The 230,544-nt window shown below is 38.6% G+C and overlaps 4 protein-coding genes across 21 annotated transcripts; 2 read left to right on the top strand and 2 right to left on the bottom strand.

Annotated features, from left to right (window-relative positions):
- Nucleotides 1-18,495: 18,495 nt before the first annotated feature.
- Nucleotides 18,496-69,579, top strand: ANKRD45 (ankyrin repeat domain 45). Of its 7 annotated transcripts, XM_072830660.1 has the most exons (7): nt 18,791-19,322; nt 23,415-23,538; nt 28,676-29,042; nt 41,107-41,274; nt 60,079-60,173; nt 63,184-63,322; nt 65,773-69,579. In XM_072830660.1, the coding sequence occupies exons 3-7, from the start codon at nt 28,697-28,699 to the stop codon at nt 65,802-65,804; spliced, it is 780 nt and encodes a 259-aa protein (XP_072686761.1). In that variant the 5' UTR covers nt 18,791-19,322; nt 23,415-23,538; nt 28,676-28,696; the 3' UTR covers nt 65,805-69,579. The 7 variants fall into 7 exon arrangements, with proteins under 7 accessions (XP_072686760.1, XP_072686765.1, XP_072686764.1 ...); XM_072830659.1 differs by lacking the exons at nt 18,791-19,322; nt 23,415-23,538 and adding an exon at nt 18,496-18,573; XM_072830664.1 differs by lacking the exon at nt 23,415-23,538 and having other exon boundaries at nt 18,734-18,907.
- On the bottom strand, nt 46,605-48,262 carry TEX50 (testis expressed 50). Its single transcript, XM_072830667.1, has 2 exons — nt 47,808-48,262; nt 46,605-46,895 (listed from the first exon to the last, which is right to left on the bottom strand). Exons 1-2 carry the CDS (start codon nt 48,129-48,131, stop codon nt 46,680-46,682), a joined length of 540 nt encoding a protein of 179 aa, XP_072686768.1. The 5' UTR covers nt 48,132-48,262; the 3' UTR covers nt 46,605-46,679.
- A 2,383-nt stretch (nt 69,580-71,962) lies between the features above and the next one.
- SLC9C2 (solute carrier family 9 member C2 (putative)) lies at nt 71,963-173,183 on the top strand. 12 transcript variants are annotated; one of them, XM_072830646.1, is made up of 28 exons: nt 71,963-72,090; nt 73,173-73,368; nt 75,004-75,104; nt 76,766-76,894; nt 88,526-88,691; nt 96,021-96,137; nt 97,696-97,857; nt 102,061-102,160; nt 104,383-104,526; nt 105,324-105,492; nt 115,019-115,100; nt 118,310-118,476; nt 119,066-119,170; nt 131,304-131,401; nt 132,351-132,470; nt 134,053-134,251; nt 134,963-135,151; nt 137,637-137,786; nt 143,050-143,101; nt 145,118-145,266; nt 147,379-147,504; nt 153,335-153,433; nt 156,950-157,117; nt 158,925-159,056; nt 163,160-163,345; nt 164,833-164,917; nt 166,815-166,870; nt 168,182-173,183. In XM_072830646.1, the coding sequence occupies exons 2-28, from the start codon at nt 73,233-73,235 to the stop codon at nt 168,239-168,241; spliced, it is 3,447 nt and encodes a 1,148-aa protein (XP_072686747.1). In that variant the 5' UTR covers nt 71,963-72,090; nt 73,173-73,232; the 3' UTR covers nt 168,242-173,183. The 12 variants fall into 12 exon arrangements, with proteins under 12 accessions (XP_072686747.1, XP_072686746.1, XP_072686750.1 ...); XM_072830645.1 differs by having other exon boundaries at nt 71,966-72,105; XM_072830647.1 differs by having other exon boundaries at nt 71,988-72,207.
- PRDX6 (peroxiredoxin 6) lies at nt 172,839-186,151 on the bottom strand. The gene is made up of 5 exons (XM_072830665.1): nt 185,930-186,151; nt 181,846-182,002; nt 176,904-177,050; nt 175,077-175,223; nt 172,839-173,820 (listed from the first exon to the last, which is right to left on the bottom strand). Exons 1-5 carry the CDS (start codon nt 186,022-186,024, stop codon nt 173,692-173,694), a joined length of 675 nt encoding a protein of 224 aa, XP_072686766.1. The 5' UTR covers nt 186,025-186,151; the 3' UTR covers nt 172,839-173,691.
- Nucleotides 186,152-230,544: the final 44,393 nt, after the last annotated feature.

Raw genomic sequence — 230,544 nt, 5'->3', positions numbered from 1 at the left:
CTCTCTCTATGTCTATGTCTATCATGAATAAATAAATAAAATCTAAAAAAAAAAATCCTGGTTTTAAAAAAAAGAAATAAAAAGAAAGCTATACAATACTGAACAAGTAAAAGTCACAATATTTAGTATCCAATTAAAAAATACATAGAATTAAAAAAAATAAAAAATACATAGAATTCAAAGAAGCAGGAAAATATGGCTCATAATGAGGAGAAAAGTTAATCAATGGAAACATACAGAAATGGCAGAGGTGAAAACCTTAGGAGACAGGGATATTAAAAGTTACTAAAACTATATTCCATATGTTCAAAGAGGTAGAGGAAAGGTTGAATATTTTAAGGAGAGCCACAGAGTATATGAAGAAAGACTCAAAATTCTAGAGGTGAAAACAAAAATGTATGAGATGAGTCACTAGATGAGACTAAAACTAAATAAGATATTACAGGAACAAAGATTAGTGAACCTGAAGATACAGCAATAGAAACTATCCAAAATGAAACACAGAGAGAGACTAAAGAAAAATGAACAAAACATAATGAGTTGTGGAACAACTTAAAATCACCTAATATATGTGTAATTGAAGTTCCTGTAAAAGAGGCAGGGATGGGATAGCATAAAATATGTATGAAGAGATATTGATTGAGAAGTTTCAAAATTTGATGAAAACTGTCACTACACCGATGTAGGAAGCTCAATAATCTCTGAGTACAAGATATGTGAAGAAAACAATACCAATGCATATCTTAATCAAATTGCTTAAAATAAAGAGGAAATCTTAAAATTAGAACAAAAAAGAGACACATTATATTCAAAGGAACAAAAATAAGAATCACAACAGATTCTTTTTCATAGAAACAATGTAAGCCAGAAGACTGACACATCTTTAAAGTATTAAAGAAAAAAAGCAATCAACTTAAAATTTTATACCTAGCAAAAACATATTTCAAAAACCAAAGACAAAATATTTTTCTGAGACATACAAAACCTGAAGGAATTAATCACTAATAGATTTATGCTACAAGAAATGTTAAAGGAAACCTATATACAGAAAGAAAATGATGGGATGTTGATTAAGTGTTCAACTCTTGATTTTGACTCAGGTCATATTCTCAGGGTTGTGAGATTGAGCCCACATCAGGCTCTGTGCTGGGTGTGGAGCCTGCTTAGGATTCTCTCTCCTTCTCCCTCTATCCCTCCCACTACCGCCTCCCTTTCTAAAAAAATGAGAAAAACCAAAAAAAGAAAGGAAGGAAGGATGGAAGGAAGGAAGGAAGGGAATGAGACTCTATGGAAATCTGGATCTATATAAAGGAACAAAAACTACCAGGAATACTAAAAATGTGAATAAATATAAAATAATATTTTCTCATATTTAGTCTCTTTTGAGATTAATGACTGTTTAAAGCAAAAATGATAACAATGTTTGCTTGAATATATAATACATACATAAGTGAAATGAATGAAAAAAAAATAACATAAAGGCCAAGACAGGGAAAATGGAAGTATACTGTTGTAAGTTTCTTTTTCTTTTAAAGATTTATTTTATATATTTTAGATTTATTTTATTTATTTATTTTTAAAAATTATTTTATTTGTTTGAGAGAAAGGCAGAGGGATAGGTAAAGAGAGAATCTCAAGCAGATTCCCCACTGAGTGCAGAGTCAATGTGAGGTTTGATCTCAAGATCCTGAGATCATGACCTGAGTTGAAACTGAGAGCTGGATGCTTAACTGACTGAGCCTCCTAGGTAGGTGCCCCATAAGTTAGTTTCCTTCTTTCTTTCTTTCTTTCTTTCTTTCTTTCTTTCTTTCTTTCTTTCTTTCTTTCTTCCTTCCTTCCTTCCTTCCTTCCTTCCTTCCTTCCTTCCTTCCTTCTTTGTTTCTTCCTTTCTTCTTTGTTTCTTTCTTTCTTTTAACGTATTTTTTAAATTTTTATTTATTTATGTCACACACACAGAGAGAGAGAGAGGCAGAGACATAGGCAGAGGGAGAAGCAGGCTCCATGCACTGGGAGCCCAACGTGGGATTCGATCCCAGGTCTCCAGGATTGCGCCCTGGGCCAAAGGCAGGCACTAAACCGCTGCGCCACCCAGGGATCCCTCTTCTTTCTTTCTTTCTTTCTTTCTTTCTTTCTTTCTTTCTTTCTTTCTTTCTTTCTTTCTTTCTTTTTCCTTCCTTCCTTCCTTCCTTCCTTCCTTCCTTCCTTCCTTCCTTCCTGCCTTTTCAAGGAGATAGAAGTTTATTGAATACACTGCAATGGAGCAGTGGGCATGAGAGCAAAGGAGAGACTGTCATGAGGCAGTGGAGGCAGGTAATAGCTAAGGGGGGTTGAGGAGGTATGGGAATGTGTGGGATTTTCATTTTTTGGTACTTGTTCCTGGTTGTAAGTAGCCCATTAGTCATTTAGGCCTTAGGATATTTTGAGGTGGGTCACCTAATGAGCCTGTTTGCATTCAGCCCAGTGGTCACTGTGGGCACTTTAACCTTACTTGGGTTTCCATTGCTCAAGCCTCTTTTCTAAAAACAGCCTCTACATTCCCCCATGACAGATGGATAATGACAAATCTTTAGCATTTGGGCAGAGGTCTCATCTTCAGCAGTTGCTTCATGCTGGACAGTGGTGGGGGTGAGGAGGGGCTGGCCCTACATAAACTTGTCAGTCCATCAGGGGTTCTATGCAGTTGAAGATCAGAGCATGGTATTATATTAATGTTCTGATAATAGATGATTTTTTAAAGATTTATTTATTAATTCATGAGACACACACACACACAGAGAGAGAGAGAGAGAGAGAGAGAGAGGCAGAGACACAGGCAGAGGGAGAAGCAGGCTTCCCACAGGGAGCCCGATGCAGGGGACTCAGTCCTGGATCCTGTGAGCTGAAGGCAGATGCTCAACCACTGAGCAACCCAGGCATTCCTGATAATAGATTATTTGAGTGAAATTCTTGGGGGCCAGGTCCATAGGATTTAGGGGAAGGGGTCATCCAATGGTATGGATTAGAATCCTTGTTGAACCAACCTTCATACATGGAATTGTTGGATTCACTCAGATGTGGAGGAATGTATTTTTGCCTGGATCCATGGGAACAAAGGAAACAAAAGAAGTGAAGTGAAGTGGCTGAGAGCCAGCCAGCATCAGGAAAGGGTCCCATCTGAGTATGTCACATGTGTGTGACATACTTGCCCTGGAAAAGCTTCTGCTGCCCATTGTGCCCCAAGTTTGGAGTGGAGACCTCAGAAGGACAAAGTGGGAGAGGAGAGGTAAAAGGTTCTTGCCCCTCATAGGCATGGGCAGTCCAATCTGTTCACCCTCAGACCTTTAGATCACACCAGGAAGCCACCCTGGCCAGAGATCTTTGGTTGTCTGAGGACTTCTAGAGTTAGACCATGGAAGGCCCAAAAAAGAGAAAGGAAAGGGAAGGAAGGATTCTTTCAAAGGGCAAGAGGGGAGATCTCTTCCTTTCAGGCAGGGACAGTCTGTGTGGTTCCTCCTGAGGCTTCAGATCCTCACCCAGGAGTAAACTTGACTGGAGGTTGTCAGTTCCCCAAGGAGTACTAGAGTGGGTCTACAGAGGGAAAGTCCGGAGAAATTCCTGGAGAATCTGGGGAAAGTCTTGAGCTGGCAGAGGTTACCATAAGATCCACCAAATGTGGGGCATTGGCAATGGAAGAATTCACCCAAGGGAGAACAAAGGAGATAGAAGTTTATTGAATATACTGCAAGGGAGCAGCAGGCAGGACATAGGAGAGACTGTCTGCTTATACGGTTCTTATATATACATGAGAGGGTTTTAATTTTATTTTACAGTGGACTCTAGTAATTAAAGATGTATGCTATAGACTCTAAAGTGACCACAAAAGACTGCAACAAGATAAAAAGGTATAACTATTAAGCCACAAAAGGAGATTTAGTGAAATCATATATTAAATATATCTAAAAGAAGGTAAAAACAAAGAGGAAAAAAGAGAATGAAGAATGAATGGGACAATTATAAAACAAAGAGCAAGCTGGTAGATTAAAAACTCTACCATATCATAATCACAGTAAATATAAATAGACTAAATACTCCAATTAAAAGGTAGAGATGATAAGATTGGATTTAAAAAAAAAGTAAGAATCAACTGTATCTTGCCTATAAGGAATTCACTTTAAATATAAAAATGTATAGAGAATATTATAATAAACATACTATACCCACCATTTAGTTTAAGAAACAAAAAGTCATAAATACAAAGTAGATATCATTCCAAAATTATTGCTTTACCATTCCTATGCATTTCTTTGTGTTTATTTTGACTGCATATACATATGCAGTGTGTGTGCATATGGTTTTAAACTTTATATAAATGATATCAAACTGAATGCATTCTGCAACTTGCTTTTATCACTCAACTTTGTTAGTTAAGATTTATCCTTGTTAATCAGTGAAGGTGATTCAAAACTGTGATTCAAAAACTGTGATCTTCGACCAGCAGCATCAGCATTACTTGGGAAATGCAAATTCTTGAGCCCTACCATTGACCTCCTGAATCAGAAACTTTGGAGGTGAGTCTTGGTACTTTGTCTTAACAAGTCCTCTGGGTGATTGTAATGAATGTTAAAGCTTGAGATCCAGCACTCTATTTTTTTCACTGCTATATAGGATTTCATTGTGTGAATATACTACAGATTTTAAAGAATCTATTGTCCTGCAGGTAGATATTTTGAGTATTTCCAGTTTTGCCTATTACAATGCTACAATGTAAATTCTTGCATATGCTCTGTGGTGTACATTTGTAAGAGTTTCTCTAGGGTGGGAAGTATATGAATAAAATTGCTGGGTTGCATGCTATGCATATCTTCAACTTTACTAGCACTAGCCAAATTGCTCTCTAAAGTGGTGTTCTGTTTTACAGGAACAACTACTACTATTACCGCTGCTAGTACTAGCAAATACTCATGAAACATGAACCACATGCCAGACATTGTCCTGCTTTTCTCTCTCTCTCTCTCTCTCTTTTTTTAGATTTTATTTATTTATTCAAGAAACAGAGAGAGAGGCAGAGACACAGGCAGAGGGAGAAGCAGGCAGAGGGAGAAGCAGGCTCCATGCAGGAAGCCTGATGCGGACCCGATCCCAGGTCTCTAGGATCACGCCCTGGGCCGAAGGTGGCACCAAACCACTAAGCCCCCCCGGGCTGCCCTGTTCTGCTTTTCTTAACTCATTAGTTGTCACACTAGTCCTCTTGAATTAGGAGCTATTATATTATTATCATCATCTCAATTTTACAAATGGCACCAAGATGTTAACAAGCTTGCTCAAAGTCAGATTAAGCCAAAGAGGCAGGGGATCCCTGGGTGGTGTAGCGGTTTAGCGCCTGCCTTTGGCCCAGGGCGCGATCCTGGAGACCCGGGATTGAATCCCACGTTGGGCTCCCGGTGCATGGAGCCTGCTTCTCCCTCTGCCTATGTCTCTGCCTCTCTCTCTCTCACTGTGTGTCTATCAAAAATAAATAAAAGTTAAAAAAATAAAAAGCCTAAGAGGCAGAGTCAAGTCTTGAGATCATACAAAATGGCTCTGGGATCTGTGGTTTCAGCCACACTGCTACACTGCTCTCCTACTAGTGGTATATGAAGGTTCTTGTTGGTCTACATGATCATTATGCTTGGTGTTTACCATCTCTAAATTTGTTTTGCCAATCTGATGGGTATGAAATGGTAATTCACTGTGGTTTAGATGCATTTTTCTTTTTTTTTTTAAGATTTTATTTATTTATTCACGAGAGACACACACACACACACACACACACAGAGGCAGAGACATAGGCAGAGGGAGAAGCAGGCTCCATGCAGGGAGCCCTATGCGGGACTCGATCCCAGGACTCCAGGATCACACCCTGGGCCAAAGGCAGGCTCTAAACCGCTGAGCCACCCAGGCGTCCCCAAGATGCATTTTCCTTTGATTACTAGTACAGCCAAGGCACCTTTTCACATGTGTGGTTGGCATTCAGTTTTCCCTTCTATAAATTGCCTGTTGTAGAAAACATCTTCAAAGGTGATCCTTAGGTTCTTCCATAACATTTTCTATTTCATAAAAAAATTATAATGAGGGAGGTATAAAATGTTAGAGAATGTTGGTAAGCAATGACTGAATTTTCAAACCCTTAGCAAGGGCAGTTCCCTCTTACCTTTGTATAGCTATGATTCATTCTCCAACCCACTGCAATCTGATTTGTGCTTCTGCTAACTGTTTCTAAGTGGAGCAGTTCAGTGTAAATCAACACTTTGTATATGTCAAGGCCCAGAGAACTCCATTTAGAATTATGAATACAATAAACCTGGGGTTTGCAACAACTGGGGAATTTTTATCATACCCAGTAAGAGTGTGCCCATGGGAAGTCTGCATTTCTAGTGGAAAATATCCTAAAATAGATTTTATGTGGATTGGGTATGAGGCAGTAGTAACAGCCAAACAGTTCATCAAGGATTGCTTATAGTCTTTCAATAAGAAATTACAGTTTTCTGTGTATAAAATACTGTACTGGACCCAAGGTTCGACAGTAAACAAGACCCATAGGTTTCCTTGTTTTATGGAATATTTTTTAAATTTTTTATTTATTTATGATAGTCACACACACACACACACAGAGGCAGAGACATAGGCAGAGGGAGAAGCAGGCTCCATGCACCAGGAGCCCGACGTGGGATTCAATCCCGGGTCTCCAGGATCGCGCCCTGGGCCAAAGGCAGGCGCTAAACCGCTGCGCCACCCAGGGATCCCTGTTTTATGGAATTTTTAATTCTTGCAGAGACATTCTGAAATTAAACCATGAGTTGCACAATTAGTTGTTTAATTACTGTTGGGATATTGTCTGAAAGGGACCTGCAGCATGCTAAAGAAACTACATAATAAGGAGCCCAGACCTGGTCTAGAGGGTATGGGGAGGTGTGGTGGGCAGCCTCTGAGACAGCTCCTGTCTGGGAGCACCTGGCTGGCTCAGTCGGTTAAGGGTCTGCCTTTGGCTCAGGTTGGGATCCCAGGGTCCTGGGATTAAGCCCCATGTCCAGCTTCCTGCTCAGCAGAGTGTCTGCTTCTCCAGCTCTCCTCCTGCCTCACCTCTGCTCATGCTCTCTTTCAAAGATGGCTCATGTCATTTCAGGCTGCCACACACTAGTGGCTTAAACAACAGAAATACAGTTCTGGAGGCTGGGAAGTCTAAGATCAAGGCGTCATCCGATTTGGTTTTTGGTGAGAGTCTTCCTCCTGACTTGTAGATGGCTGCCTTCTCACTGTGTCCTCAAAGGGCGGAGAGAGAGAGAGAGAGAGAGAGAGAGAGAGAGAGAGAGAGAGAGAGATAAAGGGTTGGGGTGGGAAAAAGGTAGGGGAATCTCTCTGGTGTCTCTTCTTTTTTTTTTTTTTTTTTTTCTGGTGTCTCTTCTTATAAGGACATGAATCCTGTCAGATTTGTGCCCTACCCTTATTATCTCATTTAATAGGCCCTATCTCCAAATATAGTCCCAATGAGATTTAGAGCTTCAACATGTGACCTAGGGATGGGAATGGGGCACACAATTCAGTCTATAATAACCCCCGATGTTCTCTGCCTCATGGTATTCATGCCCTTGTGTAATTCCCTTGTTTGAGCATAAGCTGTACCTAGTAACTAACAAATAGAACATGGAAAAAGTGATGAAATACTACTTCCAAGATTAGTTTATAAAAGGACTGTGGCTTCTGTTAAAAATGTTATCTCTCTCTCGCTGACTGTTGGCTAGAAGCCTCTATCAGTTCCCTGCCATGAGAACCTCTCCATACCTCACGATATGGCATCTGACTTCCTTTAGAACAAAGCAAGTAATCAAAGTCCTCAATCCAACAGCCCGTGAATAACTGAATCTTGCTGTCAGCAACATGAGTGAGCTTGGAAGCAAATCTTTTCCCAAAGGCACCTTCAAATGAGATTGCAGCCTCTACCTACAGCTTGACAGCAACTTCATGAGAGACCTTGAGGCAGAGGCATCCAGCTGAGCCATGCCTGGATTCCTGATCTACAAAAGTTGTGAGATAATAAATGTTTGTTTTGGGGGGATACATTTTTATGTAGCAATAGATAACTAACACAAAAGACTTTACTGAGGGATTGACCCTTAGGCTGGAACATGAAGGATGATGGGGGTTACTAGGTGACTGAGTCAGAAGGGAGGAAGAAGTGGTCCAGAGGGTCAAGAATAGCTTGACTGTAGTGCACCAGAGAGGGTAGCATGAGACAGAGCTGGTGAACTGAGAAAATGCTTTGGGAAATTCAGGAACAGAGCAAGAGGAGTGGGCATTAATCAGGTAACAACAGAGCATTTTCCTAGTTGCTTAGATGGATCCATAGGATGATAGGATGGTATAGTGGAAAGCACTATGATGGGAGCCAAGATTCAGGGTGAACTCTGTGATCTCAAGCAATCACTTGGGTCATTCTGGTCCTCAGTTTTCTCACCCACAATATGGAATCTGAATTCTTTACAAGTCTCAGTCAAGAGTTATTAGTTCCATGAAAACATATGAGGAAAACTATAAGAGACTTCTGAAAGAAACAAAAGTAGGCCTGATCCAATAGAAAGACATTAGATATTATTGGATAGGAGGACTCAATTTCATAAAGATGATAGTTCTCCATAAGTTAACTTATACATTTAGTGGAATACAAGTAAATCAACATCAGAGTTTTGAGCTAGGTAAATTGATTATGAAGTTCATGTGGAAGAGCAGACAAATGAAAATATCCAGAAATAGCCTAAAAAAATAGAAGCAACAAAGGGGAAAGCCAACCCTAACAGATATTTCTAAAGCATGTCCTAAAACTTCTACAATTAAAGTTGTGGTATTGGTATATGAACAGACAAATGGAATGGGGTAGGAAATCGAGAAAGAGACCCAAAAACATATGGAAATTTAGTAGATGATAAAGGTGATATTTCACATCAGTGGAGAATATATGGACTGTATCTTAAATGATGCTGACACAGCTACAGAAAAAGACAAAATTGGATCCATTCCATATAAGGAATTGGACTCTACTGCAATCTCAACATAGGCTTCTGAAGCCCCCGTGAAAAGCTCTGAGGCTAGGATGGCCCTTTAGAGTTGTCACAAGTTGGCGAAGAGGTTGAGTATACTCCACACCACCCAAATTATCGGGAGTCTAAATGCAAATAATAAAAGCATAAAAATAGGACAAGAAAATATAGATGAATTTGTTTATTGAGAATAGAGAAAAACTTCCCTAGGCTCAAAATCTAGAGGCAAAAAGATTTATAAATTTGCATTTAAAAATTTTCCATGGGAAAAATATCACAAATGAAGTAAAAAAATGACACTTAGGAAAAATATTTGTAATATATATATCACAAAGGATTCATAATGTAATATATACATGGGTCCTAAAAATGGAAAAAATATAATATAGATAATTGGGCAAATATGTGAATGCCTGTTCCTCAGAAAAAGATATGGTCCTTAAACATTTTAATATATGTTCGTTCAGTCTTGCTTATAATAAGATAAATGCAAACTACAGCTGTATTAAAACCTGTCAGGTTGGTAAAAATCCAAAATTGGACAATCTGCTCCACTGACATGACTGTGGGGAAGGAGGTGTTCTCATTTATAGCTGGTGTACATACAAAATGATAAAACTTCTATGGAAAGGGATTAAGCAACATTTAGCCAAACTATATTTGCATTTATTCTCTGGCCCAGTAATCCTATTCTCCCAAGGAAACACCTGCAAAAAAAAAAAAAAAAAAGTTATGCCTAAGGTTATTAACTGCAGGATTCTTCACAACAGCAAAAGAATGGAAACAATTACAGAGCCTCTCAATAGGGGACTGATTGAATAAACAATGGGATAGCCACATAATGAGGATTATGCAGCTATAAAAAAATGAGGAAGATCTCTGTATACTTACAGGGAACTTCTTCAAGATATATTATTAAATGACAAAAACCAAGTGAATAGTGTGTATAGCATGCCAACTTTGATTAAGTAGTAATGCAATGTGTTAAGTATATATAGGTGAATGTGTATTTACATATATATATTTTAAAGATTTGTTTATTTATTTGAGAGAGAGGGAAAGCACATGTGGTCAAGGGATGGCCAGAGGGCAGAGGGAGATGAGAGATAGAGATAGAGAGAGAGAGAGAGAGAATCTCAAGCAGACTCCCCACAGAGCACAGAGCCTGATGAGAGACTCAATCTTACAACCCTGAGATCATGACCTGAGCCCATATCAAGAGTTAAATGCTTAACTGACTGAGCCACTCAGGTGCCCCTATATTTACTTACATTTTTAAAAGAACAATGAAAAGATAAAGTAAGACTTTTTTTTTGAAGACTTTATTTGAAAGAGAGAGAGATTATGAGAGGCAGGGGAAAAGCAGACTCCTTGCCGAGCAGGGAGCCACATGAGCAGCTCATTTCCAGGACCCTGAGATCATGACCTGAGCTGAAGGCAGATGCTTAATCAACTGTGTCACCCAAGCACTCTAATAAAAGTGAAGCAATTAAAATGGTTGGCTAGAGGAAAGGAGGTAACAGAAAGGTTAGAGATAGAAACTGGATTTCTCTCAAAGTATTGAATTTTATATTTTAATTTATTAAACATTCTTAACAACTAAAAATTTAAGTGAAATCTACTTTTAGTTAAATAAAATTTTACTTTATTATTTTTTAAGATAATATCTATTTTTTATTTCAATAAAACTTAAGGCATTTTGGGATGCCTGGGTGGCTCAGCAGTTGATCCTGGTCCAGGGATCGAGTCCCTCGTTGGGCTCTCAGCAAGAGGTCTGCTTCTCCCTCTGTCTTTGTCTCTGCCTCTCTCTCTCTCTGTCTCTCATGAATAAGTAAATATAATTTTTAAAAAATCAAGGCCTTTTATTTAAAAGTCTTCAGTAACTTTAAGACAATATCTAATCAAAAAGAAAAAAGTAATGCCTAAATATAGAAAACAAGTGGACAGAACTATATGTCAAATTGGTGGCATACAGTGAATCCTGTAATGTGCCTGCCAGATAGCCTTCAGAAACGAGGGATGTAATCCACCAGTCACTGGAAGTGAGAGAGTGTGAGAGAGATCTCAGGTGTCAGCCTTTTCTCAGAAGCACTCTGGTGGAAGAGAACTGCCTGTTTAAGGCCTCACTCCCTTCCTGTGATCACCTTAGCCAGTGCCTGGTTGATACAGGGTTTACAAGGCACAGCTCCCTTACCCCAATCTTGGGACAACTCTGAAGGGCCATCCCAACTTCAGAACTTCCCAGAGGGTCTGCACAGTCCTTTCTTGAGACTGCACTACAGTCTAACTTCTCTCTCTGACCTGTTTCCTTAACTTTCTTTCTAGGTTTTGATCCTAAGAGCAATCTGTAATTAATTTCCTGCATGCCAAACTCCATCTCAGAATATGCTTCCCAAGGAGACTAATAATGACAGTTGGTGCTAGGAATGCCAGGAGTGGTTCAAGAAGCAGTCACGAAGATGAGATTTTTGGTGTTGGATCACCTGTTGCCAGGCTAGCAGAGAGGTTATATCATCCCTGGTGGTGGAAAGAGTGTAAGTAGTCCCTGACACAACTGCAATGCAATTGTTAAAACTTCCGCTATTAGCAAACTGTATATTTTAGTGGGAGGAAGCATTCTTATGGGTGCAATGTTTCAGGTGTCAGAAATATACAGAAGAAATATGGGTGGGTTGTTGCTCAGCTCATTTGATGCCATCTAATGAAATACAGAGTAATTAATTGTTTATTTAAAAAAAGCATAAAAGCCAAAGGATTTCCTAGGTAACCAATACAGAAATTCTCATCTTCTGCAACTAGAGGGTAGGAAAAATTGAGGACCAGTTGCAGGACTTAATCATAAGAGTAGCAGAATCTATCAGGAAGTCTGCTATGCCAAGGACAGGGTGCTAGTTGGGAAAGAGTGGGAACTTGACATATGGGATGGGGACATTTAGGTTCATGCACCACAAAATATTTAATTCCCAAAGACCACTGAACCCTTTTAGCCAAAGAAGTGGCCCTTTCCTCCCTTAGGCTAGTGCTCCTTCCTTGCTGTAGGAAAACATGAACCCTTTCAGGATCAGCCCTATCTTCCCGGGTCAAGCCTTACCAGTAGGCTCATAAGTAGAATTAAGTCACTAAATAACCTGGCTGGGGATATGATAGAGCCTGATAATTCAGGCAAAGGACTACATATACCCCCAAGGAGCTCAGGATCTGAGAAAAATCCACATGATGACAGAGTAAAAGGTGATACGGGAGAGCTTGGTTCTGGTCTCACAGAATCGAAGAATGAATCTCGTGGACACAGGAGAGTGAGTAAAGCAATAGAAGTGTTACTAAGCAAAGATACAGAGAAAACTCTCAGAAGTGAGAGGGTCCCTAGAGGGTTGTCACTGAGGGCTTTTTGGAGATGGTACCCAGAATCACTAATAAATTCAATATTGGCTCTCCTGTGTCTTATGTCAGCATCCCCTACCATCAATCTGGGCTCCCTGATTGCAGTGAGGATGTCAGGATGGTCCCACTGCCCTCATACACACAACAGAGGCTAGATGACATAACTTAATCATCAGAGACCAGGTAGATACAATTATCATAATGACCAGCAGGGTCAGAGTAGAAGGAAGGGATCTGTAAGAGTTCTAGAAATGCTTAGTCTCCAGCCCATGCATAGATTGAGCTGATGCTGCAAAGCCCAAGGCCCCAGCAGAAATCACATTGTTAGCATAGGCTGTTGGAGCATGGCCCAAGGGCTCCAGGTAAACAAAGACAGGCAGTTCATTTCAAGGGCTGAGAAGTTACCTACCAGAAGCTTAGGGGAAAAGGCCAACTATTTTTTGGACAAGAAATTTCATTTTTCTCCCCAGCACTTTTCATCCACAGGCACCTCTCTTCTTCTGTCATACTGATTTCAGACCAAGCTGGCGGGGCGGGGGGGGGGGGGGGAGAGGGGGAGGGTTCTGAGCATTGCTGGACCGAGAAAATCACTCAGCTGTGCAGGTTGGGGTGACTTGGAATTTATAGTCTTTAACCTCATTCACCTCTTGAATGGCCCTCCCAAGTCTTCCTCCCTCAGTTTAAGCTTACTGAGTCCAAGGTCATGAAGCTTGGTTTTCTTCAGCCATAAATTTCACAGGAATGAAACATCCTCTGCATTCAAGCCACTGCTACTTTTTTCACTTCAAAATTAGAAGACCAAGTGAAGTTCCTCCTATTCGAGGCCATCACTCCATAGATACTTTAGTCCTTTACCCTCCGTTTGCCTTTAGCATCTTACTACTTCAGTCATCTCTTTATTCTTACTCTCCTCTTCCTATAAGTTCCTTGATGTCACACTATAGACACACTCAGGCTTCTGTGATCCTCTCCCTGCCACAACATCTCCCTTGATACTTTGTATTCCTTTAACTTCTGAGCAATTTCTTCCCTCTACATTCTATTGGAATTTCTCAAAAGAATAGCAGATATTTACTGCCACTACTTCCTTTCCAATTACAGTTGTTAAATCAATTACCCTGATGTTATGTCTGGCAAATGCCAAACCTACTTTACGTTAAAAATAAAAGTATTTGCTGCAATTAGAGAGTTTTCCTTAAAAGTTTTTTCTTCTACCTTCTTCAAAGCTAGAATATTCTATTCCTAGTGGTCTACTTCATGATCTCCTTCATTCACTCCTCGGTCCATTACAATCTTGATTTTGCCTACCACCCTTCACTAAAATAGATCTCATAAAGGTTTCCCCTTATGCCAAAGTCCATTGTCATTTTTTTCAAGTCTTTTTTGAAACGATTTCTTTGGCTTCTATATTGCTTCATTCACCTGGGTCTGTTCATTCTCTCCCTATCTTGCTCTGCATTCTCCTTAACCTAACTATCCCCACTGCTTGCCCTCAGCACTCTGTTCTTTTATGTCTTCACCTTGGATGACTCCATCCTCTTTGAAGGTTTTTGATAACATTTATATGCCATGACTTCCATATTTATATTTATATTCCAGTGTTGTCTATTGAGCTTTATTTTTTTAAAGATTTACTTGAGAGACAGAGAGAGAGAGAGGGAGAGGGAGGGAGGGAGAGAAAGTGAGGGCACCTGTACTAGTAAGGGAGGAGCAGAGGGAGAGGGAGAAGGAGCATCTCAAGCAGACTCCACAGTGAGCAGGGAAACAGGTGGGGCCGTTTGAGCTTTAAAGTAAAATGTATGTTGGCTGGAGGCACCCTGATATTTCTGCCTCTGCTTGTCTAGGACTGAAGACATCATCCTGATTCTAACCCTGCTTTTCTTCAAAATCTCTCTGAATTAGAAGACCCCTAGCTACCTGGTCACCCAAGATAGACACCTGGGAGTCACTCTTGGCTTCTCTGTGTGCCTGTTTTCTTGTCTTTCTCCAAACTGTTCTTCACCCTGCTGTCTGACCTCTTCTAACCCCTTTAACTACGTCTCTCACCTCTCCCAACCACATATTCTTGGCCTCTTTCAATTGACTTATGCAATTATTTTGCTATTTATTTTGTGGCTCCATACCTTTTTACAAATTTCTTTTTGGAATGCCTTTCCCACTTCTTTGCCTATTGAATTTCTATTTGTCCTTTGGTTTTGGATTTTCATTCTGCCATCCTCTATCATATTATTTATTATTCTGATCTTTGGGTCATCTGTTAAGTATGCTTTCTAGGGCTATAGTTAAGTCACTGACACAAAGAAGTTGAAATGGAGAGAGTGAAAATACTAGAGCATCCTGCTAGAAACCTGCCTCCAGGTTTACATTTATCCTCTCATTAATAATATTTATACGCAGTTGTTCATCCACAAGTGAAACGCCTAACTGTAAATTTATCCTTCCCAAACTTCATGTATGTATCTCAAAGAATAGCATGTTTCTAAAATAAAGCCATATTATATTTCCCCCCTTCCATAGTATGGGACATTGATGTTACAAGTAACAGAAATCTGGGATCCCTGGGTGGTGCAGTGGTTTAGCGCCTGCCTTTGGCCCAGGGCGTGATCCTGGAGACCGGGTATCGAATCCCACATCGGGCTCCCGGTGCATGGAGCCTGCTTCTCCCTCTGCCTGTGTCTCTGCCTCTCTCTCTCTCTGTGTGACTATCATAAATTAAAAAAAAAAAAAACAAAAAAAACCCCAAGTAACAGAAATCCAATCCTTTTTTGGGGGGGATTATTTAGAAAATAGTAATTTATTGTAGTAATTGAAAAAGGAGAATACAAATTAGCTTCAGGCATGTCTACCTCCAGGGTTCAAGCAACCAGCATCAGATTTCGATCTCTTATTCAGTTCCTGGCTTTTCCATTGTTCTGTCAACTCTATCCATGGCAAGATGGCTAGTCCCAACTCAGGCTGTCCTCTTGTCTTTAACCCCTGCTGAAAAAAAGAATGCCTATTACTTACAGCTCTGCCGGAAACTCAGGATTAGCTTCATTCCACTGATTTGTGTTCTATGTTTTTTTTTTTTTTTTTTCCCCTGACTCGATTGTTATAACCAGGAGTGAAGAAAACACTGTGTGGCCAGGACTTGATCTGGAGTGGGATCTGCACCCCAAACTACATGGACTGAGAATGTACCACAGGGGTTCCATCCTAGAAAACTGGGTCTTATAATCAGAAGAGGAAGGATGAGCAGGCAAAAACAATGGATGTTCAGTATCACCTCTTCTACTTCTCAACTGTGGAGTGATATACAGAAACAGTTATTTAGTCACACACCAGGAGTGGCATTAGTATCTAATTACTGCCAAGGGGATCTTAATGTAGATTATTTTGAAATCAAATTATAATTTTGGACCGGCATCCTCTAATATTTAATTTGTTTATAGCTAACCAGTGCCAATTTTGTGATGATTTAAACCAGCCTGACCTATGTTCAAATTCTGGTTTAGCCCTTCTCTAGCTGTGTGGTTTTAGGTAGGTGACTCAACTTTGCTGAGTATCAGTTTCAGAATAGTAATACCACCTTCAAAGAGTGGTATGGGAATTAGTGATTATTTATTTTTATTCATTTTTTAAGATTTTATTTTATTTTTTTATTCATAAGACACACACACACACACACACACACACACACACAGGCAGAGACATAGGCAGAGGGAAAGGCAGATTCACGGTGGGAGCTCGATGCAGGACTCTACCCCAAGACCCCAGGATCATGACCTGGGCCAAAGGCAGACACTCAACCACTGAGCCACCCAGGAGCCCCAGCAATGACTTACGTGAATGACTTAGTGTGGCACTCAGTATGTAACAGGCCAGCAATCAATGAAATACTATGATTAATGTAGCACATTACGTTACCTTGGAATAACTTTCAACTAGTCTATCTTGTTATTTCATCAGAAATTAACATTGTAAAAAAAAAGAAATTAACATTGTGTAAAGAACATGATTCCTCTGTGTCTCTCTCATGAATAAGTAAATAAAATCTAAAAAAAAAAAAAAAAAAAAAAAAAGAACAGGATTCCTAGTCTATGAACTGTGGAATTCAAGAAATATAATAATTAAAATAATTTCTATTCAGAGGCCCCATTCTCTTAGGGTAGAAAAAATTAATTTCAATCAATTTGGAAACCTCCTCCTCCACCATAATTTTCTGGAGCTGACCTAATTTCTGCAGGGCTTGAATACTGCTTAACTCCTCTTCTCCTTAAGCCTTTTGTACACCAGGACTTCACTGTCTTATTTGGGTTCTTTATTAGAACCCACAGGTTGTTGCTAAGATCTGTCTCTTGCACATCAAGAGATGTGGCCCCTTCAGATCCACTGGCTCTTTTCAAAACTCTCATGCCAAACTTGTGGGGCAGGGGATGGGATGTAGAGAGGATCTTAGAAATCTTTCTGCTGTATCTAGGCCACCCTTAGGCCAGAATTCTCCTTCATAAGACCGTTTCAAACCTAGCCTGCCTAAATAAATCACGCAGTTGTTTCTGACAGGAGTTAAGCAGAGAACAAGGCCCTTTGCTTTTAGGTTTCTCAGACCTACTTCGAGTCTTCCCATCCTTTCTAGAATTCAGAGAACTAAAAATAATCTTTAAGAATTCTATTTGACTTTCGGTATTGAAATCCACTTAAGACTTTGCATAAACAGTAGTATTTGGGAATTCTTCACACCCAGTGAAGATTAATTAAAAACAGATTCATGGGGATCCCTGGGTGGCTTAGCGGTTTAGCGCCTGCCTTTGGCCCAGAGCGCCATCCTGGAGTCCCGTGTTGGGCTCCCAGCGTGGAGCCTGCTTCTCCCTCCTCCTGTGTCTCTGCCTCTCTCTCTCTCTCTCTGTCTATCATAAATAAATAAAGAAAGAAATAAATCTTAAAGTCATCTTCCATCCAGATGTTAAAAAGAAACCAACCAGACTATGAAAAATACACACTTATAACGTATCAGAAGTGAAATACCTAAAATGTCTTACTCCTCCAACAGCTTCAGTAGGAAATGAATGGTTGGCAGAGCAAATGTGCTATATATTGTCTGCAGGAGTGAGCTAGCAGATGACAGAACTTTTAGACAATTGTTCCTACCTATAATGTCAAACTCTAATATTTCGACTATTACAACTACTTTGAATAAGCGAAATTTAACAATTACAGTTAAATTTTTTTCCAAACTTATTCTTTATTCCAGAACTTCAGATCTATCCTAGAGATATTTTGCTTGGTTCTTAGGCCGAATATTTATTTTAAAACTAGACTCTCCAGTCTTCAGCTCAAATTCTGAGCTCTTCTAAAATATTACCTCCTCCTTAACGATGTCCTTGTAGAAACAGTAAAGAAACGAATGTTTTCCTTCCCTAGCTGTCTTCACTCCGTGATTAATGTGGACATTTATGTAGTTTCTGTGCAAGCGTGGCTCTTCTCTGCTGGCTTTTTTTTTTTTTTTTTTTTGATGCCCCTGTCTCACCCCTTCCCATCCTCCCTTAAAAAAAAAAAAAAAAAAAAAAAAAAAAAAGAAGAAGTCATCTGCTTTGGATCTTAAATTCCTCAACCAACCTAAACGTTAATTTCCAAGGTCCTTCCACTCCTGACACAGCGGGCACTTGTGAGGTCTCAGGAAACGGACTCCTTGGTGACAATGACCATATACCCTAAGAGAAAGACCTCTAAGGGCCTCGAAAATTAAGCAAGCTGCCCGTCATAACTACAATCTTTTGTAGTCTTTCAGAAAGCATTCTTGTATTTCTGGAAAACTCTTTAGTTCAAAGCCCAAAGCTAAGACTTAAGAGGGACCTGCCTCCAATACACACGCACGCCTTATTTTTAAATTTTATTTTTTCTCATTGGAAAGTAAAATAAGCATCATAGGACAGAAAAGTCTACAAAATAAAGGACGAGCAGCCCCCCCCCGCCCCCGCCTCCGGGACCCCGAAATGCAGCCGACCCCGAGGTGCCCCTCCGCGCCCGCCCCCGCGCTCCCGCCGCCCCCGCCTCGCCACCTTGACCCTCGCGCGCAGCCGGAACCGCAGCGCTCGGGGCGGCGCCACCGCGCACGGGTGCGCCGTCGCCATGGTAACCGCGGAAGCCGCGGGCCTGGGGAGCGGTGAGTCGGCGGCGGCGCGGGGCGCGGGGCGCGGGGCGCGGGGCGCCGGGCGCGGGCGGCGGGGGCGCGGGGAGGGAGGAGGGGGCGCGGGGAGGGAGGAGCGGGCGTCTCCCCGCGGGGCGGCTGGGGCCCCGGAGCGGGAGGGGGTGCGCGTCAGCCGCCGCGACTTCAGGCTTTGCCCCTGCCGGGGAGTTCGGGTCGCGGCCCCCGGGGGCGGGCGTCCCTCCCCTCCGGGGACGCGCGCTGTGCCTGCCGCCCCGCCGTTTCCCCTTTCTCAGGCTCGCCTTTGTTGGGCTCCCGTGGCCAAGGCTGCCCTGGGGACCCCCTCGTTGAGGTGGGACTTGAAACCCTCCGGGGACCAAGGCTTTTCTTTTTTTTGTTTGTTTGTTTTTTTTATTTTAGAAATTAAAAAAAATTATTTTTGGACCACGTGTTTTGAAGAAAGACTCTAGTTAGCTTAAGGAGCCTTAAGATCTATTTATCCATCCTAACAACTTCAAGCGTGTCTGCCTCCTTGCCCTTTGTTGATTATGCTTCTCCGCGTCTCGGGATTGCGCTGTCTTCTCCTTTTGAGACTCCTGCTCCTTTCGGAAGCCTTTTCCGAGCCGGCGCGCTGAGCTTGGTCTTCACTCTTCGCATCCTTCTACCCCCGGTCTCGGTGCCGACGGTGGGACTGGCCCAGGGCAGCCCCGTGGCCCCGTGATGTTCTGTTGCTAGTGTCTTAGCAGCCTCCGGTGGGTTCGCACTTGGTAGGTAAGAGCAAGAGTTCCTAGACCCCGCTTCCCAACACGGATTAAGTAAAACCGAGCAGCTGCGGTTCTCATTTCACGAATAAGGAGTGTGGGTTCTGAAGAGTCACGTCGTTATCAATCAGATACCAGAATTAAGACCAAAGCGTGGGCCCTCGGGCTCACAGACCGTTAGGCCATTCTGCCTTCGTAGTCCCAACCCTGCCTCTCTCCTCTCCGTGCTTTTGGTTCTAGGTACTTGGGTTGCCCTTGTGACTTCTCTTACAGCTTTTATGGGCAAAGAAAATTTAATTTATTTTTGTCAATGACCCAGTTTGTTTCTTCCTTCCTCTTTCCTCTTTTCTTTTCTTTTTTTCTTTTTCTTTTTCTTTCTTCCTATTTGTTTATTCATGAGACAGGGGAGGGAGAAGCAGGCTCCCTGCAAGGAGCCCGATGTGGGACTCGATCCCGATCTGGGATCAAGCCCTAAGCCAAAGGCAGACGCTCAACCGCTGAGCCACCCACTAGGTCCCCAGTGACCTAGTTTCTTTTGTGAGCGCTCACTCATTGGTTATTAGGAAAAGAAATAATGGAAATGTGCAGTTTTAAAGTGTAGACCAATCTGTAATTGGCTTGTCTAATGTTTAATTTCTCTTATGCAAAAATATTCAGGTTCTCAGATAACTTCTCCCCTGATTCTCTCCTTGAGATGATGTCCTGATACGTGGGTACATGTGGATGGCTCACGCGATCTTTGGGGGGAATTTCCTGAGGTCTCTTTGTCACGTCTGGGGTCATGTACTTTGTGAACAGATCTCTCCTGGTTTAGTCAGTGCCCTAAGCCCTTGTGACTACTCTTCCTCACTGGTTGGGGTGATTTGATTCACAGGCCTCCCTCCATACAGAACTTCTTCACCTTTTTTTTTTTTTTTAATTTTTTTTATTTATTTATGATAGTTACAGAGAGAGAGAGAGAGGCAGAGACACAGGCAGAGGGAGAAGCAGGCTCCATGCACCGGGAGCCCGATGTGGGATTCGATCCCGGGTCTCCAGGATCGCGCCCTGGGCCAAAGGCAGGCGCCAAACCGCTGCGCCACCCAGGGATCCAGAACTTCTTCACCTTGCTACAGCAACCATGTAAAGGCAAGGGTCCCTGAAAGACTCTGCCACTTCTGAATCTCATTCATGTCCTAAAACAGTGGTCCCCAAAGTTTTCGGTCCCAGGACTCCATTACCACTTTTAAAAAATTACTGATCCCAAACAGCTTTCTTTTATGTGGGTTATATTTAGGCATACAGCAAAGATTAAAAATATAGTAAAAATTAGAAATTAAAACTGAGAGTTAAAAACATGTTGATTAATTCTTTTAACAATAACAGAATTGAGCAGCCCCGGTGGCGCAGCGGTTTAGCGCCACCTGCAGCCAAGGGCGTGATCCTGGAGACCTAGGATCGAGTCCCACATCAGGCTCCCTGCATGGCGCCTGCTTCTCCCACTGCCCGTGTCTCTGCTTCTCTCTCTAGCTGTGTCTCTATGAATAAAAACAAAAAAAAAACCAAAAACAAACCAATAACAGAACTAAGCTCATTATATGTTAAATATAAATTACACATTTCTCATCAAAATAAGTATTTTCTAGGGCAGCCCGGGAGGCTCTGCGGTTTAGCGCCGCTTTTAGCCTAGGGAGTGATCTGAAGACTCAGGATCAAGTCCCATGTCGGGCTCCTTGCATGAAGCCTGCTTCTCCCTCTGCCTGTGTCTCTGCCTCTCTCCCTGTCTCTCATGAATGGAAAAAAAAAAAAAAAAACCTTAAAAAAATAAGTATTTTCTAAAGCAAAAATATTAGTGAGGAAGTAGAGTTAAACATTTTCAATAGGAGGGTCCCTGGGTGTTTTGGTGAAGCGTCCAACTCTTGATTTCTGCTCAGGTTACATCTCAGGGTCATGAGATTGAGCCCCATGTCCAGCTCTGTGCTCAGTGAAGAGTCTGCTTGAGATCCTCCCTCTTCCTCTGCCCTTCCTCCCCCCAAATAAATAAATAAATAAATAAATAAATAAATATTTAAAATTTCAATATATAGAATATTGATAAAAGGAAGAAAGGAAAAGCTATATGATCATCCTATTAGTACTTATATTCACAGTAAAAATACTTTGAAATATTCTAAAACTTCTGTGTTATAAGAAGAAAAAGTCATAAAGAATAGAATTCTTTGCTCTGTCTTCAAAAGATAATATGATGAAGGACACAATCAGCAGTAAACCACCAAACATTTGACAGGAGTGTTTATTTTCTTGATTAGATGTTGTCTTTTAAAAGGCAGGCCTGGAGCACCTGGGTGGCCCAGTGGTTGAGCATCTGCCACCAGCTCCAGTTGTGATCCCTGGGTCCTGGGATCGAGCCCCAAGTTGGGCTTCCTGCTCACAAGGAACCTGCTTCTCTGTCTCCCTCTGCCTGCAACTCCCTCTGCTGTGTTCTTACTCTCTCTGTGTCAAGTCAATAAATAAAATTTTTTTAAAAAAATTAAATAATAAGCAGACCTAAGGATAAATACCCAGGAAGACTTCACTTTGTCCTTTTATTTCAGAAAGGCTGATCTCAGTTTAATCTAGATTTAGACTAGAACAGTCTTGAGAGTTTGACCATAGACCAGAGTGGCTTCAGTCTTAGGACTTAGTCCTAGTCCAGTGGTTCTCAAAGTATGGTCTGAGGATTCCTTGGGGATCCATGAGACATTTTTCAGGGAGTTCACCAGTAAAGCTATCTTCATATGAGTTCTTACACATAACTTGCCTTTGTATTCTCATTCTCTGCCATGTTATAGTGGTTTTCTGGAGGTTAAATGACAGGTGATATCACAACATCACATGACATGGCAATGAAAGCAGAAGCAGATGTTTGAACCCATCTATTAAGCCAGACATTAAAGGGATTTGCAAAAATATAAAACAATGCTACCTTCTCATCAAATTTTCCTTGTAAAATATAGTTATTTTTCATAAGCTATATTTTGTATATTAATGTATAATTGTTTTAAGATGAACTAATAAATATTTTAAAGATTTCTAAGTTTTGGGTAGCCCGGGTGGTTCAGCGGTTAAGTGCCGCCTTCGGCCCGGGGCCTGATCCTGGAGACCCGGGATCGAGTGCCACGTCGGGCTCCCTGCATGGAGCCTGCTTCTCCTTCTGCCTGTGTCTCTGCCTCTCTCTCTCTCTCTCTCTCTGTGTCTTTCATGAATAAATAAATAAAATCTTAAAAAAAAAGATTTATAAGTTTTAATTTTTAATATGGTAAATGTTTTTTTCTAATATGATAAATATTGATAGATATAACCCACATAAAAATTTTGGGACCTCTCCATTTTTAAGAGTATAAAGGGCCCTGAGATCAAGGAATTTGAGAAATGCTGCCCTAATCGTGTTAATTTTGGGCTGATATGGAAATTAAGCTTCATTCAAGGGTATGTCAAGGGTAGCTTTCAGTATTCTGGCCTGAATTGTATTTCCAGATTTGATCTAGTTTATTTACAAATCTCTGAATTAACTTGGGACCACACTGATCTCTAGATGCAGAATAATCTCTCTGTAATCAAGTGTTTGGTGGTGGTAGAGTAGAAAATCATTTACTTACGCACTACATAGGATAGCTGTGTAGTAGAGAAAAAGAAGAAATAATAATATTACCATCTTTTCTTTTACTTCATGAATGCTTTTGCTGGAGGAATGATGATATAATTAGTGATGATGATAGATTTTGCTTCCTGAGTGCTCAACATGTGCTTGACATATGCATCATCTAATTTGTTCTAATTCTCAGAACAATTACATTTATTTTTTATTTATTTATTTTTTTAAATTTATTTATGATAGTCACACACAGAGAGAGAGACAGAGGCAGAGACACAGGCAGAGGGAGAAGCAGGCTCCATGCACCGGGAGCCTGACATGGGATTCGATCCCGGGTCTCCAGGATCGCGCCCTGGGCCAAAGGCAGGCGCCAAACCGCTGCGCCACCCAGGGATCCCTCAGAACAATTATATAAACTAGGTCTAGTATTATTCTTACAAGGGATTAGGTAAATCACCCAGTATTATGCAGTTAATCAATTGCAGGATTAAGTTGAAAACTCAAGTCTTTCTGACTCCAAAACCCATTGTTCTTGGCTGTGAAGAAAAGCAGAGGGAATTGCAAGCTTGATGTTAAGAGTTATTGAACAAATACTTGTCAAGAATTGTGGTAAGTCTGAAAGTAACACAAGAGAAATGTAAACCTTGATCCTTACCCTCATCCAGTTTATAATCTAATTAAGTAGATGTCTTCTATACTTGAAACAAATAGAAAATAATTTAATACCATACTTGGTAAGTTGTATGTTACAGGCTATATAGAATGGCCTTTGAAGATCATAGAAGAGAGAGGCCTATGTACATTCTAGAGAAGAGTCAAGGAAAGTTTTAGGAAGAAAATAGGTTTATAGCTTGGCCTAAGTAGGATTTGGCTAGTAGGAATGGAGGAGAAAAAAACATTATTCTAGACCTAGTGACAGGAATATGTATGAGATGTAAATAGGATTTTCTCAGTATCTTCAAGGTCTCCTGTCCAGGCCCCCAATAAACCCACGAGGAAAGGCATTTTAAAGCATATTCTGCTTCTCTAAAGTTTGAATATGCATATCTATAGTAGATATGTTCTAGAAAATTACAATGTTATTTATAGGGTGACAAAACAATTTATTGTGTGGTAATGATAGACATTCTTGAGAGCAAAAGAGGATGCCATTAAAAATTACAGCAGGGGAACAGATGTAAATGGGACCCTGGGTACATCGAAACATATGTCACCCAAGCTATTAACCATAAACACACGCTGTCTAACTTCTGTTAAATTCTCTCTTGTTGATTTCCTGCTATAGTTCCATAGAGGTTATTCAAAACTAATGTTTTTTCACCGTGTGGCTTGTACCCCCATTAGTGGGTCATAAAATCAATTTGGTGGATGGCGCCAGCCTTAAAAATTATAATGAGAATAAGATGCCTGGCTGGCTCAATTGGTAGAACATGTGACTCTTGGTCTCAGGGTCCTGAGTTTGAGCCGCACATTGGATATAGACATTACTTAAAAAATAAAAAATTAAAAAATATATAATGGAAATAAAAATATCAGTGTATTACATGTAGTAAGTATAAGTAGTATTTTGGTTAATGATATACATGCAAGTATATCCCATATATGCAATGTATCCAGACAAAAGTGTCCATTACTACTGACAGTAAGTTATTTGGTTACCCTATGTTTTAAAAAATATTTTATTTTTTATTCATGAGAGGCACAGAGGGAGGCAGAGACATAGACAGAGGGAGAAGCAGGCTCCCTATGGGGAGCCTGATGTGGGACTTGGTCCAAGGATCCCAGGATCACTACCTGAGTCAAAGGCAGATGCTCAACCACTGAGCCACCCAGGTGCCCCTGGTTACCCTATTATTTTTTTTAAGTTTTATTTATTTATTTATTCAGAGAGAGAGAGAGAGAGAGAGAGAGGGGCAGAGACACAGGCAGAGGGAGAAGCAGGCTCCATGCAGGGAGCCCAATGTGGGACTCCATCCCAGGTCTCCAGGATCATACCCCGGGCTGCAGGCGGCACTAAACTGCTGTGCCACCAGGGCTGCCCCAGGTTACCCTATTAATAGAAGATATATACATATATACATTTACATATATAAAATTAAAATAAGATATCATTAACTAATATATACTATGTAATACAATAAAATAATTTAGATATACTATGTATAATACAATATATTAAATAGCATATATGTATTTGGACAGAATATCTACCTCATAGTCTAAATTAGCTGTGTAAACTCTAGACATCATGCTTGCAATCCAGTGAGAAGGAATGACACTTTCCTAAAAGTTGCATACTATATAACTTCTTACGTCTACTATTTGGACTTATGGCCACATCATGTTGCAAGAGAGACTGAAAAATAGTTTGATTTCAGTATAAATATTGGTTTTTTAAAAATGTGTGGTTAAAAAAAAGAGAATGGGGTTCTGTTCCTAAGGAAGGGGAGATCAGATTTTGGGGAAGACAGCTATGTCTGAGTACTATATCAAAGGCTCACATAATCATGAGGAGCCTGGAAATGAGCAGGAACCAAGGGAGCTCTGGAGGGTCAGACCACAAGAACCACAGCATGTTCTCATAGCAAGAAGTTTGATCAGTACAACCTTGCTGTCACTGTGATGAATGACCTTCAGTTAGCCTCATGTTCATGTGTCCCTTGTTCAGGTGTTAAGATCCTGGTCACTCACATGTCAAAGCTAGAAAAACTTAACTCACAGATACAGAGAACAGATTGGTGGTTGCCAGAAGTGGAGTTAGGGACAGGTGAAACGGGTGAAGAGGGCCAAAAGGTAAAAATTTTCATTTATAAGATAAATATGTTCTGGGAATGCACTGTACAGCATAGCGAGTATAGTTAATATAACTATTGAAGTAAATACAATACTGTATTGTATTTGAATGTTGTTAAGAGATTAGATCTTAAAAGTTTGCATCACAAACTTTGTAATTATGTGAGATGATGGATGTTAACTTACCCTGGTGATCATTTTATAATGTATACATAGATCAGATTATTATGTTGTATATGTTAAACTAATACAATGCTATATGTGAATAAAAAATGAAATAATTAAAAACAACAGCAGAAAGAGTCTCAAGATCCTAGGATTGAGCAGCAGCTGATTGGCAGAGCCTAATTTATATTCTTGCCCCCAACCTTGTGCTGAGACGGAGAGGAGGAGGATCTTGCTTCTTTGGCTTACATAGTGGAAAGTTCCTTTATCTCTCACTAGAAATCTCCAAAATGGAGATTGGGATTCTTTAAGAAAGTGTGTGTGTGTATGTGTGTGTGTGTGTGTTGGGAAGATGGAGAGTTAGATGATAGCACTCAAAAGGATTATAGGTTTTCTTTATATTCTGTAAAATGAAGGAATTAAATGAAAAAATTTCAAAGATAAAGTTTGGGCCAAATCTTATGGTGGAGTCATCGTTAATTGGCTAACAACTCCCATTTTCACCCCATATACCTTGCTTGCTTCTTATAAAAGCAGGAAAATTGAGAAACGTTCTTTTTTGCTGCTTTTAAGTAAGGGATACAATCTGGCCTTTGTTCGGGCTTGTTCGGAAAGATTTTTTTTTGCTTTCCTTTTAAAAAGGATGGATGGCATAGATATCCTCTGGAGGATTCCGCCTTTTTCCTGCTTCAAATGCAGATGTGATGCCAGGAATTATGACAGCTCTCATGTCACTATGAGGCAACAGCCATGATGATGACGGTCTTACACACTATGATGACATAAAAAGCTAGAAAGAGCTTGGATCTATATTTTTGAGCTGCTGAACCATTTCCACCTTTAAATTTCTTGTTATGTGAGGAAATCTTACTTTTGAAAGCTAATCTTATTATTTTTCTGTTGTAATCAAAGAATTCCTAACTTCAACAGCTTACAAGTATTTATATATTTAGTGAAGGTAGAGATTAATGTAGGGCTATGATAGATAGAGATATTATTCTAACTAGATTTCCCTTCCTTCTGATTTCTGAATGACCAAATCTTGCCTATTCTTTATGGCCCAGCTTAAATACTTTTTTTTTTTTTTTACTAACTATATGAATCATGTATCCCATTTCCTGTGTCTTCCTCCTACCCTCCTGCCACAAACATGTCCTAAATCTTGTGTTGAATCTTGCTTTTCTTCTTTTTTAAAAAATAGTGTTCCTGAGTCTATTTGCATTGCTAAAAGTCAATTTTAACTGCTTTGAACTTTACAGAATATATCTTGGTATATATAATCCAAAAGATTATACTTTTGGATCTACTTTTTCCTGTTAATATTATATTGCTAAGATTTATTTATATTATATGCTTCAGTTACTTATTGCTGCATGACAAATTATCCCCAAACTTTGGTAGTGTAAAATAGCACACATTCATTATCTCCCAGTTTCTCTGGCTCAGGAATCTGGGCACAGCTTAGCTAGATCTTTTACTTTGGCTTCTCTCACGAAGCTGCAGTTAGTGTGTTGCCTGTGACTGCAGTCATCTCAAGGTTCAACTGGGAAGATCCACTTCCAAACTCATTCAGTGGTTGTTGGCAGAGTTAAGTTCCTCATGGGTTAGTGGACTGAGGGCTTCTGTTCCCTCCTGGTTGTTGGCCAGAGGTTGCCCTCTGTTCCTTGTATGATGGCCCTCTCCATCATACACACCAGAAGAGTCAGGGAGAGAATACCAACACCAGTCACAATCTGCTATAACTGAACTGTGGAAATGACATCCCATCACTGTTGCTGTATCTTCATTATAAGAAAGTCACTATGTCAAGGCTGCATTTCAGGGGGAGGAAATTACACAAGGGTATGAATACCAGGAGACAGGGTAAGACGGGTGAGAGTCATTGAAAGCCATGTTAGAAGTTGCCTACCACATGGTATCACTATAATATGTTCATTTGAACTACTTATACTATTTTGTATGAATATGCTACAGTTTATGCTCACTCCTTTTCTTGGGCTTTGTTTTCCTGCCAGGATTTTTGCTGTTAAGAACAGTGATGCAGCAAACATTCCTATACACACGAAGGGCACTGTGCTACTCTTTTCTGAATCATTACCAATTTAGTATGTGTTCTGCCAGAGTGAGCATGAAGAATTCCTTGATTAATCGTGCCTGGAATTAGTCTCATTCCTTCTGAACTCTCATAGCATACTTCATGTCTTATGATACTTAGCACATGTTACATTTTATCACACTTATTTTATGCATGTCATATTTTCTCCCTTGAAATAGTAAGTCATTGAAGGCAGGAAATAAATTTGGTTCTTTCTTGTAATTTACATAGTGCCTGCACCGCGCTTATAATATTAGTAAGCTTTCAGTGAACAGTTCTGAATGAATAATTCTATCTCAGTGTCAGTGCCTAATTTTAAGAGTTTTAATCTGGCTCCAATAATCCCTCTGTGTTTCTAACTTTCCCCCAGCATGGACCCTTTTTTAGGCAAGTGAATCTGTTCAACATTCATTCTCTTTGAATCTTTTCCTAATAAATCTGGCCACATTGATCTGTTTTTTCTTCTGTTCCGGTTGAATTTACTCTTTATATCACACATTTAGCATTTTAGTATATATTTAGACAGTGTGCACAATAAACTTTTTGATTGCATGGATGAAGTGTCTTATTTTATAATTATTTTCAACTAGTTAAGTATTTTTATCCCACCTATATTGTCAGTTGACTGATAAAATAAGCAAATAAACAAATATTGATTTGTTCAAGTAGATTACTATTACTTTCTTTTTTTAGCCTCAGGTATTTTTGGTGTTAATGGAGCCAGAAGGACCTCCTGAATCAGAGAGTTCAGAAAAGTCAATATTTTTCTCACAGCAAGAAGAAGAAGGAGAAGAAGAAGAAGATGAAGAAGGGAAAGAACCAGAGGAAACAGGCACTGTTAATCCTCTCTTACAACCTGCTCTCACAGGGGATGTAGAAGGTTTGCAGAAGATTTTTGAGGATCCTGAGAACCCTCATCATGAACAGGCCATGCAGCTACTCTTGGAAGAAGACATCGTTGGGAGAAATTTGTTGTATGCGGCTTGCATGGCTGGGCAAAGTGATGTGATTAGAGCTTTGGCAAAGTATGGTGTGAATCTGAATGAAAAAACCACCAGAGGTATTTTGTCTTTTTTCTCTCATCAGCATTACTTAGAACTATCTAAAGATGCCACAAACTATCTCTAAAGTTGGATAAATTTGACGTGCCTTCTTTACATTTTGTGTATATGTGTATACATATATATGAATGTATACTATATATATGTTGATATAGTAAAGCATAGTAGTTAAGTACACATCACTTTTTTTTTTGAGAGACAGTGTGCATGCACATTCATGAGTGGGATGGGGGAAGGGCAGAGGGAGACTCTTTTTTAAATTTAAATTCAGTTTAATTAATATACTGTATTATTAGTTTCAGAAGTAGAATTTAGGGACCCCTGGATGGCTCAGTGGTTGAGCATCTGCCTTTGGGTCCCAGGATCAGGTCCTGTATTGGGCTTCCTGCATGGAGCCTGCTTCTCCCTCTGCCTGTGTCTCTGCCTCTCTCTCTGTGTGTCTCTCATAAATAATTTTTTAAAAATCTTAAAAAAAAAAGAATTTAGTGATTCATCAGTTGCATATAACACCCAGTGCTCATTATATTAAGTGCCCTTTAATGCCCATCACACAGTTATCCTATCCCCCCACCACCTCCCCTCCAACAACCCTCAGTTTGTTTCCTATACTTAAGAGTCTCTTAAGCTTTACCTCCCTCTCTGTTTTCATCTTATTTTTCCTATATATTTTTCCTATGTACCACTATTTTGTTTCTTAAATTCCACATATGAGTGAAATCATATGGTATTTGTATTTCTCTGACTGATTTATTTCACTTAGCATAATATCCTTTAGTTCCATCTACATCATTGCAAATGACAAAATTTCATTCTTTTTGATGGCTGAATTTTATATATATATATATATATATATTTATTTATTTATTTATTTATTTATTTATATACACACACACACACACACACATACATACACACCAGCTCTTCCTCATCTGTTTGTCAGTGGACATCTGGGCTCTTTCCATATTTTGGCTATTATGGGCACTGCTGCTCTAAACATTGGGGTGCATATGCCCCTTCAGATCACTAGGTTTGTATCCTTTGGGTAAATACCTAGTAATGCAATTACTGGGTCACAGGGTAGCTCTATTTTTTAAAAGATTTTATTTATTTATTTGACAGGGAGAGAGAGAGAGAGAGAGAGAGAGAAAAGGAGAGCATGCACCAGGGGGGAGAGGCAGAGAGAGAAGCAGGCTCCCCCTGAGCAGGGAGCCGGATGCTTGCCTTGATCTAGGAACCCTTAGATACTGACCAGAGCTGAAGGCAGACACTTAACTGACTGAGCCACCCAAGTGCCCTGGGTAGCTGTATTTTTAACTTTTTGAGGAACCTCCATACTATTTTCCAGAGTGGCTGCACCAGTTTGCATTCCCACCAACAGTGTAAGAAAGTTTTCCCTGCATCTTCCCCCACAACTGTCACTTCCTGACTTGTTAATTTTAGCCATCTGACCAGTATGAGGTGGTATCTCATTTGGATTTGATTTGTATTTCCCTGATGCCAAGTGATGTTGAATATTTTTTCATGTGTCTTTTGGCCATTTGTATGTCTTCTCTAGAGATAAGTGTGATACTTAAAAAAAAAAAAAAAAAAAGATTTTGGATACTAGCCCTTTACCTGATAAGACATTGCAAATATCTTCTCCCATTCTGTAGGTTGCCTTTTAGTTTTGTTGACTGTTTGCTGTGCAGAAGCTTTTTATCTTGATTAAGTCCCAACCATTTATTTTTGCTTTTGTTTCTCCTAACTTTGGAAACGTGTCTAGGAAGAAGCTGCTGTGGCCAAGGTCAAAGACGTTGCTGCTATTTTCTCTAAGATTTTGATGGATTCCTGTCTCACATTTAGGTTTTTCAACCATTTAGAGTTTATTTTTGTATATGGTGTAAGAAAGTAGTCCAGTTTCATTCTTCTGCATGTGACTGTCCAATTTTCCCAACACCATTTGTTAGACTGTCTTTTTCCATTGGATATTCGTTCTTTGACCATAGAGTTGAGGGTCCATTTGTGTTTTTTTTTTATTCCATTCTCTATTCTGTATTCCATTGACCTATGTGTCTGTTTTTGTATCAGTACCGTACTGTCTTGATGGTTACAACTTTGTAATACAGCTTGAAGTCCAGAATTGTGATACCTCCAGCTTTGCTTTTCTTTTTCAATGTTACTTTGGCTATTCGGGGTCTTTTCTGGTTCTATATAAATTTTAGGATTGTTTGTTCCAGCTCTGTGAAAAATGTTGATGGTATTTTGATAGGGATTGCTTTGAATGTGTAGATTGCTTTGGGTAGCATAGACATTTAACAATATTTGTTCTTTTAATCCATGAACATAGAATGTTTTTCCATTTCTTTGTGTCTTCTTCAACTTCTTTCATAAGTGTTCATAGTTTTCAGAGTACAGATCCTTTACGTCTTTGGTTGGGTTTATTTGTAGGTATCTTGTTGTTTTTGGTGAAATTGTAAGTTGGATAGATTCCTTGATTTCTCTTCTGCCTCATTGTTAGTGTATAGGAATGTGATTAACTTCTGTGCAGTAATTATAATATACTGTGATTTTTGCTGGATTCCTGAGTCAGTTCTAGCAATTTTTTGCTGGAATCCTTTGGGTTTTCTATGTAGAGTATCATGTTGTCTGCAAAGAATGAAAGTTTGACTTCTTCTTTGGATGAATTTGGATGTTTTTAAATTTCTTTTTGTTGTCTGATTGCTGAGGCTAGGACTTCTAGCCTTTCTTTTTGATAACTCTGTTGAGGAGTTTATCAATATTATTAATTCTTTCAAAGAACCAGCTCTTAATTTTGTTGATATGTTCTACTATATTTTTGATCTCTATTATTGGTTTCTGCTTATATCTTTTTTATTTTTTGTCTCCTGCTAGATTTAGGGTTTATTTGCTTTCTTTATCCAGCTCCTTTAGGTATAATGTTAGGTTGTATATTTAAGACTTTTCTTTCTTTTTTTAAATAATTTTTAAAAATATTATTTATTTATTTATTCATGAAAGACACACACAGAGAGAGGCAGAGACATAGGCAGAGGGGGAAGTAGGCTCCTTGCAGGGAGCCCAATACGGGACTTGATCCTGGGACCCCTGATCATGACCTGAGCCAAAGGCAGACGCTCAACCACTGAGCCACCCAGGCAGCCTTGAGACTTCTCATTTCTTGAGAAATACCTGTATTGCAATATACTTACTTCCCTCTTAGGACTGATTTTGCTGCATCTCAAAGGTTCTGAACTGTTATGTTTTCATTTTCATTTTCTTCCATGTATTTAAAAAAATTCTTCTTTAATTGCCTGGTTAACCCATTCATTCTTTAGTAGGATACTCTTTGACCTCCATGTATTTGTGGTCCTTTCAAATTTTTTCTTGTAGTTGACTTTATTTATTTATTTTTAAATATTTTATTTATTTATTCATGAGAGACAGAGAGAGAGAGAGAAAGGGGCAGAGACACAGGCAGAGGGAGAAGCAGGCCCCACACAGGGAGCCCGATGTGGGATTTGATCCTGGGTCTCCAGGATCATGCCCTGGGCTGAAGGTGGTGCCAAACTGCTGAGCCACGGGGGCTGCCCTTGTAGTTGACTTTAGGTTTTAAAGCACTGTGGTCTGAAAATTTGTATGGTATAATCTCAGTCTTTTTGTATTGGTTAATTTGTGACTCTTTATATGATCTACTCTAGAGAATATTTCATGTGTAATTGAGAAGAATGTGTATTCTGCTTTACGATGGAATGTTCTGAATATATCTGTGAAGTCCGTCTGGTCCAGTGTGTCATTCAAAGCCCTTATTTTCTTATTGATCTGCTTAGAAGATCTGTCCATTGCTGTAAGTTGATTGTTAAAGTCCCCTACTATTATTGTATTGCTATCTATGGATTTCTTTAATTTTGTTGCTAATTAGGTTATATAGCTGGCTGCTTCCAAGATTGGGGCATAAATATTTACAATTGTTAGATCTTTTTGTTGGAGAGACCCTTTTATTTTGATATAGTGTTTTTATGCATCACTTATTCTAGTCTTTGGTTTAAAATATAGTTTGTCTAGTATAAGAATAGCTTCTCTAGCTTTTTTTGGATATCCATTGTCATGGTAAATGGTTTCCTACTCCCTTACTTTCTATTTGGAGGTGTCTTGGGGTCTAACATGAGTCTCTTTCTTGTAAGCAGCATATAAGATGGATCTTGTTTTTTAATCTATCCTGATATCCTATATCTTTTGATTTGATGAGCATTTATTTAGTCCATTTTCATTCAGAGTAGTTATTGAAAGATATGAAGTTAGTGGCATTGTGTTACCTGTAAAGTTCCTGTAGATTGTGTTCCTTTCTGGTCTTTGTTACTTTGGGGCTCTCTTTTTTTCTTTTTTTAAGATTTTATTTATTTATTCATGAGAGACACAGAGAGAAAGAGAGAGAGAGGCAGAGACACAGGCAGAGGGAGAAGAGGCTCCGTGTAGCCTGATGTGGGACTCGATCCGGGAATTCCAGGATCACACCCTGGGCCGAAGGCAGGTGCTAAACCGCTGAGCCACCCAGGGATCCTCTGGGCTCTTTTTTTTGCTTAAAGGATCCTGTTTAATATTTCTTGCAGGGCTGGTTTAGTTTCACAAATTCCTTTAGTTTTTGTTTATTCTGGAACCTCTTTATCTCTCCTTCTATTCTGAATGACAGCCTTGTTGGATAAATTATTCTTGGCTGCATATTTTCCCCATTTTTCCCATGTTGAATAGATCATACCAGTCCTTTGTAGCCTGCCAGCTCTCTGTGGATAGGTCTGCTCCCAGCCTTATGTTTCTACCTTTGCAGGTTAAAGACCTCTTGTCCTGAGCTGCTTTTGGGATTTTTTTCTTTATCTTTGAAATTTACAAGCTTTACTATTTTACCTATTTTTATTGATTTTGAAGGGTGTTCTCTGTGTCTCCTGGACTTGAATGCTGTTTTCCTCTCCAGATTCGGGAAGTTCTAAGCTATAATTTGTTCAAATAAACCTTCTTCTGTCCCTTAGAGATAGAGAGAATCTTATGCAGGCTCTATGTCCAGCACGGAGCCCACTGTCGGGCTCCATTTCATGACACTAAAATTACAACCTGAGCCAAAATCAAGAGTCAGATGCTTAACCAACTGAGCCACCCAGGTGCCCCCACAGACTTCATTCTTAATTAGCTATATGACTTGGGCTAGTTATCTAATCTTTTTGTGCTTCTGTTTCTTCACCTGCAAAATGGGAATAATAATTATATTTTCTTTATAGGATGTTGTAAGGATTAAATAAAATAGTAAATATAAATATTTTATCACAGTAGTTGGCACATAGGAAGTTGATATACAGCAAATGTTTAATAATAATAATGTTATTTCTTTCCTTTGAGGATTTTTTAGTTTTGCAGTCATGATCTAATTAGCTCTTATTATGCAGTCACTTTTTTTTTTCAGATTGCAAATATATTACATAGTCATTGTAGAAAATAGAACAGTGACCTCCAACAAATAGGGAATATATATTTTCTTCATGCTTACATGGAATATTTTTAAAAAATTGATCACAAGTAAGTCCATAAAGTCTCAACAAACAACAAAGGATCTAGAGCATGTAGTCTTTTTTCTCTGACCACAATAAAATAAGATTAGAAAATAGTAACAAAAAGATAACTGAAAATCCCGTATAATTTTAGAAACCAAAGTACACTCTAAATCATCTCTTGGTCATAGAAAATACACTAGAACTTATGTAAGTGACAACAGGATCACTCTATGTCAGACCTGTGGAAAAAACTAAAGTTAAATTCCAGTTTAATGTATATATGGAAACATAAGAAAGATTGGAAATCATAAACAAGACATTTAACTCAAGGAGGTAGAGAAAAAAAAAACAACTGAGTAATCCAAAGAAGGTAGAAGTAGGAAAAAAGTAGTAGTAAAATAATGACACTGAAAATAAAGAAACAATAGAGAAGATTAACAAAACCAAAATCTAGTTTAGTGAAAAAGACAGTTGAGGGACGCCTGGGTGGCTCAGTGGTTGAGCATCTGCCTTTGGCTCAGGGTGTGATCCTGCGGTCCTGGGATCAAGTCCCACATCAGGCTCCCTGCAAGGAGCCTGCTTCCCCCTCTGCCTATGTCTCTGCCTCTCTCTGAGTCTCTCATGAATAAATAAATAAAATCAGCCTCTCTCTCTGTGTCTCTCATGAATAACTAAATAAAATCTTTAAAAAAAAACAGTTGAAAAACCTTTGATAATATTTGATAATTTTTGATATTTGATAATATCAGAGAAGTAGAGAGCATAAATAATATTTAGAAATTTATAAAATGGAGCATACACACAGGAGAAACTAAGACTTAAAGAAGTCATATCCATTGACTGATTAATGGATATGCACACACACATACATATATACAATGAATGTTAACTCAAAAGGAATAAAATCTTGCCATTTGCAATGATGTGGATGGAGCTAGAGTATATTATGCTAAGTGAAATAAGTCAGAAAAAAACACCATGTGCTTGCATTCGTGTGAAATTTAATAAATAAAACAGATGAACAAATGGGAAGGGGGAGAAAGAGAGAAAGGGAAACAAACCATAAGAGACTCCTAACAATAGAGAACAAACAGGGTTGATGGAGGGAAGTGGGTGAGGAATGGGCTAGATGGGGTGATGGGTATTAAGGAGGGCACTTATTGTGATAAGCACCAGTTGTTATATGTAAGTGATAAATCACTGGATTCTCCTGAAACCAATATTACACTATGTGTTAACTAACTAGGATTTAAGTAAAAATTTGAAGAGAAAATCATTAGAAAATATTATAAATAACTTTATGACAATACATTTGAAAACATGGATGAAATGTTTGACAGTTTTCTTATAAGATATAAATTACCAAAATTAATTTAAAAAATGGAAATCTTGAGTAGATAAATGATTATTTTGAAAAAAATGAATAAGTAACAAAAATAGGCCTCCTTCCCCCACCCCCATCTAACTCAGATGTTTTAAAAGGTAAGATTCATTGCACTTTTAGGGAAAGGTAATCTTTAGCTTATACAATGTTTGGAGAACATAAAGATAGTTGAAAAATTGCTTAACTCATTTTATTAGAGAAACTACTTTTATAGAAAAACTAGTTAAGGACAGTAGTAGAAAGAAAAATTATAGACCAATCTCAATAACATGCAAATATCTTAAATATAATATTAACAAATTGAATCTAAGATTGCATATTACAAAATGTAATATACTAGACTGGGTTTATTCCATTAACGCGAGGTTGATTTTAACATTAGAAAAAATATTGTATAATTCACTACATTAAAGGATGAATGCACAAAACCACATGATCATTTCCAAAGATGAAGAAAGTCTTTTGAAAAAAATGTTGCACTCATTCATGATGAATGCTCTTAGCAAAATAGAAATAGAAGAAACCTTCTTTAAGGCTCTCTATCAAAAACCTGAAGCACACTTACCTAGTGTTGAAGCTTGTTTTATTTATTTATTTTTAAAAGTATGTGCAGATCCCAACACGGGGCTTGAACCCACGACGCTGAGATGCAGACCTGAGTTGAGATCAAGAGTGAGATACGTAACTGAATGAGCCATCCAGGCACCCCCATATAGACTTTAAAATGGAGAGATTAACCTAGATTTTTGAGAAGGTTGGTCTAATCACATGAGTCCTTAAAAGTAGAGGAATTTTTCTAGCTGGGATTAGAAGAGATTTAGAAAAGGAGATCAGAGAGGTTTCTTGCATGAGAAAGTAGTGTTGCTGTTTGCAGATACAGGGACAAGGTGACAACGAATGGAGGCAGCAGGCAGAGCTGAAAAAGGCTTCTGACAGCCAGCCAGCAGGGAATCTGACTTTAGCCCTCCAGCCTCAAATAACTGAATCCTAAATGAGCCAAATGAGTTCCTAAATGGGCTTGGAATCAGAAATTCCTGCAGTCTGCAAATAGGAGCGTGGGCTGGCTAACACCTTGATTTTAGGCCTCTGAGACTTTAAGTCACAATCCTAGCTGAACCATGCTGAACTTGGGCTTCAGAACTATGAAATGATAAATGGGTATTATTTTTAGCTGCTAAATTTTAGGTGCTAATTTGTTTTGACAGCAAAGAAACCAATACAGCTATCCCCTTATATCTTCTAGTGATATTTGTTTCCAGTGTAGAATTTCTTATAGGGAAAGGAAGGAATCAAGTGGTATTCTGAGCATTATGTGTGATAATGATTTGGTATTCCATGAAGATGATTTTATAAAGTATGCATGAACTGGCCAACCTAATTATACCAGTCCACTTGGCAATTATTATTTTAATCTTTGTAAGATAATGAATCACATTAAAGTTTACCAGTAAGCTTCTTGTTTCATTTGTATGATTCAAGGTCCCATAAGCTTTGTTCACCTGAAAGAACAGATCAAATCAAGAGATTGTGTGTTTTTTTTTTTAAGATTTTATTTATTTATTCGTGAGAGGCAGAGAAAGGCAGAGACATAGGCAGAGGGAGAAGCAGGCTCCATACAAGGAGCCCGATGTGGGACTCAATCCCGGGACTCCAAGACCATGCCCTGAGCCAAAGGCAGACGCTCAACCACTGAGCCACCCAGGTGTCCCAAGAGGTTGTGGTTTTTGTTTTTGTGAAACCATTTTAGTCCTACTCTCTTAGCAAATTTCAATTATAAAATAATGATCAACTATAGTCACTATGTTATACATTAGGTCCTCAGGATTTACTCATCTTATAACTGAAAGTTTTTACCCTTTGACCAACCTTTCCTATTTTTTTCACCCCTCAGTCCCTGGGTAGCACTTTCCTTTTTTTTTTTTTTTAAACTTTATTTATGATAGTCACACACACAGAGAGAGAGAGAGAGGCAGAGACACAGGCAGAGGGAGAAGCAGGCTCCATGCACCAGGAGCCCGACGTGGGATTCGCGCCCTGGGCCAAAGGCAGGCGCTAAACTGCTGCGCCACCCAGGGATCCCGGGTAGCACTTTCCTACTCTATTTCTATGGGCTCAACTTTTTTTTTTTTTTTTTTGGCTTTTTGTTCTTTGTTTTTATATGACACATAAAGTGATACTGTACAGTATTTGGCTTTCTCTGTCTTATTTCCCTTAACATGATGTCCTTCAAGTTCATCCAAGTTGTTGCAATGACAGGATTTCCTTCTTTTTAAAAGGCTGAATAATATTCATTATATATATATATATATGAAGTCTGAGGATGTATTGGAACATAAGAACCCATTGGCCTAGAATTAAAAGACTTTTGGTTAAAGGACTGCAGTACATATGTCTATAAAGTAATAAGATTTATGCCATTTATTTGTGGATGATACTGAGAAGTGGAAAGAAAATTATTTTCAAGGTGATTGATGAACCATGTTTACTTTCAGGATTTCCTTTCCTATTAAATACTGGAGAATTGGACACTTGATCCAAAAGAAGGAGGAGGATGAAACAGTTATGTTGTCTCATCTCTCTGTATTCCTGACTTCTGGTCTATTGGGAAGTGCCTTATTTTCTTATTAATCCAAGGACAGGTCTCTTCAGTTTGTACTTTATTGATGATAAAACCTCCTCTGGTTCTGGCAAGGCTTTGGTCACTAAACTTGACCATACTCAAACAAGCACGACCAGAACTAGTTACCATCTTAAAATTTGTCTCATACGATCAGCAAAGATTTATTAAGGGTGGAAGAACAGCCAGACCTTGTCCTGGAAACAGGATAGAAAGCTGAATGAATTCACCCTTGGACTAGTTTACAGTTTAGCAGAAAACACATCTGTAAATAAATAATTACTATATGGTGGGATAAGGTATGAGATAGCTCAGAGGAGAGATACAAGTGAACTATACCTGGAAGCATTGGACATGGTCAGGGAAGGTTTCACAAAGGAGGCAATATTTGTATTGAATCCTGAAAATGACCAAGAGTTTACCAAAGAAGAGTTGAGGTATAGGCAGTTGATGCTAGGCAGTATAGTAATCACAGTATTAGATTTGGGTGTTACAGTATTGCTCATATTGTGGTATACTTGCCCCTATTTTAGGTAACTGAACCAGTGGTCTTTTAGTATTTAGTCACTCTGTATTTAGTAACCAGGAGTCTTCCACAAAGAGATTATTTTTCTCTTAGAATTAGCCCCAATCCTTCCTAGTTCCATTTATGGTACCTTTTTTCCTACTTGGATTTCTAACATGTGACCTTCTGTATCCGTCTCCTGGGACCCAGCACTCATTACCAACGTTATGGGAAGACTTTAGGAAAATCCCTTTCTCTTCTGAATGCTTTTGAAATCATCTTATTTAAATGGTTTTTCTTCTTCTGAGAAGGCAATAGAGTTAATGTACTATGAGGATCTGTGTGTTTCTTTCTAGAAAACAGATCATTTCCAACAAAGGGATAAAACACCTGTAAAGGTGTTTTAAAAACATGCAAATTTTTTGTTAAAAGCCTCTATTTAGAAATATTTTCTTGTTTTTTTTTTTTAATTTATTTTTATTTTCTTGTTTTAAACCATGTATATTAAATAGAAAAAAAAAATAGATGTTACCAGTGGCCTATAACTTCAGCCTTGAGAAGAGCAATATAAGGAGCCAGACATCGCATTTGGAATGGCTTCTTGCTCATGCTCACAGCATCTTGTCAATAGATAGCTCCCTCCCCCAGCAAATCAGGGAGCCTGGATCTTTTGGCTGATTGAAAACTTCTGTCTTCAGACAAAAGGCAAGAACAATGAAAGTGGTATCAGGGTATTTCTTTTCTTCTTTTTTTGTAGTGGATAAAGGCACAAAGAAATTTTGGGCTAGTCTCTATCTCTTTGTTTTTGAAATCTCTCATTTGTTGTGATATTAAGAAAAAAGAAGTTGGGCCAAAGAGGAGATGTAATACCAATTTTGGCTGATCCTGGAGTAGTTCACTTCATGTTCTTTTTGATTCCCTTACTAACCCTTCTGTTAATGATATCCTTACAACTTGATGTAAAACAGACCTGGGATGGTGGGAATTTGGCAAGTAGGGAGTCAAGGAGAGGTTTCTGGAAGGAAGTGGAGGAATCACTATTCTCTTTTTCCCTACTCTGCTCAGTGACAAGCATTAAGGTGCTGTTTCCTACTCCTTATAAACCCTTTATTTGGCAACAGACCTGGGTTTGAGTTTGAGTCTTGCTTACTACCTATGGCCTTGGGCAAGGGATAGCCTCTCTGACCTTCACTTTCCTTTATTTTTTAATGGGGCTAACAATACCAACCTCATAGGTTCTTGAAGGGGTTGAATGAAATAGTAGTACATAAAGTGCCCAGTACATAGTAGAGTCAGGACATGTAATCATTCTTTTGCTCAATTCTTCTTGTAGTAGCAATACATGCCTCTTTGGCCAGTTAAATGAGTCATAAATATATCCTGTGGGTAAGTTAAAACAATGAACTTTTGACTTGATTATTTTAAGCCAGTGTGAAAAAATTTTAATGATACCTTCCTTGTTTTTCACCCTCATTGTAGTTGTCTCAGCAAGTCTAAAAAACAACTTTATAATTTGATGGGTCATGATTTCAGTTTTAATTCAAATGATTAATTTCCAAACCAAAGACTTACACAGTTGTCATAATTCATATGATTTTATTGACAATAATGCTAGCATAATTTGAGTTTACTGAAAATCCCTTAGACTAGAGTAATGGGTTTAATTGTGTTCCAAAATATTGCTTCTAGGGAGGTTGCTGTCTTCTTAGAAGATGTTGAAGAGCTCAGACTTCAGGATACCTTGCTGGTATCTTGCATCCATCATTTACTGGCTGTGCTCCTTGGGCAAGTTTTTGGACTTGAGTTTCCTTCTTAACCTCTCTGGACCTCTGTTTCCTCATCTGGAGAGCGAGGATTATGATAGTTCTGACTTCATAGGGTTTTTATGAACTAAATTAGTTTATCATATATAAAGTACTTAGAATAGTGCCTAGCTCACAGTAATTGTTCAAGATTTGAATGTCATTAAGATCTTCTGTTCAGTAAAACAGCCTAAAGCAATAGTCTTATTTGACCTGACCATCTTCATTCTATTTGTTAGGTTACACACTCTTACATTGTGCTGCAGCCTGGGGTCGTTTGGAAACTTTGAAAGCACTAGTGGAGTTGGATGTTGATATAGAAGCTCTGAACTTCCGAGAAGAAAGAGCTCGAGATGTTGCTGCTCGGTATTCCCAGACTGAGTGTGTTGAATTCCTGGACTGGGCAGGTAAGGAGGCCCACAGGTAGTAGTGTAACTGAATTAATGTGAATACACTCCTTGGTAAGTCATACATAGAAACTACCCCAAGTGAGTTGTCACACATGGAAACTTTATTTGTAACAAATAAGGAGATCACAGAGAAAAACTTCCAAAATGGTGACTCCTCAAGCAAGGGTCCATGGGTTTCTTTTATTTAGAGTTAGAATGAATATTTAAAAAGGAGATCCTGGTCATTGTTTGTAGAGGCAAGCATAAGATCCCACATGCACCTTAAGGAACATTCCTGTACATACATTGTATGTTATGTAAATGAGGCTTGTGTTCCTCCTTGGGTGGAGATTTTAGTATTATAATGAGGTAAAGGTAGTTGTCAGTCATTCTAGAAGTCACTCCATGGCACACCGGTGTAGGTGTGCATCAGGGGTTAAGCTCAAACTGGTCTGGGTAGTCTGAGCTAGTTGGATGCCTTGCAGGGCAGTTGCTATCACTTAAGGTGTGGTTTCGATTTCGGTCTGCCTGAGTTAAGAGATAAACTGCAAAGAAGAGATTAAGGGAAAAAGTAGGACAGAGATCTGTGAGGCCAAGCAGGTAGGCGGTAAAGGTCAGGTCTTGGAGTCTGGCTGGTGATAGTAGCAAATGGGCTGAGTGATGGATTTTTTTTTTTCCTGAGTTGTAGGTTATACCATCAACAAAGCAAGAGATGATTAGCATTTTCACCTTTTATCAAGATGTTTTATTTGTACATGGAATCACAGTCACTGTTGGTGATAGTGTGTGATATCTGCCTCTATTTTTCTATTTTGCTATTGCTATTGCCTATATTGTACTTATAGAAACTACATTTTGGAAGTTAGTTGATTGACTAATTTGTAACAATTTTATCAATAATTTCCTATAAGAATATATGTAAGATTTAAATTCAGGGCCATTTTCTAAGAGACTTAGGCAGAGTGGACCATTTTTTTTTTTTAAAGATTTTATTTATTTATTCATGAGAGACACAGAGAAAGAGAGGCAGAGACACAGGCAGAGGACAAGCAGGCTCCATGCAGGGAGCCTGACATGGGATTCGATCCCGGGTCTCCAGGATCATGACCTGGGCTGAAGGTGGTGCTAAACTGCTTTGCCACCTGGGCTGCTCCCCCCCTCCTTTTTGTAAAATGGCATATTTGAGTCATATATATATTTGCTTTCCCAGTTAGATACAATTATAATAATTTAAAAAGACTTCCCAGGGGATCCCTGGGTGGCGCAGCGGTTTGGTGCCTGCCTTTGGCCCAGGGCGCGATCCTGGAGACCCGGGATCGAATCCCACGTCGGGCTCCCGGTGCATGGAGCCTGCTTCTCCCTCTGCCTGTGTCTCTGCCTCTCTCTCTCTGTGTGTGACTATCATAAATTAAAAAAATAAATAAAAAATAAAAAAAATAAAAAGACTTTCCAGGAAAAATTAATCTATAGTATTAGAAATCAGAATAGCAGTTACCTTTCTGGCATGAGGGGAACTTCTAGGGTACAATGTCCTTTCTTTTTTTTTAATATTTATTTATTTATGATAGACAGAGAGAGGCAGAGACACAGGCAGAGGGAGAAGCAGGCTCCATGCAGGGAGCCCGACGTGGGACTCGATCCTGGGTCTCCAGGATCCTGCCCTGGGCTGAAGGCGGCGCTAAACCGCTGAGCCACCCGGGCTGCCCCAATGTCCTTTCTTGATCTGGTAACTGGTTGGTTACATGGTGTATTCATTTGTGAAAATTCATTGAACTGTACATTTATAATTTTTTGCACTTTTCTGCACGTATGTTAATGCTTCACAGGTCAAAAGCTATGTGCTATTTTGAGTTTTAGTGATATTTTGCTTAATGCATTTACACAATCCTGTAGAGAACATAGCTTAGAGATTCCAGGGAGATAATACCTGCGTAACTATGTATGTGTACACACACTGGTTAAAAAAATAGTACTTGTGAAGTTCACAGTGTTCATTTTGCATAGTTCTCCGCATTTATGCTGTCAGCAAGCATTTATTAAATGCCAACCATGATAATAGCATTATTGTAGGTACAACTGGTTGTTCCTGCCCTCTGGACATTTGTTAGGTGAGGGATGATAAGCTATAGACATAATACCAGAAAGACTATAATTAAGGGTTAAAATTAGCAGAGGAGGTGGTCCATGCTATGGGGTGGTCGGAGAATATGAAGTTCGAGCATATTGGAGTTGAGCTGGGCCTTGTAGAATGGGTAGGATCTTAATAGAATAGAAGGGGACAGGGTGTGAGCACAGGCTGAGGGTTGGGAATGAATGTGGCAAATTGGGAGGAGAGTGATGAGACTGCCTTAGTAGAATAGCAAGTCATAATTTGCCAAGGTAGGCTACAGCACAGGTGGAATCATAAAAGAGAAAGTACATGGGCTTTTGAATCAAATTGCTGGAGTTTAAATATTGGTGTCTCCACTTGAAACCTATGTGACCCTGGACAAGGTACTTAAATTCTTTAAACCTTAGTTTATTTTCCAGAAAAAAGGATCCAATAATAGTTCCTAACCTTTTGGGGATTGTTGTGAGGAATGAAATAAGATGATACAAAGCACTTCCCACAAGGCCTGGTGTGTGATCAGCACCTGAAAAATGCTACTGCTGTTATTACAGCCAGATTATACGCTGAAATGCCAGGCTAAGGTGTTTTCATTTCATTTTTGTTGCAATTGGGAGCCACTGAAAGGTTTTATGTAGAAAAGGAAGAAGATGAAAGTGGTATTTAGGAAGATTCATCTGGTAGCAATAAGGAACTTGCTTATCAGTAAAATGAGAAAGGACTGGGAGAACAGATAAAGGAAATTGGAGGAAAATAGCACATTTGGGAAGAAAAAGGTGAGTTATATACCTTGTGGATTATTTTACAGATAATTGTCCACTTGTCTTAAATGTTTTCTAGGGCAATATTTCTAAGAATACTTTCAATTTCATGGTTAGATCTGTAAGTAAAAAGAAAATAACAAATTTAATTGACCTCCCATGAATAGCTATTATAGCTGAAATTCACATTGTGTAATTTAAAATCCATTTTTGAAGAATGACCCATAGTACTTAAAAAAACACAAACCAGGGACAAATTTTACTGTAACTTTTCTGAAAAGGAACAGTTTGGAACTTATGGGTGTGGAGTTCCAGTGGTTTCCTTTTTCCTAATATCCATGTTTAGTTTGGCTCCTTACATTCTTAGGGGTATTATACATAACATTTACTAATAATTGAGATAAAAGGAGACTACAGTACTATAAACTAATATTCTGTTTTCAGATCAGTGATAGAATTGTAAGGATTGGAGCTTCATTGTAATGTAGCTGTGGAATGTCAAAAACACAAACTACTTAAGGAAACACTTAACATTTGTTTAATTCAGCCTAAAGAGAGTTTAAACCACTGCTATTTCTTATTCTAGTAATTAGAGTAGGAGTCACCTGGAGAGGTTTAAGTGATTAAAGACTCCTTATGTTGCCAGATGAACTGGGAAGATTTCCTGGCCCGGAGGCCTCTGCCTCACCCATTCCCGGGATATCATCACAAAGGCTCTTGGTGTCAAGAACAGACCAACCACAACGATTGAGTGGTGCAAGTAGGAAAGTTTATTAAAGTGAGAGTATATTCTTGAGATATGAGCGTAGGTGAGCTCAAGGGAGAGCTGCATGCCCTAGCTTTGGGTCTCTATCTTTTATTGACAGCTCTTAACTAGAGGGTGGAATATTCATTACTTGGGGAGGGGATTTCTTGGGAGCAGAGTTTTGCATATTTTCTTCATTACCTGATCAGGGTTTCTCACCTTCTTTGTCTTGGGCCTGTCTGGTTTAATCCAGCTTCTTATGGGTTTGTTTGGGAATGCTCATGGGACAGGTCTCTAAGTTTCCAGACAGTTGGCCAGGCATCCTGTTTAAAGCCTGTCTACTCCAATACCTACCCTAAAAAGAGTCTCCTCCACACTGTTGATAATTCCGCTATTAAAGATCAATTTCTTTGGATTTTTGAGATTTGGAGACTTTTCAAGAGTTCCCATTAAAATAAATTTGTATCAGTGTTCTTTTAGAGGGAATTGGTTAACAGGTCAGAACTCCAAAGGGTTGGAAGAAACATTTTTGGAGATGTACGAGTAGGGTTGTGCTAAGGGAGATTAGAAGTAAGGAGGAGAGTCTGGAAAATGGAATCATAAATAAACTTAATAATCCACAGTAACCTATGCAGGCACTATTCTATTACTTGTAAAGATTGTAGAATTATGACTGTTTCAATAATTTTTTTTAAAGAATTGTTTTTCAAAAGCTTTTTCCTCCCTTAGGTATTATGGGAAATATGTTTTTCTGGCATTTTCAACATGTTTTAAATCAAATCTTATGTCCTATTCCTCAGATAAGTCTCCCAATTTGTTTGGAAAAAAATATGGTCACCGTACTTATAAAAATTGAGGTGGCTGATCAACAAATGTATGGAGTATGTTCTAAAAATTGAGGTACCTTATCAACCAAAGCCTGATATTTTAAAAATATTAATACTTAATTCACCATTTGCCATAATGAAAATGGAAAATTTTATACTTTTATTTTTACTTTTATTTTTTAGATTTTATTTATTTATTCATGAGAGACACAAAGAGAGGCAGAGACATAGGCAGAGGGAGAAGCAGGCTCCGTGCAGGGGGCCTGATATGGGACTCAATCCCAGGACCCCAGGATCACACCCTGAGCTGAAGGCAGACGTTCAACCACTGAGTAACCCAAGGATCCCAAAAAAATTCATACTTAAAAAAAATTATTCTTTTTCTTAATATTTCCATACTATTTTAGTAATCTGAGATGGGAAATTAAAATTTTTTGTGTGGCCAAAAAATCTGTTCGGGAAAGTAAGAAAAATCACAAATTAATTTTATCTATTTATCTATCTGTCTATCTATCTATCATAGGCTCCATGCCCACGGTGCTTGAACTCATGACGCTGAAATCAAAACCTGAGCTGAGATCTGAAATCAAAACCTGAGCTGAGATTAGGAAATAGGCACTGAGCTATCCAGGCACTTCACAAATATTTAAATCAGAGATTTATTGAAACACTAAATCAAGATTCTATTCTAATTTTGGTTAATGATTAGTAATCTAACACACAAAAAAGAAAAAAACACTTAAACATGAAGAAGTGATTGTATACAATCTTTTTCTTGGTACTTTAGTAAGTATGGATGCTGTTTTAGCTGAATGGGAATAATTTTTCAACCCATACTTCTTTGGAAAGATTCAGTAAAGTTTGTGACAAAAAAAAATTACAAAGGCTCTCAAAGAACCATTTTTATCCTTACATGAGTTGTCTCAACAGATTTCTTGTGTAATCTTCATATTGAACTGAGCTACATTTGCACATGGATAGGTCTAGTATCCCCTGGCTCCTTCTCCTCCTTCATACTTCTTCCTCTTTAGTTTTCGGTGCTTGACTTTCTTAGCTGGAGGATGATGGGACACCTGATTCAGGTACTTGGTCATCATTGATGTTGTGGCCACCAGCCGGCAGAGTATTTGATCAATGTCATAGATGGACTGATTTTCCAGGTCATTACCAAATGTATCTGTGGAGGCTGTTTTTTTCAGCTAAAAGAAGAAAAAGATGATATTACAGATTTTTTTCTTACTGTAGTTCAAATTACATTTGTTTTCTAGATATGTACATTAAACTCTAAACACTACATATTATCTATATAAAAGAAAGGTTACTGTAGAAGAAAGGTGTAAATGCAGAAGAAATGCTCTTTTGTATATGCTCCCTTATAAATTTATAGCAATCATTCTCACCATCAACAAGCATTTAATATGTGCTTTTTATAAGAGCATTCTGCTGAAAGAAATTACTTGAATATTAGTTAAATGTTTTCTCCTTACTAAGCAGCCTCAATGTATAATGCAATCAAATCATAGTAATTTTATAAATATCTAATTCTTGTGAAGGTCAATGAGCTTTTAAGATTGCCTCAAAATACAGTGCCATTGGCAAAATGGGAAATTAGTTTAAGAGTACCATTTCCCAGAAAATTATCCTAACATTAGAAATTAGTTTACAGTCTATTTAAAAAAGGAAAATATATGTAACTTTGACATATTTATCTTTCTCAGATAGATCTGGAAAGGACTTAACAGATCTTTCATCCAGATATTTCATTTTATGGATGAGGCAGTGGAGAAAGATTGAATGACTTATACCTATGGCCCCAGACAGATAATGTCATCTCCTACCCATTCTACTCATTATTGCTTACTACATTCCTGATATATTTTGTAACTTGAGAGAGGATGAACTATATTAAGGACTTTCTAATTCAATACACATTTGTTGAGCCCCTAGTATGTGCAAGATACTGTACTACATGTTGAAGGGTGAGTGGTGGGGGGCAAGGAGGTGTTACAAAGAGAAATAAGACATGCTACTTTCCCTCAAAGAAGCTGATAATCTTATGTTTTAAAGTCCTAAGTATTTTATAACTATTACTATTTGCATTACTAATTCACCTTTTTTTGATGTTTTTTCCATTTCATCCACAGGTAATGCACAGATAAAACAGACAAGATTAAAAAGAGAGCTTGTACTAAAATATAAAGGAGATGTAAAGAACCCTGAAATATATCCATATTAGCAAAATTACAGCATAGTTTGTCCAGAGGGTAAGGTAGACAGTGAGATGGAGAAGGCTTAACTTTCAGATAATGCATTTCTTCTGGAAAAATCTCCCATCCGACCTTTGTCCAGATTGTTCCATCACAAATGCAGAAGCTCTCCCTAAGGAAGCAGATAAACAACAGAGAAAATGTCAGGGATAGTCCTTGAATGGACATCCTTCGCAATTGGGGAAAAAAAATCGATAGCCAAAAAATTGGTCACAGAGCAGGATTGCTCTGGGAATCAGTTAATATGGTGCTCCACTCAACATTTAAGATCCTAGTCAGCAAATATACATTGATGATGTTATAATGATATAACATCATCAGTCATAGTGATTCAGGGATAAATTTAGTGATGTCATAAAGAACTACATTGGAACTAAAAGGTGTCACCTAGCCAATTACTGGGTTTCTTTTTTCTTTCCTTTTCTTTTCTTTTCTTTCCTTTTCTTTTCTTTTCTTTTCTTTTCTTCTTTTCTTTTCTTTTCTTTCTTTTCTTTTCTTTCTTGTATTTTTGAGTAATTTCTACACCCAACATGGGGCTTGAACTCACAACCCCAAGAGTAAGGGTTGCATGCTCCACCAACTGAGCCAGCCAGGTACTCTTACTGGGTGTTTTAGGGGTATTTTTCCTCGCCTTTTTCTAGAATGTTTTGAACTTTCTCCCTTTTCTGAAAAATAAAGACTTTACTAATATTTTGCTTGCTAATAAATTCTGTAATCATATTAACAGAGTTTTTGTGGAAATAATTTACCTATACCTCCTTCAAGCTTTCTGAGGTATGGCAGTTTTATATCTACTTAAAAAGTTGCTACAGCCATACCATTTCACACAATTTAGCATCTGCTTCTATTTTTTTTCACTCTGGAATGTCCTTCCCTTTAAATAGTTAAGCAAATATTGAGTCCCTTCCTCCTTTAACCTATGTCCCTTTGGTGGCAATGTGGTACTGTCAGATAGTGGGTGAGGGGTGGGAAATTTGGTATGGGTGATAAAAAGATAAGACATGGACCCTGCCTTTAATGAGCTTACAATCTACAGGTAGAAGCAAAAAACAAGATAGTAAAAATTACAAGACAGACTAAACTAGAGCTAGCTCAAACTATAATCGAGTAATGGTTGTAAGAGCAATGGGTTCTACTTGGGGAAATCAGAAATTTCATAGAATAGTATTTGAGTAAGCTTTGAGGAATGAGTAGAATTTTAGAAGATGGCAATGCAGAGAGGGCATCTTAGGTCGAGGAAACATAATAGAGAAATTCTTTGTCAACATTTATATAGCAAATATTTATTGAGTACCTCTGTGTGCTAATACTGTTCTAGGACCTGAGAGTATATGCACGACCTGGTGCAAAACTAGAATCTTTATGTTCCTGAAGTTTATGTTCCTACTTTCTGGTAGGGAGACCCACAAAATACACCTGTCTAAATCTATAGATTTATGAAGTGCTACTAAGAGTAGAGTGGTAAGGGGGTTATAAAGTTGCCAGCAAGTGAATGAGTGAATGTATGTTCCTTTATGGAGGGCAAGCAGGAAAGACCTACTCTGATAAACTAATGTCTGAGCAGAGACCTGAGGAACTGAAAGAGTGAGCCATGTTGACAGGTAGCAATGTTCCTCTGTAAATAATGAGTAGACTCTCTGGATGACTGTTGGAAGGGACAGAGTTAGAAAGGTACTTTGTGGCTAGATGGATATCTGAGGGCTCTGTGTTTTATTCAGTAGTCAGTAGAGAGTCATTTGTAGAGTTTTGAGGAGAGGAGTGACGTAATAAACTTACTGGGTGGTTTACTGTGTCCCAGGCACTTGAATGCATCATACTTCATTTTGTTTAGTCCTTACAACAATCCTATGAGGACTGTACTATAATGCTTCCATTTTATAGGTGAAACATAGAGAGGTTAAGGTATTACTGTGGTCTGAATGTGTTCCCCCCACTCCCAATTCATATGTTGAATACTAATGCCCAATGTGATAGTTAATTAGGAGGGGTAAGGCCTTTGGGAGGTGCTTAGGATATGAGGGTGGAACCCTCACGAATAAGATTAGCATCCTTATAAGAGTTCCCACAGAGCTTCCTAGCCCCTTTCACCATGTGAAGACATAGTGAGAAGGTTCCAGCTATGAAGAAGAGGGCTCTCATCAGACCACAATCATGTTGTTGCCTTGATCTTGGATTTCTCAGTCTCCAGATCTGTGAGAAATGAATTTCTATTGTTTGTAATCTACCCAGTCGGTGGTGTTTTGCTATAGCAGCCTGAATACACTATATGGGTATGGTGGCATTAAGAGGATGCTGGAATAAACTCCTTTCTCTACCAAGCCCTCCAAATAAACATATGTTCTCAATAAAATCAGTGTGCTTGTTATACAAATGCAGTTTCATGACAAGTCCTTTAGTCTCATCTTTTGACTAATTCCTCCAGCCTGTATTGGAATTCTGCAACTACCACCAACTCTAGGTTACCCAAATAGTGGAGCCAAAATCTAAACCTTGGATTCAAGTTTAGGAATTAATTTTGCTTGCAATGTGAATGATGGATTTGAAGCTGTGAAGAGCTGGAAGCAAGAATAGTAGTTAACTGGTTCCTATACATGAATATTACTCCCAGAGCATCTGGGTGGCTTGGTCGAATGTCCCAACTCTTGATCTTGGCTTGGGTCTTGATCTCAGAGTTGTATGTTTTGAATTCTGTGTTGGGCTCCATGCTGGGCATGGAGTCTACTTAAAAAACAAACAAACACAAAAAAAAAACAAAAAAACTGTTCCCGATGTGGGTCTGAATTTGACCTCCTTTATTATGTCCACTTTACATATAGATAAATGAGGCTTAGGTACTACAGATGACACAGTTGAGTGTTACAGTGATTTTTTTTTAAGTTTTTATTTCAATTCCAGTTAACATACAGTGTATATTATTTTTTTGTTTGTTTTTTTCATACAGTGTATATTAGTTTCTGATGTACAATTTAGTGATTCAGCACTCCCCATAATACCCAGTGCTTATCCCGACAAACACTCTACTCAGTCCCCATCACCTATTTCATCCATCCCCCTAACCACCTTCCCTCTGGTAACCATCAGCTTGTTCTCTATAGTTAAGAGTCATTTCTTGGTTTGTCTCTCTCTTTTTTCCCCTTTGCTCCCTTATTTTGTTTCTTAAATTCCACATAGAAGCAAAATCATATGGCATTTTCTTTTTCTGATTGACTTATTTCGCTTAGCATAATACTCTCTAGCTCCATCCACATCCTTGCAAATGACAAGATTACATTCTTTTTTAAGGTTAAATAATATTTCATTGTATATATAATGAAATATATATATACGTATATATACACATATATATTTATATGTGTATATATACACACACACACACACACACACACCACGTCAGTATAGTTGTCTATCAGGTGATAGATAGTTGGGCTGTTTCTGTAGTTTGGCTGTTGTAGATAATGCTGCCATAAACATCCGGGTGCACATATATCCCTTTGAATTAGTATTGTATTCTTTGGGTAAATACCTAGTACTGCATTGCTTGGTCATAGAGTAGTTCTATTTTTAATTTCCTGAGGAACCTCCATAGTGTTTGTCAGAGTGGCTGCACCAGTTTGCATTCCCATCAACAGTGTAGGAGGGTTCCCCTTTCTCCACGTTCTCACCAACACCTGTTGTTTCTTGTGTTGTTAATTTTAGTCATTCTGACAGGTGTGTGGTGGTGGTATCTCATTGTGGCTTTGATTTGTATTTTCCTGATGATGAGTGATATGGAGCATCTTTTCATGTGCCTGTTGGCCATCTAGATGCGTTTTTGGAGAAATGTCTGTTCATGTCTTCATGTTTTTTGGGTATTAGCTTTGATAAGTTTGTACAGATTTTGGGTACTGTTTATCAGAGATGTTAATTGCAAATATCTTCCCCCATTCCATAGGCTGCCTTTTAGTTTTGTTGATTGTTTCCTTCCCTCTGCAAAAGCTTTTTATCTTGACGAAGTCCAAATAGTTTATTTTTGCTTTTGTTTCCCTTGCCTCTGGTGATGTGTCTAGTAAGAAGTTGCTATAGCCAACGTCAAAGAGGTTACTGCCTATGCTCTCCTCTAGAGTTTTACTGGTTTCCTGACTTACATTTAGGTCTTTCATCCATTTTGAAGTTATTTTTGTTTACGGGGTAAGAAAGTGGTCCAGTTTTATTCTTTTGCATATTGCTGTCCAGTTTTCCCAGCACCATTTGTTGAGGAGACTGTCTTTTTTCTATTGACTATTCATTCCTTTGTCAAAGATTAATTGATCATATAATTTTGGGTTCATTTCTGAGTTTTCTATTGTGTTCTACTGATCTGTGTGTCTATTTTTGTGCCAGTACCATACTATTTTATAATATAACCTGAAGTCGAGAATTGTGATGTTTCCAACTTTGCTTTTCTTTTTTAAGGTTACTTTGGCTATTCAGGATCTTTCATGGTTCCATACAAATTTTAGGATTGTTTGTTCTAGCTCTGTTGGTATTTTGATAGGGATTGCATTAAATGTGTAGATCACTTTGGGTAGTATAGACATTTTAACAATATTTGTTCTTCTATTCCATGAGAATGGAATGTTTTTCTATTTATTTGTGGCATCCTCAATTTCTCCCATCAGTGCTTTATAGTTTTCAGAGTACTGGTCTTTCACCTCTTTGGTTAGGTTTATTTCTAGATATCTAATGGTTTTTGGTACAGCTGTAAATGGGATTTATTCCTTAATTTGTCTTTCTGCAGCTTCATTATTGGTGTATAGAAATACAAGAGATTTCTGGATATTGTTTTGGTATCCTATGAATTTTCAGAATTCGTGTATCAGTTCTAGCAATTTTTGGTGCAGTCTTTTCTCTAGAGAGTATGTTGTCATCTGCAGATAGTTAAAGTTTGACTCCTCTGTGCCAATTTGGATGCCTTTCATTTCTTTTTGCTGTCTGATTGCTGTGGCTAGGACTTCCAGTACTATGTTAAATAACAGTGGTGATAGTAGACATCCTTGTCATGTTCCTGACCATAAAGAAAAAGCTCTTAGTTTTTTCCCATGATACTAGTTGTAGGTTTTCATATGTGGCCTTTATTATGCTGAGTTTTTTTTCCCACTAGCCCTACTTTGTTGAGAGTTTTTATCATGAATGGATGTTGTACTTTGTTAAATGCTTTTTATGCACCCAGGATCATATGATTCTTATCCTTTTATTAATGTGGTATATCACATTGATTGATTTGCAAATATTGAATCACTCTTGCAGCCCAGGAATAAATCTCACTTGATTTGTTCACAAATTCTACAAAACATTTAAAGAAAAGATAGAAAATAAAGGAAAACTTCCAAATTTATTCTATGAGGCCATGATTGGTGGTAGTGAGTGATTCTTTTAATGTACTGTTGGGTTCTGTTTGCTAGGATTTTATTGAGAACTTTTGCATCCATGTTCATCAAGGATATTGGCCTATAGTTTTCATTTTAGGGGAGTCTTTATCTGGTTTTGGCATCAGTAATGCTGGCCTCATAGAATAAATTTGGTTTTTCTTTTCTGTTTTTTTTTGGAATAGTTTGAGAAGAATAGGTATTAACTCCTCTTTAAATATTTAGTAGAATTTGTGAAGCTATTTGGCACTGGACTTTTGTTTATTGGGAGTTTTTATTACTGATTCAGTTTTTTTGCTGTTATGGGTCTGTTCAAGTTTTCTATTTCTTCTCATTTTAGTTTTGGTAGTTTATATGTTTCTAGGAATTTATCCATTTCTTTTAGGTTGTCCAATTTGTTGGGATATAGTTTTTCATACTCTTCTCTTATAATTGTATTTCTGTGGTGTTGGTTATTATTTCTCCTCTCTTGTTCATGAGTTTATTTATTTGGGTCCTTTTCTTTTTGATAAGTCTGGGGTTATAAATTTTAATTCTTTGAAAAAATGAACTCCTGGTTTCATTGATTTGTTTTATTGTGTTTTTTATAGCTTCCATATCATTTATTCCTGCTCTAATCCTTATTATTTTCTTCTTTCTGCTGGCTTTGGGCTTCCTTTCTTTTTTTTTTTTCTCTAGCTCCTTTAGGTGTAAGGTTAGGTTGTTTATTTGAGATTTTTTTTTTTTTCTTTTTGAGATTTTTGTTTCTTGAGATAGGCTTGTATTGCTGTATATTTCTCTCTCAGGACTGCTTTTGCTGCATCCCAGATATTTTGGACCATTGTGTTTTCATTTTCATGTGTTTCCATGTATTTTTTAAATTTCTTCTTTGATTTCCTGGTTGACTCATTCATCGTTTAGTAGCATGTTGTTTAGCCTCTGTGTATTTGTGATCTTTCCAAATTTTTCTTGTGGTTGACGTCAGTTTCATAGTATTGTAGTCAGAAAATATACATGGTATGATCTCAGTCTTTTTGTACTTGTAGAGTCCTGATTTGTGACTCAGTATGTGATCTATTCTGGAGACTATACCATGTGCACTTGAAAAAAATATGTAGTCTGCTGTTTTAGGATGGAATGTTCTGAATATGTCTGTTAATTCCATCTGGTCCAGTATGTCATTTGAAGCCATTATCTCCTTGTTGTATTTCTGTTTAGATGACGTGTGCATTGATGTAAAAGGGGTGTTAAAGTCCCATGCTATTATTGTATTATCATCAATTAGCTCCTATGTTTGTTATTGTTTTATGTATTTGGGTGCACCCATACTGGATGCATACATATTTATAATTATTAGGTCTTCTTGTTGATTTATCCCCTTTGTTATGATACAGTGCCCTTCTTCATCTCTTGTTACAGTCTTCATTTTAAAGCCTAGTTTTCCATATAAGTATTGCTACTCTGGCTCTCTTTTGACATGCATTGGCATGATAAATCGTTTACCATCCCCTCACTTTCAATCTACAGGTTTCTCTTGTAGGCAGCATATAGATTTTTTTATATTCATTCTGATACCCTATGTTTTTTTTATTGGAGCATTTAGTCCATTTACATTCAGAGTAATTCTTTTTTTTTTAAAGATTTTTATTTGTTTATTCATGAGAGACACAGAGAGAGGCAGAGACATAGGCAGAGGGAGAAGCAGGCTCCATGCAAGGAGCCCCATGTGGGACTCAATCCTGGAACCCCAGGATCACGCGCTGAACTGAAGGCAATCAGCTGAGCCACCCAGGCATCTCCATTTAGAGTAATTATTGATAGATTTATATTTAGTGCCATTTTATTACTTGTTTTGTCATTGTTTCTGGAGATTTTCTCTGCTTCTTTCTTTTCTTTGCCACTTTTAGTTTTTCCTTTCCACTCAAAGAGTCCCCTTTAATATTTCTTGCAGTGCTGGTTTAGTGGTCACAAACTCCTTTAGTTTTTCTTTCCTTCTCTTCTGAATGATAGCCTTGCTGGATAGAATATTCTTGACTACATATTTTTCCCAATCAGCACTTTGAATATATCATGCCACTCCTTTCTGGCTTGCCATGTTTTTGTTGAGAAATCTGTAGCCTCCCTTACAGGTCTTCCCTTGCAAGTTAAGGACTTCTTTTGTCCTGCTGCTTTTAATATTTTTTCTATTTTTCTTTTTTTGTTTTTAAAAATATTTTATTTATTTAATTTGAGAGAGATAGAGAGAGCATAAGGAGGGGGAATGGCAGGGAGAGGGGGAAGCAGATTCCCTGCAGAGCAAGGAGCCTGATGTGGGACTCAATTGCAGGACCGTGGGATCATGACCTGAGCCAAAGGCAGATGCTTAAGTCACTGAGCCACCCAGGTGCCCCAAGATTTTTTCTTTATCACTGTATTTTGCAAATTTAATTACAATGTCTTGATGTTGGCCTGCTTTTGTCGATGTTGGTGGGAGTTCTCTATGCCTCCTGGATCTGGATAGATGTTTCCTTTCCCAGATTAGGGAAGTTTTCTATTATTATTTCTTCAAATAAATTCCCCCCCCCCTTATCCCTCTCTTTTTATAGGACCTGTAATCCAGATGTTTTACTTTTGATGGAGTCACTCAGTCCCCTAAGTCTATTCTCATGTTCCATAATTCTTTCTGTCTTTTGTTCAGCTTCCTTATTTTCCATTATTTTGTCTTCTATATCACTAACTCTTATGTTTCTTCTAGCTTTGTGTCCATTGTCTCAAGCCTGTTTCCAATCTCAACGATTGCATTTCTCATTTCTGACAGATTCTTTTTAACCCTATTATTTCAGTGTTAGGGGTCTCCCTGAAGTCTTCCATTCTTTTCTCAAGTCCAATGAGTATCCTTATGATGTTGCTTTAAATTCGCCATCAGACACGTTACTTATGTTTCGCTTAGATCTCTGTGACTTTATCTTGATCTTTCATGTGGGGTGAATTCTTCCATCTTGGCACTTTGTCTAAGTCTCTGCCACCGCCTTCTTCAGTGTGGCCTCTTTTCTTGCTTTAGTCATAGAATTTGTTCTGTCAGTCTTCAGGTTCATTTCTTAGGTATTTAGGATGATTGTTATCTAGCTGTATTTGTGGGACAAGGTGAGCCTAGGGTGGTTCTATTCTGCTACCATCTTCCTCTGTAGAGTGATCTTTTTAAGTCTCTCAAAAACTCCTTTGTGAAGTTTCATGAGATTGTGTATGCTGATCATGGTAGGCTGGGTAAGGGCCCCCAAAGATATCCAGGTCCTAATTTCTGGAACTTGTGAATGTTATAAGGCAAAATGGACTTTGCAGATATGATTAAGGATTTGGAGATTGAGAGATTCTCCTGCTGGCCTCTAAGTATAATCACAAATGTCCTTATGAGAAGGAAATAGATGTTTGACATGACAAGAAAGTGATGTGACTAGAAGCAGAGAGTGGCACCGTGTACTTTGAAGGTCTTGGGAGGGGCCATAATCTGAAGAAAACAGAAAATTGCTAGAAGCTGAAAAAGACAAGAGATAGGTTTTCCCTTCAGGCCTCTAGTAGGAGTCAGCCCTGTCTATGCTTGACTTTAGTCCAGTGAAACCAATCTCAGACTTCTGGCACCTAGAAGTGTAAAATAATACATTAGTGTCTTAAGACATCAAGTCTGATCATTTGTTTTAGTAGCCATAGGAAACTAATACAGATTTTGGCACCTGGAATTGAGGTGCAGCTGTAACAAATACTTGAAAGTGGAAGTAGCTTTGGATTTGGGTAATGAGTAGTTGGAAGAGTTTTGAGGTGCAAAATAGAAAAAGGTAGGTCACCTTGAGCAAACTGTTGATAGAAACACAGATGTTAGGGATGCTGCTGGTGAGGCTCAAAAGGAAATGAGGAGCATGTTAGTAGAAAATAGATGAAGGACAATCATGGCAGAGAGCTGGGCTGAATCCTGTCCTGTCCTTATGTCAGAAGCAGAACTTGTAAGTGGGGAACTTGGACATTCAGCTAAAGGGATTTCCAAGCAAAGTGTTGAAAGCATGACCTGGTTTCTTCTTGTTGCTTATAGTAAAATGTGAGGGGGAGAAGATAAATTGAGGAAAAAACTGTTATGTAAAAGGGAAATGGGACTTGATGATTTGGGAAATTCTCAGCCTATCCAGGTAGTAGAAGTGCTAGTATTAGGAGATTCACTGTTGGGAAAGTATGTTCTGGAGAAAAAGCAAGGATGTGGCTGGACAGTGTTTTGTGGATGTTGAAGAGATTGGGTGTGTAATTTATGGCTCCCCTCAATTATCTTAGCAGATGTCAGAAATAGAAATGGGATTATCCAATGACCCGTGGAGGAGCCTCTTGTTTAATGGAATGAGTCTCTGTGGTCTGCAGGATACTCACAGCATTTTTTGAAAATGTTATACCAGTAAGAATGTTGTCAATTTGAACAAAGGGAAGATAGAGAAAACAAAAAGAAAAAAACCTACTGGACTTCCAAAACCATAGAGGCAGGAGGTGGACTGATGAAGCTATTCAGCTGCGAACACACACTATGTTTTCTAAAAAAGGATGATTGTGGCTGGAGCCACAGGTCAAGAGGATGGAGCCTTCTGCCACAAGGGTTACTCCTAGGTCTTGACAGCTAATAGGATTTGCCCTGTGGGATTTCAAAATTGCTTGGGACTGATAATTTCCATTTTCCTTCCACTTTCTCCCTTTCTGAATGGCAGTGTCTACAACTCTTATTCTGTGCCTGTCCCATCATTGTATGTTGGGAGTGGAGAACTCATAAGTCTTCAGGTGGAGAGGAATTTTACTCCAGGATGATGGATCACACCAAAATGTCACCCATAGCTTGTTTAGATGATTTAGATGATGAGATTTGAGACTTTGGAAGTGATGATATTTAGATGAGCATTTGGACATGGGTTGATGTTGTAATGGGTTGAGATTTTTGGATGTTGGGATGGGGTAAATGTATTTTGTGTGTGGGATAGATGTTAATTTGAGGGCAGGCTGTGATGAGCTGAAAAATGGCTATCAAATATATCTAGGTCATTATCCCTGGAACTTGTGAATGTTACTTCATATGGCAAAAGGGATTTTGTAGATCCTTCAGTTAAGGATGGGGAGATTATTCTGGATTATCAAGGTGAGACCTAATGTACTTTGAAGATGGAGGAAAGAGCTACCAGTCAAGGATACAGGTCACTACTAGAGGTTGAAAAGGGCAAGAAGATGGGTTTTCCCTTTAGGCCCCTCAGGAGGAATCAGCCTTGCCAACACCTTGACTTTAGCCTATTGATGTTGATTTCAAACTTCTGGACTCTAGAACTGTGAGAGAATAAATTTGTGTTGTTATAAGCCACCAAAATATGTGGCAATTTGTTACAGCAGCCACAGGAAGCAAATACATCAACCTTTAAGTTAATTTGGGACTAATCTATAATTTATAATAGTCAGTTGTTCCATCTAGGTATATGATAAGCCTTTCCATTTATTTGAGTCTTGTATTTTTCTCAAAGTGTAATTTTATTCAAAAAGTTCTTGCAGATTTTGTGATGACATTACTATGGGTGCTATAATGAATGGAATTATTTTAAACTTTTTTTAACTTTTTAAAAAAGATTTTATTTATTTATTCATGAGAGACAGAGAAGGAAAGGCAGAGACATAGGCAGAGGGAGAAGCAAGCTCCCCGCAGGAAGCCTGATGCGGGCGGGACTCAATCCCTGGTCTGGGGATCACACCCTGAGCCAAAGGCAGACACTCAACCACTGTGCCACTCAGGCATCCCTGTGTTTTGTTTTGTTTTGTTTTGTTTTGTTTTTAAAGAGAAAAGCTGTGTGCCTGCTTGGCTCAGTTGGAGGGGCATGCAGCTCTTGATCATGGATTCAGACCCCATGTTGGGTGTAGACATTACTTAATAAATAAGTACTTAAAAAAAGATAAAAGATATTTTTGAATTTATTTTAAAGGATCACAAAGGGTAAGCAAGTGACAGCTTATCTATTGGGAATGATTTTTTTGTTCTTTTCTCTAGAGTAGATATTTTAATGAATATGGTCTCTTTGGGATTAGGTGTCACATTTTTTAAAAAGATTTATTTATTTGAGAGAGAGAGAGAGAGAATGCGAGTGCGTAAGTGGAGAGGAGGAGCAGAGGGAGAGGGAGAAGCAGGCTCCCCACTGAGCAGGGAGCCCCCGTGTGGGGCTTGATCCCAGGACCCTGAGATCATAATCTGAGCTAAAGGCAGATGCTTAACCAACTGAGCCACCCAGGTGCCCCAGGTATAACATTTAATATTTATTTGTCTTCAAAATTTTAGCACAATTTTAGGAATACAGTGAGTGTCCCAAAGTGCTGTGCTAGTTGAGTATTATATATCTTGAAATTCAGTGAAAATAACCTTAACAAATCTTCTGCACACAGTCTTTTTTTTTCTTTTAAGATTTTAAAATGTATTTACTTGAGAGAGAGCAAGTGAGGGAGAGAGCACAAGGACAGGGGCAGGCAAAGGGAAAATGAGAAGCAGACTCCTTGCTGAACAGAGAGCCCAGTCCTGGGGGCACTTAATTGCAGGACCCTGGGATCATGACCTAAGCTGAAGCAGATGCCTAACTGATTGAGCACCCAGGTGCCCATTCTATACACAGTATTTATAAAGTATTTATAAACTCTGAATATGTAATAGTACCTTGTAAGTAGTTGAGCATATCTTTTAGTCTTTGTCTTATTATTGGCATTTTATTGTCGTATTCCTTCAGATGCAAGACTGGCTCTGAAAAAATATATTGCAAAGGTCTCCACAGCTGTTACAGACACAGAAAAGGGACCAGGGAAACTCTTTAAGGAAGACAAGGTACTGCATTCTGACTATTGTTTGTTCAGAAGTCTTTTGAGATTTTTGCCTTACATCTTTAATTTCTATACTAATGCTCTAGAGGTAGGTGGTGGTCCTTACTGCTGTCTTCTCCTTCCCTCCCTTCCCACTTTCCTCCTGCCCTCCCTTTCTCTCTTCTTCCTTCCTTTACTTCTTCCTTAGTAAACTACTAGTAAGAGATAGACTGATAAAAATTAAATGTAATAATATTAAAGAGTGACATATAGATGTATGTGCTAAGTATTACACTCAACAACATGAATACTTTTTAAAAAAAATTATTTATTTTTTTTGAGAGAGAGAGAGAATGCACAAGCAAGGGGGAGGGGCAGAGGGAGAGGGAGAGAGTTTTAAGCAGACTCTGTATGCTGAGTGTGGAGCCTGATGTGGGACTTGATCTTACGACCCAGAGATCACCATCCTAAGATCATGACCGGAGCTGAAACCAAGGGAGAGGTGCTTAACTGAATGCGTCACCCACGTACCCAAATGTGAATCCATTTTTGAAATGGATTGTTGAATGAATGAAGGAAAAAAAAATCACCAAAGACTGTAGAGATTTTCATGAATGTCAAAACCAAGCAAAATAAAACTATATTGTTTAGGGATTCCTACACATGGGGTAAAACTATTAAAAAAAAAAAGCGAAGTTATAAACACAGATTGTAATTATCTCTTGCAGGAGGACAGGGGGATGAATTAGGGGCGGCACAGTAGTTGCGTTAGCACTACTGACAATATTCTGGTTATTCTGTTGATTAGCAGGGTCTACTGATACTTATTAAGTTTTGCTTTAAAACTTACATATACATCGTATTTTAGTTTCTATGTAGATATACATTACATATTTTTTAAATTTTTATTTATGATAGAGAGAGAGAGAGAGAGAGAGAGAGAGGCAGAGACACAGGCAGAGGGAGAAGCAGGCTCATGTACCAGGAGCCCGACGTGGGATTCGATCCTGGGTCTCCAGGATCGCGCCCTGGGCCAAAGGCAAGCGCCAAACCGCTGCGCCACCCAGGGATCCCCTACATTACATATTTTTTAATGTATCAAACTTTACATAATGGTAAAAAGAGATACACAAACATAAAGATAGCTAATTGTAAAGCCAACTTCCCACATTTACCATATACTAAGTACTGCATATGGACTAGTTTATTGCTTTGGATATACGTTAAACTAAAAAGATATGCTCCAGGTACCAGACATGTGTTTTGGTTTTAAATTATCTCTTGCAGAGCGCCTGGGTGGTTCAGTCAGTTGGGTGACTGACTCTTGATTTCAGCTCTGGTCATGATTTCGGGGTGGTGGGATCAAGACCTGTGAAGGGCTCCACGCTCACTGGGGAGTCTGCTTGAGATTCTCTCTTTCTCCCTATGTCCCTCCCCCTGTTTGCGTGTATGCTCTCACTCTTTCAAATAAATAAATAAATCTTAAAAACAAATAAAAAAATTATCTCTTCCATTTCTATACAGGATGTTCTGTGAATTCCCTGTCACTTATAATTCTGATGGAAAAGAATTAGCTTTGCTAAAAGTGTAAGACATCCCCAAGTCTGAGAACATGATAAATTACACATTTCACTTGTGGTTTGTGAAACACTTTACAAAATCTCTTATGAAACCAACAAAACATAGGCAAAATTTTATTAAAATAACTATTGCAGCTATTAGATCTGAGAAACAAAAATTTCCTGCCATGGACAGTGCCTTATCTAGTTACTATAAGGGCTTTTCTAATTTCAATTTTTAAATATTTGGTTATTTAAACTAGAAAATATTGCATACATATAGTAATAATTAGAATAAAATTGAAATGCCTAAAGCAAACTTAATAGCTTTCTCTCTTTTATTTCTAGTCTTACTACCCTACCCTGTGGGTTCTGATAAAATCTTGTGTTAATTTCATCATACTTATCCCTTCACTTAATAAACATATGTATGCACACATACAGTTTTATAAGGTTTTGTTTTTATAAAAATGGGGTTACAGTATACATATTATTTTTTTAAACTACATATTATTCCTTAATTTGCTTTTTTTTTTTTTTAAAGATTTTATTTATTCATGAAAGACACACACAGAGAGAGAGAGGGAGAGAGAGAGAGAGGCAGAGACACAGGCAGAGGGAGAAGCAGGCTCCATGCAGGGACTCCAGGACTCCAGCCAGGATCACGCTCTGGGCCGAAGGCAGGCGCTAAACCGCTGAGCTACCCAGGGATTCCCTGCTGTTTTTCTTTTAATAATATAGACACTTTTCCAATTCTACTTGATTCTACATATGTTTGCATACAGTACTGCTTATTTTATAATATGGACAGGCCATGCAATAAATGCATTCACTTCTTTTTCTTATTACACACCATAGAATAATAAATATCTTAAATCAGACCCCCTCAGTTTGCTGTGCATGGGCAGAGATACCTTTACAATGCAAAATGAGACATTTTCAGTGAGATGGAGCTCTTTCTGCATTTCTTGTACTCTTCTCCTCTGACCCATCTGAGAGGGAATAAAATAGCATTGTCTGTTGGGTTGCATCCAGGTCATACCATCTATGTGTTCTTCTCCAACCTTTGCAAACACTTCTCTTTATCACAGGGCCCAATGAAACTAAAGAATTAGGGAGAGGGCATGTACTGGCCCAAGACTCCATGACTCTTAGATTATGAGTTTTATTATATACAACATTCCACTTATTTTAGAGCTGTGCTGTCCAATATAGCAGCCACTAGCCATATGTAGTTACTTTAAATTAGAATATTTAAAATTAAATAAAATTAAAAATTCAGTTCCTCAGTCAGACTAGACACTTTTCTAGTACTCAATGGCTCTAGATGTCAAAATGGTGACTATATTGGACAATACAGAAAGCACATTTCCATCATCACAGAAAGTTCTGTTGCACAGTGCTAGTTTAGAGATACTATAGAGTTTTATTTTTCAAGAAACAAGTGGAAAGTAAATTCTTTGTTTCTGTCTCTAGAATACCATCCTCACTGCATGCCGTATAAAAAATGAGTGGTTGGAAACCCATTTGGAAGCTTCCATTAACGAACTTTCTGAGCAGAAACAACAATTGGAAGATATTGTGACTCCTATCTTCACAAAAATGGCAACACCATGTAAGTTTTGGATGAAAATGGTTTTAATATCAGATAAGATGAAGATAAGGTTCAGTGTTGTCATTTCTGATATATTCTGATTTTAACAATCTTCATTAAGTAGCCATTAACCTTTTACCAGCACATATATAAGTATGGTATAAATCCCTAGGTTTATTATCAATTTCAATATTAAGAATAAAAATAATAACTGAATTATTTCTATAGAGAATGTCTAATGCTAGTCTTTTTTTTAAATTTTTATTTATTTATGATAGTCACGAGAGAGAGAGAGAGAGAGAGAGAGGCAGAGACATAGGCAGAGGGAGAAGCAGGCTCCATGCACCGGGAGCCCGACATGGGATTCGATCCCAGGTCTCCAGGATCGCGCCCTGGGCCAAAGGCAGGCGCCAAACTGCTGTGCCACCCAGGGATCCCTAATGCTAGTCTTAATATTATTACCATTACTCGTTAATTTTATATAATTTACTATGCCTTTGATTTTCAACTAGGAAGGCATGTCCTCTTAGGAGATGGAGTGGCAAAATTTGAAAAAGCACTTTCAATATCATAACTGTGTTTTGAAAAGCCTGTTGGGGAAATGCTTTCCTGTCCATGGGGAAGGTGCACTATCAGAATCTTGGTCGCAGGCATACCTAAGAATTTTTGAAATGTCAGCTTTATTGAGATATAATTCTTATGCTATACAATTCACTATTTAAAAATACACAACTCCGTGGTTTTCAGTATTTTTACAGAGTTATATAATCAACACCACCATCTAATTTTAGAACATTTTACCACTCCCAGAAGAAACCACATTGGCAATCACCTCTCACCTCCTATAAGCGAATCTTTTCTATTTCTATAGATTTGCCCATTCTGGACATTTCACAAATGGAATTATACAATCTGTGGCATTTTGTATCTGTAGTCTTTCATTTAGCATATTGTTTTCAAGGTTCATCCATGTTGGAACATGTTTCAGTATTCCTTTCTTTCTGAATAATATTCCAATTGTACCAATTCAAAATTATCCATTCATTAGTTGATCAATATTCATAATACTTTTGGCTATTATAAGTAACAATGCTGTGAACTTTCATGTACAAATTTGTGTGACTGCTCATTTTCATTTCTCTTGGGAGAATTGCTAGGCTATCGTTTGAGGAACTGCTGAACTATTTCCAGTAAGCAATGTATATGAAGATTCCAATTTCTCTACATCATCACTAATATTTGTTATTATCTTTTTAAAAAAATTTAGCCATCCTAGTGGATGTGAAGTGTTATCTTAATGTAGTCCTTATTTTCATTTCCTTAATTACTAATGATGTTAAACATCTTTTTATGTGCTTGTTGGGCATTTGTGTATTTTCTTTGGAGAGGTATCTATTTGAATCCTTTGCCCATTTTTAAACTGGGTTGTCTTTTTATTGTTGATTTGTCTTTACATATTTTGGAGTGTACTCCCTTATCAGATATATGATTTGCAAATATTTTCTCCCATTCTGTGGATTATCTTTTCATTTCAATTGTGTTCTTTGAGACAAAAAAGACTTTAAGTTTGAAGTCCAATGTATCTATTTTTTTGTTGCTGTTGCTTATGCTTTCAGTCTCATATCTAAGAAACATTGCCTAATCTAAGGTTACCAAGACCTACTCTTATGTTTTCTTTGTAAGAGTTTTGTAGTTTTAGCTCTTTTAATTTAGCTCTATGGTCCATTTTGAGTTATGTTTTATATATGATGTGAGCTCATTCTTTTGAATGTGGATATTGAGTTTGATCTTTATTTCCAGGGCAGAAGGTTGCCATTAAAGGCTTTGAGGTAGCAGAGAAGAAAGATTAAGTAGGGGTGAATAATATGGCTTTCCTTATAAAATGGATGAAGAAGAGCCTAGAGGGAGTGAGACTAGTGTAGTCCAAGAGTGAGATGCCTAAGACTTGAATTATTGATGGTTCAGTTTGGTTCCCACCATCTTCCCCTGTTCTACTACTACTGTTAGCCTGGCCCATCACCCATCCCAGCTTCCCTTCTCATTTCTGAAGAAGAATCACCTCTCTCTTCAGGTCTCCTACATCCCCCCCCAAGCACCTCAGTATCTTATGCCTTCATATTATAGAAGTGTTAGATCTTGATTGAACCTCTGAATTGACCTCCTCATTTTACAATGAAGAAAAGTGAAGACCAGAGAGGTTAAGCAGTTTATTCAAAGTTATTCTATTCAATAGCAGAATTAGGAATAATAGTATCAATTATATGGGAAATGTGACCTCATACCTTTAAATATTAAAAAAAAAAGGTAGGGAAGAATTCTTGAATTGACATACCAACACCAAGGCTTAATTAATGAAGGTTCAAGCTGGGACATACTCATTTATTTCATGCCAATTATTTTAAAAACTGGCTCCACTTTTATTTTATATTATAAACTAATTAAGTGTAATTTTAAAATCTGCTTCCTTTCAGGTCAAGTGAAAAGTGCCAAATCTGTAGCCTAAGCCATGGTCCGAAAAGAAATCAAGATCATACCTCCTACTGAACATATATTTTATAAAAGACCACACTTCCATCTAGTATTTATAAAAGCAAACTTATTCAATATGCCAATTGAAGTTAAGAAAATAGATGTGGGATTTTATAAAAAGGTTTAAATATGAAATTAAATCACCTTGCTTTTGTTTTACCCGATTCAGCATGGCTTAAGTCCAGGCACTGTGGCCATGCCTCTGCTCCAAGTGAAGTTCCGTATGAGTTCCACATGCTCTTTCCAGAGAGCTCTGGGGTACCAATCCCTCACCACAGCTCTTTGGAAGCTCTAACATCTGTATAGGGAATCCAACATTTTTCTGTGTCACTAAGGCATTCTATTAAATGGAGGAATTCTATTTAAAAAAAAAAAAAGACATATTAGCTATTTCCAGAGGAAAACTATGTTCTCCCTCTTTCAAAGGAAAGCTATAGGATGCCATTCTGGAGCAAGGAAATGTTAAGAGGGGTTTAGATTCACACTCCTCTTCTTGTGTAACAATTACTTTTTATGTCTAAATTAAAATGTACCTGTGAGGTGAGATTTAGTCTTTTAATGAAAAATTTCTCATTTGTCTTTAATCTCTGCCTCCTCTTCTCTCTCTCTCTCTCTCTCTCCCTCCTCCCCTGCTCCCCCCCAACACTTAGATTTCCCCTATTCTATAGGTTTGGTAATATAGATATCTTAATAGGGCTCCATGCTATCTTTCCGTCTGTTCTGTTTTATACTTCTTAGGTTTTGAATATTATTGCTGACTTCCTATTAGCGATTTGGAATGTCTTTTTTTTCCTAGTTTACCTTTAAGCCTTCCATTACTGAACCTTCCATTACTCTGATTTTGTAAAAAAAAAATTTTTTATAGAAAGAACATGTTTTTAAAAACCCCCACATTTATTTGTTGTTCGTATGACTTTCTCTTTTGTCCTACCCTGAAAGCTAGTTTTTTTCACTATAGAGAAGAAGGAAAAGAAATAAACAATTCAGTAATTCCTTGTCAGTTGACACTTTCTCAATCATGGTTTTGAGATTACATTGTTTTAAATTTGTGTCACAAATTTTTAAGTTTTGAGATCATTTTTATGTATGAGCAAATAGTTTCAGTTGCCTTAAGCAAAAGAATAGGGGAGTAGTTGTCACTGCCCTCTGGTAGACCCAGTGGTATTTACAGAGAAGCCCTACAGAGAAGGTCTGTCCGTGATTGCTCTGTTTTTTTCCTGCTGCGTGCTGCCAGAAGTCCATTACCTTTAAGCACTGTAGTAACTTGGGACAAGGCTAGTTGCCATTTTTACTGTTTCTGCTCTAACTTTACATTTTCTGAGCCTTGATCTTGAATATGACATGACGTCCCAGGTGTGTGGTCCTGGTAATTAGGAGACGATTCCTGAATCTCACTTAAAGGATTCCTAGAGAAGACTTAGACACTTGTGGAGATGCCTAGTACAAAATAAATCCCTCTCTCCTTTGTTTATCTGTCAGTCCTTATCTTCAAACTTCTTGAAACTTTTGATGTTTATAATATTGTTCTCTGGAAACTCCTTAATTGGCACCTTTATGTCATTATGGTTACTTTACTTTCTTAACAATCTCCTTTTCTAACTCCTTCACTAGCTTCTGCAGTCTGAATGTGCTAGTATCCCCCAAAAATTCATATGTTAAAACCTAATGTGATAATGTTAGGAGGTGGAGCCTTTGGGAGGTGATTAAAAAATGTTCATGAGGGTAAGGCCCTCATGAATGGGACTAGGCTCTCCTTATGAAAGAGAACTCCAGACAGTTACTTGCCCCTTGCACCATGTGAGGTTACAGAGAAAAGACAGCCATCTAGGAGGTGGGCTCTCACCAGACACTGAATCTTCTGGCACCACGTTCTTGGACTTCCCAGCCTCCAGAACTGTAAGAAGTAAATGTTGTTTATAAAGTGCCCAGCTGATGGTCTTTTGTTATAGCAGCCCAAACTAAGACACCAGCTCCTATTCTTCATCTTGCCTCCAGCAATGGAAACTACTCAAAAGTCAGTCCTATCTTACAATTTTATATATCAGTAATACCTCAATAAAGCTGAAAGAAAAGCACCAATTCTGACCTTTGGCAAAGCAGTCTGTAATTCTCCATCCCATGGTCTTTTCTATCCCCAGCGTTAGGAAGCACTGATCCCTCCCTTTTTAGGGCAACCATAGTGCTAATAGCCACATAGACATTCTATTTAATTGTTCACATGTTTGTCTCCCTATGTGAATTGTGAGCTTTTTGAGGGTAAGGGATTTGTAATGTTTTTCTTCATACCTCAAGAGCCTATATGATAGTAAGTTAGTAAATAACAGTTGAATAAATTCTCTTTTGGCACTACTTTATTCATGGAGCTCACTGGTCTTCATTCATCTATAGAACTTATTCACCTTTCTAAAAACAACTCCTGAACCCTTCTCTCCATATCTTGCTCATGCCAGTGCTCCATTTAGCTCCCTCTCCTCCAGTAGACCAACTGCATGTACACGCAGCATCACAACTATATATCCAGTTTCCCCTGTAACCTTCTGTTTGCTGATCTTCACCTTAAATGCCACACTACTTTTTAGGCATGTGAACCTGGTGCTTACCAAGGGATTCCTGGATCTCACTTCAAAGATTCCATTGATGTGAGATATAGTACTTATAATCTGTTGTTGCATTGATCTGTTGCTCCTATAGATAGGAGGATTAAAATGCCCTTATGCTTTGAGTTTGAGCTATTACATAGGTAGCTGTAGGGTGTGTTCTGAACACCCACAAAGTAATTATTATTTCAGTTTTCATACTAGTAAATTAAATCATTTTATTTGGGAAGTGGTCAAGCAAAGGCTAAATTCAGTGCTGTGGTAAACTCTACACAGTGGTTCCTGAGACTTGCGTATTTTGATTGGAAGAATGTGAAAAAATGGAGAAGATTGATATGACATTATTAAGAAAACAGCTGCTATCTGCTCTTACTATTATTTAATAAAAGACATTTTGATATCAGAAAAGAAAGGAATGATTTCATTGTAAGGCTCTGCCCTTTAAATTGACTAAATTAAAAAAAAATAAATTGACTAAATTAAGCTTTATTATGGACTTTTATATTTCTCTCATTTTTCCATGTATGATGGAACTTTTGTCATGAATCACCACTGGTTTATGGTCTAGCCTTTGAGAACAACTATCTAGACTGAGATGAGGCAGCAGAATGCTATTTAGGTTAACATGATGCCCTAAGTTGTAAAGTGCTAACAATACACTCTGATATTTGATCTAATATGTGATACATTGTATTCTCCAAGTTGGCCACATTTCCTGTCCTACTGCTCTTACAATGTGATAATGACCTTCCTCATAGAGAAAGGTGCATCTCTGTTCTCTCTTGAATCTAGGCAGCCCTGTGATTATAGTTGAAGTAATACTATGTGATTTCCATAGATCATAAAAAGTGATGCAGTCTCCAGTTAGTTCTTTTGAGATGCTCAGTCTTGGAAACCAGTTTGTGTGGAGAGTCCCATATGGACAGAAACAGGCCCCCAACCTGAAGCCCTGTTTGAGCTCCAGCTCCAGCTAGCTCCAGCTAGCAGTCACCACCGACCTGCCAGCCATATGAGTGAACCATCTTGGAAGTGGATCCTCCAATCAAGCCACTGCAGCCAGTGCTCTATGGAGCAAAGACAAGCCTTCTGTGTTGAGTCCTGTCAAAATTGTAGATTTCAGCTAAATAAATAATTGTTGTTTTAACCTCCTAAGCTTTGTGTCTTTATGCAGCATTATATCATACAAATTTTAGACTCCAGTAGTGAGAAATTGACATAAAAAACCCTAAAATATGTGGTGTTGCCTTTTTGGGACTGGGTGATAGGCAGAAGCCCAAAGGGCCCAGATAATAGTGTTAGTGAAAGATGCAGAATCTTAAAAAAACCCTAGGAAGTTATTAGTGGGAGTTTGATAGGAAAAAGAGGAAAATATTAGAAGCTGGAAAAAAGGGGCCTTTGTTATGTGATGGTGGTAAGTTCGACCACACTGTTGTCTAAGTAATGAACTCAATCATCATGCTAAGGATGAAAAGGAACAGTTCAGTTTTCAAATGAAATTTTAAAGAAATATATTATATCCAGTACTCAACTGGATTTGAAAATAAAATTGTTTCTCATGCCTAGCCTTTCTAGATGGCAAAAAAATCTCAAACTAAGAAATGAATTCTGAGAAATGATAAAATCTCAGCTGGGATTGTGAGGTTGTAAGACCTTAGAAGTATCTAAGGCAGTGGCTCCGGGAACTGCTCAGACTTGAGATAGGTTTTCTCAGTGCATCTAGGAAGATGACCTCTAGTTGCTCTAGGCAGTCATTGTCCTAGCTAAACCAAAATGCAAAGAGAGCAAATCTCTGTCAGTAAAAATATATATCAAGCTTAGGAACCATCTAATTAGCCCTATCCGAGTCCCATGCCCATCCCTGAACCAATCGTATAGGGGGAAGAGAAACTATGACTAACCAGCCTTGTCTCAGTCAGTTAATATAATCTATTAGAATATGGGGTTGGGGGAAATGCCCTGGGCAGCCTCTCAGCCCTCAGCTCCTAAAGATGTCATAGTTTACTCAGCTGGCTCTACTAAAAATGATGAAATACAGATTAATGCTTTTCTTTAGAGTTCTATGGGAAAGATTATAATGTAAAGATGTTCAATCATCTCTGTATTTTAGTTATGTTCCATCTCTAGCAGAACTATGTGTAATCTAGAGCCAACTGTGAATTTTGTCCAAGGTTTCTCAAGGTAACAAGGATTTTTCTAAAAGCCATGGAGAACCCGAATTTTGAAATATAAAGCTTCATGAGACTTACCGATAGGATCTAGGTGACTTAAGTGAGCCTGAGGGGATAGCAGGATAGGAACTAGGTAGAAGGCGGAAGGATGTTACTCAAAATGATATGAAGCAGTTGAGAGAATTCAAGGTGACCAGAGGTATAGATAACAAAGATGAAAATGGGAGAAAGGATAGTGAACTTGGTAACTAGGAGAGTTAAGTAAGGGCATGGGAAAGAGTAAGGAATTAGTCTCTCAAGAGATAGCTTGTGCAGGGTGCCTGGGTGGCTCAGTTGGTTAAGCATCTGCCTTCAACTCAGGTCATGATCCCAGGGTCCTGGGATTGAGCCCCATGTTGGCTGTCTGCTCAGTGGGGAGCCTGCTTCTCCTCCCTCTGCCTGCTGCTTCACCTGCTTGTGCTCTGTCAAATAAATAAAATCTTTAAAAAAAAGAGCCTGTGAATAAGACAGCTTTATTTTATTTTTTAAAAACATGATACCAGACAACAACAAAGTGTTGAAAGCAAATATTTTGAAGAATGGGGTATGGGTACCAATGGTGGTTGCTGCAATCAGGGCCAGACATAGAGCTATTGACTAAAACTCTTTAGTTTCAAGTAGGAATTGAGACTTTGATTTGTCAAAGATTCTTTGATATCTAGTGATGTAGAAGATTGATGATAGATTTAGTAATCTCACTGCTGTGGTGCTATCCTTGGTGCTCTGGGGAAGAGGATTAGACTAGTATGACATAAGAACGAGAGAGTAGAACTTCATTGTCACAAAATAACTTCCTTGAAAATAAACTATAAACTTCTTAACAATGTTCATTTGTTTAAATTTGTACTGTATGTTTTTAGTGATTAGATGTGAGGCAAAAATATATTAAGTTTGGGATCACAGAATTTGGGATACACTTGTACTCCAAAGAAGAATGAGTAATGTTGTTTCTTCAAAGTAAGGGCCCAAAGTGAGAAATTCCCATCAAAAAGGACAGATAGGTAGAAAAAGAGAAAATGAGGAGAAATGAAAAAGTCAGATGGGAGACCAGGCAGTGTTGAAGAGGCTTAGGGTTGGAGAATGAAAGAGTATATATTTAAAAAAGAAAAAAATAGGAGGAACGTCTGTCTACATGGTGAGTGACCATTTCAGCTATTATGTCAGGGAGAGAAAATCAGTTAAAACAGTTGTGGGTTGAGCATTCAGAACTGCAAACTTCCCTGAACTGGATCACTTAGCTGCTTCTGGATTGGAGGGGGAGATGAATGTAGCCAATCAGAATGAAAGTAAGTTGGCAAGCAACCAATGGGAATTAGGAATGGAAATAGCTTTGGGTGAGATATCAGTTGGCAGTACTGTCTCTGGCAAACAGGCACAGAGCTGAGCATTGCTCTTTGTGATTTTCAAGGGCCTTCATCTTGATTTCAACTCTGAACCGGCTTAGCCTTGGAAGACGGTATCTCTGGTCTTGGTAATTTAGAAAAAAATTGGATTTGAGAGTGATGCTGTAATGGCAGGTGGGGATAGCAAGATGTAAGGATGCCAAAGACCTGAAGGGCTACTTGAGGGACAGGTGAAGTGGCTTGAAGATGTAGCAATTGAATCTCATTTCTGGCCCATTTCTGCTTTACTCCCAAATCATTATGGCTTGTAGACCAAACAAGTGCAAAATGAAGACCTAAAGATTAATTTTAAATATTATTGGGGATACCTCAGGAACTAATAGGGATTTTTAGATTAAGGTTAACTGCAAGGAAAAATAAAACAGAATGAGTCGTCAGGACCACTACATAGATTTGTGCATGCTGTGTTCTGCATAAGGGCACCAGCTGTGGGTAGGTACTGGGACTGAAATCCAACCTATTACTCATGGGCCAAGCCATGTGCCCTGTCATCAGGAAGGGGGACTTTTTCTAATTCACTTGAAAGTATGATAAAACCTCAACTTTAGTCTTTTCCTTTGCTTTTAGGTTATTGATCCTCTTTCCCCAACCTGACCTTATCTGGTGTGACTCCACTTTGACCTCATTTCCCTTTCCCATTTTGGATTTGGAGGGGCCCAAGAGAGGGAAAAGAGGACATGGGATTGAAGTAGTAAAGGGGAATTCCAGAATGATTTGTACCCATGGAGGAAGAGGTCCCCCTCAAAAAGTTCAGTTGATCAAATGTTATGGAGGGTCTCTGGGCCACATACTGTGTGCACAGCCTTAAGGAAAAATAATATTCAGCCCTGGCCCTTGAGAAACTCACTGTCTGATGAGGAATGCACATACATCACTAGATCATACAATGATTATGTGCAGAAATCAATGCAGTCGCTCCCTCGTGTATACGTAGAAATAGGAGGAAACACTAACACTGCTGTTGGTGTTCCTATAAAATGCTCTTGGAGAAGAGGTAGAACAGAAGGTATCAATGTGTGCCTGTGGCAAGAAGAGGCGTGCTCAGACCTGAGTGTGGTACAACCTTAGGTAGAAAGAAAGTGGATGCACTGGGACCCGGCAAATCTCATTTTCTTCTTTTTGCGCATTATAACAGGTAAGTCTGTGGTGGTGGTGGAGTAACTCACGAACTCATCACATTAGGACTGATGAAGCAATGTCGAATACAAACTCTTCCTTCTGGGTACACAAAGAAGGTCACAAACCTGAATTACTCTGTGGAAGTTCAGCTAGCTACACAGTTGTAAATGGGCATTTCATAATGCTTGTGTGTTCCACTATTATTTTGGGAGGTAAGTGGTTGTTTCTAAATTTCATCTTTTCTCTGTCCTCTGAACCTTTCTCGGTGCAGAAAGTGATCACAACTTCACCATAAGAAGTCCCATGTAACTAAGATGTGAGCGAATGCTGGCGGTGTAGCTTCATTTAATGATCAGTAGCATCTCTACTACATGCTTTCCTTTGGTGTCATTTGCTGAGCACGGCAGAGTGGTAGGCAGAAGGAGAATCAGACAGTCCCCAACCTCAAGGAGGGCTCTCACTGGGGAGACAGGCAAATAATAATTACAATGCAATGTGGTTAGTTTAACTGTAAGGTTGTGGTCCAGAGTCTCTGGTAATGGGGAGGCAAGCCTCATGCTGCCCGCTTGCCGGGCTTAACCTAACCAACGTATATCTGGGATGAGGAGAGGGCAACTGGGGCAAATGGGGCCCAAACATTTGTGTAGTTGGTGTCATTAGTTGTGTCCATTTTATTATGGCTTTAGATGTGATTTTACTTCAGGGAAAGTGCTACCCACTCCACCCCCTAGTGGAGAAATAGAGACTTCACAAGTAAGGGCCTTGTAAATGATAATTAAGAATTCAATAGGTATGGTGAATGATATTCATGTACATGAGACACCAGATTAAAAAACACAGGTACTTTATATCACAATTCAATGCTTGAGATTAGGGAAAGGTTTCTAGTCCTCTTTAAGAAATTTTTATTTGAGAAAAAATGGTCAGCTGCTTTAAAATCCTTCCTGGAATTGGGAAGACTATAATGAAACAATGAAGCAAACACTCTTAAAAAACGTCTTCAATTGTACTTACCAAAGGGAGCAAAATCACCTTCTATCGGCTGATCTTTAAAACACACACTAATGACACTGGTCCCTTGTGGTAGCAGGAGGTGCTGGTGACCATGAATTTCATCAGCTCTAGATCCTTGATGATTACATAGAGATAAGTGCTCCAGCAGGAAAGGGCATTGCAGAAATAGTTCAAGAAATATTTCTTTAGCCTTACACAAAAGAAGTATTCAATATATATCTGCTGATTTAGCTGGAAGACAGGAAATGCAGAATCTGAGATGCCAATGAATCTTGCCCTAGGCATACATTACCTTAATTGGATTATGTCCATATATTGCTTCAGGAGGGAATGAACTGAATAATGTTGGACAGAGGGGAGAGTTGCAAGGAAAGACAATGCACGTAGGCAGAAAATAACACGTCTGCTGTTAACTTGTCTGGTGAAGGCAGTTTTCCCTATAGTTAGAACTCAGTTAAAAATATTTCTGGCTTTTAGGAAAACTATAGAATATATGTTGCTGTAGTTTAGGATAAGTGGTTACTAATAAAAAGTGTACTATGTAGGTATGAAGTTTGACTTTTTAATTTCTCATCAGACCCACAGGTAAGACACTTGTACAGTGATCATAATGTGCCAGTCATTGGGCAAATGGGAGATTGTTGGAACTTCAGCAGTTTTCAAGTTCACCTGTAAGAGATACTTCATGATGTGTGTCTTAAGAGACAGTATTTCTAATAGCTGCTAATTATTCATACTGATATGACACTCAGAAAGTTCAAATTGAGAAAGGTTGTTAAATTGTTTTGAAACTATACATCCTGTCTAAATAATACATACATGTGTTCCCTCAGGATTTTTGAAGACCCTTTTAAAGAATTCTGAAGTCACTGTTTTGATGATTCTTTCTCTGTTAGGATTTGTGATAGGACAACTGGCTCACAATTCTATTGAGGTAATGTATGTACAATAAATTAGTAAATTAGTAAAATGTGAACAGCTACTGAAAAAATTCATCTGGTATTATACATTTTGAAAATGAAAAAATATATTTTTTAAATATTTGGAAGTAAGGGAAATTTGATTGCATTCTTGGGTTCTTCATCCTCTGCCTTGGGAGCCTTGTTCTTATTTCCTTCCCCTGTCCATATATAGGCTTCATCTGTGCTACTGTCTGCAACACCTGTGGAGACTCTCACTCTCATTATCAAAGGCGCTATAATTGTCATAAGGAAGCTCAATTGTTCTTTCCTAACTGCCAGATTCAATGCAAAACGCATCATAAAATACATAATATAGATACAAGAAAAATTTTTATTACTCGATTTCAAATGCACAACAGTGTGATCAATAACAATTTGTCTCCTCTCATTCTTTTATTTTTTTAAAAAATGCAGATTATGCTTGTATCTTTCTAGGATTTTAAAAGCCTCTTGCTACTCTTCTGAAAACACCTGCATTACTACCAACATCTTTTGAGTGTTTACTATGCACCAGGCCTTCTTTAAAGTGTTTTGTATTTATTAGTTTATTAACTTCTTAATTATTTTTTTCCTGTGAAATATGGAGCTTTTTAGTTTTAAAAATGCGTTTTATTTGAGTAGAGTTGACACACCATGTTACATTAGTTTCAGGTGTACAACATAGTGATTCAACTTCTCTATATGTTATGCTGTGCTCAACTTAGTATTAATTCTTGAGTTAATTCATTCACCTTCACAGGAACCCAGCAGAGGTAGGTATTCTATCCTATTTTATGGATGAGGACACTGAGGCACAGGGGGGTTATATAATGAAGATTAAACTATTAGTTGAGTGTACACATTTTAGTGTACAACCTTCATGATTTATGTCTTATATATACAACATGTGCTATTATCTGTGTGTTATTTTTCTCTTCTTGACTCACTGGAGGCCTTTATTATTTTTTCTAAAGATTTATTTATTTATTTAAAGATTTATTTATTTATTTATTTGAGAGAAAGAGAGAGTGCAGAAGGTGGGAGGGGGAGACATTCTTCAAGCAGACTCCCCACTGAGCAGGGAGCCCAATCCAGGGCTTAATCCCACTACCTGGTGAGATCCCAACTGCAGCCAAAACCAAGAGTCAGATGCTCAACTGACTGAGCCACCTGGGGTACCCCAACTCACTGAAGGACTTCAAAATCCTAGGCAAATGTTTCTGAAATCACAAGTACCTGTGCAAGTTTCTCTTTTCTGTTTTAATGCAAATTAGAATAAATATCTAACAGTCAAACAAAAAATACTTATCTGTGAACACACTTTTAAGTCCTGTCAGGGTTCACCAGTGGCAGGGGTATCACTTTTGAAAACACTGATTACAATACTTACCACAAACAATGTGTAGCTCAAACTCACACAATCCTTTGGTGAATACAGGATTGTACATATAACTCATCTGGACAGTTGAGTCAAGAAATCAATACCCTCAGGACTGGCCTTGTAGATAATCTCTCATTAGTTGCAGATTGGAATATACTAAAATGTATTGATTGATATAACATCAATTTCTGATACCTTGAGAGTTACCTATTCTAATTTCTGATACCTTAGAATGGCAGTGAACTAATTTATTATTTGTCTTTGTTAGTTTAGGTGCACAAAATTGTCTACCCTCTTCTGAAAACACCAAGTTATTCACTTTATTGTTATTTTTCACCTATGATTATATTTATGGCTGCTTTGGATGTGGACTTTTGTATACTCAAGAATGTGTTTTGGCAGGTAAGAACACATTTAAGAAAATTATGGTCAATCTTGATTATGTTAGCAGAAAATGTTTGTCTATAAAGAAGATTGATAATTCACAAATGGTTCTGTGGAACCATTAATTAAAAGGGAATTGATGGGGAGAGAGAAGGAATAAATATTTGCTGAGTGACCACTGTGATTAGGCGCTGTGTAAATATCTCCATTTTATATACAAACAAATTGCAGTTCAGAGGTCACAAACAAGGCTGATAAATGGGAGAAACTGGATTCTAACCCCACATCTGACTTCATCTCAACTATATCTAGATTTGCCCATTGTCACTGCTAAGGTTGTTTTATTTGTGGCTTCTCTCTTTTTTTCTTAATCATGTTTGCCAGATGATTTTTTTTTCTTTCAGAAAACATTTTATTTTCTTTAGTTTTATTCTGTGCTTTTTCCTTACATCTTGAGTTAGATATTAGTTGATTGATTTTTAGCTTTATTTTTTTGTATTTTGTACATTTAAGGTTTAAAATTTTTTTTGTAAGTACTCTTTTAGCTTCACCCATGTTTTGATTTTAGTACTTTTTGTTTTTGTTTTTTTCTTAGAGAGAGGGTGCAGGGGAGGGCCAGAGAAAGAATCTTAAGCAGGCTCCTATGCCCAGCACAGAGTCACAAGGGGCTCAATCTCCCAACCCTGAGATCATGACCTGAGCCTAAATCAAGAGTCAGACACTTAACCAACTGAGCCATCTAGGCCTCCCATGATTTTTAGTGTTTTCATTATCATCCCGAACCTACCTAAAATTTTTACTATACTTTTTTCTTTGACCCATTATTTTTTCCCCATGTGTGGAAGAATTTTATTTGTTTTATTTATTTATTTATTATTGGAATATAGTTGACACACAATATTATATTAATTTCAGGTGTATATCCTAGTGATTACAATTATATACATATGAAATGCCCACCATCATGAATGTAGTCACCATCTGTCATCATAAAAACTTATTACAATATTAACGACCATATTCCCTATGCTGTACTTTTATTCTTGTGGCTTATTTACCTTATACCTGAAAGTTTGTACCTCTTAGGCCACTTTTATTATTTTGTCCATCCTCCATTTCTTTTCCCTCTGGCAACCATTAGTTTGTTTTCTGTATTTCTGAGTCTGTTTCTGTTTTATGTTTATTTATTTTGTTTTTTTTTAGATGCACTGTAAATGAAGTCATATGGTATTTGTCTTTTTCTCCTTTTTATAGTTATATATTTTTATTTTTTAAAATTTTATTTAAATTCAATTAACATATAATGTATTATTGGTTTCAGAGCTAGAGGTCAGTGATTCATTAGTTGCATATAACACCCAGTGCTCATTACATCACATGTCTTCCTTAATGCCCGGTCACCCAGTTACCCCTCCCTCCACCAGCAACCCTCAGTTTGTTTCCTATGATTAAGAGTCTCTTATGGTTTGTTGGCCTCTCTAATCTTGTCTTGTTTTATTTTTTCCTCTCTTCCCCTATGATCCTCTGTTTTGTTTCTTAAATTCCATTTATGGGTGAAATCATATGATAATTGTCTTTCTCTGATTGACTTGTTTTGCTTAGCATAATATCCTCTAGTTCCATCCACATCATTGCAAACGTCCTTTTTTGATGGCTGAGTAATATTCCATTATACTATATAGGCCGCATATTCTTTATCCATCTGTTGATGGGCATCTGGGCTCTTTCCATAGTTCAGCTATGGGGACTGCTGCTATAAACACTGGGATGCAGGTGCCCCTTAGGATGACTACATTTGTACCTTTGGGGTAAATACTCAGTAGTGCAATTGCTGGGTCATAGAGTAGTTCTATTTTCAACTTTTTGAGGAGCCTCCATATTGTTTTCCAGAGTGGCTGCACCAGCTTGAATTCCCACCAACAGTGTAAGAGGGTCCCCCTTTCTCTGCATCCTTGACAACATCTGTTGTTTCCTGACTTGATAACTTTAGCCATTCTGAGTGGTGTGAAGTATTATCTCATTGTGCTTTTGATTTGTATTTCCCTGAAGCCAAGTGATGTTGAACATTTTTTCATGTGTCTGTTGGCCATTTGCATGTCTTCTTTAGAGAAATATCTGTTCATGTTTTCTGCCCATTTCTTGATTGGATTATTTGTTCTTTGGATGTTGAGTTTGATAAGTTCTTTATAGATTTTGGATACTAGCCCTTTATCTGCTATGTCATTTGCAACTATCTTCTCCTGTTCTGTCTTTTAGTTGTCTTTTGGTTCTGTTGACTGTTTCCTTTGGTGTGCAAAGGCTTTTTATCTTGATGAAGTTCCAATTGTTCATTTTTGCTTTTGTTTCTCTTGCCTTTGGAAACATGTCTAGCGAGAAGTTGCTGTGGCTGAGGTCAAAGTGGTTGCTACCTGTGCTCTCCTCTAGGATTTTGGATTCCTGTCTCATATTTAGGTCTTTCATCCATTTTGAGTCTATTTTTGTATATGGTGTGAGGAAATGGTCCAGTTTAATTCTTTGCTTTGGTTGTCCAATTTTCCCAGCACCATTTGTTAAAGAGACTGTTTTTTTTTTTTCCATTGGATACTCTTTCCTGCTTTGTTGAAGATTAGTTGACCATGGAGTTGAGGGTCCATTTCTGAGTTCTCTATTTTGTTCCATTGTGGAATATATCTATGTGGTTTTCCATTTCATTGTGTTTTCCTCAACTTTTTTCATGAGTATTCTATAGTTTTCTGAGTACAGATCTTTTGCCTCCTTGGTTAGGTTCATTCCTAGGTATCTTATGGTTTTGTGTGCAATTATAAATGGGATTGACTCCTTAATTTCTCTCTTTTTTTTTTTAAAGATTTTATTTATTCATTCATGAGAGACACAGAAAAAGAGAGAGGCAGAGACATAGGCAGAGGGAGAAGCAGGCTCCATGCAGGGAGCCTAATTGGGATGTGATCCTGGGACTCTAGGATCGCACCCCGGGCCGAAGGCAGGCCCTAAACCGATGAGCCACCCAGGGATCCCCAATTTCTCTTTCTTTTGTCTCATTATTAGTGTATAGAAATGCAACTGATTTCTGTGCATTGATTTTATATCCTGCACTTTGCTGAACTCCTGCATGAGTTCTAGCAATTTTAGGTTTTTTCATATAAAGTATTATGCCATCTGCAAAGAGTGAGAGGTTGACTTCTTCTTTGCTGATTTGGATGCCTTTTATTTCTTTTTGTTGTCTGATTGCTGAGGGTAGGGCTTCTAGTACTCTGTGGAACAGCAGTGGTGATAGTGGACATCCCTGCCTATTCCTGACCTTGGAGGGGAAGACTTCAGTTTGATAATGATAATTGCTTGGGCTTTTCATAGATGGCTTTTATGATATTAAGGTATGTTCACTCTATCCTTACACTTTGAAGAGTTTTAATAAAAAAAGGATGTTGTACTTTGTTAAATGCTTTTTCTGCATCTATTGGTAGCATCATGTGGTTCTTATCTTTTCTTTTATTAATGCAGATGTTGAACCACCCTTGCAGCCCCAGAATAAATCCCACTTGGTTGTGGTGAATAGTCCTTCTAATGTACTGTTGGATCCTATTGGGTGGTATTTTGGTGAGAAATTTTTTAAAAAGATTTTATTTATTCATGAGAGACACTCAGAGAGAGGCAGAGACATAGGCAGAGAAATAAACAGACTCCCTGTGGGGAGCCTGGTGTGGGACTCAATCCCAGGACCCCAGGATCACCACCTGAGCCAAAGGCAGACACTCAACCACTGAGCCACCCAGGCACCCCTTCGGTGAGAATTTTTGCATCCATATTGATCATGGATATTGGTCTGTAATTCTCCTTTTTGGTGGGGTCTTTGTCTGGTTTTGGGATCAAGGTAATGCTGACCTCATAGAGCATGCTTGTAAGTTTTCCTTCCATTTCAATTTTTGAACAGCTTCCGAAGAATAGGTATTAATTCTTCTTCTTCTCCTCCTCCTCCTCCTCCTCCTCCTTCTTCTTCTTCTTTTTTTTGAGGTATTAATTCTTCTTTAAATCTTTGGTAGAATTCCCCTGGGAAGCCATCTGGCCCTGCACTCTTGTTTGTTGGGAGTTTTTTTATTACTACTTCAGTTTCCTTGCTGATTATTGGTCTGTTCAGATTTTTTACTTCTTCCTGATTCAGTTTTGGTAGTTTATATATCTCTAGGAATGCATCCATTTCTTCCAGATTGCCTAATTTGTTAGTATATAGTTGCTCATAATATGCTCTTATAATTATTTGTATTTCTTCAGTGTTGGTTGTGATCTCTCCTCTTTTATTCATGATTTTATTTCTTTGGGTCCTTTATCTTTTCTTTTTTAAAAGTCTGGCCAGGGGTTTATCAATCTTATTAATTCATTTAAAGAACCAGCTCTTAGTTTCATTTATTTGTTCTACTGTTCTTCTGGCTTCTATTTCATTGATTTCTGCTCTAATTTTTATTATTTCTCTTCTGCTTTATTTGCTGTTCTTTCTCCAGCTCCTTTAGGTGTAAGGTTAGAACTTTGAAAACTTTTGTGAGCTTTTGAGAACTTTTGTGTTTCTTGAGAAAGGCTTGTATTGCTATATACTTCCCTCTTAAGACCACTGCATCCCAAAAATTTTGAAGAGTTGTGCCTTCATTTTCATTTGTTTCAGTGAATTTTTTTAATTCTTTAATTTTCTGGTTGACTCATTCATTCTTTGGTAGGATGCTCTTTAGCCTCCATTATTTGAGTTCTTTCCGAATTTCCCCTTGTGATTGAGTTCCAGTTTCAAAGCATTGTGGTCCAAAAATATGCGGGAATAATCCTAGTTTTTTGGTATCAGTTGAGACCTGATTTGTGACCCAGTATGTGATCTATTCTGGAGAATGTTCCATGTGCACTCGAGAAGAATGTGTATTCTATTGCTTTAGGATGGAATGTTCTGAATATATCTGTTTAGTCCATCTGGTCCAGGGTGTCATTCAAAGCCCTTGTTTCATTGTTGATCCTTCTGTATGATTCAAAGATATGACAAATGGTTCTTTACTCCCTCACTTTTAATTTGGAGGTGTCTTTTGGTCTAAAATGAGTCTCTTGCAGACAACATATCAATGGTCTTGCTTTTTTTATCCAGTCTGATAGCCTGTGTTTTTTGATTGGGGCATTAAGCCCGTTTACATTCAGAATAACTATTGAACAATATGAATTTAGTCCCATTGTATTACCTGTAAAGTTAGTGTTTCTGTATATTGTCTCTTTTCCTTTCTGGTCTATTTTACTTTGGGGTTCTCTCTTTGCTTAAAGGATCTCTTTTTAATATTTCTTGTAGGGCTGGCTGGGTGATCACAAATTCTTTATTTTGTTTGTCCTGGAAGCTTTTTATCTCTCCTTCTATTTTGAATGACATCATAGATGGATAAAGTATTCTTGGCTGCATACTTTTGTCATTTAGCATCTGGATACATTATGCCAGTCCTTTCTGGCCTGCCAGAACTCTGTGGATAGATCTGCTGCTAGTCTAATGTTTCTACCCTTGTAGGTTACAGACTTCTTGTCCCAAGCTGCTTTCAGGATTTTCTCTTTGTCTCGGAGATTTGAAAGTTTTACTATTCTATGTTGACCTATTTTTATTGATTTTGAGGGGGGGGGGGTTGCTCTCTGTGCCTCCTCCTGGACTTGAATGCCTGTTTTCTTCCCCATATTAGGAAAATTCTCTGCTATAATTTGCTCCAATATAACTTCTGCTTTTCTCTCTCCTTCCTCTTCTTCTGGGATCCCAATTATTCTAATATTGTTTTGCTTTATGGTATCAATTATCTCTTGAATTCTCTCCTCATGATCCAGTGGTTGTTTACTCTCTTTTTCTCAGCTTCTTAATTCTCCATCATTTTGTTTTCTGTATCACAAATCTCTTTCTGCCTCATTTATTTTAGCAGTTAGAGCCTCCATTTTTGATTGCATCTCATTAATAGCCTTTTTTATTTTGACTTGATTAGATTTTAGTTTTTTTATTTCTCCAGAAAGGGGTTCTCTGGTGTCTTCCATGCTTTTTTCAATCTCTGCTGGTATCTTTATAATCATTTTTCTGAACTCTAGTTCTAGCATCTTACTCATGTCTATACTTATTAGGTCCCTGGCACTTAGTACTGCCTCTTGTTCTCTTATCTGAGGTGAGTTTTTCCATCTTGTCATTCTGCCCAGAGAAGACTAGATAAATGAGGGAACAAATACTAAAATGACAACAACGACCCCAGAGAAATATACACTAAACACATCAGAAGAGACTTGAAAGTGAAAAAAGAAAAAAAAAAGAGAGAGAGAGAGAGAGAGAGAGAATATAATCAGACAGGTGAATAGAGCAATAAACTGGATCCTGTGTATATTTGGTCCATTTATTAGAAAACTAGATCTCAAAATTGTAATGAAAGAAAAAATTCTATGTACAAAAATATTTAAATACAATGAAAGGATAGAATATAACTGTAAAAATGAAAGTTAAAAGACACACAAAAAAGAAGGAATATAAACAGACACATGAACAGAACAGAGCAATACACTATAACTTGAGTGTATTTTTGTTAGTTTGCTAGAAGAAACTACATCTCAAAATTATAAAGAAATAAAAACATATATATACAAAAAATACATCGATAGATGTAACTGTGATGATGAAAATTAATAAAGACTTTAACAAAACAGAAAAAACAAAAGGAAGAAGAAAGGAGGAGGAGGAGGAGGAGAAGGGAGAGAAAAAAAATGCAGATATGATCAGACAAGTTAAGGAAATAGAGCCATACACTAGATGCTGGGTGTATTCTGGCCTGTGTTTTAGAAGAAACTTCATCCCACAATTGTAAAGAAAGAAAAACATACATATACAAGATAAAATTAAATACAATGAAAGGGTAGAATGTAACTGTAAAAACTAAAATTAAAAAAGATTTTTAAAAAAGAATTGATAAAATAAGAAATTGGTTGAAAAAGGAAGAGAAAAAAAATTAAAATTGAAAAACTAAAGAATCGTGGGGGGAAAATCCATGAATTCTATATGTTATATTCCTCTAGCGCTGGAGTTTTGCTGTTCTCAATGTTATAGACTTGGTCTTGGCTGGATGTTCTTGCTAAGCTGGGGGAGGGGTCTGCTGCACTGATTGTCCGGTGTCTTTGCCCTGGGTGGAATTGCATCACCCACACCAGGAGGCCAGGCTAAGTAATCTGCTCCGGATTGCTCTAGTTGGTTTTTGTTCCCTGAAAGCTTTACACACTGCTTTAGAGGATGAGAATGAAAATGGCAGCCTCCCAATCTCCAGCCCTGGAGGCAAAAACTCGGGCCTCACTCTTCAGTGCGCTCTCAGGGAAAAGCAGTCAATCACTCCTGTCCCCCTGGACTCCGTCTCCACTCTGTGCTCACCCAGCCTGTGACCCAGTGTGTCATCTCAGGCATGTAACCCATTTGGGGCCCCCAAACCCTGTAGTCTCCTGCAGTAGGCTCCCATACCACTCCTCCCAGGGGAGAAAGGGGGGCCTCCTGGGTTCTGCTGCTGGCTGGGCCCCTGTTCAAGGAGTGGTCATGCTGACTGGGTGGGGGTTCATGGCTTATGGCAACCCCAAGCTGAGAGCCCACTCCTGGGCTCCCAGATTGAGGCTGGTTTACCCGTTCCAATGCCTGGGAACTCTGCCACACTCAGGCACCCCTGGTCTTCCTGTGACCCCAGGGATCCTGAGATCACACTGGGGCACCTGGGTTTTGTCCCTGCTTCCTTGCCTGAGCCCCTTTCAGGCAGGGAGATCCCTCACAGGAGCAGACTTCTAAAAGTTCTAATTTTGCCCTCTGCGGCTCTATCCCTTTTCAGCAGGTGGCTGCCTGAGGCTCCCCCATCCACCCCGTGGTTTATCTTCCCATAGATTGCCTCAGATTCACTTCTTCACATCTCCTACATTGTTGCAGAAAGTGGTCGCTTTTCTATTTGTAGAGTTGTGGCTAATTTTTTCTTAGATTTCCGGTTGAGTTCTCAGGTGTTCAGAATAATTTAATAGCTATCTTGGTGAATTCCTGGGACAAGACAATACTAAGGTCTTCTACTCCTCTGCCATCGAGAACCCTCTTGGTATTTTTCTTTTTATGACTGACTTATTCATTTAGCACAATACCCTCTAATTTCATCTATGTTGTTGCAAATGGCAAAATTTCATTTATTTGAATTTTCATTTCAAATTCATTTTTCGTTTGCCAAAAATGGCAAATTTCATATATTTGCCACATCTTTATCCATTCATCTGTTGGTGGGCACTTCAGTTGCTCCCATATCTTGGTTATTGTAAATAATGCTGCAATAAACAAGGACACATATATCTTTCTGAATTAGTGTTTTGTTTTCTTTGGATAAATACCTAGAAGTGGGATTACTGAATCTTATGTTACTTCTAGTTTTAGTTTTTTGAGGAATCTCCATATCGTTTCCACACTGGCTGTATCAGCTTAAATTCTTACCAACAGTATATGAGGGTCCCTCCTCTTAATATACTTATCAACCCTTGTCACTTCTTGTCTTTTTGATACTAGCCATTCTGACTGGTGTTAGGTGACATCTCATTGTGGTTTTGATTTGCATTTCCTTGATGATTTGTTATGTTGAACATCTTTTCATGTGTCTGTTGGTCATCCATATGTCTTCTTTGGAAAAATGTCTATTCAGGTCCTGTGTCCATTTTTAATTGGATTACTAGCTTCTTAACCTATTAATTACTTAGAAGTTACCTTAAAATTTCCAAATATGGCTTATTATTATTATTTGTTTTATCACATTGTGACCAGAGAATGTGTTTTGTATAATGATTCTTGTGATTTGTGGAGATTTGCTTAGTGGCCTAATACTTCAATTTTCCAAAATGGTCTGTTTGCTTTACAAGAATATATATTCTCTAATATTGAGTACAGGGATCTAAATTTGTTCAGGAGATTATTTTGCATATTATGAAGTTTGGACTTCTATATTTTTGCCAGTATTGTTTTTCAACTTAATATAACAAGCTTCCATGATAACTATCAATTTTTCTTTGTGATTCTGCCAGTTTTTACTTTATATAAATAGAAACTATTATTAAGAGCCTACAAGTAGTTATTTTCCTAGTTAATTTTTTTCTCATTATTTAGTTTTCCCTTTATCTCAATTAATGCTTTTTGCCTTCAATTTCATCTGGTATTACTATAGTCATTCCAGTTTTCTTTTGCTTAGTATTTTCCTGCTACAATTTTCTCATCCTTCCACCTTCAAGATTTTGGTGGTCTTAGGTTTAGATATTTTTTTGGTGACATATAATTAGATTTTGTTATTTTGTTATTTGAGAATCTCTGCTACATGAAAAACTAGTTTAGTATTTATTGTGATTAAAAATAGATTTAGAGAGATCCCTGGGTGGCTCAGCGGTTTAGTGCCTGCCTTTGGCCCAGGGCACGATCCTGGAGTCCCGGGATCGAGTCCCGCGTGGGGCTTTTGGCATGGAGCCTGCTTCTACCTCGCCTGTGTCTCTGCCTCTCTCTCTCTCTCTCTCTCTCTATCATGAACAAATAAATAAATAAATCTTTAAAAAATAGATTTAGAAAAAATAAAATAAATAAAAATAGATTTAGAAGGACAAAATATTTTAAAAGATTTGAGGCACCAAGGAAGATATATGGACAGAAAATAGCATTTGAGGAAATATGCTCAACACCATAAGTCATTGGAGAAATTAAAAGCACGGTGATATGTACCACTACATATCTACTGGAATGGTAATAACAGCAACAGTAACAAGCCTGATAATACCAAGTGCTGGTAAGAATGCAGTGAGAATGCAAAATGGTACAGCCACTTTGGAAAACAGTTTAGGAGTTTTTTTAAAAAGTTAAACATAAAAAAAACATATACTTGCCCCATGACCCAGCAATTCCACTTCTGTGTATTTACTGAAGCTAAATGAAAGTTTATGTTTACACTAAAACCTGTGTGAATCTTTTTTTATAGCTGCCTTATTCATAATCTGTAAAGTCTAGGAACAACTTAAATGCTCCTCAGCTCATGAATGAATAAACAAATTGTGACACATCTTACAAAGGAATATTATCCAGCAATGAAAAAGGAGCATTAACAGGCACAACATAGAAGAATTTCAGATGCCTTTATGTTAAGAGAAGGAAACCAGACTCAAAAGGCTACCTATGTATAATTCCATTCATAGACCTTCCTTCTAGCAAAGGCAAAACAGTAGGTTTGGAGAACAGATCATTTGTTGCCAGAGACTGGGGATAGGGAAACAAATTAACTACAAAGGGGAACATGAGGACATTTTAAAGAAAGATTTATTTATTTATTTATTGAGGGAGAGAGACAGAGACAGAGAGAGACAGAGAGAGGGTTGGGGCAGAGGGAGAAAGAGAGTCTTTTTTTTTTTTTTTCTTTTTGAGAAAGAGAGTCTTAAGCAGACTCCACACTGAGCATGGAGCCCAATGTGGGGCTCAGTCTCATGACTCTGAAATCACAACCTGAGCTGAAACCAAGAGTTGGACACTTTAATAAACTGTGCCACCCAGGTGCCCTGAGGACATTTTTTGAGTGATCTGTTTTGTATCTTAATTGTGGTCATGGTTACATGACTGTATCTGCCAAAATTCATAAAACTCTACATCAAAAGAATGAATTTCACTGAATGTAAATTAAAAATAACTTTAAAAAAATCAAAAGAAATAGATTTAAATTTGTTTCTCAATTTTGCACTTTGCACTTACCGTGCTTTTCCTTTGCTTCTCATTCTTTCTTTCCTTCTTAAGTTGGTTCAGTTGTCTTTATCCTTTAATTCCTTTTTCTTGTTTAAAAGTTTTATATTCAATTTCTATTTTTTTTAGATTGTATCTATTTATTCATGATAGACACACAGAGAGAGGCACAGATAGGCAGAGGGAGAAGCAGGCTCCTCACAAGGAGCCTGATGTGGGACTCGATCCCAGACCCAGGGATCATGCCCTGCACCAAAGGCAGACACCCAACTGCTGAGCCACCCAGGCATCCCTCAATTTCTACTTTTGAGCAAGACACTACTACTAATTGCCCATCTGATATGCATTCTCCCTTTCTTTCTCATTAACAGAAACTTACTAGATTTTGCTTGGTAGGGTAGTGGGCCCAGTGTGAATTATTCTATTTCTCATCAAGTGGTAGCTGTGTAGCCTCAGAAAAGAGCGTGGCTAATGAAGTATATATAAACCTCTGTTGAATAAAGCTTCTAGAAAGCTCTTAATAAGAGGGCCAAATCAGCTAGCATGTGCTTTTTGCCCTTTGTTTTACCTCTTTTTCTGCCTGCAGCCCTGGAGATCAACACTGAGGAAACACAAAAGCAGGAAAAATTTGCATTCCATTTTAAGAACATTTTGATATTGGGAACTATTAAGCTGGACTAGCAACAAGAAAGATTGTGAATTGTTCTTATAACAATAAGATAGAATCTCTTTTGTTAGGAAGGGATGGTTTCTTTCAGGCAGGTAACCTAGAATACCTTTTAAAGTTATTTTTCAGAGTAATTTCAGAGTTACATATAAAATATGTAACTAAGATCTGATTCTTCCATAAGTAAATGCAGTCATGCCATCTTTAAATGTTAAATCTAATACTGTGCTATGAATTGGTTTCACAGGTCTTGCTAATAGGATTAGTTAGCCTTCTTATGACATTCATCATACTTGGATATGTGGTTCTGAAATTCAATAAAGATTTGTGGGATTTGCAGTCTTCCATACTCTTTAGCATGATCGTTGGCATGACAGATCCTGTTCATTCTGTGAATTCACTGAAAACTATTGGTATGTCAGATTTATTTCTTACATTGAAAATAAAAGGATAAATTATTTTCTTTTGATCTGGGTTTTTTTTTTTTTTTTTGCATGATTTGTGCATGATTTGCGCGGAATAGATATTTATGCTACTTTTCTTGCAGATGGGGCATTGGTTGACTTGAAAGATGCAATGCAAATAAGGTGACCCAAGATCTCGGATAAATAATGCCAATTATAATCTCAATGGATTTTTTATTTTTAAAAAATAATTTATTTATTTATTTATTTATTTATTTATTTATTTATGAGAGAGAGTGAGCACAAGTGGGGTGAGGGAGAGGGAGAAGCAGACTCCACGCTAAGCAGGGAGCCCCATGCAGGGCTTGATCCCAGGACTCGATTGCAGGACTCCAGGATCATGAACTGAGCCGAAGGCAGACACTACCAGTGGAGCCACTCAGGCACCCTTCAACAGATTTTTTTTTCTTTTTTTTTGATGTAGTCCCAACAGTTTATTTTTGCTTTTATTTCCCTTGCCCAAGGATATGTACACATAAATATGTTGCTGAGGCCAATGTCCAAGAGCTTACTGCCTGTTTTCTTTTAGAAGTTTCATGGTTTCATATCTCACATTTAGGTCTTTAGGTTCAAGTGTTACAGTACACTGGAACCGTCCCCTCTGAACCACTTACTACAGAGCAGTGTCCAACTTTTTCAACAGTGTTATCCAAAGAATCATTCTACAATGATGGAAATATTCTATCTCTCTGCTTTCTGTTAAGATAGCCACTAACTGCTCGTGACTTTTGAGCATTTGAAATGTGGATCATATGACCAAGAAGATGAAATTTTAATTTTGTTTATTTCTAATTAATCTAAATCTAAATAGCCATGTGGGGCTAATGGCTGCCATATTGGATAGAACCGTTTTACAAAAAAAAAGCTGAGCAAGTCACTTCCCTACTTAAAAGCCACCAACAGTTTCCAATGACCTTTCAAATAAGGTTTAAAGTCCTCAGTTTGATATTCAAAGACAAGCTGACCCCTACCCCATTAGTTGCTCCCTGTAACACCTGTTTACTTGGTCTTCTTTATGTTCCTGTGACATACTATGTTCCTTCCACCCTCCAGGAGCTGATTCAGGTTGCTCTCTCTGCCAGGAAAGTTCTCTCCATCCTCACCCAATACTCCTCTTTCTTACATCCTATACAAAAACAACTTCAAAATGGATGAAATACATAAATGTGAGGAAACCATTGAGATCCTAGAGAAGAACACAGGCAGCAACCTCTTTGACTTTAGCCATAGCAACTTCTTACTAGACACATCACCAGGGGCAAGGCAAACAAAAGCAAAAATGAACTATTGAGACTTCATCAAGATTAAAAGCTTTTGCACAGCAAAGAAAACAATCATAGCAACATTATCAACAATAGCTAAACTATTATAGAGTCCAAATGTTCATTAATTGATGAATGGATAAAGAAGAGGTGGTATATGTATACAATGGAATATTACTCAGCCATCAAAAAGAATGAAACCTTGCTATTTGCAATAATGTAGATGGAGCTAGAGTGTATTATGCTAAGTGCAATAAGTCAGTTGGAGAAAGACAAATATCATATGATCTCACTCATATGTGGAATTTAAGAAAGAAAACAGTTGAACACATGGGAAGGGGGGGCGGTAAGGGAGAGAGGGAAATAAACCATAAGAGACACTTAACAATATAGAACATACTAAGGGTTGATGGAGGGAGGTGAGTCGGAGGATGGGATAGATTGGTGAAGGGTATTAACAAGGGCACTTGTGATGAGTCCTGGGTGTTGTATGTAAGTGGTGAATCCAGTTCTCCAGAAACCAAAATTGCACTGTATATTAGGTAAGTAAAATTTAAATTAAAACAACAACAACAACAACAACACCCCCCTCCCCACATTTACTTTAAAAAGAAAGAAAGAAAAAAAAGCACTACCTCCCTTTTGGACTAGCTAACCTTAAGCGGGTAGTGGAAGGGTGTATAGTTTATTTAAAAGAAATGGGTTAAAAAAAAAAAGAAATGGGTAAGAATATAATTTGGCAAACATGTTCAATAATAGCTTATTCCCAAGAGAGTTTCAGGTCTTGCAGTACTTCCCCTTTTATTTGGTAACAGATAATTTCATTCTAAAATATCCCCCTGATTCATGTTTTATTAGCAGTAGTAAAAACATGAAATGATTAGATGCTATGGTTTCTGTTTTTGACTCAGAAATATTTTCCTAACCAATTTGAAGGTATTGTTTATATTTAGTGAAAATATATTGCCTTATGATTGGAATGGGAAACCTCTAAACTTGCCAGCAAGTGGAATTACCAATTTTACACCACCCATTTATTTTATTTTTTATTTTGTTAAATTATTTATTTATTTATAATAGTCACACAGACAGAGAGAGAGGCAGAGACATAGGCAGAGGGAGAAGCAGGCTCCATGCACTGGGAGCCCGATGTGGGATTCGATCCCGGGTCTCCAGGATCACGCCCTGGGCCAAAGGCAGGCGCTAAACCGCTGCGCCACCCGGGGATCCCTACACCACCCATTTATATTTGCAGTTGGGAAAATGTAAGTTTTAAGACACTTTTGGTGGTGATATCCTAAATTGTCATATTTCTCAAAAAGTCTAATCCTGTCCTCTTTCTCTCTTTTCTAAGTACAATTTTTATCCTATTTTTCCTTCATCTGCCTTTCTTTTTTAGCCATTTGTATTGGCCAGTTGTTTTATTCACCTCATTTTTTCCTGTTCCCTTTTCTGAAATGTCTTGACTATAAGTGGCTATAGTAAACTATAAACTTTATTGCAGTTTCTACATTCAACTTTTTTTCAAAAAGGAAGTGTAATAGAAAGTTTTTTTATTTCTTTAAAAGAAAACTAGTAAAGGTATTTAGCTCTTAGTTAATATTTTCCTTAAATCAGTAATGCTCAAGGTGATATGTGGATTCTGGATCCAATAACATTTTTTCCTAGTAAGACAAATTTGACTCAGGGGGGGATATCACTCTTGCTTTTTTATGGTGTTTGCAGAGTCACCATTTAGGCTCTATATTGTCCTTTCTTCAAAACAGTTTATTTCTAATTGTCATAACACATTAATTTTTTAAGGAAAAATATTTTTTGCTATATGTCTAAAATTATCATGATATACAAAACTACAGTTCCTACAATGTAAATAGTGCTTCTTTTGATGTGGTGCCCTATGCAATGCATCAATCTCGGTGTCCTGACCCACTGAAAAATTAGTGGGGGTTCACATGTGAATGAAAAGGAACTTGTCTATTCATAACCTGTTTGAAAAGAATGCATTGGGCTCACACAGTTTTATACTTTAAAACAAATCTGGAGAGACATCTGGATTGCTCAGTTGTTGAGCGTCTGCCTCAACAGTATAATCTAACAGTAACAGTATAGTATTAACAGTATAGTATAATTAACAGTATAGTATAATCTCAATTGAGGAAAAAGTTTATAAGCTTAGAAAAAAAGACCTCAACATTAAGTTGTATCTGAGTTGTGAAATTGCATGGGCTTTGTTTTATTTTGTTTTGTTTGTTTCATTCTTTCCTTTTCCAAATTTTACAATGAATTAGAGAATATAAGTTAGTTCCACATTAAGCCAATAAAGAATGAGAGAGTAATTCTTGTGGTATTTTGCCATTAAACACAACTAAATTCAAATTCAAAGCTTCATACTTCAGACCTTGTATTTTACGTGTTCCTGGTTGACTCACTGAATTTGAGGGAAATGTGAAAGAATTTCTTGACCAGCTGAAGCCAAAATCCTGTTAGCTTTAAACCTGTTTAACCAGTATATTTGTGCCTTCTATCACAGTCAAAGCTAGCAAAAAGTAGTAAGCTGAATATTGGTTAGCAACCCTCTTGGGCATTTCCTGAGTGCAATTTGAAACTGACCCCCGTACATGCGTGGAGGACAGGGAGAGATTATAAAGAAAGAGTCAGGCCACTGCAGGTTAGTAGGTAGCAGCTTTTATAAGCAAAAGAAACTTACATTCAAGGCTTATCTTGGGCAGCAGCAAGATGAAAGCATCCCTGCACCTATCTGCCTTCCACATCTTAAAAGTTTTTGTAGAGGCCTTAACTGGGTCCAGTCACATATACCGTGCAGGTGTTCTGAACAGCACATCAATATTTCTTTTTTCTTTTTTTAGGATTTTATTTATTTATTTATTCGAGAGAATGAGAGAGAGAGAAAGAGGCAGAGACACAGGCAGAGGGAGAAGTAGGCTCCATGCAGGGAGCCCAATATGGGACTCCATCCCGGGATTCTGGGATCAGGCCCTGAACGGAAGGCAGACACTCAACACTGAGTCACCCAGGCATCCCCACATCACAATTTCAGGGCTCTATCCTTGGAGCAGCCTCCAGAGGTGGAAAAGGCAAGTGAAACCCACATTCCAAGCACAGAGGAGGGGCTGAAGAGCCTCAGATCACCCAGATCCAAGTCATGGGTCAACCGCCAGTCATATATCCTTCGTGATATCAAAGAAGCAGGAAAATATGCCCCACGGAGAGTACAAAAATAACAAGTAGAAACAGATTGAGTAATGAGGCAGATGGCGGAATTAGTAGATAAAAACATTAAAGCAGCTACTGTAACTCTATTCTACATGTTCAAAAAATTAGAGAAAAGATTAAGATCAGGGTAGAAATTACTCTTATTAGCTTATGAGAGCCCATTGTTAAATAATCAGGAATTTTGCAAGCCAGTTATTAACCCACTGGACATATATGGTAGATATAAAAGAGACCTAAATAAAATTTCTAGAGATGAAAAATACAGTATCTAAGGCAAAAATTCCACTGATGGAAGAAGATTAGCACTGCAGAAGAAAGTATTAGTGAACTTAAAGATGCAGCAATGGAAGCTATCCAAAATGAAACACATGAAGAGAAAGACCTTAGTCTTTCCTAATAAGTGAACAACATCAGTGAGCTGGGGGATGATTTCAAGTGGCTTAATATACAAGTCCCCAAAAGAGAGGGAGAAAGGAAAAAAATTCGAAGAAATAATGGATGAAAAATTTCTGAATTTGATGAAGATTTTACAGTCACAGATTTCAAGAAGCTCAACATACCATGAGCCCAAGAAACACAAAACTACATCATGGCACATAAGAATCAAGTTCCTAAAAAGCAACGATAAAGAGACTATCTTAAAGGCAGCCAGAGGGGAAAAAGAGACACATTATATACAGAGAAACAAAAATAATAGTGACTTCTTTTCAGAAACAGTGCAAGCCAAAAGATGGTGGAGCAACATTGTTAAATTACGAAAAGGAAAGCTTAGAAGTCTCAGTGAAAATATCTTTCAAAAGCAAAAGTGAAATAAAACTTTTTTAAAAAAAGATTTTATTTATTCATGAGAGGCAGAGAGAGAGAGAGAGAGAGAGAGGCAGAGACACAGGCAGAGGGAGAAGCAGGCTCCATGTACCGGGAGCCCGACGTGGGATTCGATCCCGGGTCTCCAGGATCACGCCCTGGGCCAAAGGCAGGCGCCAAACCGTTGCGCCACCCAGGGATCCCAAAAGTCTGTCTTAAGTTAAGTTCATGATCCCAGGGTCTTGGGATCGAGCCCAATGTTGGACTCTCGGCTCAACAGGGAGCCTGCATCTCCCTCTCCCTCTGCCTGCCGCCCTGCCTGCTTGTGTTCTCTCTCTCTCTCTCTCTCTCTCTCTCTCATTCTCTGTCCAATAAATTAATAAAATCTTACAAAAAAAAAAAGAAGTAGCCCATGATATGAGGAAAAGTAGTCATTTAACTGGACACATTGCCATCTTGGATAAAAACAGTATTGTTACCAAGAACAAAGGATGGATACTGGTTGGGCTAGTACCAGTCACTATCACCCTACTCATAAGTTGTATTATCATAAAGCAATTAATTTGATTATATTTTCCATTATACTTAACTGTGAATAAGTGCCAATAAGATTTTGTACTTAATTTTTAATAACAGCTTTATTGAAATATAATCTACATACCATAAAATTCATCCTTTTTTTTTTGAAAGATTTTATTTATTTATTCATGAAAGACACACACACACACAGAGGCAGAGACACAGGCAGAGAGAGAAGCAGGGAGCCCAATGTGGGACTCAATCTTGGGACTCCAGGATCACGCCCTGGGCTGAAGAAGACAGGTGCTCAACCGCTGAGCCACCCAGGCATCCCAAAATTCATCCTTTTAAATTGTACAGGGGCACAGTTTAGTCAGCAGAGTCTGTCAGCAGAACATATGATTCTTGATCTTGGGGTTATGAGTTCAAGCCCCATGTTGGGTGTGGCGCCTACTTAAAAAGAAAAAATGTAAAAACAAAACAAAATTGAACTGTACAAGTCAGTGGTCTATATCTGCAGAGTTATACAAACATCATAACTATCTAATTTTAGAACATTTTTTATCACCCAAAAGAAATCTCTTACCCGTTAGCAGTCACTCATCATTTCCCTGTCCCCCAAGCCCCTGGCAACCGGTAGTCTATTGTCTGTCTATGGGTTTGCCTATTCTGGACATTTCATACAAATCAAACCATACAATATGTTTTTTGCATTTGGCTTCTTTCACTTTGTATAATGTTTTAAAAGTTCATCCGTGTTGTAACATATATCAATCAATATTTCATTCTTTTCTGTGGTTGAATAGTTGAATTGATTATTATGAATAATACCACTATGAACATTCATGTACAGATTTTTGTGTGGACATAGACTTCAACTCTCTTGGGCATATGTCTGATATGAAAGGGAGAGAGAGAGAGAGAGAGAGAGAGTGTCTGTGTGTGTGTGTGAGTGAGTGTGCCTGAGCATGTGTGTGTGCCAGGGGAGGGGCAGAGAGAGGTGGAGAGAGAGAATCTTAAGTAGGCTCCACACCCAGCATAGAGCCTGATGCAGGGCTTGATCTCATAACCCTGAGATCATGACCTGAGCCAAAATCAAGACTGGATGCTCAACCAACTAAGCCACCCAGGCATCACTGTATTTATTCCTAAAATGTGATTTTTGTGGAGTTTTATGATTCATGTTTTTTCAAGCTAAATGTTGCGTCCTGAGAAGTGTTTTGTCTCATCCCAAAACTCAAGCATAGTTTGAGGCCATGGACACTTCAAAGAATACTCTTGTCCTGTTCCTTTCTTATTGGAGAGATAAAAAAGGGTGATTATGGTTGTCTCATGGAGCATCCCAGTCATGGCTTTTTTTTTTTTCTTTTTTTTCCTTCTCTTGTATTTTTGTGTTTCCTGTGCAAGAGCATCATTTTCATGTACCAAATTAAATTATGTTTTATATTTCCTTTTCCAGGCATTTCCAAAACGTATACTGATATCATAAGAGGAGAATCAATGATCATTTGTGGCTTCACATCCATTTGTTTTGGAGTTTTTCGGAGCGACTTTCTCCACATTTCCATGTTTACTGGTAGGGGCATCTTTTCTATCTGCATATTTTCTTTCTTTCTTTCTTTCTTTCTTTCTTTCTTTCTTTCTTTCTTTCTTTCTTTCTTTCTTTCTTTCTTTCTTTCTTTCAAGATTTTATTTATCCATGAGAGACAGAGAAAGAGAGGTAGAGATATAGGCAGAGGGAGGAGAAGCAGGCTCTATGCAACAAGTCTGATGTGGGACTCGATCCCAGGAATCCAGGATCACACCCTGAGCCAGAGGCAGATGCTCAACTGCTGAGCCAATCGGGCATCCCTATTTGCATATTTTCTAAAATAATTCTTGTATGATGCATTTCAATTCACACTGAAATTACAATACATTAAAGGGTGCCTGGCTGGCTTAGTCAGAGGGACATGTGACTCTTGATCTCTGGGTGGTGAGTTTACCCCCATGTTGGGTATACAGATTACTTAAATAGATTTTTAAAAATCTTTAAAAAATTAAAATACATTCAAAATGTCTTTACTGCTTTCTCTATAATTTACTTTTGGACCAATTAAAATAGCATATCAGATGATAAGAAAATAAACATCTATGTGTTTTCTTGGACAGTAAAGGGGAAAGAATATTAAATGATTTCATCTCTTTCCTTCAACCCCCATCCTCCAACCCCCCCAGACACACACACATCAATCATCTGGCTCAGAGTAACTTCTTTCCTGGATCAACCTGGATCTCAATGAGTGGATACTACGAATTGACTTGATCCTGAATTTGAGCTTGAGGGTGAAGTCAGAATGCTTCAGGAAGTACTGGAAAGTCAGGTGCTAGAAGCGATTATAGATTCATGTGGTTAAAGTTCACTGGGATATGGAACATATTGCCTTGCTAGGTTTCCAGATGTGATACTAGTAGAAAAGAAAGGGGGAGGGGGGGAGAAATCACAGCATAAAAAGGGAAAAGGTGTCCTCCTGATCTGTTTATGTAATAGTTTTAGGAGAAGAGAGGTGCTTAAAGGAGAAAGAAATATTGGTGGTAAAGAAGGATTTGCAGTGCTTTTTAGTGGGGAGCTATAGACATTTGGGGTGGGGCCATCTTTGTTATTTAGGACTACCCTTGGGCATTGCTTGATACCTGCTCACTACTGCCACTAGTGCCCTCAGTCATTGTGACTATAGAAAATTTCTCTTCTCTATTTCCCAAATGCCCCTGGGATGGGGGCAGGGGTCACAAATGGACTGAAGGTTGGTGGGGACCCTGAACATGATTTGCTTGGCCCTAACATACTTTGTAAAAAATATGAATTTGGATGTCTTTTGGTTGAGCATTCACCCTCCAGTGGGTCGCAGATTTCACATTTATGCTCCCTACCTGGCTTCTGAGGACATTTGAGTCCGTTGTCCCTGGATAAGTGAGCCTCAAACTGAAGACTGTAAGGGAAATATATTCCCAGAGTGTCTGTGTTGCCAGGCTTTCATGGGAAACTCCCACTTGCTGAAGAACAAAACCCCATTCAAAATCTCAAAAGCAAACCAAAGTGCATAGACCCAAATGCCCTCAGTGAACTTCTTTTTTCATTTGTTTTCTTTTTTTAGAGTTCCGTGTAATCTTGGGCCTTTGCTTGGACATCTTGGGAAGCATAATATGTGGATATTCGTGTTCAAGAATCATTCAGTTTATATTGACTGACCTCTTTAGCAATACACTTACTAGCATCATTCTTTGCATTTCAATGGTGTACATGACTTTCTACATTGGTAAGACAGAAACAAATACAAAAAATGTGGTCCTCGAAATGAATTTTATGTATTTTTTTTTCCATTGATCCTGAATCCAGTTGCCTCTTCCCAACTGTTTCCTCCTTGTTGTGGTCCCTCTGTGCTTCCTGTCATATTATCCTGCCACTTATGGCTCTTTTCTAGTCTCTTAACATTCCCTTAATTTCAAGTCCATGTCCCTTCCCTTTGTATTTCTTCTCTATGTAATTACTCTTTTATTCTTTTTGTACTCCACCCTTTGACCTTATATTTAGTCACTGGCAGTCTCCTGGAGGAATCAGCTCAATGCTAATTCCTCTTTTGACCCTTAGCAACTCATCTCTAAAATGAGATTGCTGGGAGAGATGCTTCAAAGGTCTTTCCAGCTCAACTATCTTTCATTCAATGGGTACCAGACTGAGGAGACTAGGAATGGCAGCCTTTATCAGCAGCTAGGAAGCAGAAAGGGAGAGGGGAAAATCAGGTATACCTGTATCTGGAAGAGAAACAGGAGAGTAGAATAATCACAGGAGTCAGCGTGCCCCACAGTGGTAGACCAGCAATAATCACTTGCTAGTTTAGCAAGACTGGCAATGCAAGTTTTAACTGGCGTGAATGGGGTAACCAGTCCCCAAGAGCCATTGTAACTGCATTCAAACAGTCAAATCCTGCTTCTGCTCTCATGCCACACAATGGAGCAACTTCCATCTGTGGAAGAACTCTGGTATCAAGGGCTTCATTGCCCCTCGTGTTATCTTCAGTTACCTAAAAGTGCTACTTCCTCTGGAGGTAAATTGCTACCCAGGAGTTGCGTATGGCTCCAAATCAGTAAAATTATGGACAGCATTCCCTGAAGGGTTGTTTCCATGATCCTTTTTCTTTTTTTCTCCCTGTGAACCTTTTATGGATGCTTTAAATGCCTGAAGAAAAAATTTTAAAAATTAATATTTCCATTTCTTCCACTAGATCATGAATTCCTTGAGGTGGAGGCTATCTTATTCAACTTTTTATTTATTCTCTTTTCTCTGTTCCCTCAGCCAAGCCCAGTACTTTCAGTATGCCTGAAAGTAATTAAATACACGTTGGTTGAATAAACTGATACTAGTTCCTGAAGAGCTGTGGAATTAGGCAGACTTGAATTCAAACCCTAGTTTCACAATTTATTAGCTTGCTGATCTTGGAATATTACTTATCCTCTCTAAGCTTCAGTTAGTTTCCTCATCTATAAAAGTGATGCAGTAACACCTAATTGATAGGGGTATTGCTGGCACTAATGAGATGATGTGTGTTATGTGACTTGCTCATGCTGATGTGTTGGAGATAGCTCTTACCACTTTGCCAGAGCTGATTACACATATCTCTTTGCAACTCTATGCAAGTGGCATAATTTGAAATTGGTCATATTGGGAATATTTACACTGTGGAAATTGGCAGACTCTGTCCATCAGGGATTTTTTTTTTTTTTTTAAACCTCCAGAGAACTGGTTTTTAACATTTACCAGCTCACCACTGGACTCAAGTTAGGGCAGCCAACTTATGTTGATTCCTTTCCACTTTCTGAGGTGCTTCCAGTCAGTGCTTGGAAGGCCTGGAGTAGATTCTCCCTTTTAGTCTCAGAAGGAATCACTGCTGAAGGAGACTTGATATTAGACTCTGAGATCATAAAATTCATGTTGTTTAAGATAGTTTGTGTTACTCTGTTATAGCAGCCCCGGAGACTTCTCTCTCCTCCATTGCACTTTCCTGGGCTTCAGGGATTAAAAACCCCCTTACTCTTATTAAATATAAGAGTAAAGTCCTTTACTCTTATATTTAATAAGTTCCTGACAGCAGAAGTCAGTAACAGACATGTTATCAGGAGAAGTTCCATTGCCAGAAGTTCCATTGCCAAACATAGATAAAATTCTAATCCACACATTCTCCAGTGTTACATTTCTGTAATGTTAACCTAATTTTTTTTTACTTCACTAATGAACACTCAGTCAATTGGCTTACGTCCAGGGAATATCTGATTAAAGTTAGATTGGGGTGTCACCTCTTTTAGCACATGCAGTAATTTCCATTTTTGTCTCAATTGTGTTCAATTAACGAAACCTGGACCTTGAGAAATCATTTGCACATTCATTCTTTTTCATGAATTAAAGCAAAAACAAAACAAAAAAAAGGTGCAGGCATTTCCTCACAAAGGACACAATGCTTCTGGAACATTGTTGGTTGACAGGTAGTATAGTTGAAAATATTAATATATTGGCCCAAGGAAGAAAATTTGACTTAGGGTTCAAAAGGCACTTGAAGAGTAAACGTATAATTCATGAGACATGGTGGGCTTTATAAAAGTGTAGTTCAGAGGTATACCAAGAGAGGTGCTTATACGAACATGAGGAATATTTTATCAAGTGACATTACTCAGAATTTCTGGGGAATGAAAATAACGAAGAGCAGACAACTTTGTTAGTCTTATTGTTTTAAAAGTCTCTACAATGTAAGCCTTTATTGCCTGTACCAATTCTGATTGTTCACTGTCCTTCACCATTGTCATTGGTGTAGGTGATAAATGTCAAAGGCCTTCTGTCATTACTTGAATATATTTTAGTAAGGAAACATCCAGTCTTGAATCCTCTTGCTTTAATGGAAAAAAAAAATCCCTTTGATTCTATTAGGAAGACCTTCACTTTTTCTAAACCAGAGAGAGGATGAGAGAGACAAAGATTGAGAGAGCCACTTGTATACAGCATCAATATTCTGTGATGGTTTTTTTTCCATTGAGTCAGAAAAACTGTACAAATCTATTTTTAACAAATCAGGTTTATGCTGATGAAAATTGCTTCCTTTATTACGTGGTCCATGACTTTCCCCCCCTTCAGAACATTTAAAATACAACAGAATATAATAGCATTTGTAATTTTGTAAAAATGCTGTCTAATTATAAAAGTAATACATATGGATTGTAGAATTTTGGAAATATCTAAAAAGTCAAAGAAGAAAAAAAATCACCAATAACTGTGTTATAAATTAAACCATGGGTACATTTTGGTATATTTCCTCAACTTCTAAAATAATTCATATAAATATACATACATATGTTAATGTGTGCATTCATACCATGTAATCCTATAACACTGGATTATACTAAATAAGATGACATGAGTTTTAAATGAAGTTATTTACTGGTTTCCTCATAGCAGACATTTCTAAGTAATGTCTATTACTGAAAAAGACTATGATGAGCTTTAAAAAATCCAGTAATACTAATTATAGGGAAGTGGAAATAAGATTTCAAGAGACAGTTTCCCTATTATCGCAGTTACCAGCACTACTGGTTTTACTATCATTGGTTATTTATATTAAATTCAGTTAGATAAGTAGGTAAAAAGAAATCTAAAATGGACTTAAGTGATTAGATAAACTGGGGTGTCTGGATGGCTCAGTCAGTTAAGCATCTGCCTTCAGTTTGGGTCATGGTCTCAGCGTCCAGGAATCAAGCCTCACTTCATTCAGTCTCCCTGCTCAGCGAGGAGCCTGCCTCTTCTCCCTCTCCCTCTGCCTGCTGCTCCCCCTGCTTGTGTTCTCTCTCTGTCAAATAAATAAATAAAATCTTAAAAAAAAGTGATTAGATAAACCAAAGAAATAATAAAATTCTCTTCAAATAAACAGTATTAATTTGCTAAGCACTAAAGTGAATGTATAAAAACAATGGCATAGTAGTAGTGATTATATCATGTATTCTTTGTTTTAAAAGTATGCCAAAGCACTTTTCATGTTATTTAATCTATTATGAATGACAACTCTGTGGGGTAGTATTCTTTTACACCCATTTTACAGATGCAAGGATACTAATAGAGAAAAGGGAGGTCACCGTCCCAGAGCAGCCAGCTCTGCCTTACTCCAAAGCACTTCAAATTTCAATTTCTACTATTTATTAGACACACATTTGTTGACATACTATCTGTGGCTGCTTTTGCACTACAATAGCTGAGTTGAGTAGTTGTGACGGACTATGTGGCCCACAAAGACTAAATATTTACTATATGATCCTTTACAGAAAAAATCTGCTGACCATGATCTACAGGACTAGCCGATTCTTTGAAGCAACTTTCCAAGAAATGTGACTCTTCAGTTTCTCACCAATTCTTTGCTCAAGATTAAGTAACTCAGTGTGCATATTCGAATGCAACTAATTCTATTCATTTTTTTTCTCCCCAGGGGAATCTTTTGGAATGTCAGGAATGATTGCGTTAGTCACTGTAGGACTGAATTTCGATTCCTTAAGCTTTAAACCGAGGATTGAGGTAACAATTACTAAGTAAGTCTCCTATTGTGTACTTGGTATAGATATCTTAAAAGGTTAGTGCCTAAGTGGTTCTGCCTTCTTGGACACATAAGACTCCCCTTTTATAACATTTTTCTGCCTTTTATTTTTGAATTTTATTACCAGTTATATTTGAAAGAACTTAAGGTACCAAAAATTCTTGACATCAATTGATGTTCTTGTTATGAATAATGTATCTGTGGTTCAGAGTTTGTGGTCTTTTTATACATAACTCTTAACAAAAATTTACTTTGGACTGTGGGAAATTAAAAAAAATACTTCATTCCTTTGTTTCCTTCATGATGTCCATGAATGACAGCATCCTAATATGGGAGCTGGAAAAGAAAAGTAGCAGAAAGATGCGATGCTAGCAAAATTCTTACCTGTCCTTTACACTTGGTAATGCAAGGTGTCATACTAATCTCTCTGGATGGAGGGAAACCCCTGTGTCCTCCCAGATTAATGAATTAGACTTTCTCTGAGAGACTGTGCTAAATTACGGGATTGTTTCAGAATTATTTCACAACAGGTCATAGCCCACTGTAGATCAAACAAAAGCAAATGTTAAAATTAGAAAAATAAGCCATAATCCTGAGTTTTCCCATAAGATTCCTTTTTTTTTTAAAAACATGGAGGACTATCCATTGTTCTGAAATTATGTCCTGCCTTCTTTTTGGTGTTTAATTTTTTATTCTTTAATGAAATCCCAATAATAGAAAATGGTACTTAAAAAAATAACTTCTTTTGGCAAAATAAAAAATTGGCACCTATAACTTCTAATTTTGTATCTATGTGAATATGACACAACTGGTTTTTAGAATCAGAAGCTTGGGAATAGATAGTTCATAGAACATACACTTTTTGTCTGAATTCGGACGACTTCCTGTGCTCAGTCATGCTGTCTGTCAGCATCATTATAAATCCTCATTCTATTCATTTAATTGTTTATTCTTGAACCTATTCAACCAATCCTTTTTTAATGTCACCTGTGGCCTGGATATTATATCTTAGATTTGGGCCTACATAAATAAGTCCCTTCTCAGACGGCACACACTGTTAAGTAGTGGGCATGTTTATGTATGAAACTAAGTGTGAATCATTATATATTTATTGGGATCCTACTATATGTAGGACATTTTTTTTTAGGTCTTATGGAGACATTTGAAAAAGTATTTTACTTAGTCCATCATTTCTGAATTTCAGAAAACTAAGCATTGGGGCTTGAAGTCCCCGTTATATCCTTCCTTTCTCTGAGTTCTGAATCTAATCAATAAAGAGATGGGAATCAGAAATTCAAACCATCTATTCAATAGGGGTAATGCTGTGTCAGCATGCTTTCCCTCTGAAGCCAAAATGAGGCTTCCTAATGCTTCTTTCCAAATAGATCTTGAGACCTATCTATAGGGAAGCTGGTTTGTGGAACAAGCACACTCAGCTAGTTAGCTGAAAGGGAAAGTCCCAGTGGAGAGGCCCAAGAGGAGGCAGGACTTGCAATCTGCTTGTAGAAATCAAACCTGGCTGGGTGCAAGCATATTGCCACATGGAACCAGAACAGCCCTGAGTCCTAACTACTATGTTCTGGTCTACTCAGTAAGGATCTTTGGGGGCGGGGCTATGTGTATAGATATTTAGAAAGCAATATGGGTGATTCTAATTCACTTGTCTGCCTAACAAACCATGGTGGTATAGACAACTGACCCTATAGGAGTTCACTTCCACTGAGAGTACTTAGGATGGTTTCATGAACAACACAGGATTAGAGTTAGCCTTACAAGATCTTTAGGAATTCAGTAGATGGGAAAACAGAGAGGAGGGACTTTCAAGGTAAGGGACTTTCAAGCAAATCATGAAGGGAGAAATCCTGCATTGAGGTGATCCACCAGCCAGGGGAGGAGGTAGAGACCCTTATTTCTCTGCCTTGCTCTTACTATTCTCCTATGAGAGGCAGCCCACTGCCATTGGGTGATGAGGGTATTGGAGAATATGGAGCTGGGTGTATTCTAGTTCCAACAAAATACTTTTAAATGTTGATAGTAACAGTATTAGAGGCAAGGACCTCTGCTTGACAAGAATGACTGATATATGATACATACTTCTTTATTTATTTATTTATTTATTTATTTATTTATTTATTTATGATACATACTTCTATGTGAAAAGGCAACTATTTAAAAAACACATTGCTTAAAATGTAATTTATTTTCCATTCATCCTAGGTTCCTAATAATGTTTTCGTCTATATACCAACAGTTAATATATACTTTCTTTGGCATTGTAATTGGATGTGGAGAAACCAAGTATTTAAGATTTCACACTGTGGTTTTCATGCTCATCTTATTTGCAACAGTGAATTTTGTAAGGTAGGAATTATATTTTTAAGTTTGCTTACTGGACCTAGGTTCTTAAGCCTAGGATTAGAATTGGGAAGCAGTATATTATAGCAAGAAGAGCTCTGGGTATGGAGTCAGAAAACCTGTGTTGTTGTCAATGTCCTGACAAATGCTTGCTGAGCGATTGGGGAAATCTGTACTCTTCAGTTTCATGTAGAAAATGAGAAGGGGCAAGAACAGCAGCAGCAGCATCATGACCCATGAGCTCAATAGAAATGCACATTCACGGGCCCATCCCCATGTACTGAATTGCATCTCTGGAGATGAGATCCAGGAAACTGTTTTAACATGTTTGTTAAAGTTTGAGCAACACTGGAGTGGATTAATGGCTCCTAACATTTTTGTTACCTTTCATCCTCATTTGTTATCTCATAGCTATGGTATAACCATATTATTGAGCATCTACCATGTACATTATACCATTAATACAAATACAGCCCTGTGAAGAGGTGTTAATTGCATCCTTTCACAGATGGAGCCCAGGGAGGTTAAAAGCTTGCCTAGAGTTATCCAATTTGAAGGGCAGAATGTATAGTGTTAATGATAATTCCTTATATTTGTATAAAACTTCTAACACTGTTTTTAAGATTTGAGTATTATATGCAAAAGTTAGACAGCAGATTTAGTTTGTTCCAGAAAGTTCGAACTTATCAATAAACTGATTATTTTCTCTTCCCTGAAAAAATTTTATATGAAATTTAGTTTTCTACCATGAAAACATTGATACATCAGGTGTGATTTTTTAAAAAAGGTTTTTTTCTCCACAGGTTGCTTACTATTGTGTTAGTGAGCCCTCTTCTGATGCATGCGAATTATGAATATAATTGGAGATGGGGAATTGTTATAGCATGGTCTGGAATTAAAGGAATTTTTAGCTTACTCTTGGCTCCTGATATTCATAATCTGGCTGACCAAAAAGTAGAGTCACCGCAATTGGTAGGAAAAATCGTATCTCATAATTATCCGTACTTATTTATTTTGTAGTATTTGTCACAGTACCCAGTGATAAAGTTAACCATTCTTTTAAAATGTCAATTTTATTTAAATTTAAATTTCAGTTAGTTAACATACAGTGTTATATTAGTTTCAAGTGTACAATTTAGTGACTTAATACCTACATACAACACCCAGTTATCATCACAAGTGCCCTACTTAATCTCCTATCACCTATTTCACCCATCCCCCCCCCATGCATCTTCCCTCTGGTAACCATCAGTGTGTTCTCTATAGTTAATAGTGTCTATTGGCTTGCCTCCCTCTCTTATTTTCTGCCTCTTCGTACATTTTATTTTTTAAATTCCACGTATGAGTGAAAACATATGGTATTTATGTTTCCCTGGCTGACTTATTTTGTTTAGCATAATATTCTCTAGCTCCATCCATATTGTTGCATATAGCAAGATGTCATTCTTTTTTATGGTTGAGAAATATATGTACATATATGTCACATCTTCTTTATTCATTCATCAATTGATGGACACTTGTGCTATTTCCATAGTTTGGCTATTGTAGATAATGCTGCTATAAACACTGGAGTGCATATATAGCTTTGAATCGGTATTTTACTGTTTTTTGGATAAATGCCTAGTAGTGCAATTGCTGGGTTATAGGGTAGGTCTATTTTCAACCTTTTGAGGAAACTTCATACTGTTTTGCATAGTGGCTGCACCAATTTGTGTTCATCAACACCTGTTGTTCCTTTATGTTCTTTATTTTAGCCATTCTGACAGGTGTGAGGTGATACCTCATTATAGTTTTGATTTGTATTTTCCTGATAATAAGTGATGTGGAGCATCTTTTCATGTGTCTGCTGGTCAGCTATATGTCTTCTTTGGAGAAATGTCTATTCATGTCTTTTGCCCATTTTTTAGTTGGATTATTTGTTTTTTGGGCGTTGAGTTGTATAAGTTCTTTATATATTTCAGATACTAACCCTTTATCAGAGATTTCATTAGCAAATATCTTCCCCCATTCCATAGGCTGCCTTTTAGTTTAATTGATTGTTTCATTTGCTGTGCAGAAGCTTTTTATTTTGATGAAGTCCTAATAGTTTATTTTTGCTTTTGTTCTTTGCCTCCAGAGATGTATCTAGAAAGAAGTTGCTACGGCTGATGTTAAAGAGGTTTCTGTCCTATATTCTACTCTAGGATTGTAATGGTTTCCTGTCTCATATTTAGGTCTTTCATAGATTCTGAAGTTATTTTTGTGTATAGTATAAGAAAGTGGCCCAGTTTCATCCTTTGCATGTTGCTGTCCAGTTTTCCCAACACTATTTGTTGAAGAGACTGTCTTGAATATTCACTCCTACTTTACCAAAGATTAATTGACCATATAATTGTGGGTTTCTAGATTTTCTAGTGCGTTCTACTCATATATGTGTCTATTTTTGTGCCAGTACCATATTTTTTTGATCACTACAGCTTTGTAATATAACCTGGAGTCCAGAATTGTGGTGCCTCCAACTCTGCTTTTCCTTTTCAAGGTCGTTGGGGGTTGTTTTCAAGGCTACATTGGGATTTTGGTGTAATTTTGATAGAGATTGCATTAAATGTTTAGATGGCTTTGGGCGGTATAGACATTTTAAGAATATTTGTTCTTCTAATCCATGAACATGGAATGCTTTTCCATTTCTTTGTGTCTTCTTCAATTTCTTTCATCGATGTTTTATAGTTTTCAGAGTACTGGTCTTTTACCTCTTTGGTTAGGTTTATTCCTAAGCATTTTATGGTTTTGGTTCAATTGTAAATGGGATTTATTCCTTAATTTGTCTTTGTGCTGCTTCATTATTGGCATATAGAAATGCAACAGATTTCTGTATGTTGTTTTTGTATCCTATGAATTTATGGAATTCATGTATCTGTTCTAGCAATTTTTTGGTAGAGTCTTTTGGGTTTTTTATATCAAGTGTCATGTCACCTGCAATTAGTGAAAGTTTGAATTCTTCCTTGCCTTGCTTTTTATTTTTTCATTGTCTAATTGCTGATGCTAGGACATCCAGTACTATGTTGAATAACAGTGGTGAGAGTGGACCTCCTTGTCTTGTTCCTGACCATAGAGGAAAAACTCTCAGTTTTCCCATTATGAATGATACTGTGGGTTTTTTTGTATATGGCCTTTATGATGTTAAGGTATGTTCACTCTAACTCTACTTTGTTGAGAGTTTTTATAACGAATGGATGTTGTACTTTGTTAAATGCTTTTTCTGCATCTATTGAAAGGGCCATATGGTTCTTATTCTTTCTTTTATTAATGTAGTGTTTCACATTGATTTGCAAGTATTGAACCACACTTGTAGCACAGGAATAAATCCCACTTTATATTTATTTATCATTTATTTCCCACAGGAATAAATGATTCTTTAAATGTACCGTTAGATGTGGTTTGCTTTGAGACTTTTTGCATCCATGTTCATCAGGGGTATTGGCCTGTAGTTTTCCTTTCTAGGGGAGTCTTTATCTTGTTTTGATATCAGGGTAATGCTGGCCTCATTGTATGAATTTGGAAGCTTTCCTTCTTTTTCTACTTTTTGGAATAGTTTGAGAAGAATAGGTACTAACTCTTCTTTAAATATTTGGTAAAATTTGTCTGTGAAGCCATCTGGCCCTGGATTTTTGTTTGTTGGGAGATTTTTTATTACTGACTCAGTTTCTTTGCTGGTTATCAGTCTGTTCAAGTTTTCTATTTCTTCCCATTTTAGTTTTGGTAGTTTATATGTTTCTAGGAATTTATCCATTTCTTTTAGATTGTCCAATTTGTTGGCATATAGTTTTTCTTACTCTTCTCATAATTGTTTGTATTTCTGTGGCGTTGGTTGTTATTTCTCCTCTCTTGTTCATAATTTTATTTATTTGGGTCCTTCTCTTTTTGATAAGTCTGGCTAGGAGGTTATCAATTTTTTTTTCAAAGAACCAGCTTCTGATTTCATTGATCTGTTGTATTGTTTTTTGTTTTGTTTTGTTTTTTAGTTTCTATATCATTTATTTCTATTCTAGTCTTTATTATTTCTGTCTTTCTGCTGCCTTTAGGCTTCCTTTCTTGTTCTTTCTCCAGCTCCTTTAGGTATAAGGTTAGGTTGTTTATTTGGGATTTTTCTTTCTTCTTGAGGTAGGCCTGTATTGCTATATGCTTCCCTCTTAGGACTGCTTTATTGCATCCGAGAGGTTTTGGACCATTGTGTTTTCATTTTCATTTGTTTCCATGTATTTTTTAATTTCTTCTTTGATTTCCTGGTTGACTTATTCATTGTTTAGTAGTATGTTGTTTAATCTCTGTGTATTTGTTGTCTTTCCAAATTTTTCTTGTGGTTGACTTCAGGTTTCACAGCGTTGTAGTCAGAAAATATGCATGATATGATCTCAGTCTTTTTATACTTGCAGAGTCCTGATTTGTGACTTAGTATGTGATCTATTCTGGAGAATGTCCCATGTGCACTTGAAAAGAATATGTATTCTGCTGTTTTAGGATAGAATATTCTGGACATATCTGTTAAGTCCATCTGGTCCAGTGTATCATCCAAAGCCATTGTTTCCTTATTGATTTTCTGTTTAGATGATGTGTGTGCATTGATGTAAGTGGGGTGTTAAAGTGCCCTATTATTATTATATTATTATCAATTAGTTCCTTTATGTTTGTTATTGTTTTATATATCTGGGTGCTCCTGTACTGGATGCATAAATATTTATAATTATTAGGTCTTCTTGTTGGATTATCCCCTTTATTATGATAGAGTGCCTTTCTTCTTCTCTTGTTTAGTTTTAAAGTCTAGTTTGTCTGATATAGATGGATAGATAGATAGATGTTGTGATAGAATATATCACAACAACAACAACAAATGATTTATTTGTAACACAGCCCAGGCTCCATCACTTCAGCACAGCATAGGAGTAGAAAAGAATCACAACTGTAAGCATCATTTAGTCTAAGGCAGAACTTCATGCCTCCGCAAACACCACAGCCATGTCCCCCCCAGAGAGCCAGCCCAGAGCCAAACTGAACACACAAACATGAAAGCCCAGAATGAAGTTGGCCCCAGCTTCAGAACATCTCATCACCGTTCCCCCACAGCCCTTCACATTACCTGGCTGCAGCCTTCTACCCCTCTACCCCAACCACGCCAAAAAACCAGCCTCTGAGCCACCAGAGAGCTTTCTTTGTGGGATAATTAACAAGGATTTAAGTGTTCTAGAACAATGCTCTGAGAAATCTATTGCTCCCTGAAAAGTTTAAAATGACTCCCCCCATTTATAACCCTAATCAGCAATGATAGATCGTCCTCTCCTCACCATAGGTACAGGCAGTTTTGAAGTGATTATCCTCAGCTTCATACTCAGATTTTCCTATAGACTTTATTAAAGACTATTCTCCTCACCCAAGGGTAGGAAGGTATCTCAGGTAATTTCCCTAGATTCAGAGGCTGAGAGGAAAAGCCCCAATAGCTTAGAAAAAGATTTCTTGTTTCTCTCCAAAGATTTTAATGGAGATTTTTGCCTAAACATTTTTAAACCCATCTGAGAAAAGTTAGTTTTAGATTCAGAGGGCAATGCAAGCATAGAAGCAAGAAGTCTTTCTGATTAGGTACTAGTTTTGAGGATATAGAAGACAAGATAGAAGAGTATACAATCTCAAGTGGCTTTTTTTTAACCTAAAATCTTCTAGAAAGCTTCAAAAGATGGATACCAGGAAGACACCACTTTTGCAGGCCTTGGTAGGACAATTCCAAAAATTATACCATCATGGACTGGTGACTTTTGACAAGATCACAATAAAAAAGACATGAAAGTGGAACATCTCTGGAGAAACATCTTTAAGGGTCTCTGACTCGTGATATGGCTTTCTTTTAATGTTGATTTGCATGATAAATGTTTCTCCACCCCTTCACTTTCAATCTGTGGGTGACTTTAGGTCTAAAATGAGTCTCTTATAGGCAGCATCTATATGGGTCTTTTTTTTTTAATCAATTCTGACACCCTCTGTCTTTTGATTGGAGCTCTTAGTCCATTTACATTATTGATAGATGTTGATTATTGATAGATATGTACTGAGTGCCATTTTAGTACTTGTTTTATCATTGTTCCTGGAGATTTTCTTTGTTTTTCTTTGTTTTTTTTTTTTTTTTCTTTGTTCCTTTCTTGTCTTTGTTCCTTTCCTTCTTTGTCACTTTTGGTCTTTTCTTTCCACTCAGAGAATCCCCTTTAATATATCTTGTAGGGCTGGCTTAGTGGTCATAAACACCTTTAGTTTTTGTTTGTCTGGGGAACCTTTTCTCTCTCTTCTGAATGATAGCCTTGCTGGATAGAATATTCTTGGCTATAGACTTTTCCCACTCAGCACTTTGAATATGTCATGCCACTCCCTTCTGGCTTATCATGTTTTTTGTGAGAAATCTGCAGCTAACCTTATTGGTCTTCCCTTGTAAGTTAAAGACTTATTTTGTCTTGCTGGTTTTAAGAGTTTTTGTTTATCATTATATTTTACAAATTTAATTACAATATGTCTTGATGTTGGCCCACTTTTGTCGATTTTTATGGGAGTCCTCTCTGCCTCCTGGATCTAAATTATGTTCCCTAATTCTTTTTTCTCTCTTTTGTTCAGCTTCCTTATTTTCTATTATTTTGTCTTCTATATCACTTATATATTCCTCTGCATCTTCCAGCCTTGTGTTCATTGCCTCAAACCTGTTTCCAATCTCAATTATTGCATTTTTTCATTTCTGACAGATTCTTTTTAACTCTATTATCTCTGTGGTAAGAGTCTCCCTGAAATCTTCTATTCTTTTCTCAAGCCCAGTGAGTATCCTTATGATGTTGCTTTAAATTCTCTATCAGACATGTTACTTTTTCCTGTTTTGCTTAGATCTCTGGCTATGACCTTATCTTGTTCTTTCATGTGGGAGAATTCTTCTACCTTGGCATTTTGTCTAAGTCTCTGCTTTCGTATCTGTATTAGAAGAGTCAGTTATGTTTCCTGCTCCTGAGAGTGTCCAGGGCTTGGTTGGCACTTTAGGGAATATCTCTGGTGTGTGTTGTGTCCACTCTGCTCTTGTGTTTTGGCTGCTGTATCCTTCAGGACAGTTGTCTGCAGAGGCTCTGTGTGCCTGCTGTGAGCACTCTTTGGTCCTTGGCCAGAGTGTAGTGAGTTTCAATTAAGTGTGCTCTGGCCTATTTGTTATATGAGACCTAATACTACTTCCACTAGAATTGAAGCCTTGCAGAGTGCTGGTTGGGAGACATCGTGTGGGCAGGAGTTTTTGCTGGCTTTGTGAGGAAGGGGCTGGCCATGCTGGGACAGAGGCAAACTGGACAGAGGGCAGTTGTGCCAGAGCATGGGTGGTGGGGCTTGGTGTAAGCAGGTTAGGCAGCTACTGGGGGCACTGTGCTGCCTCCTGCAAGTGGCTCTGTGTTTATGCTGAGGGGCAGGCTTGGGAAATGGCACCTGCTGGCACCTTTGTTTCTGGAGGGAGGTGTGAGTCCTGCCTCTCAGGTATATGCTCCAAGAGGAGAGAATCATCTCTCTTGTACCCCAGGCATTCTTCAGATGCTATTTCTTTCTTTTTTTTTTTTTTTTCTCATTAAACTTTTGTTTTAATGGGTCTCAAAATTCTGTGACAGATTTTTGGTCAAGTTGTTTCCATTAAAAAGTACTGATTTTAAAAACTAATAACTTAAAACTGCCACACACGCACAAAAAAAAAAAAAAAAAAAAAAAAACAAATGGTCCACAAAACATTCTCCTTTCCTTCTGAAGGTTTTACGATGCATTGTTATCATTAACCAGTCTTTTACTATTAAACTTAAATGGCCTACACCATCTGCCCCCAGGTTGTTTGTCTGCCTTCTCTTCAGGAGTAGGGCAGCACCCTCAGAGCTTCTATCTCAGTCAAGCTGGATGACCTTTAAAACTCCAGTCTTTAAGCCCTACTGGTTGCAAGAACTCATGAAAATCAGTCCCTCTCATCTTCCCAGCCAATTGCTTTAGGGAAGTGCTCTCCTTGTGCATTCCCCTGTGTGCCTCTCTCTCTCATCTTTTTCTGTGACCAGGGCTCCCTCCTCTCCAGAGCAGTTGTGATCTGTTTCTCCCCTAAATCATGGCTTTGTACTTCCTACCCTCCTTGTGGCTTCTTCTTTTCCTTTATTTTTTTTTAATTTATTTAAAAAAAAATTTTTTTAAAAATTTTTATTTATTTATGATAGTCACACACAGGGAGAGAGAGAGAGAGGCAGAGACATAGGCGGAGGGAGAAGCAGGCTCCATGCACCAGGAGCCCGACGTGGGATTCAATCCCGGGTCTCCAGGATCACGCCCTGGGCCAAAGGCGGGCACCAAACCGCTGCGCCACCCAGGGATCCCTCTTCTTTTCCTTTAGTTGTAGACTTTGTTTTGTCAGTCTTCAGGTTGGTTTCTAGGAAATTTAGAATGAGTTGATAGCTATTTAGTTATGTTTGTGGGGACAAGACAAGCCTAGGGTCCTCCTTACTCCTTCACTATCTTCTCTCCCTTCTCCCAAAGTTAACCATTTTAAAAATTAGATTTGGAAAACGTGTTTTTTTTTTTTTTTTTTTTTTTTAAGTAGAAAGATTTCAGAGGAAAGTTTATGTTGACAGTATGAAAGGGACCAACAGTTAAGTAATGGTTAACAGTGTAGGAATTAGGTGGATTTGGGATCGAGTCCTGGTTCCATCATCACAGGCTCGGTGACCTTGAGCAAGTTTCCCAGATTTGTGGAACCTCAATTTCCAGTTGAGGATTGAGATGATACTTAGTAAAATACCTGCCATTTAGCAAAAGCTCAATAAATGTTACTCTCCCTCAAAGCCTCTTCTTCATAGGCTATCTGGTGGATTTCTGGGCGATCTGGTGGTGGCAGTATCTGTGGTCTGAGACTCCAGGAAAGATCTAAAGAGCCCAGTGCATCTGCTGACAGTGTTAGGGCCTATCATCGTTTGTGACAAAATTGTGTGAATTAGCTGGAGAAATTGCTAAAAGTTGCTAGAAATCCCCAGGACACCCCGACCATCTTCCAGTCAGATGAATTCCAAACCTGCTGCTAGGAGGGAGAAAAGCCCCTCAAATAATGTGAATTGAGAACACCTGCCCACCTCCCAAGGAACTTTAATCTGCAGGTAGAAGTACAGAGTTTCTTGATAATGGCCAATTTCCCACTCAGGGATTTCTCTTTGTCATTTTGCTCCTGTGCCAGGAGACCCCAGCAGTATAACATTTAAAAAATATTTTGCGGGGGCGGGGGGGTCCGTTATCACCCTCTCCATCTTGCATGTAGAGAAATCAAAACAAAGGGAATAGCATGTTAGGCAAAGAAGTTGGGTGATGTCCCAAAAGAAGTTCTTTTTAAAATGGAGTATTAGATTCCTCATAATCTTTCCTGAGGATTTGCACTTTATATCGATAGGCATCATGTGGGAATTAATTTGGAGTTCTGTGAATCCCCAAAGGAAAAGTATCATAACCAATATCTGAGTTCCTTCAGTTTTTGTAGAGATTTGGGTCCTGTGAATCCCCAAAGGAAAAGTATCATAACCAATATCTGAGTTCCTTCAGTTTTCTTTTGTTCAAGGAATTGTCCTAAAACCAAGTCAACTAAAGGCTAACTAATATTTGAGTATCACTTACAGTGTTTCCCAAATCTATCTGACATTACATGAATCCCTTCCGTGCCACCCCAGACCTACATAATCATAATACAACCTGGAAGTTGGCATCTTTTAGAAGTACATTAGGTTCTTGGGGTTATTAGTCAAATTTGAGAAACAATCTCCAAGGGACATACTGCTCTTAACTCCAGTTTCTAGAGAAGGACACAGACTCAGAATGGTTAAGTCAACTGACCCCAAGTTACACTGCTATTAAGTGGCAGAACCAAGACCTGCAAAAGTGGTTGTGTTTTTGCTTCTACATGGTGCCTCTCTAGACCCCATCATGGTTTCTAAAGGCTTCTTCAGAGCCTCCTGAGCAGCTGTGGTAAATGCTGGTGGCAGACACACTTTCCCATTTCCTTTGTGGTCAACACTGCCTGCAGTTGCTGGGGTTTCTCCCCAACCCTGCAGGCTCCAGGGCCATTTCTGTGATGTCTACAACCTTGGTGGCTTTGTATGGCTGCTGCTGAAAGCAGCAACGGTGGAGAACTCTTTGGTTGTTTTCTTTTTTTTTTTTTAATTTATTTTTACTGAAGTTCAATTTGTGGAGAGCTCTTTGATCAGTGTTCTTATCCCTCCCAGAAATTACAAATCCTTTTCTCATTCACACGAAAACTAATTTCTCCTTCAGTATATTATATTCAAGCAGTGTCCACAAAACAACCCTTCTGCCTCAATTTACTTAGCAGAAGCTGGATTTAAAAATGTGGATTAAGATAGAATTTTGTTGTTGTTGGTTAGTTGAACAATGATTCCCTTTGGAGTACTTATTCATTTTTTGGTTCTAACTATTTGTGTGTTTTGTTTTTTAGTTTATATTGTATGTACAGGGAATATCACTAATGACTATGGGAATAAATTCATACATGATGGCTCATTCAGCCAGGACATTAGGTAAAGTATATCTATCTTTCATTAATTAACTGGGAAGAATAATGCAAATAGATTATTGTTGGGAAGTCATGGGGATATTTCTTATGGAGTTCATGGAACTGATTATGAAATCATTCATTCATTATTTATAGATGCTGTATTAATTGGGATGTTGGTTCAGCCAGTTTTACAGAAACCACATTCACAGTGGGTTAAACAAGATAGAGAACTTTCTTTTCCCCTTGATCAAAATGTCCAAAAGAGTGGGATGGCTCTGCTTTTCTTTTCTTTCTTTTCCATTCCCTGGGGTGTTCTTGTCTGCAGGATAGATGCTAGCTCACTACCTCTATATTTTCAATCCAACCAACTAGAGAGGGAAAATGGGGAGATGGGTGGCAATGGAAAGTAGGGAGCTTCCTTTCAGGGGCACAGTCTAGAAATTGTATATATCATTATCACTTAATTCCATTGGCCAGAATTTTGTCACAAATTCTGAGTAAGAGAAGCTATGAAATATAATCCCTATCTGGCTTGCCATGTGCTCAGCCAAAACTTAGGGATTCAGTTGGTAAAGGAGGAAGGGGAAGATGGATTTTGGGAGACAGTCAGCAGGCTGTGCCACAGTTTCCTATTTCCAGAAGACATTTGAGGCCATTGATAATAAAATGCATAATATGATAAAATCACACATAGACACATTGTCAGTAGAGAAATCTAGGATAATTGGTGGCAGTACAGTCAACAGGGAAGGAGAGGGCTAGATGAGATCATACAGTCTTAGAGTAGGGCCTTAGTATCACTCAATATCCTATGGCCTGGTCTTTAGCTATGCTGGTGCATAATTTTTTCAGTATCTAGAATTGATCAGATTGTCAGAGATTTACATATGCTGCATTCATAGGAAAATGTGGATAAAGGAGAAAATCTATTAATTTATAATGAGGATGATTTTTTTCTATGTCTTGAAATTATTGCAATCATTATTCAGGATGCTTACCTCTAAGTACCAATTTCCTTGATAAACAAAACTTGTAATTAGAAGATTTCTTGGGATGTGTGGAACTAATGAGAGGTCAATGGAAGGAGGATATTGAAGGAGAATTCTTCTAAACAGGGAAATAGTCTGGTGAATTTACTCTTTCCCACCCATGAGAGATATCATCTCTCTGCTTGTGTCTTTTTATTTTTTTTAAGATTTTATAATTATTCATGAGAGACACACAGAGACAGGCAGAGACATAGGCAGAGGGAGAAGCAGGCTCCCTGGAGGGAGCCTGATGTGGGAATCGATTACAGGACCCTGGGATCACGACTCGAGCCAAAGGCAGATGCTCAACCACTGAGCCACCCAGATGCCCCTCTGCTTGTGTCTTTTCATAGTCATGCCCATTCCTAAAACTGCGCCCCACCAGCACTATAGCAGAACTTCCTGTTACTGGGCTAGTAAATGGGACAGATTTTTGGTAGCTCTCCTTTCCCCCTAGTTATGGATTTGTTCTTGTTCTCAGTAGAAAGGTATGCTTGGTCAGTGAAAGCCTAGGCTGGAGAATAAATGAAGTTAATTTGATCTTTGAAAGCTTTCTCACATCTCCCTTCCCACCAATTTCCTTAGACTCCCAGGTATCCAGATCCACTTCATTCTCTTTGCTTAGGATATAACATCTGGATTTCTCCCACTTCTTTTCTTATGATTCTTCTTATTCTGACAATCAAAGGCAAGATCAACCAGGGGTTTTACTATCATGGTAATATTTTTTTTCTTCTCTGTTTCTTCCTTTAAAATTTTTTAAATTTTTTTTTTTTTTTTTGAGGAGTGGGGAGAGGTAGACAGAGAGGGAGAGAAAGAGAGAATCCCAAGCAGGCTCCATACACCCCAAGATCATGACCTGAACTAAAAATCAAGAATTGGATGCTTAACCACCTGAGCCACCCAGGATTTTTTATTGTAGTAGCTAAACCTCAAAATTTTCATTATAAAATAAAAGTAAATGATAAAGTCTTTCTCCTCTTAGAATCCATACTCATCCTTTCTAGAAATACTGTGTGGCACACATTTAATACTTGACAGAGCTGAGTTTTATCAGTAAGAGTTTCAAACCAACTACTTCTGTCCAGTCTAAGGCTTTACAAGATTCCCTCCTCATACTTTTCCAGGATCATCTTAAACACAGGGAGTTCAATCAAAGGTATTGGTGACACCAAGTGGTTCACATATACTCATGTTTCCCTAGAGAGCAACCGGAAAGTGGCTGTTTCTCCATCATACGGGTACAATGTAATTACGCAAATGAGAAAAATTTCTTCTTGTGTGGTCTTAGCCACGGGAATTTTGAATCTAAAGCTGACAACGTCTAACTTCAGCCTACAGTAAAATGCATCTTTGTTCTGGACCACAGTGTATCAAGAGGGATATGCCTCTGGACCTGAAAATTTCAAATACCGTCATTGTACACAGTGTCCCATAGAGAATGCAGTAAAGTTAAACTAAACATTTAGAACTCATTTTAACTCTTTATGAGACCTTTCATGTGCAATTATGAAAAGAGAACAATTTTATTGAGATGGAATTCCAAGTGAGCAGACTAAGTTCATTCACTAATTAAATTCTTTTTGGTGAGTGAACCTCATAGCAATAACTTCAAATTCATACCTCAGGAAGATACAGACGGCTACAAGTTTTGGGACATGTAGATTTGCTGGCCAGAAAACAGATATACTATATTGAGGGATCTCTATCGCAGTGAGCTTTAAATTTAAATTTTTTAAATTTTAAAAATTTTGTATAAAAGTCATTTGGAGAGCTTGTTAAAATGCAAATTCCAAAGTCAATCTGATTCTCTAAGTATGAGGCAGAGCCAAGGAATTTGCATAGTTTAATAGACAGTCTTCCTACCTGTAGAAAACACACATAGTCTCTTACACTTTGAGAAATACTGACTGGGGACCCTGAGGTAGTAAGTCACATCTCTTGTTAATGGGAATGAAAGGAAACTAACAAAGCACCCCTTAGCAGTTGAGTCAGATAAAGTTGAGCTATACAGTCAGAAGAAACAGCTAGTTGGGTAAGTTTCTGGAAAATTTTGGACCAGTTTGTTCTTGCTCTAATCACTACAGTTTAGCTGTGTAGGTGATTCACTACAGCAGTAGATTTCATTATACCTTGTAGGATTTTGCCTTTTCTTGCCACCTTCACTGTATTCTACTAAGACCCTTGTTTTTTCTGGTCACAGGTTTGTGTGCTACTTCCCTCCCAAGGCAAATGGCCATACAAAATGCCATTAAGCACATTCAGGAGATAATACAGAACACGATAACGCTATTCAAAACAGAAAAAGTTTTGACAAATGTTAATTGGACCTTAGTAGAAGAAAAAACAAAGATTGAATACATAATTCCTGTGAGTTGATACTTGGCAAAAAATAGTCCTCCTTCTCTCTTGGCTCTGCCTCTTTTGCTTTCGTTTATTATACAAAACTTGATTCTGCTAATAAAATGTCAGAAAACTGAGGAGGGGGAATTTACTTACTAACTTTGCTATCTTAGTGAAAAAACTTCTTTCAATCCTCTCTAAAGAGAAGGTCTTGGTTATCTAGCTTTGTTTGCCAAGTACAGAAGAATTGGTGTTTTTATACACTGGCTGATTTAGTAACTAAAATGGCTTCTGTTTTTGACCATTTGAGGAGCTGAGCAATTTGTCTTCATGTTATTATAGAAAGCAGAAAACACAGGTTGCTTCAGAGAGCAGTCAAGCATAGACAGGTTTGGGGGAGAATCTGACTTGCAGATCTCCCCAAATGAATTGTTACTTTACCACAATTAAAAAGCAACATTTCTTTAATGTGAAGAAGAGGGACTCAGTTATACATAGCCCTTCATTTTAGCAATTCTGATTTGAGTTATTGGAATCTTTGTTGAGTGAAGTGTTTGACAGCTCCTATTTATTTTAGCTGATTTTTAACTTTATCTACTTATGTTTTTAAATTTAGTCTGATGCTTATAATAATGTTTCACATGATGATATAGAGGAGGAGTCCCTAACAGAAGAAGTTTTAATAGAAGAAGCCAGATTGCATGTAGCTATAATACAAATGGTTGGTACAATCCATATAACTGCATTTTATTTATTTTTAATTTGTGCAATGCTCTCATTTCTTACATAAGGTTTCAGGTGACAAGAAAAATATTTTTTCACCTTTGGATGGCCTATTGGTTATTAAAATTTGCTTGCTTTATTCAAGTTAAAAAATAACAATAAGTGTCTTAGGCTTTATGTTCAAGTCACAAATCTTATTCTAAGTCTAGAAATTTTTAGCAGTTCACTTTTGAGGAGGTCTGAATAATATTTGGTGCAGTTTATGTGCTTGACTAAACATCTTCAAATATTTGAAACTGCTTTTATAAATTTAATGTATTTGAGTTACTTTTATATAAAATTCTCTTAAGTGCTCATTTAACTCTTGAAAATCTAATAATATAAATCTAGTGAATCAAAAATTCTCATAAAATATTTAATATTTAAGGGATGCCTGAGTGGCTCAGTGGTGAGTGCTGCCTTTGGTACAGGGCATGCTCCCAGGGTCCTGGGATCAAGTCTCAAATCAGGATCCTGCCGGGAGCCTGCTTCTCTCTCTGCCTGTGTCTCTGCCTCTCTCTCTGTTTCTCTCATGAATAAATAAAATCTTTTAAAAAATTAATATCTAAGTGTTTTTATATAAATATTATATTAAACAAATACATTTATATATTATTTTATATTATATATATTATTTATATATTAAAAATAAAGAAGATTACTCGGTAAAAATCCAATTTAATTAACTTACCAAATTACACATTTTAAATTGGTGTTATATACTAATAGGACACACTTTATTCAATATTGCAAGTACACAAAAATTTATCCATATATTCATTATGCCCAGAGTCCATTTTTTAAAATTTTATTTTAAAGCTTGTTATTATGAATAATTTTTAACATATACAAAAGTAGATATAATGCTGTAATGAATCTCTATGTACTCATCAGCCTTAAAAACTAACATCACTAACCCTGTCCCATCTGCAGCCTCAGTCACTACCCTACCTTCCATATTATTTTGAAACGAATCCTAGATACCGTATTATTTCATCTGTAAATACTTTGTTATGTATCTCTAAATTTTAAAGTCTTTAAAAACAGTAAAATATTAATATTGTACCAGAAATTAATAATAATTGCTAATAACATCAAATATTGAGTCAATGATCAAATTTCGGATGGTCTCATTAATGTGATCAATGTGTATTTTCAGTTTACATATACATATTTAAAGATTTATTTGTTTATTTTGGAGAGAGAATGAGCAAGAGGGAGAGGGGCAGATAGTGAGGGAGAGAGAATCTCTTACAGACTCCTCACTGAGCATGGAGCCCAACACAGAGCTTCATCTCATGATCCTGAGATCATGATCCTGAGCCAAAATCATGAGTCAGACCCTTTACCACCTGAGCCACCCAGGCACCCCTCACAGTTTATATTTTTAAATTGAATTCCAGTACAGCTCACACACTGTAATTAATGGATAAGACCTTTTAGTCTCTTTTAACCTATAAATTACTTTTTTTTTTCTGTTGAAGAACATATTTGTTCTTAATACAAAAAATTAATATTATATTTTCCTTCTTTTAAACATTTGTAAACTTAATTTAAAATGTTCTTGGAGTTTGAAAGTTTCTTACCTAGAGGAGTACAGTATGTCCACAGATTTTTTGTAGAGCTTCCTATTAAGAGGTGGTACTTCTGGCCCTCCCTACTACCCCCATCTCATTGAATTTGGGCTGTTCTGGTGTCTTATTTTGACCAATAAAATGTTTCAGAAGTGACTTTGGGAATGTTCTTGAACCTATGCTTTGAAAAGATTTACAGCCTCCACCTTCTTCTATTTTGAATACCACCCTATTTTGAATTCCTCATGTGAGGAAACTGGCCTGCCTCTGAAGAATGAGAGGTCACAAAAAAATAAACTGAGGCATATATCCAAGAGTCAGTACCCTACTACTAGACTTGTTAATAAGGCCATGTTAAATCAAGGGTTGGGGCAATAGACTCAACCTCTCAATGGTAAGAGTTGCAAAGAATTTGTGGCCATATTTTTGTTTGTTTTTTCTTACATGCTTTCCCCCACCCAGTTTTATTGAGTAATAATTGATATGCATTACTGTATAAGTTTAATGCATACAGTGTGACAGTTTGATTTACATATATTGTGAAATGATTACCATTGTGGCTTTAGCTAACATCCATCTTCTCATATAGACACAAGAAAAAGAAAAAAAGAAGAAAAGGAAAGAAAAAAATTTAGGACATAACCTTATTTATTGGTACCACAGTGTGCTTGCTGGTCACAAATATTTATATCCTTCCCATTAACAAAATACACTCAATCCTTTTCTAAGACCCCCACCACCACACACACATACCAAGCTTCATTCTATTATGGTATCATGGTACTCAAAGTCCAGTATCTCATGATCTGCATTTGGTCTAGGTATGCTGATGCTCCTCGATTGCATCTCCTTAAGTATGATTCATCTTGAGCTGGAGAGAGCTATGAACTAAGAAAAAAGTTATCTGTTCCCCACCTCACTCCCCAACATTTAGTGCCAATCAACAGCCAATTCTGTTCAAGAAGGGGAAGAACAGGAAGTTCTGATTAATCACTGGTCCATGGCAATTCTGAAATTCAGCTGGGAATATGCACTAGTGCACCTTATTCTTTACATTTCCATAGGAAATAATCTATATTTGTAGCTGACTGGCTTTGTCAGCCTGATTTCTGTTGGTAGAAACTTGTGATGTTTCTATTCATTTAGAATGGTTTCTATCTTTTTTAGTCTAACCTGGTACAACTTCCTTAAAAACTTAAGTATTTTCAATCAATCTGATTATAGTCCACTCCATAATTCCTTTTCAGAACATGGGTCTGAGAAAGACTTTAGTCGGCTTGAGAAGATAGACTGAATATCAGATTTAATCTTTCAGTGGTCTTAACAAAGGGTCTTCAGGCACACCCTTAACTTGACCTTGAACCTGAGGCTATATTTTACTGTCAGCATTCTAGATTTGATCTTTGTTTTTAGGTCTTTTGCCAGCTGGGGAGACTGCAAAAGAGAAATGAGTTTAGTTTGCAACCTGACAAATCATGGACTCTAATTTCTGCTGCAGAGTTAACTGGTTCCCTTTGGTTTATCCCTCTTCCCATACTTTTATAAGTAGCTCAGACAGTTGATAGTTTTAATATTTCCAGAATATTAGAAATCTAGAAATATTCTTAGCAGCCAGATTCATAAGATCATTGGGCACATTTTCCATCTTCCAAATGGCCTCGGGTGACAGTATTGTGGTGCCTCTTTATAGCACAACTGCCTCTCTCCTGCCCTTATACCAGTTTTTGCACTGCTCTCCCAGACTCTATTAACCCCCAACTCCTAGAGCTAATGTCACATGTTTTACCCCTTTGTTATAGAGGCTCTGCACAGTTGGTACTGATTTCTGTTTTGGTCAGCTTTTGCTATATATCAAATCAGCCCAAAACTTACTGGCTTAAAACAATGGCTTATTATTTCTCACAGTTCTATGGGTTGGCAATCTGGATGACTCTGTCATTGGTCTTGGCTGGGAGCACTCAAACCTGCTCTTGCATTCTTGGTCTCAATGAGTGGACTTATTACCCATGTGATCACTTGGGTCAATCCTCTTTTTCCCTCCTTTCCCAAGCGCTCTCAAGCTTACCTTCTAAATATTTGTCAAATATACCCCTTTCCATTCTTGTGTCTATTAATTTAGGACATTATAACCTCTTGCCTAAATAATAACCTTCAACTAGTCTCTCCCTATTTTCAATATTTCCATGATCAAATCACAGTGACTTACCTAAAAGACAAATAGGACTATACTATCTTCCAGCTTCAAATGGCTCCTCAGGTCCTACAGCATTTTCCAAAGTGAGTTCCAAAGAATATTTGCTACACAGAATGTTAATAGGGACTGCATAACAAAAAAAGTTTCCATGCTCAAATTTGTTTGGGAAATGCTAGTTTAAACAAAGTTAAACTGGTTTCTTATAGAACTCCTTCTTGTAGACTATCTCAATTTCTAACATGCTGATATGCATTGAGACTCTCTAAGAGGGAATATTGAGTGCAAACTTTCCCTCCTCCACTTTCTCATATAGCATATTTTGGTGGGGGGAGATTCAAGTAGTATCTCACAGGATTAACTTATTACCTTCCAGGAAGAGTTTACCTATGAAATCAAGTCTATATATAAGTACAAGGTCTTTTATAATCCAGCCCCTACCTGTCTCTCTAACTGATTCTATCACCATTCTCTGCCCTACAACTTGTCCTTTACTGCACTCAGCATGCTATTTCTCATCTCTGTGCATGCATTTCTGATGCCCCTCTCTGCTCACTTCCTTTCCCACTCTTCACCCCCACCCCCATTCTTCATCTGGATAATTATGCTCATTTTTTTAAGACTCAACTGAGGTATCATTTCTTTCAGGATATTTTCTCTGACCCTGCCCCACACCAAGTTTAATTAGTGTCTTGTGGTTACTTTTATCCTTTCATACTTCCTACCCTGTTTTACAGTTCTATGTGTCTATTTTTCCTCGTCTTCTACTAGGCTACAAACTCCTTAAAGCCTTAGATTATATCCTCCATGCCTTAGCATGGGGCTTGGAATCAAGGACACATTCAATAAACAAATTCAATTTAAAAAACCCCATAAGGAATATAAAAAGATAGTGAAAGGGAATAAAGGGGAAAGGAGAAAAAAGTGAGTGGGAAATATCAGAAAGGGAGACAGAACATGAGAGACTCCTAACTCTGGGAAACGAACAAGGGGTGGTAGAAAGGGAGGTGGGCGGGGGGTGGGGGTGACTGGGTGACGGGCACTGAGGGGGCACTTGATGGGATGAGCACTGGGTGTTATTCTATATGTTGGCAAATTGAACAACAATAAAAAAAAATAAAAAAACCCTATAATACTAGTAAATCATAATTTTCTTTTTTTTATTTAAAAAAATTTTTTTTTAAATTTTATTTATTTATGATAGTCACAGAGAGAGACAGAGAGAGAGAGGCAGAGACATAGGCAGAGGGAGAAGCAGGCTCCATGCAGGGAGCTCGACGTGGGATTCGATCCCGGGTCTCCAGGATCGCGCCCTGGGCCAAAGGCAGGCGCTAAACCGCTGCGCCACCCAGGGATCCCACTTTTCTTGAGCCAAACTTATTTCTGGATGGGCAGGGCTGGAATTATAATTATATATGTGTGCAATAATTATATATTAATTGTGTAATATTTATATATATGCCTCAGATCTGAATTCTGGGACATAACCTTCTCTCATAGTGAGTATCTTTCCAGGGCTATCAGGAAAGCCTACAAAGTGGAGATAATCTATCACGTGCCTCAGTGGCCATCAGAGTAAGGATAGCCTGTTCATTGCCCTTCTACCCTTTAGAAGGCAGCTTCAGAGTTCACATGCTTTATCTTCCCATATATTATACATGGATCATTTTCCTATTTCTTGGAAAAGGAGTTGGTGAATAGATGACTATTACCTCAAGAAATAAGCGGTATGAATTCCATTTTCCTGTAGTGACTATTATCTCTACAATTGTAAAACTTGAGGGATCCCTGGGTGGCGCAGCGGTTTGGCGCCTGCCTCTGGCCCAGGGCGCGATCCTGGAGACCCGGGATCGAATCCCACGTCGGGCTCCTGGTGCACGGAGCCTGCTTCTCCGTCTGCCTGTGTCTCTGCCTCTCTCTCTCTGTGACTATCATAAATAAATAAAAATTAAAAAAAAAACTTGAGAAAATGTGCTAACTTTAGTGGAGGTTGGAAACAACATTTAGAAACAATAGATAAGCAAGAGCAACATGGTCAGCATTGAGGAAGAAAGTTTAGGCAGTAGTCTTAGGAGGTTACTTTAACCTTCAATATTAATGGCCCCTAAAAGATGTTATTTTTTTCTCCTAAATTTTATTGGGGGGTTGACACAAGAATACAGTCTACTTATATTTATAAGATGTTTTATAGAAGCCTCATTGGTAATAACAAAGAAAAAACACATAGTAGATACATGAAAGATGAAAGGAATTAGAATATACTACTACAAAAAATAAATCACAAAGGAGTGAGAGAGAAAAAAGGGAACAAAGGAACTAAAGAAACAGTCATAAAACAACGAACAGAATGGCAGTTATAAGTCTTTTCTGTCAATAAGGACTTTAAATGTGAATGCCTAAATTCTCCAATCAAAAGACAGAATGGATGAATGGATATAAAAACCCAAATCCAACAATATGCTGCTACAAGAGACTTAAGATTTAAGGACACACATAAGGCTTGAAAGTGAAGGATTGGGAAAAGATTCCATGCAAATATTAACCAAAAGAGAGTAGGAGTGCCTATACTTTTGTCAGTTAAAATAGACTTAAAGGCAAAATTAGTCACAAGAGAAAAAGCCACTATATAGTGGTAGAGGTGCCAATAACATGTGTAAATATACATGCCTAGCACTGGAGCACCTAAATTTTTAAAACAAATATTAACAGAATTTAAAGGAGAAATAAATAGCAATGAAAATCATAGTAAGGGACTTCAATATTCCATTTTCAATATCAAATAGATAATACAAACAGAACATTAACAAGGAGACAGTGGATCTGAATAAAACTTATAGATCAAATACACTAAGAAACATTCAGAATATTCCATTCAACACATCAAAATGCATATTCTTCCTAAGTTCACATGGGACATTCTCCAGGATAGATTATATGTTGAGTCACAAAACAAGTCTTACCAAATCTAAAAAGATTGAAATTATATCAAGTGTCTTTCCTTTATATCATTGTAAAGATGGTATAAAACTAGAAATCAATGGCATAGAATGGTATAAATGGTATGAAACTAGAAATCAATAACAAACTGAAAAATTCACAAATACATGGAAATAAGACAACACACTCCTAAACAACCAATGAGTCAAGGAAGAAATCAAAAGGGAAATCAGAAAATATCTTAAGACAAATTAAAATGAAAACACAACATATTAAAACTTATAGGATGCTGCAAAAATAGTTCTAAGAGGGAAATTTATGCTAAATTGCTAAATGCTAAATATAAGCATTTATGATAAATGCTTATATTAAGAAAAAGAAGATCTGAAATAACCTAACTCTACACATCAAGAAATTAGGAAAAAGAAGAAAGAGAGATCAAGGAATGCATCCCATTTACAATTGCACCAAAACCCATAAGATACCTAGGAATAAACCTAACTAAAGAGGGAAAAGATCTGTACTCTGAAAATTATAGAATACTTAGGAAAGAAATTCAGGAGGACACAAAAAATGGGAAATCATATCATGCTCATGGATTGGAAGAACAAGCATTGTTAAAATGTCTATGCTACCCAAAGCAATCTATACATTCAATGCAATCCTGGTAAAAATAGCACCAACATTTTTCACAGAGCTAGAACAAACAATCCTAAAATTTGTATGGAACCACAAAAGACCCCAAATAGTCAAAATAATGTTGAGAAAGAGAAGCAAAGTGGAAAGCATAACAATCCCAGACTTCAAGCTGTATTACAAAGCTGTAATCATCAAGAGAGTATGGTACTGGCACCAAAACAGACACATAAATCAATGGAACAAAATAGAGAACCCAGAAAGGGACCCACAACTATATGGTCAATTAATCTTTGACAAAGTGGGGAAGAATATCTGATGGGAAAAAGACAGTCTCTCCAACAAATGGTGTTGGGAAACCTGGACAGCAACATGCAAAAGAATGAAACTGGACCACTTTCTTACACCATAAACAAAAATAACTTCAAAATGAATGAAAGACCTAAATGTGAGACAGGAATCCATCAAGATCCTAGAGGAGAACACAAGCAGCAACCTCTTTGACTTTGACCATAGCAACTTCTTACTAGACACATCACCAGAGGCAAGAGAAACAAAGGCAATGAACAATTCATAAAGATAAAAAGCTTTTGCACAGTGAAGGAAATGGTCAGCAAAACTAAAAGGCAATGGAATGGGAGAAGATATTTGCAAATGTCATATCTTATAAAGGATTAGTATCCAAAATACATAAAGAACTCATCAAAATCAATGCCCAAAAAAGAAATGTCCAGTTAAGAAATGTGTAGAAGACATGAACAGACATTTTCCCAAAGAAGACATACAAATGGCTAACAGACACATGAAAAATGCTCAACATCACTCATCATCAGGGAAATACAAATTAAAACCACAAGGTGATACAGCCTCACACCCCTCAGAATGGTTAAAATTAGCAACCTAGGAAACAATAGCTTTGGCAAGGATGTGGAGGAAGGGGAACACTCTTACATTGTTGATGGGAATGTAAACTGGCACAGCCACTCTGGGAAACAGTATGGAAGTTCCTCAAAAAGTTAAAAATAGAACTACCCTATGATCCAGCAATTGCACTACTAGGTATTTATCCAAAGCATACAGAAATGCTAGTTTGGAGGGGACCTGTACCCAATGTTTATAGCAGCAATGTTCACAATAGCCAAATTATGGAAAGAGCCCAGATGTCCAACTACCAATGAATAGATAAAGAAGATGTGGTATATACATATTCCATTATATATATATAGATATCTATATATATAATGGAATATCACTCAGCCATCAAAAAGAATGAAATCTTGCCATTTGGAACAATGTGACTGGAACTAGAGTGTATTATGCTTAGCAAAATAAGTCAGAGAAAGACAAATATGATTTCACTCATGGGTCAAATTTAAGAAATGAAACAGATAAACATGGGGGAAGGGAAGGAAAAATAAGATGAAGATAAAAATAGAGAGGGAGGCCACCATAAAAGACTCTTAACTATAGAGAACAAACAGGGTTGCTGGAGGGGAGGTGGATGAAGGGGATGAGTGATGGGCATCAAGGAGGACACTTGTTGGGATGAGCACTAGGTGTTATATGTAAGTGATGAATTACTAAATTCTACTCCTGAAACCCTTATTACCTAAAGCCATTATAGATTCAATGCAATCTTCATCAAAACACCAATGGCATTTTTCACAAAAATAAAATAAACAATTAAAATGTATATGAAACCACAAAAGAGGGACACCTGGATGGCTCAATGGTTGAGCATCTGCCTTTGGCTCAGATCATGATCCCAGGGTCCTGGGATCGAGTTCTGCATCAGGTTCCCTGCAGGGAGCCTCCTTCTCCTTCTGCCTATGTCTCTGCCTCTCTCTGTGTATCTCTCATGAATAAATAAAGAAAATCTTAAAGAAACCACAAAAGAATCTGAATAGTCAAAGCAATTTTGAGAAAGAACAAAGCTGGAGGCATCACACTTCCTGATTTCAAACTATGCTACACAGCTAAAGTAATCAAAAGAGTATAGTACTGGCATAAAAACAAAGACACATAGACCAACAGAACAGAATTTAGACCCCCTAAAATAAACCCATGCATGTATGGTCAACTAATATTTGACAAGAAAGTGAAGAATACCAATGAGAAAAAGTGTTTTCTGATAAATGGTGAGAAAACTGAGTATTTACATGCAAAAGAATGAAATTGGACCTCTGTCATACCACCTACAAAATTAACTCTAAATGGATTAAAGATTTAGATATAAGACAGAAACCATAAAACTCTTAGAAGAAACATAGAGAAAAAGCTTCTTGACATTGGTCTTGACAACCAATTTTTTAAGACGTTACCCAAGACACAACAGAAGCAACTGCAACTAAAAAACCTTCTGGATAGTAAAATAAATTATCAACAAAATGATAAGGCAACCTATAGAATGGAAGAAATTATTCGCAAATCATATGTCAGATAACAGGTTAATACACAAAAAATATAAGAAACTCATATGACCAATAGAAAAAAACCAAATAATCTGATTAAAAATAGGCAAAGGACCTGAATAGACATTTTTCCAAAGAAGACAAATACAAATGGCCAACAGGCACATGTAAAGGTACTCAGCTAATCATCAGAGAGAGACTAATCAAAATTATAATGACAACCTATGGAATGGAAGAAGATATTTGCAAATGACACTTCTGATAAAGGGTTAGTATCCAAGATATATAAAGAACTTATAAAACTCAGCACCCCAAACCCAAATAATCCATTTAAAAAATGGACAAAAGACATGAACAGACACCTCTCCAAACAAGACATACAGATGGCCAACAGATACATGAAAAGATGCTCATCATCACTGATCATCAGGGAAATGCAAATCAAAACTACAGAAAGATATCGCCCCGCACCTGTCAGAATGGCTAAATCAACAACACAAACAACATGTACTGGTGAGGATGTGGAGAAGGGAACCCTTTTATACTTTTGGTGATAATGCAAACTGGTGTAGCCATTGTGGAAAACATTATGGAGGTTCCTCAAAAAGCTAAAAATAGAACTCCCCTCTGATCCAGGAATCACAATACTGGGTATTTACCCAAACAATACAAAATCCCTAATTTAAAGGGATACATGCACCCTTATGTTTATAGCAGCAGTATTTGTAATAGCCAAGATATGGAATGAGCCCAAGTATCCATTGATTGATGAATGGATAAAGAAGTGGTATATCATCGCAGCGACATGGATGGAGCTAGAGTGTATAATGGTGAGTCAGAGAAAGACAAATACCATATAATTTCACTCACACGTGGAACTTAAGGAACAAAACAAATAAACCAAGGGAAAAAATATATATATAGACAAACCAAGAAACAGACTCTTAACTATGGAGAACAAACTGAGGGGAGGTTGGCAGGGGGATGAATGTAATAGGTGATAGGGATTAAGAAATGCACTTGTCCTGAAGACCACTGGGTGATTAAAATAAAAACTTGAAAAAAAATATATCACATCACACCTGTTAGGCTGAATATACCCCTCAAAACAAGAGATACATGTTGGCTAAGATGTGGAGAAAAGGGGACCCTTGTGCACCGTTGATAGTAATGTAAATTGGTACAGCTACTACAGAAAATTATATAAAGATTCTTCAAAAAATTAAAGCTAGAACCACCATATATTCCAGCGACTCCACTTCTGCATATACATCAGAAGGAAATGGTAATAGGATCTCAAAGAGATCTCTGTAGTCCCATGTTTCTTTCAGCATTATTCACAATAACCAAGACATGGATATAACCTAAGTGTCCACTGAAGGATGAATAAAGAAAATGTATATTATCTATCTATCTATCATCTATCTATCATCTATAATCTATCTATCTAGTGGAATACTATTCAACCACAGAACAGAAGGAAATCCTGCCATTTGTGACTTGAGGGCATTATTCTAGATAAAATAAGTCAGAGAAAGGCAAATACTATATGATTTCAGTTATGTGTGGAATCTTAAAAAAAAAAAAAAAAAGCCAAACTAATAGAAACAGAGTAAAATGGTGGTTTCCAGGGATTGGGAGGTAGGGGAAATGGAGGAGATGTTAGTCAAAGCCTACAAACTTCCAGTTATAAGATGAATAAGTTCTGAGGCTATAGTGTGGTAACTATAACAATTCTATATTATAGACTTGAAAGTTGCCACGAGAGTGGATCCTAAATCACACACAATCACACACAAAAAAGTTATATTAACTAACTATATGTGGTAACCATTTTGCAATATATATGAGTATATTAAGTCATCACATTGTACACCTTAAACTTACACAATGTTATGTCAATTATATCACAATAAATCTGGAAAAAAGGGAAAAAAGAGCACAGTGTACTTTTCTTTCTTGGTAGTTCTTTAAGAAGTTGAGATGATTAGTTAACCTTTGAATTAATTAATACTTTGCATTATCTTGCTGCAGAAACATGATGCTATGGTGCTATTTATATTACTTAAGAAAAACTCTTTGACTTGTATAGATTTTGAGCTAAGAAACTTTGTATATTTTATTGTATCCAGGAAAGTACTTTGCAATAAATGAATATTCAGTAAACATTTAAACTGAATGAAATTTATTTGCTGCTACAGGATTTTAAAAATATTTATATTATATATTATATTTTCCTATAATGAATTCAACAATAATAGTGAGGGCTATGTAAATGTCAAACAGAATATATTATATTATGTTTTGGTCCTTTGTAATGTTTATTTCAAATTGTATGTTTAGAGTAGCTTTGAAAAACAATGTAACGATGGAATCCTCAGTGTAGAGGCAGCCCGGATATTAATTAGTGCAACCAAAAGCTTTTGCCCCATCCAAGGAAAGTGAGTATAATATCTCTTAAATTGTTATTTCCAAAATCAAATAGGTATATAGTAAAAAAGAATCAAACTCAGAGTCAAATGTCTAGATTGATCAATCTATTTATCTCACCTATCTTCCATCTCTCTTTCCATCCACCTGTCTATCTATCTACTTCTTATTTTACTTGTTTATACTTTTTCTCCTGAAAGTTCATAACTCTGGTAACATTAGGAGATTCTGGTGGAAGATCTGACTACAGTGTAATTAGATAAGACACTAGGGGTGCCATGAAAGAGAACCTATGCAGTTTCATATACTATTATATTTATCTTTTCTTTATATCATCTTTACTAAGTTACTGGATAGGGTAGGTAGAGAAGTGTGGAACCTGCCATTAGACAGGTGGGATAAGCCTTGAAGGAATTGACCCAACTGATGGATCTGAGAGATGCAATTAAATTTGGTGGGCAAAGTTTGACTATCTTAGAGACATGTCAATATCTGGTCGTAGTCCTGGAAAGCATTAGCTAATGGATGGTCCAGGACAAAGCTTATGGACGGAGCAATGATGGGCAATCCTGCCAGGGGATAGTCAATATTTTGGCAATCTGGTGATCTATCTGGGAGATCTAACATCAGTTCCTAAAATTTGGGAAGGGGGCCTTCAGGGTCTTGGAGAGGTTTGGGTAAGGCAAGGCATGACAAAGGGGAGCTTGATTCTGAACCCCAAAGAATTGGTCTGGAGAGGCTGTACTTACTTATATACTACCTCAGGTCAAGAGTGATTCCAGGGGCCCGAGGCAGCAGGGGTTTCCTGTACCTCACCATGGGTGGGTATGTGGATGGATACAAAGACTCAGGACAGAGCATTTTTAATACATCTTTTTAATAAACTTTCCCTTTTTATATCACCCAAAAGTATAGCACTTGATTTTTATTTTACCATATATGTGTATTTTTCTTTATTAGATTCATGAGTATTTATGATGTTTCAACTTATGTAAGAGCTAGAAGTTGGCTTATAAAGTTTAAAAACATGTTAACTTCCTTGGAATATCATAAAGATAAGGCACTTTTTATTCTATATGGGTAAGTATTATAAATCTTTATAGCAATATACTTAAAAATATGACCAGCTGACAAATGCTGCCATTGTCAGCATTGATTACATTGATTTTCCCTATTAAAAGAAAATCAACGAATACTATGGCCAGCTTTTATTGATGGAGTAGTAACAGAGCAGGGCACTTGATTCTCTTCCTCCATTCTATTTTAGCAACTTTGTTGATGCCTCTGTTAGAGAGTAGGTAGGAAGAAGAAGAAAAAGAAAAGAATGGTCAGGGGCACCTGGGTGGCTCAGTCTGTTAAGCATCTGCCTTTGGCTCAGGTCATGATCCCAGGTCCTAAGATGGAGCCCCACATGGGGCTATCTGCTCTGTGGGGAGCCTGCTTCTCCCTCTTCTTTATGCTCATGCTCTCACTATCTCTGTCTCTCTAATATAAATAAATAAAGTATTTTTTAAAAAATGGTCATATTTGGACTCTTTAAGTGGTAATTGCCACGTCTTAGGGTGATATTGCAAACTGGGCTGCTTTCATATTCTTCTGGGTATAACACTGGGCAAGGGAGAGAAATTTCAAATTCATGGCCTATATCTTCCTCTCAATTTCATCCATGCCATGGGGTGGTTCTGTTGATGTCCATAACTAGGAAAAATACAACATAGCCTTAATAATATCTGTAACCAATTTTCTAAAACATCACAAGATATAGATTTACTTAACTGGTGTAAATTCCTCACTTTATTACAACTTGTGAACTCATCCACTTTTTAAAGCAGGAAGACAAGGTTTTTCTGTTAACAAAAGATGTAAAAGTGAGAAATGCCAGAAACATTCATGCTACTAACTTTTAAATGGGTGTTGACATACCTTTCATAACAAATTCTGATAATATTTTTACTTTTTTCTATGTATCAAGTTTAAAGAGATATATAAAGAATTAAAATCCTAGGATCGTAGCATATACCCAGGTAACCACTTTTTGTTAGGCTCTACTTAGGATGGGTTGGAAAATTAAAAAAAAAAATACATCACGGTAATTACTGAATAGAATATTTTTTCCTGTTCTTACTTTTAAGTGATGTTGACATTTTTCTCTGCTTCTTGCTTTTGATGAATGAATCTTTGCCTTGTTTCTTATGTACTATTTGCCTTGATTTTGAAAAATGCTCCCCATCCTGATAGAGATGAGTAACAGCTATATTTTTATCTTTATGATGATTATTGTATATTGAAGGTTTAGGTTTTTGCTTATTTATTTTATATTTTATATCTTATAATCTTCTCCAGATTAATATCAATGATTTGTTAAAGTAAATTTTGAACTTCAGGTCTCAATTGTTTTATATATATATATATTTTAAATATTTTATTTATTTATTAATGAGAGACACACACACAGAGAGAGAGAGAGAGAGAGAGAGAGGCAGAGACACAGGTAGAGGAAGAAGCAGGCTCCATGCAGGGAACCCAACATGGGACTTAATCCCAGGACTCCAGGATCATGCCCTGAGCCAAAGGCAGTCACTCAACCACTGAGCCACCCAGTTGTCCCTCAGTTGCTTTATTTTTAATGTGATCTAACATTTTATTGCTCTCTTTTTTTCAGGGATAATAAATTTCTGCTTTTTGTATGTCATGTGGTATTTTCAGAAGAATTTGAATATGCAGGACATATTATAACAGTAATGTACATTTATCCTATGATAATGCATCTATGGCCAATGGCAAGAGAGTTAAATGTGTCAGGACTTATATCAGTGAACAACTATTTTGTCTTTTTATACATATTTCAAGCAGCAATGAAGGTACTGTTCAAAATATATTCAATGAAAAGAACAATTCAGATGTTTCTGAATCTATTTTTGTCATATTATTGAAATACCTTGATACTAGAAGCCATTTGATGTAGTAGTTGATAGGATCTTGGAATTTTAATAATCTTTCTGAATTTTCTGTGTTTAATAATGAAATCAGTATTATAGTCATGGTCTTGGATATTAGATAAGCATCATAAAAGTGGAGCGAATCCATTTGACATGCAAGAGAAATGGAAATCCATATAGAAAATACAAATGGTTGTTTCCTTCAAATGCTCTCACTAATGATGCAAAAAACGAATCAGTGAATAAACCCAAATTGGCTTGCTAGGTCCTTGTCATAAGATGAGAACTGCTTTTTAGGACAAATGCTTTGAAGACGACTTGTCAGCACTACTGTTTTTATACTTTCTTATTAAGATGGTTGCAATGACTCTGTTTATTGCTATTTTTAATTGCTTGCTTTTGGCATTTCAACTTCATTATACGTTATATATATTTTGAATCAAATTATAATTTTTGAAGTTGGAAATTAAAAATATTTTTTTGGAATTCCAAATGAATAACTCAAAACTCAACTTTTGGAGTACAACTCACTTGTAGTTGAGGATTGAACTGCTAATTTTGAAGATGCTTTCCCACCCCCATTATTGCATAGGTGCTATGAAATAACATACATTCTATTTGTTTTCTAAATAGATAATAAGTTTGAAAAGGAAGTATTTTCATCAATATTGGAATACTTTGGAGTTTCTTATCATGCTTGTTGGAATCATTGATATCTTTTGTATATACTTTGTCAAATTGAGACCAGACAACTTTGCTCTTATTCAAATGACAGTAATACTAGGATATTTCAGAATAATTAGGTTTATTCCTTTCATCAAGGTAAAATATCACATTTCTAAATACTGTTTTTTTTTTTTTCTACACTGTATGTTAAATATGTTTAGAAACCTCATTATTCTGAAGGAAACAAGAGAAGGAGCTGTCTTTCTGGTGCTGTCTCTACAGGTGTCTGCTTGGTTCATTCTCACCTTCTCACAGAGAGAGTGCCTTCCCTGACCACTCTGTGTGAAATGGCAACCTGCTCCCCCCACACATACCAGCTTCCCATCCCATCTTCCTGACCATCCTCTATCTGCTTAAGGTTTAGTTTTTTCTCATAGCACTTACTACTTTTGTACTGTATGTTGTATGTACTCTCCATGAGGTAGAAATCTTTGTTTTGGTCATTGATGTAACCTATGTCTCTGGAATGGTGCCTAGCATGTAGTAGCTCTTAATAAAATACTTGTTGAGTGAATAAATTAAAATTTGGTGCCACTTGAAGTGGGGTGACCCAGAAACAAGTTCTCCAAGTTTTAGTAAAATTTGCTCTTTAGAAAGCCCTAACTGTGCAGAACATGAAAATATTTTCTCTACAGGCTAATTTTATGCAGCATAAAGTCTAGGGAGCTTAATTTTACTGTGGCCTTCAATCTCTGTAACAACTACTATTCCTTCTTTCCATGCCTCTGGTTTTGATTCTGAAGGTAGATTTTCAGTTTTCCAGTCTCAGCTCTTAAATCTCCTTTCTTTCCAATGAAGATTTCTTATATAAGATTTTTACTTGGGAGCTTTAGATGATTTCATTTGCCATTCCATTTTTTTTGAGTTGTTTAATTCTTATTATGTCAGACAAGTTTATTGGTATATTGAAGTTATGAAGAATTGATATTAAAAAAACTGCTGAAAAACACCCTAGTAACAAAAGGTGTTCATTTTGGAATCCTCCATTTAGTTCCTATTCTCCATGAAATTTAGTAGTCATCTTAAAGGCAAAATTGTTTGAATGCTCAGACTTGTAGACTTTATTGTCTGTTCCTTTCTTGATTCTATATCAATGTTACCAAGCTTTGCTATTCTTAAGAGTTACCATACAGAGTTGTATACAGAAAACCTGCTTTAAGGGGTAATTTTGATTATTTGTGATTTTTGCTTTATGAGCTAAGTTTACAGCCAAGTGTCTACATAATGTATAACCCTACCATAACACAAAGTATGTTAGAAGTCAGGATGTATAGTATGAGGCTAAGTCTTAAAATGGAAGGGAGAGGCTTCCTTAGGTAATCAGTTTTTATACAGCAAGTTGCTACTTGTGTCCACCATGCTTTGACAAATCTCCATGAGGTATATTTAAGGAATTAATATAACCAGGATGACCTCTTTCTATTGAGCAATTACTATGTTCCAGGAACTGTGCAGAGCACTTGACACACATTATCTAATTAAATTAAAATTATGGCAATAGCCTTGTGAAGTAGATGTTACCACTATATAACATCATATAGTAGATGTTACCACTATATGAAGTCAGATGCTTTAATAGCTAGTCTCAGTACAATGTGGCTTTCAAAAGAAACCTATATTGGAGAGCTTGGAAGAATATTGGAGATTTTTACTTTAGATCTTCTTAGGAACAGCTCAAGGGGTGGCAGCACATCATGGAAAATAACTTTCTAAAAATCCTCCTTATTATCTCTCCCTCTGCCCAAAGTTACACAACCATAAAAGCAGCTGAAAATCTCTTCTTTCTCTGCTCTTGTAATTCCTCTGCTTTGATGTTATTTTGCTCTTTTCACCTTCCTCCTTTGTGACCTGGTCCCTCACCATCTACCCTGTTTTCTGACCTGATTCTGTCTCTGTGATTGTTTGTATCAGCTGTGAGGAGCTGCTCCATTGGACGTTGGGTCCTTACCTATCATTACCCTTATTTTATAGATGAGGAGACAGAATCCTCAAGGTCATAAGTAACTTGCTCCAGGTCATAGAGCTGGCACTTGAACCTCCAAAGTATTATATTTAGAATACCATTCTCTTCAATCACTACACTCTCTTGCCTAAGCTTATGATTTGAGAAACTTAGAGCTAAGAATTATCTTTAATATCCTATGTTCCTTATCTTGCAAGTCAAGAAACTGAAGGATGGTTGATTTGGTTGGTGATTGTCATGCAGGTTAAGGGACCACCACCGGTCTTGTCTCCTGAAATCTGGGGGTGTGGAGAATGGGGGGTAAAGACAGTGGTGGGGACTTCCTCTTAAAGCTACAGAGCCAATTATTCATTGACTTTTCATTTCTTTAAAGGGTGGCTCTCAAACTTGAGTGTAGATAGACTCACCTGGAGGACTTGTTAAGACACTGATTTTTGAGCCCCATCCCCAGAATTTCTGGTGTAGCAGGTCTGGAGGGTAGGGGGCTGAGAATTTGCATTTCAAATACGTCTCTGGGCAGTGTCACTGTTCCCTAAGATGATACTTTGAGAACACTTGCCTTCGAGGGTGCTTTTCTTCATTAAATTTTCAGACTTTTTTTCCTCTTCATTGTTCCAGTTAATAATACCACTGCTGATAAATATTGTAGATGTACAGATCAAAAAGCGCCTCCGCTTGATGTATAGTATTACAAAAGGTTATGTCAAAAGTCAAGAGGATACCAAACTTCTAATAAAACAAATTTCCAGCCGAGAATCAGTATATCAGGTGAGAGAGAAGCACTGGTCATTTGGGAAAATAATCACTTGGGTATAGTCATATCTTTTAAGACTACTTCTACATATATTTGGCCCAACAGATAAATTACAAGTGAAGAGGATTCAATTGTTTATTATGTTATAAGAGGTGCCTGCAGAGGAGTCTTTGCTCTTTAAATGTCAGGTATCTTTATCAAACTCATTTATGATCTTCACGGAAGAAAATCTACCCTTTGCTTTTATTTTCTGAACACAGACTAGAGACTCATCTGCCTTTGTAACACTCTAAAGGGTTGGGTAAGTTGGAAAGGGCATCATGCAGCAATCAAAACTCAAGTCTTCAAAGTAAGAGTAGGTCTGAAGTGGAGAGAGGAAGAGAGGGGAAAAAGAACAAAGATTTGACAGTGGAAACTTGAAATACTGGTGCTGAAGAATGGCTGAGTAGTAGTATTTATTTATTTATTTTATCATTCAAGACCCTCATTTCCAGGCAGTATGAGGTATGTACCAAATGGGAGATGAGGATGTGAGCATACCAGGAACTTGAAGATGGAGTGAATCACTTCCTGGCTTGGTTCCCTCATGCAAGACTGTCGACCCAGGACCCTCTGCAAACTTGTAGAGCAATGTTTCAAATTTCACATGTGACTGTCTACTTAAGAATATTCAGTGGCAGGGCACTTGAGCAGCTCAGTTGGTTAAGCTGAGTTTGACTCTTAATCTTAGGGTTGTGAGTTCAAGCCCTGAGTTGAAAAAAAAAAAAAAGAATATTCAGTAGCTCTGCATGGCCTGAAGGGTAAGGTCTTTGAATCCAAATACATAGAGAGAGACAGGAGAGAACACGGAAAAGATGGTAAAAGAATAGTCATGCAGAATTTTACAACTCAAAGGTAATAAAATACAAGAATTAAAAGTATCCCTTCCTGCCCTCCACTCTACTGCTTCCCAGAGATAGCCCATTGTAACCATTCTTGTGTTAATTCCTCCACTGCTTGACATAATAATTTTAATAATGTGCACATGTATTTAATTCTTGATTTATCTCTAAACAGCCTTTATTTACTCTCTACCATGAAGTGTAAAGAGATTAGAATATTCCTTTAGCCTTTTATTTTTCTCCCAATCTTAAATTTTTGGAGCTATTATTTTTACAGAGAAAAGATTTTACATTTTATTCTGTAAGTATAATTATGTCTTCATTCTTTCAATAAATGACTCCATACATGGAGAACTAAAACCTTTACTTTGTTATGATTATATAACATTCACTTTAGAACCTATCATTTGATTCAATCCATAACAAAATATCACTATCATTAAATATCTGCTACTTGATAGAGACTCTTCTAAATGAAACAGTCAAATGGATTGATTTAAAAAAAAATGTTTCTTTAACATTTAACTATCTTCCTCTCGTCCTTTAGCTTATATTCCTTAGCCATCCTTTCTGGAGTCCCATGTGAGCCTCTTTTTTCCTTTTCTTTTTATTAAAAATTCCTGTAAGTAGTTTTTTCAAGGTGATGTATGGGCTTACACATGCAAAAGTCTTTGTATTTTGCTCTCATAATTAATCTTTTCACTGTCCAAAACTATTTTCTTGAAGATTTTCATTTGTCTTCAGCATTGATGATATAAGTCTGATTTTACTTGCGCTTTTGTAGGTGACTTTTCTCTCTCCATTTAGAGGCTTATAGAATTTTCTCCCTGGAGTTCTGAATTTTTACCACATTGTGTCTAGGTATAATTAAAAAAAAAGTTAGGGGTACCTGGTTGGCTCCATCAGCTAAGTGTCTGACTCTTGGTTTTGGCTCAGGTCATGATCTTAGAGTTGTGAGATTGAACCTCAAGTTGCACTCAGTGCTCAAGGGGGACTCTGCTTGAGGATTCTTTCTTATTGTACCCCCACCACTCATGCCTATGTGCTCTCTCACTTTCCAAAATAAATAAATAAATCTTAAAGAAATTATCGGGTTACCTGGGTGTCTCAGTTGGTAAAGTATGGGACTCTTGTTCTTGGGGTCATGAGTTTGAGTCCCACATTGAGTGGGAGACATAACTTAAAAAAAAAATTAAAATAAAAAATAAACAGTTATCCTACACAGCACTTGGAGCTTTCACAATCAGATCACTGTCATCTTTCTTCCAACACTTCTTTGATTATTCCCTCCCCTAGGTTTCTATTCTCTCCTTTCATCACCCTTTTAAACAATTTTTTTGTATTTCTGGATTTAGACCTTGTTTCAAGTTTTCTTATTACTTCCAAGTCTTTCCTCTTTGTGGTGAGAATCCCCCAACTTGGTTTCTCATGCTCTAAATTTAGTCTGTAGCTGTGTTCATTCTGATATTCAGTCCATCTATTACATTTTCTCTCCTCTTTTTTGACTGAACACTCTTTGATCTCCAAGTACTGTGATTGCTTCTTTTCATTGAGACTGGTTCCTTTTTCTTTTTTTTAAGCAAATGTGATATTCCATTGAATCTCTTTATTTAAAAATTGTTGTTCTCCTGTATTAGTGCTTCCTTGAGGTTCATTCTTCTCTTTGTCATGTTTGGTTATTGTCTTTCATCCTGTTTATCCTGCCCAATGTTTGGTGACTTTTGGTTACATTTTCAGGTATGTAGGTGAGGGGTCCAGACTGACAAGTATCAATAGCTGAAGGGTATTTTCTCAGCCTAGGAGAGACTCTTGATTTTTAATCTGATAATTTAAATCTTGATTACTAAAGCCCTAGATCTAATGAGTCTCTGTATATATAAAATCAGGAATGGGCTGAGCGTTACATCTTCTGCTTGTTGTGCCTATTTTTGTGATGACCATTGGTTACCTCAGGGCCTCAGCCAAGAAAGAGAGGCTCTTTCCTTATTAAATCCAGAAGAGGGAAGGAGGCTATGAAGTTACCTACTTTAATGTTTTAATTTTAATTTCTTTTTTTAAAAAAGATTTTATTTATCTGGTAGAGAGAGAGAGTGAGACAGAGCACACATGAGTGGGGAGGAGGGGCAGAGGGAGAGGGAAAAGCAAACTCCCCACTGAACAAGGAGCCTGATGCAGGGCTTTATCCCAGGACCCTGAGATCATGACCTGAGCTGAAGGCAGATGCTTAACTGACTGAGCCACCCAGGTACCCCTAATTTTAATTTCTAAAACACATAAGAAGACATATTGTTAAATATCTTTAGAATTTAAGGTTTTCTTTTATGATCAGGGACCACTATAGAAAGAGTATAGCTGAATTTTAGCAAGGCATCTAACGTCTTTCATGACATCTTTATAGATAGGCTAGAGAACTATTCTCTAGATTTATTACAGAAATACCAATTATTGGATCAAATGTGCAACAGAATTCTTTCTGTCTTATTGATGTACTTTGAATATTAGAGAAAACAAAAAAAAGTACGGAAAGTCTAGATGGCTCTATAATAGAAGATAGAGCTCATAGAAGAAAATATTTCAGAAACTGGAAGAGGTGGGAAGAAAACAGCAGTCAGTCATGGGAGGTAATGTGTTTTGAGGAGTTTGGGAGAAGGCATTGACATTTGGGGGCACTTGTCTCAAAGTGTAAGAGATAAAACAAATTCCCCTTTGGCATTTATAAAGGAGACTTCAGTAAAGATTTAAATGTTGTGTGGTTGTTGTTTTTTTTTTTTTTTTTGAGATGTATTTAGATATCAAACTTGTGTTTACTCTGAAAGTGAGGTGGTTCAAAAACTAACCAGTGGCAGCTCACTTTTAGAGGAGTCACATGAAGGTCCAGGCTTTAAATGATTATGTACTGTTTGTGGGTAGGAGTCAGTTCCTATGCTCTGTTGTGCAGGTCATTCTATAGAGTTTTTACGGAGTTGCTATTGATCCAGTTTGATTTGAAGGGGTCTTGGAAGCTACCTAAGCCCCTGTGCAAGCAGGGTGGGACCACAGTGTGTGGGTGCCATAGACAGGCCATTAATTTGGCACCTTCCCAATATTGACTCAGTGTTATCAAGTGAAAAGAAGCAACTTAATAAAAATTGTATACCTCAATCTTATATTCAAATATAATAAATAAATAAATAAATAAATAAATAAATAAATCTTATATTTATTACATGTGATTTTTCTAGACCAAAACAACAAAAACTTAACTTTAGCTACTTAAACTTTAGATAACAAGCCAGTAGGGGTGCCTGGGTGGTTCAGTTGGTTAGGTGTCAGACTCTTGATTTCAGCTCAGGTCTTGATCTCAAGGCCCTGGGGTGGAGCCCCATGTCAGGCTCTGTGCTCAGTGGGGAGTCTGCTGGAGATTCTCTCTCTCCCCCCACCCCACTACCCCTCACCCCACTCACACATGCATGCTCTCTCTCTTTCTCTCTCTAGAATGAATAGATAAATTATTTTAAAAGATTTTTATTTATTTATTTGAGATATATATAGAGAGATCACTAGTGCGGGTGTAGAGGGACAAGGAGAAGCAGACTCCCTGCTGAACAGGGAACCAGCTGGGGAGCTCAATTCCAGGACCCCAGGAACATGACCTGAGCCAAAGGCAGATACTTAACCAATGGAGCCACCCACATGCCCCTAAAATGGATATATAATTATATAAATATATAAAGCAAACCAGTAAAATAACACTGTATTTGTTATTCTTTCCTGTAAATAGCATTATGCTGTGTATTAATTGGGTGAAGGATTTCAGTCATCTGTACCTGACAATCCTAGGGAACTGTGGATTGTTTGCTGCCAAGTGAAAGCTCCAGAAGATTTAAAGCTGGAGAATAAGCTCCATGAAGAGCAGTGCCTGGGAAATAGGGGGCATCTGACCAATACCTACTGTATGATTGAACACCATGGTTAGCCTTGGAGTAGAGCCATTTCTTCATTATGCCAAGAGTGATCTATAGGAATCATGGAACTAATCAATACCATCATTTCTCATTATTGCAGTTGTTTTTATGCTCCTAATAGACTGGCTGCCCAAAAAGCTGCTCAGTTGGCTCTCTCTTAATGGAGTTTTATCTGTGAGAATTCTCTTTGGTGCACAGTGAAATGCACACTAATCTTTTCTGAGAAAGGCTAGGTCCAGTGGTTATGCAGGCTACTGACTGCACACTATTCACTGTTAACATGAGTGGGAGCATGAGTGAGGAAAGCAGCAGAATTGGCACAGAGGAGAGAATTGAGCTAAACATCTTCCCCAAATCATAAACTTAGTGAGATTTCTTCTTTTTCTCAGATTTTAAAGACAGATATGCAGTTGGTGTAATAACAGATTAATGTCTTTCTTGACTTCTTGCAGAAATTATATGAAATTTTGGAAACCAACAAACGAGATGCTGTCAAAGAACTAGGTAGGTAGTAGGAATATCTGACTTCCTGAAATCACACCTTATTATTCTATAATTTAACCAAGGTAAGACAAGTTCATGCTTTCCTTCAATTACTCACTTATTCATTCAATAAGCTATTATCAAATGCATGCAATAGGCCAGCTATGCCAAAAATGCATAATGGAGGGTATGAGAGTATCAGTAGACAATTGCAGAAAGTTAAAGCAGGTCATGTGGGCTAGCCTGGGTGGCTCAGCGGTTTGGCACCTGCCTCTGGCCCAGGGCCTGATCCTGGAGTCCCGGGATCGAGTCCCACATTGGGCTCCCTGCATGGGGCCTGCTTCTCCCTCTGCCTGCGTCTCTGCCTCTTTCTCTCTCTCTCCCTGTGTCTCTCATGAATACATAAATAAATTAAAAAAAAAAAGCAGGTCATGTATTTGCTATGGGAGCATAGAGGAAAGAATGAAGAGTGTAGAAAGTGTATTAAAGTGGCAAGATCAGATTCCTTAAGTCTATAAGAAAAAGACACATGAAAATTACATTTGACAAAGGGTGTTTTTGTTTTGTTTTACTTTGCTTGCAAAGATACTCAGGAATGTGGGGCTATAAGAGATGTCATTTTTTGAGCATCCATAAGCACTCTGCTTCAGTTGAAGTGTGCAGCAGGAGTCTTAGGATTTTATACAAAGCTTCTTGAGTCTGCTTTCCTCACAAGGGGCGGTAGACCAGGCTCTTAGTGTGTGCAAAAGTTTCTGGGAGAGAGCCTGGCATACAGTAGGTCCTTCATAAATGGAAATTATAAAAGAAATAAAGTAAAACCACTTTGTAAGATGCCATATAGATTTATGGGGATAATACTTTCCAAATCAAAATTGGAAGAACATGGCCTAATGATAAAATTATGAATTTGGAGATGTGTCAGAAATTTTGGCACTGTCTCAAAAAATCCAGGATCCATTATTACCTTTCATATAGGTAGATTTTTATTTCTGTGCTTTTAAAGATTAGGGGCCTAGGGGCTGCTGTCTCATATTATGCTTTAGATTTAGATTTAGTATGTAATATTACAAAGTTCTCTTGATTTAGTCCTGTAAAAGGAAGTACCTGTTCCCACATGGTTACTGCAACTGATTATCAAATGCTGATTATGTTAGGAGCTGTGTTAACAGATTTATATGCATTATATATACATTATATGCATTATCTCATTTAATCCTTAGGACTACTCTATGAGACAAATACTATTATTATCTTCATCTTATAGATAATGAAGCTGTGGTTCAGAAAGTTTAATTTGCCTGAAGTCATATGGGTGGTAAATGGTGAGCTAGATCTCCAGCTAAGGTGTACTTGACATTGAAACCCAAGTTCCTTTTTTAAATTTTTTTATTTTAAGTGGTTTCCATACTCATTGTGGGGTTCAAACTCATGACCTTGATATCAAGAGTCAAGTGCTCCATTGACCTATGCTCCTGATTATGCTATTCTTCATTTTACCAACCAGCTCATTTCAATTAAAAAAAAAAAGTACCTTCCAGATGTCAGGCATTCTGCCCATGTTAAGATGAGAGAGTTTTGGCCATGACTCACAGTCTAGTTCATGACTTCTTGTGTTCATTAAAGAGGAAAAGATATGTGCTTTGATCTCAGAAAGCTCCATGAGCAGAAGTCCAGGGGCTCTTTCATTAAGTCATTTATTCACCCAACAAAGTTATATGATATGTTGGATGAGAAATAAGTAAAAATCAAAATATCACAATGTTGTAAGTTCCACAGTGGAGATATGTAGGACATGCCATGGGAATGAGGCAGAGAAAGTGATTTTCTCCTAGCTAGTAGAGGAAGCCAGTTTTCAATGTTCTCATCCATAAAATGGAGTTGAAAATAACTCTAGTCCTATCAGCCTCACAAGTTCTGTATGAAATAGGAATGACAGGTATTGAATAAATACTTTGGAAATTATGAAGTATTAAACAAATATAAGTTATTATTGTGATTATTGCATTGTTTGCTTACTGATAGTTTTATTTGCTTCAGGACTCATAGAGCATGAGGGTCGTGATGTTGTCATTGCTTTGAAGACTAGGCAGGCAATCCGGAGGGTTATTGCTAAAGCTCTGAAAAACCTCACCTTCCTTTGGTCAAGAGGCATTATTGATAAACATGAGGGCATCGAGATGAATAAGGTAATGAAGCAGTTTTCCATGTTGCTTGATTCCATGGGCCCAACACTCAAGCCTGCATTGTTACTTGAGCAGAGTGTAATGAGTGAGGAAGATTAAATCAAATTTTAACTCTAATTTGCTGATAGCCTTTGTTAATGCCAGTGGTAGCTAGCGCCAGTGCTACCTGGTGCACACCATATCAAAACTGTTTGGTTGCAAGTAACAGAAACTAACCTGAGTTAGGCTTAGCCAAGAAATAGGGCTAGGGGTTTCTTATAAAGACACATGATGTCTTACCGAACCCACAGTAGCCAGACCATGTGGCCAGGCCTTGGAAGTGACTTGACTATGGATAGAAAGCTTTCCAGATTCTCCATTTCCTATCAGAGTTGGCATCTTCTTTGGCTCCCTCTACAAGCTCAACTACATTTTTCTGCTTCTCTGTCTACTGGTGGAATGTGTACTGACTGGTCCTAGCAGCTGTGGCAAGGGAGTGGGAATCACTCCCACTGTTAACATCATAGGGAGAGGATCAGCTTGTGTGTATGTGTGCTTGTGTGTTTTGGTGGAGGTCAGGGAGGGGACAGTTCTGAGAGGAGAGGAGCAGGGAAGGCACTATCAATAGCTGATAAATAGACTTTTGAAAAATGATAAATGTATTTGCAAAAAAATTAGGGACGTAAGACAGAGGAAAACATGTTTAATATTTAGTACTATCACCCCATCACATGTGCCATCTAGATCATTTATTTGTGCAAATGTGATTGTTCTTTCTATCCTTTGCAAGAATCTGTTTCCTAGCATGCAGAAACATGGAAGTTGCGGTCTTACATTCTGTCTGTGTTGCTGTTCCGGGTATCACATGCTTTTCCTTGTCACTGGCAGCTCCTGGCCAAGTTTCACAGGCACTGTGCTTCTGGTCATTCCCTGGACATAGTCCCCTCTCCATGGTCCCCAAAGGGAAATGGGTGTGGGACAGGCCAGCTTTCCCCTTTAAGGCTCTATCTCTTTAGACTAATATCATGGTAAAGGACAAAATGGGTAATATGATTCTTCCTTAGTGTCTGATAGAAGGAAGAAAAGGGCTAGTACAGTATTCTTCAAGCTATACCTCAACACACACTGTGTTTTCTATTCTATTTTTTTCATTCATCACTTTGAAGGCTATATAAGATTCAACTGAGTGCTTGATACCCATTAATTTAAATAAATAAATAAATTATAGCCCTTATGAAGAGAGAGATCTTTTTCCTATAGGTTTGTTTAGAAAGGTAATAGGTAAATCAATCATTCAATAGTTACTTATTGAATGCAATACTGATTGTCTAATTGTCAGCCACAGAGATGTAATTATCTTCCAATTCATAAGGAGCTAGTTGTAAGGAGTTGATTAGCTAATCCAATTTAATTGAATAAATATATGTTGAATACCTGGTATGTACCATGGACTCTTAAGGAGATTGGAATACTTAATACACCATTGACCCCAAAGTCCATGGGCTCTTCCTCATTCTTTCATTTAGTCCTTTATTCATGAAGTCAACAAAAGTTACAAAATAGGAAGGTGAGGCAGATAAGTAAAAGTAATAATATTATAATGTAATTAGTTCCATAGGGAGAGTTGTAGGGTATGCCATTAGAATAAGATAGACAGGTGATTATCTCTTACCTTATAGGGAAGCCAGAGAAGATTTCTGAGAACCCACAAAACTGGAACTATATCCTTCAAAATTAGAAGAATTTAGAGAAGTAAATTCATACATATGTATGTATGTAAGTATAGAAGTAAATCATACATATGTAAAAGATTTGAGAATATGTGGCATTAAATTGTACAGTAACCAACTGTGAAGTTTAAGTGATATGAAATTAAGACACAGTGGAATACAGTGTTAACTGGATTATAGAGATACTAAATTCAATATGAGTTAATATATCAATTCATAAATTCAATGAGTTAAGAGAAGAATAGGGACCAAAAAAGGTTAGAGGATAATTTAAGTAGGGTGAAAGAAACTCAGTCAAAATCAAAATAAGCTTACATAATGGTAGTTTTGTTAGATTTCCTAAATTTTTACCTATTGTCCTTTTTCACAGGATATGATCATCATTATTTTGATTGTTTGTTTTCAGGTATTTCTTGCAAAAATAAAAGCACTGAATAACTTTCCAATGGCAATTCCACCACCTACTCCTGACAAATATCTTCATAATATTGTTTGGCTGGAAAATAAAGATGTTCTCATTGAGTTCTTCAAGGTAAAGATTCTGTCTTCTATTCTGGCTCAGGTTTGATAATAATTATTTTCCACTTCCTAATGTAAGACTAACAAAAAAGCATATTCAAAGCAAGAATCCTGTGATGGCTAATGAAGGGTAAGCCAAAATGGAGGCCCAGCAAAACCCGGAAGAGTAGATATCATTTTGAGCCAAAGGGCAAAGATGGTTTTCCACAGTGGCTTATCTGCTTAGGATAAGGTATCTGTGCGACTCATTATTAACCAATTCCATATTACTTTATGTTGTAGAGTTCTGGACTTCCCGATACGCACTCTGAAAAAGACTTTTTTTTTTTTTTTTTTTAAAGCATGAGTCTCAAGTTTAAATTACTATACAGGCCAGGCAGATGATATAAAAGTAAAACAAGCTGTATACAGTATTATAGGGAACAATGAGAACTGTGGCATATTCCAGAGTTCATGCTCTGTCTAAAGTCAGCTGAGTGTTGCTTTGCAATTTTAGACTCTTTCAAGAAATATTTTTTGAATATCCTCTTTGTGCTGGAGACTGTTCTAGGTTTGAAGATATGCCAGTGAACAAAATAGATAAAGTCCTTGCTTTGGGTTTTATATTATATGGATAGAGATGGACAAAAAATACACCAACATACACAAATATATAGTCTATTAGATCATTGTCAATGCTACGGAGAAAAAGGAAGAAAAGGAAATATAGTGGGGAAGCTATTTTATATGGGATAATCAGGGAAGGCTGCTTGAATAAAGTGACATTTGAAGAGAGATCTGCAAGCAATAGTATACCATGTAGATAATCTGAGAGAAGAGCATCCCAGGCAAGTGCAATGCTTTGGTATGGAGTGTGCTGTTTGTTCAAGGAACATCCCCCAAAGCCCCTGTGGCAGAAGTAGTGATGGTGGGACCAGATGAAGCTGGAATAGTTGCAGAGCATGAGTTTGTAGAACTCTGTAGGCCAGTATAAGGACTTCGGCTTTCACTCTGAATTAAATGGAAACATATGGGAAGTCTTCAAACAGAGAAGTGATATGATCTAACTTACATTTAAAAGTGACCACCTTGTTGCTGTGTTGGGAATAGGCTGTAAGCGGACAAGGGCAAGCCAGAGAGATGATTCCTGTAATGGAGGCAAGAGGTGATGGTGGCTTGGATTAGTGCAAGTGGTAAATAGACTCTCGATGTCTTGAAGGTAGAGTTGATAGGTATTTATGGAAGGAGTGTTAGGGAGAGAGGACAACTTCTGGGATTTTAGTCTGAAAATAGAATGGAATTCCCATTGACTTAGAGAAGATTTATATGGAGAGGACACGCATTTGATTCTGAATGAGTTAAATTTGAGAAAGCTATTGGACATCCAAATGGAGATGTTGAGTAGGCACCTGGAATTCAGGTGGGAGGCCAAATGGGAGATAGAGATTTTGGAGTTGTCCAGAATAGAGATAATATTTAAGGTATGAAGACTTGATGCACTAATTTAAGGAATTATTATGGACATCCAGGAATTGAGTCTTGGGCTATCCAACATTTAGAGCGAAGATGAGGAGGAATTAGGAAAAAGAATAGAAAAAGAGAGCAGATTTCTGGTTACCTAGTAGAGGATGGAGGGAGGGGGAATTGAAGGAAGATAGTCAAAAGGTACAAACTCCCAAGTTATAAGATAAACGAGTACTGGAATGTGCTGTACAACATGATGGCTATGTATTTAACACTGCTGCATGGTATATTTGAAAGTTACTAAGAGATTAAATCCTAAAAGTTCTGATAATAGGAAAAGAATTTTTTTTGGTAACTAGATGAGGTAATGGATAACTAAACTTGTGGCAATTGTTTCATAATATATGTATGTCGAGTCATTATTCTGTATACCTTAAACTTGAACAACTTCATAGAACTGGGAAAAAAAGAATTGAGGAGGTGGGAGGAAAACTAAAGGAGAGTAGTATTCTAGAAGCTGAGTGAAGAAAGTAGTTCTTAAAGGAGCCCATAAGCAACTATGTCAACTGCGGCTGAGGTCAAATAAGATGAAGATTGAAAATTGACTATTATATTTAATAATGTAGAGGTCAGGTTTTTAAAAGAAAATCCATAGATCTGAATTTTTATGTGAAATTTCCAAATTTTAAAAATTTGACATCAATTTAGAATTTTGAAAATATCATGCAGGCCAAACAAAATACATCCTTGGATTGGATGTGACTCATAGACTACCATTTTGTGGCTTTGGTTTTATTTTTTAAATTATTTTTTAATTTTTAATTTTTTTTAAAGATTTTATTTATTTATTCATGAGACAGAGAGAGAGAGAGAGGGAGGGAGAGAAGGGCAGAGACATAGGCAGAAGGAGAAGCAGGCTCCATGCAGGGAGCCCTATGTGGGACTTGATCCCGGGTCTCCAGGATCATGCCCTGGGCTGAAGGTGGTGCTAAACCACTGAGCCACCTGGGCTGCCCTGTGGCTTTGGTTTTAAGTGGTTATTGTATGAATTATAAGGCTTATAACGTTTTCATCAACCAATCAAAACCTCTGTTAGATTTTTAGAATCAGGAAAACACTGTGACAAAGAATGGTGTTTGCTTTACCACAAATTTAGTTGTACCATGCTTTGTGATCTAGGCAAATAGATATATAAGGCATTTGTTTGTCCACAATTAGGGCATTTTGCTTGTTTTCTAGAAAGACAGCAATCATAATGAGATTCTACTGAGCTTTGAATATCTTTTTTGCTATACTAATGTTTCCTTCATACCAGAAATTTTTGAATTTTTCTTTTGAAATTGATCTGAAATTTACTTGAATTAAGACTCTTTTGGTTGAAAGTAATAAAAACTTACTTGAACTAGTTTAAGAAAAGGGGAAGTTGACCTGGAAAGACAATGGGGTGGTGTATAGAAGCTGCTAAGAAATAACTAACTAACTATGGGCAGGGTAGGATTCAGGCCAGCTCAGGAATATTATTGGTGGGCTTCTGTGGACCTTTCTTCTAGTACTTGGATTTCATGGCTCAGTTCTCAATTCCCAGGCTCTTTGCCTCTCAGTTCAAATTCTTGAGAGAGAAATCCACCTGGCCTAATTTGGGTCTGATGTTCTGCTTTGGCAAGTACAAGTGTGGCTGCAAGAAGGAGGAGGAAATCTGATGGGATGGATGGCCAGCGGCCAAGGGATAGTTGGAAAATAGATCTCAAATAAATAGTCCTGAGAGATAGGAGATGGTCTTGGACTGGGAAGAAGGTATCTCAAAGGTGTTTCTTATAATTTGCATTCTGCTTAGTTTTGTTAAAATCCAATTTAAGATAAAATTAGAATTTGGTTCTTTATAGGTAGTAATTTTCCAAATGTAATTAACTGACCATCCAGCAGTGACTGAGGAGGAATGGGAAACTGATGAGAAGAAGATCACTCTATAAATTAATGATTCATAGATACCTAAGGTGAACCTGTCACTGGGGCACAACCTTCTTCCTGTCCCTAACTTTCCAAACCTCTGTAAGGCTGTTGGACTTTCTTAACCCCCTTATTGACTTCCCTCACTCTAAGTGCCCCCTTTCCTTAATATGTTGTAATATGTTGGTTCTTCTTTTTTTTTAAAGATTATATTCATTTATTAGAGAGAGAGAGAGACAGAGATAGTGAAGGAGATAGCACATGAGAGAGAAGGGTGCAGAGAGAAGAGGGAGAAGCAGGCTCCCCACTGAGCAGGGAGCTGGATGTGGGGCTTGATCCCAGAACCCCGAGATCATGACCTGAGCCAAAGCCAGATGCTTAACCGACCAAGATACCCAGGCGCACAAATATATAGGTTTTTGACAGCCATTTCAATTGGATTTTACCAGAACAAAAATTGTGATGAATTGGGAATACACAGGCATTATTCTCATTAGGGACAGCCCATGGATTATGTGGTTAACTAAAATCCACAGTAAACAAAATAAACACCCCTGATTGTAGGCTGTAATTTCAATCTTGGTTTCCATCACAGCAACAATACTTAATTTTAACTACTACTCCCTTCTTTCATCCTCCAACTGATGTGGTTAATTAAAAACGTAATGGTTGGGACACTCCGGTGGCTCAGTGGTTGAGCATCTGCCTTTGGCTCAGGCTGTGATCCTGGGGTCCTGGGATGGAGTCCTGCATCAGGCTCCCTGCAGGGAGCCTGCTTCTTCCTCTGCCTGTGTCTCTGCCTTTCTCTGTGTGTGTCTCATGAATAAATAAATAAAATCTTTCAAAAAAAATCCTTTAAAAATGTGATAGTCTATAATGATAAGCCAAAAGTCAGTGGTAGAAAACCAAAGTCTGAACAATATAAACGCTGGATAATTGGCTTTAGGTGACTTTTTAAAAAAAATTGTGAAGCCATCCATGCTGGTTTCAACACTGAATTCAGAAGTACATGAAGTAAAAAGTGAAAACTCGTCACTCTTACCCCATACTTAGAGATAACCACTGTGAATGATTTAGAGATATGTTTCCTACATATCTTTGAAAAATGCAAATCTGTCACCCTGATGCTTCTGTTAAAAACCATTCTGTTGCTCCTCCCTGGTTTTGGGAAAAAGCTCAAACTCTTAATGTTAAAGAGGCCTGGCTCTGGCTCATCTCTCCAGTCCTTGCTCCACTGGGGCTGCAGGATGACTTTCATGGGTCCTGGCACTTTGGCCTTAGTGAGCCTCTTCCCACATAAAAAAATGACAAAAAATTCTACTTTATGACTGTGTTAGTATAAAGATGAATTATATATTAGTATTAAATGTTTTAGTATTAAAATATTTTCCTCAACCTAGAAGTTATTTATTCTCTTTTGGTTTAAAAAAAAAACTAGAATGTTGTGAGTTGCTAAAGTATTGGGAATCCTACACACTATGGCTACTGAAGCTAAATTGATAACTCAGTGCTGGTCCACACTCCTCCCTGTGTGAGACATACTGAATCTTCTGCAGTTACTCCACGTGCAGATGTTCTATTTGCCTTTGGGTCTTCACATATACTGAGTCCTCTGCCCTGAGTGATGTTCAACTCATTGTATCCTGGCTATCTGTTACCCTTTCTTCAGGCCTCAGCTTAGCTCTTCCTTCCTCTTTAAAGTCTTCCATGGACACCCAAGACAGGGTCCTGTGGCCTTTTTGGACTTTTCCAGAGCATCCTGTCTCCGTCTCCATTGTCCGAAGTTTCACACTTTATTGTAAACATCTACTCAATTGAGCATTTATTGGGTATTTCCACCAATCACTGTGCCTGGTACTAATCACAAAATCTATAGTTTGCTTGCTTGTCCCTTTTTTTTTTTTTTTTTTTTAAGATTTATTTATTCATTCAGAGAGAGCAAAGAGAGAGGCAGAGACACAGGTGGAGGGAGAAGCAGGCTCCATGCAGGAAGCCCAATGTGGGACTAGATACTGGGTCTCCAGGATCACACCCCAGGCTGCAGGCGGCGCTAAACCGCTGCGCCACCGGGGCTGCCCTGGTCCCTTTCTTTTAAAAAAGTTGATGAGGGGGACACCTGGCTGGCTCAGCAGTTGAGCGTCTGCCTTCCGCTCAGGGCATGATCCTGGTGTCTGGGATCGAGTCCTGCATGGGGTTCCCTGCGAGGGGCCCACTTCTCCCTCTGCCTGTGTCTCTGCCTCTTTCTCTGTGTCTCTCATGAATAAGTAAATAAAAGATTTAAAAAAAAAATTGATGAGGTATGTCAGCATGTTATAATTCATTAACAACCAAAGAATATAGTTTGTACGGTTTTTTTTTCTACTTGAAAACCATTTTAGCTTTAAAGTTTTATTTCTATTTAGAAAAGAAGATGATGAAAATTTTGTGTTGACTCTCATTAATTTTTCTTGCAGGAGAGAGCCAAACTTGCCTATTTTGATTATGGAGATGTCATTTGTAGAGAAGGTGAAATGCCACAAGGAATCTACTTAATTATTTCAGGAATGGCAATTGTAAGGGACTATTTATACTTTACTGAAAATTTATTTTGAAATATATGATTTTAACATAAGGAGAAATTTAGGAACCTGGAAAATTTAAAATTTTTATAAAAAGATTTATATATTTATTTTGAGAGAGAGGGTGAGGGAAGGAGGGAGGGGCAGAGGGAGAGAAACTCAAACAGACTCTGTGCTGAGCATGGAGCCCGAACTGCCTCCTTCCCAGAACCCCGAGATCATGACCTGAGCTGAAATCAAGAGCTGATGCTTAACCGACTGAGTTACCCAGGTTCCTTGAAAGTTTTAAATTTTTAACATAATTTCTAAATGAGACCATTTTCACTCAGAGTGAACACTACAGCTGAAAGATAATATCCAACATCTTAAGGGCATTTCTCATTTATCAAAATGCTTTTATAGTCAATACTTATTCCTCAAGGCAATCCTGGGAGGAAGTGATATTTTCCATGATGTTTAGATAGGGAACCCAATACTTGGAGTGGTTGAATTACTAAAGGAAATGACAGTCAAGAGTGAGGGGATGTGGACCGACTGCAGTGTCAGATCTTTACGGAGGTCGAATAGAATAAGGATTGAAACTATGACTTTTACCTAACCAACAGGATACTTTTGCTGATCAGAGAAAGATGTTATAGAGTGAGGAGAATAAGAATCCTTTAGAGTCTGAATGCTGGTAGCTGAATACATACATGGGTGAGCCCCTAGCTTATGGCTCAAATAATTCCTAGATCCTAAATGATGTTTATAAGTAACAAACTCTTATTATAGTGCACATAATATATTTGACTTTCTATTTTGGAAGAGATATTTTCAGACCTTAAAGATATCCAATTGATCATGGAAATAAGCTATTAGGATAAATATAAGACTAATACATGTATAGCACTTATGAAATGTCTCAGGTTTAATCTGATGGGTAGTGAAATGGAATAGAGAGGCCCAGCAAAAGTTAATCGAAATAGGCTTTTAATGGGACGGGCTCTCCGGCAAGGTTTTGGGCCCACAGGGGAGGGAGAGAGCAGGGAAGTCCCGGTCAGGGGAGGGCAAGTGGCTTTTTAGCGGGGGAGGGGTAAGGGGCTGTGTGTCTGGACAGAGTGATAGGTATCAGGCATATTACTGGTGAAATCGGCCTGGGGCAATAACTGCCCATGCCCTTATATGGGGTCTGGGTAAGTATGGTTCAGGTTTCCTGCACAGGTCCAGTCTCCCCCTGATGACATGTCTTGTGGGGGGGGAGTCTGCTGGTGCTGGGAAAGTTCTGAGGTGGGGGCAACAAGGTGGAGGGCCTGCTGCCATTTTGGTGGTGCCTCCCAATCCCCCTTGATCCCGCCGGCCCAACAAAATGCCTGGTGCTGTTCATTCACTCATTCATTCATTCAACAAATGTTTGCTTCATTTGTGAAGCAAATGAAGCAGGCACTGTTCATTTTAGGCACAGAATTGACAAAACAGACAAAAATCCCTGCTTTCTTAGAGTTTGCTTTTTAGTAGAGGCATGGAAGGAGATAGGACAGTGAGCAAAATATGTAAGCAAAATATGTCATATTTAGAAGTAACTGACAGATGAAGAGATCAGTTGTAGTTTTTTTAAGGGTGGTCAAAATGGCAACATATTATGACATTTAATTCTTATAACTACCTTATTTTTCACATGGGATAACTGGTGCACAGAGAAAGTAATTCAGTTGTCTCCCAAGGGTACACAGTAAGAGGTCAAGGAGGACTTTGAGTTGGCCTCAGTATCCATGTCCTTAGCCATTATTCTATGCTGCTTCCAGTAGAATCCTTGCACTATGCTCCCATTAGAATCATAACAAAAATACACTGCTACTTGTGTTTGTTAGATATATCAAATTGAACACTTAAAAACTGCAAAATACATTTTCCTTTGGGGAATTTTCCTGCAATGACTGGACCAGTTAAGTCTTCTTCAAGAGTAAATCCAACAATATTTGGGCTGAAGTTGTTATGTTAGTGTTCAGTTGATGCCATAGGAACTCAGCATACATTTAGTGGCTTAGACTGATGATCTCATAGTTGTTTGTTCAGAAGTCGAAGTTGGTTTCTATGCTTGAGTCTAACAAGGCCAATATCAAAGGGTCAGCAGAGCAGTGTTCCCTTCTGGAAACTCTGAGGACAGAATCCATTTCCAGATTAATTGAGGTTGTGGGCAGAATCTAGTTGTTTATGGCCATAAACAAAGAAGCCCTGCTTCTTTGCAGGCTGTCAGCTGCGACCCATCTCCAGCTCATAAAGCTCCTTCCATCTTTGGACACAGGTACTCATCTCAGAGCTGAAGTACAGCCAATCCCTCTCTTGATGCCACATCTCTCTGATTCTGCTTCCTTTTCTACTTTGGAGGGTCCTTGTGATTGATTACATTGGCCCACCAGGATAATCCAGAATCATCTCTTTAAAATCTGTTGATTAGTAACCTTCATTCCATCTGCAAAGTCCCTTCCCAGTGGTCTCTAGATTAATGTTTGATTGAATAACAAAGAGAGGAATCTTGGAAGCACTTCTTTAAAATCTGCCTGCAGATGTTATCTTCTTTTCTTGGTTTATAAAAAGACAGAGACATTGTTCCTTGCTCAAAGAGCCTTTGAACTGCATTCAGAATTAGAAGAATGTCAAAGCCCTTTGGAAGCATGAATGCCTCTAAAAATCTGAATGGTAATCACTGGCAGAGGGGGCAGTTTCATAGCAACTTCTTCAGTGACCCTTTGTTCCCTGTTTCCTGTGTCCTGAACAATAGCCTTCCTTTTTGATGTTTACAGCTAAACTTTCTGAAAAATTTTGTAATCCTTCTGGTTGATTCCTGCGGGTTCCTCCTGAAATCTCATAGCTTTCTTATTTCCCACATTCACATCTATCCATTCTTTTCCTGAAGTGACTCACCGTAAAGACCTTTTTTCTGTTGATGGCCCATGGAAATTTTTTTTTTTTAAAGTAATTTCTACTGCCAACATGGGGTTCAAACTGGACCTGGAAATCAAGAGTTACATGCTCTATGGACTGAGCCAACCAAGCGCCCCTTGTGGAAATTATTCTGAAACATTTTAAAGGGTGACACGGTTGATGGAAACCATGGCTTGGTTTGGAGGCATACTAATTCATGGCATCTGATTTCTGCATCCATGCAATCAAAGGCCTTCATCCACCTGAGGCACTAGCCCAGTATGATAAGAATTTCTAATAGACTCGGAGTGGGTAGTTGCATTAGTTGCAGACTGCAATCAGTACTTTTGGTAGGATTTTTTATGGAAGGAAGGTATAAGGAAGTTGTAAATGGGGTCATCTGTAAAGATAAAGATTGGAAACAATCCTTCCCTTGGAGAATTGAAATGTGAAACTGTGATTTTTTTTTTTTTTTGGAAGCCTTAATACCTTTTTCACAGCTTAAAGTGTTCATAAAGAATCTTTTCCTTCCATTTTTAATAATGCAGGAAACAGTGGGAGCTCCTATGGTTTGGTCAAGGATTTTTAATTTTGGGTTTCACTTTGCAGTTGCATAGTTCACCTCCTACCTTTGGAATAGACAGTAGCCTAAGGTCTGAAAGAGGGTCCAAATCCATGTTTACAGAATACTGTACCAGCGGGGACATAATTGGAGAGCTGAGCTGTCTGCTTAAGCGTGAAACTGAATATACAGCCATCTGTGAAACTATTTTACAGGTAAGAAACTGGTTCTGTCTGTATTGTGGGCTATTAGTTAATTCTTCCTGAAGTAAATAAGGAATGCCAGCATCTTTTCTTCCTTTGGGTTCTGATATTGCCCACCCAGATACTGTGAAGTAGCATAGACTAATTGAAAAAAGATTTAATGTCTCACATCCTGGCTGTAAGACCTGGAGTGAGCTATTTTAACCTCTTTGTGTCTTAGTGTCCTTGTTTATTTTTTATTTTTATTTTTATTTTTATTTTTTTAGTGTCCTTGTTTATTAAAAGAGAGAATATCTCATCTAACTTTTGATGTTATGAAGATTAGGAAAATATCTAAGTTAGGTGCCTGGCATGTACAGGCACTCAGTGAATGATTCCCATTATGAAAGCAGTGTTTTTAGGTATGTATGTGTGTATGTTTAAATATTTTATTTGAGACAGAGAAAGGTGGAGAGAGAGGGAGAGAGAGAAAGAGAGAATGAGTGGTGAGGAGGAGCAGAGGGAGAGGCAGAAGCAGACTCCATGCTGAGCAGAGAGGCTGATGCAAGGCTTGATCCTGGAACCCTGAGATCATGACCTGAGCTGAAGGCAGATGCTTAAATGACTGAGCCACCCAGGTGCCCCAAGAGAAGTGTTTTTAAAGAATACTTATTTTTACACTCACTTTCTTCCATTTTTCACTGGCTAAGTTAGAAGTTATCTATTCAACAAATAAGCAGCCTGATATTCCACTAGATACTGGGGATTCAAACAGAAATGAACCAGAGTTCCTGCTTACAAGGAATTCTCTAGCTTTTGGGACTGTTACATGCAATAGAGCAGGGTCCAGAGTCTTAGGGGTGTGTGGGACAGAAAGCAATGTTGCTTTGTCAGTTTTATACCATTTCATTTCTGGAAGAGGACAGGAGGCATAATTTAGTCACAAAGCTGAGCTGAAATCAATTGAAGTTCATGTAATTTGAATTCTGAAAGAGCAGTCTTCCTTATTTAGGTAAGCAATTGGCTTCTGGAAACAAATACAGTGAGTCAGCCTGTGGCCAGCATGCAGGAGTGCAAGAGTACCTGTCCTCAGGGCTCCCTGACAGACCAGATTTAGCCCTACTCACGGCTGACAAAAGCCAATGGCAGAGACATGAGTGGTGGTGAAACAAGAAAGGAATTAATTTCAGTGAGGTTCACCTGGGGAAGAAGACAGCCGACTAGAAGCTCAAAGACTCTTCAACATGCTGAAAATACTTCCAAGTTTATAGAAGGAAAGTGTGGGGCAAAATGCATGGGTGGATACATGCAGGTGGTCAGTGAAGGTCAAATTGATCGCTGACAGGGCCTTGCTGGCTTAGGGCAGTCCTTACTGCTTGCAGAGATAGTTTCCTTCCCATCTAGGGATGCTTTGCCCACAGAGGCCTGGGCCAAGAAACAAGCTGGAAAGAAAAAAACAACTAGAAAGTTTAAGGTCAAAATGGAGGCAGCTGAATTCCTCTTTGGAGCCCCCTTCAGTGACTGTGGCAATAAAAATAGATAAGTTTATGTGGCTTAGTTTGTGAATCTTAGGCTCATAAACCATATCTTTTATCATAGCTATGGACTGGCATAAATTTTCCCAGCTATTAGGTATATGCTTTCATCGAACTATAGATTTTGTTAAAACAGTTTCTCTATAGTGCAATGCTTTTAAATGGCTGAGTACCAGAATTGTACGAGAGTCGATAACTCTTCTAAGGGGTTAGATGAAGATTAAATCTTATAGGCACCTTGTCTTCAGATGGCCTTATAATTTAGTTCTCAATCAAGTTTGCTGTTTGATACCTTGTGGTTTTAGGCCTGCTTTATCTCCCTGGAGGATTTGTATGAAGGTTTTGATGTCTTTTGGCCATCTTTGGAATACAAAATATGGCTAAAGTTTGCACTCAGTGTTGCCTATCAGTATTTTGAATCAAGTCTCATTGATGAGGTAAGTTAAACAATTAAAATATGAATGAACTTTTATTTACTTTTTATAAAATGCATTTCATATTTTTGGGACAGAGAAATTAAGACTGTGATCTTCTAAAATGAGATTCTATGGGTGTCTGGCTTGCTCAGTTGGAAGAGTGTGTGACTCTTGATCTTCAGGTCATGGATTCAAGCCCCATATTGAGCGTAAAGATTACTTAAATAAATAAAACTTAAAAAAAAATAAAATGAGATTCTAGAATTTTAGCCACTCTTGTCCTGACTTCCTGCAAATTGTCAATCCATTGGTCACAGCTAATTTCCCAGGGTACCTGCAGTCATACCTTTAAAAAAAGTTATAGGGGGATCCCTGGGTAGCTCAGTGGTTTAGTGCCTACCTTTGGCCCAGGGCATGATCCTGGGGTCCCGGGATCGAGTCCACGTTGGGCTTCTGGCATGGAGCCTGCTTCTCCCTCTGCCTGTGTCTCTGCCCGCCCCCCATGTGTATCATGAATAAATAAATAAAATCTTAAAAAATAAATAAATAAATAAATAAAATCTTTAAAAAAAAAAGAAAAAAAAAGTTATAGATTCAGCAAATACTAAAGGTAGATTCCCAGGAACTAAGTAAGCATTAATTGGAATGAGGTAATAAAGTTTGTTGTTTATTCATTGTTTTTTGCCTGTGTGTCTGGGTTTTGGCATTTTTAAAAGAAGCCCCCTGGGTCTTTCTAAAGGGTATCCAATGATGAAAACCACTGCTTTAAACTCTGTCATTAGGGATACAAGAGGAATAGCAGGTGTCTGAAGGAAATAATGATCCCTTTTCACTAATACACAGAAAGATAATGACTTCTGCTTTCAAGCTCAAAATCCCAAGCATTATGAGCCAATCTGCTCAGGCCCAGGGAGATGCTAATTGAGTTTCCTCTTTGGGCTGGCTATTTGTTGGCTTTTCCCACGATCTGAGTGAGGACTGATTGGGGTGGTGTTTATTATAATCTACCTATGTTAATATAAATCTCTTGCCTTTTCAAACTCTTTACTGGGGTGACTAAGACCCTTTTGTGAACTTTTTCTCCAACAAGTAGTAACTCAAGTCTGTTCTTGGATTGGCATAATTTACAATCCATATTTATATCCTATTTAAGAATTATTTGAGCCCCCCTATTATAAGTTAGGAACTTAGGGAAGTGACAGACCTGGAATTCAACAATGTTCATTGCAGTGAGAGACTGGATATGAATGTTGGGCTAAAAAATTAGCATGTCTCAAGAGAATGAGAAGACAAGTCACAGAGTGGGAGAATATAGTTGCAAAAGACACATCTGATAAAGGACTATCATCCAAAATATACAAAGAACTCATAAAGCTCAACAATAGGAAAATAATCCAATTAAAAAATAGGCCTTGGGCAGCCCAGGTGGCTCAGCGGTTTAGCGCCGCCTTCAGCCAGCCCACGGCGTGATCCTGACGACCTGGGATTGAGTCCCACGTTGGGCTCCCTGCATGGAGCCTGCCTCTCCCTCTGCCTGTGTCTCTGCCTCTCTCTCTCTCTCTGTCTGTCATGAATAAATAAAATCTTTTAAAAAAATGGGCCAGTTTTAGCCCAACTCCCGTCCCCTCCCACCCCCCACCCTAGGGCCCCTCTGGCCAAACTTGCTTAGAGCTCCTGGTTCCTGTTAAGCTAGTGCTGCCAGTGTCTCTTTCCAGCCGTCCTCATGCTCATCTACTGGGACCTCATCAGCCATGATGAGATGTTTTCCAACATCTGCAGATCTGGCTGATCACGGAAGGGTTGTACCTGGAGGCAGAGGGGAAAGATGGTCAGTGGGACACAGGGTAACACTGATGACTTACTCATTGGTGGAAATGCTTCTGCCGAAGGCCCGGTGGGCAAAGGTACTGAAAACACGGTCATCACTGGTGTTGATACGTCCTGAACCATCACTTGCAGGAAACCAGCTTCACAAAAGAAGCCTACAAGTACATTAAAGATTATATGAAATCAGTCAAAGGCAAACTTGAGGAACAGAGGCCAGAAAGAGTAAATCCTTTTATGACAGGGGCTGCAGAACAAATCAAGCACATCCTTGCTAGTTTAAAAAATGATCAGTTCTTTATTGGTGTAAACATGACTCCAGATGGCATGGTTGCTCTGCTGGACCACTGTGAGGATGACCCCATATGATTTTATTTAAGATTCAGAAATAGAAAAATGTTAACAAATTTGGCTATTACTTTGGATATATCACCTGTTGTCATAACTGGCTGCAGCTCTTCATCTACACAATGCCAGGACTTAGACAAATGGGACTGATGTCATCTTGAGCTCTTCATTTATTTTGACCTTGATTTATTTAAAGCGGAGGCATTGTTTTTAAGAAAAAAACATTTCATTTAGGTTGTCTAAAAATATAATGCATTTAAACTAAAAAAAACGGGCTAAAGATCTTTAGAGACATCTCACCAAAGAAGATATATAGATGGCAAGTAAACTTTTTTTACAATCCTATGTTCTCAGAAAAATGTAACAATGTGATTCCATTACCACCTATTAGCATAGCCAACATTTGGAATACTGACAACCTCAAATACTGGTGAGGATATGGAGCAGCAGGAACTCTCATTTATTGTTGGTAGGAATGCAAAATGGTACAGCCACTTCAGAAGACAGTTTGGAGACTTCTTACAAAACTGAACATACCCTTGCCATATGATCCAGTAAACAGTATCCAAAGATTAATTTATCCAAATGAATGTATATTCATACAGAAATCTGAACACAGATATTTTATCAATTTTATTCATAATTGCAAAAAACTTGGAAACAACCAACCAAGATGTGCTCTAGTAGATAAATGGATAAATAAACTGTGGCATATCCAGACCATGGAATATGAGAGCATGTGCATGAATGGGGGGAGGGACAGAGGGAGAAGGAGAAGCAGGTTCCCCTCTGAGCAGGGAGCCAGATGCTGGGGCTCAATCCCAGGACCCTCATGACCTGAGCTGAAGGTAGATACTTAACAGACTGAACCAGCCAGGTGCGTCTCCTTTCATTTTTAAAAAAAAAAATTCTCAGGCAATGCATATTCATTATCTATAGAAATTCTAGATCTGTATTACAGAAAATACAGATCCAAAACATTAGAAGATGTAATAGCCTTTTACCCTGATTTTACTCCCCCAGAGAATCTTTATTTAACACTTTGACTATGCCCAGCGTGGGGCTTGAACTCATGACTCTGTGATTAAGAGTCATGTGCTCTACCAACTGAGCCAGCCACATGCCCCCAAATTTCTCCTTTCTATTTATTTGTTTGTTTGTTTTAGAGAGAGAACACTCAAGCATGAGCTGGAGGGGGGCACAGTGAGAGGGAGAAGCAGACTCCCCACTGAGCATGGTGCCTCACACAGGGTTCAATCTCCTGACTCTGAGATCATGACCTGAGCTGAAACCAGAGTCAGACATGTCAACTGAGCTACCCAGGCACCTGATCCCCTTTTCATTAGGACACCAGTCGTATTGGATTATTTGCCCACCCTACTCCAGTATGACCTCATCTTAACTTAAACAATTATAGTGGTAATGACCCTATTTCAAAATAAGGTCACATTCTAATGTACCAGGGCTCAGAACTTCAATGTATGAATTTTGGGGGGACACAATTCAATCCATATATAGTAGCTCCCTTCCAGCTCTAAAGACTATTATTTTGAACTTTGATGTATGATTCAGACTCAGTGTATTGCTTTATTTTGTTTTGGCTTTTGCTATTGTTTGTTCACTTGCCCAGTAGGGTATTTGCTTACTGCTGGATAAAACTGAATCCACAAGGCATAACTGGCCACCCTACTGAGATGGATTGAGAGCTCATGCAAGCCTGTATGTAAGGCTGGACAGCCATAATCAGGACTACTAATAGTAACAACAGAAAGACCCTGAGTTCATAATCTTGTCTGAGGTCATTCTGAACTCTAGATAAATTCTGTTGGTCCTCGGGTCTAAATGCCTTTTGACATGCTCAAAGGACTCAGCTCAATCAGTGAATTTGCTTTCTTCTTGATTTCATGTGTCATTTAGCATGATTTATAGAAAAAAATGTAATTCTATTGTAGGACTTAGAGTTTCAGAAGTGTGTGACGTTCAATCTGGCATACGTGGAGACTTTATCAAGCTATAATGAAATGACTATTGATAATGTGACCATGAAATTCGTCATTATTGTGTACGGCAGTGTAATTGATACTAAGACAGAGGTACCATATCTTGCACCTTGCATTTTGCCTAAAACCTGTGAGCAGGTAAGGACAGTTATTTCTAAAGAGTTGCTTGCTTTCCATGGTGCCCCATAAATGACTTTCAAACTCAACCTACCACTTTAAAAAGAAATATAACATGGAAAGACCCTGCAGTTCTCACCTTAACAAAACAGTCAAAACCTGCCCAGGGCTTCTCTACTGTTATGCAGTTTGTGCCCTACCCAAGAATGTGGCCAGGGGGCACAGGGGGCTGGAATCCCCAAGCTCTCTGCATGCCAAGCCATTTGCCCTGGAGTGGGGCTGTCCCTCCGGAGGGACAGAGGTATATTTTCCCTACCTTACACGGAGGCAGTGACACTGTACACCAGTGTGGTTCTGAAGGGTCTGTACTGATTAGTAAGAAGGGAGTTGAGGAGGGGCCACATCACGTTGTTGCCATGTTAGGGGCTGTGAGCATCTCTTGAGAGTGAGCCCTGGCCTCACCATTCCATTGCCTCTGTAAGGAATAGGAGACTGTGAACACCTAGGGTATAACAGGATGGGGTGACAGGAAGGTGGAGTAGGAGGACCCAGAATTTGCTTTCTCCTCAGAGGGAGTGAGAAGAGGGGGCATCTTTCTCATCTGCTAGTATATTTCTCCTCTTTGGGAGAGATGCTTGCTGCCTCTTTATCAATTAAAGGAAAAGTTGTTAAGTGAAAATTTATGTCCTGGGAAAGTGGGTAAACTTCCTAAAAAGTGCATTTGTCCCTTTTGTAGCATTCTTATCTTTGTACCTCTCAGTAATTCAGAGGGTGATGATAATCTAAATGCTTTTCTAATAGAAAATGAAAATCTCTTTAGCTTTGAAGGAAGGGGTGAGGGCGAGGCAGGGAGCAGCAGGAGCAGTGCTCATAGTTTAGTTTAAGACACCAAGGTTTAGAGTCAGGCACACTTGGGTTGAAAGCCTGACCCCTGTGCCCACTGGTGTGTGAGCAGAGATGAGCTGCTTTCTGACCCTCAGTTTCCCATTAGTAAGATGAGGCCAGCAGCAGCAGCCAACTGGTAAGGTTCTTGTGAGGATCGAGGGAGGGAGATGGTATCTGGTGTCTAGAAATGAGAGTGATAATTGTTACGTGTATGCTACTTGCCTTCTGGGAGGAGAGATTTTGATGGGCACACAGGGTGAATGTTCTAAGGAAAGAACAGTCCTGCTGCCTGGGAAGTCTGGGCCCAGAGCCCTTACACATCAGTGTAGGGTTACAAGTATCTCTATGGATGTTGGGGAATTCCCTGTTTTCCAAACTCCGAATGTCCGTTCTGATTATAAGGAAGGTGTAGAAAGTCTAAAGATGTAAAAGATAATTTTTTGGTCCAAAACTACATGAAACAACATGAAAGGGGATTTGAAATTAAAAAGATAGAAAGCTTAGGCTGGAAGCCCAGTTCTGGATTTCGGCTTATTTCTTATATTGTTTGAAAAGGTTAGGAAGCAGGCAGCTTAGACACCAAAGGATACTCTTCTGAATAGTTTTGACTTTTTTCCCTTTAGATTCAGGGAACTTCAGATCTAAGCAAGCTGCTGGTTGTCCAACCATCTGATCCTGCCAAAAATACTGATGACCCCAAAGTCATGGGTAAGGGCAGCCCATTAGTGATAGGGAAAGCATGCAAAATTCATTTAATTCTAAAAAAATGACTCAAGGGTATTGTATGAGTTTATCATCAGTCCCCATCCTTGGGCCCACCCTGGTTGCCATATTACTTCTGGGAGGTCATCTACCATAGTCTTCCAGACACTGAAATCCAGCTGGCTCCTCTCTCTCTCTGGTCCCTCCCTTCACATCCGTGTTGGCAGAGAGCAGCTCCCATGTTGTACCCTCTTCCAGTCCTGGGAGGCTGAGGTCACAGAGTGCTGTTGGGGCCAGAGTGACAACGGGGAGGGCATAGACTCTTACAGTGGGTCCAGGTGTGGAGAGCTGGTGTGCTCCCAACAACTGAAGGGAATATGGAACCTGACCCATGCTCTTTGAATATTCTAAACCACAGTTGCAGCCACAACTCAACTGTCTTGCCTGAGGTGCACTTTGATTGTTACTAAGTAATTATAGTCACTAAATGTGCCCAACTGCATGTATCATGGTGCTAAGCAGTATACTGAGAAGATGAGGCAGGAAAGCTTTGCTCTAGAGAAAATGCATTCCCATCTTTCAATTAAAGCTCAGGACTCTTGGTCTACCAAGCCCAGGGTTGCCATTTCCCCAACTGCCCCAGCTTGAAAATAGTCATCCTTAATGTGCTTCTCTAATTGGTACCATCCAGGCTTTCCAATTCACAGGATTTGTCAGCTTAGAGGTCAAGCAATCAATTCTCCATGAATTGTTAATTTTGGGGCGGGGGAGGGTTCCAACTGTGTACAGAAAGTGACATTATTATTTTATATCTCATTTCTCATTTGCACAATTCTTTTAAAATGCAGCCCCACTGTGTGCTGGGCTCCATGCTAAGTGCTAGATGGCAAGCAAGCCAAACAAGTGAGAAGAAGAGAAAGACATTCAATAAGTAATTCCATTTCTACCCTAGAAGCAAATTCAACCTCAGACATTCTTGTGGCTTACTTTCTAGGCTCTATATAGAGGTCATGTGCAGCACCTGATTTTGGGGGAGTCCCCTCTGCTCCAGGTCTCCTGTTTAAGCTGGTGAACACTGAAATAATCCTTACTTCAGCCCTCAGAGTCTTCAGTCCGCCACTCTGCAGCTTCCAGAGTACTCTTAGGGCACAGGAGTCCATGGGAGGGCCTGAACTCAGGGCCTAGTGCCAGCCCCTTTGGGGCATCCTAAGGGCTACCAAGTCAAAGATCTTAGCAGTTCCAGGAAGCAGGGCACAGGTCTCCACTGTTCCTGTGCCTCTAGGCCTCTCTCTTTCTTCAGGCTCTCTGCAATCGGTGATTTTTAGATGGATGGTGGTATATCACTCTGTATTCTCCAGTGAATTTGGGACAAAAGTCACAAATGCTAGGCTCATGGACTGGATTCAACCATTGTCCTAGATTTGGTCCACATACATGTTTTGTTTTAAAAATTTAGAGTAAGTTGCAAAGTAGGAAAATCTAAAAATTTCACATTAAAAAAAAATCCAGATTTTGAGCTCTTCTCGAAAAACTCAGAAAGCATGCACTCGGTCCCCATTCCTATATGTGGTAACACTTAGAGCTGAGTAAAGGGGAAGCACATGCTGTGCAGTTTGCCACAGACCACACCCCACCCTCTTGTCTTAGATATGGCCCACTTCCTTGTCTGTGTGACCTGCCTGTTCTCATTTGAATTTGTCAACCCTTGAGTGGGATTCTTGGGAGCCTAATAACAAGCCTCCTTGAGGGAAGAAATTAAAGGGCCCATTTGAAAGGGGAGAAGGGAAAGGGGAGACCTACTAGGTGAAAGCAAATTGATATTTCAAAATATTCTTCTGCTACCTTTACTCTTAAATTCCTAATTTCATTTTTCTGTCTGATGCATGTATTTGGATTGGCTCAGTCAGCACTGGTCTTCGAATGTCCCAGAGAGAATATAATTGGAAGAGAAAATATGAGGTAATAAACTTGACACTTGGATTCAATTTTTCTTACTGTGAATATTAACTACATAAGTGGAATGGGTTGTAAAGCCTAGTAGTAGCAAAATGTAGGTGGTGAGAAAAGAGACTCTTAGTGGCAGCTCATGGATTTGGAAAAATTGGGATAAAGCTTACTTGAATTGTTTAACAATTAAAATGATAGAATGTCTTTGAAAGATGTGATTTTGCCCCAGGACCCCAGTCTACTGGGCACCTTAGGGATGGGGAGGGTCAGGCCACATTCACAATTAGGCATGAGCATCTATGTGCCTGTGCTCCTCCCTATAGAGTGTGCCTTCTCTGAGGATTTGTGGTGCCCCCGGGTATATGGAGCCACAGCCTGATCCAGAGCATCTTCCTAGAGTATCTCTTTTACTTGATGCTCTTTTAAAAGGAGGAAACTCATTTAACCATTAGGTTATCTGAAATGTTTTATATTAAAACAAACATGTTATGGAGTAGGGAGACAAACTTGTCTGAATTTTTACAATAAATCAGGAGACTTCAAACCATTTATTATGGAGAGTCACTTAAATTTTGCCCTGATAGCTTTGCTTGTTTTCCTCAGCAATCAGGGCAAATCTGGAAAGCTTGAGAAGTGCTGAAAATCATGTGTAGAGTGGGAGAAGGGAGGGCTGGTCACACCGGGGCAGGGCAGAGTGGGGGTAATTCTTGGCAGTAGGGGACCTACGAGACTAGTTACTCAAGGAGTCTCTGTCAGAGCCCCTCAAAGAGCTCATTTGGGCTCAAGCCCACAGCTGAGTGGAGAAGACGGCTCTCACAGGCACTAGGTTGCTAGCTAGACAAATGCACAGGTAGACCAGGGAGCAGTCAATGGTGTCCGGGATGGGCTGCAAGGACCTTCAGCACCCTCTCTCTCCCAGTTGCAAAGTCACCCCAAATAAAAATGCTCTCCAAGAGAGCACTTACACAGCTTCAAGAGAAGTTCCTTGGTTCACCACATCCCCAACCAGAGTCACCCTAAGACCCTTTTAATAGAAATTCTGGGTCTGCACAGTCATCTATGACAGTCAGGGTGGTGTACAGTGTGTTTGCTGAGGGAAGGAAGTTTGCATTGACCAAATGTATGACTTATGGTTCCTTATAGAGAACAACTTAGTTCTTTTAGGTAGCCTTCCAAGGTCATCCTCTCCTCAGAGACTTCTTAAAAGGACCCTATTTCACAAATGGGAAACCTAGTTGGGAGTCAAGTAGTTGACTCAACTGACTCCTCATTGTTGCTATCTTTTCCAGGCCCCATTATTAAAAAAATTTTATCATTTTTTAGGAAAGAAATTTCCCGTTATCTTGGAATCGGTCACAAACAACTAGAATTCAACTCCCTTGACGTTTCTCTTTTCCTGAAGTGCACCTTTGTCTGACTGCTCTTACTGAATTAATGTAGTATCTCTTTACAAGATGATGTCTGACGGTAGAGATACACATGTGTCTCACAGCCCTTAATATCAAAAATCGTTTGGAGGGAATGTTTCAGATGATAAAATAGAAAATTCTCAGTAAGTTTTCTGATTGCATTTAGTAGTTTGTTTTTCCTGAAATGCTTATCGTCTAATATTTTTACTTTTGAGTTTCTTTTATAGTTGGAAAGTGCATCCCATTTTAGAAAAGAATATTAATGGTGCTAATGTGATATGTGGAGTCAGGTTAAAGACTGAGCCTCCTTGAGGGAGCACCTGGCCTAAGTGCTGAAGGATTACCTGGTGAGGAGGTTACTTAGAAGTTGCTGGAACAATTAACTGCTGTATTTATTTCACAGTTGATGGAAAAGCTCCAATTTTAAGCAGTTGCATTATCCTTGAGATGTTCATAAATTCTTCAGGATAATAATATAATTTATGGCCTACTCTTTTAGGAGGGTAAAAGTTATCAAAAGCATTGTATAATTGATATATTACTGACTAAAGCACATGACCTATAATTTATTTGATTTGTTCTTAGTGCCTAACATTTTCCAGAGAAACGTTGTTCCCTCCCTCCCCAGTTTAGTAAATGTTGAAAAATGGAACTGTATTTCACAATCTTAGTTACTGAAAACAAAGTTTAGGAGAAATTAACAATCTTACAGTGCATAATACTCTTTGGTATCACTTTTCAATTTCTTTTTAAAAGTCAAATAAAATTTAGTTTTATGGTCTGATGGTTTATTATTTGGAATCCATTATCCCTTTTCATTTCAACAAGATTTTGAAAGGATATTTGGTTCTCTACGGAAAACCATAATAGAGGTAAGAATAGAAGAAAAGGTAAGGGGAAAAGTCAGGCCTACCTATTTATGAGAAACTTCTGGACACCTAGCATAACAGGGCGGTTTGGACTGCGATCACCAGCATGCCAAAAAATATTGGATGTGGCTGTACATACAGGAATCTGACCACTGTGACTGAACCACGTATGAAGTAGTTTTGGAATATAGGTGAGGTTTGGTGGGGTTGGGTCCTGAGAATAGGACTAAGAAAGAATTGTTAAGACGTCTTTGGTACAAAATGATGGTTTTATTAAAGACTGGGGACAGGACCTGTGGGCAGAAAGACCTGCTGCCCCAGGGTTGTGAGGGGTGGCTGATTATATACTTGGTAGTTGGAGGGCGTAAGGAAAAGGGAGGCTTCAAAAGGATTTTCATCTGTTAAAGAGGACTCACAGGATACTGGAGGCCTTGCTATTGTCAAGTTAAGGTTGTTTTTCCCTCTAGCAAGACATTAACAGGAAGACAACTGGAACTTCTGGAGAAATATCACACATAGCGCACCTGGCAGGGGAGGGTTGGGGGGTGGAAGTTGTTTGTGGGGTGTGAGCTTGTGCTTTGTCCTCAGCTAGCCTTCTGTTCCCCATTACATATGCTTCATTTTCCTTTTTAAAAAATTATGTGAGTTGACACACAATGCTGTTAGTTTCAGGTGTACAACATAGTGATTCAGTTTCTCTAAACCTTATGCTGTGCTCACCCCAAGTGTAGCTACCACCTGTCACCACATGATGCTATTATAGTACCAGTGACCATATTCCCTATGCTGTACCTTTCATCCACTTGGCTTATTCTATTAAGGTCTTCATTTTTCTTCTGCCTTTTTAAAAAAAATATTTAATTTATGTACTTGACACAGAGAGCACAAGCAGGGGGAGTAGGAGCAGTGGGCAGAGGGGGAGGGAGAAGCTCAGCAGGGAGCCCCATGTGGGGCTTGACCCCAGGGATCATGACCTGAGCTGAGGGCAGACCCTTAATAGACTGAGCCACCCAGGCGCCTGAGGCTTCATTTTTCTTAGGGTAACAAAATGTTGGAAATAGGCAGAGGAGGGCAGGTGCAGCTGTTTGCGGAAGTTATCGTGGAGGGAGGCTGCAGCCTCTTCCCTGACCCTTGGCCTATGACTTTGAGTCTCAGGCTGGCAAACTGACATCTGTACCTCTGGGAAACCTACTGGCTTTTTAGGAGGGCAAGGGGTTTTCCTCTTCATGAGGTTTTGCCTTTTATTTAGGAATGGACCTCAAGAGGGCCAGCACTATGAGTGCCCAATCCTATCACCTTAAGATGAATTTTAACTGGCACTTCACTTTGCCACCTGGATACAATCTGGGTGTTTTTTAGCGAAAATAAGGGGTAAATGAATATTGGGTAACAACTGCAATATCTGTTCGACTCTGCCTCATAATCACCTGGGTATTACAAATGAAGAACATCTGGCCAACTACAGAGTCAGTCTCTGGGGGTAGGTAACACTCCTCGTGGAATTTGAATATTGAAACTTGAGATACCCTAGTCTGCACTAGTCTTGCTTAGGAGGCACATCACCAAGTATCTGAAAGAACTAGAGGACACTACTTCATTCCATATATATCAGTTAGGATGCTTTTGGCCTAAACCCAACTCAAAAGGCTTAAATCTTAAGGAAATTTATTATTTTATATACTCCGTAAGTCAAGAGGTAGCACAGGCTCACAATTGGTGGACTAGGATGATGAAGGTTCAGAGCTTTTTCTCTCCACTTAGCTGTTGACCTTTACAGCCTCATTCTATGGTTCCCCATTCCCAGGTTATCAGATGCTGCCAGGACCAATTCGTGATTTATGTTTTGTGTGAACAAAACAAAAAACAAAAAAAGGCCTCCAACTGCTGTCAGGAGATAGAATTCTTCTAGAAACTCTAAAGATCCTCATTCCCAAGAATTGAATCACTTGTCTATTTCTGAGCCAGGTACTGCCAAGAAAGTGGTAATAACCTTTTATCTATTTAACACACTCTTTAAGCTAAAATTAAAGTTGTATTTCTTCAATTTGCATTGCCCTAAAGAGGTGGGGTCAGAGGGAGTAAACAACTATACCAGCCACTTTGTTGCACCCAATTGGCATTTTGACTTGGCCATTTAGACACACCATTCTGGCTCCTTCCCCTTTGCTGAGCATCATGATGAAGATTCCTACACTTGGGTGCAGGTTAGAAGTGAGATCAGACTTGTGACCAAAGCACACAGGAGCCACAGGTTCACCACTTGGAGAATCGTAGAAGTGGTGTATTTCCACCGAAGTCCACAGACTACCTCTCAGATTCCTTATGCTTCTCCCATAGTCACGATGGTCATATATTCACTTCCAATTGATAAATCTTTGAATGCAGGATGCAATTTATTCTGTTCTCCCATGAAAATTGACAGCAGCAGCTCTTGATAGGGAGGCTCTACTTTCCATGCCCACGAGTGTATTAAAGATATACTTGTGATCCTAAGTATACTACTACTACTACTTTATATTTGGAAAACAATACTTTCACAAAGTCTCATGGCTGTGTGGTGACAGCCAGAACTCCACTTGGGGGGTACATGGCCCCTTTTTCCTTTGAGCTTTTTCATTGTCTTTGTATCATATATACAGATAGAGAGGGCCAAACAAAACACCAAGGTTTGGGTGCCTGAGGGAGCAATGGGGGCGGGGGGGGGGGCAGGAGATTTACTAGGTGGAAAGGTGACCAACTTGATTTTGAATTTGGATATTCAATGGCACATGTTCCATCGGTCAGTAAAGACCAACACTCAGGTCTGGATAATTAATGTTGGAGATTTAGACTTTGAAGTGTCACCATGAAAGTAAGTTGAAGCCAGCCTTTCCAAGAAACAAGGACTAGCAGAATCAAATAGCCAAGGGAAGAGAAGAGAACAGCTATTAGAGGAATCTGATAGCTGGGGAGGGGACAGGAGACCAGGGATCCAAGGATTAGGATATTAGGAGATATACTCTAGAGGACCAGGTATTAGTTCTTTAAGGGCAAAATATACTGTGACTTGAAGAGGCAAGAGCAGGGCACCAGTCCGCTTGTCTTTCACACCAGCATTTTTCAGGATATTGGGTAACTTTGATTTTTACTCCATTTTCAACCTTCCTGGTGTCACTTGAATTTTACATGTGGAGAATTCAAGGAAACTGAAGACTTAATGACTTGTCTAACACCTGGCACTGGGCATCATGTTTTACATTATTCAATGCAAATATAAAGGGCTACATACAAGAGACTATACCAGGTATAGTATATATTGTATATACTTCTTTCTAAACCCAGGATATATTAGCACAGTCTAATAAAAGTCTGAGAGACCATGAGTTCTCAGTCTTTAGTATCTTTCCAGAAAAGCACAGATGTACTATTTTCCTCAAGATTCATATTCTTAAGCCTAGTAATGCAATTAAAGTAATATGTTAGGAGAGCTCTTTATACAGGAGTCACAAACACAAGGACCCAGGGAAATAATAGGAAGGACCAAAGCGGGCCAAGAGATGTGGTGAAATCACTTGTTCATCAGTTGCTCTTCCATTTTCATTATATGAAATTTTATGTATCTGCCTTTGGAGAAAAGTAAGTACCAATGCCAATTCCAGCAGACCTCTGCCGTGCAGGAGAGTCTAAACTAGTACTTCAAAACGTGACAACAGAATTCTCTGGTCCAGTTTTAACAAAGAATTTATTTGCTGATCCCCCAAAAGCAAGAATCAGAAAAAGGACTCACCCCCTCACTGCAAGAATAGTTCTATAAAAAAGTTTCCATCATCATCTCCTTTCTCTCGAAGGTGTGCCCTTGCTTGTGTCCATCATTGCAGAGCAGACCAACATATGGAAATACTTTGTATGAAAGGCACATGGCACTGTCATATTGCTCACACCTTCTGGTACACCTCCCTGGCAGGCAAGTGGAGCCTTTCCTATAGCCTCCTTCTTTTGGTAGAAATTTACTGAAAGATTTTTCTTTATAGCACAGTATTTAAAGATCCTTCCCCCTGTTCATCTCACTTATCTATTGAAAAAGTATAGAACCGAAAGGTTTTTTTTGCCCCTGCTGTGATCCAAACACTGAAGAGTGAAGAACATCTTAAATACTCATCACAGAGGAATCTGTACCCCAAGTTCTGGATTTGATTAGAACAGCTAAAAAAATGGATAGTCATTCTACGATGGAACAAAGCAGGCTTTTCCAACCATACTACCTCAATGATCCCAAATCTTGTAAAGATCCAAGATCAGAGCCTCTCATACAGACTATATTTCAAAGAGAGTCAGTGGAGAATGCTAAGGTATATGAACAGAGTTGAATGCTGGTGAAGGCACAGAGTAAAGGATCCCAAGAAATTTTTAGTGCCATTTTCATTTAATAAGCCAGTAGTAGAGCAACCTAAAGGCCTTAGCTGTGATCACCCCAGGATGTTTTGACGGAACAGTTGTAGGAGAACATGACTGGCAGCCCGGATCCTCTGGCTCACTGAGCTACGCCAACAGCTCCAGCACCGACTCCTCGGAGAGACTAAGGCTGGGGTGTGTAGCGGAGGTACTTCTTGCCAGATGGGAGCTCTTTGGTGAAGACTCCTTTAGGGAAGAGTTTTTTGGCTTCATCTTCAGGGATGGTGGGAAGAACCATCACGCTGTCTCCATCCTATTGAAAGACATGGAGAATACTGAAATTCAAGTAAAGTGAAATGAGAACAACTCTGGATTGGTTTACTCTCCCCCTCTGAGGAACTTTGTTTTGATCTCTGACACTTTCCTGAGGGAACTACTTTCCTATCTTAACAAGAAATCATCTGATTTTAAACCCAGTGATGGCTTGGCATTAAACACCTGCAAAGGTTTAATTCTAAGTCCTTCCGGCTGCCCCACTTCCTGCTCCTTCTCTTGCAGGCACACTGGCTTTTCTTCTGTTTCTCAAACCCACCAAGCTCACTTTCTTTAGCTGTTCCTTTTGCCTGCAGTGCACCTCTCTCACAAATATGCATGACTTGGTCCCTTGCTTTCTTCGTGTCCTTCCCAAAAGTCCCTTCAGAAAAGGCCTTCCTTGACAGCCAATTATAAAACCAACCCTCCCACCCGTGTTCTGGTTCTTTCCACCTCTGCTTGATTATTCTGTCATGTTCAATGTCACCTAATGCACTGGAAACTTGCTGTGTGTCTCCACCCAGTGGACTGTAAGCTCTATGAGGGCAGGGATTTCTATTTACATTTATATGGATATTTTTCACTGCTCTATCCCAGTGCCCACTGCCTGGGCTCAATAAATACATATTCAGTGGATGGACACAGAATTTAAATGATTTGCTGGTCAGGAAAAACAAAACCAACACAACCTGGCATTCAGATTAGCATGTGTTTAAAAATGTAGCGACATTTTTTGTGATGTCCTGTCTTTCCTTTTGCAGAAATCCTAGAGATTAAATGTTTATGAACATGATTCTAAGAATCTGACTTGAGTTTAAAGGACTGAATGAAGCTTACCAGAAATGAAATGTTCCATGACATTAATACACCATGTGGTTTTCTAGCCATGACTTAAGCGGCCAATCTAAGTTTAGCCGTAAATATTTTGCCATTATTTTCCTAGTTTTTAAAAGGGTTGAAGGTTTAAAAAAAAAAATCTTTTATTAGGAAACGGAATCGTTCTCACCAATTAATTTGATCAAATGACCTACAAGTTAGAAAGCAATATAGGGACTTGTATTATATATAAAAGGTGTTGAAGATCTTGACAGTGGCCTCACAGCCAATCTGAAACTTAGCCAGGCAGGAAAAGCCTGCCTGTGTGTGCATGCCAGACATAAAGCCCCATGTAACAAAGACTCCGAGGACAGCCATTTAGAGACCGGGCCCTTAGGCCTTGCAAGGCAAGTTGGGTATCTGCCCTTTTAACAACTTTACCTTCCAATCAACCGGGGTGGCAACCCTCTTCTCTGCCGTCAGCTGGAGGGAGGTAATTACTCGGAGAATCTCATCAAAGTTCCGGCCAGTGGTCGCTGGGTAGAGGATAGACAGCTTCAGTTTCTTATCAGGACCAAAAATAAACACCTGCAAAGCACACAGATGTATAAATAGAGGAATTCTTTAAGTGCCTTTTTTTTTTTTTTTTAAGATTTTTTTTATTCATGAGCGACACAGAGAGGCAGAGACACAGACAGAAAGAGAAGCAGGGTCTCTTCAAGCACCCCGATATGGGACTCAATCCTAGGACCCCGGGTTCACGAGCCAAAGGCAGACGCCCAACCACTGAGCACCCAGGGGCCCCTCTTTAAGTGTTTTTGATATTAAATCCTCTTTTTTGGGATCCCTGGGTGGCGCAGCGGTTTGGCGCCTGCCTTTGGCCTAGGGCGTGATCCTGGAGACCCGGGATCGAGTCCCACGTCGGGCTCCCGGTGCATGGAGCCTGCTTCTCCCTCTGCCTGTGTCTCTGCCTCTCTCTCTCTCTCTGTGTGACTATCATAAATAAATAAAAAATTAAAAAAAATAAATAAATCCTCTTTTTAAAAAAATTTTTATTTTATTTTATTTTTTTATTTATTTATGATAGTCACAGAGAGAGAGAGAGAGAGAGAGGCAGAGACATAGGCAGAGGGAGAAGCAGGCTCCATGCACCGGGAGCCCGACGTGGGACTCGATCCCGGGTCTCCAGGATCGCACCCTGGGCCAAAGGCAGGCGCCAAACCGCTGCGCCACCCAGGGATCCCATTAAATCCTCTTTGAAAGCTCTTCAGTCATTAGAAATGTTCAAGGGTGTTAAAAACAAAAACTACCAAAACACCCCTCCCGGCCTCCCTCAACATCTAGAATACATCAAACTATTAATCTGGGTGGCTGACCCAGACATTATGCTACTGTAAGGCAGTGACTGGATAGGTAACCAGTGACAAGAAAAAGGAAGTTAAGATAATAAAATTAAGGAACATTATTAAGAAATGAAAAAAAAACCCCACAAAACTTAAACCCAAGAATGGAGAGTTGAATATATACTTTAAGGACAAGTAAAAGGTAAATAGAATCTATACTGTTATTGTTCTTTTTTTAAGATATATTTTTTATTTTTAAATATCTCTACACCCAACGTGGGGCTAGAACTTACAACCCTGGGATCAAGAGTCACATACATGCTCTACTGACTGAGCCAGCCAGGCATGTTCCCTGTTATTTTTCTAAACTTAGAAGGGAATTCTATTGGTTCTGGCTGTTTCAGTAAGAAAAACTGTTATGAAAATGAAATCCAGGAAAGTCTTCAGGAAGGTACAAGGTTAACTAGGGATGATTATCTTAAAAAATATACTAATGGGAGTTGATACCGGTCCCTCAAATAGTTATACATTTTTGCAGATGAGGCCTTGTTTCTTCTCTAGTGATACGGACAGAACAAACAGGAATTCCAAACCAGAGCTGCCTTATGGAGAACGGTATGGCCCACCCCTTTAAAGAGAGGGCTGTCAGGAGAGCTGGAGAAAAGATTCTTCACTTTCAGATGACATCTTACAATAACTACTTATTTATTTTATGTAGATTTCCAAGGTGTCAAATTCAGCAATTAAAAAATTTAGCTGAAGATTTTACTTTCATTAGCAGTACAGATGATCAGTGATATTGCCATTAATATAGTTGTTTTGTAATTGAACGTATTTCCTTATTTCCTGGAGTTGGTGCAAGCACTCAGTTAGACATAGCACCTGGCCGGTCCTGAGGACTACATAACGGATTTCTATGACTCACCACACGAGCTGTCACAGGCATGCCCTTTTCGTCCTTCTCTGCCGGGTCCAGCATGCCTAACAGGATGGCAAGGTCCCGATTCTTATCATCAATGATGGGGAAAGGTAATGTTTCTGTGGGCTCCTGCCCATTGTAGGCATTGATATCCTGAATGCAGGTGAAAGAGAAAAAATAATTCTAAACCAAACACATCTTCTAAATTCAATCAGTTAACAGCTATTGTCTTGTAAGACAGGAAAGAGGACCACAATCATAATTTTCTCTAAGCAATCTGAGTAAGGAAATGAATAAATGAACACCCCTCATTCCAATCAGTCTTGACAGAACAGTATGGTAGAGTCCTTAGGTTATAACCATAGACCCTTTTCATGTCCAGTTCTCTTAAAATTTGGCACGCTTTTACTACTTTAAGTAGCAAGAAAGAAAGCAGCTTTAAAAGTCAAATACTGTAGTTAGATCCTAATACAAGGTACCTCTGGTACACAACAAGTAAATACCATCAGAAATAATGGGTTCATTAAGTCCATCACATCTAGAAATAATGCCACATGCAAAGATAATTCTATAGATCTAGTGCCTACACTCTAAGTACCCTGACCCAAACATTATGCTACTGTAAGGCAATGACTTGATAGGGAGCCAGTGACAAGAGAAGGGAAGTTAAGATAATAAAATTAAGGAAGATTATTAAGAAATGAAAAAAAAAATCACAACGCTTAAAACAAACCCAAGAATGGAGAGCTGAATATATACTTTAAGGACAGTAAAATGTAAATTTTTTATGGGTGAAAGGCAGAGGTAAATGTACACGAGGGTGAAATCCACACAGAACATAAAGCATTTCAGGTCTCAACTGAAAGACAGTAATGTATTTTCTTCCTTATTCCTAGTAAACTTCACTCATTCACTTCTTTTCCTATCCCTCGAAGCCTTTGCGGGGAGTGGGGGGGGCGGCAGCGGGGGATCTAGCTTAATTATTCGATCAAGCATTGATCTAGCACTTAAAGTGGGGTAAACACTAGAGCAAGTACATGTGGATGAGTCAGGCACACTTCTTGCCTTCATTTTTTTTTTTTTTTTTTTGAAATTTTTTGCCACTACACCTTTTCACAGATAACACAGCTTTTCAAGAGTCCTAGTTCATGCAGTGGTTTTATTTATTTATTTATTTATTTATTTATTTATTTATTTATTTATTTATTTATGATAGTCACACAGAGAGAGAGAGGCAGAGACACAGGCAGAGGGAGAAGCAGGCTCCATGCACCAGGAGCCCGACGTGGGACTCGATCCCGGGTCTCCAGGATCCTGCCCTGGGCCAAAGGCAGGCGCCAAACCGCTGCGCCACCCAGGGATCCCCACTTCTTGCCTTCAAAGAAACTTCTACTTTGGTTAAGATGATTCCCCTATGAAATAGCAGCAAATGCAAGACTCTAATATTTAAATGGTAGACTGTCAATGCTAAAGAATACTAATGTCCCCAATTTGTAGGTCTGCCCAGTTTGTTATGACTTCAGGGAAGATATCTACCTGGGGACTTGAAGAATGGATCAGATTTTTACAGGTAAGGGGAGCAGTATTAATGAAACATGTAGACAAGTCTGCATGTAAGTAATTGGGAAGAGAGTGAGTAACTTAGCTTGGTGGAATTTTAAGAAGTAGCAGAAAAGAGGATTTAAAGTTGGAATAAGGGGGGATTCCTGGGTGGCTCAGCAATTTAGCACCTGCCTTCGGCCCAGAGTGTGATCCTGGAGTCCCAGAATAGAGTGCCGCATAGGGCTCCTATGAATAAATGAATAAATGAACACCCTAAGTTGTTTTGTAATTGAAGGTATTTTGAATACATTTGAATAAATGAATAAATGAACACCCTAAGTTGTTTTGTAATTGAAGGAGGCCTGCTTCTCCCTTTGCCTGTGTCTGTGTCTCTGCCTCTCTCTGTCTCTTATGAATGAATGAATGAATGAATGAATGAATAAATAAATAAATCTTTAAAAAAAGTTGGAATAAGGTCTATGTATTATGTGGAGTCTTAAAAGTAAAACAGGCTGATGTCATGGTAGTTATAGAATCTAATTTCTCAACAGACATGACAGGTATCGATGAACTTTGAAATGGATAAGAAGGCATTTTAACCTGTTCCTTAATTTTATTATCTCAATTTCCCTTCTCTTATCACTGGCTCCCTGTCAAGTCATCACAACTGAAAAGTAATCACAATGGCTTCATGCTAGAGGCACCCTAAAGTTTCCTATTTAACCAGCTGAATGTCAAAGTTTGGCCACTGCTTCTGATAGTTGGGACCTGTTTCCTATTGAATGCAATTGCAGTTGTGAAAATTCTAAGGCAGAAGTTCACCAGCTAAAAATGAAGCTGGGCACACTGCTGTACTTTAAGGGGTGTCACATGATAGGTGATATGCTCTTCCTTTGGTGATTTCTAGTTTTAATGACTGCTATACCATAATGATGGTCAACACTGCCACTTCCTGATGGGCATTATGTTACATCCAAGAATGCCAAAGAACCACATACTTTGGCTTTATTCTGTCCTAAATCTGGCTAATGCCTACCCTAAAGCATTTAGTATCACAAATAGCATTGGTATAAAGTTCTGACTGCGATCATTTTCCAGCAGGACAATCCTGAGCAAGTCCCTCTGACTCGGTGGGAGGAGAAGGTATTCTCATCTATGTACATGAGAACAAGAACTACGCCTCCTGTAAAGGGCTGCTCCCAGGAATGAATGAGAAATGGTCTGAGAGAACGCTGTAGAAATGTAGCCATTAGTCATAGCCAGAAGTAAGGAATGAAAAAAAAACCCCACCCCAAGAAAGAGCAATGCCCTTCTCTTTTCTCCTATATATCATTCTTCTAATCTCAGACACAGAATTAATTAGCATGAGATGGCCAAGGGATACAGCTCCAGGTGCCAACTCACAAGTCAGGACCACGTCTTTTATCCAGTTGTATGCGGAGTGCTTGCTATAATGCCTAAGTGTCCCTCGAAACTTACCTATCAGCATTATTTAGTGGCATGTTGTAGCAAAGTCATCAGAATGTTCCGGAGTTAAGCCTCAACCACCACATTTATTGTCCAAGTCAATCCTTTTGTTGAAAGCAGGCAATTCCTTTAGGCCATGCATTCAACATGTATAGACCGACTGCCTAGAATGTACTGGGTGCCAAATATTGTGTAGCAGTGCACAGAAAGGTAATCTGCCCTACTGAGCGTCCACTCTGGTGGGTGTGGATAAATGAACAAAAGAAACTGGCAATGTGCAGAGCATTTTCTTTTAGATGGTGACAAGTGCTAAGGAGACAATCAAAGGGGGCTAGGCAGTATGGAGGGGAGTTATAATCTTAGATAAGGAGGCCATGGAAGGCTTTCAGGAGGAGTCATTTGAGTCAAGACCAGAAAGAGGTGAGGGCAAGCCACAAAGATATCTGGGGAAAGGGATTCTGGATAATTTTAAAGGTAGGGTAGACCAAGTTTCCTGATGAATCAGACATGGACATGGAAAAACCAGAGGAATTAAGGAAGACGTCTGGCTTTTTGCCTGAGCAACTATGAAAACGCAGTGTCCATTAGCTAAGATGAAAAAGGTTATGAAAAGGAACCCAGTGTTAGATATATCAAGTGTGAGATGACAGGACATCCCAGGGAGAGGCTGAGCTGGGACTGGTTCTATCAGTCTGGAAGCTAGCGGAGTCTGGCCTGCAGATGAAATTTGGGCATCACAGCATTTAGAAGTGAGTGGATGAGCTCAACAAGGGGGAGGGTGTAGATAAAAAGAGAAGGCATCTATGAAATGCATCCAGGGCAACGTCAGCATAAATCAGGAGTTGGAAAATGATGGGGCTCAGTCTAAGGATAAGCAGGAATAGTTAGAGATGTGGTGTCTGGAAGCCAAGAGGGTAAAATGTTTCAGAATATACAGTGATCAGTGGGTTGAAGGCTGCTAGTAGGCCAAGAAAGATTAGGGCTGAGAACTGAACACTGCGTTTAGCAAGGAGGAGTTCACAATACAGTCCAAGTCAGATTTTCAGATAATTGGTGAAGTTTGAAACTGAGGTTACTTGTACCTTTACCTCAAAAAACAAGCTACTCTATAAAAGTTAACAACTCAGGAAACAGATGTTGGCAAGGATGCAGAGAAAGCGGAACCAATCTTACACTGTTGGTGGGAATGCAAACTGGTGTAGCCACTCTGGAAAACAGTATGGAGGTTCCTCAAAAAGTTAAAACTAGAACTACCCTATGACCCAGCAATTGCACTACTGGGTATTTATCCAAAGGATACAAACAGTGATTTGAAGGGGTGCCTGCACCCTAATGTTCATAGCAGCAATGTCCACAATACCCAAACTATGAAAGAGCCCAGATGTCCATCAACATGTCCATAAATGGATAAAGAAGATGTGGTGTAATATATACAATGGAGTATATCACTCAGCCATCAAAAAGAATGAAATCTTGCCATTTGTAAGATTGGCAACTAGAAGTGGATGGAACTAGAAGGTATTATGCTGAGTGAAATAGGCCAGTCAGAAAAAAAATACCATATGATTTCACTCATGTGGAATTTAAGGAACAAAACAGATGAACATAGGGGAAAGTAAGTAAAAATAAGATGAAAACAGAAAGGGAGACAAAGCATAAGAGACTCTTAACTCTAGGGAACAAACTGAGGGTTGCTAGTGGGAGGTGGATCAGGCATGCACTTAACTGGATGAAGGGCATTAAGGAGGGCACTTGATGTGATGAGCACTGGGTGTTACATGCAACTGATAAATCACTAAATTCTATCCCTGAAACTAATAATACAACTAAATTGAATTTAAATAAAAAAATAAAAAAAAAACAAAACCCAAACCAAGCTACTCTATGTAATTTATAACTTGATCTATAACCTCAAAGCACATGCCAATTGGTACTATACCTTGCTCCAGGCAAGATGGTCTTCAACACTGTCCACTGAAAGGGCAATCATCTTAACATTCTTCTTGGCAAATTCTGGTGCCAGCTTTGCAGCTCTGCCAAGCTCTGTGGTACACACAGGGGTAAAATCTCGAGGGTGAGAGAAGAGAATGCCCCATCTGAAACAAAGGAAAAGGAAGTCACAAATGATTGGAGAGGTTATTACCATCATGCAGAACAAGAAATCACAAATCCTAGGTCAAAAATGAATGCTTATGAGGACAATTACTTTTCTTTCTTACTCACTTCTATTTTCTTTCTAGGCATAGAGACCCTGATATTCAGCTTCAACAATGAATGTCCCAATATGCCCCACTCCAAACAAATGCCTGACTGCGAAAATAAGCAGGTTATGTAATCTGAAATAAATAGGCTTCTATCCCCTATTTATATGTAAAATTAAAGTTGACACTTGGCTTCTTTGTAGTGAATGGATATAAAAACTTTTGTAAATGGACTTTACTGACCTAGCTTGCCAAACAGGACACACAATCCTTATAACCTGACAAAACAACTGCACTTAAACAGTTTTACCTGTCTCTTCATTTGCAGTCTTGCTTCTTGCTTTAAGATCAAGTGGGGGGAAAACTGACAGCCTACAATAGATTGTTACAACTACAGACTCTTACATAAATTCTAGTATCTAAATCATCATTGCCTAAGGCAACACTGTGCATAGATTTTAAGCACATTTCAATGGAAGTCACCAGAACTTCTGGACTACTATTTTCTTCTCCTCTGCAATAGAAACTACTCTTCTGACTGAAAAGGAAAACTTAACACTCGGTTTGCCATAACCCCTGTTGACTTACATTAAACCAGGATCCTAAACTAGTAGATTACTAAACCTAGCCTAGATGCCAAGCTGATCTCTCAAAGTTTGCCAAGTTACAAAAGCAGAAACAAGGGTTCCTCCTTCCCAGTCAGGCATTTGTTTGGAGTCGGGCATACTGGGACATCAACTTGGACTCCCAGGCTTCAGGAAAGGAAAAGCCTTCCCACAAGAATGATAGAGGGACCTGGGCAAGCCTGTGAAGAGAGAGGTAATATTTTTAAGATTCTGGAGGATTGTAGTATGCTTACTTTTTTATGCAATAAGAGGGACATACATCTTTTGAAAGAAGTAACCTAGGTTTACGTAAAATCTAGGCCTTAGGTTCTATGGCAAACGATCTGCTTAAGGGTCAGATGAGACTTAAGAGAAAGTCTGCAGAAGATGAGAAAAAAATAAATAGGACATTTCTTCCTGTGTCGTTACAGGATTGATGAATTATCAGCATTAGACATACTCTTTCCATTGTGTGTCAAGAATGTTTTGCTGAATCATGCTAAGGAACTAAGTTTAAGCCACTTCACATCCTGCCTCCCTCAGAAGCCAAACTCCAGTTTGCCATGTGGCTAGGAATAGGGTAACTCTGAGAATGTCTTACTATTCCCCTCTAAGTCTCCCTATTGTGCTCCTAAAGAGTAGTTTAATTACATTATCCCATTTCCTTCCTTATTTCCAAAAGACAAAAAGTTTCCTCCTTTAAGGGAAGGGTCCTCACTCACTAACCCCCAGAAAATCCCAAGAAAACACCTTTTTTGGGGTGAAAACGTAGGGTAAAGAAGCTGCTTCTACCACAATCATACAAAAACAGTGATAAAGCTGATTAAAGTCATCAAATCCAGCACCCAACCCCTTAGTTGTTTCCAATTGTCAGAGGTAGTAGATACCTGTAATGTCTGAAATTATTTTATTTTTTTCCTCCAAAAAAACACCTGGATCAAAAACTGGCATCCGAATTGAGATAACCCACAGAACAGAGTTGGAAAAAATTATATTAGGCAAAATCCATCTATTATTATATAAAGAGCTCCAACTTCTTTTTGGGGTAGGGTAGGGAATACTACCCCATGCCTGATCTGAGGCTGACTTGTTATACTACTTGTTACAGATGCAGGTATTTTTCTCATCTTCCTACTGGTGGTTCCCTGAGAAGGTACCACTTTTCATGAAATTGAGATAGATCTAGGGGCCAATAAACAACAACAGAAACCCCCCAAATTAGGGTTAGCTTAAATAGTGACAGCATTTATAATTATTGCTATAGTAAATATACTTATGTTAATACTTTATACAATCTAAGAGTTCTGGTAAGATTTTGTTATTTCCGGGTGAGGGCTATCGATGGGAATGGGAAGGAACATACTCTGAAAATCCCATGGACTTTTGGAAAAATACTAATACCTAGATTATGATATTGGACACAATCTGTACTTCTGAGGTTATTTCCTGCCTTTACAGTCTGAATGTTCCATTTCTCATCTTTTTTTTTTTTTTTTTGTAGCCTAATCTTCTCTTTCACAAAGCTTGGCTTTTCCCTTAATCAGTGGCTGGACAATGGAATTAAAGGATTGTAAGGGGATATGCAGGCCTAAAATGTAAGAATCTCTCCCAGGTTCTCTGCATAGCCCTGTCCAGTCATTGATTAATCTCATAAACTTCTCTTTCTCTGTCTATATACACATACACCTGGACACTAAATAAAAAGGGTAACAAATCATGGAAGAATTGTTAAGTGTTACTACATCACGGTGCAAATTGAACACACGAAAAGCCAGGAACAGACTCATAAATACAGAAAACCACGGGTGCCAGAGCAAGTGGGGGGAGAAGGGGACTAAGAGGCACAAACTTGCAGTTATAAAATATATAAATCATGGAGATGAAAAGTAAAGCATGGAGAACACAGCCAATAAAACTGTAATGTATGGTGACAGATAGTGACTACACTTACTGCGATGAACACTGAATAATGTATAGAATCGTCTAATTAATCTATTGTACACCTGAAACTAATATACACTGTAAGTCAACTGTACCTCAATAATCAAAAAAAAAAAAAAAAAAAAAAAAAAGAGAGAAACCAGTGTGGTGGGGCTGCTGCAACTCCAGAACCATAATATAATGAGACATATCTGGGATGTTTCAGATTAAAACTAAGCAACTTAAAAAGCCTGATTCAGGAGCTGTAAAATATAAAACCCAGGGCAACATCAATTCACTCCTAGTCATAATGGTGTGACTCCCAGGCCAGATTTGGCTATTACCAGCAAGGCCACGTGCTGGAAGCAAGGCAGAAGGGGGAGGGAGAGGAGAGGGGCACACCACAGAGGAACAAAAGGGTCTCAAAAGCCGGGAGGTAGGAGCGTCCCAGTGCACGGGATAGCCTGCAGGCCCGCCCGCCGCGGCGAGGACCCGCCACCGCCACGGCAACTGAGCAACCTCAGAAAGCCCTTCCCTCAAAATGTTGCAAGTTCTGGAATGAAGGACACACCTACATACACAGTGTTCTTGGTTCCTCCCGGAGCTGTTATCAAATCCTATGCCAGCCACTGGAGGAGGCTCTGGACAAGAAGTCTCTCAGCCGGTTATTATTTGGCTGCTGGTGGCTTTAAACTGTCCGTTTTGTGCCGAGAAGCCTGCAAATGCCACTGCAGGGAGCAGAAGCCTGCAAATGCCACTGCAGCGAGCAGGACCTTCCGATAACCCGCTGGGCCATCGGACACCTCCAGCCAGCAGCAGTGACCTCAGACTCTGGCCTCAGACCCCCACCTTCCCCAGGGAGCAAATTCCAGAACGGAGGGAGGAGGGAGGGAGGTGCCGCGCTGGGCACGAATCCCGGGAAGTGACCGCTGATGCCGCCCGGCCCTGGCCCCGCTGGGCCTCTGCGGGCCAGGCCGAGAGAGGGCGGCAGGCAGCCCCCCGCACCGCCTCGGGGGCCGGGACCCGCGGGAGCCCAATTCGTTCCCCTCCCCCTTTCCCGCCGAGGAGCCAGCTCAGCCACGCGGGGGCCGCCGGCGGGGGGGGGGGGGGGGGGAGGGTGCAGCGCTCGGCCGCCGCGGGGCGGGGGCCACTCGGCCGGAGGCACGTGCAGGAACCGGTGCGGGGAGGAGGCGGGCGGCGAGCGGGAAGGAGGACGGAAGGGAGGAGGAACAGGGAAGGCACCTCCGAGGCCCGGCGTCACCCGAGGGCAGCGCAGGGCTGCGAGGTGGCCACTTACGAGTCTCCCAGGTAGTCGTGGAAACGGATGCGGCCGATGGTAGTATTGGCCTCGAAGTTGGGAGCCTCGTCCCCGAGAAGGAGACCTCCGGGCATGGCGGCAGCGGTGACGCGGGAAGACGAGGAGGCGCAGCAGCAGCAACCACCTTCCCGGCTCTGGCGGCGCAGCTGCCCGCCGCCGAGTGAGGCCGCGCACGGAGGGGGCGGGGCCTGGCAGGGGCGGGGCCTGGCGGGGGCGGGGCCTGGCGGGGGGCGGGGCCTGGCGGGGGCGGGGCCTGGCGGGGGCGGGGCACCGAGCTGCGGTCGGAGCGGGTGGGAGGGACGGTGGCGACCGGCCCGCGGGGCACGGCTGGGTGAGCTCTGGGCACTCGTTTGCTGCCTCGAACCTGCCAGACCCTGTGGGCGCCGGCGCGCGTCTGCACTCACGTGACGTGGGGCTCAGTGACCTCGGGCCCCGGAGTGGAACAGCAGAAGGGGAGCCCCGAGGTGGAGAATCCGGGTGGGGGGATGACGAATCCGCGGAAATCCTGTACACTCACGCTTGGTCGCCTGACCCTCCACTCACCTCTTTTGAAGTGTGAGCTTCTGGAATCCTGACCGCCCTAGCCACCCTAGCCGTCATGAACTCTGTATCGGAGGATGTGGCAAGACCCTGACGTGGTGGGGACCTTATGTCAGAGGAAGTGGCTTTCATATTGCAGCAAAAATTCCAGCACCTATGTCAGTCCATGCTTGGGGGAATGTGAACTAAACTTATATTTTGCTCCCCTTTCCCAGCATTATGAGCACAAACTATTCAACACAATTATCCTGAAATCTACACATACGTTTTTAAAAAGATTTATTTATTTGTTAGAGGGGGGAGGGGCAGAGGGAAAAGGAGAGAGAATGTGAAACGGACTCCTCACTGAGCATGAGCCCCAGGAGGGGCTCTATGCCACAACCCATGAGATCCTGACCTAAGGGGAAACCAGGTGTTGGTTGCTCAGGGGACTGAGCCACCCAGCTGCCCCTGAAATCTGCATATACATTTTATTTTTTAGAAAGATTTTATTTATTCACTTGAGAGAGAGACAGAGAGAGAAGGAGCAGGTCAAGGGGATGGGCAGAAGCAGAGGGAGAAGCAGACTCCCCGCTGAGCAGGGAGCCCCACATCAGTCTCCATCCTGGGACCTCAGATCAGGATCTGAACTCAAAGCATCTGCTTAACCTGCTGAGCCACCCAGGTGCCCCCCCCCCCCCCGCCATATACATTTTAAAACATATTTATTGGGATCTGCTGTGTGCAAGTCGACTTTGCTACCCAAGGAGGTGGGAGGTTTAGATTCATTTATTTGCTATGTGCCAAGCATGAGGCAGACAAAATGACTGTTCTCTTGGTGTTTTCATTCTAGTAGGGGAGACATAATTAAACAAGAATATATTAAATAGCAGTGAATCCTCTTTAGAGAAATAAAATAAGTTTCTGTGCTAGAGGGTGTCTGGGGTGCTGCTTTGGGTTGGATGGTCTGGTCTGGGAAAGCCTCTAGGATAATGTAGGTATACTACTTAGCATATAGTAAGTGCTCTGGAAATGGTAGCTATTATTTGAATGATGATACTGGCTCATGCAATACGTCTTGCTTTGCCAGTTGTGTGCGAGGCACTGTTCCAGCCTGGTGATACAGTGATAAGCTGCAGTCCCTGCTCTTACAGGGAAGACAGATGTACATGCAGTTTTGATAAAAATATAGAGTAAATGCTGATGGGGGAGGGTGCTAATTGGTTGGAGTTCAGAAGTGGGAAAATCCTCTGCATGGAGCTTCTTAGGCTCAAGGAAGGCACATGGTAGTGTTAAGAGAAGTGACTCACATACTGTGATTTGTTTTTGTCATAGTGCTGTGGTGTGTGTGTGTGTGTGTGTGTGTATGTGCACACTAACCATATTTACTCAGTTCCCCCCTAAACAAGGATTTACAGTAAGATTACTGGTAAAATTTCTAGCCACTCTAGAGAACTCTATAAAGCTACTGTAATTTAATACCTAAACTAATTTGACTTCAAGCTTTGGTTTTAAAAAGCACTATGTCTTAACTCCTTTCACAGGGGACGGAGAAAGAGAGGATGGAAAAGAGGGTAATCTGACTTTAATACACCATTTTTAATGCCATGGAGATGAGGTAGAAAACACATATACCACAAATATGGGGAATGAATACAGAAGCAGACTATTGATCTCTCTAAAAAAAAAAAAGCATAGTTATGGAACTCTCTGTTGTAAATTAAGCAGATATAATCAGATAAATTCCTCTTAATATTTGCAGTGCCAGAAACTGCACACTGGCAGTCTTTTGCACCCTGCATGCCTATTTGCTTTAGGCTCTGCAACATTTTAAGTTCTTTTGAATTAGCTGAAAACATTCGAAGAACAGGGGTCTTTACAAAAATATCTGGATTTCTGTCTCCTGGAAAATCAGAAACACTAGGCCCCTGTTACATGTGGGTGAACAGTGGCTGGAGAGTAGCCTTCTAAGAGTGCACATGTTCCCAGTTATTCAGAAGGTCTCTCACCACTTACTGACACAGTAGTGTCTGTTGTCACTTTAATCCCACGCTAGCACTATTATTTTTCTTAGAGTAGAATTAGGAGGAAAATGTATCCTATCCTAATGTATCCCTATCTCGGTCAAAATTGTGAAAATGAAAGGTTGACCAAGGACCATATGTTTCAAGGAGGAATAAGAGCATATTTCTTTATCAAAGTAAAGAATATTCCCTTATCTTTAATGTGCAAAGTTGAAAGAACACTGTCTGTCCTGCTTGGCCCTCATAGGGAGTTAGCCTAGCCTCTACTACACTGAAAGTAGGTGCTCCGTGGACTGAGTCCATTCCAGAAGGAAGACATTAGAGCTCTTTTCCTGAGGGCTACCAAGAAGTGCCAAGGGAAAGGAGAAGAGGAGGAGGGGCAAGGAAGGCATTCCTGGGAGAGATCGGAATGTGGGAAAGGGAGACCAGGCTACAGGAGTGATTTACTTTGTAGAGTAATGATAGTAGAGGCTCTGATATCAGGGGGAATAAATGTTTTCTGGCAGCTGGCAGGGTTGGGGAGAATCTTGAAGTTCTTAGAAGTAACTCCTCGGCGACAGGAAGGAAGGAATTGCTGGGATTTTCAGAGGGCTATGACTCCTGTCCGATTGATAGGCTCTTCTTTCTTTACCACTTTGGACAGACTGGAGGAAAAGGTGAAGGGATCGGCAAAGGCCTTTTGGAAGACAAACTGCATTATGTGTCTCTCTGATTTTCTCACGGGGTTGTGAACTCCTAAAGGCTTTGCCACATTTTACTGATAAATATTTGTGACCCATCAGACATGGTGGGCTAGATTACAAAAAGTGTTGGAGAAAGATTATCTACCTTCTGCAGCCACAACAAGGAAGTTTGTCTGCCTACAGCTAGGGATAAAATAGCAGTGTGTCCCTAGTTATAATTGTAGCTAGGGAAAAGTTCTTATGCGTGTGGGAGGAGATACATAGAACTTGAAATAAATGTTAGGAAGGTGAGATTAGGTTTTTAAAAGCAATTCTTAATAAGTTTTCTTGTTAAATCTGATTATCTTTTCAGAAATAAAAATGGAAAGAAGCCTGGTGCACAGGAAACAGTGCTGCCCACCTGCTGCATGAGAGGGGCTGCTAATCTCTCCACTGTTCTTTATCTTGTAATGCGGTCACTCCTCCCTATTGTATCTACTACAGGACATCTGCAATCTGGAAAGAAACCAATGTGGGAGTGAAAATGAAGACAACAGCTTTTAAATATATTTTAAAAAGACTTTTATTTATTAGAGAGAAAGAGAGAGAGAGAGAGAGAGAACAAGTGGGGGGAAGGGCAGAAGAAGAAGCAGGTTCCCCACTGAGCAGAGAGAGGCTGCTAAAGTGCTCCATCTCAGGACCCTGTCATCATGACCTGAGCCAAAGGCAGCCACTTAACTGCCTGAGCCACCCAGGCGCCCCAAGACAATAGCTTTTAAAATGCTAGAATAATGAATAACTCTCAACAGGGCTCTGGAGTCATAAATTCTGACACTTATTTTCCCAAATAAAGCACCCTGAAAGTTTACTGTTTACCCTGAAAGAGACTGTTTGGAAAGTTTCACAAATAATGATTTTTTTTTTGAGGGGGGGAAATTTTGTTCATAAGTGGTTAAAGGATTAGATTTAGAGACATTCTATAATAACTGGGTAACTGAAGACCACAGGCCAACTTAGAATTGTTTGAAGGCTGGTGAGGTAAGTTAACCAATTCTCTTAACTGTTAGTTAGGCATAAAAGGCCCTATGCTCTACAGGGAAGCATTTATTACTGTCACAGTGTGGGCAGTGAATATAAATATAAATTTGTGAAGCTCCATATCCGCATATACACAGAGATTGTCATAGAGAGGAAGGAGGAGGGAAGGAAGGAGGGAAGGAAAAGGAAAAGAGAAAGCAGAGAGCATATAAGTCACAAGCACTGGCAGAGAGAAGAAAGAAAGAAAACAGGGAGGAAGGGGAGTTTGGGGAGGAACCGCTTTGAATGCCTCTCTGCCTTGTCTGGGCTCCCTCCAAAGGAAAGCTGACCACATGGCCCTGCCACTCTGGCCTTCAGTGATTTCTCAGGGTTGGGTGTCGGCCCAGAAACAGTCAGTCTCCAAACTGGCTCACAGCTCCTGAGGGAGCCTGGCACAGAGTGTTTTATTATGGGATCCTCTTTTGGTGACCAGAGTGTAAGACAGCAGATTCGTCACCTGTTCACAGCCGCAGTAGAAGCTGAAAGATGGTCAGGTAAGGTGGTTAGGCAGAAGCCATGTGAGAGTAGAGAAGAGTGGAGAGTAGCAGGAACTCTAGAAGCAGAGCAGCAGGTGACTGATGCTAGTGACTGAATCACTGAGTTACTAAAGCTACACTGGGAACTAGTGGCCTGCGAGCTTCCAAACTCACTCTTTGAGGACCAGGGCCAAGAGTGAGCTAAAGGTCAGTGGTGAGAGAAGCCCTCCCCAGGTACAGGGAATCAAGTTATGCATTTCCTGAGAATTAAAAAAAATAATAATATCAGTCTGCATTCTGCATGTTATTATCAACAAAATCTGGCACTTCTAAGGAATGTTAGTGATAAAATACTCCTCCCAGAAAAATCTTGATGTTGTTCTAAATTGTCAACAATTGCTGCAGTTCACATAGAGTTTTTAGTAATGTATACATATATTCCAGCTTAGCACATTTTAATTATTTATCCTTTAGGAAAAAAAAAGTATCCCGCATACAAGTCAATTTGGAGAATTCTCCATTATACAATCTGCTTTCCGTATATGTGGACTTTATTCATTTCAAGTGTGAACTGATATCGGTCAAGCTATCGTCCAGCACAGTTTCTGTCTACAACTCCTGCGTTTAATAATTGCTGCATTCAAATCATAGATTTGAAGTAAACGACAATAGCTCAGTGGTTACAAAGTTAAAGTAAGAGAACTTATTTTCCTGTGAGTGACTGCTTGAATTTTTTGTGTTTAAAATTTAAAACACACATACACTGAAAACTATGAAACATTACCTGAAGAAGTTAAAGAAGGCACAGATTAATGGAAAGATTTCCCATATTCATGGATTGGAAGACTTAATATTATTATTATATTATATATATTTTAATATTATTAAGGTGTTAACACTAACCCAAAGCAAACTACAGATTCAGTGTAATTCCTATCAAAGTCCCGAAGTTATTTCTTGCAGAAATAGAAAAATCCATCCTAAAATTCATATGGAATATCAAGGAACTCTGAATAGCCTCAAAATTAGCTTGAAAAGAACAAAAGTTGGAAGTCTAACACTTTTCTGATTTTAAGACATATCACAAAGCTAGATTTATCAAATCACTGTCGTACTGGCATAAACACAGACTCATAGGCCAGTGAAATAGAATAAAGAGCCCAGAAATAAATCCTTATATACATGGTCAAATAATCTTTGACAAGAGGGCCAAGGACACTTAATGAATAAAGACAGTCCCTTCAACAAGTGGTTGGAAAAACTGGACATCAACATGCCAAAGAATGAAGTTGGACCCTTACCATATATACAAAAAAAGAGGGAGGGAAGCTTTTTGAAAACACAAACTTCTATGAAAACTTCCTTGCCCCAAGTTTAGTTCACAGCCTCCATAAGATTACCTGTGGAGGGCAAATACAAATCCTAAAAGTCTGTGCAAATACTAGTAAAAAAGCTTTAGCAATCTAAGTAGATATCCATAACTTGTTCCATTTGTCAGAAACACAATTGGATTCAACTGTTCTTTTATAAACTAATGAATTTTGTGTTATCATACCTCTCTCGTGGCTAAAATTTTCAAATGAGAGCTATAAGATTTCTGTTTGTGTCTTCATGTTTATATATGTAATGTACGTGATACTCTTCAACCTCTGGATGATACTGTCATAAGTTGTAAAAGGACTCTATTTAACTGGCTTAAAAAATAAGCACTTACATAAATTAAGACTAGTGAAATGAGCTTATGTTGTCTCTATTAGATATTTAAGATTATAAAATTGTGAATTCAACCTAAGAATAAAACATATAATAAAAGAACATATATAATAAAAAATAAATTACTTAGTGTATGTCAAGCACAGAAGGAGAGAGAGAGAAGCCACATGTTTAACTTTATAGACGCTTTGCTTCTATAATGTTTTTGATATTACAAAAGTTGTCAATGAGAAAAATAAGATGATGGCTAACTTTGTCTAATGTCTCATGAAATTTTCACGAGTAATCTAAACATAATTATTTAGAAATGTGAGTTAAATACATGTAAATAGAATAGGTTTATAAATGAACTTTTCAACAGTGATTACATTTTATAAAATATGGCTACTTAAAAATAGTTTCCAAAATCTTTTTGGTAACTTGAATCTTTAAAGTTATACTAAGTTAAATTAAATTGATATACTAGATATATATTGAATACTTAGATCATTTCCAATAAGATAAAATGCTGAAACATTAAATACTAAATATAGGGATCCCTGGGTGGCTCAGCAGTTTAGCGTCTGCCTTCCGCTCCAGGGCGATCCTGGAGTCCCTGGATCAAGTCCCACATCGGGCTCCCTGCATGGAGCCTGCTTCTCCCTCTGCCTGTGTCTCTGTCTCTGTCTCTCTGTCTCTCATGAGTAAATAAATAAAATCTTAAAAAAATATACTAAATATAAATTTATCTGCTTTGGCTTTTTCTTTTTCTTAAAAGACTTTATTTATTCATGGGAGACAGAGAGAGAGAGAGAGAGAGAGAGAGAGTCGGGGGCAGAGACACAAGCAGAGGGAGAAGCAGGCTCCATGCAGGGAACCTGACTTGGGACTCGACCCTGGGTCTCCAGGATCAGGCTCTGGGCTGAAGGCGGCACTAAACCACTGAGCCACCCAGGCTGCCCTGCTTTGGCTTTTTCTTACAGAGAAACAAAAGACATTTGGCCTGTTAATAACATATTCTTCTTGTCACACTGAAAAAAAAATTATCTAGGAGCAAATACTCCTAGAAATTCTAAAATGATATATTTATACATTTGCTAATCTACTACAGAATGTTGGGATGTAACAAATACTTCACAACTGGCAGCTTCCAAGTTTTCACTAAAATTAGGATTCCTGAGAGTTAAAAATTCTAATCAACATATGTAACTAAAAATGCTAGAAATAGGAAAAAATTCTGTAGGCAAAATATACAAATAAGGTAGGATATGTTTTTGATTAAAAAAAAAGATATGAGGTATGATGTGTTTTTGTTAAGGGAAATAGAAAGTAATCTTGTCCTAGTTTAGAGGTTATTTAAAGTTTGTTTCCAAATTAAAAAAAAAATAGGGATAAAGGACAAAAACTAAATAGATATGGAAAGTTGCAAAGAAGACAAAGAAGGAGAGAGAAAATCTTATCCTGTATAGTCAAGCTGGCTAAAATTAAATGAATTTATTTATAAAGGTTTAAAAAATAAGCTTTAATATCAAGAGCATACCTATGCAAGGAAACAAGAATGGCATCCCCAAATATGCCTCTTTGACATAAAATTTATTTTGAGCTGAAGGCAACCAAGAAGCAGCAAAGCCAGAAAAAGTTCCTCCTTTTCTTCATAAAGGCAGGACATTTATTCTCCTTTTGCTGGAGACAGACTCTTATCAGTTTAGAGATGGCACCAGAAAAATCTGCAAACAAATCTTACTCCATTTGTTTCCTCCTGCATATTTACCTTCCCACAGGATTTATTAGAAACGCAGAGTATCAAGCCCCATGCCAGACCTGCTGAATCAGGAACTCTGGGGATGGGACCGAGCAGTATGTGTTTTAACAAGTCTTCCAGGAGATTCTGATGCTCCTGGCTAAAATAGTACCCTGTCATTTCTGGGATTTTTTTCAAGAACGGGCATTCATTATAATTCTTGCTAATGAGTCATTAGGTCTACTAGGAGAACTTCTGAAAACTGTTCTCACTCCTGAGTGAAAATCAAAGGGAGTGAGTTTTTCTTCTTCCTCTGGAAATTGTGTCTGGATGCTTAGAAATATTGCAGTTATGTTGCTACAAAACCAAGAATGACGTAAAACCAAGACCAGCAGAGCAGAAAGATGGAAAAGATCTGGATTCTTAATAGCATCACTGAACTACAACCTTCCCTGAAACTTATTCTACCTCTAGACATGCTTTTGAGTCAAGAAATATCCTTATTTTTAAAGAGAATTTGAGTCAGGATTTCTGTTACTTGCAATCAAATATATCTGATAGTCTGATACATTAGATTTGCTAATATTTTAGCAAAATTTAAAAAAATTATTTTAGAAAGAGAAAGAGAAAGAGAAAGAGAGAGAGAGAGAGAGAGAGAGAGAAGGAATGAGCAGGGGGCAAGGGGGCAAGGGGGCAGAGGGAGAGAGAGAATCTTAAGCAGGCTCCATGCCCAGCACTACATGGGACTTGATCTCATGACCCTGAGCTGAAGTTGAGTCAGATGCACAACCAACTGAGCCACCCAGGTGCCCCTTTACTTTAGATTTTTAAATGTATATTCATTAGTAAAAATAGACCAAGATTTATTTTATTTTTGCTGGCATTGCTAGCTATTAGTATCAGGATTGAACTTCTTAATAAAGTAAATTGGGGGGCACCTGGCTCAGTCAGTTAAGTGTCTGCCTTCAGCTCAGGTCATGATCCCAGGGTCCTGGGATTGAGTCCTGCATTGGGTTCCCTGCTTAGCAGGAAGTCTGCTTCTCCCTCTCCGTCTGCTTGTGCATTCTCTCTTGCTCACTCTCTCTGTCAAATAACTAAATAAAATCTTTAAAATCTTTAATAAATTGGGAAGCTTGTAGTAATTTTTGTTATGTAAATAATTTAACTCAGGAATTAGCTGTTCTTTAAGATATGTTAGACTTTAAAGTACATAAGACGTGAAAATAATCTGAAACTAGTACTTTTTTTTAAAGTTAGATCTTTTGCTACATTTTCAAGTTCTTTGATTATTTGGCTAATTTTCTCTCTTTGTGAGCCAATATTAGTAATTTATATTTTTAAAAATCTGTCTATTTCAGGGCACTTAGCTAGCTCCGTGGATGGAACATTCCACTCTTGATCGCTGGGTCGTGAGTTCAAGCCCCACAATGAACACAGAACTTACTTTAAAAAAATCTATTTCATGTAGATTTTCTAATTTACTGCTATATTAGAAATCTTAGAATTAAAAAACGATTTTTGGTTATATTCCCTTCTCATTATATATATTTGTGTTTTCTTGCCCCCCCCCCTTTTTTACTTGGTCAGACATAATAAGGATTTTTGCATCATAGCATTCAGAAACCAAAAAATGCCCCTATTTTATTTATCAGGTCTCTGCAGCTTTCTAGTTCATTAATTTCTCCTTTTATTTTTATTACTTTCTCCTATTCTCTGTTGATTTGTTTTGATTTTTTAAAGTTTCTTGAATCATTTAAGTCTTGTGTATCTACTAATAAGATCCTAAAGCTCTGAATTTTCTTTTCAGTTAAAGTTTTTGTGGAATCCCATAAGTTTTGAAATGGAGTGGGTTTTATTAATTTCTAAATGTTCTGTTTTTAGTGTTGATTTCCACTTTACCCCAAGACTATTTTATAATGTTCATTAGATTAGATTTGCTATCTTTTTCTTATTAATTTCTTGTTTTATTGCAATTTGATTTTACTTTCAAGAGCATATTGAGATTTTATTTGCAAACTAGACCTTGATAAATGTTTATTAATCTTTCAAGGGGCATTTAAAATGAATGGATTGTGTCTCTTTTTAAAGGATAGGACAGAGGTACCTGTGTGGCTCAGTCAGTTGAGTCTCCAACTGTTTATTTCAGCTCGAGTCATGATCTCAGAGTCATGAGATTGAGCCCCATGTCCAGATCCATGCTCTTCAGGGAGTCTGCTGGAGATTCTCTTTCCCTCTCCCTTTGCCCCTCTCTCTTTCAAATGAATAAATAAATCTTTTAAAAAAGTTTAAAAATAAGGGCTGGAACAAATATCTGCCTGTGTAGACCTATCCTTCTCTCTGCCTATCTGTGATTGTATCCCTGCTCCCATCTACTTAAGCTTGTTTAGATCTTCCCTCTTCAGTTTACTCCTTTCTTTCCTACATCATTAATCTCTGCTTCTCTTCTGGTCATTCTGTTAGGATATAAACATGCTTTAGTACTTCTCTCCAATAGGAATATAATGTGAGTCACACACATAATTCAAAATTTTATGGCAGCCATGTTGAAAACATAAAAAGAAAGGTAAAATGAATTGTAATGTATTTTATTTAGCACAATATTATACAAAAAATCATTTTAATACACAACATAAAAATTATTAATGAGATGTTTAATCTTTTTTGGTATCAAGTCTTTGAAACCTGGTGTGTAGTTTATACTTATAGCACATCTCACTTTGCACAGTGTCATTTCAAGCGCTCAATAGCCTAGCCACCTGTGACTAGTGGCTACCATATTGGACAGACAGCTCAGCTGTCTTAATGTTTCCTCCTGCTACCACTCATTTCTCTGTTCCTCTCTTTTTGTCTTCCACTAACCATTAAAACTCATCTCGTTAAATCCAGTGGAAGCTTTCCTTCATTTTCAATGTATTTGACAAGGTTGATCCCTTTTTAGGGAAACATTTCTTTCTCTACTTCCATAATACCAAACTCTCCTGATTTTTCCTTCTCTCCCACTGGCTTCTCTGTTTCCTTTACGGACTCCTCCCCTCTTCTCTGATTTCTACATGCTGGAGCTTCTCAGGGCACATTTCTTGACTGTTTCATCTATGTCTAGTTTCCTTTGGAGGCAATATAATTGAGTCCTGTGGCCTTAAGTAGCATCTCTATGCTGATAAGGCTCACATTTTTATCTTCCGCCAAACTCAAGATTTGTATTGCTGCCCATCTGCCTATTTGACACCTTGACTTGAGTGTGTCATATGACATATGCCCAAAATGTAATTTTTAATTCTCTATCTTCCCCAGCAAAGCTCCTTTGATACAAGACTGGACATCCCCAGTTTTCTCCTTTTCTTTAGAAGAAAGTCATCCTGACTTCTTTTACTTACTTCCCAGGAGTAAATCCAAGTCCAACTGATTCTGCCTCCCATGTTTATCTTGTAACTGTTCATCTCCTTCCATCTTTATTCCTTGTTCCTGTATTCAGGTGTTTAAGTTAATTTATTTTCCTTTAGATCCAAATTCACCTTTGTCTTTGTCCTACTTTTTGATCCTGTAGCTTTTCTCTGCTAACGGTGTTGATGTTAGGCACAGCCTGGGGGTGGAGGATGTGCTGAAGGGATTCTCAAGGATTTTTCTTCCTGTATTTTTTTTTTTTCGTTTTTTCCTTCACGTGACTATGAATCTGCATACGGCTGGCCCCAGCAGTATTCTTTATGGTGATGGATTGCTCCCATGGCTCCAGAGACAGTAAATGTCTCGGAGGGTTTATTCTTCATTCCAGTGGTGGGTGGCATGTTTCTTTAGCAGCTATGCCATCCTGGAGAGGCCTGAATCTTAGCCTGGTCTTTTCTCTGTATTTTGAAGTTTCCTCCTCGTTTACCATGCCTGCAGTCTTAAGTGTGATAACTATAGTCTGTGGTTGCCACCTCTATGACAATGTAAATTTCTCTTTTATCTTTTTCAGTAGCTACCTTTTAATGGAGTGAATAGTTCTTTATATTATGCTTTCCCTGTTTGAATTATTGGTGGTTTCTGTCTGTCAACTGGACCATGACTGAAATGGAAATCGTATCAGGAATATCCTAGGAGGAAAACTCAGTGATTGTCTTTTGGGGTTGGTTTGGTCTGAGCCTCTTGCCAATGGTAAATGCAATGCTGGTAATACATGATACTCAATGGCATCACAATCAAATGATCACACTATTAATTGTGACGATATGTCAACTACAGCATGTGCTTTGGGGGTCCCAGTGGCTGCTGCACTTGGCAATAGTGATCACTGCAAGGACCACAGTGCGGGACTGTACTATAGTGGAATGGTTACAGAAAAATGAAAATATCAGGTGTCTAAACTCTTGGTTCAACTCTTGGTTTGAGATTCAGAGAATTTCCATGGCAGCCCTAAAAGGATTTTTTATTTCTTATAGTCGCAGGGGTAATATTGTTGAAAATCAAATGTGAACTTCATTTTGTTGGTTGCAGAATTACATCAGTTTGAATTCACCGCCTTGCCAAGTTTCCAGTGTGAAAGGAACCAGAAAGTATCTGAAAAGAGTAGAATATCAAACTTGAAATAGGGATTTCTGGTCAGACTCATATGAAATGGAAAACCTTGAGTCACTCTGAGTCTCCCTGCAGCAGGGAGCCTTCTTTCTGTATCTGAGGAGTCTGCCCTCCCCCTCCAAATCCTACAATTCCCTCACCTGGAGCTGATACCTCATAAAAGAGAGGTTGCCCATGCTCCTTAAAACCTATACCAAATACCCCTTATTGCCATGAGACCCATTACTAGGGTTAAATTTCATTGTGTTCTAGTGGCCCGGAAGTAGGTCTCTAAGTATAACTGGTGCTGAGTACAGGGTCCCAGATTTGCCCCTTCTTCCAACGAGTCACAACTTGCTCTGTAGAGTATGTAGGGGCCAAGATAATCTAAATGTCATGTCCTCCCTAAGTACATGTTATGAAACAGCCTCAGGTATGCATAGCTCCCGTCTCTAGCTTTGTTTATTTTTGGTGGTTGTTTTCTTCTTTGACCCTCAGTTTCTGGCTCCAATTTATGACCAAGGCTGAAGTACAAAACAAACCCAAGTTTGGAAAGGAAGGTGGGAAAGTTTCTTTAACAGGATTTGTTCACCTGACCACTGAAATGCCTAGCTTCTTAGTTTTTGTTCATTGCTAACATTAAATATTTATTAAGCAATCACAACACACTGACTGGGCAAGTAGAAGTGATCATGTGCTCTGCAGCTCCAAGAGAATACAAAGCCAGAATCTGAGTCTCCAACCCTCAAGAATCCATTCTAGATTAAGAGGAAACACATGCCTCTATGTTTTCACAGACTGTGCTCACTGGGGCTTTCCAAATTCTCTTCATTGGGAGACATACTCTAGGTGACAAAATATTCCAGACCCCACATGGCCAAGGTAGCAGCAGCTGTGCAGAGAGAATACTCTAAAACTCAAAGTGCTTCTGAGGGAAGTAGGGGTTGTACTCTTGCTGAGGGAGGACACAAGTAGATGAAATCTGAAGGAGCAGGTGGTTAGAGCTTCGAGTCCAGCCTCAGGGAATTGATCTCTATGGGGCAGCTAGCTAGGTAGCTTATGCCACCTCCATGCCTCCAGGTGTCCCACAGGCAGGTATTGTTAATGACCAAGAGAAGAGTGTGGCCCACCATGGCTAAAGAACTACTCAAATCTTCCAGATTTGAATTAGCTATACCTTAATAGCAAACTATCTTTATTATATGCTAGGCTAAAAATGTAAACGAAAAAAAAGGGATGGGAGAGGAAAAATGTTTAGAGGAAAAGGATGAAAAAAATTGAGAAAAGGTAAGGAAAAAGCATTATCCTATAAGCTCACTGGACCTTAGATCAGCACGTTGCACAATGGCTTGCATATAGAGAAGCAAATGCTTGTTGAATGGATGAACAAGTGAACGAGGAGGGAAAGGGGGAGAGAAATATCATAGATGAATAATTTAACTTCATAATTAGTTTTAAATATTCAGTCTCTAAATAGTAAGTAAATCACTTTTTTAAAAAAGATTTTGTTTATTTATTCATGAGAGACACAGAGAGAGAGGGAGAGACACAGGCAGAAGGAGAAGCAGGCTCCATACAGGGAGCCTCATGTGGGGCTCGATCCCGGGACTCCAAGATCACACCCTGAGCCAATGGCAGGTGCTAAATCGCTGAGCCACTCAGGGATCCTTGTAAATCACCTTTATATGAAAAGGCAGCACCAGTGATAGTCCAGCTTCTTCAACCTCCTCTGGTCAGGAGTGTGTGCTTTTGATTATTTATCCTCTATTATAGATAAATCAGCCACATATCCCACCCACTTCCTTTTATGATCAGGATACTGATTCCAGAATTAGGACTGTGCAACAGAGCAAAGTTAACAGGTTCCCAACGATGCCTAAACCCATGCTTTGGCTTGCCCTGGAATTGTGCTCTCAACTAACATGAGACGAAGACTGAATGCTTATTAACAGGAACTGACTATATACCTAAGTGGGTACACAAAATAATAAACCTATCTACAGGGGGTCCTGGAAGAGTGTCATTGATTGAATAGTACATGTAAATAGCTTGTTGATATAGCCTTAATTGTCTAGCTGTCTGTAGAATGAAAGAATTTAGTTTAGAGACACTTGAGCTCAGTATCTAAGGACTATGACAAGCCCACATTCCAGCTCTGTGGAATGTAGGGACCTTCTCTTTCAATGGCTAAGCCCCAGCCACTTGCTAAAGATGACTCAGTGCTCAGAAAGCTTGGGGGAACAAATATCATAGGAAGAGAGCACTGCCTCTGCCAAACATCCCACTTCTCTCACTCAAGATTTATATGCTGCCTAAGTATCACAATTTAGAAGTATGTTGTTTGATTTCCAAATATTTTGGAGGTTTACTAGATATATCTATTTTATTAATTTCTAACTTAATCCCATATGATCCAAGAAGGTATTTTGTATGATTTCAATCGTTCTAAATTTCTTATGGATTTATGGCCCAGATTATGATCTTTCATGGTAAATATTCCATGTACACTTAAAAATATTTGTTTTCTTCAGAGAGTTAGAACAAATTATTTTAAGATTTGTGTGGAATCAGAAAATACCCCGAATAGCCAGGGGAATTTTAAAAAAGAAAACCATAGCTGGGGGCATCACAATGCCAGATTTCAGGTTGTACTACAAAGCTGTGGTCATCAAGACAGTGTGGTACTGGCACAAAAACAGACACATAGATCAATGGAACAGAATAGAGAATCCAGAAGTGGACCCTCAACTTTATGGTCAACTAATATTCGATAAAGGAGGAAAGACTATCCATTGGAAGAAAGACAGTCTCTTCAATAAATGGTGCTGGGAAAATTGGACATGCACATGCAGAAGAATGAAACTAGACCACTCTCTTTCACCATACACAAAGGTAAACTCAAAATGGATGAAAGATCTAAATGTGAGACAAGATTCCATCAAAATCCTAGAGGAGAACACAGGCAACACCCTTTTTGAACTCGGCCATAGTAACTTCTTGCAAGATACATCCACGAAGGCAAAAGAAACAAAAGCAAAAATGAACTATTGGGACTTCATCAAGATAAGAAGCTTTTGCACAGCAAAGGATACAGTCAACAAAACTAAAAGACAACCTACAGAATGGGAGAAGATATTTGCAAATGACGTATCAGATAAAGGGCTAGTTTCCAAGATCTATAAAGAACTTATTAAACTCAACACCAAAGAAACAAACAATCCAATCATGAAATGGGCAAAAGACATGAACAGAAATCTCACAGAGGAAGACATAGACATGGCCAACAAACACATGAGAAAATGCTCTGCATCACTTGCCATCAAGGAAATACATATCAAAACCACAATGAGATACCACCTCACACCAGTGAGAATGGGGCAAATTAACAAGGCAGGAAACCACAAATGTTGGAGAGGATGCGGAGAAAAGGGAACCCTCTTACACTGTTGGTGGGAATGTGAACTGGTGCACCCCTCTGGAAAACTGTGTGGAGGTTCCTCAAAGAGTTAAAAATAGACCTGCCCTACGACCCAGCAATTGCACTCTTGGGGATTTACCCCAAAGATTCAGATGCAATGAAATGCCGGGACACCTACACCCCGATGTTTCTAGCAGCAATGTCCACAATAGCCAAACTGTGGAAGGAGCCTCGGTGTCCATTGAAAGATGAATGGATAAAGAAGATGTGGTCTATGTATACAATGGAATATCACTCAGCCATTAGAAACGACAAATACCCACCATTTGCTTCAACGTGGATGGAACTGGAGGGTATTATGCTGAGTGAAATAAGTCAATTGGAGAAGGACAAACAGTGTATGTTCTCATTCATTTGGGGAATATAAAAAATAGTGAAAGGGAATAAAGGGGAAAGGAGAAAAATGAGTGGGAAATATCAGAAAGGGAGACAGAACATGAAAGACTCCTAACTCTGGGAAATGAACTGGGGGTGGTGGAAGGGGAGGTGGGCGGGGGTGGGGGTGACTGGGCGGCAGGCACTGAGGGGGGCACTTGACGGGATGAGCACTGGGTGTTTTTCTGTATGTTGGCAAATTGAACACCAATAAAAAATAAATTTATTATTAAAAAAAAAAAAGAAAAGAAAAATCCTTCCCTACCTCCCCTTACAATAGGCCAATACATATGGAAACTTTAAAATATATTATTTATTTTGATTATATTTAAATCTTAATAAAAGGACTTGCTTTTTAGCTTAAAAAAATCAACAAGATGAGCAATTTGTGAAATTCAGGGTCTGCTTCTTTATGGCCCTTTGGAGGGAGGGCTTTCGAGGTAAATGCAAGTTTGAAGCTGATTAGTATGATCCTTTCAACCTTGAGCTGGTACGTAGAACACCATAAATTTTGAGAAGGTATTTTAAAATATCAGTCTATTTATTTACCAAAAAAACGCCTATTTAATACTGAAAGATTTTAAAAGTTTATACGGAGATGTGAATTATTTTATTGTAATTTAAAAGACAATAAAAACTTCAGCAGTTAAAAAAATATTTGTTTTCTACTATTTTGGGATGTAGTGTTGTATAAAGGTAAATTATATCAACTGGTTTATAATGTTCCTCAGGTTTTCTATATTGGCACTGACTGGTTTTCTGTCTACTTCTATCTATTACTGTGGGAAGAATGTTGAAGTCTCTAAATATAATTGTGTATTTATTTCTCATTCAGTTTTGTGTCTGTTTTAAGTTTTTGGAAGTTCTCTTATTAGGTACATACATGTTTAAGATTATTATTATTATTTTTCTGTGTGTGTGTGAATTGACCCCTTTCTTATGAAACATCTTCTTTTATCCCTGATAACATTCCTTGTTTTGAAGTCTACTTTGATACTAATATAGCCACTTCATTTTTCTTTAGATCAATTTTGCATGCTCTTTTTCCATTATTTCACACTTAACCCATTTATGTTTTTGTTATTAAAGTAGGCTTCTTATAGGTAGCATATATTGTGGTATTGTTTATTTTTAATCCAATATGACAAAGTATCTGTTAATTAGTATGCTTAGACCATTTACATTTAATGTATTTATTGATATGTTTAGATTTGTTTTATTATTTATTTTCTAGTTGTCTCTCCATTTTTTATTGTCTGTCCCCCTTTTCTGTTGATCTTTCATTATGTTTATGACTCTTTTCTTTTCCATTATGCTATTGAGGCTTCAATTGAAATATTAACTTCAGATGTTGTATTTTTTTTCACATCTAAAATTTCTATTTTGTTCTTTAGAACTTTTTGAAAAATAGGTTTAATTTTTTAGGTTTAACAATTTTAGGTTCACAGCAAAATTGAGAAGAAAGTACAGAGAGCCCCCCTATGCCCTTGGCCCCTGTACACCTATAAACTCCCTCACTATCAACATCTGGCACCAGAGTGGGCTTTTGTTACAATTGATGAATCTACAGTGACACATTTTTATCATCCAAAGTCCATAGTTTACATTAGGGTTCATTCTTGGTGTTGTACATTTCATAGATTTTGACAAATGTATAATGACATGTATCCACCATTATAGCTTCATACAGAATAGTTTCACTGCCCCATAAGTCCTCTGTGCTCTGCTTATTCATCCCTCCCTCTCTTCTAAGCCGTTGGTAACCACTAATCTTTTTCCTGTGTCCAAAGATTTGTCTTTTCCAGAATGTCTTAGAGTTGAAATCATACAGTCTTTTCAGATGGTCTTCTTTCACTTAGAAATATGCATTTAAGTTTTTTCCACATGTTTTCATGGTTTTAGAGCTCATTTCTTTTTAGTGCTGAATAATATTCCATTGTGTGGATGTACCACAGTTTATCCATTCATCTGCTAAAGGGCATCTTGGTTGCTTCTAATTTAACAATTCTAAATAAAGCTGCTGTCAATATTGTTGTGCAGGTTTTTACATGGACATAAGTTTTTAGCTCATTTGAGTAAATGCCAGGGAGTGCACTTGCTAGATCATATGTTAAACATATGTTTAGTTTTGTTTTATATATATATATATATATATATATATATTTTACAGTTTCTATTTCTTTGGGACTTTTCTTGAGGTGTTAGCCAACTGCAGCACCACCATTGCAGGTCCATTACATGACTGTCCTTGGCTCAAAACTGAAAGCAAAAGAGGAAATAAAATGAGAACTCTACCCCTGTACAAATTGCTTTTTCAGCTTTTGACTCCCCTCCTTAATCTGATCAAATTTCTTTACTTTCCAGATTCTTTAGGTTGTTGCTTTTTTGTACTTTGTCTGGACTTTGTTATTGTCATCAGTAGAAGAGACAGGTTTTAGGGAGCTGCCTCTTTTTTTTTTTTTAAAGATTTTATTTATTTATTCATGAGAGACACAGAAAGAGAGGCAGAGACACAGGCAGAGGGAGGAGAAGCAGGCTTCACGCAAGGAGCCCGACGTGGGACTCGATCCCAGGAATCCAGGATCATATCCTGAGCCAAAGGCAGGCGCTCAACCTCTGTGCCACCCAGGTGTCCCAGGGAGCTGCTTCTTGACTGCATTTGTGTGTGTGTGTGTGTGTGTGTGTGTGTGTTCTCTTTCCATTTCCATCTCAGTTGCCCCGTCACAGAACAATGACAGACACCTACCCTATCCTTTCATTCAGTGAATGGAAACCATGACTACACCTTTTGGGATGCCTGGGTGGCTTGGTGGTTGAGCATCTGCCTTTGGCTCAGGTCATGATCCCAGGGTCCTGGAATCAAATCCCACATCAGGCTCCCATAGGGAGCCTGCTTCTCCTTCTCCCTCTGCCTATTTCTTTGCCTCTCTCTGTGTGTCTCTCATGAATAAATAAAATCTTAAAAAAGACCTATACCTTTCACCTTAGTGTTTAACTTATGTTTTTCACATCCTGGCTAACTAAGTAAAACTTGATTAGAAATTATAAAATTCAAGAACTTCACTTTGAAGATGTCTGATTGTTAAGTCCAGTTTACCACAAAAATGCAATTTGAAACCACATGAATGGATTGTCTGTCTCTCCTGCGTCTTTATTATCAATATGCCTCTTCTTTCCCAATCCATCTATTCAATCTGTCATTCTTCTGCTCTCCTCCTACCTCATTCTTTCCCCAACCAACCTACTCATGTTTACTCTTTCTAAATGGGCCTTCTCCTTTATCAGAATTTCAACACTCACTTCTTTTTTTTTAATTTATTTTTTTATTGGTGTTCAATTTACTAACATACAGAATAACCCCCAGTGCCCGTCACCCATTCACTCCCACCCCCCGCCCTTATCCCCTTCTACCACCCCTAGTTCGTTTCCCAGAGTTAGGAGTCTTTACGTTCTGTCTCCCTTTCTGATATTTCCCACACATTTCTTCTCCCTTCCCTTATATTCCCTTTCACTATTATTTATATTCCCCAAATGAATGAGAACATATAACGTTTGTCCTTCTCCGACTGACTTACTTCACTCAGCATAATACCCTCCAGTTCCATCCACGTTGAAGCAAATGGTGGGTATTTGTCATTTCTAATAGCTGAGTAATATTCCATTGTATACATAAACCACATCTTCTTTATCCATTCATCTTTCAGTGGACACCGAGGCTATCGTGGCCATTGCTGCTATAAACATCGGGGTGCAGGTGTCCCGGCGTTTCATTGCATTTGTATCTTTGGGGTAAATCCCCGACAGTGCAATTGCTGGGTCCTAGGGCAGGTCTATTTTTAACTCTTTGAGGAACCTCCACACAGTTTTCCAGAGGGGCTGCACCAGTTCACATTCCCACCAACAGTGTAAGAGGTTTCCCTTTTCTCTGCATCCTCTCCAACATTTGTGGTTTCCTGCCTTGTTAATTTGCCCTATTCTCGCTGGTGTGAGGTGGTATCTCATTGTGGTTTTGATTTGTATTTCCCTGATGGCAAGTGATGCAGAGCATTTTCTCATATGCATGTTGGCCATGTCTATGTCTTCCTCTGTGAGATTTCTGTGCATGTCTTTTGCCCATTTCATGATTGGATTGTTTGTTTCTTTGGTGTTGAGTTTAATAAGTTCTTTACAGATCTTGGAAACTAGCCCTTTATCTGATACGTCATTTGCAAATATCTTCTCCCATTCTGTAGGTTGTCTTTTAGTTTTGTTGACTGTATCCTTTGCTGTGCAAAAGCTTCTTATCTTGATGAAGTCCCAATAGTTCATTTTTGCTTTTGTTTCTTTTGCCTTCGTGGATGTATCTTGCAAGAAGTTACTATGGCCGAGTTCATAAAGGGTGTTGCCTGTGTTCTTCTCTAGGATTTTGATGGAATCTTGTCTCACATTTAGATCTTTCATCCATTTTGAGTTTATCTTTGTGTCTGGTGAAAGAGAGTGGTCTAGTTTCATTCTTCTGCATGTGCATGTCCAATTTTCCCAGCACCATTTATTGAAGAGACTGTCTTTCTTCCAATGGATAGTCTTTCCTCCTTTATCGAATATTAGTTGACCATAAAGTTGAGGGTCCACTTCTGGATTCTCTATTCTGTTCCACTGATCTATGTGTCTGTTTTTGTGCCAGTACCACACTGTCTTGATGACCACAGCTTTGTAGTACAACCTGAAATCTGGCATTGTGATGCCCCCAGCTATGGTTTTCTTTTTTAAAATTCCCCTGGCTATTCGGGGTATTTTCTGATTCCACACAAATCTTAAAATAATTTGTTCTAACTCTCTGAAGAAAGTCCATGGTATTTTGATAGGGATTGCATTAAACGTGTATATTGCCCTGGGTAACATTGACATTTTCACCATATTAATTCTGCCAATCCATGAGCATGGAATATTTTTCCATCTCTTTGTGTCTTCCTCAATTTCTTTCAGAAGTGTTCTATAGTTTTGAGGGTATAGATCCTTTACATCTTTGGTTAGGTTTATTCCTAGGTATCTTATGCTTTTGGGTGCAATTGTAAATGGGATTGACTCCTTCATTTCTCTTTCTTCAGTCTCATTGTTAGTGTATAGAAATGCCACTGACTTCTGGGCATTGATTTTGTATCCTGCCACGCTACCGAATTGTTGTATGAGTTCTAGCAATCTTGGGGTGGAGGCTTTTGGGTTTTCTATGTAGAGTATCATGTCATCGGCGAAGAGGGAGAGTTTGACTTCTTCTTTGCCAATTTGAATGCCTTTAATGTCTTTTTGTTGTCTGATTGCTGAGGCTAGGACTTCCAGTACTATGTTGAACAGCAGTGGTGAGAGTGGACATCCCTGTCTTGTTCCTGATCTTAGGGGAAAGGCTCCCAGTGCTTCCCCATTGAGAATGATATTTGCTGTCAACACTCACTTCTAAGAACCAAGCACACTTTCATCTCACATCTCTATCTGCAATTAAATCTCTCAGAAAAACCCACAATTAAAAGTAAAGGCATATATTCTCACTTTCACTTAAGAAGGGATTATAGTCATTCTAGAAAATTGGCACATTTTCAAAATCAAAAACAAAAAAAATTTCCCAATAGTCTGACCACCCATAGAGAAAAACTGTTAATGTTACATGTGTGGCCTTGAGTGTGATTTTAAAATTGAAGTTAGAAAAGCTTACAAATTTCCCACTTTCTTTGTAGAAAAAAGAATGTAAACTAATCTAAGTAAATTAATAAATCTAATCTAAAGCTATCAATCCAACTTCAAAAATGGAACTCTTCCATATATACTATTTTCTGTAATATTTTTTCCTTAATAATGTATCTTGAACATCTTGGTATATTAAGTATAGAAATATTTTATCATTTTAAGGGCTGTATTGTATTCCATTGTATGTGTTGTCTGCATGTATCATAATTACTTTGACCATTCTTTACCCTGTAGGTTGTTTTCAGCTTATTAGGATTATTATTAATTTATTGTGAGTAACTTATTCTATTAGTAAAATAATAATGCATTTTCAGGTTTAAAAAAAAAAAAAGCCAAAATACTGTTCTAGCTTCTATGGTTTTAGTCTTAGAATCCTGCTTGAGTCTCTTTTGCTAGTTTGGTGCCATTTAAAATGTTTTGACCTATTTTTGCTCATCTTTTCTGTATATCATGTTAAATCTATTCTCAATTTGATTTCCATAGCTACCAGTGATGCCCCAAAGAGAAAGACAAAGTAGACATTAACAGTACCCATATATCACTAGTCTCTCTCCTGGCCCATCTCTAGGCCCGCTGTCAGGAAAGAGGCTCATAGACTTAAATATTCTAAATATAAATGTTGTAAAACAGAATAGATTAGACTTCTCAGGGACAATTTCATTTTAAAGATAACAAAGAAGTCTTAGAGTCAAATGATTAAAACAGTTAAAAAAAAACAGTTACATATATGGAAAAGGCATTTTGTTTATTTATTTGGGTTTTGGGGGAGGATGGGGTGAGGGGTCGGGAGGAGTTTGGGAGCAGGGGCACTGAGATACGCTTGAAATCCACAGAACATGACCTACTTTTTCTGATGAAAGATTGATCCTGGTAGTTCTGGATTTGAAAGGATTCTCAATGTCTTCCTCTAAGGATTGTCACAGCAATTAAGTTTAATGATCCATTCTTGTCATGATCAAAGACACTTTCATGATTTTTCCACCCATGGAACCAGTATTTTGAGATTTAAAAAAAAAATGAAACATATTATGTACTAATTATCTCTGCTTCTAAAAATAGAGATATTTTAAAAGATTTTTTCTTATAAGAAAAAAATATATGCACAGTTACTAAAATTCAAGGATTATAGGAATGAACAAAGTAGAGAGTCCCCAGAACCCAGTCCCCTGATGCAAACAGGTTGTGCATATCTGAATAGATTTTATTCTGTGCTTATATTTTTGCCCTCCTCCTATGATCCCTTAATACGTAATAGAGATGGAATCATACTATACTATTTTGCAAATTGCTTTTTTCCTCATAAAACATGTAATGAATGGGCAGATTTCTTGATTTGTTTAGATGGAATTATTGTATGGATATGTATTTAACCTATTTTTTCTTTATTGATATTTAGATTCTCAATTTTCTTGACATTTTAAACAGTAATGAAGGTTTCCATAGGTGCATCATTTCTGACTTTGTTTTTTTCTTTCTTTTTTTTTTTTTCTGACTTTGTTTTTTTCTGAAGGAATTTCTAGAAATAGAATTTGTTATATAAAAGGGTATGAGTATTTTAAATTTTAAAATATATTGCTTAATTGCTCCTGGAAGGTTGAACTAATTTATATTCCCACCTATCAATGAATGAGAAAACCTGTTTGTTTCTGCAGTCCCTTGCCAACAAAGGACGTTATCAAACTTTTTAATCTTTGCTGATCTGATTGGTACAAAAATTTTTAACAACATTAGTTAATTCTGACTTTCAGTGCTCCTTTTGCCATATATTAAGATTCCTCCCAAATCTAGTTTCTGTTCTATTGGTCTGTTTTGTTTTTCTTTACCAGTACCATACTGTTTTACTAACTTTTACTAACATGATTTAGTAGTATGTTTTGATAGCTACTAAGAATGACCTACCTTCAAGAAATTTCTTTTCTAAAAAAATGACTTCGTGCCTACATAGTCTTTCACATAAGCTATTTTTATCTAGGTGTCCTTCCATATGAACTTTAGAATCAATTTGCAAGTTTTAAAAAACAAAAACATAAAAAAATAAAAATTGGCAAGAATTAGTATTAGAACTATATTAAATTTATCAAATAAGTTGGGGAAAGGATTAGCATCTTTTAAATAGTAAACTGTTTTTTATTTAGGGGTTTGGTAGGTCTTTCCATTTTTTCAAGACTAATTCAAGACTAATTCTATATTTTCATATATATATATATATATAGCATGCAGTTTTATTTATACAAGCATTGCATATTTTTGTTATGTTTACTCCAAGTTGATTTCTCTTTTTATTTGCTCTTGTGTAAAGGATTTGTTCCCTGTTATGTTTCCCAACTGGTTATTTCTGCTATGCTAGAAGCCTGTGTCTAAAAAAACCCCTGCAAAACAATATTGAAAAATAGTGGTGATAGTGAGTACTTTTTAAAAAAGTATGTATGTATGTATGTATGTATGTATGTATTTATTTATTTTACAGAAAGAGAGAGTTGGGGGAGGAGGGGCACAGAGAGAGACTGTCAGGCAGACTTGGCACTGAGCATGCCAACCCGGGACTGACTTGGGGCTTGATTTTACAACCCATGAAATCATAACTCGAGCCAAAACCAAGAGTCAGGTGTTCAACCGACTAAGCCACCCATGCACCCGTGATAGTGGGTACTTTTATCTTTTTTATGACTTAAATTAGAATAACATTAATTTGGTCATATAATAATTTATATTTATTAAATTAAGGAAACTGTCTTCTAACCTTAGTTCACCAAGTATTTTTATCAGGAATGGATGTTGGATTTTAACAAATGTATTTTTTAGCATTTGTTGAGCTGTTGGTATGATTTTCCTTTTTATTTTTTTAAAGATTTATTTAAAAATGGTTGTTCCCTGTTATATTTTCTAACTGGTTATTTCTGCTTTACAAGAAATATGGCGGGGCATGTGGGAGGAGGGGCAGAGGGAGAGGGAGGGAGAGAGAGTCTTAAACACACTGTGCTGAGAGTGGAGCCCACTGCCCGGCTTGATCTCATTACTCTGAGATCATGACCTGAACAAATGCTCAAGTGACTGCACCATCCAGGCACCCTTGATTTTTCTTTGTTACTCTACTAATGAAATAAAACAAATTAATAGATTTCCTTATATTGAACCACACTTTCAGTCTTAAAAAGAAATCTACTTGTCATGTGCATTTAACCTTGAAATACACCACTGATTGTGGTTTATCAATATTTTTGTTGGATCTTTGCATCTACATGTGTGAGACATTTATGACTTATTTTTTTCAACTTTTGATATTAGCATTAATGCTTAATTTGCAGAATGAATGAAGGATTGTTTCTTTTATTGCTATGTATGCAACATAAATAACTTAGATATTATCATTTTCTTGAAAGTATGACAGGCTATATGCAAACCATTTGAGCCTGGAAGTTTTTGGCAATTGTTTCCATTTCTTCTACGGTTATTTATTTTTATTTATTTATTTATTTATTTATTTATTTATTTATTTATTTTTTTTTATTTTTATTTATTTTTTTACCTTTTCAGTTAATTTTGGTAACTTTGCCAAATAGTTCCTCATTTTCAAATTTAAAAAGTTTTAACATTACATCTACATCTTAAAATGCTTTAAAAAATTTCCTCCATGTAGTGGTTGTGTTCCCTTTCTACACATAGTATATAATATATGCATTTCTCTCTCTCTTTGGATGAGGGTCAGATTTGCAAGAGATTTGTCTAGTTTTACTTTCCTGTTCAAAATACCAGTTGTTTTTATTTTTCAATTCTTTTACCTAAAGTATTAACTTCTTTCTTTTTCTTTAGTCAATCAAGGGCATAACTACCAAAGCCACTACTCAATATGCGATAACTAGTGTCATCAAACCAACTTGAATTCTATCCCAAAGCAAAGAAACTTGACATTTTATTAACTCCTGCAACCTTATCGTAAATGAAATAACAGTTTCAGTTGGACTTTTTACATGGTAGGAAATGAGTCAGAGATTTCCATGATTACGTTTGAGATCCTAGGTAGGGATTATTAAGGACATAATTGATATAATTGTCAAGGAAAGAGGACTGAGTATATTTTATTTAAGACTGAACTTGGGGATCCCTGGGTGGCTCAGCGGTTTAGCGCCTGCCTTTGGCCCGGGACGCGATCCTGGAGTCCTGGGATGGGTCCCGCGTCGGGCTCCCTGCATGGAGTCTGCTTCTCCCTCTGCCTGTGTCTCTACCTCTCTCTCTCTATCATGAATAAATAAATAAATAAATAAATAAATAAATAAATAAATCTTAAAAAAAAACAAACCACTGAACTTTATTTATAACTTTAAAGTGTTTGTACTTATAGAAAGAAAAAGAGAGATACCAAGAAAGACTCTTAATTATAGAGAACAAACTGATGGTTTCTAGAGAGGAGTGATGTGGGAGGATGATTATAGGGATTAAATAGGTTATAGGGATTAAGGAGTGCACTTGTCTTGATGAACACAGGGTGATGTATGGAATTGTTTGGTCACTATATTGCACACCTGAAATTAATACAACAGTGTGTCTTAACTAACAGGAATTAGTTCTCCTTGTGGTGCGAACATTAATCCTTTTGTTTTAATTATATTTTATGTCTTGTATTTATGATGGTTTGACAACCTGAGGCCTTGCTGACTGTAGAGCTTCTCCCTCTCCCAACATTAGCTAATTCCTAGAGATAGCAAACAATTTGCCTACATGCATGCCTTTGATATATAAACCAACCAATCTCAAGTCCATATAACATAACTTTCTTTTATCAGATTCCTGTAGTCTGGGATACTACCCTCCTATCCTAAATCATCCCAGACCTAGGTACTGGACAACTAGGGATCACATCTATAGCCAACAGCCTACTGAAATTACTTAAAATATTCAGTCCTAAGCCTGCTCAGTTGCTTACCCTGTGTTGTCCATTTCTTCATGTGAAAATTGTAATAAAGTATTTTGGCCATACCTTCCTCTCCTGCCTCCTGATCAACCCTGGTGCCTCCCCATGTGAACCTGTGTGGTATGGCATGCCCCCTTTGTCTTCAGAACTATTAGTAACAAACTATCTTTAGTGGCAAGTATCCCCTGATCTGCTGTCCTGGCCATATTTGAATAAAACAAATCCAAGGTACATTTAAAAACACTGTTAGTTGATGGATCATAAAAAGGTCTAAGGTATGCTGGGGCAAGGTTGAGATGGAAAGGTGGAGCCATTCGGTAGGGGACTTGGAGTACCAGGTATTTACCATCCTGTAGGAATGCAGTGGTAAATACTGGCTGGATATCAGCCCTGAGTGCATTTCTTTACTTTATTGGTAAACCAGCTGAGTGTCTGATGTTTAGGTAGGGATAAATCTGGGAATATAACTGGCCAAGACTTTATCATCTTGTCATACTGCTTTATTTATTTATTTAAAGATTTTATTTATTTATGAGAGACACAGAGAGAGAGAGAGAGAGAGAGAGGGAGGCAGAGACACAGGCAGAGGGAGAAGCAGGCTCCATGCAGGGAGCCTGACGTGGGACTCGATCCTGGTTCTCCAGGATCACGCCCTGGGCTGAAGGCAGCACTAAACCGCTGAGCCACCCAGGCTGCCCCATACTGCCCTTTTTAGAGAAGAGGCTGCATCTTTTGTGCCCAATTATTCTCCTTGGGAGGTGGTTAGCTCTTAGATAAGTGAACCATGAAAGAAGAAGCTAGAACTAGATGAACGGGCTCCTGTTCTTCAGGAGCTAAAGATCTGGTTGGGAAGAAAATATGTAGTGGGTCTGTATCCACAGGATGCAGAATTAGCGATGTGTAGTTAACCAGAGCTGTGGGATCCCTGATCCTGAGGCTGGGAAGTTGGAGAAGATCTCAAGAAAGAGGTAGGCTCTGAGCTAGTTACTGAAATGTTAAGAAGGATTCGGTGAAAGAGGAAGGGAAAGGGCTTCTCAGCAGAGAATAGCAGGAACAATTCAAGCTAAGAAGACATGTGGTTGGGGAATGATGCTTAAGTCTGTAGAATTTGCTGGAGGTGAGTTGGAGAGGTACAGTGTGGAGGGCCTGATGGAAATGAGGACTCAGGAAGATTGAGGTGGTGGCAGAGTGGATGCAGTGCTTGATGCTTCCCAGACGCTGAGAAAATATCTTCTGGTTGAAGAAGTGAACTTTTTTTTTTTTTTTTTTTTAAAGAGAGACACTCAGAGAGAGGCAGAGACATAGGCAGAGGGGGAGGCAGGCTCCCTGCAGGGAGCCTGATGGGAGACTCCATCCCAGGACTCTGGGATCATGACCTGAGCCAAAGGCAGATACTCAACCACTGGGCCACCTGGGTGCCCCAGAAGTGAACTCTTTATTCACAAATACTGATATCAGTGAGAAATTATTTGTTGCTAGTTTGCCTACACATTTGTGAAAAGGCTTCCTTCCATTCTGTTATTCCTATAGCTTTGAAAATCCCATTTAGTTTCTGTGCCATCAGGCTTTCCCATATAAGTGGGTGAGAGGCGTGACTTTTCTGAAGGGTTGGGCAGGAGCTGGCTTGTACTAGTTTGTGAGAGCAAAATATTGAATTTTCAACAACCCAGCAAGCTGGTTGTTAAATATAGGCATTATTAAAAATGAAATTACATATAATTACACTTAAATAAGTTACACTATAAACAAAGGTAAAAATACCCAAAAACTCATCAAAACTCATCACCTTCTGATTATTTTGCCACATTTTCCTTCTGGTATCTCTTGAGATAATTTACAACCATCTTATGAACCGTGGGGACCTACTCCCAGCTCACTGTTCAGTGATGTTAACTTTAGTAAGCCTGACATTGGTCAATCCTCAATATACCAGGCTGCTGCACAAAATTCACTTTCCAGCCCTACTTTGGAGCAATAAGGGACCCCATCACCTCGATCTGTCTTTTTTGGAGCTGCTTCATGTGGAAGACCTGGTATCTGTCTATGGAGAAGTGACCAATTGAGTTCAAACAGCTTTGATGGAGCTTGTCCAAAGTAATACAGTCCTAGAACAGGTACACTTTTTTTCTTTCTAAGTCCACCAATCCCCAGGGGGAACACCATGAACATATGTGGGCACAAACACACACACATCCATGGACACCCACATGTAGGAAAGTAAAATTTTCTCTTAGAGTGAAAAAATAGAAAATGTTTTTAAAACACCCACTCTAAAAGTTAAAACTAAGAGTTCTTGAAACAAGTCCTAATGATTGACCTTTGGACTTACTTGATAGTTTTCAAATGGCAAGGGGTGGGAAGTAAGGGACGGCAAGAGAGGAGACTAAAGTAGAGGAGGGAAAGAGAAAAGAGAGGTGAGAGGAATGGGGATGGAAAAGAGGAAAAGAATGGGAAGGAAAGGAAAAGTGTAGAGGACAGGTGTGAGAAGAGGTGCATTGTGGGATGAGAGGTGGTGTGTGCTAAGAGGGGGGTGGAGTCTGGCAGCTCCAGTTCCACTTGGCCAGAGGGGCAGGAGAAGGGTTGCCTGTGCTCTCTGACCAGCACCTTAAGGGAGTTGTGACAATATGAGAAGTAGCTTTTTAAAAAATATTTATTAATTCATAACAGACACACAGAGAGGCAGGGACATAGGCAGAGGGAGAAGCAGGCTCTCTGCAGGGAGACTGATGCGGACTCCATTCCAGGACCCTGGGATCACATCTTGAGCCAAAGGCAGACGCTCAACTGCTGAGCCACCAAGGGGCCTCGAGAAGTAGCTTTTATTCTTGCTTTCTATTTTATGATTTATTTTTGACAATAAGAGTATTTTCTCATGAACTTCTTCACCTTGTGGCACAATTTAGAATTTAAGATTTTAGTAATTTATCTTAGATTATGTAAATATAATCTGTATTTTGCTTTGAAGGATTTAAAATCTGACATTATTTTAAAGGGATTTAAAATGCCTCATTCCACCATGTCTAGAGATGACATCTAGAATCAGTGTTTACTTAAAAATAAATCTACTTTTAGTCTTTTTAGGACCAAGTATGAGGAGCACACAATGCAAACAAAGAGCATGAGATAAGACACTTTCACAGGAGGCGTCACTAGTTTATTGTTTACTTAACTGCTTTGAACAAAATGCTTGGTTCTTACATGAATGAGAAAGTGGATGAGGCCCAGTCATCATGAAGATGAAAATTATATTCTGGTTGAAGCTTCTGCTGACGGACAACACTGTCTGCTGTAGTGTAGAAGAGCAGCAGCATCTTTAAACAAGAGGGAGATGAGGATGAAGAGTGCTGGGTTTCCCACCCAAGAAGGGGCTGGTTTGAGTAATTATTTACAAGCCATGTGTTTGGTGTCGGGGGTTGGAGGAGGGTGTTGTGCTGCCTCCTGGTCACAAGCACATCTACAGAATCACTCAGCAGCCTTTCTGGTTAACTTATCCTGTGTCCTGATTGTCACTGCTAGGAACCTACAGCCATAATTGGTGGCCTTTGCCCTCTCATGGCATACAACTTTGTTCTCTTGTTCAACCCTTCTCTTGCTGCTTCCCCCACGACTTCCATAAGTGACTCAGGGCATGTGAAAGTAATGCCTAGGGACAGCATCCCTTCTCTGAGGAGACCTGGGGCTGGAGGCTGTGAGTGCCCTACACAAGGCAGGTGGTTGGTGACCAAAAGGAAGGCACCTGTGATGGGCAATGGCATAGTCTTACTTTGAGATGTAGGGCATTCTGGAGAAGAAAAGTGCTATGTCACTGAGTCAACAGGAGTTGAATGTTGTAGCAGAGCAGAAGAAAGAAACAAGAGGACACAAGTTTGATTGTGGACTAATTGGGGTGAGAAGAGTCTTTTAGCCTGTAATGTTATCTAGGTTCGTGTACAGCATGTTGTTGATTAGAAAAGAGACTCTTTGTTCTGAAATGTCTTCATCAGTCAAGGAGGCGAGCTTGGAGGGCACACAGTGAACTCAAGTCCACTCCTTTGCACTGACAGGGTCTCTTTGGATTTGTCTGCAGAACCAAAGTCACCTTCTGGAAGCTTCTCCTGCCTGTCAGCCTACACCCTCTCCTCTCTCTGAGTTCCTGCTGGCAGCCTGTATTGATGGTGGCAGTGGTCTCAAACTGTTTTACAGGGACAAGTTCTTAATTCTGTTAGGTCAGGGAGTGTGTTTCATGTTTCCCTTGTACTCCTGTTTATTTGCCAAATAGTAGGTACACAAAAAAATTTGCTAAATGTGCAAAGAGCTCTGAACTTGGAATTACATGGCCTGGTTTTGATATGGTTTTATACTTGTTATACTTGTTAGCCCCATGGACTTGGGCAAGACTTTCAGCTTCCTCATTCTCCACAGAGAGGAGTGATCTCTGCTCTGCTTACCTCACTGGGTTAATATAAGAATTCATAAAAAATGTGAATCTCCTTTTGTGAGCTGAAACTGCTATAGAAATATAATACACCCATCCTTTAGGCTTTTATTGAGCAGTCATCTCCACTGTGAGAACTTCCTGGTGTTTTAGCTGGATGTTGGGAAAGTGACACAGCCCAGGTGGTGTGGCTGGCTTCAAGTCTGAACCTGCCCTTGCCTGTCACACCCTGCTCTGAGGACAAGCTACTTACAAAATATTAACTATTTTCCTGAATATGGGTTTTTATTGTGGGCATTTATAGGTCTATGCTTTCGAGATGGTACAACGTTGGTTTCTGTTGTCTGTGGGCTGCGGGCAGGCGACTTCTCTTTTTTGCCTATTTATTCAACAAATTGTATTAGAGGCCGAGGAGCCAAAGATGAATTTAAAAAACGCTTACAGGGGTGCCTGGGTGGCTCAGTCGGTTAAGCATCTGTCTTCAGCTCAGGTCATGATCCCAGGGTCCTGGAATGGAGTCCCGCATCAACATCATCAACATCATCATCATCATCATCATCATCATCATCATCAGGCTCCCTGCTCAGCAGGGAGTCTGCTTCTCCCTCTGCCCCTCTCCCCACTTGATCTCTGTGTGTGTGTCTTAAATAAAGAAATAAAATCTTAAAAAAAAAAAAGCTTATAGTCCAGTGAGGGAGACAGCACAAGGAAGAAGAAATATAGATTTATAGTTAGCAATTGTGATAAGGTAGAGGGAGACATAGGTTAAGCAGTTGGGAGGATCTTCTGTTGTCAGAGACCTGAGGGAGAAAACAAGCTGGCTGTACAGATAATATAAGAACCTTCTGGGCTGAAGGAACAGGATGCAAGAAGGCCTGGAGGCTAAATGAGTTTTCTAAATGCAGAACTGCAAGTTGGGTGAGGCTGGAGTCTAGGGCAGAGAGGAAGAGCATAGCCCAGGATGAATCCGGAGGGTAGACTGGGACCAAGTCATGTGTGCTGAAAATCGGAGTGTGGAGTTTTAAAATCAACTTGTCGGAGTCAGGATGTTTCTCTGTCTTAAAGTCAAACTAGAAATATTGCCTCTGATGCTCACACATACCCATCAAAATCTGGGAAATACTCTTATCTTTCTCCTCTTTGACCACCCTATGCCATGTCCAGTTTGTCAGCAAACAAATCCTGCTGATTCCATCTGCAAATATCTTTCCAAATTCAACCACTGACTTTCACCTCCACTGTCACCACCCTACATCAAGCTGCTACCCCTCCTGCCTCCAATTCCATGAGGTAGAAGATCTCTAGGCAGTAGTGGAAAGGAGGGTGGGAGGGTAGGGATGCCCTGATCTGCAGCCTTTGCAAATGTCCTTGGTGTAAATACATCATGGCCTGGTTCAGTCTACCAAACTGATGCCATTAAATGTGGCCTTGGGAAGATATGTGCAGAGTCAACTTTCTGGAGCCAGAAGAAGGCGGCAGCAGCAGCAGCAGCAACAGCAGCACTGCTTGGGTGGTCCTGTTCCCTTTCTATAAAAGAAGAAGGAAATCCTGCTGTGTGATCAACGTGGATGGACCAGAGGGTATTATGCTAAGTGAAAAAAGTCAGACAGAGAAAAACAAATCCTGTATAGTTTCACTTGTAAGTGGAATATAAAAAAAAACCCAAGTCTTGGAAAGACAGATAAAATTTGTGGTTGCCAGAGGTGGGGGAGGGAGAATTGGAGGAGGGAGGTTAAAAGCACAAACCTCTAGTTTTAAGATATGTAGGTACTGGGGTGTTGCTGTACAGATATGTGGGCGTTGCTAAAAGGGTAAGTAACAAAAGTCCTCCTCATCACAAGAAAAGTGTTTTGTTTTCATTTTTTGTAACTATATGAGGTAATGTATGTTAACTAAACTTATTGTGGTAATCATTTTGCAATACATGTATGACAAGTTATTATGCTGTACACCTTAAACTTATACAGTGCTGTGTGTCAATTCTATTGCAGTGAAACTGGAAGAAAAAAGTAAGTACCAGTAAAAATAACTCATTTTTATACCAACATGATTCAGTTTATAAATAAAATAACAATTTTAATTTGCCTCTAGTCTTTTGAAGGATTTAAACTTTCAAAATTAGTTTTAACTTAAAGATCTTTCTAAAATCTACAACTTTGATAAACTGTCTGTTCTGTTGAAAGACAGGAAACTTACTGCTCCTCTCAGTGTGCAAAAAGGCCTCTCTCTGACATGAAAAACTCAACTGCTGCCCCTATCTAAATAGGGATAATTTCTGGAAGGACAGTCAGACATGGCTACCCCAAGGTGGGAAAGAAAATTTACATTTTGTTATATAATCTTTTGCACTGTTTGAATTTTTAAGACTACATGTCTGATTTCTTTTTCAGTAAGAAATAAAAACCAGGGCAGCCCAGGTGGCTCAGCGGTTTAGTGCTGCCTTCAGCCCAGGGCGTGATCCTGGAGACCCGGAATTGAGTCCCACATCGGGCTCCCTGTGGAGCCTGCTTCTCCCTCTGCCTGTGTTTCTGCCTCTCTTTTCTCTCTGTGTCTCTCATGAATAAATAAATAAAATCTTAAAAAAAAAAAAAGGAAATAAAAACCAGTTGAAAAATGGCCTTCCAAGCTAGAAGGAGAAAACCTCCTGATGGAAAGGAGGGAAAGAAGATCCTTGTAGAGCCTCTCCATCCAAGGGGACTGGAAATAGCTGGAAGTGATTGTTTCATATGAAGAGTGCTGACGTTGCACAGATTGCACAACAAATATTTGAGCCAGCTGAACTTTTTAATCATTTACAAATATCCCATTGACTTCACGCAGCTTGCGTCTAACATCCTCCCCCTTCCCCAGTCTTAACACTGCCCAAGGGTGAAAGTGCAGGTCATGCTTGTGAACACCCTCTGGCTGGAGATGCATGTTGGGTCTTATGGACCTCGTGAACCTGGTACAGCTGAAAGACAAGACTAGAAAAGACAGGACTGTCTTAACCCATCTCTGTCTTGCTAGCGTATCTTTCAGCACATGGTAGGTGCTCAATAAATGTTAAAATGTTATTCCTCCTTTCCCCCTCTAGATGCTTTAAGTCGTTGAAAGCTTTAGGCTTGAGCTAATGTACCCGTCTTCCTGGGAAATGCTGCAGGCAGGAAGTTTGTGTGGTTCAGAAGTGGGGCGTGACTTTAGGGAAGGTAGTGGGTGTCCACATAGTGCTGCCATGGGTCTGGCTCAACAGGCTCAGGTCAGCAGGTGCCACCTTCTCCTCCTCAGCAAGAGACATGGAATTATATAAAGTTAAATCACAGGCTGGTTAGTAACTACTCCTGTTTGACCAGTGCCCTATGGTGTCCACCGCACATTCACATAGATTTTCTTATGTGGGTGTCAAAGCAATCCGGGGAAGTCCCCCGTTTTAGAAGAGAGGAAGCTGAAACTCTTAAATGATTTACCCAAAGTCAAACCATTGGCAACAATAAAAGGACCTCACTCCAGGTTTTCCGACGTTCAATGAGATGTTCTTTAGACAGTATCATATTTGATTTTGGGGGAGCTCCCTACCTTGGCTGTGTGGATAGTTTGTTGCTGAAAACCTTGGATCATGTCTGAAAAACGTTTGATTTCTCAGAGGTTCATGTTTCCCTTTGGTAGAGTAGCTTTCGTGTAAGAATGCCAAACTTGTGACTGTAAATTAATTCCTTGTGCCCTTGGGAGATTGACCCTTCCCAGTGAATTGTAGTAACACATTTTTACAGATGCTGTTGGGAAAATAATCTGTTTAACTTTCAGAGGACTCACAAAAGCTCCAGCAGGGCAGCAGGTGGCAGCTGACTGGTATTCAACCTTCCTTAACCTAAAATGTACCTTGATACATACACTAGTAAGAAGGCTTCAGCTGTAATTGCTACATTTTTCATAATAAGAACATTTTATTACTCCACTGAAGGGTGTGTGCCAAGAAATTCTGTACTTAAAAATTACTAAGTAAACCAAATAGCTAGGACAAACACTAGCTTCCCCCCCCCCCCCCAAAAAAAAAAAAGGAAGCCCATGGTTTAAGACACAGACTCAAACCAACCAACGCTTAAAAGTCAAAACAAAATCCAGTCTTCACTTCATGAATACCATAAGCTTATATAAATCCAATGTGGATTAGGGAATTAAAATTTAAACAGGAGTTATAAAAGAAATAGAAAAACATATTAACGACTACAAGAAAATTAACACAAATACTCTATGATCTTTGAATTGAAGGACTTCTTAAATACAGATGAAGAGACCATAAAGAATAGATTTGTGTAGGGACACCTGGGTGGCTCAGCAGTTGAGCAGCTGCCTTTGGGTCAGGGAGTGATCCCTGGATCTGGGATCAAGTCCCCCATCAGGCTCCTGGCAGGGAGCCTGCTTCTCCCTCGGCCTATGTCTCTGCCTCTCTCTCTCTCTCTGTGTCTCTCATGAATAAGTAAATAAAATCTTAAAAAAAAAAAAGAATAGATTTGTGTAGATGAAAAATTTTTTAAATCTGTGTATCAGAAAATGCAATAAAACCAAGAAGCAAAGGACATATTGGGAAAAATACTTCTACTTGTTAAGTCAAAGTCATTGTCTTCGTCTTCTTCTTCTTCTTCTTCCTTTTTTTTGGTAAGTAAACTCTACGCCCAGTGTGGGGCTTGAACTCATGACCCTGAGATCAAGAGCCACATGCCACACCAACTGAGCTAGCCAGGCTCCATGAAACTTAATATAGAAAATAGGTAAAAGATAACAGTTCACAAGAAGGAAATGCAACTGACCAATAAATATTTGTGGAATCATTCAAACTCATGAAAAGTCGAAGAAATACCCATTCAATCCACAGTGAGGTTCTTTTTCAACTGCTCAGATTGGCAAGGGGGCATTTTCAGTCTTATGTGTTGCTGGTAGAAATGAAAATTTTCTGGAGGTAATATAGCTGTAAAAATTCTTAGATCCTTGAGATTAACAAGAAACTTGCTTGACTTGGATTAAGAACATCTATTAAATTCTTTAAAAAGTATTTGTTTTTACTGTGGCATATAGCATCTTTCTGCATGGATAGATTCTGTTTTGTAAATAGCATATCAATTTACTAAAATTAGTTTTTAAGTTTAATGCGATTCCAATGAAAAACTGCAGTAGGATGTTATTTTGGAAGGCTGTTGGGAATTGACAATGATTTAAATTGTTCTTTAAAATTGTTTTAAAATGCAGTTCTGAGTACTGCATTTTATTGGGGTGCGGACAATTTTATTATGGAAGAATAAATAGGAGAGCAAGCCAAGAAGATTTTACATAGGAACAATATGTAGGAAAGATGCATGCAATGCCATCTTAATCTGTATTCCAAAGCCACAGAAACTAAAGACAGAGGTGATGCAAGAAAAGACGGCCATGTAGATAGAACAGAATAGAGTGATCACATACAAACCCTAGTGTATGGGAATTTAGTATGTGAATAAAAACATAGAAAAATATGTTTATTCAAAGATAGGACAATTGAGAAACTATTTGGAAAAAAGTAGCCATAGATTTTTACCTAGCAGCATATAAAAAATTCCCAAACAGAGTTAGGTAAATGAGGGGAAATGATGATGTAAAAAACTAAAAAATAAAGATGAATGCCTATATGATTTGTAGTAAGGAAGGCCTTTTTAAATAAATAAAAACAATCAAGGGAAAGATTGATAGAACTGATTTCACACAAATTTAAAGCTACTACAAGCTAAATTATTAGGCAAACTAGTGATGACGAAAAAATCAAAACCAAAAACCAAAAACCAACACAATGTTACAATCCTTAAAAAAAGAAAAAGCCTAGGGAGCTTGCTTGTGACCACCCTCAGGTCCGATGATTCCTTACGATTACCACAGAACTCAGAAAAGTGCTACCACAGTTGTTTTTTTTTTTTTTTTTAAGATTTTATTTATTCATAGAGAAAGAGGGGAGTGGGGGGCAGAGACACAGGCAGAGGGAGAAGCAGGCTCCATACAGGAAGCCCGACATGGGACTCGATCCCAGGTCTCCAGGATCACACCCCAGGCTGCAGGAGGCATCAAACCGCTCCGCTACTGGGGCTGCCCCTACCACAGTTTTATTACAGTGAAAGGAGACAGATTAAAATCAGCAGAAGGAAGAGATATGTGGGGCAGAGTCTTTGAGGGTCCAAATGTGGGGCTTCTGGTTGTCCTCTCCCTTCGGAGTGAGTCATGGGTGACATTGCCTCCTGGCTGTGATGTGTGACACACACAGAGTATTGCCAACCAGGGAAGCTCACCTGAGCCTTTGGCATCCAGAGTTTTTACTGGAGCAAGATCACATTGTCCGTCTGGCTGGCTCAGTCTCCATCCCCTTCAGGAGGTCAGACTAATGGTTTTAGTCTCCTGTCCCTCCCTCCAGGAATTGGAACTGGTACAGCATGGCTCAAAACCCCCATCATAAATCACATCATTAGACTGTCTGGTGGCCAAAGCCTCTAGGCAAACAAGGCACTCTTACCAGGCAGGGCTTTCCAGGGACCTAGAGATCACCTGTCTGTATCCAAACACAAAGGACAGAACTGTCTTTGGGAAAGGTTAATTCTTTATGACACCAAGAGAAACTAATCATTCTTGGCCTACTGGGCCGACAAAGAATAGCAGATTGGCATCTGCTTTGCCATTAGTTCCAGGACGTATCCCTGAACCCTTGACTACACCCCATGGACTTCTTTTTTTTTTTTTTTTTTAAAGTTGTTTATTTATTTGAGAGAGAGAGAGAGAGAGAGAATGTGAGGGAGAATGAGCAGCGAAAGGGGCAAAGGGAGAGGGAAAGGTAGAAGCAGACTCCCTGCTGAGCAGAGAGCCTAACGTGGGGCTCAATCCCAGGACCCCAGATCATGACCTGAGCCAAAGGCAGATGCTCAACAGACTGAGCCACCCAGGTGTACCAGGGCTTCTGCCACTATCTCCATCTCTGTACCTGAGAAAAAAAAATTTTTTTTTGACTACTGAAGGCCCTCTATCCCCTTCCTTCAAGCAGCCCCACTAAACTACTCCTGGAGGTAATAATTACCATGTCCAGGTGGGATAGTTCTGAGAGATTGCACACTAGTTCCCAGGGTTTGTCTACAAGATTAAACTCCAGTTGTCCACCGTGGTAGCTGGCTTAGTAACACAGTCTTTATCCGCAGCCTCTTCTGAGAACTGCTTACCCATTTCTCTCCTTATATTCCACTAACTCAAATGTTCTGTGCTTGAAATTTTGTCTAAGGTCTACTTCTGGGAGATACTACATACAAAATTTAAAACAAAATTCAGGGGTGGCATAAGTATTTGGAAGAGACATTCTCATCCACTCCGTTGTGGAGTGTAAATTGGTTAAAACATGTGGGTGAGTACTTTGGAAATGCTTATCAAAGAACCTTAAAATGTAACATAATCTTCCATTTAGTAATTCTGCTTCTGAGAATGTTTCCTGAGAAATAGCTAGGGAGGTGTACAAGATTTTCTTTTCCAAACAGTAAAAGCTTTCACAATGAGGAAAAAGACAATAAATAATATCCTTCATGGTAAAACTTTTATCTCATGTATTTAAGGTAGGATGCAACAAATAATTGACTGTAGTTTGCCTTTCACCAGCAACTAACAACCTTTTGAATTTTTCTTCAGAGGTGGATTAACTTTTGTTGAATATAGCCAGCCAAGAGAAATTATTAGATTTCTTGTACACTGTACTAGTCTGCTTGGGTTGCCATAACACAATACCATAATTTGGGTGTCTTAGACAACAGAAGTTTATCACAGTTTTGGAGGCTGGGAAGTCTCAGATGAAGTGCCAGTGGGTTTACTTCCTGGTGAGAGCTCTCCTCCTGGTTTGCAGGGGGCTACCTTCTTACTGTGTCCTCATGTGGTGGCGAGAGAGAGTGAGCGAGCTCTCTGGTGTTTCTTCTAATAAGGACACTAATTCTGTTGGAACAAGGCTCCACCCTTATGATCTCATTTAACCTTAGTTATTGTATTTAGAGTAAATACTCTAAATACAGCCACACTGAGGGCTTGGGGCTTCAACCTATGAATTTTGGGAGATTGTACACTGTTCAGTCCATAGCATATATTAATAGATATCTCAGTTATTTAATGAGTTCTAGATTTTTTTTTGTTTTAGTTTCAGAGGTAGAGTTTAGTGATTTATCAGTTGCATGTAACACCCGGTGCTCATTCCATTGAGTGCCCTCCTTAATGCCCATCACCCAGTTACCCCATCGCTTCACCCCTCTTCTCTTTAGCAACTCTCAGTTTGTTTCCTATTGTTGAGTCTCTGGTTCGTCTCCTTCTATGATTTTATCTTATTTTATTTTTCCCTCCCTTCCCCTATGATCCTCTGTTTTGTTTCTTAAATTCCACATATGAGTGCAATCATATATTAATTGTCCTTCTCTGATTGGCTTATTTTGAGCATAGTACCCCAGAACTTTCTTATTTGCTCTGCCTTGATCATTTCCAGCTCCCTGGGTTATATCTATAAATGGTATCTCTGGTAGGCACAGGCCTATTTTCCATCACTTTCTGGATCCATCAAAATAAGGGACTTTGATGCCATTACCCAAAAGATTCAGCCTTGCTTCCTATCATGTGGCATCAGAGTGCCAGAGATAATTCTGAGTACCCATGAAGCTTAGAGTCTCAGCAATCCTCACAACTTCTCATTTGTTGTCCACCTCCTGTCTTATTTTGGTGATCCATCTATAGGTGGAAACTCAGTATGATTCATACCCATTAGTCCAGTTTTCTACCAGGAGTGAACCCTAGGTCATTTGACTAGGGTTCTATTTATTTAGTGTTTCACCATCTCCCATGGGAACATTGGCTTGCTCTTCCAGGCAACAGCACACTTGTTACCAGACACTAAAAATTTCCCTGGACTGCCTTTTTTTGTCTGCCAGATTAGTTCTCCCAAAATAAAAACGTGTGTGATCCATGCTTCTATTCACCATTCCCTTCAGAAACTGTATCGATTGCCAAGATGACATTATGAGTGCCAGCCTCTGCAGAGGAAGGTCTTAGCCGGCATTCCATATTTAGACCCTATGACATTGAATATCTGCACATTTTAATATCCACCCCATTTCATGATCCCAAAACTTCCCAGACATTAAATTATAGCTTATTTAGAAAACAACCAAATAGTGGGAACACCCTTGCCACCCCCCTCCAGCACATCATGACCCCTTGCCCAGTCTCTGCTATACTGGACTGTCTTTCATTCTCACTCCCACGCTGAGCCTCACTAGCATCTTCCACTGGTTTAGCACTTGGTAATTAAAAAAAAAAAAGTTAAAGTTCAGTGGTCAAATGGGCTACATCAAAATATCCGTAATGTTGCAGCATATCAATTGTTGGTTTACTCACCAATTTTTCTGCCAGTCCCCTAAGTGATCTTCTGTATAAAAAGAAGAGAAAATGCCACAATGTAAATGATATGAGGTTTAACAGGGACCAAAAAAGCAACTATGATCATAATGTTAGTTACCATGCTCAGGTAATATCTTAATTAGACACAAGGCAAGAAAATATAAGGGAAGGTAAAATCATTAAAAGTTTTTACATATTACTTTTCTAGGGTTGCCAAAACAGAACAACATAAACTCATGGCTAAAACAACAGAAATTTATTGTCTCAGAGTTCCGGAGGCTGGAAGTCTAAGATCAAGGTGTCAGCAGAGTTGGTTCCTGGTGAGCCTGTCATCCTGGCTTGCCGAGTCCCCTTCATGCTGTGTCTTCACACGGGCTTTCCTCTGTGTGCAGAGAGAACTCTTTGGTGTCTCTTCTTTTTGTCAGACACCTATTGGATTAGGGCCCTACCCTTATGACTTCCTATCTCCAAATACAGTCATGTTGCGGGTTAGGGTTTCAATATATGAATTTTGCAGGGGATACAATTCAGTTTATAACACTTTGGTTTTGACTGCATTTTCTAATAAAGATATAGCTGCCTTGGGCCAGTGGCGTGTCTGAGAGAGCTGGCCTCTAGCTTGGGACTGGGTCCTTCACTGGGGAAGAACCTCTGACCCTGACCACTTTTTTTTTTTTTTTTTAAGATTCTATTAATTTATTCATGAGGGATACAGGAAGAGAGGCAGAGACATAGGCAGAGGGAGAAGCAGGCTCCCTATGGGGAACCTGATATGGACTTAATTCTAGGATCCTGGATCACACCCTGAGTCAAAGGCAGATGCTCAACCACTGAGCCACCCAGGCATCTCCCTGATCACTTCTTTATAGCATATTCCTAAAAGTGATATGTCTTGCTTCATGCTATTATGTACCAAGGGCTTCTTTTTCCTTTACTCTGTCAGCCATTAGTAGTTAGGTATCATTTATCAATCCTTAAGGCTTTCTTCCACCAACTTTCTGTAGACCCTCTCAGGGCATTGCCACACCCTGTTTATTTCTCTTCACTGCTTGCATAAAATACATATTATGACTAGAGGGCTCTGTACTGAGCTTTAACAATAGCCCTATGTTCATGAGATATCTTTGGTCACAAGCAAAGCTGGAGGAGAACAACTCTGCCGAGGAAATAAACACATACCCTGATGATTCACTTTAACACTCCCCTTCCTCCAGGAAGGCCTCCATAGAGCCATCACTGTGGGGGAAGCTGGGCTCCTTCCAGTTCCCTTTCTTGTATCTCCAATGACTTGGATCAGATTTCTTTCCCTTTATCTTTTCTTTCCAGATTCCCTGCCACAGAAAGTTTCCCTGCTTTTCTGCAATGCACCTTGCAGAAATATATACAAGGGGAGTACAAAGAAGCCATACTTTGAACACTCATCCTATGGTGGATGTTTTTTATTCAGCACCTTCCTTATTTACCACATAGCTCATTCTACTGTGAAGGTCAAAGGTGCTCACAGGTTAGGTAACATTCTCAGGGTGACCTGCGGTAAGTGCTTGGTTGGGACTTACACTTAAGTCCAAACTTCACCCAAATTAGGTTATGGTCCTGAATACTTTTTTAAAAAAAGGTTTATTTATTTATCTATTTATTTATGTATTTATGTATTACTAAAATAAGTAATCTCTAAACCTAACATGAGGTCCTAACTCATGACCCTGAGATCAGGATTTGCTCACCCCTCCCACTGACCCAGCCAGGAACCCACTGAATACTCTTTTTATCCCACGCATCCTGAGACCAGGGAATACTGTAGGTGGAGGACAGCATGCAAGATAGGGCATGGGAACACAATCTGTCAACTGTGAAATACTTCATTCAAAAAGCAGGAGCATTGGCAAAAGAGGATCTTTTTAGCAGCCAACCTTGCCCCGGGAAGAACCCTCAGCAGAGGTTGGCTCACCAAAGGCAGATGAATAGGCACATTGTAGCTGAGGGTCCAGAAAGGCACAAGGCAGTGTTTCTGCAGGCAGGAGGATTGGGCAGAGCCGGAAGCCCAGGATTCCGGGCCAGGCCCCTCCTCTGTTGCACTTCCAACAATTCTTGCCCCAGCAAGCTGAGAGCGCCCTCTACTGCCCAGCATTTTACTTAAGATGGAGCCTTTTAAAAACCTTTAAAAACCTTAACCAAAAAGGCGTCACAGTGTTTCTGAATTTTTCTTTTTCTAAAGTTTTTTTTTTAATTTAAGTAATGTCTACACCCAACATGGGACTCAAACTCACCCACCCTGAGATCAGGAATCACATGCTACTCTGAGCGATCCAGGTGATCCTGTTTATGAATTTCAAACCCAATTTTAAGGTTATTATTTAAGGAAACCAATATATTTTCTTTAAAAAAATTAATGTTGAATAATACGAAAAATGCCAGCATTCTGCAAGAAAATTGGAAACAATCAGTTATTCACTTTGTTTATAGATAATAGATATTAACAATATAAAAGCATCTTCTTTAGCCCTTTAGAGGATGGCAATGGGGAAAACTGAAAAAAAAAAAAGATCTAGTAGTTTTTTGGCTGAACCACATTTTAAGAAATCTAAAGATGAAAGATGAAAATTCAAAAATGAAACTATCTCTTTGGATGCTGGTTATTCAAGTTATGCATGGGTTCTTCATTTTACAAAAGACTTTGGTCTTGACTACCAGTGATCCTAACCCCCGCAGAACTCCAAGAGCCAGAGAAGGGTAGGGATTTATGGGATCTTTGGGAACTAGGGGAAGAGGGTCTAGTCTTGAGATTTTTCTGGGATTAGGTGCATAGCCTCTGAGTTACATCTGACCTAAGTGACACAAATTACATAAATGTTGGGATTGCATACATCATATAATACAATTATTTGTACATGTACAGTATGAAATTTGTGCCTGTAGTGAACACCTGCACAGTCTCTTCATTGGAGTATACTACTACCATTTTGGGGCGCCTGGGTGGCTCAGTCCAGTGTGTCCAAGTCTTGATTTCCACTCAGGTCATGATACCAGAGTCCCTGGATGAGCCCTGCCTGGGGCTCTCGGCTCAGTTCACAGTCTACTTAAGTCTTTCCCTCTGCCCCTCCTCTCGCTTACTAGCATTCTCTCTCTCTTTTTCTCTCTCTCTCAAATAAATAAATAAATCTTTTAAATGACTGCACAAAATTGTATACAACTTAATGAGTTTGGGATAAGTACACACTTGTGAAACCATCACTGTGATATATGCCATAAACATATCCATCTTCTCCAAAAGTTTCCTCTTTCCTTCCCTCCCTCTCTCTCTCCTTTTGGTCTGTCTGTATTTATTTATTTTTAAAGATTTTATTTATTTATTCATGAGAGACACAGAAACAGAGAGGCAAAGACATAAGCAGAGGGAGAAGCAGGGAGCCCGATGCGGGACTCGATCCCAGAACTCCAGGAACATGCCCTGAACTGAAAACAGACACTCAACCGCTGAGCCACTCAGGCGTCCTCGGTCTGTCTGTAATTATTACTTTTGTGATAAGAACACAGCATAAGACCTCCGCCCTTGGAGGGCTTGTAAAGTATCTGACGCCAC

Source organism: Canis lupus, chromosome 6 (assembly GCF_048164855.1).
Source record: "Canis lupus baileyi chromosome 6, mCanLup2.hap1, whole genome shotgun sequence".
Taxonomy (NCBI): domain Eukaryota; kingdom Metazoa; phylum Chordata; class Mammalia; order Carnivora; family Canidae; genus Canis; species Canis lupus.
This window is presented reverse-complemented; position numbering and strand designations above follow the sequence as displayed.

What these genes read in the sequence shown, in the direction of transcription:
- ANKRD45 (XM_072830659.1), top strand. Translation starts at nt 28,697, where the DNA reads ATGGAGCCAGAAGGACCTCCTGAATCAGAGAGTTCAGAAAAGTCAATA. An exon ending in TGAATTCCTGGACTGGGCAG is followed by an intron (nt 41,275 to 60,078) that starts GTAAGGAGGCCC and finishes GTATTCCTTCAG; the next exon opens with ATGCAAGACTGGCTCTGAAA. An exon ending in AACTCTTTAAGGAAGACAAG is followed by an intron (nt 60,174 to 63,183) that starts GTACTGCATTCT and finishes TTCTGTCTCTAG; the next exon opens with AATACCATCCTCACTGCATG.
- TEX50 (XM_072830667.1), bottom strand. Translation starts at nt 48,131, where the DNA reads ATGTCCATTCAAGGACTATCCCTGACATTTTCTCTGTTGTTTATCTGC. An exon ending in GGAAAAAACATCAAAAAAAG is followed by an intron (nt 46,896 to 47,807) that starts GTGAATTAGTAA and finishes TTCTTCTTTTAG; the next exon opens with CTGAAAAAAACAGCCTCCAC.
- SLC9C2 (XM_072830646.1), top strand. Translation starts at nt 73,233, where the DNA reads ATGTCGAATACAAACTCTTCCTTCTGGGTACACAAAGAAGGTCACAAA. An exon ending in AAGTAGAGTCACCGCAATTG is followed by an intron (nt 105,493 to 115,018) that starts GTAGGAAAAATC and finishes TTTGTTTTTTAG; the next exon opens with TTTATATTGTATGTACAGGG. An exon ending in GCACTTTTTATTCTATATGG is followed by an intron (nt 132,471 to 134,052) that starts GTAAGTATTATA and finishes TCTTTTTTTCAG; the next exon opens with GGATAATAAATTTCTGCTTT.
- PRDX6 (XM_072830665.1), bottom strand. Translation starts at nt 186,024, where the DNA reads ATGCCCGGAGGTCTCCTTCTCGGGGACGAGGCTCCCAACTTCGAGGCC. An exon ending in TGCCTGTGACAGCTCGTGTG is followed by an intron (nt 175,224 to 176,903) that starts GTGAGTCATAGA and finishes TGTGCTTTGCAG; the next exon opens with GTGTTTATTTTTGGTCCTGA. An exon ending in CCACCCCGGTTGATTGGAAG is followed by an intron (nt 173,821 to 175,076) that starts GTAAAGTTGTTA and finishes GTCTTTCAATAG; the next exon opens with GATGGAGACAGCGTGATGGT.